The 288,358-nt window shown below is 40.3% G+C and overlaps 10 protein-coding genes across 15 annotated transcripts; 5 read left to right on the forward strand and 5 right to left on the reverse strand.

Moving 5' to 3' along the window:
- Positions 1-19,462: 19,462 nt before the first annotated feature.
- Positions 19,463-35,931, reverse strand: gpat3 (glycerol-3-phosphate acyltransferase 3). Its single transcript, XM_033647110.2, has 13 exons — positions 35,795-35,931; positions 32,843-33,038; positions 32,615-32,681; positions 28,234-28,522; positions 27,837-27,911; positions 26,715-26,804; positions 26,465-26,558; positions 26,257-26,372; positions 24,676-24,731; positions 24,477-24,562; positions 24,183-24,311; positions 20,272-20,351; positions 19,463-20,074 (listed from the first exon to the last, which is right to left on the reverse strand). The coding sequence occupies exons 2-13, from the start codon at positions 32,984-32,986 to the stop codon at positions 19,897-19,899; spliced, it is 1,404 nt and encodes a 467-aa protein (XP_033503001.1). The 5' UTR covers positions 32,987-33,038; positions 35,795-35,931; the 3' UTR covers positions 19,463-19,896.
- Positions 35,932-35,977: 46 nt separating this feature from the next.
- abraxas1 (abraxas 1, BRCA1 A complex subunit) lies at positions 35,978-41,528 on the forward strand. Of its 2 annotated transcripts, none has more exons than XM_033647111.2 (9): positions 35,978-36,136; positions 38,353-38,443; positions 38,523-38,559; positions 38,688-38,754; positions 38,820-39,016; positions 39,330-39,449; positions 39,652-39,736; positions 39,844-39,958; positions 41,010-41,528. In XM_033647111.2, exons 1-9 carry the CDS (start codon positions 36,056-36,058, stop codon positions 41,324-41,326), a joined length of 1,110 nt encoding a protein of 369 aa, XP_033503002.1. In that variant the 5' UTR covers positions 35,978-36,055; the 3' UTR covers positions 41,327-41,528. The 2 variants fall into 2 exon arrangements, with proteins under 2 accessions (XP_033503002.1, XP_033503003.1); XM_033647112.2 differs by having other exon boundaries at positions 39,844-39,952.
- Positions 41,529-42,524: 996 nt separating this feature from the next.
- Positions 42,525-44,453, reverse strand: mrps18c (mitochondrial ribosomal protein S18C). Its single transcript, XM_033647342.2, has 6 exons — positions 44,323-44,453; positions 44,085-44,137; positions 43,677-43,760; positions 42,938-42,995; positions 42,805-42,864; positions 42,525-42,669 (listed from the first exon to the last, which is right to left on the reverse strand). Exons 1-6 carry the CDS (start codon positions 44,381-44,383, stop codon positions 42,593-42,595), a joined length of 393 nt encoding a protein of 130 aa, XP_033503233.2. The 5' UTR covers positions 44,384-44,453; the 3' UTR covers positions 42,525-42,592.
- A 1,709-nt stretch (positions 44,454-46,162) lies between these two features.
- helq (helicase, POLQ like) lies at positions 46,163-58,573 on the forward strand. Of its 2 annotated transcripts, none has more exons than XM_033646063.2 (18): positions 46,163-46,505; positions 48,107-48,722; positions 48,901-49,079; positions 49,763-49,963; positions 50,040-50,112; positions 50,196-50,293; positions 51,631-51,729; positions 51,847-51,992; positions 52,070-52,309; positions 53,679-53,820; positions 54,052-54,156; positions 54,227-54,434; positions 55,894-56,051; positions 56,136-56,234; positions 57,617-57,790; positions 57,880-57,993; positions 58,176-58,310; positions 58,385-58,573. In XM_033646063.2, the coding sequence occupies exons 1-18, from the start codon at positions 46,308-46,310 to the stop codon at positions 58,418-58,420; spliced, it is 3,021 nt and encodes a 1,006-aa protein (XP_033501954.2). In that variant the 5' UTR covers positions 46,163-46,307; the 3' UTR covers positions 58,421-58,573. The 2 variants fall into 2 exon arrangements, with proteins under 2 accessions (XP_033501954.2, XP_033501953.2); XM_033646062.2 differs by having other exon boundaries at positions 58,407-58,573.
- Positions 58,574-63,602: 5,029 nt separating this feature from the next.
- hpse (heparanase) lies at positions 63,603-77,146 on the forward strand. 2 transcript variants are annotated; one of them, XM_078161949.1, is made up of 13 exons: positions 63,603-63,954; positions 66,846-66,970; positions 67,192-67,320; positions 67,782-67,955; positions 69,628-69,799; positions 70,508-70,555; positions 71,358-71,451; positions 71,539-71,645; positions 74,381-74,495; positions 75,703-75,824; positions 75,896-76,042; positions 76,736-76,922; positions 76,996-77,146. In XM_078161949.1, exons 1-12 carry the CDS (start codon positions 63,737-63,739, stop codon positions 76,893-76,895), a joined length of 1,611 nt encoding a protein of 536 aa, XP_078018075.1. In that variant the 5' UTR covers positions 63,603-63,736; the 3' UTR covers positions 76,896-76,922; positions 76,996-77,146. The 2 variants fall into 2 exon arrangements, with proteins under 2 accessions (XP_078018075.1, XP_033503556.2); XM_033647665.2 differs by having other exon boundaries at positions 76,736-77,146.
- A 175-nt stretch (positions 77,147-77,321) lies between these two features.
- On the reverse strand, positions 77,322-82,340 carry LOC117270169 (myosin light chain 5-like). Its single transcript, XM_033647669.2, has 7 exons — positions 82,097-82,340; positions 79,372-79,479; positions 79,219-79,294; positions 79,033-79,137; positions 78,141-78,219; positions 78,012-78,060; positions 77,322-77,496 (listed from the first exon to the last, which is right to left on the reverse strand). Exons 1-7 carry the CDS (start codon positions 82,097-82,099, stop codon positions 77,395-77,397), a joined length of 522 nt encoding a protein of 173 aa, XP_033503560.1. The 5' UTR covers positions 82,100-82,340; the 3' UTR covers positions 77,322-77,394.
- A 5,092-nt stretch (positions 82,341-87,432) lies between these two features.
- ppp3ccb (protein phosphatase 3, catalytic subunit, gamma isozyme, b) lies at positions 87,433-131,088 on the forward strand. 3 transcript variants are annotated; one of them, XM_033647662.2, is made up of 14 exons: positions 87,433-88,002; positions 103,760-103,957; positions 105,151-105,275; positions 109,028-109,139; positions 109,277-109,422; positions 110,019-110,158; positions 112,538-112,615; positions 114,197-114,291; positions 114,421-114,546; positions 118,865-118,942; positions 122,831-122,915; positions 125,580-125,677; positions 126,796-126,822; positions 128,824-131,088. In XM_033647662.2, the coding sequence occupies exons 1-14, from the start codon at positions 87,951-87,953 to the stop codon at positions 128,997-128,999; spliced, it is 1,536 nt and encodes a 511-aa protein (XP_033503553.1). In that variant the 5' UTR covers positions 87,433-87,950; the 3' UTR covers positions 129,000-131,088. The 3 variants fall into 3 exon arrangements, with proteins under 3 accessions (XP_033503553.1, XP_033503552.1, XP_033503554.1); XM_033647661.2 differs by having other exon boundaries at positions 128,815-130,792; XM_033647663.2 differs by lacking the exon at positions 126,796-126,822 and having other exon boundaries at positions 128,815-131,088.
- Positions 131,089-133,959: 2,871 nt separating this feature from the next.
- Positions 133,960-158,262, reverse strand: dmtn (dematin actin binding protein). Its single transcript, XM_033647664.2, has 16 exons — positions 158,129-158,262; positions 150,704-150,751; positions 149,707-149,787; positions 149,477-149,620; positions 146,347-146,391; positions 144,605-144,713; positions 143,188-143,232; positions 142,982-143,110; positions 142,191-142,291; positions 141,984-142,089; positions 141,838-141,893; positions 139,809-139,848; positions 139,459-139,466; positions 139,099-139,164; positions 137,524-137,604; positions 133,960-136,176 (listed from the first exon to the last, which is right to left on the reverse strand). The coding sequence occupies exons 2-16, from the start codon at positions 150,710-150,712 to the stop codon at positions 136,063-136,065; spliced, it is 1,134 nt and encodes a 377-aa protein (XP_033503555.1). The 5' UTR covers positions 150,713-150,751; positions 158,129-158,262; the 3' UTR covers positions 133,960-136,062.
- Positions 158,263-160,448: 2,186 nt separating this feature from the next.
- Positions 160,449-166,680, forward strand: pbdc1 (polysaccharide biosynthesis domain containing 1). Its single transcript, XM_033646327.2, has 6 exons — positions 160,449-160,506; positions 162,561-162,626; positions 164,109-164,168; positions 164,307-164,447; positions 166,077-166,188; positions 166,268-166,680. Exons 1-6 carry the CDS (start codon positions 160,477-160,479, stop codon positions 166,357-166,359), a joined length of 501 nt encoding a protein of 166 aa, XP_033502218.1. The 5' UTR covers positions 160,449-160,476; the 3' UTR covers positions 166,360-166,680.
- A 9,843-nt stretch (positions 166,681-176,523) lies between these two features.
- On the reverse strand, positions 176,524-214,574 carry xpo7 (exportin 7). Its single transcript, XM_033646577.2, has 28 exons — positions 214,494-214,574; positions 205,090-205,236; positions 203,051-203,144; positions 200,934-201,100; positions 200,789-200,854; positions 200,558-200,662; positions 199,359-199,524; positions 197,296-197,369; positions 197,089-197,208; positions 196,858-197,004; positions 195,448-195,620; positions 193,806-193,999; positions 193,358-193,463; positions 191,489-191,624; positions 189,581-189,654; positions 189,295-189,375; positions 188,101-188,164; positions 187,882-187,990; positions 187,001-187,107; positions 185,084-185,172; positions 184,872-184,979; positions 183,182-183,264; positions 181,693-181,907; positions 180,184-180,322; positions 179,936-180,093; positions 178,444-178,542; positions 178,223-178,350; positions 176,524-177,278 (listed from the first exon to the last, which is right to left on the reverse strand). The coding sequence occupies exons 1-28, from the start codon at positions 214,524-214,526 to the stop codon at positions 177,185-177,187; spliced, it is 3,276 nt and encodes a 1,091-aa protein (XP_033502468.1). The 5' UTR covers positions 214,527-214,574; the 3' UTR covers positions 176,524-177,184.
- Between the last annotated feature and the right edge of the window lie 73,784 nt (positions 214,575-288,358).

Genomic DNA, 288,358 nt, shown 5'->3' on the forward strand with positions numbered 1-288,358 from the left:
GTGCTTTTCTCGCCCCCCCGCCCATTAAAAGTAAATAATCCGCAGAGAATGAGGCATTTGTTAAGGAGCGCTCCTATTCTTCATACGTGACAGGTATCTGTTTGTACAAAGCCGGGAAGGTGTGCGAGGAGCGAGAGGAGGCAGGGTGGAATGATGATGATGATGTGCGAGCGTTACTGAGATTACAGCCTCTCTGCTGCAGCTGCTGCAGGAAGTCAGCGTTTAACCTCGCTGTTTAAATAAAACGTACATCTTGTAGGAAAACAGAGCCAAAGGCAGCGCACTTTATTTGTAAGAATTAAAAACAGAGTAAAAAGAAGGACGTTCAGTTCATTAACACAAATTTCTTAATGAGCAGAGAGCCGAGAGAGAAACAGGAAACCAATTAGTAATTAAGTCCCTCCATCACATGAGGATAAATTACAATTATGCAGCTCCATGTTTTTGCATATTCATGACGCTGAATTCATCCCATAGCCTCCATATAAATCATGCAAATTTATGAAGTGAAGGTTTTGTTTTATTACAGCGTATTATGTCATGTTCAATGTCTGAGGTGTCGCAGGGACGAGGTAAAGGCCGCGCTGATGGTGGTTAGTCTGATTATTTATGGCCACTTCCTGTCAGCCCATACACAGCTCTGTGTGTGTGTGTGTGTGTGTGTGTGATCAGGATATTGATGACACCCTCTCTTTCACATGTCGGCTCCTCACTGTGCCGCCTCAATCAATGTGGTTTATAAAATGTATTTATAATACAAACCAGTGACCTGCCGCCATCAATAACAGTGTGTGTGTGTGTGTGTGCGGTGAAGCATGTATATAAATGTACACATTTATGTACACACACATGTTTGTTTTTATCACCTTGGTTTTTATCGCTTCAGTCTTTTACGATCATATCTGTTATTGATCTTTTCGTGCTGCTGCTCTGTTTTAATATTTATTCAGTAGCTTTTTCTTCATCGACCCTGTTTTTATTTCGTTGTTTAGAATGAAAAGTGCAACATAAATAAAGTTTATTAGTAATGTAATTGTTAGTTAGGATGCACTGATTCTAGGCTGATAGCCAGTGCCAATTTTTTGTTTTCATTGTTGTTTATTTATTTAATTTTTTTCCTGTTTGTGCCAGCACAATTATTATGTTGTGTTCAAACCAAACCTGATGTGAATTTTTGTGTTTAAACGCTAAATTATTTTGCGTTGACTTGCGTGTGAAGTCGCTGAATCAATGAATGAACGGTACGTCTGGCATGAATTGTTTTATTTGCGCCTGGTGTGAACACAACGTTACACTTCCTCTGAATGAGCACAAATTCAGTCACACACATTTATGAAACAGTAGCCCAGTACTCATTTTTACTGAATAGAGCTTTAACACATCATCATGTAACTCGATGCAACCTCTAGTTGACGTTAGCTGTTAGCAGCTAGTTAACGTTAGCTGTTAGCAGCTAGTTAACGTTAGCTATTGCTGCGTTCAAATGGGGTCATGTTTGCTGTGAGAGAGTCCATTTGAAGGCCCCCCCTCAGGGTATTGATGACCCTGTAAATTTAAATTTTGTGGAAGCTCAGTGTCCATGAGTTGTGTCGTGATTGCTGACATTTTTAGAAATGGTGCAGGCCATGGACTCTAAGTTTTCTGCAGATGGTAAGTTAATATTAATATATTAATATTAACTTTAGTCACGTAGAATTGTTCTTCATAATTTTATGAAAATATTCCAAGCAGCCTCATCTTTGTCCTCTGACACTATTCACTTGCACTACCTGCATTGCACGACTCACTCGCTAGCTTGCTAACTGTTAGCCTCAGTGGCTTCCAGATGTCGACAGTAGCGTCCATGTCACCGCTGCCTATCAGCGATGCTCTCACAACTTAACACCGGCCATCATGTCGTGTGTTTCCTGGTTTCAGTGTCTGACGCTGGATGTCACTGCCCATGCACCAGTATGCAGTGACTTCAGATGAGATCGAGTTGCTCCGGTCGTCCTTCCTTCTCTTGTCTCAGGAGTGTGAGCTCTGTACCTGGGACAGAAGCACTGACAGGGCTAACTATTAGCATCACACAGCTAACGCTATCCAACGACAGAGTCGAGTCGTTTTAGTGTGAGATTAACAACTCGGTGTCGGATGCGAGGCTTCTGCCCCAGCGCCAAAATATGACGACATGTGATGAGATCATGTTGTGCTGTGTCACAGAGACGCTTCTTCAGCGCTGCGTTGAACAGCAGCTGATCGGTGGCGATCTGCTGTCACTGCTCCTCCATCATCGCAAATGGATTCTAATTCTAAATGAAACACTGAATGCTGTTAATAATATGCTTCGTACCCGAAACAGCATCGCAACTATTTTGTAATTTTCACTTGCCCTCAATAAAACGCTGATAAACATCCCAACGTCGTCACATTGTTTTTAGAAAAGCTGCCGTGAAATCAGACATTTCAGGCCGCAACATCCCAAAAACAGCCTGTGAAATCCTGGAGGGACTGACTTTAACTCTGTCTGTTTATAATCAGAAAATAATCACGTAATTAAAGGTTTATAACATGATTGTCTTAATGTGGTTGTGAGCAAGTAAGTGTTTATTAAAGGTATACTATGCAGAATTGTTACTTAGTGTTTGTAAAGACGCTCTGCAGGTGCAAACACAGGAAATGAAAATACATTTTCAGGAAGTGTTTCTGCAGATAAAAACACCACGCACACTGACACAAGTGCTGACTGAGAGGTGACGTCTGTATTAGTCTATGTATGATTTTTTTTAGTAAGTCTTGCAGAGTAAATGTGTGATTGTCGCCGTATAAACAGATAATTAATGATAACAAAGTAAAACAGCTTTAATAATATAAGTTATAATTACATTTATATCTGTGTCAGACGACATTATAATGTAGTGTAGTGTGTTATAAAGCATTTATTAACTGTTTACATATGATTATAAATGCTAAATAAGGGAGGTGTAAATGAGACGCAGCGACAGGCCGCAGATGATTCCCATAATTAATAATGGATGTGGACGATCAACGGAGAGAAAGCTCAGCTCCGCTCTGTTAAATGAGGCTGATGAAAAGAGCACAATGAGGAGGAGGAGGAGCTGCTGAGGGTTAAATGAAAACCTCAGAGCGTTCACGTCCTCTGCGTCGGTGTCAGGAACTTTCAAACGCCAAATGGTTCTTCAAAAACTCACCTCGGCCTGGCGTCCCGCCGAGCGCCGGCCCCTGACCCGCCGCCGCGCTCCCAACATGATTGCTTTTGTTCTGCAGAGAATATTTAAATGGGGCTTTATAAAAGCGTGGAGTGTGGGTCGTAACACGGCGATTCTTCCAAACTGGTACAGATGCTGCGTGCTGGCGGGGGTCACAGCTCGGCGGTTAACAAAGCCCCCCGCACGGTTACAATGATCCAGACTGCACATTCACTGCAATTTAGCTTGAGTAATAGATGGGGGTCACGCTGGGTCACTTTCAATTTCCACTTCCAGGGGAGAAAAATGAAAACAACTCATTTGCACAAATCTGAATAATTCAGTCACTCAAAAACGGGAGAAATGAAAATATGGGCACGAGCAGAGGATAAAGGAAGAGGAGGGAGACACTGTTGCATCTCGTGCGGTAATGACGGCCGGCCTCTTAGTCGTCTTGCATAAAGGCTAATGATGAATCTGACAGAGGATATGAATCCAGATGTAAGAATAAAGCGTCCCTTTCTCCCGGCAGCCTCACTCGGGAGGCTCCGCTGCCTCTAGTGAGCTTTTAAACTTATCATAAATGTATTAAGATTGCAGCGGGCCATGAAACAGCTGTAGACAATTAATCTTCTGCAAATCTTATCCGAGGAATTGGTTTCTGCAAAGTAACATCTGCTGCGAGAGGCGATTATTCATGGGCAACGCACAGCCGCCGCGCTTTTATGCATAGGGCACAATCATTGCCAATGAAGTAAAAATTTATAGTTTTCCCTGTTCAGTAAAAATAACATTCAGCAGCATTAAAACATCATCCATCAACATTGTCCTGGGGCCCGGGGCCATCCCAGGCACAGAAATTAAAAAGTATTCATTTTGCAGAGAAGTTGCAGAGCGTGCTGCTCCGCTGAACTGATTTCTGATTTATTTATTTATTTCCGGCTGCTGAGAATGAAATTGGAGAGGCGGGGAAGCCGGTGCTGCTTTTTGCTCTGGTTGGTGGAAGAGGATAGATGAACCTCGTCCCCCCGGAGACGCTGATCAGAAAGTGCAGGCCATGATGGATGACATTCAACATGGACTTGCCAAATATGAACTTGGAATAAAATCAAGCGCTGTAATTTTCTTTGAAAGTTGTTTCTGTGAGAAGATGTGGCAGTTTAGTGCCGAGGAAACTAAATACTGACAACACACAATACATCAGCTGCAGTGTGGCGTTCTTTAGAAGAGCAGGAACGCATCATTTTGACATTTAAGTTTAACTTCCTCCACCGAGCAGTTATATCAAAACTGAGTCATGTAAATAGAAATATTAAGCCATATGTTTTTTTCTATTAAATTAAAAGTAAGTTGTTTAAAAAAATAAAAAAAGACTTCTTATTATTTATTTCACTCCTCTGTTTATTTTCCACCTGCTTATTTCATTTTTTTAACGTCTTAATTTTTCAATTTTATTTTCAGTTAGCACGTTTGATCATTTTTGTTCCTCCCTATTTTCAGTTCAATTACCAGAAAAAATGTTGGCAACGATAGCTTACACTGGTGCATCATTTTGTAAAGGGTATTTTGGAACTTTATGTTTATGTTACGTTTACGTTAATGTGGTTTGGTTAAGGCACAAAAAACACCTGTTATGGTTAGGAAAAGATCATGTTTTAGCTAAAATACCTGCTTTTCTTGTCACTGTCCCTGCTGGAAACACAGTGACGTGTTCCTAATAAAAACAGCCAAACTTGGTGCCTAAATATCTGCTGGAAACACAGGTACAAGCTCCTAAAAAACACCTATATTTGGTGTCAAAAATTCCACTAGAAACACAGTGATGGGTTTTTAGAAATCACTCAAATTTGATGCTTAAATATCCACTGGAAACACAGAGACAGGTTTGCAAATCCAAATTTGGTGCCTGATAAGCTGCTGGAAAGACAGGGATGGGTTTAAAAAAAAACCCACCCAAATCTGGTGCCTAAATATTGGCTGGAAACATGTGACGAGTTTCTATAAAACACCCAAATAAGGTGCCTGAAAAGCGGCTGAAACACAGGGATAGGTTTCCAAAAAACGCCCAAATTCAGTCCCTTCATAGCTGCTGGAGAGACGGGGTTGAGTTTCTGAAAATCACCCGAAAATGGCGCCTAAATTGCCACTGGAAACACAGGGACAGTGTTTGTTGTTGTTGTTGTTGTTGATGTTGTTGTTCTAAACACCCAAATTTATTTGGTGCCTCAATATCTGCTGAAAACACAGAGATGGATTTTTAAAAACTACCCAGGTTTGGTGCCTAAAAATAAGCTGGAAACCCAGACATTGGTTTTAAAGAAAAAAGATTACACCCAAATTTAGTGCCTGATAAGCTGCTGGAAACACAGGGACAGGTTTCTAAACAACACCCAGATTAGTTGTTGAAATATCCGCTGGAAGATCAGGGATGAAATTTAGGTGTTAGTAACATTTTATATCCATAATTACACATTATGTTTCCCTGGTCTACATTATATTTTATTATTTTTTACAGTGTAAATGTGAAGCTGTTAAAATACAGCTGGTGGAATATCTTGGCGTTTTTATGAAGCAGTTAACCAACCGTGCTAACCAAGCTAGCAGCTAGCGTAAGGGCTAGCTCCACCCTGTCGTCAAAATATGGTCACCTGTGGCTCCAAAAAAACAAGATGGCGACGGCCAAAATGGGAGTAAACAAACCAGGAGGTGATGTCAGGGTGGCAGCGTCCATTATTTTTATACAGTCTATGGTTTTAACTCAAACTATGATCTTTTCCTAAATCTAGCCAAGTAGTTTTAGTGCCCACGTGTTTAGCACTGCATATATGTTGTTTTGGGAGTCATTGGCAAACGACCTGTTCTTCATTTTAAACTTTATATTGTTGCACATCTCTGCCGCAGTTTCCCTCAGGAGAAATAAAGTTTGATCTTATCTTATAGATGCTAAATTACATATATATATATATATATATATATATATATATATGTATCCCACAACCATGGAGTGGAGTGAAGTGTAATGGTAAACCTAATGTAATCAGTGCATGTGTGACGACGACAGATAGAAACTTTGCAGAAATGTCAATATTCAGCCATTAGAGTGAGAAGTGTTGGTGCTGCTCTGCAGGACTGACACATAAGTAGTAGTATTGTAATATGAATGGCCCAAGTGGAGATTGATAGAGATCCTCTTCTTCATTCCACAACTGTTGTAATCTCACAGATGGCGATATCATTTACAATAGAGGCTGTCAGCTGGAGCGGCGCCAGACGCTCTCTTAATACGAGTTTGATCATCTGTAACTTTGGCTGCCTGTCACTTGTTTTGGTTTTTAAACAAGGCGAAGTAAAAAATATTCTGGCAATCAATCCTCATCCCTGTTTCCGGTAGTTATTTAGAAAAATAATTAAAGTTATCTGTCAGTGGAGGATACAGCGGAGACGGTTCTGTTGAACTGGCTGAAGGAACCCACTTTAGAGATGAGGAAAACCTCAGTCCAGCCACCAGAGGAACACTGTGGTATTTTACATTTCTGCAAAACACAGATGTTTTATATTATGGAAACATTTTTAAAGTGATGTTGCTGTGATTAAAAGCATACGAGTTGACTGTCTCTGAGTCGGAGAGGATGGTGGTTATTTTTTACATCACTGCATTTGCAGCAGGGTTAGTACCACCACAGGCTGATGTTTTATACCGAGACACAGCTGCATTTCCAGCCGTGACAGTGCCACGAGAATGTTTCTTATGTTTTTTTTTCCTCACCATAACCAAGTGATAACAACACGCTAACCATCGAGCTGTTAAAACGTAGAGTTTAATAACATGACATAAAAATGTAACGTTTTCGTGGTTTGCAAAAACCTACAATACAAACATTTATTCAGACGTCTTGATTCAAACTTTACACCACCTGATCTCTAAAAATGTAAATGCATCCAAGAAACATTGAAGACGGACTGACGTCGGACAATTTAATGCAGTCGCACACTTGCTCCGCCCCCAGCCTGTTTTCATTGGTCAAAATAAACGCAGACGTCCTGATGTTTCTGTTTTTCCTCCTGTCAGCAGTCGACATGGATGAAGAGAGATTTACTGACGGGGTTGAGAAGTGGCACATCTTTAATGATCCACAGCCGCAAACTGAGGAGGCTGATAAAAGCTAACGTTAGCCTAACATTAAAACTGTAGCAGACTGTAAATTAACTGTTAGGTGAGTAGGCTGATTTATCTTTGCTAATAACATGTTGGATTTGTGTTAATGTGTGTTTTCAGACACATTTTAATTTAAAAATAAACAAGAAAACTTAAATTTAACAATAATTTAGTGGCCCCCAGCAGTAGCTCTGAGGACTCCCGAGGGGTCGCGGACCCTCTGTTGGCGATGAGGACTCCGACACAACGGCACCAAAAGAAAGGTCTCATCTTCTACTCGTGCTGCGACACCGCTCTCAGTAAATCTGGTGAATCTGCTCCACCTGCCAGAGTTAGCTCGCTCGCTAACAAGACGACTTATTTTATTGTATATTATTGAATTATTTTGGTGTTTGTATTTTACTGTCGTGGTGAGTGGAACAGTGGAGCTCATTTAGCTAAAATCAACAGTAAATACAGTGTAATATGAAATGATATTAGATGGGCAGTAGTGGAAAGTAACTAAGTACAGTTACTCAGGTACTCAACAATTGGAGTTTTTTTTATTTTCTGCTTCTGTATCCTTCGTGTCTTCTCATGGGTGGATGATGAAACAATGAGTCCCAGGGCACAGACATGTAAAAGGCCCCACCACCTCTAACACAGACACACTTCTTAGACATTTTGTGTCTCTTGGCTTTTGTCTCTTTGTGTTGGTGTGTCCCTTTTTGTAGTCGTTTTGTGTGTCTCGTTGTTGTTTTCCCTCATTTTAAACTATGTTATGTCTCTTTGGGACATTTTGTGTGTTCTTGGTTGTTTGTGTCTTTGCAGTCATTTTTTGTTTCTCTGTGTTGTGTTCCTCTTAACGAGTTATTTTGTGTCTCTTTGAGGTCCTTCTGTGTCTTTTTGGTCATTTTTTGTTTTTGTTTTTTTTTTTGTAGTAATTTTGTGTGTCCTTTAAGTAATTTTGTCTCTTTTTGGTCGTTAATTGTATTTTTGTAGTTATTCTGTTCTTCACAGTTATCTATTATCTTTGTAGTCATTTTGACTCGGCCTCTTTTTGTCCGTTTTGTAGTTATTTAATGTTTCTCTAAAGTAATTTTGTGTGTCTTTGAGGCTTGTCGAGTCACTTTGTGTCCTTTTGGTCATTTAGTGGTCGGTACGTGTTAATTTAAATAACATTTTGCAGATGAAGGCCTTCTGCTTCTTACTGCACTACATCTAGTGACAATACAAACCCTAATAAACAGATCAATTATTATTATTACTATCACTGAGATGATGTGGAGAATGAATAAACTACCCAGCAGTACAGTCATTAAAGTGATCTTTACCAGCTGCAGCGTTAAAGTGATGAACACATTAATGCATCAGTAATCATAGTACAGTAATATGATTTATATAATTCTGCGTGATGTGAACTTTATCTTTGATACTTTGGTATTTTTTAATGCTAATGCTTTTGTAATTTTACTTCAGCCATGACAGAACATTTATACACTGTGACATCACTACATGTGAGCGCTGCTTCCACATGTGAAAATGGAAAAACTTAAATAAGATCTTAAAACTGTAATTAAGCGTATAACTTGTTGTCAGCAGAGAATAAAGACACCGATCGATCATTGGTGATAAAGTAAAGAGCTAATGGCAGATAAAGACTCTGGATCTTTCTGTGGTCGTGCAGGACTTCCCTTCACTCAGCAGCAGCTACCTGACGGCCAACAATCCCTCTGTGTGCGGATGTTTAAACCTGAACATGTATTGTTCAACGTGACACGCTCAATTTATCATTAGTTGTGAGGGAGAATGGATGAGTACACTTTCAATTTAGTTCCGCTGCTTTCTCCATTCATCACGCTTCTCTCATCATCCATCATTTCCCCAGCTCAGATCCATACCCAAACACACTTTCATAAGTTTAATGCAATTAATCTTCATGCTAAGATAATTTCATATTAATGAACCAAGGCATTTATTTGATTGTTCATTTGATGAAGTTGCATCAGTGTGTGTGTGTGTGTGTGTGTGGGAGGGGGGGGGGGGGGGGGGTTGACAGGATCTGTGTCGCCCACTGAGCATGAAAGTGAGACGATTTCAATGTGTTTCTTTTGTATTGTCTCTCTGTGGAGCTTTATGTACATTTCCCAGAGAGCCGGCGATGGCGCTGCCTTCTGTCTTCATACAACAAGCCCTGAGAAATTGGAAAAGTTGCAGCAATAGATAGGAGGTGACCTGGAAACAAAAGCAATCAAGGTTGGAGGAGGATGTCGGGGAGCGGTGGGCCAGCAGCAGCCGCCGCCATCACCCTGAAATTCAGACGCTCTGTCAATAAAAGAAGAAATACCTTTTGAGGCACAGGGCCGAGGGCAAAGAGGAGTCTGCAATTTCACACCTTCATGTACCTCGCCGGAGGACATTTTTCATGTAACTCCACCTTCTCTCTCAGTAACACACAATGGGACAGATTGCAGATGATTCCTCTCATAACAAACGGAGGAGGAGGAGGAGGAGGAGGAGGAGGTCAGCGGCTCCCCTCTGCTCATCCAATCACTGCATGAGTACATAATTATTTTCTAAACTAAATAAACTGGAATTCAACCACAAATCAATCAGTTCTCCACTTGAAGAACTTCAGACTCAATTGTAGCTCAATCAAAGCGAGAAAAAAAAAATCAATTCTGACCAATTATAGCCTGTTTCATTAGTGTATGCAAATCAGCGGCGTGCTCTGAACAGGCCTGGTCTCATATTTCCCCCTTCTGGTCAGACTGACTCACAGAGACACTCAGGCAGGACGACAGGAAGAGGAACTGATCTCTGTGGCTGTTGCGGCAGCGTCGGGTTGTTTTGTTACATGTTTGTCTGTGGTCAGTTTCATTTTGTCCCGGTCGCACCGTGACAGGTCTCAGCTTCACGTATGTTCAACTCGTGACTGCAGCGTGACCGCAGACGCAGGAAGCACAAACACAGCTGATCACACAGGACGCGATGCTGCAGAGTCAGCAACAACTTTAACATCAGTCCTCAGAACCAGAGCTAACCCCTGTGCACCTTTTTGTTTTTGTAGTTTTAATACACCTGATCAGTTTATTGAACTCCTTTTTGCCTCATTTCATTGTTGTGTTTTTTTATTCTTTGTCTTCACTAGTTTCATAGCAGTGCTGCAATGAGTCGATCTTTGTTTTGAAAGGTGCTGACTGGTCCCTGAAGTAAACCCCCGCCCGCGGCCTCTCAGGGTCTCATCTTGTATAGATTTCAAAACATCAGATACATAAGGTTTAAAATCTTTGCTGATTCATATTTTCCTTTGTTACACACGTTAGTAAACATCAGTGACTGGTGAAGATGACAGTTTGCACATCAAGATAATTTTGTGTGTGAAGAACAGAGAATATCTTGGACAAATAAAATAACATCTTACACAAACAAGAGATTATCTTTTGCAATCAAAATAATATCTTGCATGAACAAAAGATTACTTGTGCAAACGAGACTGTAGGCGCGCAATTAAGCAACTAAAGGGGCACGAGCAAAAGACGATTTTGCACAAACAAAATAATGTCTTGCACGAGCAAGCAATGACCTTGTGCAAACAAAACTATCTTGCAAGAACAATATTCTTTATCTTGTATCTTGTACTCACAAAATAATCATTTCAGAGAACAAGAAAAGATCTGACATGAACAAGATATCTTGCGTGAGTGAGATAATATCTTGCAAGAACGTTCTTTATTTTGTATCTTGTGTTCACAAAATAATAATTTCAGCAAACAAGATAATAATAGAATATAGGCGCATGAACGAGAGACTTAAGGGGCGAGAACAAAGGACTGTCTTGCACGATCAAGAAGTTATCTTGCGTAAAGTTTCTTTATCTTGTGTGTTGTATCACAAAATCATTTCAACAACCAAGAAAAGATCTTACATGAACAAGATAGTATCTTACACAAAGACAAGATGATCTTGCATGAACAACATTCTTTATTTTGTATCTTCTTCTCACAAAATAATTATTTCAACTAACGAGATAATCACAAACAAGGGATGATCTTGTGCAAACATTTATCTTCTATTTTGTGCTCAAAAAATATTACAGCGACCAGAAAAGATCTTACATGAACTAGATGTCTTGCATGAAGAGATTACATCGCACAAACAAGATAATATCTTGCCTGAACAACATTTTTTATCTTCTATCTTGTTCTCACAAAATAATTATTTCAGCAAACAAGATAATATCTTGTGTGAACAAAACTCTGTAGGAGCGCGAATGAGAGACTTAAGGGGCGCAAAGAAAAGACAATTTTGCATGAACACGGAATTATCTTGCGCAAATGAAGAGACTATTTTGCGCAAACTGCAGATTATCTTGCGTGAACAAGATTCTTTATATCTTTTACTGAGAAAATAATTATTTCAGCTGACAAGATAATCACGTGGACGAACAAGAGATGATTGTGCATGAATAGGAGAACATCTTGCGAGATTAACATTCTGTATCTTTATTGTATCTTGTGCTCACAAAATAATCACTTCAGTGACCAAGATACTGCATGAACAAGATATCTTGCGTGAATAAGAGATTGTCTTACACAAACAAGAGAATATCTTCCAAAAACAACATTCTTCATCTCGTATCTTGTCCTCGCAAAATAATTTCGGCAAACAACATAATCGCTTAGATGACCAAGAGATGATCTTGCATGACTTTGTCTCACACAAACAAGAAAATATCTTGCAAGAACATTTTTTATCTTGTATCACATTTTAAGTACGAGATTACTTTGCACGAATCAGAGATTATCTTGTATGAGAAAGATAATATCTTGGCTGAACAATATTCTTTATCTTGTGCTCACAAAATAATATTTTCAGAGAAAGAGATATCTTGAACAAAAAGAGTATTTTACATGAACAAGAGATTATCTTGCGAGAACGAAGGACTGTCTTGCACAGCAGCATTCTTTATCTTGTATCCTATGCTCATAAAATAATTTCAGAGAAAGAGATAATATCTTGCACTAAAGAGAGAATATCCTGCAAGACCGTCCTTTTATTTTGCATCTCATGCTCAGAGATAATCGTTTCAGCAAACAAGAAAATCACTTGGACGGACTGGAGAATAACTCTCCTGCTAACAAGATAATCTTTTGCGTAAACAACATTCTTTATCTTTTGCTCACAAAATAATGGTTTGCATAAACAACTTGAACAAACGAGAGTCATTAGTACCTTAAAAACAAGTAAGTGGACCTTGAGTCAAACATTTATGACATCCTGTATCCTGTATTATGAGTTTTATGAGACAGAATAACCTGAGAGGAACTAACAAGAGCCAGCTTTGAAAAAGGTGAGGAGGTGTCCCCATACAAGTCCGAATATGCCAAGTCATCAAGGTCTTCTGGGCTCAGCCTTAGAGATAGGGGGAGGAGTCAGACATCTGGAGGGAGCTCGGAGTAGAGCCGCTGCTCCTTCATGTTGAAAGGGGTCAGTTGAGGTGGTTCAACATCTGATCAGGATCCTCCTGGGCGCCTCCTGTTAGAGGTGTTCTGGGCACGTCCCACTGGTAGGAGGCCCCGGGGCAGACCCAGAACACACTGGAGGGATTATATATCTCATCTGGTCTGGGAACACCTCGGGGTCCTCCAGGAGGAGCTGGAAAGCATCGTAACATAAGATCATCTCGGCTTCATGCACCACCGAGCAGGGCCCCGTGTTCATCGCTGTATCCAGTTCTCCTTCATCCATGGAGTAAATAAGGAAGTCGTCCCGAGCGGTCCAGTTCGGAGGGTGGGTCAAAGAACACAGGACTTTCCAGTTGGAAACAGAGTGAACATTGTGACCTCTGGGTGAACTTTGAGTCACTTTAAGGTACATCGTCAACGCGTTTCCTTTATCTAAATCTAACCTCTGTAACTTTACGTTAAGGACATCATTTTATTCATGCAGGGCTAATTCTTAGGATATCGTATGAACTTTTATGTTTGATTCCATCGGAAATCATACGAACTATTGTGTGTACCTTTTCAAAGGATATCGTACGAACCGTTGTTTGTGCATTTTTCATAGGTTATCGTATAAACTATTGTGTGTACATTCGTAGGATATTGTACAAACTGATGTGTGTGCATTTTTGTAGGATATCTTACAAACTTTCGTGTGTGGATTTTTGTAGGATATCTTACAAACTTTCGTGTGTGGATTTTTGTAGGATATCATACTAACCGTTACGTGTGCATTTTAGTAGGTTATCATACGAACAGTTGTGTGTTTATTTTCACAGGATACCATGTGAACTGTTGTGTGTGTATTTTAGCAGGATATCGTACAAACGGTTGTGTGCGTATTTTCGTAGGATACCGTACGCACCAACGTGTGCACATTTTTGTAGGTGATCGTACAAACTTTTGTGTGTGCATTTTCGTAGGATATCTTATGAACTCTCGTGTGTACATTTGTAGGATATGGTACAAACTAATGTGTGTGCATTGTCGTAGGATATCGTACAAACTGTTGTTAGTTTATTTTCGCAGAATATTGTGTAAATGGTTGTCTGTGCATTTTCATACAATGCTGTATGAACTGATACGTGTGCATTTTTGTACATATCGTATGAACCATTTTGTGGGCATTTTCGTGGTGTATCGTACAAACTGTTTTATGAGGATATGTTGAATAATGGATAAAAAAATCCCTTAAGAACATTTAAAGATCATACTTAAGTACATCAGTTGAGTAAATGTCCGTAGTCACTTTCCATCAGTGCTGAGAAACGTTTAAAATCTGGAGGCTGTGATAATAAAAACAGTGTGCTGGACGTGATGCTGCCGGCCGACCCACAGATCTGAGGACTGTGTCTGAATATGGACAGTGTGGTTGTGTATCGATCGGTCTGTGGGAGCTGTATTGTACCTCCTCAGCATCACATACATTACAGCAGCAGCACAGAATAGATGGCAGAACAATGTATTTAAAGGCATTACACTCCAACTAATGGCGAGTCTTTAGAGAGAGCCTCAGTCATTTAGCCTGTGAGTGGTCGGAGCGCTCAGTTCCCAGCACAGCGTGATTTAAAATGATGTCCTCGCTGGACTACATTCACTCCGATTCAATTTGGAAATGTATTCATATTTACTTAGTGTACCTGCATTGCATTTGTATAGATCAGCCGAGGGTAAAAGTAAAATTGAGCAAATTGAATCAACATATCGGGACATACGGGGCGGGTGTATGGAGTCTGCAGTCGGGGTCACTCCAATGCCTTTTATGATGTCCCTCTGAAATCTATCTGAATCACATTAAATTGGATATAAAGATGTGCAGACACATACATCACAGTAAATGGTGTGGTGCAGCATCGCTCGCCAAGAATCCCACCTCAACAATCGGGTTATAGAATCGGCTTTAGATCCTATTAATAATTCACAATCTTGTTAGGGGAGAACAAACATTTCTGTTCAAGCAATTTGAGTTGTGGGATTGTTATTGTAGCCGGAGCTGTGAGAGACAGAGAGGCTGTGAGACGTAAGCTCGGCTCTGTGTGGAACAATAACTCCATGCTATTTCACACTCTCTGCTTTCTTTATTAAAGCACCGTCACAGTAAACATGTCTCGCCTCGACTCAGCTGTGCACACGCTCCCCGCAATCCTTCTCTCCTGTCTCATCCGCCGCACAGCAAGAAGACATTTTACTCTTATTATTATTGTTATTATTGTTATTACATATACAGCTGCAATAATCAGGTCATCATCTCATACAGTGTCTGCACTTCACAGTGTGTCAGGGCTGCAGATAACAATTAGTTTCATTATTGATCCTTCTGACAATTATTCTCTCCTTTAATGAACGAGACAGCAGCCGTCTGAAAAATATTAAAGGAACTCTCAAAGAATAAAAGAGCACATTTAACATTTTAAAACATTAAAGAGGCTCCACTTTGCTGAAAGGTGCTTTATTATTTATGTGTATAAATACATTAATGTCTAGAAACAGATGAGTTACAGATATATTTGAGCGGCAGGTTTGATACCAGACAGAAACTACATTCAGTAATGATAATAATAATGATAATATAATACAGCCAATAAGACGATGGGAAAATTGATCAGATTTTAAGAAGCGATAATAATAAAAGATATTTGTCAAAAAGAGAGTGTCCACATATTTCAGTTTAGTTTTCTTATATATATATATACTCACTGTTATTCATCAAAAATTCTTTCTTTTAACAGAGATCAAACAGAAGTGACAGCTTCAACTTTAACTGATATAAAACATGATTTATAAACACAATAACATACAAATATATATATTTACAGTATAAAATAAGATACATAATTAGACATCATGTGTTGTGTGTGATTCTTTTTAAACATAATTTAAAAGTAAATATTAAAATGTGTTTGTATGACGTTTTTCACCGACACAAGTCACAAAGTCTTTTTATACAACATACAAGAAAGACGTCTTGTGACTTCATGAGCCACACTTTTACAGATGCAACACTAACTGCACGATATCTGATGACACATGACATGAAAACATATATACATATATATATATATATATAAGACCATGTTTAGGTTTATAAACAGAGAAGAAGAAGATCAACTCGTCTGGTTTCATGATGATTTAAAGAAGATACTAAAAGATATTAAAACATGCAGAATATTTATATATATCAAACACACACACACACACACACACACACACACACACATCCTGTCTGAATATTTATCCTGTGTATAAAGTTATATGTTTTAATTCTGTCTGAACGACTTCAGTTTGATTCATTAAACCTGGTTTGTGTTTATTTACATGTTTGTATTTCTGCAGGTTCACGTCTCACGTTGGACTGAAGTCATGTCTTTTTCTTCTTCTGTTTTGTGTCGTGAATATTCAGATGTCAAACCCAAACTAACCAAGTCTTCATATTCCAGGAGCCGAGGCTGTTGGTTTAAAAAAACAATTCACTGATCATCAAACAGTTGCTTTTGATCAACTAATCGATCGATGGACTCGTCTCCTCAGCGCTCTGCTTTGTCACAGTTGAGTTTTACATTTAAAGAAACTAACTCTCGTGTTTTGGAGTTGGTTCCTGAATCCTGTTGTGATGTCATGACGCTGCTGCAGACTCCGCCTCCACCGCAGGAAACAAACATCTGAATCACTGCAGCTGTTTGAACAAACAGCTGATTTAAATGTTAAATCTCTGTTTGTTGACAGGTTAAAACTGACATGTGGTGAAGAATGTAATGTCCAATGTCTTTTATGATGTTTTGTCTGACAGTTTGACGTCTTGTCATGTTGTGCGGATGACGTGTTTATCAGAGACAAAGTGTGTGTGTGTGTGTGTGTGTGTGTGTGATCTTGTCGATGTTTTTGTCCTGATTATTTATGATCATTTAAATTTCATTATCATAACTGTTTTATTTTATTTGTACGTCTGTTTATTTCCACGTGTTTGTGTCATAGGAGCGCCCTCTAAAACGAGCTGCACGGGTTTATCCATCATCCTGTGACCCTCTGTGCGGTCGCGACCCGCAGGTTGGGAACCGCTGCTCCAGCTCATAGACACCCCCCTCTACCTTTTCCACTATCCAGAGAACCAGCCGGCGTTTCATCAGGTTTGAGCAGAACTGTTGTGACCAAGGATGCGTCATTGACGGAGGCGTTACACAACGCTTCAGCTCTGTCAGCACAAGTGTTTGTTTTTCTGCTAAAAACCAGGTCAGAGACTGTTATGTGCAAGACTCTGTCCTGTCTGTCCAGCGTGTAGAATATGACACGCCCACTGATGTCATCACCGTTTGCAAAATGGAGTGGAACTGGTGCCATGTTGGTGGAAATGCTCCCCTTCTGGTGTCCTTTGCACTTTGCAAGTCAAGAAAGTCACAGATTGCTCAGTGAGTTCCATCTCTCGTCCTGATGATACACGTCACCAACATGGCCGTCACCATGGCACAAATGTGACGTCATCCCACCTGCTGTGTTTTATCCCGAGGCTCCAGGGCTCTCATTTATAAAACAGTGCGTAGGATCCAGACATGAAATCTACGTACGGACAAACGCCAAAAAACCTTTGACAGTTTCTACAGTCAGACTCCACCTCACCGTCTGCGTCGCCGACTCCCTGTCTCCAAAATATCTGTAAGCATGGGTCAAAGTTTCTCCATCAAGTCTGTTTTTAGATCACAACTTTTGCGTGGGAGGTGGCGTACACGTCCTTCAGGCCTCGCTTTGTGCGTACGCCACGTTTACAAATGAGACTCCTGGTCTGTGATCAGCCGGGAAACCTAAGTACGAGCAAAACCTGTCACTGCTGCTCGAGTACGTCCTGGTGCTAAACTTCAGTTAGAGAGAAAGTCATGACGGCACTTAGTCTTTCTGATTACATATTTTCACAGTCTTAATTTCAAGATTTTCTTGTCTTGTAAAATTTTCTTTTAAACTGACAAACAGCATTTTGTAATTCGTGCCACAATGTAAACTGTATCCAAACAATGTTTTTGCCAAAAACTACCGTTTTTTTTTTTTTGTTTTTTTAAGCAACATTAAAAATATAGACTGAGGGACGATATAAATGATCCTCCTGACATCATCTCTCTTTAACACCTCTTCTACCAGATTAGCTCTGGTTCTTGAACCGTTTCTGTTCAGGATTCTTAGAACCTTGGTGCCATCCAGAGAACCAGCCCGGGTCTCCTCCAGTTTTTAGACAAACCATTATAATAAAGGAAGTGACATCAGCAGAGGGCGCGGCACAACACGGCACTGATTACCTGCAAACCAACTCTGCAGGTTCTGAATCAATTTATTTTGGTTGAAATGCAGGAACTTGAATGGAGCTGGTTCCATGTTGGTGAAAGAGGGAGTGTACTGTGTCACGTATATCATGTTGGAATATAAAAAATATTTGGAGGAAAAAGTGTGTACGTCCAAACAACTCTGAAAAGTTACTGATGATAGAAATATATATTTTTGTCACATTTCTTTTTTATTTTCCTTTTATTATTATTTTTTTAACATTCTTTTTTCTATTTATTTTTTTTAATTATTAATTTAATGTCTTTTTTCCTTCATCAGATGGGACAGGTGGGGCGTGAGGTCACAGGTTGGAATCAAACCCATGGCTGCTGCAGCAGGGACACATCCTCTTTGCATGGGCCGCCTGCCCCGTCTGTTTCTGTCTTTATTTCTTTGACATTTTGAACATTCGCTCTGTTTCATGATCTCACAGTGTCGACAGGTATCAGACACTTGAATTAAATGCTTTTTAAAACCTGTTTTTAAAACAATTTTAAACCAAATTTAAGACTTATTTTTGTACAAATCTTATTTGTCTGACTGGAGAGCTGCAGGTGAGTGTAAAGGTGAGTGTGCAGAGTCATGTTTATGCAGGAATATAGTTACGAGAGTGAATCAGGGTAATCTATATTCTGCTAACAGTCATGTGTAAGTACAAATTAAAAACACAGTTTTAGGTTCAGTGGGAGGATTTAATATTTGTAACATCAGGAACTTTCACAGACGAGCTCGACTCATTTTGACAAAAATAAATTAAAGATTTTTGTAGGAATTAAGACGTCACAAATTTAGATTTAGGACATTTTAATGACTCATAATGTCTGATTTTTATTTGTTTTATTGAACTGATGACATTTTAAGAGTGTTTCTTCTGTCGGTCAAATCTTTGAAGTCTTTTTTTTTAATTTATAAACAATAATTTATCATGTTTTGTTTATTAATTTGTGTTAAACAGCAGCACTGAATGTAAATCACTGTGGGAGCTGATATCAGTTGTTGGCTAAATTTAAAATGAGAACATTAAATATTAAGTTTGTCTGCTCTGACAGTCAAACACATGTAAAACATGATGTGACTGATTATGGTTGATCTAAAGGTCAGCTCATTGTCTCCTCCAGTTATTACATCCATCTTAATTATCTTTTTATTCATGTTTTTATTCTCATGTACTTTCAGATTTTTATATCTTTGTCTTCACTTATTAATACAAACTTATTCCACACAGCAACAGACACATTTAATCTCCTCACTGTAACTCTGTAAACTGTCTTTGTGTTTGTTGATACATTATATTAAAGATAAAAAAGAAGATGTCCAATAATCAGAGGTGAGATGGATACACGTTTATACAGACACAGTTTTACAAGACTCGATCACCAACATTAGTTTCAGTCTGCAGAGATCCACTCAGAGCAGCAACAAACATCTGCTTTATAAAAAAGCTGACACAGTTTGTGACGCATCCATAATAAAACACAAATTATATTTCAGCTGCTACGTGTCCATGTTTTACACGACAGGCAGAGAAGAAGTGGTTTGGATAGAACTGTGGTTTCCAGTCTGCAGGAAGGATTATTGTGTTGTCATACAGCGCCCCCTGCTGGTGGAAACACTCCTGTCCACACACACACACACACACACACACACACACACACACAGGACGCAGAGTTGATGTGAGGCTTTAAGACTTTAGACATAATAAACATCATATAAAATAAGACGAGTTAAAATGATGAAGAGAATAAACAGCTGTTCATCCCCTTCACATGTCGCCAGGTAACAATGATGATGATGATGATAATGATGAAGATGATGTCAGAGACAGCTGATCAGAGGACGATCCAGTGTCGCCGCTCTGTCCAACTATGATGCTGCTGTACATCTTCTGCTGCTCCTCTTTATACGAGTCCTTCACTTTGCCTCTCTTCAGTCCTCCGTCCCTGAAACACACACACTCCTCATGTCATGTTTACGTCAGGTGAGACACCCCCAGGTGAGAAGAGCTTTTCATGCGCTGGTCAATTTTGAGATTTTGCCTTTCAGGGCTTCCGTAGGATGCAGTGTTGGGTCAGATTACTTTGATGAAGTTACTGGATACAAATTACATTGCAATATATTTAGAGTATCCAGTACTCACCATGCGAGGTCCAGCAGTCCTCCTTTATCAGCGATGGCAGATTTCACTCTATTGGCGAACTGAGCTGCGTCCTCACCATCCTGAGTACACACAGTACATGTTAACAACACACACTGTACACACAGTACATGTTAACAACACACAGTATATGTTAACAACACACACTGTACACACAGTACATGTTAACAACACACAGTACAGAACTGCTTATTCAGAGTGTGTGACAGCGTGTTTATATACATCTTTAAAACATGTTCTGGAATATACAGTATATTCCATACATTCAAACCTTGACTGTATAACCAAACTTTCATTCTATACATTCAAAGTTTAATTCCATATGTTCAAATTTCATTCTATTCATTCAAACTTTCATTCTATATATATTCAAACTTTAATTCCATATGTTCAAATTTCATTCTATTCATTCAAACTTTCATTCTATATATATTCAAACTTTAATTCCATATGTTCAAATTTCATTCTATTCATTCAAACTTTCATTCTATATATATTCAAACTTTAATTCCATATGTTCAAATTTCATTCTATTCATTCAAACTTTCATTCTATATATATTCAAACTTTAATTCCATATGTTCAAATTTCATTCTATTCATTCATTCTAAGTTTTCATACTAAACATTCAATCTTTAATTCCGTATGTTCAAATTTTTTATAAATTCAAATTTGTATTCTATTCCATGTATTCAAACTTACATTCTATATATTGAAACTTTCATTCCGTATGTTCAAATTTCACTCCACACATTTACTCTTTCATTCTATGTATTCAGACTTCCTTTCCATATTGTCAAGCTTCATTCTGTACATTAAAACTTTCACTCTATTTCATTTTATATATTCAAATTTTCATCCTACATACTCAAACGTTTTCATATATTTTTTTCATTCCACATGTTCAAATTTCATTGTATATATTTAAACTTTCATTCCATATATTCAAGCCTAAATCCATATTCAAATCTAAACTTTTATTCAATGTATTCAAACTTTCATTCTCTATGTTCAAATTTCATTCTATATATTTAAACTTAAATTCTACACATTCAAGTGTAATTCCATAGATTCAAACCCTTATTCTGTATATTTAAACTATCATTCAAACATTTAAACTTTCTTTCCATATGTTCAAATTTTATTTTATACATTCAAATTTTCATGCTATATATTCAAACTTTCATTCCGTATGTTCAATCTTTGTTTTTATAAATTCAAATTTTTATTCTATATGCTAAAGTTCTATTCCATATATTCAAACCTCCATTCTATATATTGAAACTTTCATTCTATACATTAGAACTTTCATTCCATATCATCAAGCTCCATTCTATACATTTAAACTTTAATTCTATACATTCAAACTGTCATTCTATACATTCAAACTTTAATTCTATACATTCAAACGTTCATTCTATATATTCAAACGTCAGTTCTATACATTTAAACTTTCATTCTATGTATTCAAACTTTCATTCTATACATTCAAACTTTCATTCTATACATTCAGACTTTCATTCTATGTATTCAAACTTTCATTCTATACATTCAAACTTTCATTCTATACATTCAAACTTTCATTCTATGTATTCAAACTTTCATTCTATACATTCAAACTTTCATTCTATATATTCAAACTTCCATTCTATGTATTCAAACTTTCATTCTATACATTCAAACTTTCATTCTATACATTCAGACTTCCATTCTATGTATTCAGACTTTCATTCTATGTATTCAAACTTTCATTCTATACATTCAAACTTTCCTTCTATACATTCAAACTTTCATTCTATGTATTCAAACTTTCATTCTATACATTCAAACTTCCATTCTATACATTCAAACTTCCATTCTATGTATTCAAACTTTCATTCTAGACATTCAAACTTCCATTCTATGTATTCAAACTTTCATTCTATACATTCAAACTTTCATTCTAGACATTCAGACTTCCATTCTATGTATTCAGACTTTCATTCTATACATTCAAACTTCCATTCTATGTATTCAAACTTTCATTCTATACATTCAAACTTTCCTTCTATACATTCAAACTTTCATTCTATGTATTCAAACTTCCATTCTATACATTCAAACTTCCATTCTATACATTCAAACTTCCATTCTATGTATTCAAACTTCCATTCTATACATTCAAACTTCCATTCTATGTATTCAAACTTTCATTCTATACATTCAAACTTTCATTCTATACATTCAGACTTCCATTCTATGTATTCAGACTTTCATTCTATACATTCAAACTTCCATTCTATGTATTCAGACTTTCATTCTATACATTCAAACTTCCATTCTATGTATTCAAACTTTCATTCTATACATTCAAACTTTCCTTCTATACATTCAAACTTTCATTCTATGTATTCAAACTTCCATTCTACACATTCAAACTTCCATTCTATACATTCAAACTTCCATTCTATGTATTCAGACTTTCATTCTATACATTCAAACTTCCATTCTATGTATTCAGACTTTCATTCTATACATTCAAACGTCCATTCTATGTATTCAAACTTTCATTCTATACATTCAAACTTTCCTTCTATACATTCAAACTTCCATTCTATGTATTCAAACTTCCATTCTACACATTCAAACTTCCATTCTATACATTCAAACTTCCATTCTATGTATTCAAACTTCCATTCTATGTATTCAAACTTCCATTCTATACATTCAAACTTCCATTCTATGTATTCAAACTTCCATTCTATGTATTCAGACTTTCATTCTATACATTCAAACTTTCATTCTATACATTCAGACTTCCATTCTATGTATTCAAACTTCCATTCTATGTATTCAGACTTTCATTCTATACATTCAAACTTTCATTCTATACATTCAGACTTCCATTCTATGTATTCAGACTTTCATTCTATAGATTCAAACTTTCATTCTATACATTCAAACTTCCATTCTATGTATTCAGACTTTCATTCTATACATTCAAACTTTCATTCTATACATTCAAACTTCCATTCTATGTATTCAGACTTTCATTCTATACATTCAAACTTCTATTCTATGTATTCAAACTTTCATTCTATACATTCAAACTTTCATTCTATACATTCAAACTTCCATTCTATGTATTCAAACTTTCATTCTATACATTCAAACTTCCATTCTATACATTCAAACTTCCATTCTATGTATTCAAACTTTCATTCTATACATTCAAACTTTCATTCTATACATTCAAACTTTCATTCTATACATTCAAACTTCCATTCTATGTATTCAAACTTTCATTCTATACATTCAAACTTCCATTCTATGTATTCAGACTTTCATTCTATACATTCAAACTTCCGTTCTATACATTCAAACTTTCATTCTATACATTCAAACGTCCATTCTATATATTCAAACTTTCGTTCTATACATTCAAACTTTCATTCTATACATTCAAACTTTCATTCCGTGTGTTCAGATTTCATTCTATAAATTCAAACTTTCATTCAGTATATTCAATTTATGTAGGTAAAATCTCATTCTATGTATTCAAACTTTATTTCCAAATGTTCAAACTTTGTTTTATACATTTATACTTTCTTTCTATATATTCAAGTTACATTCAGTGTATTCTAACTTCCATTCCATATATTCCTTCTGTCATTTCATAGACTCAAACTTCAAATTATATATCTGTACAGTATATGTAAACATGTATGAAAAGTTGTGCAGGTCACTAAAGTCTGACGTTAGTTTCACTTCTGTGGTCACTGACTCAAACAGGCTTAAACCACAGTATGATGATTCATGTGACGTCTCCAGTCGGCTGATAATATTCTGTCTGGTCGTCAGTAAATAATGCTGATAAAATATGTGTATTAATGGTGCTTCAGGTGGAGGTGTACCTGTATGGTCATGGGAGGGAGGTACCACACGTTGACAACGATGGCCCAGCTGGTCATCATCCTCAGCAGGTAACTCACCATGTTGTATTTCCCGCTGTTCCAGAAAGCGTCACCGAAGCGAGGGTCGTACTGCGACACACACACACAACATAAGATGCTGTCAGATCTCACCTGCTGAGCTCAGTTGTGTTTTGGTGTCAAAGCGGTCTCGTATTTAACCACAGATTAAATTTATTTCTGAAAGGTTGTTCAGTCCTTTACATACGTGTTGGATTTAACATGAATGAACTGTACCTTGATGGTGACGGGGTATATTGTCCCTCCGATCTCAAAGCTTCCTTTCTTAAACATCATGACTGAAGTGTTGTTGATGCAGGTTCCTGTTTAAAACCAGACAGAAGTTATAAACCATAAAACCACCACCACCACCATCATCATCATCATCATCATCATCATCATCATCATCACAAGCTTCAGCACAACAGACTCTGACCTTCAGGAAATATCAGAATGGGAAGTTTGGTTTTGGCTGCAACGTGAGCTCTGAGCCTGTGGACAGACGGACAGACAGACAGACAGACAGACAGACAGACAGACTGTCATCAGTTACATACAGACTGCTGTCAGAGGAAGAGACACCACTGAACTTTCACTTTGTTCCTGCGTCCTCCACTCAAACCTCAGCTGAGTCAGTCATATGTTTCCCAGTTAGTTCCCAGTACCTCCAGTTTAAGTGCGAGCTGTATTTGCTCTGTAATACAATCTGAAAGCTCCAGAAGGTGAAGGTCCTGCGAGGTGTTCTTGAGAGATTACGTCAGTGAGAATGAGACAGACACAAAATCACTCTGACCTTGACCTTTGACCACCAAATTCTTATCAGTTGATCCCCAAGTCCAAGTGGACATTTGTGCCAAATTTGAGGGAATTCTGTCACGGCATTCTTGAGATACTATGTTCACAAGAATGAGACAGATATGGTCACAGTGGCCATGACCTTTGACCCCCAAAGTATGATCAGTTTATCGTTTAGTCAAGTGGATGCTTGTGCCACATTGTAAAAAAAAAAATCCATCAAGGTGTTCTTGAGACCTTTGACAAGTGAAATCTTGTCAAGGTAATTGTTTGTGCTAAATCTGGAGAAACTCGATCAAGGTGTTCTTGAGTATTCACGAGAATGAGACAGCTGAGGTCACAGTGACCTTGATCTTAAACCTATGACCACCAAATTCTGATCAGCTCATCCTTGATTCCAGGTGGACTTTGTGCCAAATTTGAGGGAATTCTGTCAAGGCATTCTTAAGTTGATATAATCACAAGAATGAGTCATGGTCACAGTGACCATGACCTTTGACCACCAAAGTATAATCAGTTTATTATTTAGTCAAGTGTATGATTGTGCAAAATTTGTAAAAGTTCCATCAAGGTGTTCTTGAGATATTGCGTTTATGACATTGAGATGAATGTAAGGTCACAGTTACCTTGACCTTTGACTGCCAAAATATAATCAGATTTGAGGACATTCCATCAAGGCATTCTTTGGATATCCCATTCACGAGAATGAGACAGATAAAGTCACAGTTACCATGACCTTTGACCACCAAAATCTCATCAGTTCATCATTGCATCCAAGTGAACATTTGTGCCAAATTTGAAATTCCCCACATAGTGTTCTTGAGATACCGCGTTCACAAGAATGAGTCACAGTGAACTTGATGTTTGACCACCAAAATATAATCAGGTCATCACTGCATCCACGTGGATGTTTGTGCCAACTTTCAAAAACTTTCCACAAAGCATTCATGAAATATCACATTTACGAGACTGAGACGGATGCAAAGTCACATGACCTTTGACTACTGAAGTCTAATTAGTCCAACCTTGAGTCCAAGTGGATGTTTGTGCCAAATTTGTAGTAAAGTTTGTCTTGAGATATTGTGTTCTCGACAGCAAGACAAAAACGAGAACAATGATCTTAACTTTTGACATCCAGATGTGGGAGTCATTTTTCACTGATGTTTCCTGCAGCGCCGCCCCCCCTGCTCTGACACACACCTGCAGTAAGCTGCCGTCTCACCTGTTGGTCACGGTGTGGCGGTCTTTCATCTCTGACCTCTCGAACCAGACATGAGGACACGACTTCACCATTGACCTCTGAATGACCCCCATCAGACCGCCGTGGATCTGACCCACCTGAGGACAGGACAGGAAGTGCAGGGCAGTGACATCATCACATCACAACAGCTGATGAAAACAACTCTGACCCGTCTGATGATGACACTCACCATGGCGTAGCAGCCGTCGTTGGCCAGAATCACCACGTCGATAGGCGAGGTGTGATTGGCGACACAGATTCCTCCTTTCTGAGGTCTGTTTTCTCTGCAGACACAACACACGCAGTTCAACATGACACCAGTGACACATTTAAAACAAGACACAGGTAGTGACACGTGATCCTGGTGACAAGTTAAACACGTGTAGTGACATGTGATGACGTTGACAAGTTGAAGTTGCACAGGTTGAGGTGTCACTGACTTGTTGTGGTATTGGATGGTGGCGGACAGTCCTCTGGCACAGATCCTGTAACAGGTCAGATGGACGAGCTCGCTCAGCCAGTTCTTCACACTGAAACAGGAAATAGAAATACAGGAATACAGGAAGTTCATGTCATGTCGGACATATTTATATCTACACCTAGTTCTTCACATCTGACGCCATCGATTCAGCTTGTTGCTGTGTTGCTCTGGCTTGTCGCTTTTGCTTGTTGCTGTGTTGCTAGGTTTTGTTGCTGTGGCTTGTTGCTGTGTAACTTTGGTTGTTGCTGTGGCTTGTTGCTTGTTGTTGTGTTGCTGTGGCATGTTGCTGTGTTGCTATGTCTTGTTGCTGTGTTGCACTGACTTGTTGCTGTGTAACTGTGGCTTGTTGCTTTTGCTTGTTGCTGTGACTTCCTGCTGTGTTGCTGTGGCCTGTTGCTATGGTTTGTTGCTGTGAGTTGTTGCTGTGTAACTTCGGTTGTTGCTGTGGCTTATTGCTATGGATTGTTGCTTTGAGTTGTTGCTGTGCGGCTGTGAGTTGTTGCTGTGTAGCTGTGACATGTTGCTGTGAGTTGTTGCTGTGGCTTATTGCTATGGTTTTGTTGCTGTGAGTTGTTGCTGTGTAGCTGTGACATGTTGCCGTGAGTTGTTGCTGTGGCTTATTGCTATGGTTTTGTTGCTGTGAGTTGTTGCTGTGTAGCTGTGACATGTTGCTGTGGCTTATTGCTATGGATTGTTGCTGTGAGTTGTTGCTGTGCGGCTGTGAGTTGTTGCTGTGTAGCTGTGACATGTTGCTGTGAGTTGTTGCTGTGGCTTATTGCTATGGTTTTGTTGCTGTGAGTTGTTGCTGTGTAGCTATGGTTTGTTGATTTGTAGCTGTGACTTGTTGCTGTGTTGTTGTGACTTGTTGCTGTAACTTGTAGCTGTGACTTGTTGCTGTGTTGCTGTGATTTGTTGCTGTGGCTTGTTACTGTGTTGTCATGTCTTGTTGCTGTGTTGCCCTGACTTATTGCTCTGAATTGTTGCTGTGTAGCTGTGGCTTGTCATTTTTGCTTGTTGCTGTATCTTCCTGCTGTGTTGCTGTGTTCTGTTGCTGTGTTGCTGCATTGCTGTGTTGCCGTACCTGCTCTCAGGCAGAAATCCAACCAGAACGGTCCCGATGACGAGCCAGGAGAGGCCGATGAGAGCCAGCGTTAACCTGCAGCAGCAGCAGCACAGAGGGAGGAGACGTGATGAAGTCTGTTCTCTGGAGTTAAAGGATCATTCTGCTGTTTTACAAACTGTTGTCTCATGTTTTAGTTGCTTCAGAAACACCACAGCGCCCAGTGAGGGCCAACTGGTTTTGGTGCTATAATTGATATGTTCTGAAATATTGCATCACTGGTGTAAATATCAACCAGTGTGGACACTTGGATAAAAATCCAGTTTTAGATGTGTTATTATAAACGTTTGTAATAAACCTGATGATCCTTTAAACACACAGCAGCGCCGAGGACGCTGAGCAGCAAGTCGGTTCTGACCTGAGAGGGAAGAGGATGCAGTAGCGTACGAAGACGCCGATCCCCCAGATGATGGTGAGGCGGAGGCTGATGTAGCGGAAGTTCTGGTTGGTTCTGGTGAGGAGGTTCCAGGAGGCCAGCTCCTCGGAGGAGAAGCGCTGGGTCACCTGGTCGTCCACGATGCTCTCCACACCTTTCTTGTAGAAGTAGAAGGCGTCGCTCAGAGAGAACTCTCCCTCCGCCAGCGAGCCGGAGCTCCGCAGCTGCCCCACCTCCTCCTCCATCGACCCCCCCGCTCGCTCAATGATCCCTGGGACACAATCACAACACTGAGGGTTATAAATGGATCAATACGTCAGCTGATAGGAGCTCACTGCAGGTGTGTGAGTCAGCTGATCAGTAATCTTTGATGCCAGAGAAATGTTTTTGCTCATTTTAGCCACAGAACCTGCGTGTTTTTAGTGGCACATCGTGGTGTCTCCCAGCAGCGTCTGAGCCACCGTACCTGGGTTGTTCATCAATACACTGTGCAGTTCCCAGTGACGTTTGAGGTACCAAACCTGCGTACTTTTCACCATCACATCCTGCTTCCCAGCAGCATTTCAGCCAAGGAACCTGGGTGTTTTTGGCAGCACATCGCTGCGTCTCCCAGCTGTGTTTTAGCCACTGAATGGTGATGATAGGTGATTTTCATCGACATATTGTGGTGTTTCTTAGCTACATTTGTGGCACTGAACCTGGCTGTTTTTAACTGAATGTGGGTGTTTTTTAGTGGAACATCCCAGCGTTTCCTAGAAACAATTGTGGCACCAAACCTGGGGATTTTTTAGTGGCAAATCACATTGTGGTGTTTCCCAGCAGTGTTTGTGACACTGAACCTGGATGTTTTTGGCAGCACATCGCAGCGTCTCCTAGCTGTGTTTAAGCCACCAAATCCTGGGTGTATTTCACCGACCCAACGCTGCTTTTCCAGCGGCTTTTTTGCCACCAAACATAGGTATAAATCAAAACATGATCTTTTTCTAACCACAACCAAATGGTTTTTGTGCCTAAACCTAACCACACATTAACCACAGCGCTGTTGAGAAACATAAAGTTTCAACATATCAGTGGTTCACAGAAACGTTTAACGCCAACATTTTTCTGGCGACTGGGTAGCAGCTGCAGTCTGTATCCACGCTTCTGTGTAAACAGGTAACAGAGGATAAAACTTTACTGAGGGAAGTTGTTGAGCAGCAGCTGCAGCACAAAGAAGGAAAGAGTGCAAATAAAACAACATATAAAACAATAGAGATCAAGATGGTGCAAAAACCAAATGCACACAATGTCAGAAATGTAAACAGGAAACAGGTCTGGTACACTGTGTGCTGTAACGTGCACACCTGACTCATCAACTACAACTAATACAAAAGCTCTGAGTATTTAAAGAAACGTAAAACTAAAGCTCATCAGCTGCTCAAAGGTTTTTATTAATAATATAAACGCTTGTGTCTCTGATGGGAACTCTGTGTGAAGCTTGAAATGAGATTAAACGGAGCAGCAGCAGAAGAACAGTGTGCGTTATGTTAAAACAGAAACAGTCTGAGGATCACGAGGATGATGACCTCCAACTGATGTTTAACCCTTTAATGTACGGTGACGGTTTCCTCAGCCTGAAGTCATCTTCTACTGACAGTCTCTCATTTGTATTCTTGAAGCCTATAGTATATTAAATACCACTGAAACCAAAGAGTGTGTGTTTAACTCAATCAAATGAAAGAGCAGAAAGGTTTGAGTCGACATTATTCAGCTCTGATAATCAATGTGCTGCTGTTTTCTCTTTTTTATCACTGTGACGTTAAACTGATTTTTTGGAGTTTGTTGATCAGACAGATCAGTTGTTTTACCACACTATAAAAAGTGCTACAAGTAAAAGTCCTGCATAAATAAAACCTCACTTAGATCCAGTGTTATCAGCACAATGTACTTAAAGTTTCAAAACGAAAAGTTGTCATGAGGCAGATAAAGGCTTCTTTGGTGGTGTTTTATTGTGTAGATACATTAAGTCCGACAAAACGAGTGAACAAACGTCTGTCACTGCAGTGAAGATATTTTGTTTAAATTTTAAACTAATGCTTATTTAAAAATGTTTTATAAATAAATGTAACTTCAAAACACAAAGAATAAAACAGATTGTTGCACGAGAATTATGATTGCTGATTAAGAATGTTGATCAAAACAGGAAGTGTCATAGTCTGAGTCCATCAGCGTCTCCACGGCTTGCTCAGTCTTAAAGTTCTCCATCTGCACCATTTTTTTTGTGCAGATTAAAAGCTGCAACATTTCTGTAAACAACATCTTCTTCTTTGTTTGTTTTTAGGCACGGCAGTGCTGTTCTATTTCACAAGATGTGTAACAGCGCCCCCTAACTTATAACAGTGAAAACACAGATTGCTGGAATATCTCGTCGATGGCGGGGATAGTATTGATAGTAAAGGCTGCCGACCTGTTGTGGTCAGTTCATTCTTGAGTCCAAGTGAACATTTGTGCCAAATTTGAGGAAATTCCATCAAAGCGTTCTTGTGATACGGTGTTAACAAGAATAAGGTGGATGCAAGGCCACAGTGATCTTGACCTTTGACCAACAAAATCAAGTCAGTTCATCCTTGCATCAAGTTGACGTTTGTGCCAAATTTAAAGAAATTCCATCAAGGCGTTCTTGAGATATCACATTCAGGAGAATGGGACGGATGGACGGACAACCTGAAACCATAAAGCCTCCCTCGGGTATACAAACACATATGAAAGATATGGAGGTGGTGTTCACAGGCCTTTTTTTTCACCCACAACAGCACAAACAAACTAACAGGTGGAGGCAGCAGTACACCAGCAGCCCCCACACTGTTAAATCACTGTTCTTCTCAGTGGAGTCTGGCTTTGAAGAGAGCTATATAATGGCTTCAGTTTCCCGTCAGAAGTCGCTGTCTGACATTAAGGTAGTGAAACTAATATTGAGTTTTTGTTTTTTAGGTGTCGAAAATAGGCTTTGCTGCTGCCCCCATCCACAGCAGTACATTGCTTAGCTTCCCTGTCGGTACTCCTGTCTGCTTCTCCAAACTGGGGATGAGCCGACCGCCATCGACTGTAGTTAACACACTGACTATGGATAAGTACCTCATATAACCCCACTTCAAAAAATCTGAACTGTCCCTTTAAGGACTTCAGTTATTTGAAGAGTTCATGACATTGTGAGTTTTCTACCCTCGCGCTACACGTGCGCCCTCGATTGTTTCTAAATGTCGTGAACTCGTCTGCGTGGACAGATTATGGTGCTTATGTGTTTATGTAAGAGGACTTTATGTTTAGTATGTGTGGACTGCATGAGTGTGTAATGAGAGTCAGACTGCAGCTTGTTAAAGGGTTAAACACGGAGTGGACACACACACACACACACAGAGCGTCAGTGTTTCACAGTGAACTCCATGTTGGCTCAACTCTGCTGTTTGATTACAGTTATGTAATCTGCTGTTGCATCATCATCCTGAGACCAGGCGTGTGTTTTTCATGCTGCACCCCAACACCAGACACTGAGCTGACCAATGGAGAGGCCACACTCTCTCTCTCTCTCTCTCTCTCTCTCTCTCACACACACACACACACACACACACACACGGATTGTCACATGACCTTTGTCTGCTGCTGAAACAAATCCCTCACACGCAACATCCTGAGAGCACCAACGAGGAAGTCGAGCTGCTGCTTCAACACTTCACTCATGACTGACTCGTGTTTCACAGATCCTGAGTCTGATTTATACTTTAACCTGAATTTAAAAGCCTCGCCACATACCAGGCCAGATCTGATTCCAAGTGGACGTTTGTGCCACAGTTGAAAAAAGTTCCTCAAGGTGTTCTTGAAAGATCAGATTCACGAGAAGAGAAGGATGTACGGTCACAGCAACCTTGATCTAATCAGTTCATTGTTAAGTCCAAGTGGACGTTTGTGCCAAATTTGAAGAAATTCCTTAAAGGCATTATTTAGACATCATGTTCACGAGAATGACACATGGGAGGTATGAAAATGGGTATCAATATAATTTTTTTTAAACTAAAATTATTTTATATTTTATTTATTTTTTAATTTGTTGTCTTCCAATTTGTACTTAATGCATGTCTTTTAATTTAATTTATTTCTTTTACTAAATTTTATTTATTGATTTGTTTTTCCAACTTTGATTTTATTTATTTATTTTTCTAGTGGGTGTTGCTCTAGAGTCACATATATTGTTTGTTAATAATGTTTTTTTAACTGATTATCTGAAGTTCTTTCACACGTGTGTGTGTGTGTGTTGTCATTAATTAGTGTACAAACTGTTAATTAAAGCTCGTTATGTTTTGTGCTCTTGGTTGATGAGGTGACTCACCATTGGGCAGAGGCACGGGCACATTGGGCTGCTCCTGGCGTCCCCTCTGGATCCGCACCGTGGCCCACTACAAAGACAGTTATTTTCAGATGACCTCTGACACCATGCCCACTGCTGCTGCTGCAGCACATTTCCTAACTCTCCAAACATGTGAAGTAAGGAGTGAAGAGGGCGACTACACGCTCTCCTGAGGACACACTGTCTGCAACTGAACTCTGATTCTGTTACCTCCAGGATCTGGACCAGGATCTGGATGTAGACGCCGGTGACCCCCAGAGAGAGGCCGAACATGGCGGGCAGCATGATGAGGAACACCACCACAAACATCCACACCTGGAACACCCCCACAGCCACACACCACAGGTCGTCCATCGCTGACAGCTGAGGCAGCTACGACTCTGCAGCTCCAAGGTCACGCCATCATCTGAAAACACACAGCGCCAGATTTAACACAAGAGTGTGTCCATCCTCCACTTTGGTCCAGACTGAAATGTCTCAACATCTGCTGGATGACTGTGATGAAATGTGCTTCATCATTCTTGTTCTCTTCAGGATGAACTCTGGTAGTGTTGCACGGTATACCGGTACTAAAATAGTACGGCGGTACTAGAGTATTCCAAACGGTACTATACTGCATTTGGAAAATACCAGTACTTTGAAACTGATTCAATTCATTAATTTAGTTAATTTATTTTACTCATTTATGCACACAAACGCCTTTCTTGTTCTTATTGGAGCACAGATTGCACAAGTGGTGTGTATGACAACACCTGTATCAACATTTGCAGCTGGCGCACGTGAACAAAGACGAGATAGTCTGCCTCGCAAAGGGAGACAACACGAGACAACACAAACTTGGTGGAACATTTGAGTTACCAAACCGTGACGTCCGTACCGAAAAATCATGGTTCGGCACTTACCGAACCATGATTTTTTTTGGTACCGTTACACCCCTACTATTTATTGTTCTAAAGGTTTGTATCCAAAAGGACTTTTCCTTAGGAGAAGTACAGAAGAGTATCGAAAAGTATCGAAATTCATATTGATATTGGTGCCGAAACAAAGATTTTGGTATCGTGACAACACTAAACTCTGGTGATCCTCTCCTTTTCATCTGTAATGAAACTAATACTTTGCTTTATGAACAAACACCTGCAGAGTTCAGAAAATCAGGGAAAAGTCACTATTTTAACAATTGTTTCATCCTTTAAGTTATTTTTCAATCAACTAGAATTGAAGGTTTTGTGAAGTTATAGTGACCTTGACTTTGACCTTTGACCACCAAATTCTATTTATAAGTTCATTCTTGAGTCCAAGTGGATGTTTGTGCCAAATTTGAAAAAAGAAATCCCCTGTGTGTTCTTGAGATGTCACGATTACAAAAATAGACAGACAAGGTCACAGTGATTTTAACCTTTGACCTAAGATCACCAAATTCTAATCAATTTATCATTGAGTCCAAGTGGACATTTGTGCCAAATTAAAGGAAAAAAATCCCTCTCGGTGTTCGTAAGAAATTGCGTTCATAAGAAGTGGACAGAGGGATGCACGGACAACCCGCAAGCGTAATTAGCGTTATGCCTGTCTCATTTAGAGGCCTGGTCTGGTTGCCAAGCAGTTTATGTTTTAATAGAAGTTCTTTGGATGTTTAAAACGGGTTGTTGGCTGCTTCAGATTATGTGTCCATAGCTTGTTTACCCTGTCGGTTATATTCCTGTAGTCTGTAGGAGTCCTCAGATCAAAAGAGTCAAAAGGTGTCATAACTCTCTCTGATGCTCTGTCTGTCGGAGTTAGATCAGATGAATGATTCATAACTGATTTATTATCCAAGGCCTAATTTTTATAAAAGTAATATTAATACTAGTTTAAATAAACAAGTTGATTGTATTTCCTGATCTTTGCTGAGCAACAGTTTTGTGTGAAAGGAGTTAAAGGCCTGTCCCAAATACAGACCTGTTGATTTGGGCTATTAATTGAAGTTTTACGATAGACATAAAGAAATTATAGGGAATAGAAATAAGAAGTATGCGCGTGGGGGGGGGGGGGGATGTGCATTATGCTACAATGTATAATACAATGTATACATATTAAAATTAAATTTAAAAAGTAAGAATTTGAGATATGTTGAGTAAGAAATAAAATGCGAAAATCAACAAATTTGTGCATTTTGTTTTCTACTGTAGTGTGACATCCTATGGGTACGTCTTAGATTTTAGTATTTGTATTCTGGTACATTTTTATGTATTATCTTAGTATCATTATGTTTTAGTTTACTGTGTTCTTACTGCTCTCGTGCAATGCTCAAATAACCTGCTGCTGTAGCATAAGAAGTTCCTCATTTGGGATTAATAATATATATCCAGATATTTATATCTCTGTCTAAAATTATATCTCTGCAAACAGATGTTTTGGGGGTCTTTTGTTCAGACAAGAGACATTTAAAGTGATTGATTTAACATTTTTCAGTAAAACAGTGACAACAATCATTAGTTGCAGTTACCTTATTGAATAAAAAAAAGTATTTAAGCAATTTAAATATGTGTTTTTAAACATTCTGTGGAACTAATTAGGCTGTAATTAAGCTCACATCCAACTTTATACTCAGATGGTTTTCATTAACACTCATTGTAAAAGTAGGCTACTAGTCAACTGCGCTCAGTTGGTGGAATATAAATAAATATGTTTGGTCAATTACTGAAAACAATTCTACGAACATCATGCTTCCATTTTGTTGTTACTTTATACTCTTACTATACTTGACTTCTTTTTTAAGGGAAATATTAAACTTTTAATTTGTAGATGTTTCGATAAAAACACGTGATTATCTTACAAAATATTCTGCATCTTTATTTCAATAATAATCCAATAATAAATTATTTTAAATGAATTCTGAAAGGGAACATTTTGCAAAGAGAGTACTTTTAAAACTTTAAGTACATTAAGCTGATGATACTTGTTCAGTTTTACTTTAATATAGAATGGAGGACTTTAACACAGTTGTGTTTAGTGTTACTGGAGAACAGGACCTAGAAACTTCTTCACTATTTATCTGAGTAAATGTGCTGATAAGTGAGCACGGGCTGAACCGTTAGTCGAAGTCTCAGTGTAATGTAAACTACAAAGTACACAACAGTGACACAAACAACAACAACAAACGTGTAAATATGTGTAAATAAATACCTGAGAGTGTGTGAGACAGTCCCCGCGGTGTTAAATGTCCTGATGCAACAGAGAAACTGTCTCACTGTGTCCAAATGTCTCCAAATGTCTCCAACTGTCTCCAGTGTGAAGCCAACTCAGTACTGAGTTTAAGCCCCGCCCCCTCCGTTAGCTCTGCCTCAAAATGGCGGACTGCGGCCGAAAAACGCAGAACTTTCCTGCGGCTGTTTCGCGCCTGAGTGACGCTGCTGAGTTCACCCGTCAGTGTCGTCAACAAGCAGCATGGCGGAGCCGACTGTCCGTATGTCTGGGATTGTTTTAGCGTCTCTCATGTTCCAGCATGTCAACAGCGATTCCGACGTGGTGAGAAAAACACTCTTTATTAAAATGTACAATTTTTAAATGGACCCTGGTGGGCGGGTGGTTTAAGTGGTGGTGGACGGGAGCTAACGTTAGCAAACAACTCAAGTGTCCCAGCGCTGTTAACAAACTTTTAAGTTGATTAGTTTTTGTTAATTTGTTTAATTGCTGTGGTGTTTCAGCTCTGAAGAAGTGTTTGATGCTTTGGAGAAGCTAAAACTCCCGCCAACTTTTTAAAAACCAAGCTAAGAGTTAACAGTCCTGACACACCAGGGTCCATTTAAAAAACCTCAAATTGAATATGGCGCCGGTTGTGGACCATAATATGTAACTTGTGAGATATGACTAAATATATTTTTAAAGTCATGCGGGTCTGCTGGTAAATTCGGGACAGGTTTAACCCAACAAGTGATTTTATTTGAGTCTAATTTCAACATACACAACTGGAGCCCAGTTACCGCCCACTGCTGTGTTATGGTGGAGCTACTGGGAAGCATTTTACACCACAAATGTTCAACCATACAAACTGAATTTTAAATATATTTAACGGGGCTGCAGTCAGGATTTTAGCCATATCATCTATCATTATTTAGACTTTATATTTGGGCTGCAACTCATGAATCATTTCATCACAAATTAGTCTGTATAAAGTGGATTAAACAGCTGATAAGAGTCCTGACTGAGACCAGTAGAGACCACATCAGACCAGTTGTCACGTCCTTACTCTGCCTCCCTGTGATTTTGAAATAGTAGTGTTGGTTTACAAACTTCTGGTTCATCATATCTGGAACAGCTCGGGGTGGGAGAATAAATCTATACAGCATAGTATCGCGATATTTTTGTGAGGAACAGCTTTCCAAAAAACTGGAAGTTTGCTCTAACTTTATCCCTGTCCTTCTGTTTTCCTTTTATTAAACTGAACATGTAGCTAATCATATATCTGTTTATTCATATCTGTCACTGCACTGTAATTTTATTTCCCTGTTTAGTCTATTTTATTAAATTGTTTGGCTGCAAGTAGCCTAATTATTATTATTTATTTTATTTTTTTAATATAGCTGTACGTAGTGACTCCTGGTTTAAGCCAGCGTGGAGCTTTTAAACTTTCTATGTCACCTTCTTTAAAGAGAACCAACAGGTTTCGTGATGTCCAAATATCTGCAGGGCTACGCCCTTCCGTTGCCCCCTATTGGTCAATTGCAGAAACATTTTCGGGGAGTCCTTCAATAACCTAACTTTTATGTTAGTTGTGTTTTTAGCGAGCTGCAGACATTGTTTTGCCCCCAAACAGCGCTTTTTATGTCTTTTTGTCCATACGTACATATGTCCCATTCTTGTGAACACAATATTTCAAGAACGTCTTGTGGGAATTTCTTCAGATTTGGCACAAACGTTCACCTGGACTCAACGATGAACTGATTCGATTTTGGTGGTCAAAGGTCCAGGTTACTGTGACCTTGTCTGTCTCATTCTTATATATGCTATATCTCAAGACTGCTCCAGAGTAATTTCTTTAAATTTGGCACAAACATTCAATTAGATTTAAGAATGACCTGATTTGATATTGGTGACTCAAAGGTCAAGTTCAGTGTGACCCTGCATCCATCTCATTCTTGTGAACACGATATCTCAAGAACAGCGTGAGGGATTTTTTTTTTTTAATTTGGCACAAACATCCACCTGGATTCAATCATGAACTGATTTTGGTGATCATAGGTCGAAGGTCAAGGTCAGTGTCACGTCATCTCTCTCATTCTTGTGAATGCGATATCTCAAGAATAACTTGAAGAAATTTCTTCAAATTTGGCACAAACGTCCACTTTGACTGAAGAATAGATTGACAAGAATTTGGTGGTCAAAGGTCAGTGTGACCTCATGAAACGTGTTTTTGTCCATAACTGAAGAATCCAGACACTAATTCACACCAAACTCGACACTAATGTCTAACAGGATAAAATAATGAAGGTCAAAGGTCAGCTTGACTGTGACATCATCATGTTTTAACGTCATACCTGAGGAACAGAAGGGGAGACATTTGGTCAGATACTGAATTGGTGACTCTAATTCGGAAACATTAGTCATATCTTAAAGCACCTTGAATTGCCGTCTTATTTAAGGCGCTATACTAATAAACTTACCTTACAGGTCAACATATGCTTCTATTAATTAAGTTAAAAAGACCCGGCGCTGATTTTCCTCTGTGTGTCGTCACTCTGCAGGAGGGTCTGATCCTCGGAGAGAGTAAATTTGAGGAGCAGATCACCATCAGCGACTCTCAGGCCGATCACATTCACATTGAGGAAATCTACAGTGAGTTAAACATCGGCCTCACGATGAAGCGTCTCGTCCTCACTGTCACATTATGACACATCTTTATTTCTTTTTACAGACATCCAGAAGCACATCGCCTGCCACAAACTCAACCAGTGAGTACAGCAGAGGAGATTTAATGTCTGTAATATCTGATCTCAGACCTGATTTCATCAAACACGGCTGCTCATCAGTCTCAGCATGTCTGTGTTGTTGCATCTCGTCCTGATCTCTGTGTCTGTAGCTTCTACAACAGTGTGGGAGAGGTGAACATGGACGCTGTGAAGAAACTCCTGGCCGACAACAAGCAGGTAAAACATTTAAAGGATTTAACTGAGGAGTTTAAACATGTCATAACTGTGTTTAACTGTCGCAGGAGAGTGTGATCGGCTGGTACAGACAGCGCAGGAACTCAGACCAACAGATGACCTTCAGGGAAAAGATCGTCCACGAGAAGCTGAAGACGTCTCTGTCCAACCCTCACATGATCTTTGTGCTGCTGACGCCCAGCAGGGTGACGGCTGCAGGCTCCACCCACAGGATGGAGTACGCCGCCTTCATCTCACGCAGCAGGTAAAACCAGACTTCAACCAAAACATGTCATGGCTCTTCAGATTTTGTTCTCTGTCATTTTAAACTGAATTTCTGTGAGTTTCTGGGAGAGAAACTTGAATAAATTCATCTGTTTGAAGGAGAAATGTGTTGTGTCTTCACAGACATATAAAGTAGATTATTAGAGAGAGAATATGATGCATATCCTCCTGAGACTTGAACCTTTGTTTGGTATGCATCTTTAATTTCTCTGAGCTATTTAAATCAGTAGGTGAGTGTTTGTTTGATTTCTCTGCTGTGATGTCGATGAAATAAAACGTCGGGCCTCCTGAAGGCACTTCATGAACGTTCCCGTGTCGGTCAACAACCTGGGTTTACTGGAGCAGCTGGCGTACTGGAAGGTGTCTGCTCCGTGCTCTGCAGTGGGTTATAACGTCACCATGAAGAAACACAGGTACCACCCACACACAGGACAACAGGTTAAGGTCATGTAAGGTCAACTGTGAGTTTTATAGTCATAAATGTAAATTTATCAGACGTCACATCTTCTAAACAAAGAAACTGAGCTCAGAAAATAACAACTGTCATCTGCCTTCATGTACCTGTGCACCTGTTGACACTGCAGTATTATTGTTTGTTTGTTCCTCTGTATCCAGCTCTAAATTCTTCTCGTCCAACGGGCTGCTGAGGGAGGTGAACGACGTGAACACGATGAACGACTCTCTGCAGACGGAGCTGCAGGTAAGGAGCACTGTGTGTGTGTGTGTGTGTGTGTGTGTGTGTGTGTGTGTGTGTTTTGACTTCCTACTGCGTCACACACTCATTGTTTGTGTTTGTGTGTTGGACAGAAAGCGTGCAGGGAGGTGGAGGAGAGCGAACGTCTGGTGGAAACGCTGCAGGCTGATGTTTCGGCTCTCAGGAGGAAACTGGGTGAGAAGAAGAAGCAGAGTGCAGCAGGTAAAGGTACGCTGGTCGGATTTCACTGAGTCGAGATATTCAAGTAGATCAACTGTGACGGAGACGATTAGTCAGGAAGATGATATTCAGTAAAAACATTAGAATCTAAACATAAAACAGTGCAAGTTAAAATAAAGATAAAATATAAACATAAATAAAATATATAAAATAAAGTCATAAATTAAACAATGATGGCAAATGAAAACAGGGTGTCCTAAGTGTAGAGGTATATAAATGTAAAGATGATATTGCAGTTATAACGAATATAGCTGATATGATTAGATTTAATTAAGATTTAGATTAAATATCTATTATTTAGATTAAATATTTAACTTTTAGATTTAACATTTACATTAAATATTCAATATTGGATTTAATATTTAACATTTAGATGGAGATTTTGTATTTAATATTTCGATTTAACAGATGGAGATTTAATACTTAACACTTCTATTTAACATTTAGCATTTAGATCTGACATTTAGAAGTGGATTTAAGATTTAACATTTTATTTCATATTTAACATAGAGTTAAGATTCACATGTAGCTCTTGTTATAACATTTAAATTTAATATTTAACATTTAACACTTATATTTAACATTTAGATTTCACATTTAGATGTGTTTTTAATTTTTACTATTTAAATTTAACATAGAGATGTAGATTTTGTAAATGTAGACACACAAACTTAGATTAACATTTAACACTTATATTTAACATTTAGACTTGAACATTTAGATTTACCATTCAGATGTAGATTTAACATTTAGATTTAATATATTTTACATATTCCACATTGGTCGCAGTTATAACATGTTGTTTTCCATTAATTTCTGTTTTAAATGTCAGAAAAATGAGCTAACATTTAAAATTTATCAGCTAGAAAATTATAACTGAATTTTTACATTCAGATTCATGGTAAGTGTAAATATCAGAGGTTGTAAGAGCTGTAAAAACAGGAAGTCAAAGTATGTAAAGTGTCAGAGTTCAGGTTCACTCGTGTCGTCAGAACCACAGAAACTCAGTTTCAGTCTTCATCTGTTGTTGTTGTTTCAGTTGCAGACAACTATCGACCTGAACAGAAGAACAACCTGCGGCTCCACGACGCCGTCAGAGCTCTGTTCGCCGGCTCGCCTCTGTTCCACACTCAGACTGTGACCCTCGAGGCGTTTCCTGTTCCCAACAACTGCTGCAGCTCTGAGCAGGACGAAAAAGAAGAAGACGTCTCCACGACGACACTGAAACACTCGGACACAACAAACTCTCAGGAAACGCTCTCCCCGCCGCAGCCCGGCAGGACAAACTGTCGGAAGAGGCTGAGGGAAATGGCGCCAGCGGGGAGGGAGAGCAAACGCAGGAAGAGCAAATCTTGATGGGAGATGACAGTTCATACTAAGTTATGTGTTGATGGGACCAGACTGTCGTCACATCAGTTCGCTCTGGTTGTTGACTGATCTTAACGTCACTAAAGGAACAACAGCAGCTCTGATGATAAACGGTTAGCTTCACAAACATGTACAGACGCTTTGATACGTTTTCAGTATTGTTTAAAGATGATAAAGATTTTTGTTAAAACCTGTCGAGTCATTCATTTAATGTTGTGTGGAAACAAGCTGAGAGTCTACAGTCACACTGACACAGCCGTGCTTTGAGCTAAATGCTAACATGCTCACAATGACAATGCAACATTTGAAGCCAGTTTTCACAGTGGCCAAACTCGGAATTACAACTTCTGGGTCCGTCACGTGATCAAGTAGGTAACCGTACCTGTAACTGCACCTGGGGCAGCTACGTGACTCGCCTACGCCTACATGTCGGTCTACGATCAGCTTCCTTCTCTCCTTGGCCTGGAAGCGAAATTGCTATGTTACATTTAGTTAGCTATGAAATACAGTATTAAAAGCGAGGTGGTTAAGGTTAGGACTCGGGTAACAGGAAGGCTACATCTCGTTAATTACACTAATCCTAATTTAACGAATAGCTAACATTAGTTATGAAATATAACTTTATAGGAGAGGCAGTAAAGTTTGGATAAAGGTAATTAGAATGTTACATTTCATTACTAATGCTAATTTTGTGATAAGCTAACATTAGTGATTAAGTATTACGTTAAAAGAGAGGTGGTTAAGGCTAGGACTCGGGTAATGGGAAGGATACAGCTTACTTATGCTAATCCTAAATTAGCAATTAGCTAACATTAGTTCTTAAGTATAACGTTACAAGAGAGGCAGTTAAAAGCTACATCTGGTCACTTATGCTTATCTCAAGTTCGCGTTAAAAGAGAGGCGGTTATGGTAAAGGTAAAGAGAAGGCTACATCTTGATACTTGAACAAATGCTGATTTAGTGATTAGCTAACGTTAGCCATGAAGTATTAGGTTAAAACAAGAGGTGTTTAGGGTTAGAACTAATGTGATGGCTGCATCTTGTTACTTATGCTAATGTTCCTTAGCTAACGTTAGCTATGAGGTATGAATACGGCCCCCGGTCACAAAACGAAATGCTGCGGACCAACAAATTTACAGTTTCTTAAACATAGCTCCTCTTCACAGACGGACAGCAGACACACAGATCTCAGTACAGACAGATTTAATAACAAGTAATCACAGACTGAACAAACACTGATCACTAATCGATCCACTAATCCTGACGTTTGACACCACAGATATTTGGATCCCTCATGAACTGTGGATGTTTGTGGGTCACCGACATGAAACCTGGAGAGAGACACAGAGACAGAACGTTGTGTGACTGTTTCCTGTAACATTTAACAACACGCTGCTGTTCTGAAAGTTTTCCCAGAATCCTTAGAGACATTTTGGGGTTTAAACATCACTTTAACAAAGACGTACCCATTGAGTGAGCTTTCTTTATGGCTTTAGAGACTTCCTTCTGTTTCCGTCCACACAGTCCTGAAACACAGACACGACGTGAATCAACTGAGAGCGGACTGACTCTGCTCCAGTCTCATGTTCAGCTGCTCACCTGTGATGTGTCGGCCGTAAATCCTGCCGGTGTGAGGCGAGATGAACTGAGACAGCAGCTGGAAAACACACAGGAACAGGAAATACACTTAGTGGTGTTCGGCACTTTGAGGGCTCCGTATTCTCCAACGCTACAGAGCCACGCTAACCAACCAACGCTGTTTTTTTTATCTTGTGTGCAGAAGTTAATTATCTTGTAGGATTTTTTTTTTCTTGAGCCCACAAGTTATTTATTTAATTCTCCCAAAATAAAAAGTATATTTTTGGGGCCTTAAGGAGCTCCATATTTTTCAAATCTGTTGTCCCTAAAGCCTCAAAAGGAGAGATTTTCCAAAGCTACACAGTCCCTAAATGTAATTTGTTTTGTATTTTGTTCGCACAAGTTACTTATCTTGAGGGAACCAGTTATCTTGTGCACACAAAATAAAATATAACTTCTTCTGGGACTCTCTGTGCTCCGTACAAACCAACCCATGAGCCATCCACCCTGACGCCTCAGCTCTTGTAACTGAAACATGATCTGAGAAAACATTTTAATCTCAGCTGAACTGAATCAGCTGCGTTACAACCTGACATTCCTGAGTAACCTCGTTGTGTGAACAGGTGTGTTTACATCAGCGTTTTTGTTTTCTTTTGTGAACACATGAAGTCTCCAAAAAGTTAAACACATTTACCTGAAATCACTGAACACACTCAGACTCATGATCTAACAGTGTAAGAGCTGCAGGTGTTTCGCTCACCTGAATATTTTTGTAGTCCACTGTGACGTTGCAGAGGAGGCAACCTTTCTCTGGCTCTTTGTACGGGTTTTCCATTTTAACAAACTTAAACATGGAGATAAAATCACAGTAACTTAACTACATTAATAATAATATATTACTGTAACAATCAATGTAATCACTTACAGGCAGTTACTCACGTGCTGAAGTACAAGTTTGAGATACTTATAGTTTACTTGAGTTTTTCCATTTCATGTTAATTTATACTGATTTATCTTTTCTGTATTTTTATTCTTTATTTTGATGCTTATATTCTCACACTTTGACTTAAATAACATTTTTCATGTAGGACTAGAGTATTTCTACACTGTGGTGTTACAGTAAAATATCAGAGTACTTCTTCCACCAGACACAGACTATATGACCCACCATGTCCTCTTTGTGTTGGACCACATTTGAAGCTGCAGAGACTCTTCTCAGACCTGCAGGAGCACATTTACATTTTCAAAACAGCTCATCAGCATCTCATGGCTAACGTTAGCATTAGCAACATTATCCGCGTCTCACACTGAATTTAACTTAGAATTAAAACAAAAAGAAGCAGTTTATGTTACATTTAATAAAATCCATGACACATTTACACATAACAACATTTCTGCAGTCCTACCTGTGTTTCCATGTTGTGATAAAACAGGTTTTAGCCTCTGTAACCCTCTCACAGCGAGCATTTTGACCTGACACCGGACAGGAAGTTGTCCTCCGTGACTTCCGGTGACTCGAGTTTTCTAGTAGTTCCTACCGCTCATCAAGTTATCGCTTATTAATTGGAAATCACATTTAAAACATAGCTTAATTTATAAATCTAACACTATGTGATTTTGATATTTTTGTTTTATTTTTCTTTTCATGTAAATGCAATTTAATGTTTTCTTTCCGGAAAAAAATAAATGTTACCCTTTTCAAAGATATAACAAAACAAGATAGTAACGTTACACACACCGGAATACGCGAAGGCGTCGCGTTACCACATCTTACATCTTAAATTAACAAAAAATAAATTAAAAATACCGACAGTTATTATGTTTTCAGTGTCGCAGCGGTCTCATCAAGTAACGTATGTGACCGCTCACAAGAGTCCGTTTGGACTTTAGGTGATTTTAACCCAACGAAACATGTTAATAACGTTTACGCCACGGCTTAATGAAGCTAAAGTATGAAATGGAAGAAAAAAAACATGCCGATTCAACAAATGTATTATTTGATAGTTATCAGCTTTAATTTGGATAACTTTTTTGTAGTTTACAATTATTAAACTAGTAAAAGTAAGAAAATCTCTGTTAGCTCAGCTAGCCGTCATGTGACCATTCACCAAAGTCCATATGGATTTTTAGTGTTTTTGACCCACTGTATCATGTCAAAGACTTTTACACCCCGAGCTAATGAAAATAAGGATTTATTGGCAGACAAAAAATACGCCGATTAAATAAATATGTAATGTGTTATTTATCGGCTTCATTTTAGTTAACTCATCAGAAGCTTACAATGAGTAAACTAATAAAAGTAAGAAAATCTGGCTTAGCTCCGCTCGTCGAATGTGATCATCCACCAAAGTCCATATGGATTTTCACTGTTTTAAACCCACAGTATATATTCAAACCCTTTTTCTACTGTGGTTTAAAATAAAATAAGTATAAATTGACAGAGCATGGCGCCGACTAAACAAGTGTATCATGTGGTAGTAATCGGCTTTGTTTTGGGTAACTCATAATAGCTTATAATAGCTTATAATAGCTAAACTAGTAAAAATTGAGGAAGCTATCTTGGTTAGCTCTGCTAGCTTGTTAACCGCTAAAGCGAAGACGTGTTTAACACTTTCCAACGCGGTACAGCTACGATAAAGTATGGCATTTGCAGAAAATGGTGCCGATTCAACAAGTGTCTCATGCAGTCCTAATCGGTTTCATTTTAATTACTTATCAATATAGCTAACTTAGTTAAAGTAAGAAAATCTGGATTAGCTCTGTTAGCTAGCTAAGGTGTATTGAACCCCGGTTTAACAAAGATGAAGTATGAATCGGCAGAAAATGGCGCCGATTGAAAAAGTGTGTTATGTTGTAGTTATCGGCTTTATTTTAGGAACTTAACTGCAGCTTACAACAGTTTAACAAGTAAAAGTAGGGAAGTGCCGGTTAGCTCCGCTAGCTAATTAACCGCTAAACGGAAACGGAAGTGAAAGCGGGATTTCTCTCTTGGTGTGACGTTGCTGTTGTCAAATTTCAAATGTGATGCTCGCCGAGCTGTTGGAGCCTCAAAGCTGAATGAAGCTGCAAGTGACACAGTTAACAGAGATACTTGTGAATTATCATGGCGGCAGGCTTTTAAAGGCGTTTGAGGTTAATCTGTAATGTTTGTGGAGACTAATGAGCTCGCTGAAGGGACAAATTAGGGAGTCAAACTGCAGCAGTAAGCTAGGCGAGCTGATGCTAACGTTACCTGACCAGGAACCGTTGGTTTATTCTGGCTTTTATATCTGAACAAAGGTGAGTCTGAACTGCGGCAGAGTCTCCTGTCTGTGAGCTTGCCTTGTGTTCCAGTTTCACTGAGGTTGAGACTGTTAAACATGCAGCACCAGGCTGACACACCTGGGCAGGTATGAACGCTGCTGGGTGGCAGGAACTCAAAATAAAAAGAGTTTGTCCGAGGAAGAGGTCGAGAGTCAGCCTGAGGACTCACCTGTCACCTGCCAGGAAGAGAGGAGGAGGAGGAGGAGGAGGAGGAGGTACCTGCCTACAGCAATGTCCCCAACCCTGGAGGCTCAGCAGCATCATGGCTGACACACAGGCTGCTGAGGTTTGTTATTCTGCACACAGACACACACACACACACACACTGACCTACAGTTTAAACTGTTAGTGTTTATGGTCAAAAATAATCTGCAGCCACCTGGATAATCTGTAAAATGTCATTTGTTGAAGCAGATTTGCCTCATAGATGTGATTATTTTTCAGATTTCTTTGTCTTCTGTGATAATAAACTGAATATTTTGAAGTTTTAGACATTTTATAAGAGAAAAAAGATATTTTAATATATCAACTTGAGCCTCTGACAGTTTATAGACCAAACACTTAATAAAGGAAATAAATGGTGGATTAAACCACTGGTTCCCAACTTGCAGGTTTCATCCTCCACTAGAGGTCACAAAAGCTTTACAAGGCCATCTTGATTTATTGATTTATTTATGATGGTGCGAGGACCTTATTGAAGTGTCTCTTCCTGAGGGGTTAGAAAAGTCATGAAACTTTGCAAAGTGCATCAGAACTGGGAAAGTTTGATATTTTGGGGTTTTTGTGCTTTGATGTGACAAAATGACTCGATATCGCCCCGTAGAACATTTCAACAAAGCAGCCCCTGCAGTATTTTTTACCTAGAGGTCTGAATATTGGGAGACACATTTAACATCCCAACGCTTAAAAACAAAAGGTCTCTTGGAGCCGCACCCTAAACCCAACAGGAAGTCAGCCATTTTGAATTAACATAATTTTTAGGGTATTTTTAGCCATTTCGAGGTGTTGTACGTTAACAAACTCCTTCCAGAGATTTTGACGGATCAATTTCAAATTTGGTCAGTCGAATTTCCATGTTTTGCTGTTGTAGTTTTTAAGTAGTGTTTGAGAGCAATTTTGCCGCCCTAGGACCTGCCTCATTACAACCTCTGCTTCATTATGTTTTTCTTTACTTCCGCACTCAGTATTTTATCTATTTCCTTGATTTGATAAAATAATAAAGGGCTCCTTATTAACAACGAGTTCTTGTTCCAGAGCTCTCAGTTTTTGTGATGCGCATTTGAACATTGTATTACTCGCACAAGTTTGAACGCTAGAATATTTTGTGTTGCCTCGCTTCATACGCTTGAATAACTTACGTCACATGCGTGTGAGATCGCTGAATCGAAGAATGAACTTCCACTGGTACGTCTTCAGTGTCATACGCTCCCAGAGGGTCTCGGTGCTGATTGGATATCGCAGCACAAAATTGTCGCTGAGGTTAAAATTTTCAACTGACGCAAAATCATGCTACGCACTTCATTCGCACTGTTTAATTTGTGTATGTTGTGTCATTTACGTCACGTCCGTCACATTTGTGTCTAATGGTGTATTTACATTGACTTAACATGTAATTTACTTGCGCAAATTGCTTTATTCACGCCCGCTGTGAACGCAACATAACTCATAGCGCCACCTAAGGACAACAGGAAGTCAAGTCTCATGTGACGAAGATGATTCATTCTGCACTCTGACTGATAAAATAAGAAAACCACTGTCAGACTTGACGCAGTCTCAATCGACTGAGGGGTCTCTGACTGATTATTCAAGTCTCCAGCTTTCAGGGGGGCCGTAAAGTACAATAACTGTAGATTAATGCTGTTGTGTTGTGTTGTGTCGTGTTGTCAGTACTGCAGTGACAGTGAGGACTTGTTTGGGGACTATGACAGCATCCTGGAGGACAGCTCTCTGCTGGCGAAGCTGGACGACGCAGAGCAGAAGGAGAGGCAACGTGATGTCCAGCACTCAGCTGAGGGTCGGCCGGACTTCACCACTCTGCGGCCGTCGAGAGACAGCGTCCAGAGACAGTCCTGCGCAGAACTCCTGACGGACTCCATCTTGGACGGCCTGGGAGACGAACCCTTCGAGGACTTACCGCCCAGCCAGCGTCAGTTTCAAGAACAAGTCCATGCGAAAGCCAAGAGGAGCAGACTGCAGGACGGAGATCAGACCTCCACACCTCTCAGAGACACAAAGATGGAGGATAAAACCAGGAGTCAAACCAAGACGAGGAGGAGCGTGACGGACCAGCTGAAGAGGACAATGCTCTGTAACGCAGCAGCGCCCTCTGCTGTCTCACGCTCCGTGGTGCTGAAGGAAGCCGTGGTCTCTGAGGAGATCAGCGTCGCCATGCAGGCCATGGAGACTGTTTCTGCTGAGACCACTGACCTCGGACCTTTCTTTGGACTCCCCACCAAAGTCAAAGACCTGATGTACAAACTCAGAGGAATCAAGAGTTTATATGGTAACGTATGTTTGTTTGTTTCCTTTCAATCGATCAGTAGATCGACAGAAAAATGTTTCATTGTTAAAGCAGTCATGACTGGGTTGGCCAGTCTGGTCCCGTTGGTCAGTGTTAACTTATTCAAACTAAACACCAAACTGTTCACAGAGAATATCAGAGTTTGTACTTCCTGTTTCAGACTGGCAGGTGACGTGTCTGAACCTGGATTGTGTTCAGCGGAGGAAGAACCTGATCTACTCTCTGCCCACCAGCGGAGGGAAAACTCTTGTAGCAGAGATCCTCATCCTCAGAGAGCTGCTGTGCAGGAAGAAGGACTGTCTGTTCGTCTTACCGTACATATCGCTGGTGCAGGAGAAGGTATGGAGACACACTGTAGAGTAACCTCAACTCATCAGGGTAAAGAGAGACCTGGGTACAAGAGTAAACACCTTCACTCAACATCTCACAGAGCAGATACATTCTTTTCGTAATTAAATATATGAGTCCATGCTGAGAAGAACGCACAAGACACGCTACTATATAACTTTTCTTTTTTACATTTTTGAGTCTTTAAATGACACAGATCTTCTTTTTGCATGTTGTAAACTTAAAGGGGAACTTCTTCAGTTTTCATCCTGGACCCTATTTTCTCATGTTATTGTGTCTTGGTGACTAACGGAGACAGCACTTTTTTAAAACTAGTCCAGTATTGAGAGTCAAAGTGCTTTTCAAAGTTACAAAGTGCTTCACGTGTCAATAACCAAAACAGACAAGACATGAAAACAACTTTTAAAAGAACTGATAAAAACACTTTGGTGTTTAAAAACTGAGGAAATAAAAGACACTTTAAATGAACTGAAAACTCAAGTCAAATCAGGAAAGGCTCTCCGATAAAAGAATGTTTTAAGAAGGGACTTAAAGAGATCACTGGCAGAGATGATATTATTTATGTTTATAGTGAACAGCAGAGGACCCAGAATAGAGCCTTGTGGGACACCTTTTCTAACCTTTAAAGCAGTTCATTTTGAACCACTAGAAACTTCTGTTGGGTTCCTTTGCAGGTGCGAGGGTTGGCGAGTTTTGGCCTGGAGCTGGACTTCATGGTGGAGGAGTACGCTGGCAGTAAGGGCAGGTTTCCTCCGGTGAAGAGACGAAACAAGAAATCACTGTACATCGCTACGATAGAGAAAGCCCACAGCCTCGTCAACTCTCTGATAGAGACGGACCGGATCGACGACCTTGGACTGGTGGTGGTTGATGAGGTACACCTCAGTTTGACTAAAAGATGTGACAGTAAAGATGGAGATGGGACGTTAAATGTCAATGTGTGTCTTGCAGCTTCACATGTTGGGTGATGGCAGCAGAGGAGCTGTTATTGAAATGATGCTGGCCAAAGTTCTTCACGTGAACAGTAAGTGACGTCCTCTCACTTTAATCTAAGTTGTTAAATCATTAAAACCTTTTAAACAAATGATTGTCATCGTTCTTTTCCAGAAACGACTCAGATTATTGGAATGAGCGCCACGCTGGGAAACATCAGAGACCTGCAGACGTTTCTGAGGGCTGAAAATTACACCAACGACTTCAGGCCTGTAAGTGATTTGTATTGTCCTGACAACACTCACACCAACACAAAGGCATTAAAATGCATCATGGGGATTTTTCAAGTTGTTTTTAGTCTCTATATTTTCAACAGTGGATACATGTATTCAGATTCACTACAAACCAAACATCAGACGATAAAATGAAACGAATCAGTGAACAAAAACAAAGTAATGAACCCATTAAATGTCCAAAACAAATGTCAGTATCTTGTTTTCCCCGGATTGATGAGACATGGGAGTGACACACTTGTTTATTTTGCAGTTGCACCAGTCTGTGTATAACTGCAGACGTGAACACAAAAATGTCTCACAACAATGGATGGATTACTGAACAGGCCCACTGAGCAGGGGGCTCTTTGGTCCCCAGAGAGACGTTAAAATAACTAAAAAGGGAAGCAAAACTACTAAAAAAGACGCAAAGTGGATACAAAAACAAACTTTGAAAAAATAGATACAAAATGACTCGAGAGGTGCAAAACGACCACAGAGAGGCGCTAAACAACCACAAATAGATGCAAAACAGCTACGAAAAGATATGAAATGACAGCAAAGAGACAAAATATGACCTCAAAAAGATGCAGAGGGACCAAAAATAGGCACAAGCTGACAACAAGAGACACAAAACAACTGCAAAGGGAAAAATGACCATACAGGGAAGCAAAACAACCTCAAGGAGACACAAAACAACGACAAGAAGAAGCAAATCAAAATCAACAAGATGCAAAGCCACCATGAGAGGCACGAAACATCAGCAAAGAGACACAAAATGACAATTAAAACAAGCAAAACCTCAAAAAGATACAAAACAACCACATAGAGGTGCAAAACAATTCAAAAGAGTCACACAACAATAAATAGATGCAAAACTGCTACAAACAGATATGAAATGACAGTAAAGCGACAGAAAATCACCTCGAATAGATGCAAAGCGACTTAAAATAGGCACAAACTGACTGCAAGACAACAGCAAAGAGACTGCGTGACTTCAAAGAGACACGAAACAACTGCAGAAAGACACAAAATGGCAAATAAATAAAGCAAATCTCAAAGAAGTGCAAAACAGCTATGAAGAGACAAAATGACCACAAGAAGCAGAACAACATCAAGAAGACACAAAGCTGCCAAAAGAGGCTCAAAACGACAATTAAAAGAGGCAAATCCTAAAAGAGGTGGAAAACGACCACCAGAGACACGTGTCACACACTCCATCCACACTGACAACCCTCACCTCTGTCATTGTGGGTCACAGCGTGTCGATGGCTCCCTCATAGTTTACACTACTTCATCACTACACGATGTAATGGCGTGTTCTGTGTTATGTTCAGGTCCAGCTGAAGGAGTACGTTAAACTGCAGGACACGATCTACGAGGTGGATCCAAAGGAGGAGGAGTGTTTTAGATTCTCACGTGCTCTCAATTATAAGGTAAATAAATATAGCAGCTTGTTGTGGATAGATAGATCGCACTGATGAAGTCCCTCTGGGTGCTCGTTACAAATACTCGTACTCATGTTGTTGATGACACGTGTGACCTTCCCTCAGTACTCGAGCTCGATGCAGAAGATGGACCCGGATCACATCATCGCTCTGGTGACTGAAGTCATCCCAACACATTCATGTCTGGTTTTCTGCCCCACCAAGAAGAACTGTGAGAACGTCGCCGCCATGATCTGCAAATATCTGAAAGAGTGAGTGAACACAGTTGGTCTGCCGCCGCTCTGAGGTCGACTCTCCTGACCCTCTCCGTGTCGTTATCGTCTCTCAGGGCGTTCCTGCTGCACAGGGAGGCGGAGAAAGCCGTCCTGCTCAGAGAGCTGAGGGACAGCGGGAACGGCTCGCTGTGTCCGGTGCTCAGGAGGACGGTGCCGTACGGTTTGGCCTATCATCACAGCGGACTGACCTCCGAGGAGAGGAAACTGGTGGAGGAGGCCTACTCCAACGGCGTCCTGTGTCTCCTCGCCTGCACCTCCACCCTGGCTGCAGGGGTCAACCTACCTGCCCGCAGGTGAGTCGTCACTGATACACTGATGGTTACGGAGGCAGCTGTTCACACACAGAACTCTGCTGGTTAGTCATGTTTTATATTCACATAATATCAGCTGATGTTTTATATGAAGGTTCCTGTAATAAATTAACAGTTAATATAAGATGATTATTAACATTATTATGGGTTAATACTTACTGCATCATAAAGAAGTTTATTAATTATATCGGTGATTCTCAAACTGAACTTTAATGAAGTTAGTTTTTGTTGCTTTGTTAAAATAATTCATACTTTATCATACATTTATTTACAGTAGGGTTGTGACCTATTGATAATAAATTACTGTAAATTACTGATACTACTACAACTCTATACTACTGAATAAAGTAATCTTATAATAAAGTTCAATAACATACTGTTGTAGTAAAGTTAAAGTACTGTTATAGTAAAGGTAAATAAAATATGGTTTGATAAAGTTATAATAAAGTAAAATGTTTTTTATCATAAAGTTTAATCAAAATGTTGTAAAAAGTTGAATAAAGTACTTTAAAAATAAAGTTAAATTAAGTTTTTTGCAATAAATTTTATTAAAGTACTGATGTAAAAAAAAAGTTAGAAAAAATACTATTGTAAAAAAAGTTTAAAAAAGTTCTTTAGAATAAAGTAAAAAGTGTTGTTCTAATAAAGGTAAATAAAGTACTTTTAAAATACAGGTACATACTGTAAAGTATAAATATAAAGTTATATAAAGTACTATTTTAATAAAGTACAATAAAGTATTGTTATAATCGAATGAATCAGCGTGGAGCCACCGGTGCTTTTATTTTGAAGCAAGCGGCTCGTCTCAGGCAGGAAGTGATGACGTTTTTGTTGTGAACCTGAAGCTTCTCGTCAACAGTTAGCTGTTAGCAGTTAGCAGCATGGGGATGACCTGCCGTTTGGTGTCATTCTGTATTATTTACTGCCAGCACATCTCATGTTTAGACTCAAACCAACCACACATCAGTCCGTCGCTCAACACTGTCTGACTTCCTGTCTGTGTCTCTGAGCTCACTGGTTCCCACTGAAGATGTAAATCTAAAGTTTCATCAGTAGTTTCTTCAAACAGCTTCATTTTTTTCAGCTTTGTTTGGACTATTTTCAGCAGTGGATTAATCCACACTTAGTGTTCTAGTATTTGTGTCAGCAGGACGGTGTGCGTGGGACTGAGACAAAATAAACTGCAGTGTGTGCGTTTATTGTAATTACAGAATTATGTTGGATAAACTTGATTTAGTGACAAAACTTCAAAACTGTTAAAACTTCTCCGAGTCAGTGTGTCATGTTGTTTGTCTCATGAGAGCGCACACTGGATCTATTTTGGCCTTTGACCCTGATGTCTTCACCTCAGAGTGATCCTGCGCTCGCCATATGTGGCCACAGACTTCCTGAAGAGGAGCCAGTACAAGCAGATGGTGGGCCGGGCCGGTCGAGCCGGCATCGACACCGTGGGAGAGAGTATCCTCATCATGCAGGACAAGGACAGGCACATGGTAACTGTGCCCGCTGCACTGATGCTCATAGAGTCGTTGAATATTGGGATATTGGGTTGATGATTTTGGTTTCCACTGACTGTTGTTACATCATTTTGTTCTTAACAAAGTATACAGTGAGCATCAGTAAAGATTTTCAACGTTCACTATGATCTGGTGTGTGATTTACGTGTTCCCTTCATTCTTTAGCAGTGTACTTCCTGTGTTCACGTTTGTTGTGTTTGCTCTCAGGCTAAAACCCTGGTGTGCGCTCCCATGGAAAACTGTTACAGTAACCTGATGCACGACGATGGAAAAGGCCTCCTGAGTCTCATCCTGTCACTCATTGGATTAAAGGTAAACCCCTCAGTTTACACACAGCTAACGTTCCCCCGACTGGTTTGAAGCTGAACGTGTTTCACTCCAGATCACCAGGTCGCTGGATCAGGTGAGGGACTTCCTGAGTAGGACGCTGCTGTACGTCCAGCAGAGGCAGCTGTGTGTGGAGAAGAGTCTGACGGAGGTGGTGCAGCAGTGTGTCGACCTCCTGAAGGACAAACAACTCATCAGTGTGACCGAAGACTCTCACGGTCAAAGTCTGCTCGTCACCAAGCTGGGCAGGGCTACATATAAAGGTAACTCACTGTCGACCAACCTGTCGCACATTAAAAAGAAGTTTAAAGTTTAATTCTTTACTTTTGATTATTTAACAGACTGCATTGTTCAGATCTATCTTATATATATATATATATATATATATATATATATATATATATATTTATATAGTTATTATATATATATATATATATATATATATATATATACACATACATATATATTTATATAGTTATATTTTTTTAAATATCTCTATACATGGAGAGATAGTGATAGTAAAATAATAATAATAATGATGATAAAAAATTCTTAAGCATTTAAGAGAATTTCTTAAGAATTAAGAAATATAAAAAATGAAGTAAAATAATTGATTCAAAAACTTAAAGAAGAAAACAATAATAGTAAATAAGAAATAGAAATAAGAATAAAGATAAAAATGAAATGAAAGAAAGAGATGGTCAAACCAACAATAAAAAATAAGTTTAAAAAAATAATTTAAATATGAAAAATGTAATAATAATTATAGTAATAAAAATTACAATAGTATCAAATGAAATATAGTAATAATAAATAATTAATATGAATGAATAAAGATAAAAATGAAGTAAAATAATGGTAATAAAATTGATTTTAAAAAGTTAATTAAAGAAGAAAATAATAATAGTAAATAAATAGAAATAAAAATAAAGATTAAAATGAAACGAAATGGAGAGATGGTCATAGTGTTTAAAAAAAATAAGTAAAAAAAAGGACCTAATATAAAAATAAGAGAAACGTAATAATAATGATAGCAATAAAAAATTATAATAGCAACAATAGTAATATAATAATAATAATAATAATAATAATAATAAGGTATAAATAAGAAAAATAAATAAAGGTGAAAATGCAATAAAATAGAGAGATTCCAATGTGACAATAAAAATGAAGTAAAAACACCTTATTAAAAAAGGAAAACGAAAATGATATAATTAAGAAATAATGTAAATAGGAGTAAAGATAAGAATGAAAAAACAGACACGGTAAAAGTAATAATAAAAATTTATTTTAAAAACGAATTAAAAATGGAAAAAGAAATAATTATAACTAGAATAATAAAAAATGAATAATAATTTAAACTAGAAAACTTCACAAGAAATTTTGACGGTGCCTTGTACGGCCGCAGAGTACGATGTAGCTGTACATGTTTACTGTGTTTATTGCCCAGTACAAGTGCTGCATGCTACATGTGGTACTGAGCACTATGTGTGTGTAATATTGTGTGTGTAATATTGTATGTGTTTATAATATGTGTTTAACATTCATAAACCCAAAGGTATCAGCAGTAGTATCAGTAGTAAAGGCGGTAGTAGTGTATGATAGATGTAAAACGCTGTTGTTCACATGCTGTTTAAATGTCAGCGTGACTTCGTCTGATGTGAACATGTTTGACTGCTCAGGCTCAGCTGGACTCTGTCGTCTCTCTGTTTGGCTCCTCAGGCTCAGTGGATCTGACCTACAGTGACGTGCTGTACAAAGACCTCTGTAAAGGTCTGGAGGGTCTGCTGCTCAACAGTTACCTGCACCTGGTCTACCTGGTCACACCGTACGACATGATCTCACAGTGTAAACCTGACTGGATGCTCTTCTTCAGACAGGTACGGAGTCACTGTCAGACATCATAACACCACCTTGTTCCACAGACCAGTTTTAAACCAGGTGTTTATGTGTTCCTGTTGCAGTTCACGCTGCTGTCTGTTGCAGAGCAGAAGATGTCCGCAGCTGTCGGAGTGCCGGAGAGTTTCGTTGCGAGAAAAGCTGCAGGACAGACGGTGAAAAAGGTGAGAAACTACAAACTGCAGGTTAATACGAAAGTTTAAGTTTCCTGAAAGTCTACATCCGGCTGAAGACGAGGAGGAAGTCTGGGAGAATATGTTTCTTCTCCAGCCTCAGTATCTTAATTCAGTTCAGTTCAGTTTTATTTACAGTACGGTAGCCCTGAGGGTCAAAACACTTCAACATTTCTCAAAACACAACATTTCAGAAACCACTACATTTCACAAAATGCCACATTTCAGAAAACACTACATTTCAGGAAACGAAAGATTTCAGAAAACATTTAAAAAAACATTTTACAAAACACCACATTTCAGAAAACACTTTTCAGAAAATACATTTAAGAAAACAAAACATTTCACAGAACACCACATCTCAGAAACACTACATTTGAGAAAATACATTTTGGAAAACACTACATGTCATAAAACACCTCATTTCAGAAAACAAAACATTTCAGAAAACACATTTAAAAAAACATTTTACAAAACACGTTTGAGAAAACACATTTAAGAAAACATTTTAGAAAACGCACATTTCACAAAACTCTACATTTCAGGAAACAAAACATTTCAGAAAATACCACGTTTCACAAAATGCTTAATTTCAGAAAACACATTGACACAGACGTCCACTTGGACTCAACAATGAACAAATTCTACTTATTTTGCAGGTGTTGTTTCAGAGTGTGAACGTGCAGGTGTTGTTTTAGAGTGTGAACGTGCAGGTGTTGTTTCAGAGTGTGAACGTGCAGGTGTTGTTTCAGAGTGTGAACGTGCAGGTGTTGTTTTAGAGTGTGAACGTGCAGGTGTTGTTTCAGAGTGTGAACGTGCAGGTGTTGTTTTAGAGTGTGAACGTGCAGGTGTTGTTTCAGAGTGTGAACGTGCAGGTGTTGTTTTAGAGTGTGAACGTGCAGGTGTTGTTTCAGAGTGTGAACGTGCAGGTGTTGTTTCAGAGTGTGAACGTGCAGGTGTTGTTTCAGAGTGTGAACGTGCAGGTGTTGTTTCAGAGTGTGAACGTGCAGGTGTTGTTTTAGAGTGTGAACGTGCAGGTGTTGTTTTAGAGTGTGAACGTGCAGGTGTTGTTTCAGAGTGTGAACGTGCAGGTGTTGTTTCAGAGTGTGAACGTGCAGGTGTTGTTTCAGAGTGTGAACGTGCAGGTGTTGTTTTAGAGTGTGAACGTGCAGGTGTTGTTTTAGAGTGTGAACGTGCAGGTGTTGTTTCAGAGTGTGAACGTGCAGGTGTTGTTTCAGAGTGTGAACGTGCAGGTGTTGTTTCAGAGTGTGAACGTGCAGGTGTTGTTTCAGAGAGTGAACGTGCAGGTGTTGTTTCAGAGAGTGAACGTGCAGGTGTTGTTTCAGAGTGTGAACGTGCAGGTGTTGTTTCAGAGTGTGGACATGGACGCTGTGAGGCGGATGTATCTGGCCCTGGTGCTGTTTTCTCTGCTGAAGGAGACGAGCCTTTGGAGCGTGGCCGACAAGTTCCAGCTGAGCCGAGGCTTCATCCAGAGTCTGCTCAGCTCCTCCTCGGCCTTCTGCTCCTGCGTGCTGCACTTCACAGAGGTATCACCATCACTGTGTGTCTGCACGTCTGACACCACTGAGGCTGATGTCAGGTCTGTTACAGCTTGCATTGATCTGTGTGTGACCAGGAGCTGGAGGAGTTCTGGCCGTTCAGAGCTCTGCTGACGGAGCTGACGCGGAGGCTGAGCTACTGTGTGACGGCTGAACTCATCCCTCTGATGGAGGTGGCTGGAGTCATGGAGGTCAGTGTGGAGCTCCACAGAGAAGAGTCTGTATTTACCATCAGATGCTCCATCAGAGTGGGATCTGGGAAATTTGACTAACACAGTGTGAATGTGACTTTACATCGTCTGACTGAAACTTTATGTTAAGCTTCTAATCTTCAGTTTGTTGACTCCAGCTGTGTTTGTGTTTTTACCTCCAGTCCAGAGCGAAGCAGCTTTATAACGCCGGCTATAAAACGCTGACTCACCTGGCGAACGCCGACCCGACAGTTCTCTCCAACACGTTAGAAAACCTGTATAAGAAACAAGCCAATCAGATCGTGGCCTCTGCTAAAGTGAGTGTTCACCTGTTCACCAGATGACGTCATGCTGTCACGCGCGTTATTATAACGCTGAACACGTCTGTCAGATGACGTCTCTGTGTGTTTCAGATGCTGCTGAATGAAAAAGCCGCAGCTCTTCAGGAGGAAGTTGACGAGCTGCTGACGAAGCCTTTGGACCTGCCCACAGCTTAGCAACACATCGTATCAGAGAAGTTTTATTCTCTTTGTTTTTATTGTTTGAAATATACGTCTTATTAAAATAATGTACAAGAATGACTCAGCGTGATGTTTTTATTTAAGAGGACAGTTTGTCACTGGACACAGAGTATTCAGGTTTGACCCTTGACCTGTGGCGTCGTCGCCATCTTTCACACTTACAGTAAAAACAGCTGGCCTGTTCTGTGGCGTTTAACATCTGCATTTAGTTCATGATGAAAAGGGTAAAAAGTACAAGTGACACAGAAGTATATTCAGTCCATTCAGGATTTCGCAGACTGTTTTTAGGATGTTTGTGTATTAAAAATTTGAGATGTATGTTGAAATGTTTTAGATGTGTGTGGGGTTTTTTTTAATGAATTTGCAGGAGCAAGTTAACAGTTTACAAAATAGTCAGGAAACTACTTTGGTCAAATTTATGGAAAAGTTGCAGTGAACTCATGGGGATTGGTTGAATTTGTGTTAATTGTTGCAGTCCAGCATATTCTCGTACAATAGTTTGAATGATATTTTATGCATTAGCGCCCCACGAATTAGCCCCCCTATCGGTTAAGTTAGGTTTAAGAAAATGACCATGGTTGGGTGTCATCATACTACTTACTTAGTTAACATAAAGATACGTAGGTTTGGTTTCGGAAACTCAAGTTACGTAGGTTAGTTTAGAACAAGTTATGTAGGTTAGTTTAGGAAAGTAAATTAACTGCTGGCTAATGTTGGAAAATTAAAGTTACATAGGCTAGGTTTAAAAAAATATATATATATAATTGAGTGTTGTCATGTTATGTACTTATTGTAAAGTAAGTAGGTTAGATTTGGGACAGTAATGTTACGTACTTCAGGTTTGGGAAAATAAAGTTACGTAGGTAAGGTGTAGGAAAGTAAAGTTATGTACTTTAGGTTTGGGAAAGTAAAGTTACGTAGGCTAGATTTAAGAAAAGAAATACAATTGATTGTACTTAATGTAAAGTTAAATAAGTTTAGACAAGTAACTCTAACTCTAGGTTAGCGTTAGGAAAGTAAAGTTACGTAGGCTAGGGTTAGAAAAAGAAATATAGTTGAGTGTTGGCACGTTATGTTCTTGAAGTTACGTGGGTTAGATTGAGACAAATGAAGGTATGTAGGTCAGCGTAGTGCAAGTAAAGTTGCATAGGTTAGCTTAAGACAACAAGAGTTGCGTAGGTTTTGTTTCCACAAGTTAGGTTATGTGTGTTATCTTAAGACAAGTTAAGTTACGTACATTAGTTAAAGACAAGTAAAGTTGGGTTTATACAAGTATAGTTATGTATGTTAGCAAGGCTGTAGCCATCGAGTCAACATTGGGGGGGACCAGGGGTAGAGTTGCCACCCGTCCCGTTTTTCCCAGAATTGTTCTCTTTTTTCATCAGCTGTCCCGGGGGAAAAAAATCTCTCCCGGGACACAATTTGTCCCGTTTTTTGGGGAAAATGCAGCAGCAGCAGGCCAAGGAGTCCATCCAGAACGACGCATAGTGCGTCCAAATTCACACCTGTTCTTCTCTATGGTTTTTCTCCGCGACCATGCGTCGTAGCTTTCCGAATGTTTTCACAGCGAAAAAAATGATAAAGTTACACTAAAATGATGTATGACAAAGCTTTCATACAGCTCTGCACACACATTACTCTTGGATGGATTACTCGCGAATGCAGGCTCGCACAGAAATGCCACGCATATCATATGGAAGCGCAGGAGCAGAGCTTTCCAGTGATGCCACACACATCATTGTGCTGTCATCCTATCACGCTATAAATCCAGATTAATTGTCTACAAAATAAAAACCTGACGAATTTCTTTACAACCCATTATACAGATCTTGTTATCAGTCACTTCATATAGTGAGGAATATCGTATCTTACCACGTCTTAGGCTTGTGTGTGTTTCTCCCTGTCTATCCACATTTGTAGTCTGGCTTTCAAGATGCAAATATCTCCATATTGTCCAGTTGACACTCCATCAAACTTTGTATGACAAGACCAGCCACTTCACCTTTGCGCACCCAGACAACTGCAGCCTAATTATGCATGCTGACAGGGCCGTAGTCACCATATACATTGAGGGGGACACGTGCCCCCCCCCCCCCCCTTTTTAACTGCAAACAAAGTGGCAAATATTATCTTGGAGGACATCATTGCACTTGGGTGACTATTTTTCTATGATCTTAGATGTAAATATTGCATGTTTCTTTCAGATAAAACACATTTTTGACTTGTGAATGAGTCAATGGAATTTCTAGCAATAATGAAAAAATACTGGCAATCATGTCCGTCTGGCACAAACCAAATGTTTTGGACAGCTGTGAAGTGACAGAATGTCCCACCATCATGGTTCTTATGTTGCCAGATTCCAGAGAGTCTCTCCTCTTCATATATGGCAGAATATGTCAACTTCCAACTTGCTGTGGTGAGATACATGTAAAAATGTAAGAATTTAGTAACACGGATTTGTTGTTTTCATTGATATAAAAATTAATATAAAATACAGGCACATAGAAGGACATGGAATGATGGCAAATCTGGTCTCCTATGTCCGAATTTCATGTTCATTGGTCAGTCTGAACTGGTAATAATGGCCGAGCCCTCCGCCTCAAACATTTGGTCGAGTGTCCCTTTTTTTCCACAAATCCAAGGTGGCAACCCTAACCAGGGGCGTTGCTAGGAGTTGAAAACTTCCAGGGCTTTAGCACTAAAGTGGGAACAATTTTTACCCGCAGGTTTGGGGGTTTCTACCCCGGGAAAAATTTTGAATAATTCACTGTTAAACGTGATTTTAACATATATTGACGAAGAATTTTGACAAAGAATGAGCACACGTCTTTTATTATTGGGTTGCCCAAATTGTTGGAAACGACTTTGCAAACACAGTGTGAAACAATGCACTGATCAAGAAGAATATAGTGATGTTGCACATCAAATTAAACCGCAGAACCTGGGCTACAATGCTGCCGTAGAATAGCAATGAAAAAAATATAGGCATGTCTGAACATTGCCCCCCCCCCCCCCCCCCCTCCCAATGTATATGGTAACTACTTCTCTGTATGTTAGCTTTTACACAAGTAAAGTTAAGAATGTTAGGTTAAGACAAGTTATAGGTTAGCGGAGTTACGTAGGTTTTGTTCATACAAGTTATGTTTCCTCTGTTAGCTTATGACAAGATACGTATTTTAGCTTAAGACAAGTTATGTACATTAGCGTAAGCCAAGTTCCGTACGTCAAAGACAAGTAAAGTAAGGTTTATATATAGTTACACAGGTTAGCTCAAGACAAGTAGAAATACATAGGTTTTGTGCAGACAGGTTATGTTATGTGTGTTCGCTTAAGACAAGTTAAGATGCATACGTTAAGTTATGTACATTAGCTTGTAACAAGTTACGTACGTTAGGTTTACACAAATAGGTGACTTTACGTGTCTTTTTTAATTCATCACAAACAACTTTTTCCAGTGAGAATGAAACAACACTGCTGTGACTAAATGAATAAAACTTTCCATCATGTTTAAACATTTTATTTGAGACTTCTTATTCATGAATTCCTTTCTGTATCACACACGTCACGCAATCAGGCTTTTATACAGAACATCAGGAAATGACACTGCACGGCCTTCAGCAGTTACTAAATATGAAACAGTCCTGTCCCACATGCATCTCTGTGACTCTAAAACTCTGATGATAGATATAATAAATAGATTTTGTTTTCACCCTCCAAATAAGAAAATCATCTGACTGTATGTGACAGCCAATCACTTAAACTAAAATGTGGCCTAAATTATGTGCATCTTACTATATAATGATGAAAACTGTGTGTGTGTGTGTGTGTGTGTGTGTGTGTGTGTTCCATGTTTTTCTCCTCACTGACTTGGTCAATCCATGTGAAATTTGGCACAGTGGTAGAAGGTCATGGTTATATTGTTTATTCTTGAATTTTTATTAAAATAAATTACTTATTTTTATGGAACTCCCCATGTGTTTCCTTATTTGTGATGGTCTTAGAGCCGGACCGTAACAGCCCGCATCTGGCCAGGTGGGGGTGGGGAATACGTTGGGGAAACGCTCCATTGAGACAGGAAAAATAGGTTGTGCACCCGGCGTTAAAGTGGTGTTGTGTCAGTACAACAGGTGCCATGAAACAAGTGTAAATCATAACACATCATCAGCTGTGTTTCCGTCCAAAAGTGATTTGAATCATTGGGAAATGTGCATTAAAAGAGTTTTCCTCAGAACCGGAAACAAAACAAGTCTCGCATTCTTCTTCTTCTACGTTTTCTGGCGGTTGGCAACCAGCTTGTAAATGCATTACCGCCTTCCCGACCCGGAGTGTGGATATCACCATGGAGAGAGGTGCGCTACGTCAGACTTAATTCTAACATAACTGTTTCCATCCCCTGTTTTGTGAATCAACATTTTTTCGAATCAACCAAAACCCAGCTAAAGCGAGCGTATTTTAGTTTGTGTGAATCAGGAGGTTTTAATTTGAATTTTGGCGTTTCCATCATAATTTTCCGATGCGATACTTCTAGATGCGCATCTAAACAGGCTGATGGAAACATGGCTAGTGAGATGGTATTCAAAGCCTAATTTTTTACTATATACTGGTTCAGCTAAATAATTTGTGCACAGTTTTGTGTGAGAGGAGTTAAAGGCCTGTCCCAAATATAAACCTGCTGAGTTCAGTGATTTAAGCAATAACAGCCCGAGGCTGCTGACTGATATAGTGTGGTAGCTAAAGTAGACATTAGGCTGCCTGTACAGCCTGTCACTACAGTCAAATGAAATAAAAAGACGTCCCCATGAAATAATCCCCCAAATAGCTGTCAGAAATAAAGAAAAAATATTTAAAGGAAATGAAAACACAGACAGAATGAAAACACAGACAGAATGAAAACACAGACAGTACTTACTGACCCTCATGCTGACAAGAAGTCCAGTGTAGTTTTTTTAATCCACAGAGCTCGCTCTGGGGGGCTCTCTCCTTGTTGTGCCCTCCCTCCTCTCAAACCAAAGTGACGCCCCTGCAGCCAGCTGCCTGTTGAATCTTAATTCCAGTGGTGGGTGTGGACTCCACCCAGATCATCATTCCGTGTGAGTCCTTCTGTCCCTGCAGGTCTGTGCAGGACCGTCCCGCGCGACAGGAAGCTCAGTGATCTCCGGCTGTAAACACGAGGAGGCGGTGCAGGAAGTGTGTAGCATGTGTGGGTGCTTCAGTGTCACTTCATGATGGAGTGTGTCGGGATGCCGATGCTGCTGCTCCTGGCTCTCCTCTGCTACCGGACCGTACCGGGGGTTCACCTCCCGGACCCGAACTGGAACTCTTCTTCAGCCGCCGTGAAGCTGGATCTGTCCGCGGTGATCCGCCGGGTGGAGCCGCGCTTTCTGTCCGTCACCATCGATGCGAGCCTGGCTGCAGAGGAGAAGTTCATGTTCCTCTTAGGGTCTGTGTGTCTGTGTGTCTCTGTGTGTCTCACTGTGTCTCACTGTGTCTCTGTGTGTCTCTGTGTGTCTCACTGTGTCTCACTGTGTCTCTGTGTGTCTCACTGTGTCTCTGTGTGTCTCACTGTGTCTCTGTGTGTCTCACTGTGTCTTACTGTGTCTCACTGTGTCTCTGTGTGTCTCTGTGTGTCTCACTGTGTCTCACTGTGTCTCACTGTGTCTCACTGTGTCTCTGTGTGTCTCACTGTGTCTCACTGTGTCTCTGTGTGTCTCACTGTGTCTCTGTGTGTCTCACTGTGTCTCACTGTGTCTCTGTGTGTCTCACTGTGTCTCACTGTGTCTCTGCATCCAGCCGCTGCATGAATCTTTTCCTGAAACAGATGTTTGAGTGGTTTTAAGCTTCAGATCCAGTTTGTGTTAATGTGACTCTGATCTGTCTCTAACTTCCCTCAAATCCGCTTAAATCCTGTAAAGTCCTCAGACTCATCCCTCTGTGTCACCATCACCTATTATTATCATCATCATCATTAATATTAATATCAGCTCAGGGGAGTAATGCGCTGATTGGATTACAGTTCTTATAAAGAGCTTTCCTCCCAGATTAAAGAAACATTAAACAATGCAAAGCAGCAGATTATCAGTCAGATGAACCATTATCTCCAACTTCAGTCAGAGAACACTGAGGCACATGGACGGGACTTACTGTGACGTAAAGTTAACGTTTAGATTTAAAAAGGAGTTAGTATAGAATTGTTGGTTTTGTTTTTCAGCAGCTAAAGAAACTAATTCAAGTGTTTTTATAAGCGTGAAGTAAAATAAAATGTAATAATAAAATTATTATGTTTTTAATTGTTTTCTGTTAAACTGTAAAGTTTATGTGAGATAAACCAGTGTCGGCCAAAAATCTGGGCCAGTTTATTTTGCCCAATTCTGGGGCGTCATTCATGTCGAGTCTCAGCTGAGCCGGGCAACCAGACGTGGTCGGGACTTAGGGCCCGTCCCAATACCCCCCCTTGGTCCTACCCCTGCATTTGCGCGTTCCCTCGAGGGGTAGTGGTGTCCCAAATCCTTTTTGCGTGTAGGGGTAGGGGGCATAACGAGGGGTAGTGGGTGTGAAACTAGCCCTTCGGAGCGAGGGGTCTCAGATGCTGACTTGCCAGCGAGGGGTAGACGTCGCCATGGCTACCACCGAGCAAGAGACGGGGAAAAAGTTCATACATAGCTAACTTTACCATCGTCAGGTTGCTTGGCGTCTGTCATCTGTCCTGTTCTGCAAAATTGTCGGACTTTTCACATTACGATAACACGCCAGCTAGCATAACTATGCTGCCTCGTAATGTTAGCTGGTTAGCTAGCTAGTAGAAATCCCCTGTCGTCTGTCGTTCATCAAACGAAGCATGATGAATAATGCAAATGCAATCGGTAGGATGAACTCGACCGGAGACTCCATTGTAGATGCCGGTTGGAAATGTAGATGGCTTGCAGCTTCCTGTTTACAATAGTTACGTAAGCGTGAATGTAACCGACACGGTGACGTAGTGAGTGGTGTCCCAGTTCCTAGGGAAAGATTTCAACCCCTACCCCTCATTGCTTCATTTCGAGGGCCAAGGGGTAGTGGACAAGGGGGGTATTGGGATTGGGCCTTAATTCTTACGGCGTGCTGAGTTTGGGCCGATGCTTGGCCAGGTCATTTTTGTCTTCAGCTCAGTGATGGCATTGGCAGCTGCTGGAATTATGCCCAAAACAACTGGCACGATTCCGGGGCATCATTCATGCCAAGTCTCAGCCGAGTCTGGCAACCGGATGCGGCCCGGTTTATTTCTTCTGGTATGCTGAGTTTGGGCCAGATCATTATTGACAACAGTCCAGTGATGGCAGTGTTGGCAGCTGGAATTAGGCCAGTTTGTTTTGCCCGATTCTGGGACGTCATTTAAGTTGAGTCTCAGCTGAGTTGGGCAACAGGAAGCAGCCCCGTTTATTGCTTGTGACGTGCCGAGTTCAGGCCAATGCTGGACCAGGTTGTTTTTGTCAATGGCCCAGTGATGGCAGTAGGGATGTCCCGATCACATTGTTTTTGCATCCGATCTGATACTGAGTCCTTTATTTTGAAACCAAGTCCGATACTGAGTCTGATTCGATACTTTGCAAAGAAAGACAAAAAAAAAGAATGCATCCAAGTTGTCCCATAAGGTTTGTTTTTTATTTAAATAGTATCCAAAAAGCTTATCAGTGGTTCAGCAGCACAAAATGTAAACAATTCAATTTCTTCTTGTCTTCAGCAAACAGGCCTATGTCTTTATACATCAGAAAGCGGAGGCAACAATGAACAACACAGATGAAAAACCTGGCCATTTTTGTTGTCTTGATTCCTCCGATCTTTTATTACCGATTCCGATTTTGTAAAAATAACATGATCGGTGCCGATACCCGATCCAAGGATCATCTTTCCACTGTGCCAACGATCACCAGCTCTGGTTTGGTTTAAATTAACCCTTAATTAATAGATGTGACAACAAGCTGCCTCTATGCACAGTAACATGACTGTTTATTTAAATGCAGTCTGGTGGGTTTGGTGACGGTGATTTCAGGGCTGTTTCAGGTTAAACAAAAAGGATCTGACTCTTTAACACAAAGCTCTATCTCTGTAGGGATCCTTTCATCATGTTGTCAGACACTTAGAATAACAGTCTGAGCCTGTCAGTGACAAAAACAAACACTGATATGACAGTGAACGTTAGTGGTGCGGTGATTTGTTTGCCATGTAGGCATGCGAGAAAAACAAAGTTTGGAGTAACTGTAATTGATTGATATTCAAATGGTCATTTTGTGGCTGAAGCATTCTTTTAAGGTTTTCTCACATAAAAAATAATGTTGTTTTTTTTTTATTCTCCAGCTCTCCGAAGGTCAGGACGTTGGCAAAAGCATTAACTCCAGCTTTTCTGAGATTTGGGGGGACCAGACAAGACTTCATGGTGTTCACTCCTCAGAGGTTACATCAGGACTCAGCTTTCACTGCAGGTAACGACACATTGGGGTACTGATTTTAAAACATGGAGTTGGATATGATAATGATAGAGGAAGTTTCATTTCTTTTCTCCCACACAGGAGTTTCAGTATCTTTTTAATTTTACATGCTCCTGTTTGGCAACATTTTAATGAAACACAGTATATCCTGTTATTCTATGCAGATGATACACAGCTTTATGCTTCTGTTTCCTCTTGTCGTTTGTGGTCATTAGAGCAACCCTGTGATAAACTGGAGCTGCCCTCGTGGCTGGAGGAGAGGCTGAAGAAGGAGTGGACTCAACAACAAGTGGTCCTGATGAAAGAAGATCTGCAGAGGAAGTTTAGAAGATTGAAGTTCACAGGTACAAATTTACCTGCTTTATCAGCTCAATTGTCTTTTAATTGTTCGAACATCTTTACTAGGAATAAACCCCTGAGACGCACCATCTCATTTTCAAGGGGGTTCTCATCAAAAATATTACAGTATAAGCACAATTAGACAAAACATTTAATAAGAAATATTTTAAATGGACATGAGTTTCTGTATGTCAGACTTTCATAATCTGTTGGAGCAAAAACATGTATAGGGATTCCACAAGGCTCAATGCTCGGACCGCTGCTTTTTAATTTCTGTGCTCCTGTTTGGCAACATTAAAAGGCAACATAATATATACTCTTACGTTACACTGCTGTACATTTCTCTTTCCTCTTTTGGTGTCAGGCTCATAAACAAGCCAGTTAACTGTATTAACATTATTAACTCTGCCCAGGAGGACGTTATTTTGCTCAGTTTGTTTGTTGAGTTTGTTTCCTCCTGTCACAGAGTACACTGTCGACCTGCTGCACGCCTTCACCAGCTGCTCGGGGATGGATCTGATCTTTGGGCTGAACGCTCTGCTCAGAACATCTGACAACACCTGGAACAGCAGCAACGCCCGCTCGCTGCTGCAGTACTGTGAATCCAGACAGTACAGGATGTCCTGGGAGCTGGGCAACGGTACGCTAACAGACTGAGGCCGACAATATGTAGGTTTTATATAAGTTAATGAAGTTTTTATTTTTGTATCAGGCATATGATTCTACCCACAAGACAAAGCACCATAAAGTCTAATAAGCCGTATGTTTTATTTCAATGTTTATCAAGACATCGTTCCTTTTTCTGCCGGGTTAAACCCAAAAGTGGTTGTTTCATTACTGAGACATGATTTGTCCTGCTGGGACAGTGGCACCAGAAGTAGTTGTTTTGTCGAGACATTGCTGCTTTTTGAGACATTACTCGTTACCTCCTTTTCCTGCTGGATAGTGGTGCGAAAAGCATTTATTTGTTGTTTGTTTTGTTTTTTACTGAGACAATGCTGCAGTTCTGCCAAAATGTATTCATTCTTTTTTTTTTTTAACCAAGGCATGGCTGCATTTCCTGTCGGGCTAATGGCACAAATGTTTTTATTATTATTATTATTTTTATTTTATTTTAGTTTTTTTTTTTTACCGAGACATGGCTGCATTTCCTGCCCGGATATTGGCTTTTTTTTTAAACTGAGAGATGGCTGTGTTTACTACTTGGATAATGGCATGTTGTTGTTTTTTTTTTTTTTTAAATTGAGACATCGCTTCTTCTCCTGCCAGATTAGTGGTGCATCACTGCGTTGCTGCCAGGATAGAACAACAAAAAGTGGTTGTGTTTTTACGGAGACATCGCTGTTTTTCCTGCTGGGATTGTGCCCCAAACTGGGTATTTTAAGCCAAAACATGATCTTCTCCCAACGATAGCCAAGGTTATTTTTGTGCCTAAACCCAACTACATGTTAACCACAGCGTTTATGAAACATAAAGTTTCAACGTATCTGCTACGTAATCACGAACAAATTTGAAGTATCTGTGGTTTGCAGAAACGTACAGAGCCAACATTAATTCTGGCAATTGTGTCAACACAGTGCAGCACCGCGCAGAACAGAATCCAGAGATCAGTCACAGAAACATTTATGAAGTACTAAAGTAAAAATTGCTCAACAATCAATCACACCTCATTTTCCAGGCTTTTGAGACAAAGTAAGTAAACTTAAACAGCAAAATAAATTTTAGTTTTTACTTTTCTGAGCTCCAGAAGATGTAGAGATTTAGTCCGGCCGTTTCATAGAACATTAGCTCTCCTAAATCATCATCGTTTGTACAGTAGAAAAGAAAATGCTACTCACTGTCGACCTCACACAAATCACTTTCTGTGGACTGTGAACAACTGAGCTGAATGATCAGTTCTTACAGGAAATCAGCTGTTGAATGTTTGATAATTGTCATTTTTAAAGCAGAAATGTCAAAGTCTTGTTATAGTGTCTCCACTGTGACGATGTGCAGCTTGTCTTTATATCTGATGGATGTTCGGGGGGGCAGTTTGTTGTGAGGTTTATGAACTTCTTTCTTCTGCTTTCTGTTCATAACGGCAGTGAAGTTTCAGTCATACTGAAACTCTGCGGTCTCTTATCTGAGGTTTGACTTCCACTTATTGTTTTCATGTGGTTTGAGACCTTTTATCACCTGACTGTGCATACAGGAAGTGATGTCATGCCCTTTAATCTGCCTGGGAAACGGTTGCTGTTTTATTTGAAACAAACGGAGGTGGTTTTTGAAACAGTCAAAGTGAAACTGAAGTTGAAGTCGTCTTTTGTCTTCAGAGCCAAACAGCTATGAGAAGAAGGCCGGGATCAGAGTGGATGGATTTCAGCTGGGACAGGATTTCACTCGCCTCAGAGAGATGATGTCAGAGTCCAAATTTTACCAGGACGCCAGACTGTTTGGCCCGGACGTCGGTCAGCCTCGAGATCACCGGACGGACATACTGGAGGGGTGAGAGGTCACAGCATCACACTGTCAGCACGACTTCTGTCAGTCGTACTTTAATAAATGTTTCCTTATTATAATAGAACACCACATTCACTTCAATTACAGACATTGAAATAAAAATGAAAAAAAAATAATAATAATAAATTTGAAACACACCCAACAAAAATTCTTGAATTAATTTTTAAAATTGGAAAAACTGTGGAATTAAAAACTTTACGGATCTTTATATCGACGATACACAGTATTTTACTTAAGTCAAAAATTTGTTGAGAATAACTCTATTACCATACTTTCATGTAGGAACTATTTTCTTTCTACTGAACTACACCCACCAACCGTATTACTGCGCAGAAGAAGTGTGCATCTACCGCTAGCTCACCTGGCACCACACCAGCGATAGCTGTGGCCGGAGGCATCATGTTTTCAGGTTGTCCATTTGTTGGTCTTGTTCTCAAAAATGCGATATCTCAAGAACGCATTTAGAGATTTATTTTCAAATTTGGCACAAACGTTCACCTGGACTCAACAATGAGTTCACAGGTGTGTGAAGCATCCATGTTTTCACTGACATCTGTTAAACTGAACTTGTGTCTGATTTTGTTTCATAATTAAATCACACAGTCACCTGTGAGCTGTTTAATGTGACGGGCGTGATGCTGTTTGTTGTGTGTGCTGTGAGTAAAGACTGATTCACTCCTTCATGTGTTGCAGGTTCCTGCAGAGCGGAGCCGAGGCGGTGGACGCCTGCACCTGGCACCAGTGAGTTCAGCTTCACTTAAATAACCTCAGACCGAACATATGTACAGACTGACTGGACCTTTGTACCTGTGACTCAGTGCGTACACTTCAGTGTGTTACTCATAAAGTACACATCCCTACGCACCACAGCAGAGACGCTATGTACTTCCACTCCTGGTAAATTGTTTCCTATATGTTTGTTGAAGAGAGATGATAAATATGGGCGTGGTGAGGGCGGAGTCAGCGAGGGAGTCAGAACAATCCTCTCCTTCAGCCTGTAAAAGCTGGGAAAGTTTTTGAGCTCACATAAGCTGTTACATCTACTATATATGATTTATTTTACTAACCATTATATCACTACCCTACAGCCGTGATGTGTGCCAGTGGCTACACAATCTATCACTGCTGCAACAGCCCTGAAATCACCATCGCCAAACCCACCAGACTCCATTTAGATAAACACTAACTTAATGTGCTAGGAACGCTACTGGTATTCCCCCTCGGCTTTAAAAGGATGAGACGTTTTGTGGTCATTCCCGTAACTACAGACTGACTGTATAATGTGAAGTGAACAAAGTGAAAAACAGAAGTAATTTTATTATCCCTAAGTTCAGGCTCCAGATTTAAGATTTGATCAGAAGCTTTAACTGAGACCTTTATGTGATGTTTTTCATGTTTCTGCTTTTATATCTAAAGAATGGAAAAATAGGCTGTTTGTATTTATGGGAGGTTGGTTTATGCTGTCACATGCTGTTGGGTTTATACATGAGCCATTCATTCAGTCATTCGTTCATTCATTCATTCACCCTCTCCTGTCTCGTAGTTATTATGTGAACGGCAGAGACACGTCTCTAGAGGACTTCTTGGATCCAGAAGTTCTGGACTCTCTGGCGTTAAAGATCAGTGAAGTGCTGAAGGTGATAACGTGCAGCAGAGGTGATCAGACTGCTCTGTATCTGACGTCCAGATGTTAATATGAATCTGTGTTTTCTCTCTTGGTTCAGAAAGTGAAGCGTCTGTCTCCGGGGAAACCAGTGTGGCTCGGAGAGACAAGCTCGGCGTACGGAGGAGGAGCCCCAGGACTGTCGGACACGTTTGTCGCAGGATTCATGTGAGTTGATACAAGCCAAAGGCCGTCGAGTCAAAGAGACCGCAAAGACACAAACGTTACCCACCCCATTTATCAGTTATCAGTTTATACAGAATAAATCATTTAATCATTTAAGTCACTTTTTTGGCAAAAAAAAAACAATCACTGGCTCTGAGGTCAACATATTTGCTGTTTTCTTTAGTTCTGCCTCACGCTGGTGAGTTTGTTTGTCCGTCCCATTGTCATGAACGCAATATCTCAGGCTCAGGTGAAGTTTTAGAGTCCTCACATCACTTGCAGAGATCCAAGGGGAGAGGAGGTAGCAACACAACTCCACCTAATGGAGGCTGACGGCGCCCCAGATTCAAACGTCCAAAAACACATAATTGAAACCACAAAATATCTCCATACTGCTCGTCCGTAGTGATCCAAGTGTCCTGAAGCCCCGACATAAAAAGTTGTTTGGAAAAACCTCATTTGAACTCTGTTTTTAGCCTCATTGTAGCCTGTAGCTCTGACTGCCTCTCTGGGCACCGCGCTCACGTGTGTGCGCTTGCATGAGACCGTGACATGGACACCGCCTTCATGTGTGTTCACATGCTTTCGCTGGTCTCGCGCGAATTTCTTCAGATTAAGCACATCCACTTGGACTCAACATCAAAATGATTAGACTTCGGTGGTCAAAGGTCAAGGTCACTGTGACCTTATGTGCGTTTCATTCTCGTGAACGCCATATCTCAAGAATGCAGTTAGGGAATTCCTTCAAATTTGGCACAAATGTCCACTTGGACTCAACAATGAACTGATTAGACTTTGATGGTCAAAGGTCAAGATCATTGCAACCTTACATCTGTCTAATTCTCATGAATGCAATATGTCAATGCCTCAAATTTGGCACAAACGTCCACTTGGACTCAGCATTGAAATTATTAGAATTCAGTGGTTTAAGGTCACTGTGACGTTGTGTCCCTGGTATTCTCATGAACGTAATATCTCAATCCCTCAAATTTGGCACAAAGGTTCCCGTGGACTCAGCAATGAACTGATTAGTTTTTCATGGTCAAATTTCAAGGTCACTATGAACGTCATCCCCTTTATTCTTGTGAAAGCAGTATCTCAAGAACGCCTTAAAGGAACTCCTTTAAATTTGGCACAAACATCCACTTGGAGTCAACACTGAAATGATTCGACTTAGAAAGTCAAAGGTCACGGTCACTGTGACCTTGCGTTCGTCTCATTCTCGTGAGCGTAATATCTTAATACCTCAAATTTGGCACAAATGTCCACTTGGACTCAACAGCCAACTGATCAGATTTTGGTGGTCATAGGTCAAGGTCACTATGACCTTTTTTGTCTGTCTTACTCTTGTGAATGTAATATGTCAATCCCTCAAATATATGGCTCACACATCCACTTTGAGTTGAGGATGAACTGAATTTGGTGACATGAATATAAACTGCAGCTTGGCTGGTCCGCAGAGACACAACCACGAGGCAGTAATTCTAGCTTTTTAGTCTTCAGTGATAAGTAATTAAATCATCTAAACACTTACAGTATACCACACTGTAATGTACTTCACCCTGCAGCTGTGAGATTATTATTTATATTAACTCTGTAATAAACTGAGGGGAGAACATGCCCGTGAACAGTCATGTAGAGCGAGTGCAGAAACATGAGCATAAGAGCTGGATTGTGTTTAACAGGAGGGTCGTGTCTCTCAGGAGTACAACATGTTAGTTTATTGAGTTAACTGATTACCCAGCAGCCCCGGTCTCATGACAAACCTTAAAACTGCTCACTAACAACAAGACACGTGTGTTCAAAGTAGTGAAGGAGAAGATCTTTAATGGTCCTCAAAATGACTCATAAGTCTGGACCCAGGTAAGAATACTACTGGACCAATCAGCCTAATGTTTTGTGTGCAGGTCTGACTGAAGGACCTCTCGTGGTTGTGGTGATTTCTATTTGTTGTAAAACCCGTTGTACTGATTGTTTTATACCGTCCTCAACTGTTGACTCATCATTCCACTCAACTGACCGGTAGCTTTTATGGAAGTAGTTGTGACTACAAACAACAAGCCTTGCCGTCTGTTGCAGGAGACAGTTTTTCCTTCATCATGGCTCAAAAACTGACATCAGTAGAAAAGTTTGGCCTCATGTTGAACCGGAGCGTCCTCAAATTAATTCCATACCTGATAATAATGCCAAAACATGAGCTAATAATGCCAAAACATGTGCTAGTGTTATTAGCATGTTTATGCGGTATTAGCACATTATGGTCTTACTAGCACGTTTAGCATTATTAGCAAGTTTTGGCATTACAGTACATGTCTTGGCATAATTAGCACATTTATACGTTATTAGCACATGGGTTGGCATTATAAGCACATTTTGGCATTGTTAGCGCATGTTTTGGTGTTACCAGCACATTTATTACCACTGCACAATTCAGGATAATTAGTACGTTTTGGCTTTATTAGCATAGGTTTTAGCATTGTTAGCAGGTTTCGGCATTATTAGCACATTTATGCGTTATTAGCATATGTTTCAGTGTTATCAGCACGTTTTGGCGTTATTACTATAAAAAGTTTTAGCATTATTAGTACATTTTAGCGTTATTAGCACATGTTTTGGCATCATTAGCTCGTTTCAGTGTTATTAACCAGTTTCAGTATCATTAGCACGTTTTAATTTCAGTCACGTGTTTCAATCTTGTTAACACATGTTTGAGTGTTGTGTGGATGTGCTGTCTATAGGTGGCTGGATAAACTGGGCCTTGCAGCCAGACTGGGGCTGGATGTTGTGATGCGGCAGGTGCTCATTGGTTCTGGGAGTTATCACCTGATAGACGAGAATCTGGATCCTCTTCCTGTGAGACGTCTTAAATCATTTATTACTGTCTGTATGTCTTCACACTGAGTATGTAGTTTGACACCAGATGTTTTTAATCTAAATAAAGAATTTTGTGTTGAGTCCACGTTCATCAGCTACTTTTGACCACTTCAGTGTCTGTACAGATAGAGATGTAACTCCAACATCTGTCTAATGATGTAATAATTCAGACACTCTTAAATGAACCGAGTCATTTCACTGTCACCTGCATCATTTAGATTTATTTTGTCCACTACATTATTTTTATGCCCCGCGCCAGCAACAGCCATTTCATTCTGTTTTCAGGTTGTCCGTCCATCCATCCTATTCTCATGACAGCCTTGAGGGAATTTCTTCAAATTTGGCACAAACATCCCCGTGGATTAAAAGATGAACTGATTAGATTTTGGTGGTCATGGGACCACTGTGACCCTGCGTCCATCTCATGCTTGTTAACACTGTATCTCAAGAACACCTTGAGGGAATTTCCTCAAATTTGGCAAAAATGTCCACTTGTCTCAACGATGAACTAATTATAATATGGTGGTCAAAGGTCAACGTCACTGTGACCTTGCATCCATCTCTTTCTTATAAACTTGATATCTCAAGAACACCTTGAGGGAATATTTTGGTCAAAGGTCAAGGTCACTGCGACCCTGCATCTGTCTCATTATTGTGAACATGATATCTAAAAAACACCTTGAGGGAATTTCCTCAAATTTAGCAACAACGTCCACTTGACTCAAAGATGAACTGATTATATTTTGCTGTACAAAGGTCACTGTGGCCTTATTTGTCCCATTCTTGTTAACGTGATATGTCAAGAATGCTTTTAGGAAATTTTCTCAAAGTTGGCACAAGTGTCTACTCAAATTAAAGGATGAACTAATTAGTTTGGTGTTAAAAGATCAAGGTCACTGTGACCTTGGATCCATTACATTCTAATAAACATGATATCCCAAGAACACCTTGAGGGATTCTTTTCAAATTTGGCACAAATGTCCACTTGGATTAAAGCATGAACTGATTAGATTTTGGTGGTCAAAGGTCAAGTTTGGCTGCTGTTAGCCTGGTGATATTTCAGATGTTTACAGCTGGTTTCTGCCCCCCCCCCCACAGTGGGCAAAAAGATCTAAATGATGCTGCTTTAAGTCACTAATCTGAACTCTTCATCACTGTGTGACCTCTGACCTCTGATTCCTTCCAGGATTATTGGTTGTCACTTCTCTACAAGAGACTCGTCGGTCCAGAGGTTTTAAAAATTGAATTTTCCAGCTTTTCTCAGAGAAAACGAGTTCGTCTGTATCTGCACTGTGCGAACAAGAAGAGGTACTGCTGCTGTCGTATGTTGCGTTTTTCTGCCTCTGACCTGGTGTAGTGACGGCTGTGTGTCTCTGCAGTTACACAGGCGGAGCGGTCACGCTGATTTCTATGAACCTGAGCAAGAAGCCGGCCAGGATCTCTGTTCCTGCCTCCGTCTCCTCTCGCACAGTGGACGCTTTTGTTCTGCAGTCTGAGCAGCCGGGGGAGGAGGGGCTCTACTCCAGGTGCCTCTCAATACCACCATTTATCGCTTGCTGCCCGAGTCATGTGAAGAGTCACGTTTTATCTCTGACTTTTAATGTGAAAGGATCTCAACACATTCTCAGGCCAGAAAAACACACAACATACAGACTGATGGGAAATGTAGGATCCAGTGTGTCAGGATGTCTCTACCTGAGGGGCGCACAGCTCCACCTTCACCTGCTCCTCCAGCTTTAACCAAAATGGCTGCTTTAAATTTTGGAGCCTTCAAGGTCGCTGCAGGTTTATCTGATCTTTATCTACACAAGATAATCTGTTCACACATTTTGTTATCGTTAAGATAAGAAACATTTTCCTCGCTGCTCTGCTGTAACTTTACAACTTTATTATTCTGATAAGTTCATGATGACCTCACGTAACCTCTGCAGAGCTTCACACAACTCCATCACACCCGGACACACCTGTGAAGGTCCAAAATACTGCAGCATGTTTAATGTATATATCAGAGTAACTACAGCAGAGTAACTACAGCATAAGTATAAAGCGACGGAAAGTGGCTGTACTTGAGTATAGTACAAGTACCTCAAAGTTATAACTGAGTACAATGCTTGAGTTAATGTTGTTAGTTACTCATGTACTGTGTAGCACGTGTAGTATGTAGTACACCTAGTGTGTAGTATATGTAGTACAGTAAACTGTTTGTCGTTTTTCTGCAGGTCAGTAAAGCTGAACGGAGTCGTGTTAAAGATGGTGGACGATAAAACTCTTCCTGACATTAAAGGAACTCGTCTTCCTCCGTCTGAACATCTGCAGCTTCCTCCCTTCTCTCTGGCCTTCTTCATCCTCACTGACGCTCGAGCTGCCGCCTGCGTCTGACCTCAGGTGTGACTCACAGACTGTCACCTGTCAGGTGAACTACACACAAACTGTCACCTGTCAGGTGTGACTCGCAGACTGTCACCTGTCGGACTGTCACCTGTCAGGTGTGACAGTGACAGCTGCTCACTGTAAATGAATCTGGTGCTGTTTCGTTTCTCTCTGACAAAGTTTCTTCACATGATGCTGGAGATTTTTATTGATAATGAAAACTGTGTGCTGTGCAATAAAGTTTAGTCTGATATATAAAAGTGTTGACACAGCTTCTGTCTGAACTCGTCCGTCCACAGAGGCTGAAAAACTACAAAACCTTCATTAAAGAACCATAAAAACTCTCTAAACTCAGATTATAATCCAGAAAGCCTCTCTGTGTCATGAGGGAGTGAACAGAACAATAATCAGTGAGTCAATAATTTCATGACAAGGTTTTCTGTTAATTTTTCGACTTTATTTGAACCCAAACAAAACCAAACATTGATCTTTAATTCTTCAGATTTTATTACTCCTCCTGCTCCTCTCCGTGTGTGATGATGTAACACAGAGACTTGTAGTCCAGGTTTCCTGCAGCGTCGATGTTTGACGACTGAAACATCTGCTTCACCTGTGGCAACACACAAGTTATTAATGTAACTGTGGTTCAAACACAAGTTATTAATGTAACTGTGCTTCACACACAAGTTATTATTGTAACTATGGTTCTGAGATTTTTGGCTCAGTCAGCAGTGGCCTAACTCTTCCACTAGGTGGAGCTGTGGTCCTTCAGGTAGCTCTGTGCATTTTAAACGTGTTTACATTATTTTTACTAGCTTTTCATGGCTGATTCAGCATGTTGAACTGGCGTCAGAACCCTGCGGAGCGTGCAGGTGAGAGAAATCACTGATTGGCCAAGAAACAAGGAAGGCAAAAGACAAAGTCAAGGGGGGTTACATCCAAACAAACTTCTCATATTACGTAAGGTATTCTACAAATTTCTTAAAACTAGTTGATTTAAAACCAGAAACTGTTAGATTGTTTTACTTGCGAGATTTTTTGACTTTAAGAACTCGTTAAGGGAGTGTTATTAACCGTCATTCAGCATGAATTTATTATACTTAAGTAAACTTCGTTATTCTTTACCTCCTCAGATGTAAACCTGTCGGCTTGTGTCATGAGTAGTTTCTGTAATCTGCAGAAAAACAAACAGAAGAATTTAATTTATCTGAACAATAACAGTGATGTTTGTAAATCTGTAAAGACAGAACTCACTCATCTCTGTGGACGAAGCCTCGGTCGTTGGGATCGAACAGTTTGAAAGCGTTTAAAATAGTTTCTTCAGGGTCTGTACCTGCACACACGAACCACAGACACAACAATGAGTTTAAAATGAGACGAAAGTCAACCACATTTTAGCTTAGTATAAGGACAGGTGGAAACTTTAGCCAAATTAAATACAAAATGATAACTAGTATGAAAAAATCATGAGATTTCAGTATCAATATTTAATGTCTAGACACAGCAAAGAATATAAGATTTTTGAAGGGTCTTTACTAACTTTTTCACAATTAAAAAAAGAGCCCTTAAGTGTAAAACTGGTGTAAATGTTTGAGTTTTATGTCTGTACAGTTAGTATCAAGCTACAGGTAGCAGCTGGTTTGCTTAGCTTAGCATAAAGACTGGAAACAGGTGGAAACTTTAGCCGAATTAAATACAAAATGTTAGCAAATATGAATATGTTTAGATGATGGTTCAGTATCAATATGTCATGTGTAATGTGACTTTTATCAGTATAAAACAAAGGAGCCAATAATGGTGAAAACTGCTGTGAATGTTTGTTTTTTTTTAGCATTAGCATTAGCATTGTTAACCATAGCTGTAAATCCACTGTACTAACCAAGCTAGCAGCTAGCAAAAGTGTCTTCACTCTCTCATCCAAATATGGTCACTTCTGGCCCCAAAGATCCAAGATGGCACCCGCCAAAATGCCAAACTTGCCTTTAAATTGGACCCCATAAACGAATGGGTGATATTACGGTAGCTACGTGTATTATTTTAAACAGTGTACAGTCGCTATTTGTTAGCAAAAATAAACACAAATCTCTTCTAGGGGATTCTACACTTCCCACAATGCAGTTGGTCTCAGAGTGAAACTGGTTCTCACCATGCAGCTTTTCTCCAAACAGATTGAGGAACATGGTGAAGTTGATGGGACCAGTTGCTTCTTTCAGCATGTCCTCCAGTTCGTTGTCCTTCACGTTGAGTTTACCTGAAACGGCATGCACACATCATCGACGTCACAAACACGCGATGTCTGGACAATTCAACATTTATTATCTGAGCTACTAACCCAAAGAGGCGTAAGTGTCCTTGAGATCCTCCTTATCGATGAATCCATCCCGGTTCTGGTCGATGAGTGTGAACGCCTGAATTAAGAAGATGAACACATGAAACTATGAGATGAAACCTTTAAATGAGTCTCTGGTGAAGGTGATAATTTTACCTCTTTGAACTCTTGAATCTGAGTTTGTTCAAACATGGAGAAAACGTTGGACGAGGCTCGTTGAGCTCTTTTGGCTCCGCCTTCCTTCTTCTTTGTCTTTCTGCTCGCCTAAAAAAATTATACAGACATTACATTAGTGTAAAATCAAAGACAGAGAGGATTTATTTTACTGCAGGTCTAAGGAAGAGGAGTAAAGCTGAAGGATTTGAGGAACTTTTTCTGATAGTTTTCTGTGAATTAAACTAGTAACTATTAACATCTGGTTTAAAATCTTAAATATTATCTATATCATTAAATATTTAGGACCAAATAAGCAACAATGAAAATTTGTTATTGTTTTTTGTTTAATGCATCTACAGACCTCTAATTTCTGCCTGCAGCAAAAACAGTCTTGAAACACAATAGGTCCACTCTGTAAGAACGTTTTAGTGACCAAGAGCAGCCTGATGGGCAGAAATGAAACAATGAAATATAACCTGCCACTGAAACAAACACATCTCAAGTTTTTATGATCATCTAATGACATTCTTTATGTTTCAACAACACTGCCTTTAGGTTTTGGCAAAAAAAAAATCATGTTTGGGCTTTAAATACACGTTTTTGGGGGGCACAATCTGGCAGGAAACAGTTATGGTATGGATGACAAAGTCATATACAACGCATAACTTTGATTAAGAAGTTATTTAAATAAAAGGCTTCAGTATGTAAAAAAAACACTGAATCACATGTTTGAAGAGTGACGTGTGGTGTTCCACAAGGTTCGGTATTGGGACCTAAGTTATTTACACTTTATTTAAATTATATTTAATTTAATCTGTTGAAATTTGAAACATTTGCTGATAAAACGATTTCTTTTGTTCAGGAGATGACATGAAGGAGTTGCTAAAAACAGGAGAAAGAGAACTGATCATGTTGAAATTAGGGATGGGTCACGATTTTCGATTTTCGAACAGTCGTTTTGTTTTTGAAAAATCGTTTTTTTTAATGCGACTATTACTATTCACCGTCTTATTTCCCCCCCTTTATTTGACATGCAATTCAGCTCCTAACCGCACGAGGGCAGTATAGAATTACTACAGCGGTGGAGATGCTCTTCTACAAACAGGAGAAACATGCAGAGACTACTACTCCATGAGGTATGTCCGCAGTCATTCGGGCTTTCATAGTCGATTATTCGAAAAATTGTCGAATACTTGCCACGATTTTCGAATAGTGTTTTTGCTTGTGTTGCCCATCCCTAGTTGAAATGGTTTGCTGTTAATGAGTTCTCACTAAATGAATGGTGTTCTGTGGTGTTAGGACTGAATGTGAAATACTGAATTTGAATGGTGCTCAAATTGAAAGAGTATATGAAACAACATTTTTGGGAGCGATTATAAATCATGAACTATGTTAGAGTGAAATGATCTAAATCTACTGCTGTTCTTTATAAAACAAGGGAGTAGATGGCGGTCGGTTTGCCCCCAGTTTGGAGAAGCAGACAGGAGTACCGACATAGAAGCTAAGCAATGTACTGCTGCGGGGGCCGCAGCAAAATGTATTTAGCCCCTGTTCCGACCAACATTTCCAGGAACTTTTATTACCAGGAATTTGTTTACCTGGGTAAAAGAATTACTGGTAATCTGTGTGGTTTGCATTTCCACCTTACTTCAAGTTACGGAAAATTTATTTAAATTAGCGTGATGATGTGGCTGATTCGGCGTGTCTCCAGTATTTGGCTCCGCCAGCTTATTGGCTGGTAACATGCTGGTGTAGAGAGTTGGGGCTGTTTGTCTCAGCCAGCAGCTCAGTTTAAAAGTATTTTAAGATAAGTGTCAAACTAAGTTAGTCTACATACAGACAGCTGTCATTTGAGCTTATTAGGAACAATTCACTATGAGCCGAACTAGCGTGCTGTCCTTGTGTAAGACATAACATCAGTGACGGTGGATGAGAGACTGTGGGCGGAGCATAATGAATGATGAATATGAATATCATGAATATCACTGTCTACATGTTTACAAGTATTGGCTTCTTACTCGCTAAGGGTTAATAATTTAGCCCGGGGGCCAATTTAGTACCGGGTTTCGGTACCCATCCTTCATCAAAACACAAATGAAGTGAAGCTTGTAGAAATAAAATAAAGTTTTCAGCGGCTGCCCGTGCCAGGAAGTGCGTAACGCTGCGTGTGTGTTCCACCAATCACAGTCTTCAGCACACAGCCCTGCCCCTCAAGAATTCCGGGTAATCTGAAAAGTCCTACCCCCCCACTAGGTACTTTTTCAGGGTAAATTTGAGGTTGAGGGAAAGTTTTTTATGCAGGTAATTTCGGTGGAAACGCGCTGAGGTTTTTCAAAATTCTGGGTAATCAATAAAAGTTCCTGTGGTGGAAAAGGGGCTTTTGAGACACCTAAAACACTCACTATCAAAATTGTATTAATTTTGACCTTTCCAATGAGGCCACAGAGGAACTTAGATTTTTAAGTGGAAGAAAAACAAACTTGTTGGTCTTTTTTTTTTAACAGTGGAGAGACACAGCGTGGGGTCCCTATAATAAAACCATCTTTGGGCAAACAGCAGTTTCCTTTTCTTTGTCCACAGAATTCACTTTAATAGGTGCAAAATAAATCTTTCACCTCCTTCACCTTTAGTTGATTCTGTAAGTTAAAATTAAACTTGCAGCTCTCTCTTATTGTATCTTTAATATCGCAATAAAACATGAGAAATAAAGGATGTGAGCACCTACCATGTCGGCTGCTGCGTCTCTGATCTGCTGCTGCAGTGAGTCAGGCTGATGATTTGGGAGCAACAGTTTAAATACAGCAGCTGTCTGGGCTGCAGAGAGGAGACATGATGATGGACTGAATCAAGATGAGGTCTGTGGGGACGAGCCGGGCTCGAGCTGGGACCCCCAGGCCCTGCAAAGTTCCCCTTACATGGGCAGGATGTTTGTAAAACTGTGGTTCTCCGGAGGCCCGACAACAACTGCTGCTGCTGATCAGAACCTTTTAAAGTGTTTCTATTTACAGTTCCACATCAGAGACAAAGGAGGAGGAGGAGGAGGAGGAGGAGCAAGAGGAGGAGGAGGAGGAGGAGGAGGAGAACTTCTGTGACTTTCAGGCTTTTTATTTTTTTATAAAGACACTTATATACTTACAAACTTAAATATGACTTTTTATTTTCAACTTAAGACACCAGTTGTATGAAACATCCTCCCACATCCCTGCAGCTGATCATCTGAGTTTCAACATAACAAGGACAAACATGTAATTAATAAACACATCAATAGTCAGAATAAATGTTGGTACTGTGTGGTTAATGTGCGGTTCGGTTTAGGCACAAAAATCACTTGGTTATGGTGATAAAAATGTGTTTAAAAATGTGATGTTTGGGCTTAAAATATCTTGATTTGGTGGCACGATCACAGCTAGAAATGCTGCTCATGTCTTCCTACAACACGCCCACTTTTGGTGGCACAATCACTGCTGGAAAAGTAGCCAATGACTCACTAAAACAACACCTGTTTTAGGTAACACTGTCACATGAAAAGTGCCACCAATGTCTTACAAAAAACGCTCACTTTAGGTGGCACAATCACAGCTGGAAATGCAGCCAATGACTCACTAAAAAACATCTGTGTTAGGTGGCACTGTCACCTGTAAAGTGCTGCCAATGCCTTCTTACAACGCCCACTTTTGGTGGCACAGTCACTGCTGGAAAAGCAGCCAATGACCCAGAAAAAAACACCTGTTTTAGGTAACACTGTCACCTGAAAAATGCCACCAATGTCTTAGAAAAAACGCTCACTTTAGATGGCACAGTCACAGCTGGAAATGCAGTCAATGACTCACTAAAAAAACACCTGTTCTAGGTAACACTGTCACCTGAAAGCCTGCTTAAGGTGGCACAATCACTGCTGGAAATGCTGCTGATGTCTTCCTACAACACACCCGCTTAATTAGGCACAGTCACCACTGGAAATGCAGCCAATGACTCACTACAAAACATCCGTGATAGGTGGCATATTTTCTGCTAGAAAAGCAGTCACTAGCCATGTTTCCATCAGCCTGTTGAGAGACGCATCTAGAAGTATCGCATTGGAATGTTATGATGGAAACGCCAAAATTCAAATTAAAACCCCCTGATTCACACAAACTAAAATACGCTCGCTTTAGCCGGGTTTTGGTTGATTTGAAAAAATGTTGATTCACAAAACGGGGGATGGAAACAGTTATGTTTGAATTAACTCTGACGTAGCGCACCTCTCTCCATGGTGATATCCACACTCCGGGTCGGGAAGGCGGTAATGCATTTACAAGCTGGTTGCCAACCGCCAGAAAACGTAGAAGAAGAAGAATGCGAGAACTGTTTTGTTTCCGGTTCTGCGGAAAACTTGCGCGAGTTTGTAGTTTTCACCAAAGTCCATACATTTAATGGAAACACACAGGATTCGTATTTCTTTTAATGCGCATTTCTCAATGATTCAAATCACTTTTGGATGGAAACATAGCTACTGACTCGCTATAAAAACCAACCTGTTTTAGGCAACACTGTCACCTGAAAAATCCCGCCAATGTCTTACTACAAAAGCCTGCTTAATGTGGCACGATCACAGCTAGAAATGCTGCTCATGTCTTGCTACAACACGCCCACTTTTGGTGGCACAATCACTGCTGGGAAAGCAGTCAATGACTCACTAAAATAACACCTGTTTAAGGTGTCACAATCACCTGTGAAATGCCACCAATGTCTTACAAAAAACGCTCACTTTTGGTGGCACAATCACAGCTGGAAATGCAGCCAATGACTCATTAAAAAATCACCAGATGTAGGTGGCACATCGCCGCTGGAAAAATGGCACCTAAAAACACTAAGTTTTAGCGACCCAGTGGGCAGTAGGAAGAAATTTTCCTTGAGGAAAAAGGATGCAAGGAAAACTTGTGCACACAGTCGCAGCTGGAAATGCTGCTGACGTCTCACTAAGGTACAACTGGAGCTGCTCTCTGCTGGTCTCTTCTTCCCTCTGTGATCATCACCCTGAACAAATGAAAACAGGCAGCGTATTCTGAGCTGGTAACACTGTTCATGATAGTTTCAGTCCTGTTTTATAAATGTTAGTGTGTGTGTGTTTAAATCTGTTTTAAATATGTATTATGTGCTCAGCCTCGTTAAAGGAGAGTTCCTGTCGCTTTATGACAGATGATAAAGATTATCTTTGTTATTATGTTATATTGACTCTCTGTCTTCTACTGGTCTGTATTTATTCCCACCTCTGAGTAACAGTGTGAATCAATCTATCCATCTATCTATCCATCTATCTATCTATCTATCTGTCTATCTATCTGTCTATCTATCTATCTATCTATCTATCTATCTGTCTATCTATCTATCTACTGTACTACTGTACATTCTTCTCACAAGCTCCAGTAGTGAGGAGTTACTGGAAACCAGTCTGTCCCAGTTTATGTGAACAACTTTTAATTCTCTCCTGTGATCTGGTTTCATCTTTGTTCACTCTGAGCTCGACTCAGCATATTAAATATCTCTGCAGCTTAAGTACAAAGCTCTTATAAATGTCAGTATGTTTGTTAACACTTTCATGTTGTTGTATCTGAAGCAGTTTGATCAGCGTCAACATGGCGGCGCTGTCGTCCTTCTGCTCAGCTCCTCGTGTTGTGTTCATGTGGCAGACAGAAGTATTACATGTGGAGGTTACTGTACACAGGAGAGAGACTCAGTGACCTGCAGCTTTATCAGCTTTATGTTCAGGTGCTGAGGTCAAATCTGTGAAGCTGAAGCAGCACCAAACTCCTTAGAAAAAACCATCAGTTTTAACATGTCTTTAAATAAAGGCAAAGAAATAAACTGACAGATGACTTATTGTGTTGTATCATGATTATCTGAGTGTATGCTCAGACTCGGCACACAGAGGACTGAAAAAGAAGCACTTTATTGTACTAAAAATTTAACTTTTACAACAGTAACGCGCCCTCCCAGTCCTGTGTTTGCTGGAAGGGACTGACAGACCTGCAGGTGAGCTGAAAATTAAATTAAATGTAAAAGTAAAAGAAAAGTAAAATTTATCCTCAAAATACTGTTTAAGGTGTTTTAATACAATCTACAATCCAAAATTACAGACAGGTTCACCTGTTAAATAACAAGTACCTCAAACTGAAAACAAGACAACCTTAAATTGTGAAATTTGTCAATGGAGTTTGGCACAAATGTAAAACAAGTTTTAAATGTACTCAGAAATGACTGAAAACCATTATTAGTATTGTTATTATAATTACACTGCAATTATTTAACTACAATATTTTTCACATCTCTTCAAACTTCTCACTTCTTATAATTCTCTATTCTTTACATGATTGATTATTATTATGCAGCCCATTGGTGCATAAAAACTCCATCTTGAAAATAAAATAAAATAAAACAGCCTATCTGTGTAGAGTTTTGAGGTTATTGTACTTGACTTGAGTAACGAGGGAATATTGTACCTTTTCCTTTACATTTATTCAGACAGCTGTGCTCAGATTATATTGCACATTAACATCTTATATTATTAAAATGCTGCTAAGTTAACTTGTTCCATTCATGCAAACTAAATACATTTTAAAGTACATTTTAGTGATAATTTGCAGCCTCTGCAATTTTGCTTATTTGTAATGCAGGACTTGTTGTAATGGAATATTTTTGCACCTTTATACTGCTAATTTTAGGCTACTGAGATATTTTACAGTGTAGGAATCCTCTGTTACAACTAAAATTTGGTAAAACTGGTGGTTTAATCTCCAATAATACATTAACATTAATTAGTTTATTTATATTTTGCAGTAAAAACTACAATATTTCCAGTGGGGGAAAGTAACCAAGGAGGTCACTGTACAATTCTGAATTATTTGTACTTATTTATTTCCCTTCGATGCTCCTCTCAGAGGCAAATATCATAAGGTTTTATTGCGATAAATATCTCTTAACATTTATTTATTTATTTTGTGACCCTCCCCGGAGCTACAAATATTTTTCCTTGAGCCTGCCTGAGTGATGGGTGGAAAATCAGAATCAGATTCAGAAATAATTTATTGATCCCAGAGGGCAAATAGTGATTTCTTACAGTCGCTCCGATGTAAAGAATAGAGAACTGTAACAAGTAAGAATAAGAGTATGAAATAAAACTGTGTAAATATAAAGCAATAAAATAAAGTAGAACTGAAAATGTGCATTAAGTAAAATAAAATTAGAATGTACATCACGTCACAGTGTTTAACACTTAAGATATTAAAATATTAAGAAATAAAATGTATATCATCAGTGTGCTGAGGCTGTCAGTGTGAAATGTATAAATACAATACATACGTCCATACAAAATGCACGAGCCTCCCTCCACCATAAATGAGTTATTGTGTTCATTTAAACCCTCTGGTGTTTGAAAGTTGAAAATTTCTGAATTTACTTTTTCATAAACAGTGTCATTTTGGTGATTTTTAATGAAGACATGGTTTCATTTAAAATAATTTTAATGTACCTGACTGCGTATGCGTGCTGATGTTGACAGCAGTTATTGGTTAATGTAAGCCTTCAAGTTGTGTCAAAAATAAACTGCAAAAAATAACTAAATAAATAAATAACATTAGAAATAAATAAATACAAAATACAGCCACAGTATGCTCCTCCTCTAAGACAAAATAACAAACACAGGTTCCTCCAAGTGTTTAAAGAAATCATTTCACACGCCTCTCCTTCTCGCAGCCCTCAGAAATAACGAACAGTCCCTTAGTTTCTTCCCGCCGCTGCCTTTTCCTGTGAATTTCAGTTTCTGTTAAAACTCGACGAAGTCAGTCAACAACTTTTTAAATGATCGTTTTAATGTTTGACTTCAGACAGAAATCCAATCTGTAAATTTAATCTGAGAGTAAATCAGCCGTGTGTGTGTTTTCCGCTGCGGTGAACACACTGAGTGTCCGCGGGGCTCAGCGGACCGTGAACGCGCCGCATTAATATCACATTAATACTACACTACCCACAGCCCCCCGCGTTGAGCCATGTTGTAGGAAATCCGCTTGCGGGCGGCGGATTATTGTAATCCGACAGAGAGGGTCTGGACGACACCTCGGATCACGACAGAGGAGCGGAGCCCAGCGGCGGCGGCGGCCTGTAACGACAATAAAGGGATAAAGTTGAGATATGATCTGACGCGCTGCACCTGAAGGCATCATCAGCGGTGCCCGGGCCGTTTCCTGGACCAGTCCATCCGCCTGACACACACTGACAGCGGCTCGGCATCCCTGCAGCGCACCGCGGAGCACAGCGGAGGGCAGAACGCTTTAATTTGTTAGTGAAGGAGCTCTCCTCCTCCTCCTCCTCCTCCTCCTCCTCCTCCTCCTCCGCCTCCTCCTCCTCCTCCTCCACCGGCGGCTTTAACTCAGCTCGGCTTGGCTCGGCTCGGCTCGGTCTGTCTGCGGAGTGAAGCTGCTCCGAGCCGAACTTAGCTAGCGCGGCTAGCTCACTGCAGCTAGCTAGCTAGCTCGGAAGGAATTCATCAAGTTTAGTTAGTAATTTAGCGATTTTTGCGACGCGCAGCCGAACGAGGAGGCAGAATGTCGGCGAAAGACCAAAACAAACTCTCCACCACTGAACGACCGATTAAAGGTACGTGACATTTCTTTCTTTTCTCCCCGGTGGGTGCAGGAAGTTAACGGACGCTGCTGTCACAGCTAGTTGGCTAAACGTGAGCTTCATGACAGCCCAGCCCCGTTAACACTTAATTCACTCGGGTTTTTTTCAGCGGATCACGGTGCTTCCTACCCGCCTCTCCGCCGGCAGGGCGCTCACACAGCCCGGTTACACAAGTTAATCAATCCGGGCGGCAGCTAATGAGTTAGCTTCTTAGCTTAGCTGTCCGGACTGCCAGATGTCAGCTGTATGCTGTTAAACGGGGGTCATTCCGATGTTCCCGGGGTCCTCTCATATTAACGAACATTTCCAGAGATCGGTGAGGGCTAGCTTCACGGTTCAAACTACCAACGAAGGAAGGGGGGTGGACGTTTTAAATGCAGTTTGAATGATAAAAATCCGTTCTGCCACTGTGGAGATATCAACGTACAAACTCAAGAAAACTGTCTTAGCCCACATATGTGAAGGCGTAGGCAGGGGCGTAGCTCCACATGCTGGGCCCCGGTGCAGAGGACAAGGGGGTCCAAAGTTTTGGATCATGAGAAAATACCTGGGGGCGATATGGCCCTGAAATAATATCAGGATATATTAGGGTATTTTTTGCAATATTCTTGACAATGTGACACATTAGTGAAAAAATAAAATTTAAAGAAGATATAATTGCAACAGGATCAGTGATGTAGTTTTACAGGTTGCGTCAAATCTTAAATAAAAACTAAAATGATCTCTCATGTCTTTAGTTTGTGAACAACAACAGTAACTCAGAGTCAGATTCAGATTCTGTCACGATATTAATAGTTCAGCTAAATCAAATCTACCACTAATTACACATTTAAACAAATGTCCCCTGGGATCTATATATATAAATCAACAGCTGATTTCCTTCTCTGTTTTTATGCTCTGCCATTTCTCCTCTAACCATCAGGCTGTAACCTTTGACAGGCTGTTATGAGACAGTCACATATATGGAGTTTATTCACGTAGGTTTACATCAGCAAAGGTTTGTGACAGAATCAGAGAGGAGAGGGAGAGACGCTGTGCTGCTGCCAGAGGAGCCGCTGAATGAGTTCCCTCTGAGCGCTAAGAGAAGGAAAACATTCAGGATGCCACACTTTATTCCACACTACTGAAGCTGCTCCTCTTTCTGGAACCACAGAGGAGTCGGGAGTAATTTCACTTTCAGCCATGCTTGTTGTTGCCGTGGGTAACAGTATGACGTCACTATGTTGACAAAATATATCGGCGTTATCATGAATGAGATGATATGACACATGTGCACTGGGGGCCTCCTGCCTCTCTCGTCATATGGGTTGTTTTATAAAAATCACACACACAGTTACTACGGATCCTTAAAAAGTCAGTTATTCATCTAAAATTAATAGTGACGGACGATAATATCGATGCGTCATTGGTATTGGCTGATATCGGCTTAAGGGCCATTCCATAGTCGATTCATGCAACGCAAGCAAGAGACGCGAGCAACACACTTACTCTTATAGTCAACACATTGAACGCAAGTATGGCCTGCGCAACAGGGGGTAGCAGAGTCACCGGTACGTTCTGGCTAGCTGGTACTACTATTTTATTAGAGTGCAGGGCACTAGAACTGTCATATAAATGGGGGTGTGCCCGTACGAGTTCGCAAAGTTTTTCCTCCTCGCCCGCCATACTTCATACCTGCTTCTTCTGTGAATAACAAAAACTGCTTAATTTCAAGTACATCGCTTGCATTACCACCCCCGCTGGCAACGCATGGTATTACACGCGTCGCTGCTTCGCGTATCAAAAAAATGGACAACACATTTTGAGACGCAAGCACGCATCATGGCGGCCAATGCGTCTCGATGCATTCTAATGCGTTCGTCTCTGCGTGCCTTTGCGTCAACTATGAAATGGCCCTAAAAATCAACACCAGCCAACATGCTTTGTGTTAGATTTCACAGTGAATGAATACAATATAATATAACTGGTGGACTCTGGTGATGTCTGCATCGTGTTGATATAAAGAGGTCCAGGCCGTGGATATCTGCGGAGGTGATCTCTGATTATTCCTGACAACTGACAGCGAGAGGTAAAAACAAAATCCTCCCTCAGTTATGACCATATTAACTGGAGCTTCTACACAAATTAAATGACACAGGAACATGTCAGCATAAAATGAACTTATAAACAGTTAACAGCACTAAAACACAGACATTACTAGGAGAATAATGCGTCTCACCTCTCCCATGGAGTACACAGCAGAAGGGGAGAGGTAAGGTAGGGTACACCCAAAGGTGAACGTAGGGGAACAGAAACTGAGTATCAAAGGTTCCACATATTGACTATGGAGGCCTGAAAGGGTCAGGTAATAACAACTAACTAACATTAATTATACAAATGTGACACATATATTGTAAAGTATTGTATTTCATGTCTCCACCTGCTGGTGTGCCGTCACCATAAGAGTACACATGTGTAATATGTAGGGCTGACCCAAAAAATTTGAAGCTTCGTTCGACGGCACGGGATTTGATTGTGGAAAAAAAATAAAATAATCGAATATTCTGCCTTTTTTTTCTCCCGTTTTTTTGGGGGACCTTTAACGCAACACTAACCCCATTAGGCCGAGTAAAATAGTCATCTGGTCTGATTGTTGCATGAATTGCCTAAAAAAAGTTTCACAGTAAATCAGAGAACAGGGATATTATTATTGCCACGGGTTATTTGAAATGGACAAAGGTATTCTTTACTGGTGAGTTATGGGAGAATAGCTATCATGTAATTAAAAAAGAAAACATCTCCGACAAGGAAATAGAAAGCCCAACGTGCAATGAATGGAGACCTATTATTCTGCTTGAACACAGATGACTAAATTCTTTCAACAATGTGACTCAAAATAATGATAAAATAGATTTTATTGATGTAAAATAATATGCTGATGGTGACATTTTTCACCGGTCCGCTGCGCTCTGAGTCTGGTGTCAGTGACACATGTGGCTCTGAGTCACGCATCTGTCTGCTTGTGCTGCAGTGCACACCAAGGGTTTTAATTTTTAGTGTTAAATCAAAAGTTAAACACTACTTATCAGCAACCAGAAGTGTTTTTTTGTTTGTGAATATTTTTATCTTAATTCTAGGGTTGCAAGAAACTACCTTTTCACCATAATTTGTAAGTTATTAACTTTTTTGGACTTTTTCCCCCACTGTGATAGTGATAGTTCCAACTACCAATGGTGTATCACATTACTCAAGGTTAACAAGGAGTTCTAGCCAATCAGAGGCAGAGTAGGGCGGGCTTTAAGTTTTCAGTCTCTCATTCAGTCACGCCACGGACACACCGGATGCGGAACTGAAGCGCAGCGCCCAGCAGCGGAGGCAGTTTTCAATCGGCGCCCATGTTAACCTATCTGACTGTCCACAGAGGCTCGCGCACTGCAGCGCTTCAGTTTGGCGTCTGGTCTATTTTTCACGCGAGCCGCGAGCGCTTCTGTCAAGCTGGATAGAGCGGATCGTACCAAACAGGAAGTTGGGCACAGAAAAGACGAGAGAATCCGTCCAATTTTCAAAATAAAAAATAAAAGTCTGTTTAATTATGATGTTGCTTGTCCGTCTGTAAATATTTGTTCAGTTTGGTCTAGACACGAGAGAGATGAAAACACACACACACACACACACACACAGAAATGGCTACAGGTTGCGGGTTGCAGTTCACACATACAGAAAGAGAGAGAGGGGGTGAGAGATAATTTGTGAAGCCACAGATGAGTTATCACTTGCTAATTAGCTCAGTCAGATAGAAGATGCTCTTTGGTGTCAGAGGTCGTGAGTTCAAGCCTCAACTGATGTAAAGATGCGTCAGATTAATTCATTTAGATGTCAGATGTTCAAAATTGTCTTCCGGGGGGGGGGGGCATGCCTCCAGGCGGCTAAAGTCTAATCTTAGGCCCCGTTTATACGACAACGATTTCAACTGAAAACAGTAAACTTTAGTTGCATTTTGGCTGATTGTTTACACAACAGCAGCGTTTTGGGTGCCTGAAAACACAACATTTTGAAAACGGATTCCAGAGTGCAGTTTTTTGGAAACGGCAGCGTCTCCGTTGTCGTGGGAACGTGCAATATGCAGTTCCTCTGAAAACACAGACTTTTCACACATGCGCATTATGGTTCGAGTCACGAGGCATGCCGACCGTCACAACAACAATGGCGAGCTCTGTTTGTGCTGCTCACCCTGTTGATTTGAAGTGAAGTGTAGATCTGTTACTGCAGCAACTCCACCTCGTCGTCCATCCAGACAAAGTTATCTGTGCGTGCTTTCACCATTGTGTCTTCTTTGTTTTGGTTTGTAATCACCGCGTTGTAGAGGAAGGTGCTTCAACGCAGGCGCATGGCGTCATGCCGTGGTGTTGCTTTGCAAATTTACACAATTTACACAAATTTACAAACTACGCTTTTTTAAAACGTAAAGGACAGACCTTTCCGTTTTTAGAGAAGCCGTTGTCGTCTAAACAGGGCCTTAAACCTATTTTCTTTTTAAAATAACCCACTTGGGCTGATACAGAGGAATCCCGTATTCCTTGTGTACATGAAATTGCGATTAAACTAGGCAATAGACTCCTTCCTGCTGCCGGTAGACTAGAATGTAACCTGGTGTGTCACGTGTGACGTCACGGACAGGCTGTAAAACAGGTTAGTAAACAGTAGAAAGCAGCATGGAGAATGTTACGGCGTTATATAAGTCTCGCACTTATTCAGTCTTTCAAACTCGGTCGATTATGTCTTTGATTAGTCGACTAATCATTTTATTGAAAAATGTGTTAAAATGTTGAAAATGTCGGTCTGTCTCTCCCAAACCCAAAAACTATGTCATCTAATGTTTTTCTTCGTACTCACGCCAAAGGGTTTCAGTTCACCATCATGGGAGAGTGTGTAAAGCTGCCAATATCTGAACGTAAGAAGCTGCAGTAAGAGTATTTTGGGTACTTTTATAGTACTTTTCTATGAAAAATGACTCAAACCGATTCGTCGACTCCTAAAATAGTCACCGATTTTTTTAATAGTCGATTAGTCGACTAATCATTGCAGCCCTATCCCTGACGCATTAAAATTTAAAATCACGCAGTAAACTCGCTTTTGATTCGTCGCTATGATTTAAAAAAATGTATAAATAAACTATTATGGTTTATTGACGTACAAAACCTTTTAGCTCAGGTTGTACAGATGTTAGGGACAAGAAGCATTTGAAGATACTCAGAGAAATGACATCACTATAGGCAAAGATACCAACGTAGGTAGGGATGCACGATAATATCAGGAAGTCAGTATCGGCCAATATCGGCTTTAATGAATATCACAGACACTGAAAAGTATTTCATATCTTCGTCTGCTGGTGGAGGTTGTGGTCATGATAAGAGTATACCTGTATAATATGATGTTAATTCTGCGACAGAGGAGACTTGACGATTACTAAGATTAGGTTGTGAAAAGAGGGATGTTTCTATATCAGTATCTGTTATCGGTCAGACGAGTTGTTACATATCAGCATATTGGATATCGGCACAAATCAAATATCATGCATCCCTAAGCGTAGACAGACACGTGGGCAGAGATGGTCTGTGGGTCACAGTGTTACCTGAGAACAGAGTAATTATTAGATAAAGTGATAGCTGCTACACCTGTGCAGCTGATTCAGTCCTCTCAGCCTCTCTGTGCAGGTGGAGACAGTCAGGATGATTTATTCTGTCAGTGATTATCCTTCAGTGTGTTTGAGCTCCACACAGAGACGGTGTGGAGCTCAAACACACTCTGTGACCCGTCAGATTGAGCGACCCAATTAAGTATTTCTGCCGTACTCCCACTGCAAACGTTTCTATGACAGTTGGTCACATTTTGATGGCAGCGGGTGCCAAAAATTAAACCGCCACCGTGTTCGGAGTGGGTCACATGTTCTGATGTTGCAGTAGCAGGAGCTGTGTTGTACAGGTGTGTCTGTGCTGTGGAGCCACTGGCGCCTCACCTGGTCAACACTGAATGATCCTTAACACACAGGTGATCCTCCAGGTCAGTCGTTCCCCACCACGTTAGATGAACGATGTCTTCATCAGCAGTGTCACTGCAGGTCTTATTTATATTATTAAAGAGGACTTTGTTCTGATAATTGTCTCAAACAGAACACAGATGCTGGAACTATTTTTGTGCGACAAAGTGAAATGGTATTAAAAACTGTATATTTATAAAAGTCTAAGGTTTCATTTTTCGTTCGGACTATTTAAAGGTCCAGTGTGAAAGATTTAGGGTTGCAGGATTGTAGATTTCAACCAGCTGAAACTTCTCCTGGTTAGAATTCCTTCATTATTCAGGAGGTTTTAACCAGGAGCTGAATCATCCACAGAGGTCTCATTTAGGATCAGTGCGTAGGATCCATGCTAAGAGTGTGAGAATGGCTCACACCAAAAATATCTTGATGTATAAAACCATGTGTACGCCTGACAGCGCACAGTTTTCTTTTATAAATCCCAAATCAACTTGGAATTGTCTGCACGTGGATCGGCCTCATGTCCCGCCCACATTCAACTATAAATCAATAAGTAACGTGTAGGGCTGGGCGGTATTTGCGGTGACGGTAACTTACCACAGTAAACATACGGCAGTACCCGGCCCTCCCTCTTCCGTCTAACGTTTATACATACTACATAACGTTTTATACACAATAATAGATGGATTAGCAACCGTTTTACTTCTGACGATAAATAGTTTCCATCCTAGACTTGTATGACTTTTTAAATTGTTTTATTTAAGGTGTAAAAAAAAGAGAGAAGACGTTACCGCAATATCATACCGTCACTGCATCCCCCCCAAAATAATACCATGATATTGATTTTAGGCCATACTGCCCAGCCCTATGAGACATCATGATACGAATACATTCTACGCATGGGTCAGAGGTCACAACTTTGGAACAACATGAGTCCCTGATTCAGACCAAAGGAGACCACTCTAGGGCTGACAGCAGCCTGAGAGACGAGTTTAAAATCGTATTAATAATTAAACTTAAATTAAAATGACCTTGACCTTTCAGATGACCCCACAGCTCTTACTGACTTCCTGTACAACTCCCACTTTTCCAAACTTCCAGGTTAAAATATGGTGTCCTGTGTTTGTGCAGCTGAGGTGTTTCAGTGTTTCAGATTCAGATTCAGAATACTTTATTAATCCCCGGGGGGAAATTGTTTTTGTTCCAATGCTCCGTGCAAAGTAGAAATAGAAATACAGCATGAATGGAAACAAGAGATAAAGATGGAGATATAAATAAGATACTAGAATAGACAATGAAATAAATAAAATAAAATATTAAAGTAGACAATAAAATAGTAAAGTAGACAATCTGAAATATATACAATATACAATGAAAACTTGAAATGGTTGTAGCGATTAGTGAACCAGCAGGTCGTGTGTGTGTCTGAGTGTGAACGGTCACGTATGATTGGCTCAGCGGGTTAGAAAGGCTTAGGAGTGTAAATCTGCAGGAGAGCGTCACGTCATTAAACCTGCCCTCTTAAGGCTGCTGGTCAGTCAGGAAGTCACAACACACACACACACACACACACACACACACACACACACACAATATGGACCAGCTTGTGTCTGCAGTGAGGTGTCATCAAACAATTCTGATACAACAGCTGAGTCATAAATTCAAAGATAACAATGTTCAGAGAGGAGCTATTAATTTAACTATGTGTTTATATCTGAGGTTGTAATTTTTAATTGTGCATTATATTGAGTCTATTATGACCAGTCCACTATAACACCACCAGTAACTGCAGCCTCCATAGTAAACGTCTAGTTGAATTAAAACCTCTCGGAAACATTTTAATCTTCATAAATTAAATTAAAATGGATTCTAAATTGGGTGCAGTTATTCAACTGTGCAATATTTTTCTGAATACGACTTTATCGTGCACATAACTACATATTTCTTATGTTTATTTTATTCTGTTCTTGTTTATTCTATTGATGATTTTCACACTTACAGCCTCTGCACATTGATGATATCATTGTATTTTTTATATTTTTATATCTTAAGTACTAGTGTTAAACACTGTAGCATAATACAGTCTGTTTTTTTATTTTAATGTACAGTTGAATTTCTAGTTATTTTATTTTGTTTATTTTATTGCTTTATATTTACATACTTCTATTCATACTCTTATTCTTACTTATTATAATTCTCTAGTCTTTACATCAGAGCGACTGTAATGAATCACAGTTCCCCATCGGCGATCAATAAAGTATTTCTGATTCTGATTAAATTATTTTGATTATTTTAAATAGTTCAAAGATTTATTCATAGAAATAGTCTTATTCTCTCCCTCTGCACCAACAACAGACCAGTTAAATTCCAGTAACAGTATTTGTCATTTAATGACATAACACTCTGATTAAAACCCTGATAAAGATTATTAATCTGCAGATGATAAATCTGTAGTGAAAATAATTGATTTACAGCCGTAAATTGATCATAATCATGTTTAATTATCTGTCAGTTGTCAAATCAGTCGACTGATTATGTCAGGATGAAACAGTCCTGATGGTCGAGGTCACCACAGCTCTCAGCATCCTGTTGGACCTGGTCAATGGGCTGTGTGTGTGTGTGTGTGTGTGTGTGTGTGTGTGTGTGTCTGTACACTCCGATGGATCTGCTCTGGCCTTTGGCTTAGTTACCAATAGTAATCAAAGCAGTCCGGCCATTTGCATTGCCTGCCACATGTAATGATTCTGTCCTCATTCATGATTAATGAAGTTGGACCTGAGGACGGAGCTGCTACAGTGTTTGGACCTGGGGCCCAGGATGCAGCTGGTTCAGTGTCTTGTCGTGGGCCTCGGGACGGAGCTGGTTCATCGTCCAGTTGCTCAGGATCAAGCTAATTCAGTGTTCTGTCATGGGCCCCAGGATGGAGCTGGTTTAGTGTTCTGTTGTGAGCCCCAGAGTGGAGCAAGTTCTGTGTCCTGTCATGGTTCCAAGTACAGAGATGGTTCAGTTCGTTGTTGTGGGTCCCAGAACAGAGCAGACTTGATGCCTTGTCGTGGGCCCCACGATGGAGCTGGTTTAGTGTGCTGTCGGGAGGTCCATGACAGAGTGGATTCAGTGTTCTGTCATGGGGCCAAAGACGGAGCTGGTTCAGCGTTTGGTCCTGGGGCCCAGGATGCAGCTGGTTCAGTGCCGCGTCTTGGGCCCCAGCACAGAGGTGTTTGTGGGCCCCAGGGTGGAGCTGGTTCAGTTGACTCTTAAGTTGCTCTATTTGGGTTTTGGCACTTCACTCAGTCAGTGCACATTATTAAGTTTATATCGGAGACACAACGATTAGTTGATTAATCGACTGGTTTCTGTTGGCAGACAATTGATCAGCTACTGTTTTGATAATCGACTTGTTTCAAGCATGAAGCAAAAATTTCAAAATGATTTGAGCTTCTCAGATGAGACCAGTGATGTTTATTTCTTTTATTATAATAGTAAGTTGAAGTTCGTACGGTTTCAGACTCACTCAGACAGAAGAAGCAAACTCAAGACATAACAGTTAATTTATTAACACAGAAAACAATCAACAGATTAATCAATAACAAAATCAATAGGGCCGATGATCAGGCTTATTCAGCTCTGATCTTTTAATATTATCTGATTTATATTTCCGCCTCACGTCTCGCCCTGCGGCGCTGTGAGATGATGACCCACAGATGATGTGTGTATCAGTCGTGTTGTGTTTGGCTGAAGCCGCTCTGGTTTTGACCTCGCCGTCCTGCTGATGTTTGTTTGGAGCAGAAACACGTCGATGCCTCCGCTGTGTCAGCACAAGCAGAAACAAAGCCGCCGTCTGTTTGACGCTCGCTTTGTTTTGTTTATATTTGACTGGCTCCTGACCACAGAGCCTACCGTGGCCAACAGGGACAAAGTTCAGCATCAGGCACCGTCACACAAGGAAAGTAAAGTGTTTAAAAGTTGCGAGGACTTGAAGTGAGTTATCTGATGTAAGTGAAGTGTTCAGTGGGCGTGTGGACGTGTCAGGCCTGTGTGAAGAGTAGATGTAAGCTGATCACACTGGAGGCTGCTGCAGCCAGCGCTCAGGCGCAGTTATTAAAAGAACGTTACTCTCCAGCCGCTCATCTGTGTCACTGATTATTTACATACCACTTCCTACAGATGCCTCATTTCACAACTTTGGTTTTCCTCTGCTCAGACGCAGAGACGCAGACCTCACTAATCATTGAGTCGATTGTCTTGTCCGATCACGTCTGTCTTGAGCCGGCTGGTTTCCTCTGCGTGCTGGTGATGAACCAGTTCAGGAGCCCTGACATGATTGGCTGAATGTGTGCGACCTGGTTTGGTTTCAGAGTTGCACACTAAACTAGACCACTGGGCCAGGAGTGTGTGTGTGTGTGTGTGTGTGTGTGTGTGTGTCTGTGTGTCGACAGGAGGAAGTGTCTTCTGAAGTACTGTCTGTGCATGAGGTGTCAGGACGCAGGAACAGGCAGGATCACATCAGTTTTATAGAAGAAACAAACGACAGTCATTTCTTTGATCCACCTTCATTTGTCAGTATAAACAGATGCAAAGTTCCTCAGTGACAGTTTGTTTCTGTGTGAAACATCACGCACAAGAACACACAGCTCAAACAGGGCTGAGTGATGTAGGGCTGCCTCTGACTAAGACTGTTCCTAGTGGACCAACAGTCCTCATCAGGGTCCATCAGTGGACCGACAGTCCTCATCAGGGTCCATCAGTGGACCAACAGTCCTCATCAGGGTCCATCAGTGGACCAACAGTCCTCATCAGGGTCCATCAGTGGACCGACAGTCCTCATCAGGGTCCATCAGTGGACTAGTCTCCTGCATGTTTCTGATATGAATGTAATGATGAAATGATATATTTTGGTGGTTTGAGTTGAAGGTGTGAGAAAGAATAGTATCAGTAACATTGTTAACACTGTGCTACATTACAGAGAAATACAAACCGTACTAATGAACCTTCATTAATATAGGCCTATATTTTATCTCCAAGTGCACGTCACACACTGAGCGAGCCGCCTGTTAATGACGCTGTGGGCTAATGGGCATGTAGCTACTTCCATGTTTCACATGATACGTCATGTTTTTTTTTTTATGTGAGTAAGCGACCAGTGAAATCTTGTTGACCTTTCTGTTCGACTTACGTTTGGTCGACTGTTCGGGGGCAGCCTTTGAATGATTTTAGAAAACCATAAAAATTGATATTAGAATTGTCATTAAAAACGTTTTTAATCAGATTTTAGGAAAAAACCCACGAAACATTTTGATCCAAAAAAATTTAAATGTAGAAACATAAACAAAATATTTATCAACACTCCAAAAGTTGTTTGAACTATGTACATTATTTAATTTTTGAGATTAGCTCATTTTTAATAAGCAGAGTGAAAAGACGCTGTGATAGAGTCATGAGTCATGCCTCTGGTGCCTTTGTGCGTTTTTACGTGGTATTGCACCACACGTAACATAGCATAATGACGAAAATCAATACAGGGTAGTACTGTGAAATTTTTGGTTAACGATATTGTATCGTCACATGCACAGCAAGTATCGATTTTTATGCCTTCACACTGGCGCTGTTTTCGGATTGTCCATTTGTCGCCCATTCCTGTGAACGCAGTATCTCATGCCTCACATGGCCGTTCACTCAGAGACACACAACCTGCACAGCTGGAGGGAATTTCTTCAAATTTGGCAAAAAGATCTAGTAAGAGTCAAGAATGACCCGATTTGAATTTGGTGGTCAAAGGTCACTGTGACCTTGCATCCAGCTCATTCTCATGAACTACATGTCTCAAAAAATACCTAAAGGGAATTCTCTCCAATTTGGCACAAACTTCCACTTGGACTCAACAATGAACTGATTACATTTTGGTAGTCAAAGGTTAACTCATCACTGTGACCTCATGGCCTTCTCATTTGTGAATGCAATATCTCAGGAAGGGCTTTAAGGAAAAGTTCCTCAAATTTGGCACAAACGTCCACTTGGACTCAAAAATAAATTAATTAGATTGTGGTGGTCAAAGGTCACTGCGACCTCACAAAACATGTTTTTGTCCATAACTGAAGAATTCATTCACTAATTCTGACCAAACTTGACACAAATGTCTAACAGGATAAAATAATGAAGGTCAAAAGGTCAAAGGTCAGCTTGACTGTGACATCGTCATGTTTTAACGTCATATCTCAGGAACAGAAGGGGAGACATTTGGTCAGATACTGAATTGGTGACTCTAATCTTGAAACTGTGCTGATTGTATAAATCTTCTGTGTGTGAAGCATCCATGTTTTCACTGACATGGATGGAGACTGTCAGAGACACTGGACTGGTGGGCGGAGTCATACAACCACAGGGTGGACTGGTGGGCGGAGTCATACAACCACAGGGTGGACTGTTGGGCGGAGTCATAAAACCACAGGGTGGTAACTCTAGTTTTTTTGACAACTAGCATGAGCCGAATTATCCACAGAGGTTTCTTCCTCTCCAAATCAAATAGACCAGCTGATTTAAACCAGTGAAACACTGAATAAAGCAGCTTCATGTTCAAATTCAGAGTTTCACAGACACTGTTTGGCTCAGCAGGGGCTGGAGCCGAGCTGACACTGACGCTGCTCAGCTTGTTTCTGTGATCATTTAAGATTCAGACATCTGACTAAAATCCTACATTCAGTAAAGACACATAAATAAAAACGACGAAGTGAAGCATAAAAATGTGTCTTAAAAGCGGATAAAAAGGCTTCTGGCAGCCAACAGCCATGCTGACACGACAGCGACCATATGACACAGAGCATGTCTTTGATTAAAATGACAGATTTCTGTGCGTTTTAATGTTGTTGAAATCATCTGAGGTGATATAACTACACAACTCAAGTAAATAAATAACACTGGTTGAGTTGTTTTAGACATTTAAATGTGTTAAAGTTACACGTTACATTTTTAAGGCACTATTAGTTATGTAAACTTATGAAAATGTCGCTTTCAGTTTAGAGACAGTCAGTGGTGGAGCTGCAGCACAGCCTCCTCCTCTTCCTCTTCCTCCTCCTCGTCCTTCAGATGTACTTCTCTGTTAGACGTCGGTGTTTTCCAGGTATTAATCTGTTTGGTATTTCCTCCAGGGGCTGCTTTGTGCTGCCAAACTGTTCTCCTTTGTCTTCAGGTCGAGCCTCAACACGCCGTCACGATTGCAGAATTGGAAAAAAAAAAAAACCAACCCACATTAAATCTTCGGATATTGCGGTCTGTTAAACACATCAGTTTAAAGTCAGTGTGGACTCACAGACTGTAGCTCTGGTGACATCACAGCCACGACTACAGTGATCAGGTTGTGTTGATTCATTGTTTGGTAAGAAAACAGTGAAAATCACCGCCCACTGTCACCTGGAGCAAAAGGTGACGACGTCTGGTTTTTCAGACCAACAGTCCAAAGCAAAAAAAAAAAAAAAATCAGTTTATGACAATGGAAGAAAAGCAAGTAAATCTCACAAAAAGAACTTTCAAAGAGACGTGTTCTGTTTTACTGTTACCGCCCCCGTACAGCTGACTGTGGCTCACCTTTTGGCCTCTGGCCAAACAGTAACACCAAGCACCTTTCTATTAAAGCTAACCCTGCCTTCACATCACTTATAGTGACTAGCTATAGAGCATCATCATCATCATCATCATCATCATATGTGCAGAGTACATTTTTGCAGCTATTTTAGATTTAGTCTTAATCTTGAGACGAAAATGATTACTAGTTTTTTTTTTGTAGTCATTTTTTTTTATCTTTCATAGCTGTAGTCCACAAAAAACGTTTTAGTTTGCAAAAATTCCAAATATTTTAATTGACAAAAATTCAAAACATTTTAGTCGACGAAATTCCAAATGCTTTAGTCGAAGAAAAATCTAAATGTTTTAGTTGAACATTCAAAACGTTTTAAGTCAACAAAAATTCAAAAAAATTAGGCCAACGTAAATTCAAAATATTTAAGTCAATGAAAATTCAAAATGTCTTAGTTGAAGAAGATTCAAAACTTTTTTAAGTCAACAAAAAATTCAAAATATTTAAGTCAATGAAAATTCAAAATGTCTTAGTTGAATAAGATTCAAAACTTTTTAAGTCAGTGAAAATTCAAAACGTTTAAGTCAGTGAAAATTCAAAATGTTTTAGTCGAAGAAGATTCAAAACTTTAAGTCAGTGAAAATTCAAAATGTTTTAGTCGAAGATTCAAAACTTTTTAAGTCAATGAAAATTCAGAATGTCTTAGTTGAAGAAGATTCAAAACTTTTTTAAGTCAACAAAAATTCAAAACATTGAAGTCAATGAAAATTCAAAATGTCTTAGTTGAAGAAGATTCAAAACTTTTTTAAGTCAACAAAAATTCAAAACATTTAAGTCGACGAAATTCGAAATGCTTTAGTCGAAGAAAAATCTAAATGTTTTAGTTGAACATTCAAAACGTTTTAAGTCATCAAAAATTCAAAAAAATTAGGCCAACGTAAATTCAAAATATTTAAGTCAATGAAAATTCAAAATGTCTTAGTTGAAGAAGATTCAAAACTTTTTTAAGTCAACAAAAAATTCAAAATATTTAAGTCAATGAAAATTCAAAATGTCTTAGTTGAATAAGATTCAAAACTTTTTAAGTCAGTGAAAATTCAAAACGTTTAAGTCAGTGAAAATTCAAAATGTTTTAGTCGAAGAAGATTCAAAACTTTAAGTCAGTGAAAATTCAAAATGTTTTAGTCGAAGATTCAAAACTTTTTAAGTCAATGAAAATTCAAAATGTCTTAGTTGAAGAAGATTCAAAACTTTTTTAAGTCAACAAAAATTCAAAACATTGAAGTCAATGAAAATTCAAAATGTCTTAGTTGAAGAAGATTCAAAACTTTTTTTAAGTCAACAAAAATTCAAAACATTTAAGTCAATGAAAATTCAAAATGTCTTAGTTGAAGAAGATTCAAAACTTTTTTAAGTCAACAAAAATTCAAAACGTTTAAGTCAATGAAAATTCAAAATGTTTTAGTCGAAGAAGATTCAAAACTTTTTAAGTCAACAAAAATTCAAAACATTTAAGTCAATGAAAATTCAAAACATTTAAGTCAATGAAAATTCAAAATGTTTTAGTTGAAGAAGATTCAAAACATTTTTGTCAACCAAATTTCAAAATGTTTTGATGAAAATTCAAAACATTTTAATAGACAAAAATTCAATTTGCATCTATTTCCGTATCTTTTTTGTAGGTAAAGGGAAAATAAACGAGCCCTGAGGTAAATACACCAAGTGATTAATAAATTATCCAAGAGAATATTTGTGTAATGATAGCATAGCAAGCTTATAAAAAAAATATGTTCTGAGTTCTTGAAGTCCAGACAGTGTTTCTGTTGATTAAAAAAAATAACCGAACAGATGAATCGATAATGAAAGTAATTAATTAGCTGCAGGCCTGATCCTCTGTTTGCCTTCTGGGCAGGAGGCTGAACTCTGTCCACAGAGCAGACGGACTGAACCAGGATCAGTTTGTTGTTACAGAGTGTGCTCTGTGTCTCTGTGTCTCTGTGTCCTTGTTGGGAACGTCTCCTGTGCTTTTAAAGCTTTAACAATAGTCGACTGTAGAAACCGGAGCAGCCTTTCAGTGTGTGTGTTACAGCGTGTGTGCTGACGTCAGTGTGTATCTCACTCTCCCCATCTGTCTCCTGCGTGTGTTGTAGCGGTGCCATATCCTCCCGGTACACGCCTGTCGGTCAAAGACCTGTATGTGGACGGGAGGCCCAGCGTGGAGGTGCTGAAGGCCCATCTGGTGAAGGAGGGCCGGCTGGAGGAGGAGACGGCTCTACGGATCATCAACGAGGGAGCCGGCATCCTGCGCCAGGAGAAATGCATGCTGGAGGTGGAGGCTCCCATCACAGGTAACAACACCTTTACGTCCTGGTCTCAGGGTTTCCCCCCAGTGCCAGACTCTGGGTCTAGTTCCACAGCTGCCCCCCCCGACATGTGGCTCAGCTGAGGTATCCAACCCTCCACCCTCCTGCCCTCCGACTATTTTTATCTCCTCCTGCACCGTCCCTACTTATTGTTTCCATATCTTCATGTTTTTCTTTCCTAATGTCTGAAAAAAAAAAAACCCATCAATGAATTCATCATTTTTCTTCAGTGGTCCAATAAGCAGACTGACAGGAAATTAATCAGCAGCTCTTCTGACAGCTGAATAATCACTTTAGGAAAAAACTCCAAACATTTTTTTATATTTTATTTTATTACCTTTATTTCACCAGGCAGTTCCACTGAGACTGAAAATCTCTTTTACAAGAGAGACCTCAGACGACAGACAACAGGGGACTTCTGCTAGCTAGCTAAGCAGCTAACATAACGAGGCAGCATAGTTATGCTAGCTGGCGTGTTATCGTAATGTGAAAATTCAGACAATTTTGCAGAACAGGACAGATGACAGACGCCAGATACTGCGAGCTAGCTAGCTAGCTAACAAGCAACCTGACGATGGTAACGTTAGCTATGTATGAACTTTTTTCCCCTTCTCTTGCTCGGTGGTAGCCATGGCGACGTCTACCCCTCGCTGGCAAGTCAGCATCTGAAATCCCTCGCTCTAAAGGGCTAGTTTCACACCCACTACCCCTCGTTATGCCCCCTACCCCTACACGCAAAAAGGATTTGGGACACCACTACCCCTCGCGGGAACGCGCAAATGTAGGGTAGGGCCAAGGGGGGGTATTGGGACGGGCCCTAAGTTCCCTCTGGTCAGCAGCAGCAGCAGCATCGGAAGTTAGTAGGGCTGCCCCCCAACAGTCGACCAGAAAGGTCATTAGTCTGCAAGATTTCATTGGTTGCTTAGTCACATAAAAAAACAGACAAATGTGAAACTCTATCAGGAGCTGCACCTTGTCAGAATAAATCCAAACCTCTATGACTGGAGCATGTGTGACTTTACTTTGTGTTTTTAAAGATTTACATCTTCAGTAGTAACCAATAGAGCTGAGAGACACAGACAGGAAGTCAGACAGTGATTAGGGACGGACTAACATGTAGAAAGACGCATTACACCTCCTTTGATATTAATCTGACGTGTGTTTGTGTGTGTGTCCAGTGTGTGGGGACGTCCACGGGCAATTCTTTGACCTGATGAAGCTGTTCGAGGTGGGCGGATCCCCCAGCAGCACCCGCTACTTGTTCCTGGGAGACTACGTGGACCGAGGGTACTTCAGCATCGAGGTAGGCGACACCCGTCCGCTCACATGTTTGTGTTTCTGCCATTTCAGCTGACATTTGGAGCAGCGGCCTGTCGCTCAGCTTCGGCTTAGCAGAGCTTCTTTAAATAGTCGTAGGAAATGAAAGGCACACTGTCTGCCTCCTCTGCGCCCCACCCACACACACACACACACACACACACACACACACACACAAAGTGTATGTGCACACACAGGCCTCGCATGTTGTCTGTGTCCCATTCTAAAACAAACCAAGGGAAGGACTGAGTGTGTTTTCTGGAGGGAGTCTTCTCGTGTAGCTGCGGACGGCGTGACATTTTCATTGGCTGCTGTCATGCTTCCTCGTTGGGATGAGTGGAGATATCTTGGAACAGTGTCGGGCCGCAGTCTGACAGGCGCAGTCAGAATCAGGGTCAGATACATTTTAGAGTAGCAGATGCTCCATTGAACCAGATTAATTTAGAAGTCATTTATCTCCAGAAAGACACGTTTTCCAGCCTCAGACTACCTGACGGCTGCGTGTCACTGCTCTCACTGTCATGTTCCACTTCAGGACTCATCACAGACCTGGATCAGAGTCACACAATCATATATCAGTGCTGTTTACCAGATACTTGAATTAGTGTTTCTACTGCTCACTTTCAGCCTCTTTAACCGGTGACTCTGACTCAGTCCGTCTCCAGTCACAGTGAAGTGGAGCCACAGTCCCAGCTCGACTACTGTCCTTGTCCCAGTATACCAGCACGGGAGGGGAATCCATTTATTGAGCCAAGTATGTGCGACTCCTCTACGATAGGTGGAGATATGCCCCCTTTCAGCTTGTTAGTATTGGACCTTTTTCCTGTTGACCTATTACGTCACAGACCAAACAATGGACAAACAAGTTAGCTACGGTTAGCTAGCAGCTAACTGCTATCATGGTGGACAACTTTACAGCTCTGTACATTTGGTCCGTCCAAAAAGTCACGGCTCTGGATGTAGATTTCTCCATGTTGTTACCGGCTTCTTCTTCTCTTACACATTTAATGCTATTGGACTTCTGGGTCAAAGCCCGGGGCGGAAACTGTGGAGCATGCTCAGAGCGCCTCGGCCAGTTTGGGTCTGATTGACTGTATACGTGCAGGAGGAGCTCAACAGTCAGTCACATTATCAGACTGTGAGAAATTCAATTTAGTACGATTTCAGTCAAACTAACATGTTTACAGGGATTTTAAAAGTCTGGATTAAGTCGGACTAACACAATAAACTAATTTTCTCTGACGTCATTGAGTTTTTTATGGCTTGGAGCACCTGGAGGAAGCCCACACTGACACGGGGAGAACATGCAAACTCTCTGAGACGGCAGTGCTAACCACTGCACCACCGTGCTGCCAGTTTACATTCGGATTCTTAAATTTGATTTTTCTGCAAGTACTCAAGTACCCTATAGTAATTTAATGCGAGTGCTCAAATATTGGAGTTACTTAAAATGCCCATCCCTGTTAGGTACACGTCTGTACAGATAACAGTACTAAGGGTACTAGATGCTCAAAAAAAGTTTTGTGGAAAGGCAGCTTATGTTCAGATGTAGTGAAATAACTGAAGCTGTCACGGAGAGCTGATTTCTGTAACAGGACTGAAGACCTGCATGTTTCTCCCACACACAAAGATTTATATTTTTGTCTTTAAGAAACACACATATTTACACCTTTTCAACATCTGGCATAAATGCGTCTGAAACCTCAGATTTCACTTCGTCTGTAAAGATTTTGATACCGAGGTAAACCCACACTGAGCCGATGATATTTCTCCAGGATACAGTGTTTGTCTTCCTGTCGGTGTGTGATCAGGCCTGTTTAGTTTGGATGAACAGCTGGTGAGATCTGGCTCCTCGTCGACGCCTTCAGAAAAGAAAAATGAAACAGGTGGTTCGATTCAGAACAAAAACACGGACTGGTTGAGTGGCAGCTGAAAGGAGTGGGTTTGTTTGGAAGTTAAAGTACGACGTGCGTCACATTCAGTCGTGCAGAAGCTCCTTCAGTGATAACAAACTCACATTTACAAGTTGATTCTGTCCTTCGTACGTGACGCCTGGATTACCTGGTCCAACGTTTTAACATCCTCTGAAAGCCACATTTCTTGTGGTAACACATAAAACAGTAACTCACCAGCTTCTCTGTTTTCTGATAGTTTCTATAAACTCCACATTTTCACTGTAAAGTTCAACCAACAAAATAATTATTTTAGTGTAAATGTGAGAGAAATTCATGAAACCTCAGTTCTGCTTCTTGTGATCTTCACTTTTCGTCATGCCTCTGTATTTGTTGTCTCTGTCTCTGTGTTCAGAGAGCGCTCCGTCACTAATCAGTCCCTCATGACTGGCAAACTTTGACTTAATAACATTAGAAGTTAATCAGTGGAAACTCTGCCTGTTTTTACCCAAAGTCACATTGTCAAACCCTTTAATGTTCCTGTTGGGACAAATTCAAACAAGTCAGCAGTTTGTATAGTTTAAGTTTTTTTGTTGTTGTTGAGTTTTGTCAAATATAAATAGTTTATTATAGGAGTGTCACAAGTCCACGGTTCATTTCAGACTTTGTTTTTATGTCATTGCACCAACGGTAGCTGTGGCTGGAGGCATTATGTTTTCGGGTTGTCTATATGTCTATCCCATGCTCCCACGCAGCATCTCAAGAAAACCTCAGGAATTTCTTCAAATTCCGATGAAATGATTGGTTTTTGGTGGTCATAGGTCAAAGGTCAAGGTCTGTGTGACCTCATCTTTCTCATTTTTGTGAACGTGATATCTCAATTAATACCTCAGGAAATTTCTTCAAATATGGCACAAACATTCGCTTTGACTCCATGATTAACTGATTAGAGTTTGGAGGTCAAAGGTCAAGGTCTGTGTGACCTCATCTTGCTCATTCTTGTGAACATGCTATTTCACGAATACCTCAGGGAATTTCTTCAAATTTGGCACAAACGTCCACTTAGACTCAATGATGAACAGTTTTGATTTTGGTGATCATAGGTCAAAGGTCGCTGTGACCTTTTTGTTATCTTGAATGCAGTAACTCAAGAACACCTGAAGGAATCTCTTTAAATTTGGCCCAAGCATCCACTTGGACTGAAGAATAAACTGATTAGAATTTTGTGGTCAAAGGTCAAGGTTGCTGTGATCTCGTCTGTCTCAAGAACACCTTGAGGGGAATTTTTTTTCAAAATTTGGCACAAATGTTCACTTGTACTCAAAAATGAACTGATGGGAATTTGGTGGTCAAAGGTCAAGGTCACTGCGACCTGGTTCGTCTTGTCTTGTCTTGTAAACCAAAGAGAACATGAAAACTGTCAGAGAAACCTGACTGGTGGACGCAAGGCTGTGATTCTAGTTCTTAAATGGGATTTAAAAAATATATCACCTTGCTTACAGTATCGCAGTATATTGAGTCATAACCACTGATATGTGTCCAATCAGCAGATTCTTGCCAGTACACAGCCGTAGTCTCCATATTTATCTTTTTGGGTGTTCATGTGGACAGATCCTTGTAAAACGATGCAGAACGTTCAGTTGTAGTGTCTCCGTCATGACACTGTGAGCACGATGCCTCCAGTGACGCTCTCTAACAGCACGTCCAGCCTGATGGAGCATTGAATTTTGGGTTTGTGCACAAAAATAAAAATCACATCATGTTTAGTTTCATATCTGACAGCAGATGGTTGAGTTTGGGGCTTGAGTGTCGTGTTAACCCTTCCCTCCCCTGTGTCTCCCTGCAGTGCGTACTGTACCTGTGGGCTCTGAAGATCAACCATCCCAACACCCTCTTCCTCCTCAGAGGCAACCACGAGTGCCGGCATCTCACAGAGTACTTCACCTTCAAACAGGAGTGTGAGTCCTCCCGACGCTCCTGTTGTCTGTTTGTCTTCAGACGTCTCCGCCATGAGCAAACTGATGACCTCACTGTGTCCGTTACTGCAGGTCTGACAGGAAGTGCTGTGTTTAACGTGTGTGTGTGTGTTCTGCAGGTAAAATAAAGTACTCTGAGCGTGTATATGACGCCTGCATGGATGCGTTTGACTGCCTGCCTCTGGCGGCGCTCCTCAACCAGCAGTTCCTCTGTGTGCACGGAGGTCTGAGCCCTGAAGTCACCTGTCTGGATGACATACGGAAGGTAAACAGTTTCCTGCTGATGTTTCCTGTAGGGTCAATATTTAACTTAATTTAATTTAAGCACTAATTTTAGCACTTTATTGACTTTATTGTAAGCGATCAGTTATTTTTTTGTAATGAAGACATCTTTGTTTCTGTGGCACAAAAGAGAACAAACAACAAAACGTGTGTATCAGCAAAATTCTTATTTTAAACCTCCGTATCAGTCCAGACTTTTACTATCAGTACATCCCTAATTATTTTGACATCAGAGTGACGACACCTGGTCCTGCTGACGAGTCTGACCTGAAGCCACCGAGCTAACGTTAATTATGATGTGTAAAAGTTAAACCACCCTGTCCTCCATCTGTCTGTGATTTACCCTCCACATCTACAGAGGTGTTCACCAGCTACCTGTCTGAAACTGACGTGATGTATCAGCCACATTGTTCTGTTCAAAGGAACTCAAAACTCAAACATTTAAAACATTAATGAAACAAACAAAAATGCTGAAGAGTTGCTGCTGTCATTTATGTTATTTAACAGTAAATATGGAAGTCCCTGGAGATGTTTGAACTGTGTGTCATTAGTTTAAACTGTGTCTCTGTGTGTGTGAAGCTGGACCGGTTTAAAGAACCTCCGGCGTTCGGGCCGATGTGTGACCTGCTGTGGTCGGACCCGGGGGAGGACTACGGCTCAGAAAAGACCCAGGAACACTTCTGCCACAACAGTGTGAGAGGCTGCTCTTATTTCTACAGGTAGGACATCTGTCCGACTCTTCTGCTGCTGCTGCTGCACATGTTTCCACATTTAAAAAAAAAAAAAGAGACAGAAAGCAGCTTGGTCTGTTAATCTGAGCTGATTAAAGCTTTTACAAACAATGGCTTATCTCTGGATAAGTGAGCGCCGCTTAAATCCGCTGTCAGACAGATACTGAAAATAAATATTAGCATTCTCTGCTCTGTCTTAATATTTGGACTGAATTTGTTGACACCACATGAAGGTCACAGTGCGGGGACAACTGCTGCGGTTTGTTTCAGTAGCAGGACGTTTAAATGATCCACTGTGTCTCTAATAGATGTGTCAGTGAGCACAGCCTCCTCATGGTACAGACAGACACACCAAACTGACATCAAAGAACTAGCGGCAAAGAAAGCCAACTGTTGCGTCGTCTACGTCGCCTCACGTCGCCCTGTGTCAGTTGCATTTGAACACACTACACGGACTACATCTGACGGCCAAGTAGCACGTACGTTCTGCGCCTGCGTGAGAGAGAGCGGAGTGAGAGAGTGGTACATCCTGTCAGCCGAGGGGTTTCCTATCTGTGCAGCCGAGCACCGCAGCACCTCCACGGACTATTACATCCAGACGGTCCCGGTGTTTCCTCCGCAGGCTCCACTTCACTCAGCTGCCCGATAAACCCGCTGCTTCTTCCCACTTTAACCTGAATAACAAACCAGGGCTCGGTGCTCCGGTTGGATCCAAACGGAGAGCCGGGGCTAGCTCAGAGACTAGCGGAGGCTAACTGGCTGTGCTTCCCTCCGGTCATGCTGCGGCTAACGCTCCGCTAGCCGCTCCCAGCTAGCTCCGGTTTGTTATTCAGGTTAAAGTGGGAAGAAGCAGCGGGTCTGTGGGGCAGCTGAGTGAAGTGGAGCCTGAGGAGGAAGCACCGGTTAGCCCCGGTTTCACTACAGGCAGATTCACTCGCTACAGGGGCGAGGAAATAAAACCTGAACAGCCGCCGCCGCCAATTCAACATGCTCAATCGGCCGAAAAGCTGCCGATGCTGAAGTGCCGACGGTGCGGGACACACCGCAAAAACTAGGGTGACAGACGCTCACCAACGGCCCCGACTTTGGTCGACGGCCGACCATCGGCTTGGTGTGTCAGGGCCTTTAGATTAGCCTATTAGCATGCTAACATTAGCTAATTATCAGTACACACCGAGGCTGATGGGAATGTGGTTAGTTCTGCAGGTGTTTGGTCATAAACCAAAGTACAGGACACATTAACCCTTTAAAAACAGACAGTTTATATAGATTTAAAATAAGATCCAAAATAGTGAGAACATTCATTCTGTTTGCAGCAGAAAGCTAACAAAGCCTCTGTCTGCCCCATCATTAACTTGTGTTACCTTGTGTGCTGTGCAAACATGGTTTGGTTGTGTAGATTTTAGGGATGTGAAGCATTTGAAGATGTCTTTTCTTTGACATCACGATAAACAAAAACACCAACGTAGGCACTGGAGGGCCGTTTGTGTTGCAGAGTTGAAAGGGTTGATTTGTTGACCTGGTGATGGCGCTAGATGACACGTCAGAGGAAGTTATTACGATTCATCCTGATGGGAACATGAATGATGAAACACATTTTATCACAACCCATTCAGTCGCTGTTGAGATGTTTCAGTCTGGAACAAAATGGCGGACAGACGGACATTGATGTCACACTAAAAAACAAAACCTTCGTACCGACACAGAAACACTCAGAGCTGCCAACTGAATGAACTGAAGTGAGGCTTTGTTCACTTGAATCAGAGCTTTTCAAGACGTAGTGTCACGTATGTTTAACTGAAACCACCACAGAAGAAGAAATACTTGCGTCCTGATGGACTCAGTCAAAAAGTCTCTCCAGACAGAATCAGTCAATCACTGAAGCGAATCTTCCGCTCTGTGACGATCACATGTAACCTCCTGTGTCGACAGCCTCAACCTTAATTGATCTCTAATTTTAGCGCCTTCAGCATCTCTTGTTATACTCGAGTTCAAGCAGCCTGCTCAGCTGTCATGGCAACCGAGGTGACGGAGAGACAGCCGAGCTGCAGGAGGAGACATCCTGCCTCAACATTTGGGCAATAAAAATGAAGCTGTCATCCTGTCTCTGTTTGTCAAGCTGGCATCTCATCCTCATCGTCATCCTCATCCTCATCATCATCATCATCTGCTGGTGTTTGTTCTTCTGTGGTTTCAGTTACCCAGCAGTGTGACTCTTCTTCTTCTGTGGTTTTAGTTACCCAGCAGTGTGACTCTTCTTCTTCTGTGGTTTTAGTTACCCAGCAGTGTGTGACTCTTCTTCTTCTTCTTCTTCTTCTTCTTCTTCTTCTTCTTCTTCTTCTTCTTCTTCTTCTCCTGTGGTTTCAGTTACCCAGCAGTATGTGACTTCCTGATGAACAATAACCTGTTGTCTGTAATACGAGCACATGAAGCTCAGGATGCAGGGTAAGTGATTTTCTGCAGTACATTTTACCACATATTACCACTATACTCTTATTATTGTTTATATATTTTATGCTATTGTACGTCCCTATTAATATTTGTCTCATTATATTCTATATTTTATTGTAAAGTTATGCTATAAACAGCAAGTATACAGTGTATTTTTACTTACTATATGACTGTATAGTATGTTTAATTATATATACTACACTATATATAACTTTCTTTATCCTTATCTTATTTTACTTTATCCTCTTTTTATCTCCTCTTTTAATTTATTTTATTTTGTCTTTTATTTTTCCTTATCTTTATTTACTTTATTTTATCTTTCCTTTATCCTTATCTTAATTTATTTTATTTTTCCTTATCTTCATTTATCTTTTATTTTTTTCCTTATCTTAATTTATTTTATTTGATCTTTTATTTTTCCTTATCTTAATTTATTTTATTTGATCTTTTATTTTTCCTTATCTTTATTTACTTTATTTTATCTTTCCTTTATCCTTATCTTAATTTATTTTATTTTTCCTTATCTTCATTTATCTTTTATTTTTTTCCTTATCTTAATTTATTTTATTTGATCTTTTATTTTTCCTTATCTTAATTTATTTTATTTTATCTTTTATTTTTCCTTATCTTGATTTATCAAATTTTATCTTTTATTTTTCCTTTTCTTTATTTACTTTATTTCATCTTTCCTTTATCCTTATCTTAATTTATTTTATCTTTTATTTTTCTTTATCTTAATTTGTTTTATTTTATCTTTTATTTTTCCTTATCTTAATTTATTTTATCTTTTCTTTATTCTTATCTTAATTTATTTTATTTTATCTTTTATTTTTCCTTATCTTAATTTATTTTATTTTATCTTTTATTTTTCTTTATCTTCATTTATTTTATTTGATCTTTTATTTTTTCCTTATCTTCATTTATTAAATTTTATCTTTTATTTTTCCTTTTCTTTATTTACTTTATTTCATCTTTCCTTCATCCTTATCTTAATTTATTTTATTTTATCTTTTATTTTTTCCTTATCTTAATTTATTTTATTTTATCTTTTATTTTTCCTTATCTTCATTTATTTTATTTTATCTTTTATTTTTCTTTATCTTAATTTATTTTATTTCATCTTTAATTTATTTTATCTTTTATTTTTTCCTTATCTTAATTTATTAAATTTTATCTTTTATTTTTCCTTATCTTAATTTATTAAATTTTATCTTTTATATTTTCTTATCCTATTTTACCTTATTTTATCTTTTCTTTTTCCTTTTCTTTATTTACTCTATTTCATCTTTCCTTTATCCTTATCTTAATTTACTTAATTTTAATTTGTATTTTGTTTATCTCTATTATGTCTTTTTTCTTCTTTATTTTATTTCACTTTATCTTATCTGTTCTTTTTTCTTACCTTATTACATTTTATCTTGTTTTTTTTATTTTGTTATTATCCTTATCCTTATATTATTTTACTCTATCTTTTGTTTATCTTTATTTTATTTCACCTAGTCTTTATCTCATCTTATCTCTTTATGTTTATATTTGTCTGTAAATCCTCCAACAGTTTGTTTTTCTGTCCGTCAGGTATCGAATGTACAGGAAAAGTCAGACGACAGGCTTCCCTTCTTTAATTACGATCTTCTCTGCTCCTAACTACCTGGATGTGTACAATAACAAAGGTAAGAGAAGTGAAGGATGGAAACCATGGCAACAGGTTAAAAAACCTTGAAGCCCTGGCAACAGGAGACAGGAAGTGCATCATGCAGTAGAAAATGTTAACGTGTGTGTGTTGGGTGTTTTGTCCTCAGCGGCGGTGCTGAAATATGAGAATAATGTGATGAACATCCGGCAGTTTAACTGCTCCCCTCACCCCTACTGGCTGCCCAACTTCATGGACGTCTTCACCTGGTCTCTGCCCTTCGTTGGAGAGAAAGGTGAGACAGCAGATCAGTCTGTGATTGTGTGTGTGTGTGTGTGTGTGTGGAGGTGAAGACTGTGTGTCAGGGCTGCAGAGTTATTACAGCAGGAATTATCCAAAAAAAACACTTTGTCGGTCGAGGCAGAAGTAAACACACCCACATATGATTTTCACTTCTGTTCAGAAGCTCAGAATCAGCTGTTATATTCACAGGTTTCTTCTGTTATTCAGCAGTATTTGTACAAAGATAAAAATCAGTATAATTCAGACACCAAATTTATATTTACATTTCAGAACAAGAATAAAATGAGTGACTTTTTTCCAAATAATCCCTCCAGCAGATCCTGTAGATCCTTTTACATGTTGAAAATATGATATAAAATGGCATTAAAATAAAAGTTATAATCTAAAGAACTGAAACGTTTTAATAAAATTAATTCCAGTTTGAGCAGACAGCTGCTGCTCTGATATCAGCTGCTTCAGCAACAAACTGAGAGTTTGACTTTGGATGAAAAAAATAAAAGCAGAGCTCCAAGTGAAATCAGTTTTACTCTCCTTACTCTCCACTATTTTCTCATGATGAGCAGCTTGCCAAAAAAATGACTGACCATGAACCGCTAACAAAGCTAAAGATGGTGGGTTGCTAACTAACAAACAAACGATTTGAAAACCTGACGAGCTAACAAACAAAAAATTGGCTTAACAGAAGAACAAACAAAACATCCTACTAATGAACAAAATAACAACAAATAACGTCCTAACAAACAAACAAACAAATAACCATGCTAACTAACTAACTAACTAACTAACTAACAAATAACCTAACAGAACAGTGAATGACGTAACCTAAAGCACAAACCACCTGATAAACAAACAAACTAAAGATCTAACGGACGAATAAACTAATGACCTAAAGGACAATCAGACGACCTAACGGATGAACGAGCTAACACATTAACAAACTAACGACCTAACGGATGAACAAACAAACAGACAAGTAATGACCTATCGGACATGCAACAACCCAGCAACAAGTGAACAACTTAACATAGAACAGATGAACGCACGACCTAATAGAAGTAATAACAACTGAATGGATGAATGAATGACCTAATGGACGAACCAACAACCTTATGAAAAAACGAACGACCTAACGAGATATCAAATGCCCTACCAAACAAACCAATAACCCAACAGATGAACAAACTACCTAACAAACTAACGACCTTAAAACCGAATTACCTAACAGATGAGTTAATGACTTAACGGAAGAATGAGCAGCCTAACTAAAGAACTCGCTAACGACCTAACAGACAAACCAACTAACTACCTAACCAACGAGTGAACGAACTACTGGAAGAAATAAGAACTGAATGGATGAAGGAACAACTTTATGAAAATACGAACGACCTACCAAACACAACCAATAACCTAACAGACAAACTAATGAACAAATGATCTTACAAACAAACAACCTACAAACCACATGACCTAACAGACGAGTTAATGTCTGAAACGGAACCTAACTAATGAACAACTTACGACCTAACAGACAGACAATTAATAGACAAATAAACTGACAGAAGGAAACGTGTGGCTTGCTAGCTTGTTATTGGTTTTTCAGTATCGTGTGTCTGATTTTTATCAAATTATTTGAAATCCATTCGTACTCTTTTTCACTAGTATCTTAATTAACCCGCTTCAATAAAACTAACCTAAAACCTAATTTTTATATTATACATTTAGGTGCTTTTTGTTCCCTTTCTTTAAAATCTGTTACACACACGTTAACAAAAAATGCTGTAAATGTGCAAAACAGCTGTTTTTAGTCTGTATCTCTTTGACAGATAAATGTGAATGTCAGTTTAAAACATTGTTGAAACAGGTTGTAAAACAAAGGAAAATAATGTCAGTGACATTGTGTTTGCTGCTGCATGTCAGTTTGAACACAGGAAACACATCAAGCAACCCATCAATCTAAAAACAGCAACAACACACGACACTGTTTCTCCTTTAAATCACTTTATTATCACATTTAATTGTTAAGACGCTCCTCGCCGTACACGCTGTTTCCTCTCACGCAGCCCAGCTGTGTGTGAAACGTATTTCCTTCTGCAGCAGCCTGAAGACAACAGAGGAGCTCCAGACAAAGTCTAAATCTATCTTGTGACACGGATGAGAGTTATGTGTCATGTGACATAGCTGCAGTATCAGAGCAGCGACGTCATTATGACTTCTCAGCTCTTTGTATGATTGTGTTACATCATTAGGTTCACCGTGTACACACACCCCGTTCACAGTTCAGGACGCAGGGCCTCATTTTTAGGGACATCCAAGTCAGGAAATGTAGAAATTTGACCACAGATATGACAATTATAATTTATTTATTTAGGTTTTTTTTAACATGTACATTAACAAACAAAGCTGTACATTTTTCATTTCTGGACAGATGGTACAAAGTTACTCTAAAAACAGAATATAATTTAAAGTTGCAAAGTTATTGAGATTATTTATAAGCAAAAAGAGAAAAGAATATTAATGTTAGCCAAGAAAAAAAAGAAAACCTCACACAGGAAATTGTTCTTTATTTCCAGGTATTGTTTAAGACATGCAGCAGAGGCTCGTTCTAAAAGACGTGCATGACATGAGGGATATTAATGTGAGAATTTTGCATTAAATAAAACAACATTTTGCTGCATTATTAGACAAAAACATATAATATCTAGAATACATGAATCAGTCTGGCACCAAAAAAAAGCCACAATAATATTTTTTCACATTATGAAATCTCCCAAAACCAGAGCGCACAACACACTTTGATATTTAACTTCAGGTTCTGTTTAAAAAAATCAGGTCAATAAAAGTCTTTGTTCCTGTTGCTGGGACACCTGCACTGTGTCATGCAGTAAATGTCACTCAGATTTAGTGATTTGCACGCAGCCTTCGTGGTTTTCGTTCCAACAGGACGCCGCTCACTTTGATGAGGTGCTAGAAGAGGTTAAACGTGCTTCAGCCGCCCACAAGGAACCGCAGGCCCATCCGGTGCTCTCAGAGTCGAGCCGTCGTTTATCAGAAGAAACTTCATAGATTAGGTTTAACGTAAAGCGGAGCACACGAACTTGTCCCTTTGCTCCAGTGGACTCTGGACGTATCTCTGAAGTCTCTCCTGTTGCTTTCAAACTGAAAAAGCTGGAAATGTGTCGACCAGGTTAGAACGTGGACAGGACATCAGCTAATGGAGGACAAAAAAGTACCAATTAATAAATAACTAAATGTTGTAATAATTACATAAATAAATAAATAAATAAATGAATAAATAAACACAAAAATGAATAAATAATTATGAATGAATTCAGATAAAAAATGTATAAATGAAAAAAGGAATACAGAAATGTATAAATAGAAAAATAAATATATAAATGGAAATAATTAAAAAAAATAAATAAATATAGACATTTATAAAAATATATTTATTATATAGGTATATATTATTGAAATAAATATAAATCTACCACTCATAAATAAACAAATAAATAAAATAGATATACAAATGTATTAATTATTGCACAAATAAATAGATAAATGTATAAATAAATAAATACAAAAATATGTATAGGAATGAGTAAATAAATAAATTAAAAAATGTAAAAATAAATACAAAGAATAAAAATTAAATAAATACATAAATAAATAAATGTATAAATAAATACAAGAACAAATAAATGTATAAATAAATAAAAGTTGACAGTTAAATAGGACATAAATAAATAAATATCGTAAATGTATTTCTATATATTGTAGGACAGCATTTAATTATTTCTGTATTTCTCTTTCAATATATCAGTGAAGTAGGAGGTCATAACCTCTGCTTTTATTAATTTGCAGAATTAATTTCCATATTTATTTCAGCATTTATTTATTCTTTAATTTATTAATTTCTGTATTTATTTATTTATTCCTGTGTTTATCTTTACATTTATTTACTGGTACTTGGCATTTTTTTCCTATTGCAGACTTTACCTCAATGCTTTCTCCATGTTTACCTTGTAACTTGTTGTTGTTGTTGTTGTTGGTGTTGTTAAATTGTCAGTGGTAAATTATGTATGACAGTAAGGTAAATATATCTTTAGGTGTCGGACAGAACAAGCACCATGAAGGCATCACTGTGAGCTCTAATCAGTTTGTGCTCAGTGTTTGTTTTAAACCAGTAATGAAAATAAAAATGCGTCGCAGCTCTTGTGTGAACATGTTTCAGTCTCTCTGATATTTGTCTTTATGTCTCGTGCAGTTGTAATTTGAGCTTCTGTGTGACACTGGTCTGTGTTTTCACACAGTGACAGAGATGCTGGTGAACGTGTTGAACATCTGCTCTGACGATGAGCTGATGTCAGAAGGGGACGACACTTGTGAGGGTAAGAGGATGTAACACCTTCTCACATCATCACACCTCACGGTTTCTTCTTCTCACGACATAAAAAAGTGTTACTCAGCAAGTGAAAGGCTTTTCAGATGTTTCCACTCATTAAACTGTTTCTCAGAGCCGTTAATCGCAGAGACTGACGCCTGTTTGTCAGTTTGTCACCTGCATGTCTGTGTGAGGGTTAAGGTCAGGTGGTCGGGCAGGTGTAAGTGATGACAGTTCATCTTGTTGTTGTTTGACATCGGAGACTTGACGGTTACCAACCAAATCCAGGTGTTGCTTTTCACTACGTTCATGCCGGCTTTGTCCTGGGAGGGATTTTTTTTTTCCCAACGCTCTCTAAAGACTGAATGTCAGATTGTCCTTGAACACACCACAAAGGAGAGTTTTAAAATGGCTGCTGCTCAAGGCTGCGTTAACACCAGATAGTGAAGTAGAAAATGAAAGCTTGCTTCTTGGCTGCGGTTGATTTTTATTCTCTTGTGAAGTCAATCCAGAAACTGTTCAATGTATAAAATAGAAACTGGGTCAAATGTTGTTTTATTTAAACTCCAACAACATGTTGGTCCGTCTCCTAACTCTGTCTGACTTCCTGTCTGTGGCTCTCAGATCTAAGCCCATTGGTTCCTACCAGAGTCCTGCACCTGCCCATGCCCGTAAAGCTCAGTACCAGACCCACCCCGACCTGTTACCGGTCATTCTGTTTAAGTCAAAGCCACACCTGCCCACACCTGTGATTAAACACACACAGGCTACAATCCCTCACATTAAGCTGTGTTCACCGTTCTCCAGCGGAGGAAACGTCTCTTTCACTGGCTGCACTCGATGCAGCGATGGTGAAAACATCCCTGATATCCCTGGCAGCGACCTCTGTGAAGTGCTGTAAAGTTTAGTTGATCCAAAACACACATTAAACACACACTAAACACATTAAACACACACTAAACACATTAAACACACATTAAACACACAAACACATTAAACACACATTAAACACACACACACATTAAACACACATTAAACACACATTAAACACACACTAAACACATTATACACGCAAACACATTAAACACACACTAAACACATTAAACACACACTAAACACATTAAACACACATTAAACACACAAACACATTAAACACACACTAAACACATTAAACACACATTAAACACACAAACACATTAAACACACATTAAACACACACACACATTAAACACACATTAAACACACATTAAACACACACTAAACACATTATACACGCAAACACATTAAACACACACTAAACACATTATACACGCAAACACATTAAACACACACTAAACACATTAAACACACATTAAACACACAAACACATTAAACACACACTAAACACATTATACACGCAAACACATTAAACACACACTAAACACATTAAACACACATTAAACACACACTAAACACATTAAACACACAAACACACATTAAACACACATTAAACACACAAACACACATTAAACACACACTAAACACATTAAACACACACTAAACACACACTAAACACATTAAACACACATTAAACACACAAACACAAACACACATTAAACACAAACACATTAAACACATTAAACACACTAAACACACAAATACATTAAATACACATTAAACACAAACATATTAAACACACATTAAACACACAAACACATTAAACACACACTAAACACACATTAAACACACAAACACATTAAACACACATTAAACACACTAAACACACAAACACATTAAACACACAAACACACTAAACACACACTAAACACATACTAAACACATTAAACACACATTAAACACACAAACACATTAAACACACATTAAACACACAAACACATTAAACACACATTCACATTAAACACACAAACACAATAAACACACATTAAACACACATTAAACACACAAACACATTAAACACACAAACACACTAAACACACACTAAACACATTAAACACACATTAAACACACAAACACATTAAACACACATTAAACACTCAAACACATTAAACACACATTCACATTAAACACACAAACACAATAAACACATTAAACACACAAACACATTAAACACACAAACACATTAAACACACATTAAACATGGCTTAATAGAGACAGTGTCGAACACAAATCAGCTTCACTATAGGGCTGTCAATGAGTATTCTAAATTCGAATATAAATTCGAATTTGAAAAAAAAATGGACCTTCGAATGTGAAAACTGATATTCGATTGTGGAGGGAAAAAAAACACCACCGCAGCTGTCCTCTTTGCAAGTGGGCGTTGGCCTGGGCTGCTGCACTGAACGCACTGCATAAGGCCACACTGCCCGCGGAGGTGCTGCGAAGCGCAGCGCACCGAAATTCTCGCACGAGCCGGAGCACTTCCGTTCACATCAGACGTGCATTTCTCCACGCTGGTCGACAAGCGGTTCTGCTCCCAGCTGTTGTCTCCGTTACCCGGCTTGACACATTCGCTCACGGCTCACGCAGAAAATAGACCAGAGCCGGCCACGGAGCTGCGCGGCGCGGCCGGTGTGGATGACACAATCGATTAACATGGGTGCTGAAAGGAAACTGGCTTCGCTTTGAGGCTATTCGCAGCGCTTCTGCGGGCGGTGTGGCCTGACGGGTCAGAGAGGGGGGGCGAGCAAGAGGTCCGCGGTCGTTTCTAACGTAATGTTATAGATAATTGTTTTATGTGTTTTAATGTGTAGGTATGTAAATGTTTTCAAAGACGTTTATGTGGAAATAAAAATACCTACAAGTAGTTATGTTTCCTTGTATTAGTTTGCCCTCTTGTGGACATAATGCGAAAAAAAAAAATTTGAATGGTTTGAACCTATGAGTAATTTTTAGAAGGAATATTCGAACGTCATTTTTGAGCAATTTTGACAGCCCTACTTCACTATAACTCTCAGCATTCACAAACACTTTATCTGGACACATTTTCCCCACAAATACAACATGCTAACGTTATCAGCACAAGCCTATGGCATTTTACATTGTATAAATTAGCCTAGCAGCTAGCAAATTTATATGAAGCCAGGGACAACAGCAACATTTAACAAAGGTAACGTTACTAAATTCAGCTCCATTACAGCTCACAAGGTTCACTGACAAAACAACTGTCTTATACTAAACACGTTTTCCAAACAAATAAAACATGCTAACGTTATTAGCGCAAGCCTATGGCATTTTACATTGTATAAATTAGCCTAGCAGCTAGCAGAGATTTGCTCTGCTCATATTTCAGCCAGGATAAATCACACACAGTGTGTGGAGGCTTTATTGTCTTCACAATTTATTGTTTCTTATCTGTGAAATTAAAGTAAATCAAAGCTTTGTTTCCACTGAGGGAAATGGTTTCAGCTTACAGAGACAGACAGGAGGTCTGCGTCACTGTGATGTGTAGCTACATTTCTGGGGAGGTGCACGTCAGGCTGCGTAGGGTATGTCAACGCAGAGCCTACGGCGGAGTTGATTTGACACAGAAGCATAAATTTGCCTTAGAAAAAAAGACGCTCCTGATAACTGCAGAAACTGCCTGAGAATTCTACGTGGCTTTATTAACATTTTCATGTGACTGACATCACAATGGTAATATTCCCAGAAAGTGCACTGAATGTAAAAATGTGTTTCATGTCTGTGTGTTTTACAGTTATGACTCCAAGAAGGAGCACGACTTTTGACTAAAGTTGAGCATTTCTTATGCAGTGATTTTATTACCAAACACAGGTTATTAAATGGAGATCAGAGCTCCATACAGTCGAGATCTTCAGGCTGTAACTTAAAAAAACAAAAGAGTAAATTTCAGCCAGCTTCCTTTCTTCCTTCCTGACTCGTGTCTTTTGTCCTTCAGGTGGAGCTCCAGCCGTCAGAAAGGAAGTCATCAGAAATAAGATCCGGGCGATCGGAAAGATGGCTCGTGTCTTCTCGGTGCTCAGGTGTGTTTTTATCTCTCTATTTATTTCTGGTAGACTTTTACATAAGTATAAATGTTTTAAATAAAATATGTGAAGAGCCTGTCACCATCACCGTCACTTGAACCTTATTGTGAGGAGATTTTTGCCTTTTTTGTGAACTTCCTGTGTGTATTATTATGCTGATTGTGGATTCAGTTGTGATGCTTCTTTCCTGGACATAAAAAAAGATTTATTACTTTTATGGGGCCGTCTTATTCAAATAAAAACCTTCCTATAAATAAAGTAAGTGGACAGAAAACGATGTGTCTTAGGCAGCCGACTGGGAGTTTCTCCACAGATCTTTTCTCCCGTCTTGCTCCACTTAAGTAAAACGCTAATGACTTTTTTCTCGATTCACACGTGTCCTCTTTAAATCCTGTGGAAGTGTGTCAGAATAATTTGTCCTTTCAGTGATGAACATCTTGTTCAGAAGTTATTTTAAGGCTCAGAAAAGCATCACAGGCACGTTCTCTGAAGCTGTTCTTCCACTTCTGGTCATCATTAGTGAACTGATCATTAATATCACAGTGTGTAGAGACCACGCTCATCTCATAAACACGGTGATTTTTAAATGATTTTAATTTAAATCAGGGGTGTCAAAGTCATTTCAGTTCAGGGGCCACATATGGGCCGGACCTGTGAAACCATCAACCATCGCATAATAACTAGAGACACACACACACACACACACACACGAATATACAGATGCTTTATTTTCAGGATGATTGCAGTGTGAAATGTCCTGAACTCAAAAATTTCAGTTACTGTCAATTACGGATTTTGGAATTATGGAGCAACTTTTTATTTCATTTTTTTGCACAGCTAAACAGTTGACAAGTACAAAAAAGTACCCTTGACGTAAAATGGAAGCTCTCAATTGAAGTACAGGTACCTCGAAATTCTTAAGTACAGTGGTTGAGTAAATGTCCTGAGTTACTGGTCACATTAGTAGTTAAAATTTATGTTTAAATGTATGTATAGAAATATGAATATTCCTCTCTCTGAGCATATGAGGACATTTTGTTCTTGGTGAGGCGATTTTATTCATATGTACTTAATGTGGAAGTGAAACATGTGACAAAGGAGCATAATAAATACAAAAAGCCGCCCACACACATGAAAACAGCAGTGAACCCACATGCAGCTGCAGATATAAACCACACACACACACACACACACACATATTTAGTAACTTATCATGAAGGCTGAGAAAATAAAAATGTTCTCAGTTTGTTCTTGTAAATGTGGACACAGTGACAGATCTCAGGTCAACAGGACTAATGAAGCTCAAAGCACTGTTGTCAGATCTGGATCTGTAAATGCTGGACTAAGTGTTTCATTTCATCTAAGAGACACTGTTACTTTCACGACAGATATGATTTGTTAAACACACCATAATGTCAGTACCCTGCAGCCATTAACACTGTGATGTTAGAGACTATGTTTTAGTGAAATCCATGCACGTTTCAAGACGGTGTAGCAGACACAGCAACTCTTTAGCATGGTAGCAAATACTTTGTTTCCACTGTCAGCATAAAATGTTGCAACATTTTGTGGGCGTTCCCATAAATACATACTGTATCTACTTCATGTTTCCTTATAAAATTGGGGAAACAGCAGCAAGTTTAAAAAGCAGAGGTTTAAGGATTGATGCCTGTGGAACATCAAATAAAATACAGCTTATAAACTTCAGATGGAAAGAAAAGCAGTTGTCTAAAGACTGATCTTTATGGAAAATACGGCTTATAAACTGTAGATGAAAAAAAGCAGCAGTCTAAGGACTGATGCTTGTGGACCACCAGATGAAGTATGGCTTATAAACTTGACATGGAAAAACAGCAGTTTTATAAGGACTGATCTTTATGGAAAATATGGCTTATAAACTTCAGATGGAAAAAAGCAGCGGTGTATAAATTGAACCTTTTGGAACACCAAATAAAATACGTCTCATTAACTTTAGATGGAAAACAGTAGTTGACTAAGGATTGATCCTTGGTGAACACCATTAAAATCTATCTTATACACTTCAGATGGAGAAAAAAATGTTTTTTTTTTCCATCTGCAGTTTATAAGGCCGAAGTTTATAGGCTGTATTTATTCAGGTTTTTCACAAAGATCAACTATAAACTTCAGATTAAAAATATGGCTTATAAACTTTACATGACAACTCTACAACTCTAAATATTGCTTATCATCAATATTTAGTTTATAAGCCATATTTTATGTGGTGTTCAACAAGGATCAGCTGCTCAACCTTGGACAACTGCTATTTTCAGCTGGAGTTTATAAGCCGGATGAAAATAGCAGAGGTCTAAGGACTGATCCTTGTGGAACTCCAGATAAAATTTGGCTCATAAATGTCAGATGAAAAAAAGCAGTGGTCTAATAATTGATCTTTGTGGAACATCAGATAAAATATGGCTTAGAAACTTTAGATGGAAAAACAGCAGTGGTCTAAGAATTGATCCTTGTGGAACACCAGATAAAATATAGTTTAAAATATTCAGATGAAACATAGAAGCTCCTGTCTTTTAAAAGTAGATTGTTTATCAATTAAAATGTCACGATCAGCTTCGTCAGTGTCTAAATGAAAAGCTCTTTTTGAATCATTGATCACGCTGATGGGATGTATTTGTGTTTTGACAGAGAGGAGAATGAGAGCGTGTTACAGCTGAAGGGGCTGACCCCGACAGGAACGCTGCCTGTGGGAGTTTTGTCTGGTGGTCGGCGAACCCTGCAAAGCGGTGAGTGCGAATGCAGCTGAGCATCCCACCTAACACTAACACAAGAGTCCAGCAGCTAACACTAACTCCCTGTGCCTGCACTCACACTGAGAGACTAACCCTCATCAACACTCGAACATACACACAGTGAGATGGAAATGTCAAGTGGGATCCTCTCCTCCTCTAAAGGGCTGTTGTGTTCAAACATTGACCACAACAAGAGTTCATGCAAATAAAACGTGTCCCTGTTCAGTTCATCTAATTATGTTCATACTTACACCAGGAGACGGAATTAATTTACAGTGTATATTTTGAATGTTTTGTTGAAAGTTGCTTAGTTGAAAATTACATCATGTAAAGTGAATACACTTTTCAATTTGTGCTTACAAAAATGAATTCAAAAGGAAAAATACACACAGATACATGCAAATGTTAATTTAGAAAAAAGGTAGATTATATACACATATGCGCACATATGAGTGCGCTCTGCCACTCTGAGAGTGCGCTGCTCTGGATAACCCAACGCTACATTCAGACAGCGCTCCCAATTTATCAACGCTCCAGTTTGTGTCAGAGTGCGCTCCCACACTCACAATGAGTGTTTCTGAACGCACCACTCACATCATCTTCCTCCATCGTCTAAAACAAGACAACACAACTTGCTAGCTAGCGCTAGCTAATGTCTGTGGAGAGTTGTTTTGCCTCCAGCTAAGCCCCGCCCTCAAAATAAAAAAACCATCACACTGTTTACTAACAGTTGAAGAGTCTATATCTAAATCTTCAGCTCATTTTTAAACACATCTGTAGTTATAAAAGTTTTCAGGGCAGCATGGTGTCAACACTTCACCACATTTTGTTCCTCTAACAAACCCTGATGATGATGATGATGATGATGATGATGATGTTGATTATTATTATTATTATTATTATTATTGTTATTATTATTGTTGTTGTTGTTTGTGTTATTGTTATTATGGTATGTAGGTAGTGATGGGGGAGGGGTTGTGTGGTGACATGTTAACAGGACTGACTGATTGCAGTGATAATAATAACGTGACTGACTGAATGCATTGATATATAATGTTCCCACTCTCTCTCCATTGGTTTTGGGCATGGCACTTCTACTCACGCTTACACAGCCACCGTAGAGGCAGAAGAGGCACGAGGTATGCAACCATCTCTGTATCTGTCTGTCTACCTGTCTGTTTGTCTACCTGTCTGTCCCTCTCTCAGCTTTGTGTTGTGTCTTTAACTGTCTGATGGTTTCTAATGCTTCAACATGTTTGTCTCTGATTACTGACGTCGTGACAGTTAAAGGTCCAGTTTACTCTGAGTCCTGTTCTGACGCAGGGTAAACGGGGACAGTTGGCTTTAAGTGTCCCCGTGTTGAGAGCTTATTTCCACCACCTCTGTCACACTTTGATTTTGGGGACGTCTTGAATTCACACATTTATGCGTTTAGTGATCGAGCTAATAAAGCGTGTGCAACAGCCACCTGTAAACATTTAATAAACGCTTTTATAACACACTGTAATGTAGCTGTAAGCAGATATAAGTGATGTTCAGTTTATTAGGTACATCTAGCTGAAGCTAACACAGTCTAATCATCAGTGAATATCCTCCGTCATTAAAGGTTATAATGTTTGTTTGAGAGACGTCAGCAGGACGTCGTCTGTGGAAATTGTCTGTGTTATACTGACAGGTGTTTCTGTTATTTTGTCCACCCCGGTTACATTAACGAGGGCAGACTAAATAACAGAGACGCCTCTGTAAACAGTGGAAAGGCCCTTTAATGAAAGTCTGTTTCTTTGTCTTCATGCTGTCCTCGTCCTGTTGTTGAAGTAAGTTTTCTCTGCTGGTCCAACCAGTGCTCCCAGTATTCAGTACACGTCATGTACCAGTGGTGACTGTGTGCAGCAGGGTCGCAGGTTAAAGAGGAAATTACACCCATGGGTGAATTCACAAATGATTGCAGCCGATGAACCTGCACACATACACACATATTTAAATACATGAGGTCCAAATTATATGGAGGACGAAAAATGACACAGTTATCCATTTTAAAAATGTAGAAATAAATCCATAAATAAAAAAGTGAATGCAAAAGGTCAGGACCTCATAACTTATCAATATAGAGACACAGATAGTATTGTTTTATTTATTTATTTATATCCTGTTTATTAACTTTATTTATTTAAACATTTATGTATTAATTAAAAAAAATCATTTATTTATTATTTAATTTATTTATTTCCATGTTTCTGTATTTATTATGATATATTAACTAATTAATTTATTAATTTATTTATTCCCATTTATTTATTAATGTATTTATTTTTACATATTTCACATTCATTTTTTAAATTTTGGTATTTATTCATATATTCCAGCTCTATTTATTTATTTCAATATTTACATTACAAAATTATACATACAATAGATTTATTCCTGTATTGATTTATTTATACGTTTATTTACTTATTTCCATATTTTTTTTTACATATTAGGCATTTATTTATTTATTTCTGCATTTATTTATACTTTATTTAATTTCTTTCAGCATTCATTTATTTTTATTATGTATTTTTTCTGTATTTATTTGTTTATATTTCACAATTATTTTTTAATTTCCATAATTATTTATATATATTCTGCATTCATTTGTTAATTTTTGTATAAATATAGTAGAATAAATAGTAATGGAGACATCAGTTTATTTATTCACTTATTCCTGTACTTATTTAATTATTTCCATATTTATATATAAACATTAATTAACTATTTATTTTGTATTTATTCATATATTCCACATTCATTTGTTTATCTCTGTATTTCTTAATGCAGTAAATTATTTATTCATACATTATTTAAAAATGTATTTACACAGTGATTAATCTATTTATTCATTCCCATATTTATATATACATTTATTTACATATTTATTGGTGCTGTCCTCTGTGTTCTTGGTGCAAAGTCAACATTATGTTTTACCACATGGATAATTATAATGTTTAAAACTTTATGTTTGCGTGTCATGAGCATAGTCCGTCAGCGGCTGCAATCGGTTCTTTGTGAATTTACCCGTGCGGCGTGTTAGTGACCCTGCTGTGTTTCAGACGTTTGTGGCTCCGCTCTCATACGTGTCTGTTTCCTCGCAGCCATTCAAGGCTTCAACCCGCAGCACAAGATCCAGAGCTTCGAGGAGGCTCGAGGTCTGGACCGCATCAACGAGAGGATGCCCCCCCGCCGCGACAGCAAGCAGCAGGAGGCCGCCCCCTCCCTCAACAACCTGCCGGCCAGCACCGGACCTCCGGACAAGAACGGCACCAACGCACAGGCCTAAATCCTCCCCATCCTTTACTCCCCTTTATCTCTCCTTCTTCTTCCTCCTCCCTTCTTCCTCCTCTCCTTGCTTCCTTCCCTTCCCCCCTTCTCTCCTTTAAGAGCAGGAGAAGAGGCAGTTCAGTCCGAGCGACTCTCGCCACGCTTAATTTATTTTATCATCTATTAAATATCATAGTTTAAGACTGAACAGGATGAAATCTCAAACCGTACGTGGACTCTGCTGAAGGCAATCATCATCACCGCCCAGTCCAGTCGACGCAAATCCATTTTATATAATAAGAATAATGATAACGATCAGGAGGCTGTCGCTTTATTCAGGACGACACCTTCCTTTCTATCAGCGTTTTATTTTGGCGAGGGAGGAAGTCATTCAACGCTGTGTTCGTGCCCACACACACACACACACACACACACACACACACCAGAAGCGACAGAATCAGATAAATCCATCCTTTCTTATGCCAATGATAGTGTGACTAAGCTCTGAGGAGCGAGTATTGACATTTATATTATATATGTATATTTTAATTGTTCCCTCTTTTCAATGTGATGTTTTTTTTTTGTTTTTTACAACACATAGATTTAGGCTTAATTATCCAGAGTGGGGGGGGGAGTGGGCGCAGAAACACAGAGGGAGAATTAAAGGGTTATTCCGCTTTATTGCAACTCGGGTCTTAAAGTTTGAAGTTCGTTATTAAAAGGAAACTTCTGAATTTTCAACCTGGATCCTTTCGCCCATGTTCTTGTGTCTACGTGTCTGATTGTTTTTGAAGCTGTTCCAGAGCTGAGCGAGACAAACAGGCTGCAGTGTAACCACTCTGTTCACACCGTCAGTGTCCGTCCACTAACAGTGTTTGTTTTTGTCACTGACAGGCTCAGACTGTTATTCTAAGTGAAAGGAGCCCTACAGAAATAGAGCTTTGTGTTAAAGAGTCAGATCCTTTTTGTTTAACCAGAAACAGCCCTGAAATCACCGTCACCAAACCCACCAGACTCCATTTAAATACACAGTCATGTTAGTGTGTATAGAGGCAGCATGTTGTCACATCTAACTGGTGAATTAAGGGTTAATTTCAACCAAACCAGAGCTGGTGATTGTTGAACCAAGATGGTTTCTGGGAGTTTTATTTTGTTTCTATTGACTTTGAATGAAGTGAGTTTTATCTCTGTAGGGATCCTTTCCAAAACTTAGAATAACAGTCTGAGCCTGTCAGTGACAAAAACACTGTTAGTGGACGTATGTTTCAGCGCTGCTGCAGCGCTCTCTCTCAATACTGAACCAGCTTAAAAAATGATCACTCCCATTCGTCATTTAGACACAAAACATGAGAGGAATGGAGCCCAAGTTAAAACACCAAAGTTACCCTTCAGGGTTGGAAACGGTCGTTTGATGACAGAATCTTAACTGAAGTTCCACTCGGTGTCTTTTTCTGCAGAGTCGACTCTGTGAGCGGACTCCCTTTAACGAGATGTGGTTAAAAGCTCCAGAAAAAGTTAGTGACTGGACGGAGAGTTCAGATTTTCATGTCAAACATCATCAGTCCTGAAAACATGTTACTCAGTGAAGACAAAAGAAAAAGATGTCATTAGAACGAAATCTGATGGGTTGGAAACAAACGTCCAGGTCAGACAAACGCTCTGTCGACTCGCTGCATCAGCGGTGACTGTCTGAATACACAGTTTGCTGCATAACGTGTGAGCCATGTGGATAAAGATCAAACATTCGACATAAGAAAACACAATTTAAACAAAAACATAAATTAAAATAAATAAATGTGCTAAAACCATGAAGAAGAAGGAATAAGAATAATTAAGATCATCAGCCGAGCAGTCAGAATCAATAAGACACGAGAATAAAACATAATAAGACACATTAGTTAAAACCAATGAAAGATGTAAGAATTAAAATTATTCTCTGAGGTTAAAGTTGTGAATTAACAAGAGAGAATATTTGATACCCTCTGAGGTTAAAATGGTATATTAATGAGAAAAAAAAACTCAGATTTCTCCTGAGATTGAAGTGGCAAATTTCCGAGAACAAGCCTCCGACATTATCTGAGATTAAAATCATAAATAAAGAAAAAAAACGTAGATATAAATGTCATAAATCTACTGTGACAAACCTCTGATATTCTCTAAGATTAAAGTGGTACATTTACGAAAAGTAGTCTGATATTTTCTGATACTGAAGTGGATAAATTTCCAAGAACAAATGTCTGATATTTTCTGAGATTATATTGGTAAATTAACGGCAGAAAAATGTTGATATTCTCTGAGAATAAATGTCATAAATGTCCGAGAAAAAAATGTGGATATTCTCTTAGATTTAAGACGTATATATGTACGAGAAAAAATCTAAAATTTTGTGAAACTGAAGTGGTAAAATTACAAGATAAAAACCTCGGATATTCTCTTTGATTAAATGGGTAAATTTATAAGAAAGAAATTCGTACATTCTCTGAGACTCCAGCAGTAAATTTAAATATATTAAAAAAAATTCTCACAAATTAAATTTTCTTGCAAATTTTTTACTTCAGAATCGCGGAGAAAATTCACTCAAGTTTTTCTCTGTTGTAAATGTACGAGTTTTCCCTCAGCACATTGCCCCTCCTCTGTAATTTATTATCTCACTGTCGTAGGTTTCTGAACTCAGTCCTTCAGTCTCAGAGTTTAAAGGTCTGACATGTTAAAGAAATAAGATCTGACTTGAATAAACTGCAAAGTCCTGTAGATTTCCCCTCAGAATCAGCACTTAAGAAGATGAAGGCACTTAAACGTTCTCTCTTGGATTTTACAGGTGCATTTTGGTCGGGTCTCCACCAAACGCCACAAGTTACCAAGTCATCGTCAGATTTGCGAAAACTCCAAGTTTGAAAACTTTGATTAACGTCACAGTCAGGACCTGCGTGTTTGTGGATAAACGCGTCGTCTTGTTTCCAACCCGTCAGATTTATAAATGTTAGAGGTGACGGAGAAAGCCACAAGAAGATTCCCAAAGTTTTAATAAACAGGAAGTACCATTTAGGCATAAAGAGCAGAGCTGAGGTGTGTCGGCGGCGGCGGCGGCGATGATTCGGTCCTGGGTGATTTAACTGTTGTTTTCTTTGTTTTCGGGGAGGTGGGTGGGTGAACGTATGTTGGGATCTTTTGTTGGGGAGCGAGGCCTCATTTCTGACTTCTGTTCGGGTCTCTGAACATATCTCACAGAATGTACAGAAATAAAATCAAGATTTTTTTCTTTACAGCTAAATTTGAAAAAAAAAAAAGAACTTTTTTTTTTGTCGAGTACATGTATTGCGAGGCCTCTCATTTATGTAGATGTTTCACTCCATTCAAATAAAAAACAGAAAAATGACGCTGCCTCTGTGTCTGTTCAATGCTGCTTTCAAGGACGCCGGCTCTCCTTCGCCGCCCGGCTGCCAATCAAAGGCCGGCGTGGGAGGTGTTGTTTTGTGCGGCTCCATCCAGACGAGTGGCATTGAAACATCGCCAGCGCCTCGCTTTTATGTGTAGGCCCATATGTTTCCGTAGCAACACAGACCCTCCACATTATTACCTGCAGCTCACTCAGGATGAAGTAGCTCCACTGCTCAAGTTTGCCTGAGCGAGACAGAAAAGGTTAATGATGATGAAGATGAAGCGGCGGGGGCGTCTGAACACAAATCTGTCACGACGAGAGGTGTGAAACGACCACTGCAACACCGAGGTGTGAAACGTTGTAGTAACAAATCAGGAGCGAGAGTGAAAACAACAAATCAGACGTGAGGTTTAATGTGTCGTGTTATAAAACAACAGGGAGGAACCACGGTGGTGCGTTCAGGTCCAACACCAATTATTGAGTATTTGAATTATTAAATTTACAGCTGCAGATTTGAAGGAGACTGTTTTCATCATGAGACATATCAGAGAACTTCAAATTCTGGTCTTTATTTCAGACTGTTTTTAACTTGAGCCGATTAATAAATCAGTGGAAAAGTGAAATGTTTGATTCTCTTAAAGGTACAGTTCACCCCAAAATTAGAACTATTTTTACTCCTCCAAGCTGGCAATAGTCGTGGCTGCAGGCATCACGTTTTCGCCTAATCTGTCCCACTCTCATTAATGCAGTATCTCAAGAACGCTTCCAGGTAATTTCATCAAATTTAGCACAAACGTCCACTTGGACTCAAGGTGCACTGAATAGATTTCGGTGGTCATAGGTCAGAGTTTAAAGTCAGTGTGACCTAATCTGTCTCATTCTCACGAACGCAGTATCTCAAAAAGGCCTTGAGGGAAGTTCCTCAAATTTGGCTCAAACATCAGCTTAGACACCAGAATGAACTGATTAGAATTTGGTCGTCAAAGGTCACTATGACCCACTCTTGGACACTGACCCGCTAGTTGGGAACCACTGATCTAAAGAACAGCTTCCTCAAATTAAGCACAAATATCCGTTTGGACTCAACAATGAACTGATGGTATTTCGGTGGTCAAAGGTCAAGATCACCATCACCTCATCCATCACATTCTCTTTAGCGCAACATCTCAAGAACTTCAGCACAAACATCCACTCAACTCAACAATGAACTGATAGTATTTTGGTGGTCAAAGGTCAAGGTCACTGTGACCTGGTTTGTCTAGTCTTGTGAACTTAATATCTCAAGAAGACCCTTAGGGAATTTCCTTAAATTTGGCACAAACTTCAAGTTGGACTTGAGGATGAACTTATGAGAAATTGGTGGTCAAAGGTGACTGTGACCTTGCGTCCGTCTCATTCACGTGAAGGCGATATCTCAACACAACAAATCTCGTTTTCTCCAGATAATGAAATAATTAACACATGAACTTGAGATAACTTAAAAAAAATTTGAAAGCCATTTTCGGCCTCTGGACAGAGCAGCAACAGTCACAGACATCACACCAGGGTGTGACGGGTTAAAGGAGACAAGAAGAGGACGAGACAGCGTCTGTTTTTCTCAGATTTATTGACTCTTTACATTGTACAACAGAAACAATGAGGACCGGATGGCGTGGAGGCGTTTCCAGAAGAAAGCATGAAGGACGGACACAGAGTGTGAAGACGGCGGCAGAGACGTTTTTCTACCTCGAGACACAATCCAGTAAAGACGCTACCATGTTGATTAGTACGAACTGCTCCTTTAAAATGAAGGTAGGTGGTGGTGGGGAAATGTTGGCAGCGAGTTAAAGCGAGGAAGAAAGTCCTTAAAAAAAACAACTGTACAGCAAAAATATTTTTAAAATCAAACGTCACAGTAAAAATTACAATCTTTAAATAAATAAAAAAAAGCTCCACATAATAAATAGATATTACAATCTGTTAATACGAGACAGCAGCTCGTCACGAGTCGACTGTCGTTCAAGTTAAAGCAGAAACATCAGACGACTGAATCAGGAAGTCGTTAACTGGTGTCATGGAGCTGGTTTAAACTGGTCCAGTTCACTGAGCCACAACTCAACTGGTCTCATGGAAGAGACAAAATTATTATTTATACTAAATTAAAATGTTCCAAAAATAAAATATTTTAAAATAAAAACAATAAAATAAAATATTTATTTTTTATTTTAAATAATTAATAAAATAAAATGTAATAATGTTATTATTCTAAAACCATATTTAAATAATAAAAATGCTTTTAAAATAATAATAAAATTAATAGCATAGTATTAAGATAAAACAAAGACACCTGATCAGAAAACTGGCTCACTGCTGCAGCAAAAATTAATTTTCATCTTTGAAAAAACAAAATCACAACTAGAGGTGAAGAAGAAAAAGAAAAATAAAACTGCCAAAATTTATTTAATTTCAATTTGGTGGTTAAATAAATCAATACAAACAAATAATTATAGAAATAATACCAAAAATGAAGAGTAAAATTATAAAATTAATAAAATATATGTAAAATATTTTATGGAATTTTGACTGCTGTTTTGAATAATTTAGTTTAATTCAAATATTTGTTGTTGTTTGGTCTTTTTAATCTACAGTGCTGTGCAAAATAAAGGCATTTTAATTTTTTTATTTATTTATTCATTATTGGATAGATGATGATGAAATGTGGTTCGTCATTAATTTAGCGCCATCATCAATTCAACATGTTAACATGTCCAATACTTTGGTTTATGACCAAATACCTGCAGAACTGATGACATTGATCAGCCTCAGCTGTGTTCACTGATAATTAGCTAATGTTAGCATGCTAGCATGTTAGCAACACTCTAAACTAAGATGGTGAAACTTTCAGGGTCAAATTTCAGTTTTAGCTGCAGACACCTGGTGGGAAATCAGTGTTATTCATTAATAATGTCCGAAATCTGCTCAATGTCAAAGTTAAACATTAAACAAATAAAGAAACTTAAACGGTAACTTCTGTAGTTTTCAACCTGGACTCTAATTTCTCAGACACAAAAGATGAAAAAAACAGGGTCCAGATTGAAAAATCATGAAGTTCTCCTTTAACATAATTAACAAACTATAATTAATAATCATTCATTTTTAGTCTGACGTGATCCGACCCGTCATGGCAGTAATTGTTCTGATATATGTTAAAAAGCGTCACTTTGTTTTAAACTCGTGACTTTTGTCCCTGTCAGGATCCTGTAGGAATGATTTCTGACATTATTCCAGAGTTAATTAGCCCTGCGTCACCATGGTTACCACGGTGATCTACCGCGGTTAAAAGAGACCCAGCTTCATGACACCAGAAGAGTTCGATACTAACGTCCTGACGCAGACTGCTGCAGCTCTGAAACAAACTGTATGATGATGATGATGATGATGATGAGTGGACACATGATGATGATGATGATGATGGTTTGCAAGCAGTGGTGATTATAAGTGCAGCACAGGTAATATGTCTGAGTGTCAGTGCATCAGTTAAAGTTAGTCAGAGTAATAAAGGGTTAATCAGGGCCAGCCTTCAGTCCACTCTGATCCTCACACACACATCCAGGGACGTGATTGGTTAGTTAGATGTTTGTTGATATTTGATGGGCTCCTCCTCCCCCTCCTCGCAAAGCAGGCGGTTCATCAAGTATTTGAAGAGTAATGAGGTCACTTCCTGTTAGAAAAGTGAGGCTTTCTTCTTCAGTTCATTTCGTCTCCACAGAGAGAGGCGGTCGAACTCGGCCATCGGCATCCCGAAAATCTCCTCAAACTGCTCCGGAGACAGATGCCTCTGAGACGAGAAGAAGAAATGAATGACAGCGTATTTATCCAACGTGTGTTGAAGGACACAGTGTGTTAGTGTCGAAGTGACCAATGGGAACGACAGTATTTGAGACTGGTCCAGTTTAAGAGAGCACGCTGCATCGTGAGGTCACTGGTTTTATGTAACCTCTGTTCATACATCAGTAAACTACAACTATAAAATGAAAGAGAAAAAAATAACTTCATTCACTGGGCCGACTGCCGGCAACTTTTAAGGTGGAACGTTAACTTGTAATGTTACTCAATGCATGAGTTGATGACGTGAATCCATCAGCACACCTTAAATTTCACTGTGACAACTTTGACCATCACTTTAGTTTTTATATGACACACACTTTTAGTAATGACTTTAAAAATATAGATGAATTTGGAGCGGATTATGTGAAGGTCATATATTCTAATCCTCACTTCCTGTGGGCTACAGCAACACTAAACCCCTGAGCTTGCCTGAGAAGGACTAAATGCACAAAGCTGCTATTTTTAAATATCCCATGGAGAGAGACTCTCACTGCAGCCTGTTCTATTTTGTTGTGAAAATGTGGGCGTGCAGCCTCGTTCTGTGGACGATAAACCAGGTGCAGACTTCCATCTGTGTCACCGCTGATGAGGAAATACAGCGAGTGCTGGACGGAGCAGTGAGTGACAACAACCCCGCCCACATTTAAGAGGACTGTCTGAACACACCGAGGGTCTAGGTACCATGTCTGAAGGCTTACTGCTGGTTCCAAAGGGACTGGACTGAAAGGGTTTGGTGGAGACGGGACTCTCTCTCAAAACGTCTTGTTCCCATTTGTCACTTCGACACAAGTTTTCTGTGAGTGAGGCGTCACAATAAACTGCAGCTGTGATTCAATAGAAATACATGTATTATCCAGTTTAATCTTTGAGTTTTAAATCACGTGAAGACATAATTTAGTTATTTTCCTGCTCAAAATATGAAAGAAGAGTGCTGCTGTCGACGTGTTCAGCTCGTGTACTTCAGTAAAGTAGAAACACCACAGAGCACAAACACTCCTGCACTTAACATTTAACACAAACACATTAAAGTCAAATTAAACTTCAAGTACCAAAAGTCAAAGTCCTCATATGCAGAGTAATATGTATTATTATGACGACTGATGTATGAATGTGTTGATGAGTTTGATGTTGATCAGCTGATGGAGCTCATTTTAATGACTCTGATTCATCTGTAATATGACATCATTTATTATTGATTAGATTTTGTATCAATAATCTGACAGATAATTTTAAACTGTGGATTTTCTGAGTCATAATTCATGCACACACACTCTGATACACACACTCTGATACACACCTCCAGTCGAGTGCGGTCGACTCCTGGTGGCAGCTTACAGCGCCCTCTGTGGGTCACAATCAGAGCTTCATAGGGATAGATCTGAACAGACAGGAAACAACATGAACTGTGACATCATCATCATCATCATCATCATGTCACCTCTCAGGCTGTATCATATATCACTAAAATTAACAGGTAAAAATTACAAATATGTTCCTTCATGTTGACATTTTACAGATTTGTGTTTTGCTTCAACACAATAAAAACTTTTTAATTCAACACCCAAAAATATATCTGAATGAATGTTTTTGTTTTTGTGTTTGTTTACACAGTTCATCCCTCATGGAATTATTCAGACACATTTATCAAAGACAAACACAAAATTCTGATTATATAAACCAATCAGCATCTCATGAGACGATATATCAACCTCAGACAAGCCTACACACAAAGGCCCAGCAGATAAACAATAATAATAATAATAATAAAAAAACAAAGTCCCAGTAGAAAAAAACCCTAAAAGCTCATTGAGGAAATTTTTAAAAATAAATGGAAACAAACACACAAAAAAGTCCCAGAAGATAGAAAACAACAAATAAAATAAAAATATTTAAATGTTCAAGGAGACTAAAAAAAATAGAAAAACAAAGTTCTAGGAGATTACAAACAAAACACATAAAGAAATCAAACAAACAAATAAACAAAAAATAATAAAGTCCCAGGAGGGAAAAAAAAACTACAAGAAAAAAATAACAGAAAAAATAAATAAATAAAATAAATTGAATTGAATTGAATTTCTCCTCAGGGGGATTGATAAAGTAAATAAACTTAAACTTAAATTAATAAAAATATTGTCAGAGTCGAAGGGGATTAAAAAAACAAATAAAATGAAATAATTATTATAATAATTACTATTATTACAAGAGATAAAAAATTAATAAATAAATAAATATTGCCCCAGGAAATTAAAAAAAAATCTAAAATAAATAAATACATCATTAAAAAACAAATTAGGTCAAAACTAAATAATATAATAATAATAATAATTAATAAATAAATAAATATTAAAACACATTAAGTCCCGGGAGATTTAAAAATAAATAAATAAATAAAAGTACCTAAAGATTAAAAAAAAAAGAAGCTGAAAACAAACAAACAAACAAAAGTCCCAGGAGATAAAAAAAAACACTACATAAGAAAAATTAAAAAGAAAATCTAAAAAAAAAAAACAAAACAACTAATACATGAATAAATAAATAAACAAATACACAAGAGAGAAAAAAAAAAGGAAAATCAAAGTTCCAGAAGAAAAAAAAATCAAAACAAAATAAAATGTCTCAGGAGATAAAAACTACAACATATATATATATATATATATATATATATATATATATATACACTAAACTAAACACTAATAATAATAATAATACTTATTATTATTATTATTATGAGTCAATAAATAAATAAACAAATGGTCACAAGAGATGTTTAACAACAGATATTAAATATTGCTCACACAAATAGAAACAATAAACAAACACAAACAAACTAATCTGCCGTCATGTGTCAGCTCAGAGTCAAAACAGCTCTCACCTTCTGCTCCAGGATACTTGGCAGAGAGTTTCCTCTGTCCATCCTCTCCCTGCGAGTGTCTCCGTTCTGCACACACACACACACACACACACACACACACACAGTATGACAGATACTCCTGTACAGTCTGATAAACATAAACATTGTCACAGTGACGCAGAACTGAAGCCAAAAGTCAGCAGTGTTAGAAATCAGTGCACGGTGATGGTGTGAAGATGTAGCACACACACACACACACACACACACACACACACACACACACACACAGGGTGGTGCAGGAGGAGTCAGACGGCAGGTTCAACACAGAGCTGCTGATGTCATGCGTGTGCCACACAGACGGCGTGGAGACGACAGACTCACCTGAGCAGCTGCAGACACACGACGACAGGAAGTTAGAGAAGAAGAAGAACCACAACATGAGGAGTAAACAACAACCACAGTGCGAACAAACAAACAAACAAACAGAATCAATGTGCACATAGTTCTTCAACATCCTGACGCTGTGTGATCTCATGTCGTAGATCAGACGTGTTCACACTGGGATCATGTCGCCACGAGGAGCGACGGCGGGCAGAGATACTGTGTCAGGTCAGTTTGAGTTAAAAACAATCTCACTTCTTTTACTTTCCTGCTGGTGCGTCATTTAGTGTTCTGGAGTAGCTTATTTATATATATTTATAACTGTGTGAAGAGAACGGAGAGACATTTACCTTGTTGTCCTTTATCTGTGGAGAACTCTGCAGACTGCATCTGTGAACACACACAGCACAGTTTGATGTTCGACACATGACAAATGACACAGACGGTTCAGAGCTGAAGACGTGCTCACTACTGTCGATGTGTAAAGGTCACAGCGAGTCATAAAACCAACCCGTCAAAACATCAGCATCATGAACCAAAAACGTTACCGTCAGCTCTGTGACGCCGCCACCAGGACAGACTTTAGATCAGGGGTGTCCAACTCATTTCAGTTCAGGGGCCACACAGCCCAGTTTATAACAAGTGAGCCGGACCTGCGAAACTAACGTCCACCATCACATGATAATCATTAAGGAGCAACCTTCTTTGTAATGGCACTTCCAGTTTCAGATTTTCAAGGTAGAAATGTGCGACTTTCACTTGTCTGTCATGTCCTCAACATCAGGAATTATCTTCTTCATTTTTATTTCCAGCAACCCAAAAATCAAAGAATGAAAACATTTACTTTTTAATTTATGAGAGACAGCAGTAATTAATTTTATACTTCTTCTGATTATAATCCAATCAGTCATATTTCCATAACGTTGTGTGTATTTTATAACGCCTTACTTTGAAAACTGAACGTAGTCACACATCCTTCTGCTAACTATGCTAAGTCAGTCGTTAGCTCCCCTCGTCAGCTCGATCTGGGCTGTTTGAAGGTGTTATTCAGTGTAACACATATTAATGTCAGTGTGTGGATGAACTACAGTCGTAGCGTCAGCTCATGTGACCGTGGACATCACAGTGATTGACCGCAGTTCATTCTTCTATATTACTGACTGTACTGACGAGCTGTAGCAGGGTAGCTACCTCGCTAATAGTGGTGTGTCGTTCACGAACGAATAGTTCAAAAGAACCAATCTGTTGAGTGAACGTACTGAACTGAATCACTTCCGGAACTGATTCGTTCATTCCTCAGTTCAGCTGAGCTCAGCAGTGAGCGTGCAGGCAGGGAGCGGAACTGACGATTCGGTCCGTGCGAACGATGAATCACTCGTGAGTCGTGAAGCAGCCAGGGTGCAGGGAGGGACTGCCTACCGCGTAACGAATCACTCGGTGAACGAATCACTCAGTGAACGAATCACACGGTGAACGAATCACACGATGAACGAATCACTCAGTGAACGAATCACACGGTGAACGAATCACTCAGTGAACGAATCACTCGGTGAACGACGTAACTCAGATCCCTGAGTGATTCAAATCATTTCTTCTCAGCGACACACTTTCATAGGGACCGTTTTCTCCAAGCTAACGGCTGATGTAGCCAGGAGTCAAGCCACGTGAACACAGTCGCACACCTCCCCATTGTTTTCACAAACTTAAAACGTTAGGTTGGCCAGTAATGAGACTCACCAGTGCAGCTCAGCCGTGTATCAGTTCAGTGAGTCGGACTACACAGTACACAGCCAGGGCTCCTCCCGCCAAGCACTGAACGATTCGGTGAACGAATCTTTTGAATGAATCTTTTTAATGAACTGATTCTAGCGATTCAGTAACATCTAAAGAACTGCTTTGCCCATCACTACTCGCTAACACTGCTAACAGATATGATAATCATGAGAGTTTGTTATATTAGACGTTTAAATCAAACTGTTGCTCCAGAACACAAATGTGAGCTTGTATTAACACAAAGTGTTTATGATGCGTCTGTTGAGGACGCGGTGGCTCATGCTGGTAGCTGTCATTTCTGTGCTGCTTTGTAGTCTCAACCTTTAGTGAGGTGGCTGTTACATTTCTTCAGACCAGCTATATTTCCCAACACTGCTCGCTGAGCGAACAACGTCGGTGCTACCAGTGAGTAACTATTACAACAAGCACCAAAGGAAAGTCTGTCAGAATGATGCAGTTATCATGGGTACGATCGTCTCTTAGGTACAGTCATCCAAAGGGCCGGATGAGGCCTTCTGACACCTCTGATCATCTGTACGTTCTTTGTTCTAACTCATGATGTTTTCAATGTGCAGAATCTCATTGGTTCTGTAGACGAGCACTTACTCGGGTCAGACCTGGTCCTGAGTGTGAAGGGGACTTTGAAGCACTCGCTGACAAACCTGCCGACAAACATTAAGAAAACACGTTGAGCTCCGGTTCATGAACCCAGAAACTAAAACCTGAAGACGCCTCAGACGGCAGAGTCTCACTGGTGTGCAGGTGCGTTCTGTCGGGCAGCGACTGTGTCTTCCTCCGAAAGTGAACGGCCTTCTCCTTCTCCTCCTTCAGGATCAGACGACCCAGGTTGGACTTGATCTGGATTCACAGACACAGGAGCCATCGGTCATCTCTCCCGGTTCATACTGTGTGTGTGTGTGTGTGTGTGTGTGTGTGAGTCAGACTCTTTACCCACAAACCTTTTCCAGCTCTTGCTCCCGCAGCATCTCAGCCTCGTTCGTCAGGTCTTCAAACTCGTCTTCCTCCTGCAGCTCCTTCTTCTTCCTCCTCCACTCGATCTCTACGAGAGTTCAACCTCAGAGTTAGGTCAAGATACAAACCACCAGAGCTCCCTGGGGTTTAAAGTGTGGCTGTGTGCAAAGATGGACCTGTTTGTCAGAATGAGACAGTACGACAACAGACTGTGTTTCGTGATTTAAAGCTGCACTTTGGATCCTGAGAAATATTCAGAGTGTCTGCGTGCACCTCCTGCAGCAGTGCGACATGCAGAGGGCTGGGTGAAGGAGGACAGAGCCTTGATAAGCAGGCGTGGTGATTATTACACACTGTCTCAGCACTGGTGTCATCACTCTGAAACTGCTGAGTCACCCTTTAACGTATCATGTATTAAACGACACCAGGCTGCTTCAGTAGAACCACAGTTATCAGCTGCTGCAGAGCAAAATGTTTCGTGGGAGAACACAGAAGTATTTATTCATTTATTTCACCCATCTGTTTTTTTTCTCCATCATGTCCCCTCAGGGACTCCGTACGATTCTCAGTCTAACACAAAATGAAACTCTATCATGGAACATTTTCATACTGCAATAAAACTTCTGTTTTTACAACAGATTCGATGACTTCTCGTGGCTTTAGGTGATGTTGGCAGGAAACAGTTGCTGGTTATAATAATTAACCACAGGTGGAGTTCAGGTTTAAGAGATGTGATTTAGTTTCAGGCAACACAGGTTTAACCCGGGCTTAAACGTACCCATGGCAGCCAGTGAGGGGGGGCAGGGCCAGTACTCGGTCTCAATCTTGGACGGCTGGTTTGGGTCTGGAGGCTGAGCTGCTGGAAACTTTGCTGACTTAATGACGCCTTCCAGATGTTTGTTAACATCTGCAGAGACGACAGAGGGACGACATGAAGAAGAGGAAATACAGGAGCAGCACGGAGACACGTGACGAGGAGCTCACCTTGTTTGTAGATGGGAGGTTTCCTGTAGATGTTGGATCCATTATCTGAAAACACATTTCTCAGAGTCAAGATTACAAAGTATGGAAGCCCAAGGCTGCACATATTAAAATATAATCATTTAATCTACATTAATTTTATTTCAATTTGCATGCATGATGTATGACGAATAGATAACAGAAATGGCAATTAAATAAATGGTTATTTTTATATCTAAATTGGCAGATTGTGAAACCTAAACTTTTTTCTATGTGACAGGATTTGATTTCAACCCTTATTTCCATTTACTTTAAAGTCGTGCCCTCTAGTGGCCATAATGATTATTACAGTGACGTGATGTAGCATAAAACGTAACAAAGTGCATGTAATGTTGTACAAATGTCCCCACAGGGTGGGTCCATCAAACAAACACAGGACATCCACCGAGGAGACTAATGTTCATGTCCTGAAGACAACATTGACTTCTTTTAATAACAACATAGCCTATGCTAGCATATGTAGCATGCTAAGCTCGCGACACATGTAATGTATGTCACATGACACACTGCACGTTTATAAGTTAGTAGCAAAGTACTTATTTATTGCCAAACTATGTTTGTCCTAAACCTAACCACATTATGTCACCTAAACCATCCAGGTAGTTTAGTTGCCAAAAGCTAACTAGGTACTTTTGTTCAGGTAGTTTTGTTAACTAAGCCTAATCAGGTAGATCTGTCCAAGTAGTTTTGTCACCTCAAGATAATCAGTTAGTATGTTGTGTAAAGATAACCAGGGAGTTCTGTCGCCTAAACCTAACCAGGTAGTTTTATCGCTTAAACCTAGCAAGATATTTTTGCCATCTAAACCTGACCAGATAGTTTTGTCACCTAAACATAATCAGTTAGTTTTGTTGCCTAAACCTAACCAGGTTGTTTTGTTGCCTAAAGCTAACCACATAGTTTTGTTGCCAAAAGCGAACCAGGGAGCTCTGTCACCTAAACTGAACCAGATAGTTTTATTGCCTATACCAGACCGGGTTGTTTTGCTGCCTCAACCTAACAAGGTGGTTTTGTTGCCTAATCCTAACCAGGTAGTTTTGTAGCTTAACTGTAACTGCGACTGCTTGTGTTTCATGATGTTAAGGATGCATTTAAAACTGTGACCATGTTTTGGGGTTGGTCTTATAAGTGGTTTTGGAAATCAGTGGACATCAATGTATACTGTAGTTCATGCGAGAGCGTTGGGTTGAAATGAACCACGTCTCCCTCGTATTTGTGAATCTGGATTAGAATGACATAACCGGTTTGGAGACAAAAATCAGGTCCACACATCGTAAATCATTCAATGTTTGGGTTCAGACGGTTGCTTTATAGTTGCGGTCCCCAGCCTTAATTGATATAAACCATCTTGTGTGTGTGTGTGTGTGTGTGTGTGTGTTACCTGGTCTGTGAAAATGCTGCTGGCTGGCGCTGATCTTGCGTGCAGCCTGCAGTTGCATCATCGATCCTCCAGGAGAACCACTCTCACTTTCTGCCCTGCGAGCCTTCACCTGGAAAAATAAACACACACAGAGGAGGAAGAGAAGTGGTGCAAACTGTTAAATGTTTGAAGCCGACTGGCAGAATTATACAAAGAATGCTGCTTTGCTTTGCCATCATGTAGTTAAAAATCTGATCTCCTTTTCTTTCTCGATTAGCAACAACATTACACCACCATAACAAACAGCTAAACTCCATGCTGGACTGGAGCTCAACAGAGACGCTTTCTGTTCTCAGAGACTGCAGGCGAGTAGAGACTTTAAATGTCACATTTTTAACTCTGTGATGAAACAAAGCAGCAATTGATTTCAAGAACTGGACGAGAATATGAAGACATCAGTCAAACATTTGCTTTTTGAATCAGTCTGGGTCGTGACCAGCCACTGACTCATGGAAGATCTGACATGGGTCACCAAAGGTTCTTTTACTGAAACACTGCTAACCACTGACCACTAATCTGTGTCTTTTAAAAATAGACTGTTTATTCAGTCTCTGGTTATTTAGCAGCACATTCAGCAGCTTTATTACAGCTACACAGTAGAATAACAAAATCAAATTGAACAAAACATTCATTTAATCGACTGGCTTGTTGTTTCTGGAGCTTTTGTCCACATCTCATGACCTTCATCATCAGCAGGTGAAGGTCATGAGATGTGAGAATGAAACTGGGATGGACTTTGAAATTTCTGAACTACACTAAGGTACTGGTGTAAAACAAATCATGCAGTGGGTCTGTGGATATTCTCATTTATCCAGGTCAATTCCATTCTGGCAACAATTAAATCGTAGGCAACTGGACTTTGATTTTGTCTAGAAGACGTTTCGCCTCTTATCCAAGTGGCTTCATCAGTTCTCAGCGCATCAGTCTGACTAGTCCTCACTAGTCTGACAAACAGTGGAGTAAGACTCAGGTTTTTAACCTCTGTGGAGGTGTACAACCATTAAACAAACGCATGGCTCAACACAGAAGGGCAAACTCCTCAGGTCCAGTTTCTGCTGTTTATTTACATCTAAAGGAGAAGGCTCACTCCTTTGAGGACAGCAATGTGAAAATCTTGGACAGAGAGGACAGATGGTTCGAAAGAGGGGTGAAAGAATCCATCTACGTTAAAATAGAGAAACTGTCTCTAAACAGGGGAGGTGGCCTGAGACACCACCTATCCTCCATTTACAATGCGGCCCTTGCTGCTGTACCTGAGAGATTGAACAACAAAGACTGCCCGAAACTAACCTCAAGTGGCTCAAAGAAACTCAACGACAGTCGTTCACTGGTAACCACACATCATGCCTAACGACTGTTGCTCACCAGTGGCCCCACCCACTCCTAACGACCGTCGTTCACTAGTGTGACTCACCTGACCCAAACAATGGTCCAGTGAAACTCCACTAACGAACTATTGTCTTATGAGGGTGGTGGGTGTACACCTCCACAGAGGTTAAAAACCTGAGTCTTACTCCACTGTTTGTCAGACTAGTGAGGACTAGTCAGACTGATGCGTTGAGAACTGATGAAGCCGCTTGGATAAGAGGCGAAACGTCTTCTAGACAAAATCAAAGTCCAGTTGCCTACGATTTAATTGTTGCCAGAAAATCATGCAGTGATTTGTGTGTGAAACAAGTGAAGCAGTCTGTGGCAGCTCTTACCTCAGGAGACATGGTTGGAGACGTGGCGGGAGGAGACAGAGACCGCTGCAGATCAGAAACACAATAAAGACATTAACACTCAAAATCTTTAAACTACCCAGGAAGGCAGAGAACTGGAAGGCCATCTCCGGTGAACTTGATAAACTGCTTAATTGTTTTATCGTGCAGCCGACAGAATATATTTTCATACAGATTGTAAGAGTCGTTGAGGATTCTGGAAATTTTGTCACAACAAAAGTTAAAAAAACAACAACTACCTGTTAATTTTGTTTTAAAGACAGTGACGGTGAAATCAGTAACCTGAATTATTACAGAATGTGAGATACACAAACCAGGGCTTTTTTTGGTTATCATTCCCCCATTGTTAGTTCGAATAAATTGAATAACCACAAAATGTTTTTATTTTTTTTTTATTTTTTAATTACAGCCAGAGAAAAAACACTAATTCTAGTTTTAGGTTTAGCAGTGGCTAGTCGTCTTTTTCTGACAAAGAGTCGGCAAAATGTAACCAGGTAATTTTGCCGCCTAAACCTAACCAGGCAGTTTTGTCACTTTAACCAATGGAACAGAGTGGTGCAGAAATGAGTCCTTAAACCCACAAATTAGCATTTTTGCCCTTCCTGTTCCCTCGTCTCAAAGTCAGTTGGTTTTTGTTGGATGTCTGAAATAAGGTCTGTGGTTGACACAAGCTTAAGAGACTTTCACGCTTTGCTCTACGAAATAAAAAAGGCAGTAAAATACTCAACTGTGGAAAAAATGCAAATACATCAAACAAGAATGAACTTGAGGTTGGTTTTCATTTTTGAACCTGTTTACGTACAGTAACTACAAATTTCTGTACAGTAAACCTTTAAGTTAAATTACTTCAACAAAAGTAGAACTTTTTCAAGAAGGCACCTAAATTACAATAAAGTCTGGCTCATATTACTTTAAGAAAATCAGTTTAAACATGAATTAATGGTTTAATTAGTACTTCGTAAGCACTTCTCCCTACAGTTCATTATTCATTCATTATTCATACTGGTCCACCAAACTGTTTCACTGGCTGTCAGACTTCACACCTTCCAGGAACCTTCTGGTGCTGCTGAACTTGATGTTACAAACAGCCCGTCTGTTTTGGTTTCATACCAATACATTCTTTTGGAATCAAACTCCTGTTTAAATTCTATGTGAAGATCACACCATCTCCAAAACATCAGATAACCTCAGCGTTTGTTTGTGCTTAACTTTTTAGTGTTTGTTTTTGTGATGTCATTGTGTTCCCAGATCTGGCATAATATTATTACCAAAAAAGATACGAAACTAAAACAAGAGATGTGATAAACTGGAGTCACATCACCCACTAAAAGTGTCTGATGGTGTCAGAGGTGGAGGAGCAGGTAAATTCCAGTCAATTTTTCAGTTCTAGTTACTGTGTGCCATTGTGTTGCACTACTACTGTAAAACTTGAATTAAAAGCCTGGTCCCAGTTAAACGCCCAGTCCCTTTCACTAGCCCGGTGTGGCTCCACATTTTGACAAATAAAGGCCTGTCTCAATTAAAGGCCTGTCTCAATTAAAGGCCTGGTCTGGTTGCAAAGCAGTTCCTTTTTCTTTTCTTCTTTGGATGTATAAAAGCAGGTTGTTGACTACCCACCTCAGCTAACATAATTTCTCAAGACAGATTCTGCAATCTACACTGTAGAATCTGTCGGCAGCTCTGTGTGAAAGACGACTAGAGAGGGGGAGGGCGGGGCTTTGAGTTTGAATGATGCTGTGCTTTAGCCAATCACAATGGAGGGGGCGTGGCGGAGACGTGCAGGTGTCCCCAGGAAATGTGTACCTACAGAAACAGCAAGCTCCGCGTTCATAGCGACCGCTCCACCCAAAACGCCGTCTCGTCAACGTGAAAAAAAATATTTTTTCCAGCGGATGTCTGAGTTACAACATGATTGAGCTAACTGGAGTAGTTTCATGTCGTATCCGACAATGGGAGGCTTTTAACAGATGACGTCATGATGTTAGCTTTGCTAACTGTCCCTGTCAGCTGCAGCCACTGATGCTTTCTAGACATCGTGATTTCCCAAAACTGAATAAATACCACACATAGCAACACAAAACTGCTTTGCTAGCTCAATCATGTTGTAACTAAGATATCCGCTGGAGTTATTACCTTATTTTTATACAGTCTATGGTTATTACAGACACCGCTTAAGGGCTAACAATAACAGCTAACAGTTTGCCCAGCTAATCTACGATGTTATTATTGTTATTATTTACAAAACGTGCACACAGAAATAGTAACGTTTGTTCAGTCATTGTGTTTATAGACTTAACAAACATCAGATTAGTCTACACGGTGATATAGTGACGTGAAGAATGTGATAGCTAAATGGTTTTCTACTTAAAGTATTTGTAAACAACACGGCGATTCCCTGGGGGCACCGCTGGAAGTGAAGGGCGTGAGCAATCGAGGCCGAGGCCCCTGCACTTCCGAAAAACTCCGGGCTGTGCCTCCAGAGATAAAGGAAGAAGAAAAAAATTTTTTTTTTTTTTTTGTTTTTTTTTTACCGATGGATTTCCAGATTGCAGCTAACATAGATTGCATATATAAATATAAATGTAAATAAAGTTTTGTCAATATGGAGATGCTACACATCGTTAGCTTGGTTCAGTTCATTTTACTGAAACCATGAGCACCAGAGTAGACCATAATTCACTGAGTTTTACCAGCGTGACAAAACACAAGTGGTGACTCCCTTCCTCTGATTACCCAACAACTTATATTCCTTTAGTCTTTAAGGCTCCACCGATCAAAAGAATCAAACGTGTTTTTTGTAAAAATGAATAGTTTATGAATATTGTTTTACCAGAATAAAACTTTATTGTGTCTGAGACGAGTGTCATAACATAACACATAATTGAAACGGTATTCGAAGCCTTATTTTTATACAAGTAATATTCATACTGGTTCAAATAAACAATTGGATGGTATTTCCTGATCTTTGCTGAGTAACAGTTTGGTGTAAAAGGAATTAAAGGCCTGTCCCAAATACAGGCCTGCTGAGTTCAGTGATTTAAGCAAACAATAGCCTGGGCTACTAATACAAGTTTTACGGTATACAATCCATGTAGCGTGTGTGTTTGTGTACTTCTCTGCGTGGAGGGTCGAGTGGGGAGAAGCTCAGGTGTGGTTTGTAGGTCATCAGGTCCGGTCTCTCAACCTGCAGGATGGCTTTATCTTTCGGCAGAGCTGCCAGGTCTCTGTAGCCCACCACCTGGTCGTTCACTCGGGCCTGAACGCACCACACACAGGTGACAGGTTAGTGCTGCACACATTGAGAACACAGGTGTCTTTGAGCTGCTAAAAGTGTGTGTTTACCGTGATGCCAGTGGCGGGAGACCCCGGGGTGCTTGAACCCCTGGAAGGAGGCAGGTTGACTGGGGTTACCCGTCCCTCCACCTGCAACACCATCAGAAACATTCAGGAGGTGAATTCACTCCTTTTTTTTTGACAGTATTAAAAACAGAGTGCTCAGCTAAATCTGGGAATATCACTAACAGAACTCAGACAAACTTATGTGGAAGAGAAAACAAAGGTTAACAGTAAAATTAGACCCAAACTGTCTGTTGCAAACATATTTAGATGAAGTGGATGAAACTAAATTGTTAGTAAGCTAACGTGCTGTAAAGATTAGCTTGCCGTATACGGTGATATTGTGTTTTACATTTAAGTTATGGTGCTGTTACGTCTCATTCTGAGCAGTAAGGAGTTACAAAAATACTGAATTAAAAAAAAAAAAACTAATCTATTTTATTTTTTAATTTTATGAATATGTAACAAAGTAGGTGATACTAACAAATGTTAGTAAGCTAACATGCCGTAAAGATTAGCTTGATATATACGGTGATAATGTCTTTGTTATTAAAGTTATGGTTATGTTAACCTCTCATTTTAAGTGGACGACGTTAAAAATACCAGAATATAGTTTTTACTCTACTTATATGTTTTTAAAGTAGATTATACTAATGTTAGTAGGCTAACGTGCTATAAAGATTAGCTTGCTGTATACCATGATACTTTGTTTACAGTGACCTACTTCTCATTTTGAGTGACCGGGAGTTCAAAAATACTGGAAAATATTTTTTATGAATATGTTTTTGAAAGCAGTTAAGCATGTTAGTAAGATATAAGCTATACTGTAAGTTGTATGGTGATATTGTGTTTTCTATTAAATGTATGGTGCTGTTACGTCTCATCCTGAGAGTTAAAAATACTTACTTTTTAAATACTTAATACTGTTGCAGAGTGTTTTGAATGTGCATACTTTGTGTTTTCAAACTGTCATTTATGAGTCTCTGACAGGATGATGAATTACCTTCTGCATGGCTGGAGAGAAACCTTCCTCCTGTTTGGTTTTAACCAGCTGGAACAGAAACAAGAGAGAGTCAATCAGCAAATGCATTAGCCATTACCGTATACAGCTTCTCATCACAGGCTGACATTATGAATGAGTTGGGGAATGACTCATCTCGAGTCTGAGGAAAAAGCAAAGTAATGAAATTTCATTTCTGCTGCACGATGTTCTCTTACAGCAAACATTTTAAAGGGTGAGGCCACCTCACAAATATAGTGTTTAATTTTTTTTTAAAGATTTGTAATGAAGCAAAACAGCTGGTCACTTAAGTTTCAAAAATACAAAATAAAAAAGTGCACTTGTTGGGGACTACATTCAGCAGCAGCTTAAGACATTTCAAGCAGTTAGCAATGTTAGCCTTGTTGCTAACGTAACAATGAGTCCACAGTGTACCATAATGCTGGTCAGTGGTGCAAATTTGCATGTCACTGTTAACTCCAAAACCAATGTTAGCATGCTAAGTGCTAAACTAAGATGCTAAACAAACTGTTAAACATCAGCATGTTAGCGTTGTTCGTATGTATACCTACAAACAGTAATGCACCAGAATTAAAAATATAACCCACGTAATCAGGAAGGCTGTGATCATGCAGACAATGCACTGACAGGAGTAAAGAAGGAAGTATTATTTAAATTGGAAGTCCACATAAGGGTGGAGGTTGGGGTGGTGCAAGGGTCAAACAAACACAGGACTTTCCCCCAGGACGCTGGTGTTCACATCCCGTTTGAATCCAAGTGAAGAGTTATTTTAAAGGATGTCGTAGCTTCGTCACCTTATGTTAAGTACATGTCAGGACAACACCCAACCATGTTTTTTCTCATAAACCTAAACTACGTAACTTTACTTTCCATTAACTGAACTACCTAATTTTACTTTCCTAAACCTAATCTACGTTGCTTTACCTTTCTAAATCTAAACTTCATTACTTTACCATCCTGAAACTAAACTAGGTAACTTTACTTTCCCAACTCTAACCAACATAACTCTACTTTGTTAAACTTTAACTACATTACTTCAGTTTCCTAAACCTAAATTAAGTAACTCTAGTTTGATTAACTTATCCCACGTAACTTTACTTTCATAAACCTTAAATATGTTACTTTCGTTTTCCTAAACCTAACCTTCGTAACTTTACTTTTCTAAACCTAAATTAAATAACTTCAGTTTCCTTAACCTATCCTACGTATCTTTAGTATCCTTAACTTAAACTACGCAACTTCTACGCAAACTACGTTATTTTGCTTTCTTTAACCTATCATACATAACTTTCCTAAACCTCAACTATGTAATTTTAATTTTCCTTAACCTAAAGACTGTATTGAAAGGTCACAGCAGCAGTGCACAAATTACACAGAGAATACTGCAAAAACAAACACAAGTACTAACAAACATCAGAGTTCATTTGAAGCACATGCACACAAGTGAATAAATTGCAGTAAGGTGTGCAAAAAGGATTTTATTATAGGATAAAAAGTTGAAAAAATGTGGGCCAAAAGTTAAACATAGTTATGAAGTCAGACTAGTCCAATAATTAGTCCTGTGATACTGCAACAAAGCTGAAGTGAGTTAATCAATATTAGTGAAAAAATTCACTTACTAACATCATATTCAGAGACATTTCTCCAGTGAAGTGACTGATTGTGTTAATTCTCTGTGACTGAAATCACAGTTGGGTTGTTCAGAGAGCTAATAGATCGTCTTTCGTCCTTTTGAGCAGCTTTCAGAACAAACGATCCTGTTTCAAACCTTTCAAACGCACCACGTCCCCCGAGGTTAGGCCGGACTGATGGGGACAAGGAGACTGAGTGTAAAACAACACTGTGAATCAGATTTAGGCATGGCTGTTATCAGAGCCTCCTCAGGGGATGGACGCACGAGGAGGAGGACGAGGAGGAGGAGGAGGAGGAGGCAGCTGTAGTCCTGCTCACAGGAAAGACACCTTGTACCTAAACAGCATGAGAGCCTCTCTGCTAACATCCCTGCAGGGGGAGGATATCCTCCACACAACTTCCTGTGAACCCCCTCCTCTTGTTGTGTCTTCTCTTTCATCTGTCTCCCTCTTCTTCCTCCTCCATCTCCATCCCACCCTTCGTCTTCCTCTTCCTCCCCTCCCCTCTCCTCCCTGGCTGTTTATCAGCTCACCCAGCCAGGCCAACGCCCAGCCGGTCCTCAACAGTTATTGCTGTGGTTACACTCCTCCCTCCAGAGAATCTACACAACACAGCCAGGGGAGCGTCACCTTCCCTCCCGCTCCCGTCCATGTGTAACCATCAAATGTCGTTAGGTCAAAAACAAAACTGACACCAGATCAGTGAGAGATGATTTCTCTGCTGTCTGTCCTCAAGTGAACTCGATCTGTGCTGACGGAGAAGCAGAACAGATGGATGTTGTCATCTGGACAGAGACATCTAAAATATCTTCCATGAAACCGCGTCATTACGTCGAACACACAATGACGTTACTCAAATTAACGAGCCATCTCCCTCAGGGGAAAATGTGATTTGAAATTCTTTAGATCACTAACATTGTATGATCACATATTTTTCTTTTCAAACACATCATAGGTTTGTTTTATTCATATTGTTCTTGTTATGTGACGTACTGCTAGCTAGCTAGCTAACACAATAATAACAAAAACAACAAGGTGTCAAACTAATGAGGCGTAGAATTATTGAACCATTACAGCTATCAAGCTCAAAGGTGTTTAGATTTTTTTTTAATTTATTTCCTTTTTACCTTGTAAAAACAGTTAAACCGTGACATCACGCTAACAACAGCAATCACTTTCAGGTAGATAACTGGAAATTGGTTTAAAATTGCGGAGATATGTAGAACTGCAACTTTTGGATTTCTGTTGTTATTTTCAGTTCTATCTGTAACATTTGTAGTTAAACACAGTGGTCTGAGCTATCTGACGTTTCTGCTGCGATTTTTTTTTATGTTGCTTTGCTAATGTCTAAATCAAGCTAAACAGTGTAGCCCACTGCTGTGAACAGGGCTGCAGGGACCAGTTTAAAAAAATCGATATCACTGTAAGTGTATGCTTTATTTAAAGATTTGCTCCACATCAGCTTACAAACTAATCTATTGAAGCAGTGGTCGTTCAGCAACTCCAGTGTTCTGCTAAGTAAAATTACTGTTTTTGTCAGTGGAGTCTGGTGGCTCTGATATCACGTCTTCAATTCCCTGTAAGAAAAGGCTGCCTGATGGTGAGGTAAAGCAGTGAAATTGTTATAAATACAGCAAACACTTAAACTGATTTTTATTTTTTTCCACCTTTTTTAGGAGAAACAAATTGAGGCAGTGTTTTGCTGAGCACTGTTTGATTTTATGTATGTGATGCGAGGGTTTTCTACCCGCAAGTTATTGTAAATAAACTGTGATTGTCAATCAAATTAAATACTTAATCGCAATTATTTTATATTTGAATGTTCTGAATGTATCTTAAAGGGATATTTTTAAAGTTTTAATACTCTTATCAACATGGTAGTAGACAAATGTGCTCACTTTATGCAAATGTATGTTTATTTTTATTGCAACAATTCAAAACAATGACACATACTGTCCAGAATATTCTCCAGAATGACCTCAAAGGTACTTCATGCCATCTGCAACAACAGATGGACATATTGACCTGAATGTAACATTACTTTGTAATACTAACACAATGTAGTGTCCAAGTTTACACATGTAAAGCTCGATGTACTGTGGTGGTAGCTCAGTTCTCAGTTCTTAATTACAGAAAGTATGTGCATTAATCGTGCATCAAAAAAATTAGTAGTGTTAAAAGAATTAGTGTTAACTCATTATTAATGCGTTAACTTTGACAGCCCTAAAATAAACAGTCATTCTGTTTTAAGCAGTGCACAGGAATAAACATCTGCATTTTAGTGTTTGAGTCTCTTTTCAATAGTTGTTAAAATTTTCCAAATAAATTAAAGTTGCTAAATTTGTTGCGAGGTGTTTGTCAGAAAAAAAGTTGCCAGGTTAGTCTGAAAAATGAACAACAAAATTAGCATCTCTGCTACAAGCTAACTGGCTAAAATGTATATATTTTCAGCAGTGATAAAAACTGAACTATGTAATATTCTATAATGATATAACACTTTAAAAAGAGCCATTCTGCAGAACATGTACTTTTACTTTTGGTGCTTAAACTACATTTTGCCGGGCTGCATCCCAGTCACAAAGTAAATGTTGGCATCTTAGCTGGTCTCCAATGTTGTTAGATATTCATATTGGGTCGGTATTTATTTAAAAGGTCCATCTATGTTTAAAATAAATTTGTTATTACAATCAAATAAGCCAAAAGTCATTTGTAAACTGTGTGCTTTTTAGAAGAACGTCCTTCCTTTGTTAAAGTAGCCTAACATTGGTTGTGCTTTAGCCATGACATGTGTCATTGTTTTGTTATTGTATGTAATGTTTGTACTCCGTACCATGTGATATGGTCATGAGTCAAATAAATGAAATGAAAATCAATTTAGTTCGTGACGTTGGGTGACCAAAATTCAATGTCAGGACAATGTCTCATGCCAACATCAGTTTGACGTAGAATAACATAATTTAGTCTTAGGGTAAATAAAACTCAACGTCTGCAAAACATCATCGTTTTAACATCCACATTGTGAAATGCTAACGCCATAAGCCGTTTAAAATATCAACACGATTTTCATTTCAACCAAAATTTAGTGCAGCGTCTTTCTGAGGTCATATTGACGTCTGGTGCCAGCTGGGATCGTACGTTTCTGCACGGATAATTACGTTTGTACATTTTTATGTAGTGGACATGTTAAAACTTAAAGATTCAACAGCACAATGGTTAACGTATGGTTAGGTTCAGGCGCAAAAAACACCTGGTTATGGTTCGGAAAAGATCATAATTTGCCTTAAAATACCCAGATTTGGGGGAACAATGCCGTAAGGAAACAGAGTGATATCAGTGAAGTAAAACCATTTTTCATGCGTAAAAAGCTGCAGGACACACAGTGTTGTTGTTTGCTGGTCTCAAACAGTGGTCCGCCATTTGGCAGGCGTTGTTGGCAAAGTTAGCTTGTATACTACGTCACTTAAGAAATGTTGTGATGTGTATGAAACGTACAATTGTAACATATTCATGCAGTATTTTTGGACTGTGGTATTTGTACTTCGTAGTAAGGGATCTGAGTACTGCGGTTTACTTATATGTTTTATGTAAAATTAATCTGTGAATTAAACAGAAACTGTACCTATAAGTGAAAAAAGTGCAATATTTCTCTCTGACATGAAGAGTACAAGTATAAATTGGTATAAAAAAGAAAAATAGAAAACAATTTGTAGAGTACTTGAGTGAATGTACTCAGTTACTGTGTCTGAGTCTCTGAGGACGGACTGATCCATCCAGCTGACCGGCAGCAGGCTGAGTGCTTTGTGTGTCCGATAGTCTTCTTATCACTAAGAGCTTTTAACTGCCACAGACTCATCAATGGAGCTGAGCTCAGTCAGAGTGTGGACCATTAGTCCAACCACATCCACGTCATTCAAACACACGTGATCAGGTATATGTACAAAATCATACAGGAGGGATCATTTTCCCCACAACACTGCAGATAGATAGATAGATAGATAGGGAGGTAGGGTAGCATAGTGTAGATAGATAGAGGGTAGAATAGGGTAGGGTTGATAGGTAAGCAGATAGCGTAGCATAGGTAGGGTAGGTAGGTAGGTAGATAGGTAGGTCGGTAAGTAGGGTAGGTAGGGCAGTGTGTAAATAGGTAGGGTAGAGCAGGTACGTAGGGTGATGTAGGTAGGGAGAATAGTGTAGCTAGCTAGATAGGGTAGGTAGGCAGGGAGAGTAGGGTAGGGTAGGTAGGTAGAACAGAGTAGGGCACATAGGTAGGTAGAGTAGTGTTGCTAGGTAGATGGGTGGGTGGGTGGGTAGGTAGGGAGGTAGGGTGGGTAGAATAGTTAGGTAGGTAGAGTAGTGTTGCTAGGTAGATAGGGCAGGGTTGATAGGTTGGTAGGTAAGTAGGGTAACATAGCATAGGTAGGTAGGGTAGTGTTGCTCAGTAGATAGAGTAGGTAGGTAGGTAGAACAGGGTAGGGTACATAGGTAGAAAAGGTAGATAGGTGGGGAGAATAGGGTAAGGGTGAAAGGTAGGTAGCTAGGTAGGTAGAACAGGGTAGGGTACATAGGTAGATAAGGTAGATAGGTGGGGAGAATAGGGTAAGGGTGAAAGGTAGGTAGCTAGGTAGGTAGAACAGGGTAGGGTACATAGGTAGATAAGGTAGATAGGTGGGGAGAATAGGGTAAGGATGAAAGGTAGGTAGCTAGGTAGGTAGAACAGGGTAGGGTACATAGGTAGATAAGGTAGATAGGTGGGGAGAATAGGGTAAGGATGAAAGGTAGGTAGCTAGGTAGGTAGAACAGGGTAGGGTACATAGGTAGATAAGTAGAGTAGTGTTGCTAGGGAGATGGTAGGACGGGCAGATAAATAGGTAGGCAGATATAGTAGTGTAGAGTATTGGGACATTAGCTAGTAGATGTTAAGACTAAAGATTATTTTCATTATCAATAAATCTACTACTATTACTAATCCTGTCCTGTTTTTCAGACCAACAATCCAAAACCAAAATACATTTAATTTAATTTAATTTACTTGAGCAAGACTGTTAAAATTTCACTTGTTCCAGGTTATTAGATTAGATTAGATTCTTCGTGTTTATTGACTGTAAACTCAATATATTTGAACTTTGGACAAAATAAGACATTTAAATATAAATCTATGGACATTAATCAATTGATTAATGACTGCACCTTCTTAAATGTCTCAGGTTTGCTGCTTTTCTTCATATTATGAGAAGATGGTCAGAAATAAAACTTCATTAACGCTAATGAGCATTTTTCACTGTTTTCTGACATTTTATAGCTCAATGAATTAATCAATCAATCAAGAAAGCAATTACAATTATTTGCAGCCTAATGGACACGATATTGAGACTTATATCAGTTATTGATCTTTATACTGATCAGAATCAAACCATAATTCAGTCAGGAGCAGGAGCTGTGAGACTCTGAGGCCTGGGACAAACACCAGCACCTGGAAACACGTCATATTAATAACCTGCCGTTTAAATTCAGATTCTACCAAACATCATCATCTGAGTGTGAGATGATGCCTCGACGTTAGGACAGGATGCTCATGTGGCCTTCAGAATAACGCTGATGATGAAGAGGAGGAGGAGGAGGAGGAGGGAAAGAGGGAGGGGGAGAAGAGACAAGTGCGTCTGCAGCAACCTGATTAAAACACAGGCTGGATATTCCGGATTAGACGCGGTACAAACCCGGGATCTGCTCCTGTTTCTGTTCTTTAATGTGATGTTAGAGAAAAGCAGAAAGCTCTCACCTCCAAACAGCGCAGAATTAATCCGGAGGAGATCCGCCTGGACGCGTCCTGGAGCCCGACGGTGACGCTCCTCTGCTCTCCTGCAAGAGCCGAGGAGGAGGACGGAGGGGAGGAGGAAGGGTGGAGGGCGGCGGAGGAAGAGGAGGAGGAGGAGGAGGAGGAGGGGTGTTATGTGATGAGGTTGCAGCCTGCTTTTAAAGCCGGGCAGGGGGCTGCTGTGATCCTCGGAGGAGGAGGAGGAGGAGGAAGCTGTTTTCCTGTTGCTCCAGCGGGCTGCTCCACTGTGATGTGAGGAGGGGGAACAATAACCTCTGTGTTCTGACTCCACATCATGTCTGCCTGCAGCATCCTGCAGATATTCACACAGACAGAGCGGAATTATTATTAATATTATTATTAATATGGAGCCATCTCACCAACTGGAACCTCCTTTAATTCATTTTATTGTTTATTTATGAACACATGAATCAATACTGACAGTTTAACAGCATCAGTGTAAATGTGCATCTGTAGCTCAGCTGCAAATTATTGTGCTGCTGTACTGTATTCTAATATTTTTTATATCACCTGCATTATTATTATAATTTTAATAATAATAATAATTATTATTATTGTTATATTACTTTGTAATAATACAATAATAAAACCTGTAGTGTCTTGTTTCTATTTTTATTTAATTAATTCAAATAGTTCTTCGTGTATTTTCTTTTCTTTACACATTTAGTTCTGACACAGCTGCACCTGATTTATACAGCACAGTAACGACTGCAGTTTCAATAAAAATGTGGTAAAATACTCAGTGAATGTGTTACATTGATTTAAATAACAAATTAATAACATGCAATAAACACATGTAATACATACACGTGTGTATATATATATATATATGTATTATAATTATATAAACTTAATTAAGATGTTGCTTTAAAAATATCCAATTTTTATAAAGAAAAATATATTTTAAAAAACCCATCTGGTTCAAGCTTCTCAAATGTGAATATATATATATAAATATAATTTTAGGAAAAAACACAGAAAAGAACATAGGCCTACAAGAAAGTTTTTGGCTAAAATAAATAAATAAATGCTGTTACTACTAATAATAACAATATTAAATCAATATATGAAATACATCAGTTGTCCACAAGGTGGCGGTATAAAATGTGTTTGTTTTGGTAGTTCATTCCTGAATTTAAATTTAAATGAATCAGATGAAACAGAGGTCTGATGTAACAGGCTGAATTTAATACAATATTTTCTATATTTGAAACATTTCCAATTTCATTGGAAGATAATCACACAGAACACGCGCTGAACCAGACTTAAAAGAAAAAGTAATGTATAAAACTTTATTGAACAAATATTTAGTTTGAAGGTGTAGTATGTGTTTTCATGCTTTTTATTTCTTCTGGATTATTATTGTGAGGCAGCAACACTTCAGCTCCTGAGTCCAACACGAATTTACAATGAGGACAATAAAGGATATCATATAGCACTGTATCGCATCACATCCTATCATATCGTATCCTGTCGTATTGTGAAATCTTACAGCAAAACATTTCACCAGTTAGTTGTTGTGACTGTATTCATAATTGTATGAAATTACGATAGTAAAACATAACATCTGTGGGGACAGTGAATCACACATGTTCACAAACGATACCATGTGTAAATGAAAATGTACAAACAAAAAGTGCAACTGAGAAATCAATTCAAAAAACAGGTATTGATCGTTATCGTTTTTACAGCCTTTAGATCTGTAAACAAACAGATCAGGTCTACACTGTGTCACCTCCTCAGTGAAAAACATCCAGTTTGGCTCTTCAAATGTAAACGTACATTTTAAAATGTGAATTTTAATAATAAAATAAATAGTATCGCTTTTTTTAAATCCGACACTGGCCCTTTAAGATACGTGACGTCACCAGAATGTCAAAGTTGAGCACAGAGAGAAAAACGAAGATGGTTCACTCTGTTTGAAGATAGTCTGATGAAAATGGTTTGTAACGACACCTTTTGTTACGGAAACTAAATGACAGACACGTGAAAACTATCGGTAATAAAATGTGTAAACGGAAGTTACTGTGAGCTGCGTAAGAGTTTATACAGCTAGCATGATCTCATGATAATATCAGTGGTGTGTGTTGCACGATTCATATTTTTCTCACATTTTAATTCATATTTCGTCATTTTCTTCTGTCAATTCTCGTCATTAATGTTAATGTTTGAAAGATATTAATTATTTTTTAATATTTCATTACTTTGGGGACTCCACAGCGCATGCGCTCTGTTAAAAGCCACGTAGTAGTGGTTCATCTGTAACAGTAGACGATCTTTGGTTTAGGAAAATGGCGTCAGATAATGGACTGGCCTCTCTGGTAGGAACCAAACTGTTCTCTAATGTTTATATTACCTGTGTGTCAGGGTTTAATGTGTGACCTGCTTCATTACAGAGCCTCTAACCAGTCTGATTAATTAACTAAATTAAAGTTTAAAGGTTTACAGAGGCAGGTCCGTGAGCTAACGATGCTAATGCTAACTAGCCGAGAGGAAAACACGTGTAGGAACAGTCCTGGAGATAAACACGCTGACACGTCGTGTGTTTCCACCGATGACATGAAACCATACATGAAACAGAGTCTCACACCGAGTCAGAACAACAGGGCTGGTTTGTGTTGTAGAAACACTGAGTGTAGAGTCTGCCTGGTTTGTAGCCTCTTTATAATCGGTTCCTATCAGCAGTCAGAGGACATATTTCACTGTGACACAGAGTTAGATATGTATACACTCATTGTGTCAGTGAGAATAACCACTGTGCTGAATTGAAGACATGTCAGGGGGGTTAGGTTAAATACAACATGAATAAAATAAAATGAAACAGGAAAAGAAAAAATAAAGGAATTTAAAGGGACATTTAAGTATTCCAGAAGTTATTTTTATTCTGTTGTCGAGTTCTCAGCACTCAAACAGACACAGTTTCCATATACTCACATGTACATGCAGAAAATATTCAGATTTTAAAAAAGACAATATTCCAACTGAGCTGTTCACATGTCTGATGAAAAGATATAATCCACTAAAACTCGTGTTTACATGCAGCAACTAGCATCCATGTTGTCACAGACATGGACGTGAACTGTGAGAGAAACTGTTCTGTAAGGTGAACCATACAGAACAGTTTAAATGTCCTTTTAATTGGTAAGATACAATAGTATTTATGTCATTTACAACATCTTTGTAATAAAAATAACAATAATAATAATGTTTATATAAAACAGAGTGACAAACTGCTGAAATATCATCAATTTAAACAGACAAGATGTAAAAATGTGTTTTAAAAGAAAAAAATATTTTTATTATAAATTACTTTATTATTATATTATAAAAAAAACTCTAAAAGTAAAAATAGTAAAAACAGCAAAAAAGTTAATAAAAACATGGAAAACAAACTAAAAAAAAATCAGTAAAATCAGAAAATAAGGAAACAAAGGTAACATATAAAGATATATTAAAATAAGTATTAAAAAAAACCATAAAAAAAACAGGAAAAGGGAAAAAAGTAAACATAAAAACAATAAAAAAATTAAAGAAAAACCTTAAAAAAATGGTAACAATATGAAAACAGGAAATACAGTAAAAAAAAAAAAGAGCAAAAACATAAAACGTCAGAAATGATGGAGCACAGTTTCTGGATGTGCTGAGAAAATGAACAGTTTATATCATCATAGATTTCTTCAGACGATGCTCTGCAGGGTAAAACTTGTGCATGGTTATTTTTTTTATTAATAAGTCAATAAAAAGATTCAGAGTGTTAATAAACAAACACAGAGCCAATAAAAAGGAAAAAACAGCTCCACCCGTCAACATGGGAATCAAGAGAGAGGACGATAGTATGAATTTAAAATGATGACAAAGTGATGAACTTGTGTGACATACGCAGGAGCACAGCGTGTTTGATTACAATTTGTCAGCTTCCATATTTGGCACAGAGGTTAAAAATGTTTGTCAGGTGGTGAAGAAGCATGCAGTCAATCCTTTGATGAAACAATGCGTTTGGTTGTCCGTATGTTGGAGGTGAAGAGTCCGTCCATGTCCACAGGACAAGCCGTCAGGCCAGAAGTGAACACAGAGAAACATCGTCTGTGAGGGCTCCACTGAAGTTAACATCCAGAGGACTTACTCCAGATATAACCACAGACACAGACGGAGCAGCCTGCCTCCAAACACTGTTCATAGACTTTAAATATTAAACCCCAGAAATGTAGTTTCAGACATGACCAGAACATGTGACATAAAGTGACCGAGGACTGTTTGCACCTGTTTGCACCTGTTCAACGTAGGGTCAATATAAACCTGTTTGTAACTGTAAAGGAAGCCTCTCTCATCTTGTGTGTGTGTGTGTGTGTGTGTGTGTGTGTGTTTTGGTCCTCAGGGGGTGGAGGGAGCCTCGGCAGTGGCTCACGCTCTGTCTCTGCCAGCAGATGCTTATGGAAATGATGTAAGTGGAGTTTATTATGTGTTCAGCCTGTGATGAGTCAGTCTGAAAGCGTCACTCCAGTCAAAGTACTGATACTGTAAAAATACTCTGGTACAAGTTACAGTCCTGAAAATGTTCTTCAGTTAAAACCACAGACAGGTGACGTCAACTGATCACTCAGGTCACTGATCATCTCACTGGCTACAGCGTTCTGCTGGGAAACCTTTGGTCCTGGGGTTCATGTGGACGCCACCCGACAGGCTCCACCCACCCAACCACTCTGAACATTTCCAGTCACAAGCTGCGAGCGTTTAGACACACAGAGCCGGATTGGCGAGTTGATCCGAGGTGCCCAATTTTCCGTCTCGTAGGGTAGACATGTTGGTGGAACCCTTTTAGTTTAAAAAGCCTGAGGTGGCCTTCTGCAACGGGAGGAGCTGTTGATGACTTGTGGGAGGAGCTGTTGATGACTTGTGGGAGGAGCTGTTGATGACGCCGCACGTGCGAGCCACTGGCGGTGGATAAACAGGAAACAGCTGATAGCAGGAATTAGCGAGCAGCTAGTAGCAAGAGGGAAACACAAACCTGACAGACACTGTAAAGATGAGCAACTGGGGAGACAAGGAATTGCGCGCCCTCCTTGTCCTCGCAAACGAAGAGGCCATTAACCGTCAGATGACGGGGACGGTGAAGGACGGGACGACTTATGAGAGAATCGCCGAAGGACTGACCAGCCGCGGCTTCCCTCCCACGTCACTGTTTACGTCACACGCTGAGCTACACGTTTTGTTACTTGCTCACGCCCCCCATTGCCCCGAAAAAGGCACATTCTGTATAAACAAAAGAAGGTAGGCGGCATTTTGCTGCACTCCCTGATTTTGTTTTTATACTGCCAATGCTGAAAAAACACTGATTGGGCTTTCCTGCAGATTTGCACAACTCCTGTTTAAAAAGGGCTACAGTGAAGTGTTTCTACAGTTCCAGCTGGACGAGGACATTTAACTGGCCTACTGTCCTTGTCCCAGTACACAAGCACGGGAGGGGAATCCATTTATTGAGCCAAGTATGTGCGACTCCTCTACGATAGGTGGAGATAGATTTCTCCATGTTGTTACCGGCTTCTTCTTCTCTTACACATTTAATGCTATTTAACATCTGAAAATCCGTGATGCAAAAAATGCAAAAAAATTGAACCTGTTCTGAAAATTTTAATGACGGATGAAAGTTTCGGAAATGTGATTGACACAACGTGACGTTTTAGACATGCAACAGTTTCTGGCAAAGAAAACAGAGTCAGTGTGCAAAGGCCTGAAGTCCAACTACATTCTGTTCATGTATTTGTTAAATCTTTATTCTCTGGACTTCAGCGTGCACGTCTCAACACAAACTGTCTGCAGTTTACATCACGTCGTCGTCACCCCAACATGTGTTGATGCTTGTAACTGTACATGTGACCTAGTAACTAAATAACCTTTGACCTTTGTGTTTACTTTTTTTTTTCAGCCGCGGCTTGAAGTCATGTGGGCGATGAAGGCCTACAACCACGCAGAAGTTTACTTCAATGTAAGACTTTCTATTTATGGATACACACTACTATATACTGTTAACATCTATGTGTATGTGTGTGTATGTGTGTATACAGTATATTTTGTGTTTTTTAAACCACTAACAGATGAACTAAAACTCGTCTTCTGATTTCAGCTCATTTCATCCGTCGATCCGAGGTTCCTGAAACTGACGAAACTGGACGACAAAATCTACTCGGCCTTCAGGGAAACATTTAAAGACCTCGACATAAAGCTGCTGAAAGCAGACGACCTGAAATCTGACAAGGCCAAAGAGGTCAGTGTGACGCCACGACAACACTTCAGGGAATATAAACATATGTTTCTACAAAACCTTGAAGAAGTCAAACGTCTGCGATGCATCACTGTTTAATTTTGTCTCAACACAAAGAACATCAACAGTTCAAAATGTAATGAGGAACTCTGCAGACAAAGTAAAATCTGAAGAACTCAGCGCTGCTAAATTTGGATATTCGACAATTTTTATAATTGTTCAGTTGATATCATGTACAGAAGTTGGATTAGACCACTGAAGTTATGAGCCAGATGTTGTTAACATAAAAAACATTTGCTTTTGTTAAGAAGTTTGAAGAACATAAAGCTAAGAGGTCGTTTAGTGTTTGAGTGCAGCCAAAGGTTTTAAAAACTGAGAGATTTGCCAAAACGTTGGGTTTGTTTGGTAAAACCAACCTTAAGATTTGCTTGGAAAAAATAAAATGTTGACATGGATTTAGTTCGTTAACAGTGGGCTGCTGCCTCCGCACTGTGGCCTGAGGTGTTATGTTTTCGGTTTGTCCATCTGTCTGTCCCATTCTCATGAAGGCAAATTTCCTCAAATTTGGCACAAACATCTTCTTGGACCTGACAAAGACTGGTTAGGTTTTAATGGTCAGAGGTCAAGGTCATTGTGACCTTGTATTTGTCTCATTCTCGTGATATCTCAAGAACACTTTCAGGGTATTTCTTCAAATTTGGCACAAACATCCACTTGGAGTCAAGAAGGAACTGATTATATTTTATTGGTAATACGTCAGAGGTCAGGGTCATTGTGACTTTGTTCATCTCATTCTCAAACATTATATAATATATATTATATAATATTAACCTCAAGAACACCTTGAGGGAATTTTCTTTGATTTTGCAAAAACATCCACTTGAAATCAAGGATGAACTGCTTAGATTTTGGTGTTCAAAAGTCAAGGTCATTGTGACCTTGTGTTTGACTCTTTCTCGTAACATCTCAAGATTGCCGTGAGAGAATTTCCTCATGTTAAGCACAAATGTCCACTTGGACTCAACAATGAACTGATTATATTTTGTTGGTAATAGATCAAAGGACATGGTGTGAATGCATTATCTCAAGAATACCTTCAGGAAATTTCTTCAGATTTGGCACTAACGTTCACTTGGAATTTACTGATTAGAATTTAGTGGTCAAAGGTCACTGTGACCTCTCAAAATATGTTTTTTTTTTTGGCCATAACTGAAGAATTCAGACACTAATTCTGACCAAACTTGACACAAATGTCTAACAGGATAAAATAATGAAGGTCAAAAGGTCAAAGGTCAGCTTGACTGTGACATCATCATGTTTTAACGTCATATCTCAGGAACAGAAGGGGAGACATTTGGTCAGATACTGAATTGGTGACTCTAATTTTGAAACTGTGCTGATTGTATAGATCAGCATCCATGTTTTAGAGTTTGTGGCTTCTTTGCAGCAACAAATCTAATTAGTGTAATCTCTGACGGCTCACTTGTTGACGCTTCTTGCAACATAACTGATGTAACGCAAACTTTTACAGCTGCAGGACACCAGATGAGCTTTTCTGAGCTGAGTGTAGCAGTGTATCTGTGTTGTCACTGTAATAATTCAGTGTGTAATTTGTACAATGTTTGCGTGCAGATATGGCGTCCGTTCTGTAACCAGTTTGAAGGACTCGTCGAAGACTTCAACTACGGCACTCTGCTCCGTCTGGACTGTGAGAAAGACTACACAGAAGAGAACACTATATTTGGTAAGTTTGTGTCTCACAGTGGAAAACACATTATTATTGTTGACAACATGAAGTGCAGTGAATCTCTCCCTGTGTTCAGCCACCAGAGTTCAGTTCTTCGCCGTTGAAATCGCCCGCAACAGAGAAGGCTACAACAACACCGTGTTCACGTCCAAATGTTCCAAGAGCTAGTCTCAAAGTAATGAAGCCATCCGACAGCGCTGTGTACCACCACCGGGACTGTGGTGATGGACTGACACACTCTCCGTCTCCTGAGGGGGCAGCCTGTTATCTATTTGCAACACCTTTTCTGAAAATATCCATCAGTGGTTTTTTTGTTGTTTAATACTGACGATCCTGTCTTTGGTGCTGTTTCAGCACTGTTCTGCATTTTGTATTTACTGTAAAGTTTTATTGTGCCAATCATAAATGGATGTTTATTTTGTAACACTGAAGTTGCATTTGTTTGCCTGTAACTGAGGAAACCATTAATAAAAACCCAGATGCATTTTACTGAAGGTTGTCAGACTGTTCATGACTAACATCACACACAGAGGGTTTTAGTAGCAGAGTTAATCACACCTCAACAAACATCTGGATTTAGATGTCACATAGATTTTAAATGTTCAAACAGTCATAACGACAAATATAAACCTGGTTTAATGAGTTTTATTTGATGTTTTGGACACAACCAGTGTTATCCATTAATGAGTGTATTTAATTCTGTGCCAGGAGGAGGAGACAGGAAGTGTCTGATGAAGATGATCATACTCAAAGATATACGTTTACTACGTGTTTTATATATCGTAACAAACTGACGATTTTTCATGATTTCGGACGACATGCTATACTACGACTTTTTTTCCTCATTTCGGATGACATGCTATATTACGACTTTTTTTCCTCATTTCGGACGACATGCTATACTATGACATTTTTTCCTCATTTCGGACGACATGCTATACTTTGACTTTTTTTTCATGGTTTCGGACGACATGCTATACTATGACTTTTTTCCCAGATTTCGGACGACATGCTATACTATGACATTTTTTCCTGATTTCGGACGACATGCTATACTACGACTTTTTTTCATGATTTCCGATCACATGCTATACTACGACTTTTTTTCATGATTTCCGACGACATGCTATACTACGACTTTTTTTCCTCATTTCGGACGACATGCTATACTATGACATTTTTTCCTGATTTCGGACGACATGCTATACTATGACTTTTTTTCATGGTTTCGGACGACATGCTATACTATGACATTTTTTCATGGTTTCGGACGACATGCTATACTATGACTTTTTTTCCAGATTTCGGACGACATGCTATACTATGACTTTTTTTCATGGTTTCGGACGACATGCTATACTATGACATTTTTTCATGGTTTCGGACGACATGCTATACTATGACTTTTTTCATGATTTCCGACGACATGCTATACTATGACGTTTTTTCCTCATTTTGGACGACGTGCTATACTAAGACTTTTTTTTCATGGTTTCGCACGACATGCTATACTATGACATTTTTCATGATTTCCAACGACATGGTATACTACGACTTTTTTTCCTCATTTCGGACGACATGCTATACTATGACTTTTTTCATGATTTCCGACGACATGCTATACTACGACTTTTTTTCCTCATTTCGGACGACATGCTATACTACGACTTTTTTTCATGATTTCCGACCACATGCTATACTATGACTTTTTTTCATGATTTCCGACGACATGCTATACTACGACTTTTTTTCCTCATTTCGGACGACATGCTATACTATGACTTTTTTTCCTCATTTCGGACGACATGCTATACTATGACATTTTTTCATGGTTTCAGACGACATGCTATACTATGACTTTTTTCCTGATTTCGGACGACATGCTATACTTTGACTTTTTTTCATGGTTTCGGACGACATGCTATACTATGACTTTTTTTCCAGATTTCGGACGACATGCTATACTATGACATTTTTTCCTGATTTCGGACGACATGCTATACTATGACTTTTTTTCATGGTTTCGGACGACATGCTATACTATGACATTTTTTCATGGTTTCGGACGACATGCTATACTATGACTTTTTTCATGATTTCCGACGACATGCTATACTATGACGTTTTTTCCTCATTTTGGACGACATGCTATACTATGACATTTTTTCATGATTTCCGACGACATGCTATACTATGACTTTTTTTCCAGATTTCGGACGACATGCTATACTACGACTTTTTTTCATGATTTCCGACCACATGCTATACTACGACTTTTTTTCATGATTTCCGACGACATGCTATACTACGACTTTTTTTCCTCATTTCGGACGACATGCTATACTATGACTTTTTTTTCCTCATTTCGGACGACATGCTATACTATGACATTTTTTCATGATTTCCGACGACATGCTATACTACGACTTTTTTTCCTCATTTCGGACGACATGCTATACTATGACTTTTTTTTCCTGATTTCGGACGACATGCTATACTATGACATTTTTTCATGATTTCCGACCACATGCTATACTATGACATTTTTTCATGGTTTCGGACGACATGCTATACTATGACTTTTTTTTCCAGATTTCGGACGACATGCTATACTATGACATTTTTTCCTGATTTCGGACGACATGCTATACTTTGACTTTTTTTCATGGTTTCGGACGACATGCTATACTATGACTTTTTTTCCAGATTTCGGACGACATGCTATACTATGACATTTTTTCCAGATTTCGGACGACATGCTATACTATGACTTTTTTTCATGGTTTCGGACGACATGCTATACTATGACTTTTTTCATGATTTCCGACGACATGCTATACTATGACGTTTTTTCCTCATTTTGGACGACATGCTATACTATGACGATTTTTCATGATTTCCGACCACATGCTATACTACGACTTTTTTTCATGATTTCGGACGACATGCTATACTACGACTTTTTTTCCTCATTTCGGACGACATGCTATACTATGACATTTTTTCATGGTTTCGGACGACATGCTATACTATGACTTTTTTTCCAGATTTCGGACGACATGCTATACTATGACATTTTTTCCTGATTTTGGACGACATGCTATACTACGACATTTTTTCATGGTTTCGGACGACATGCTATACTAAGACTTTTTTTCCTCATTTCGCACGACATGCTATACTATGACATTTTTCATGATTTCCGACGACATGGTATACTACGACTTTTTTTCCTCATTTCGGACGACATGCTATACTACGACTTTTTTTCCTCATTTCGGACGACATGCTATACTATGACTTTTTTTCCTCATTTCCGACGACATGCTATACTACGACATTTTTTCATGGTTTCGGACGATATGCTATACTATGACTTTTTTTCATGGTTTCGGACGACATGCTATACTATGACTTTTTTTCCTGATTTCGGACGACATACTATACTATGATGATTTTTCCTGATTTCTGACAACATGCTATACTATGACTTTTTTTCCTGATTTCGGACGACATAGTATACTATGACGATTTTTCCTGATTTCTGACAACATGCTATACTATGACAATTTTTCATGGTTTCGGACGACATGCTATACTATGACATTTTTTCATGATTTCAGACGACAAGCTATACTATGACATTTTTCCCTGATTTCGGACGACATGCTATACTATGACATTTTTTCATGGTTTCGGACGACATGCTATACTATGACATTTTTTCATGGTTTCGGACGACATGCTATACTATGACTTTTTTTCATGGTTTCGGACAACATGCTATACTATGACTTTTTTTCATGGTTTCGGACGACATGCTATACTATGACATTTTTTCATGATTTCAGACGACAAGCTATATTATGACATTTTTCCCTGATTTCGGACGACATGCTATACTATGACATTTTTTCATGGTTTCGGACGACATGCTATACTATGACTTTTTTTCATGGTTTCGGACGACATGCTATACTATGACTTTTTTTCATGATTTCAGACGACAAGCTATACTATGACATTTTTCCCTGATTTCGGACGACATGCTATACTATGACATTTTTTCATGGTTTCGGACGACATGCTATACTATGACTTTTTTTCATGGTTTCGGACGACATGCTATACTATGACGTTTTTTCATGATTTCCGACGACATGCTATACTGTGACTTTTTTCATGATTTCCGACGACATGCTATACTATGACGTTTTTTCCTCATTTTGGACAACATGCTATACTTTGACTTTTTTTCCTCATTTCGCACGACATGCTATACTACGACGATTTTTCATGATTTCCGACGACATGCTATACTATGACGTTTTTTCATGATTTCCGACGACATGCTATACTATGACTTTTTTCATGATTTCCGACAACATGCTATACTATGACTTTTTTTCCTCATTCTGGACGACATGCTATACTATGACATTTTTTCATGATTTCGGACGACATGCTATACTGTGACTTTTTTCGTGATTCTGGACGACATGCTATATTATGACTTTTTTTCCTGATTCTGGACGACATGCAATATTATGACTTTTTTTTCATGATTTCGGACGACATACTTTTTACTATGACAGTTTTTGACGGGTTTTTTTTTATGAATTTCGACAACTTGCTATACTATGAAAATTTTTCATGATTTTGGATGACATGCTTTACTATGATTTTTTTTATGTCTTCAGTCGACATACTATACTTTGACTTTTTTTTTGCAGTTTCAGACGTCATACTACATACTACAAGGTTTTCTTATGGTCATGCTCGACATAGTTTTTTTTATGATTTCGGACGACATGGTATTTACATGTTAAGTTTTTTTTTAATATTGTACTCTGACATTTTTAACTTTTTTTTTTAAAAAATCAGATTTTTTTTCCCACATACTGTGTTTTGACTTTTTTTTTTTTTTTTTGAGTTTTTCTTTCTATATGACTGTAGTAAAACTTTATTTTCACGCTGCACTGGGATTTTTTTTTATACATTAATGTATGAATTAAGTTTTTTCTGTACATGCTATAGTGTTTAAAAGAATCCTAGTGAAGTATGTCAACAAAATGTGATCGTATTAAACAGAAAAAAGAAACAGTTGAAAAATCATGATACAGAACGTTGACAAAATGTTACTAAAACTTCATGAATGTAGAAAAAAAATATCAAAAGAAGCCACGGTAAAAGTTTTTATTTGCAGCACTTTATGAAAGCACTTGGTGAAATGTATTTTATCAGGGTAAAGCCCTTCAGATGTATCACGTCCTTTACAACGAGCTGAGTGGATCAAATAATGAGTTCACTGACTCAATGGGAACAAAGAGAGAGAGAAGCAGTGATGTAAAAATCAATGAGGTTTATTTGCAGTCACAATGCTTACACTATATGTAGCAGACATCCAAACAACTCAAACAGCTATTCACTCTATGGACCCAACACATTCACATCAGGGACACAAACCAAAAAATTAGAAACTCAATAAACATCCATGAGTGCTGACATGGTTAGAAATGAGCTAGTTGTCACAAACAGTTAGCAGCAACATCGTAGAGAGTAACACAAGTTGCTAATAGACTCCACTCCTGCTTCTCTTTTTACACTGCTCTGACTCGGGTCCGTTCTTCAGATATTTAAAACTAAACTGGATTCCTTCAAAAGGAGCTCAGACGTCTCGATAAACTATCCGTCGTCCTTATTTTATCCTGTACGGTGGCACAGACCGCGGCTGTTTGAGCTCCATCGTGGGTTCGCAGCACCATGAGACGCCACATACACACCAGGCAACAGAGAGCCACTCCACACACACACACACACACACACACACACACACACACACACACACACATATCAGAAGGACTCCGCCGCAGGACCTAAAAGGGGGGCAGTCCCAAAGCCTGGTCCAAGGAATCCAGAGTGTAAACAAAATGGTGGAAACTGCACCCGGCCTACCAGAGGGGAACATGTAGCTGTGACCATGTTGCTTACACGTCGATCAAACAAGCAGGTGTGTGTGCACGAGACCGACGGGCTGCCGCCACCGCCACCGCCTCATCTCGTGTGACGCTTTGAGGAGAAAGGCGGAGCAGGGCCAGACCGGACGGGATGTCATAAAGGGAAATGCTGATGTTTTTTCAACCTCAGCGTTGTGTCCGTTCATGCTAACGTCACCTCCTCAGCTGTTAAAAGTCACAAACAAAACTCTGTGGATATCAAGTCGAGCAGCTCGCGTCTCCGGAAGATTTACAATCAACTTCATATAAATCACTTCAAACTAGAGCTGCAGCTAAAAATAATCAGCAGTTGTTTTTATTGTTTATTTTTTTTCAGCCCAGTAGCCAAAACAAAATGTCCGCCCTGTTTGTTTCTGCAAACCACAAATATGTTTTACGTTTCACAGGTTTCATATTAACGTTTCTAAAGTGACGCAGTACCTGAGCTGACTCTGACAGGGACAGTGGATGGCGTGAAACCTCGGCAAGATGCACGCCAAGCTTCAAAGCACTTTCCGAAACAACTAAATGCCATAAACGGTTGTTTATTGTTTTTACAATATTGTTTTACTCATTCTTACTTTTCCAGCGGGGACTGTGCCCCCAAAAGGTGATCTTTACTGAACCATAACCAAGTGTACCTAAACTTACGGTAACCACAGCGTTGTTGAACGTTTTAACGTAGCCGCTACATATTAATGAACAAATGTAACGTTGCTGTGGTCTGCAGAAACCTACGATGCTAACATTTTTCTGCGGTTGGGTTATTTTCTTTCAGTCAATAAATATTCAGTTTTTCTGATGTAATGATTTGTTGTTTTTGTCTCTTCTGTCAGTGAACTGAAAATATTAAGTTTTGGACTAAATAAATACATCTGAAGTGGAGCTGAAATTATTGAGATAAATCGACAGAAAAATAATTTGGATACTATTGACTGTTGCATAATTGTTTAAGCTAAAACGTAAAAAAAATTATGTGGCTCAAAACTTCTCTTATGAATATTGTAACTTTTTAAAATTGTTTTATGTTATGTAAATATATTTGGGATTTGGACATCTGAAGTAGAGCTCAAACAATCGATTGACAACAATTTATTTTCAAAATATTTTGGCAATTGCATCATTGAAGCATTTTCTGTAAAGCTAAAATTTAAATTCAAGCTTCGCAAATGTTTCGCAAATTTTCTGAATTTCTTCCATTATTGTCATTAAATATATTTAGGTTTGGACGAAATAAAACATTAGAAGTAGAGCCAATCATCACGTGATTAACTGAGTGATAGAAAATAATTTGGAAACTATTTTGAAAACGCTTAATCGTTTATGCTAACGTGTAAAAAGAGCTTCTTAAATATGAATATTTTCTCAGCTTTTCTACTGTAAAATAAAATATGTTTGGATTTTGGACAAAGATCTGAAGTAGAGCTGAAACGATCAGTCGATTAATCGATCAACAGAAAATGATTCAATTATTTTGACAACCGCAATTTTATGAAGCTAAAATGTAAAGTGAAGCTTTTTAAATAAATATGGACTGCTGGTTGGACAAAACTGGGAAACTGTGACGGTGTTTGTGGATGTGTTCTGTTTTTTTTCTTTTTTACAATTTCTCAACATTTTATGGACTAAATTATTAAATCAAGAAGATCTGCAGATTATATGGACGGTGGTTCTTTTCCCATCTTCAGCTTTCTGTTTTGTCTTTATTTCCTGCCACAGACACTTGATCAGGCTCAGTGCTGCTGTACTGACTGGTTCATGTATGCAGAAAGGTCAATAAAAAAATCTGTAGATAACTCAATGAAAATATGATTAATAAAAATAAGTTTGTTATCACTGCAGATGAAAAATGTTCAGCTGCAGTTTTACTGTTTGAGCTGCAACAATACATCGAATATTCTTCAACTGTGAAATTAATCCTCAACTGATGTGATGTAAAATAAAAAAGTTAAAAAAAAAAAAAAAAATTGATTCCACTTTCTTAAAAATGGAATATTTTCTGGTTTCTTTCTTCTGTGATAATAACTGCATGTCTTTAGGTTGTGGACAAAACTAGATGTGAGGACGTCATTTTGGGTTTTTGGAAAACAGGACATATTTACCATTTTCTGATATTTTATAAAGCAAACAACTGATCGATAAATCAAGAAAATAATCAGATCAATCGACAATAAAACTAATTGTTTGCTGCAACTACTACAGGAAACTATTTTCAGTCAAACGTTTGAAATGATTCAAGCTGAAGTGAACAATTATTAACATTATCATGCATTAATCTTTAAATTGTTGTCACGTGGACAAAAGTTTAAACAGTTTATCCTCCGATTTTAGCTTCACTGGTTCAAAGTTTCTGAACAATTAAAAGTTTCAGACCGTTTGAGATTTAAAATGTCTGAAAATATTGTTTGTTTTTCCCACCAACAGTCAGAAAATATTCAGTTTACCGTCAGCGAAGAAAATGAGCGGATTTTCACATTTCAGAAACTGGAATCAGACTCGTCGATACTTTTGCTTGAAAAGTGACCCAAGTGATATTTCACAAAATTGTTAACTTTTTCAGATTTTCTTTAATGTTTGCTTCATTTCTTGAGAGTTTCTGGATCATTTTAGAAGTTTCAGACTGTTGAGTGTATTAAATGTCCCAAATATTTAAAAAACTCAAAAACCCAAAAGACATTCAGCTTCCTGTCACTGAGGAGCAAGACAACAGAAACATTCTACGAAGCTGGATCTGCAGTGTGATCAAAACCATAAATTATCACGACTGATCGATTAAAGAGGAATTAGATGTGTTTAAGGAGTTCAACTGTATGTGAGAAAATAGTTGAATAAATCTGTTTTAATCTTTTTGTTTTTTAAGCAACCAAATTGATAAATGATCTAAATGACATTAACTGATTAAAGAGGAATAAGAGATGTCGAGGGGAGTTTGTCTGCATGTTATAAAAGCTGAAAACTTGAAAGTTGAAAAATCTGTTTTAATCTGTTTTTTCTTAGAAAATGGGCAAAACAATAAATTATCAAAACTTCAGTAACTGATCTGTGCCTGACTTTATATGAACACAGTTGAATAAATCTGTTTCACTTCCTGCTTTTTTCTTTGAAAAGTGACCAAAACAATAATCAAAATGTCATTAACTGAACAATTAACGATGAATTAGACGTGTCGGCGGAGTAACATCGCATGTATAGAAAAATAATAAACCTTCAAATGATTTCAACATAATTTAAATGTATCTGGTCGGTGGACAAATATATATATAAACAGGACAGTGAGGCAGGGTTTGTGTTTCATCTTTGCTTCATATCTTGATCATTTCAGTCGTTTTAAACTGTCAAAACAAATTTGTTTGTTTTTCTAACCAACAGTCCAAAACCCAAAAATATCCAGTTTACCATAAGTGAGCAAGAAAATAAGTTGATTTACACATTTGAGAACCAGAGACGTGTCAATTCTTTTTCTTGTGGCCAAAGTGAGAAATTACAAAATTGTTCATGTTTTCAGATTTTCATCTAAACTTTGCTTCGTTTCTTGAATTTTTCTGAATAAGTTATAAAGTTTTGGGTGTGTGTCAAAAACAAGTTTCATGGTTTGAGTTTCTTGTTGAAAAGTGACCCAAATTATAAATGATCAAAACTGCACTGACCAGAGTTCCCAAACATTTTCACCAATGAATTTTCAAAATTTCTTTGTGATATTTTTTTCCATTTCCTTTCGGTAGTTTAGAACAGGTCGGCCTCTATAGCAATACCACCTTAAATTACTAAACGAGCAGCAAACTGCTACACTTTGATATTCACAACGCCGACTAGCTGCATGTGCCGACAGACCCGACCGGCACACACGAGTTCTTCACTAAACCTCAGCTAGTATTATAAGGAACATATTTTGTTGGACTTTTTTTTTTTTTTTTCTGAGCAGATTTTAAACACCTATCAAAGCAACTGATATTCAAAACCTTCAGTTAATTCCAGGCCTGAAAAACAGCCTCTCTAGTTTCAGAATTTTCCAGGAATTTCAGGACCGTGATCTGGCGTCTGATTACAGATGTGTTGAGTTCGACTGCATGTGTGAAACAAGTTGAATAAATATGTTTGAATCAATTATTTTGGCTCCAGTTTGAAATGATTTCTCTGAACACACACACACACACACACACACACACACACACACACACGATTGTATCACAGATGACCACGACGTCGGGTCGGCGGAGACACAACGCGAGGCTGAAAACTAGCAGGATTGTCCCTTTAGCGCCCGTCGAGCCTGCTGCCGCGAGGGACGTGGCTATTTACATCACTTCAACCAGAGACTTGAGTAAAATGTACAACGTGGATGCTCTGACTCTCCCTGTCTGTTAGTGTGTACCTCTTCTTCTTCATGCTGACAGCTCTGCAGCCTGAGTGCTCCCCCGTCACCTCCTCGCCAGCTCCCCATGCAGACAGACAGTTGCACTAACTCACTACACTGTAAAAAGCTCAATCACACGGTTTTTGTTTTGTTTTTTTGTGTTTTTCCTCAACTCATCTTTGTGTTTTAAATTCGATCATTATAAACATTGTTCAAAATGTTACGAAAAAAAATGTACACTTGGTTTGTTGTGTGTTTTTCTATACAAGGCAGGCAGAAGCGGATTACTACGTTTACCGGCGTTTGTCCCCTTCCTCGCCCCCTCCTCACCTCCTGTCGCGCCCTCTCCTTCCTCCCTCTGACCTCCTCACCCCTCCGCCGTCAGGAGACGAGTTAGACCATCGCTTTAAAATAGATCTGTATATATTTATATATGCTTATATCAAAAAGGAGTGGGAGGAGGAGGGGGGGTCCCGTACGTGGTGTCGGGGTGAGGAGACGATCCCCAGGCATCCGGGCCCAGGGAGGGAGGGAGGGGGGAGGCTGATGCAGAGAGGGGGGAGGCGGGGAGGCTGTGGAGGAGCGGGGGAGGGGCGGTGAGCTCTGTCTGCAGCTGGGTGGTAAGACTCGTCTGTGTGGAATGTCAGCTCATCATGTCGTTGCTGTTGACGCCGTATGTGGAGTTCTTCATGCTGTCGTTCACCTCCCTCCTGAAGACAGACAGGTTCTGGGTAAACCTGCAGACACACACACACACACACACACACACACACACACACAGTTACCATGAGGGTCAAATATTGGACATATCCTTACAGTACTCGAAGGCTGCAGGATTGTCTTCAGTTGTATTTCACAGACAGAAGATAAGACACCTCTGATCAACACGTGTGATGCGTCCACATATTTAAAATCCCATCAGAGTGTCTGGAAACTAGAAAAGTGAACGCAGCAGTGTGCAGATCTCCAGCAGGCGGCAACCTGAGCTGACCACAACTCTTCTCCTTCCATCAGATGCGGCGCAGCGCGACTCAAGAGGAAACAAAAATACACGTCTTGTCTATTTTTGATGGCGTTGAGACGCTTTGCACGGAGCAGATCGATTTCTGCTGCAAACACAAACTGTGTGAGACATCAGGAGTTTGCAGGCTGGTTTTTGGGGTTGTTGTGGCCTGAAATAGGATCTCGAAAACAGGATCACAATAAAATGGATGTCGATGAGGAAGATGAACTATAGTCATCATTACTGCACATGGACAGGCCGAGATAGATCCAAACAGCGTGTCACGCAGCAGAAGTTAACAGACAGCTGTCAGTCAGTCTGCAGTGTTGGGGAAGTTTGTGCTGAGGTGAGGAGGAAGTGAACGTAGCGCGGACATAACGAAAAGAGGGGAGAATGAGTGGAAGAAGAGCTCGTGTTACCCCCAATCTGGAGGAGGTTTGGCTACACAATACACCTGTTCCATCACCTGAGAAGTTGGCGTCCCAGCGACGACACTGAGAGCATGAAAATCCGCCCAAACTGCAGTGAGTCCACCAACAAGTGTTCAACGGCCGAGCACGTCTGCTGCTGTGGACTGTGCTAGAGGACTAAGTTTCAAGGTCGGCTGAATCTGTGTGACCTAATACGATCCCAACATCCTGAAATCCAGGTGTATGATGTATGTCGTCAGTGGCGTACCTGTCTCTGTTCTTTGTTAGTAGATTTCTCTCTATTCCCTCCATCAAGTTCTCGAAACATAAGTGCATGGCTTGCTGCTTCTCTGGAGGCTGACTGTTGACGATGCTGTTCCTCAGGTCAGCAAAATACTGCAGGACACACAAACACACAAGTTAACACACAAGTTAACACACAAGTTAACACACAGACACACACACACACAGTGTAAGAGTGATGGTTACCTTCTCGTTGAGCAGGATGAGGCCTAACAGAGGTCGAGACATGGACCACTGGTTCCTACAGTCCTCGAAGATGATGATGTTCAACACTGTGGACAGCATCTGCACAACAATAAAAAAAAAACAACAACAACAATCAGCACCAGTCTGAGCACCGAGCAAACTTCCTGCATGTGCTTCACAATAAAAGTATTTCAATGTGAAGGTCACAGTGGGCTTTTACTGTGAGCTTTGGTTCAGGTCTCAGCAAATCACCCCAGACGTCCCTCTAACCAGCAACACTCTCCAGCTCCTCCTGGAGGACCCCGAGGTGTTCCCAGACCAGATGAGGTCTATAATCCGGGTCTGGGTCTGCCCCGGGGCCTCCTACCAGCTGGACCAGGAGGATCCTGATCAGATGTTGAACCACCTCAACATGAAGGAGCAGCAGCTCTACTCCGAGCTCCCTCTTCACCACGATGGTCCGGTGCAGCACCTGCATCACTGCACCAAACCACCGATCCATCTCACGTCCCATTCTACCCTCACTCATGAACAAGACCCCAAGATACTTGAAGTTCCTCGCTTGGGGCAGTAACTCTCTCTCAACCCTGACGTTTGTGCCAAATTTAAGAAATTCGCTCAAGGCCTTCTTGGGATGTCATGTTTAAAAGAATGAGTTGGATGAGGTTATAGGGACCGTGACCTTCAACCACCAAATTCTAATCAGTTCATTCTTGAGTCCAAGTGGACGTTTGTGCCAAATTTGAAGACATTCCCTCAAGATGTCCTGGAGATTTCATGTTGACAAGACAAAGACAGATGAGGTCACAGTGACCGCTGACCACCAAATTCGAATGAGTTGATCCTTGACTCAAAGTGGACGTTTGTGCCAAATTTGAGAAATTCTCCCAGGACCTTCCTGGGATATCATCTTTAAAAGAATGTGATAGACAAGGTCACAGTGACCTTCACCTTTGACCACCAAATTCTAATCAGTTTATCTTTGAGTCCAAGTGGACGTTTGTGCCGAATTTGAAAAAAAAAACAAAAAACTCAAATGTATTGAGATTTAATGTTTACAAGAATAAGACAGACAAGATCTTTGACTTAAAGTGGCTGTTTGTGCCGAACTTAGAGAAATTCCCTCAAGGCCTTCTTGGGATGTCATGTTTAAGAGAAGGAGATGGATGAGGTTATAGTGACCTTGACCTTCAACCACCAAATTCTTATCAGTTCAAAAAGGGTTCTGAAGATATTGCACTAACAAGAATGTGATGGACGCAGTCACAGTGACCTTGACCTTCGAGCATTGAATTCTGGTTAGTTCATCTCTGACTCAGTGATGTTTGTGCAAAATTTGAAAAAATATTTCTCAGGGCTTTCTTGAGATTTTACTTTTACAAGAACGGGACAGACAACCTGAAACATAATGCTTCCAGCTATCGCCGGCACGGAGGTGTAAAAAGTCAGACTGGTGCGTTTGTGCTGAAGTGACGAGGAAACGTGTCCTGACCTGCTGGATCATCTCGGGGTGCTGCTGCATGATGTGGAGGAAGCGGTCGTCCGTTGCCATGGGAGTGGGACGCTTCTTGGTGGAGCGAGACAGCTGCTTGAACAGGTAGGTCACTATGTGGTCCAGACTGGAGCAGCAGCCGGTGCACACCATCGTATCTGAAACACACACACTCGGACACGTCACACACACACACATCGTCACCTGCACACTCCTGAAAACTGGAGACCTGTGTTGTTCTTCCTTACCGAGCGCGGTGAGCCCTTCTGATATTGAAGACAGGATGTACATGACGACGTGCGGCTCCAGACTGGCGATAAAGTTCATGTGGTCCTGAGTCAGCACCTCCAGCAGAGAGTAGAAGGACTGGCTGAGCTTCGGGTAGTCCTGCAGGGACACAGGAGTCACACACACCCACATAGATCAGGCAACAATAAAACCAGACTGTGCTCCTGTTAGTGCGTCACACATGTATGTATTCTTATTGTCTTCCATAAATAACATAATAATGTAACACCAGGTGTGTTGAACTCCTTAATTAAAACCTGAAAACCTAAACAATCTAATTTTAGTGGACTCTCACAAATAAATAAATTACCTGATAAATAAATTAATGTGCCATTACATGTACCAAAAATATTAAAAATAAATGCAGGCATTCATTTATTGATAAAACGTGCTCATGAATTTTATTTTTGTTCTACTTTGCTTCATTATCTATTGATCTTTGGATTAATTCCCCTATTTATTTACTTTTTATATTTAATATCCCTTTTAATTATTTGTATATTTTTAAATGCAGGTACTTATTTTTACATTAACATTTAGAAAAATCTTTTTAAATCATTTATTCATTTTATTTAGTTTTTCATTTATATATTTTTTTATTTTTTTTTTATATCTTTTTAGAAATTATATTTAAGTGTATATTTTTTATGTATTCATTTTGCAGTTCTATTAATTTCTTTATTTTTTCAGGTATTTTTCAAAATTAATTTTTAAATAAACTTATTTTCATTTAAAAAAAAAAGAATTTATGTATTTAAGATTTCTTTTTTCATTTAATATTCATTTATTTTTGCATATTGTTTTTTTCATTTATTTATTTATTAATTTATTTTGTCCTTCATAAATATTACCAGAGGTCTCAGACCCCTTAAAGAACACATTTAAAGGTAAAAGTTTTATCTTTGTTTTTTTTTAGTTTTTAGCATATTCTGTGTATTTATACTAAAATCAACACACAACTGGTCAGAAAAACTGATAATAAAAGTCTAATTTCAGCGAAGTCTCAAAAATAAAGATAATTATTTTCTATTTATTTATACTGTGATGTTTACTTGCTGCATAGCTTCTTTATATCGAGTCATGTCTTTTCTTCTGTTTCTCTCTCTGTGGATCAACTGTGTTTAAGTGCTTCATAAATAAAGTTGAGAGTTGAAATGTTAAAAGACGACAAACAGCAGAGAAAATGAGGATCTGAGGACGGAGGTGTTGAACTCTGAACAGACGGAGGCTAATCTGGAAATTCTGTCACAATTTTCTTTTTGTCAGAAAACTAAAAAAATAAACATTTAAATATAAAAAATCCAAATGAAAAACATCAGCTCTGATTTATCTGGTAAAAATACAAGATGTAATGTGGAGAGTGTAGAGAAGCAGGTCAGGAGGTACCAAGTGTCCTGACTTTTCCCGACGTGTTTCATTTATCGATAACCGTGTTGTGATGATGTCATCACGTGTGCTGCTGAACATACCAGTAAGTCACTGTGAGGGATGGACAGCAGCAGTTTGATGAAGGTCTGTAAGGCGTTATCCAGCGCGTCGTCGCCGTACAGACGGAAGACCCCAAAGTTGACGTAGTTCCCGCTGAGCACCGCCTTCAGCATGGCGAAACACACGCTGACCCCCTTCAGCTTCACGCCGTACACCTGGTCCTTTGGGACTTCGCCCAGCGTCAGGATACGATTCCCTACAAGACAGACACGACATGGTTTTATTACTGAGACATCTTTGTTTTAATGAGTCTAACACACGTCTGAAAACATTTGTATTTGTACATTGTACGATTTTGTATGTTGGATGTTTGATCTCCTTCCAGGCCTCCGTACTTTATGACACTGATGCTATTTTCTTTAATGTATCACAGCCTGTTGATTCCTCTGATAATGTTATATTGTGAACAACAAATCTGTGACATCAGCAGGAGGAGAGCTAGTTATTGTTAGCTATTAACTGCTAGCAACTAGTTAACAATAGCAATCACGTGTTATAAGCTAGTTAACATCAGCTGTAAGCTTTTATCCGCTGGTTAACAATAGCTGTTTGCTGTTACCAGCTAATTCAAGTTACCTGTTAGCTGATATCAGCTACTTAACATTAGCTGTTAGTTGTTAGCGGCTTGTTAACAATAGCAATTTGGTGTTAAAAGTTAGTTGACATTAGTTAGGAGCTGTTATCAGCTGGTTAAAATTAGCTGTTAGCGGCTAGTTAACTACAACAATTAGGTGTTATAAGCTAGTTAACATTAGCTGTTATCAGCTAGCTAACGATAGCTGTTAGCTATTATCAGCTGGTTAACAGCAGTTGTTAGCTGCTAGTTAGCATAAGCTGTTAGTTATTAGCAGGTAGTTAACATAAGCTGTTTGCTTTTATCAACTAACGTTAGCTGTTAGCTGTTGGAGGAACTAACAGCTCACAGAGGTTACACTGAGTTACATTCTGATGCGTTCAAGCTCTACTCAGTAAAAATGAGTATTAGGTGAAGGTTTATTCAACTGTTTTCATGATGTATTCAATGTAATCTTGTAAAACGTAGTTTTTGGTGAGGAATTTGAATAATTCAGCCGTTTGAAGGAGAAACGTGTTGATGTTTTTACAGTAATATAAAACTGAGTAATGACCAAGACCTGTACTATTTTATCTGTGTGTATGTCCACATATACACAGATAAAATATAACGCATAAACTGATTTAACAATTTCTAATAACACTGAAAGTAAACTTTTTGAAAATACCAAAACAAACAAATAAATAAATAAATGAGATGCAGTATCAGTCGGGCTCTGAGTGATACATGTGATTATTTATTTCACAGTGTCTTATTTTTAGGTATATTGTAGGTATATCTTATTATATAATGTCTTATTTTTGACGTTTCCTGTTTTAGTACATATTTAATATATTTAATTTTGAACCCTCTGGGCCTCCATACAGCAGCAGGTCAGTGTTATTGCCTCAGTGTACCGTAGGTCGTGATCATCTTGCTGGTTTCTCTGAACAGCAGGATGCCGTTGGGTGACGACACGTCAAACTGTAGCCTTTGGGATCTACAAACAAAAACAAAAACAAAACAACAGTCAGTCATCAATAATCAATAATCAGTCTGAGGGAGAAGTGATGTATGACTTATTTATCATGTGAAGCATCGTACGGAGCGTTCACACCAAACCTGTTTGGTTCAGCTGAAACAATCTGGTGTTCAAACCTGCTCTAAGACTGGTGGTTTGTTTGTGGTTTAAAAGTGAAACAGAACAAACCTGTTGATTATAAATAAAATATCCCTGATGGTCACCACTCTGACGGTGGTAGTCCCAGCAACAGAAACTGGTTTCCACTGACAACTCAACAAAGGAGTTGCCGTGTTGTTGTTGTATCCCTCCGCCAACCAAGTTGCACTCACAGTTTACATCTATGTCTGAGGATGCTTCAGACACATCTTCCCTGAGGTAGCACATACCCTTAAACATGTTTGGTGAGGTCACAGTGACCTTCGACCGCCAAAATCTAATCAGTTTATCTTCGAGTCTGAGTGGACGTTTGTGTCACATGTTTAGAAATGCCCTCAAGGTGTTCTTGAGGTATAACCTTCACGAGAAGGAGACAGACGAGGGCACAGAAACCTTTGACCACCAGATTCTAAACAGTTCATTGTTGAGCCCAAGTCGTCATTTGTGCCAAATTTGAATAAATTCCCTCAAGGCCTTCTTGGGATATCATGTTTCAGAGAATGAGATGAACAAAGTTATAGTGACCTTTACCTTTGACCAAATTCTAATAAGTTTATCTCTGAGTCCAGGTGAACGTTTTTTTTTTTTTTTGCCAAATTTGGAAAAAACATTCCTCAAGGTGTTTTTGAGATATCAGTTTACAAGAATAAGACAGACAAGGTCACAGTGACCTTTGACCACCAAATTCTAATTTGTTAATCCCTGACTTAAAGTGGTCGTTTGTGCCAATTCAAGAAATCCCCTCAAGGGGTTCTTGACATTTTAGGTTCACAAGAATGCGTCGGACAGAGTCACAGTGATCTTCACATTTGAGGGCTAAATTCTGATTATTCATCCTTAACACAAAGTGGACGTTTGTGCCAAATTTAAAGAAATTTCTTCAAAGCCTTCTTGAGACATTGTGTTCACAAGAATGGGTCAAATAACCTGAAAACATAATGCTTCCAGCTATCACCGGCACGGAGGTGTAAAGGCATGAGATGTCGCATTCACACAAATGGAACGTACGGATTTATAATACGCCACAATAATATAAATAACCAGCGCCAATTCATCAGTCAATGAGAATGTGTGTGTGTGGGCGGGGCATAAGCACATACAGCCAGCAGCAGCAGCGACCCACCGTCTGACACCGGCACACCGTGAGGACAGAAACAGAGGGCTCTGTGGGGACGGAGCACCTGCTGCAGCAAGCCAACACGCCGTCTGTGGTCATTTTGACTTGACCAGCTGACTTCACTACAAGCTGATTGGCTGTTGAAACAGGTGACGTGCTTTAAAACCACCGCTGACACTTTTCTCTGTGACGTTCTAAAACGGTTTCGTCTGGCTGTGAATCTTTGGTCTGAACTTGACGTCACACTCGTCCTTCTGCTTCTGAAGTAACCAGTCACTGTTTAAGGTTGTGCGTCATCGAGCATGTTTACCTGTTGTGAACGAGCTCTGCCATGAGTTTGAGGACAGGTGTGGTGCATGCTGGGTCGTGGTACCACAGCTCTATGGCCCTCTGCAGGATGGGCATGTAGGCTGGATATCTGCGGCTCTGAGTTAAGGACGGATCTTTAAAGGAATGTGATGAATAACAAACATTATTTCAGCTCAGTGTTTGACGACAGATCTGAGGTCAGCTGAAGGATACATCCAGTCAAACAGCATCATGAAGCTCGTCTTGGCGTTGAAGGCGAACGCGATGCCTCGCAGGTCTCGGACCAAACCCACCAGAGTCCTCTACAGGAAACAAGAGAAGAAGAGGAGAACCTTCAGAATAAAACACCTCTGACAATAAAGCTGGAACATGTATAGCTATCATAAGTTAATAAACCCAAATGTTATAAAACAGCACACTATATGACTCACACAAGAGAATTAAATTAGCTAATTAATAATTTTATTTCTACATTGTGTCTTTAACTCAGAATACAAAAATTTGTTTTACATTTTATATCACATATAGCAAAAAAATCCTCAGGGTTTAGGGACTGTTTGTTATTCATGAGAGTGGAGGAGGTGGTGCAAAAAGGGGGAGACATGTCAATTAGAGGAGACGCATACAGATTTAAATGGCTGCATTTTGTTTTTATTTTACTGTCAATTTCTTATGTAAACGTGCCGTCTAAACTCGACGTTATTTTCTTTAAAAATCTGCAAAATTGCATCATTAGGGTGGAAAGAATGATTTTTTTCTGTTAGACTGCAACAGGACAAGTTTTTGAAAAGATAGGAAGAACTGGACGGTGTACATTAAACCTGGTCTTTGTTTGTAAGTTTAAGGTGAATTTATCTCCTTTTGAGTCGTTTTATTTTACCTTTAATTGATCTTATATTCTTGGTTATAAAGTGATTAGAGTATCACGAAGACACACCCCAACATTCTGGTTCATATGTGGAGTTCAGGTTCTTTTTTGTATTAGTTTTTCCATGTTCATACCTATATTTAGGTTTACTTTGGTTGTCCACTGTGTCCTACAGAAGGCCTGGAAATATAAGGCTATAAACCCTTTGAGTATGATGAAGCTGTCTGACTGGGCCCCGAAATAACTAAATAGTTAGAGAATTAAGTATGCTCATGGAAGTGGATTTATTTCCTAAATATAATGACACAAATCAACCCAACAAGGAAACACATTAAAGGTACAGAAATGGACTCAAGTGAAACAACTTCACCCCGTCTATGTGACTCACTGACCCAGCCTGTTATATTTGGAGCTATTCATTTCTCAAAGATCGTCTGTGTTTTTCTTTCTTTTCTCTTTTTTTGTATTTCATTCTATAACACATATAAGTTTATAAAGAATGTGTTCAAAAAGAGGGTTAAAAATAAACATGACACCATTTATCAGCCAGAAACTGTAAAAACAGAAATTATTGTTGTATTTAAATTTCTGACGGCTCTTGGACACATCATGTGTGACGAATGCTTCTGTCAGAAAAAAACAAGACAAAAATAAGACACATAACTGAATCTGAGCTTAAAATACTTAAAAAGAAAAAAAATATTTTGTTCTGATTCTCATGTAAAGCGTAAAATGTTTGCACAAACTAACCAGCGGCACGACAAGATCGAAAGACTGAGGCTTTTTTCAACTCCAGGATTTCATCTTTAACTTTTAACTTTCAAACATCACAGGGTGAGTTTTAAATATATAATAACTCATTTATGGCAGAGTGGTGAAACATTTTCTGCCAGTCACTCAGCGAGGATTGAGGAAAAACATTTATAGCTTTAGGGATGGTAAAAAAATAAATAAAAAAAGTCAGCCCCCTCCTCTGACACACAAAGAACAGTCCCTAAGTGACTGGAACCAATGACCCCTTTTCACTGATTAATACATGACAGCTTTTTGAAATGGTCAATTTATTATCTGACTAGGATTAAAATTAGGGATGCACGATATATACCGGTCCAATAACTGGACATTTTTATAATAATACAATATTCTGATAATCAAAATTATAGCTGACAAACAGCGCTGATAATATGAAGTTTTATATTTTACAGTATTGTAAGCAAACAGCATGCAGTGTGTGTGTGTGTGTGTGTGTGTGTGTGTCTCACCTTGGCTTCCTGTTCGTTGAAGGTGTTCGTACTCAACATCTGAGCCACAGTTTCAAACGCAGCCGTCAGAGGCAACATGAACTGTTCAAACTGGTCCTCGTCCTCACCTACACAGACAGACAGACAGTCTGTTAACACAGAATGGGGGGACAGAATTGTCTCACCCTCAAGTCACCACAGGACGTAGCAGCAGCCCCAAGACGTCTGCATGAACAGGACCGTGGACAGGACAGGTCTGAGAACGTGTTATGTGCGTGACCCACTGTGAGAGAATTCTGTGACGTTATTCCGCCTCTCTGTTCTGTATAAAAAGGTACAGTTGTGGAGTTGGGGGACAGAGTTGTCTCACGGACATAGTGACAGTGCCAAATCGACGTCTGAGGACATGTTATGTGTGTCACTCAATGTTGGGAGATTTAAGTAGCTGTTAGCAGTTAGCAGCTAACTCAAAGACAAATTGCAGCAGCTTGAAACGTCCTCAAACTGTGAAACACTGAGGTCCAGGAGCTCCTTAACCTCCGAGCAGAGGACGAGATCAGCCGCCATATAACAGTGACGCTAAATGATTGTTATTGACATGTGATGTCATTGTTGTTGTTTATAAAGAGCTGCTGACATGTTTGTTATATGTCACACTAGAGGCCAACGCTGCTGTGTTACATGTCACGGCTCTTTCGATGCCGTGATGTCATCATGCTGCCTAAAAATCACACACTAGAGTGTCATGATGCCATCGCCGCTTGGTTCTGTGTAAAAATACAAAGGCGGCACAAAGATGGGACTTGGTGGCGGCTCTGTGGTGCCATCTCTGGGTAACAAGGTCTGAACAGCCACTGTGTGTGTGTGTGTGTGTGTGTGCGTGTGCGTGTGCGCGTGCTTACCAAGGTCGACCATTAACAGGCGCCCCAGTGCTGTGTAGAAGGTGGTCCGACACCTCATGTCGCTCAGGTTGGACTGGTTGTTGACTCCCAGGAAGGAGAAGTGCTCGCTCTGACAACACACACACACACACACACACACACACACACACAGCAGGTTAATAACACCACAGGTCATATGTGACATGTGTCACAGGTAGCGTGTGTGAAGTTTAAACTCACTGTGTGGTTATTCAACATGAACTGGACCGCGCTGAGCTTCACTAGCTTCCTCACACTGCTGTACGTGAACAAACAGGAAGTCAAGGAGAAGACGGACACACACACAGGAAGTCATTACAGTAATGTTATTACGAGTCATGTTTGAGCTGAGAAGATTAAAAAATTAATAATTTATTTTGATAAATATTGATCTTTGTGGTTATCTATTCAGCAACATTTTTTAATTTCAGCTTCTCAAATGTTGCTTTTCTCTGTTTAATATCTCAGTGAACAGAATATCTTATTATTTTATTTTAAATCTGGCTTTTGATTTGTTAATTAAAATTATAATGTTAATAATAATGAAAAAGACTCATTTTAGATGCAAGAGTTGATAATAATCTTTAGATGAACTGACATTTAATCTAACCATCAGCTGCAGCTACAGTCGACACTTGCAGGATTTTTTGGAGGCCGATATTTATATTGATATGTGAGAGTTAATAAAATATATCAGAGATATATCAGTTAATATTAATCTTCCTTACACAAGGAAAAAAAAACATTTTTGATAAATGTGTTTGTTTTTTAACAAAAACAATAGTTTAAAAATAATAATAAATAATTAAATTCAAATACATAATAAATAAATGAATAAAAATAATATATACTTAAATTATAATAATAATAAACAATTGGAAAAAATGTTAGAAAAATTGTTAGACTTAATAGTTTAAAATAATTGTTAGATAAACTGACAATTTAAAAAAAGAATTAAAATAAATAAATACATAAATAATAATTATACTAATAATAAAGTTATTAAAGTAAATGTTGAACCATAAAAAGTAAATAAATAAATAAGTAAATTAAATAAGGTAAAGTAAATTAAATGTTGATAAATAAAATAAACAAATAATAAAGAAGTTAATTTTCAATAATAATAATAAAATATAAAAACAATTAAAAACTTAAATGAAAATAGTAATAATACCATTAAATGTTAAACCATTAAAAGTAAATAAATAAGAAAGTAAATTAAAGGTTAATAAATAAAAATAAATAATTTAAAAAAGTTCAATAATAAAAACAATAACAATAATAATAAAATGTAAAAAAATAAAAATAAAAAAAACAAGAAGAAAAATAATAATCTTATTATGCTTCTTTTTAAATAACCACACACACACACACACACACATAGATGAAGGATATCCTAAAGAGAGGTCGTTCAGTAGTTGGAGTGTCTTGGAGGTGATTGGTTCACACTGGCCCCAGTACTTCAAGTTTGTGATGCTGGAACACAGAACAGATTGTTTACAGTGATGTCATCACAGAGTGACCCTGAAGAAGACACTTTCTGTTTATATGACAAGGTTCAACATGAGACTGACATGCCTCATCAGTGATGTCACTTTAATATTTGTTACATAGACAAACATAATCTTACAGCCTTAACAAATGATCTGTGCCTGAGAGACACGTTTAATTTGTTACTCACATTTTCCCTATAAAGACACTGAGTACCATCGTCTCGTCGTTCAGACCCAGAACTTCTGATAGTCGCCGATAAAGCTGCAGTAAACAATAACAAACAAACACACAGCTCCGTCAGTGTTACCGTCACAGTACACACATGTTCATATATGTATTAATATCAGAGGATGTTTCTAATAAAGGGACAGTTCACCCCAAAATCAGAAACACATATTTTCACTCTAACCTGTCGAGATATTTAAAGGAGCAGTGTGTCAGATTTACGGGGCTTTAGTGTCGTCAAGCTGTGAGGACTGCAGATTGTAGCCAGCTGAAACTTCTCCTGGTTACAATTCCTTCAGGAGGTTGTAACCAGGAGTTGAATTATCCACAGAAACAAACAGACCAGCTGATTTAAACCGGTAAATACACTTAATAAAGACGATGCATGTCACAAAACGGTGTTCGTCACGTCAGAGACAGGCCGCTAGCATAGCACCTGCTAATGTTCGCTCAGCTTTTTACTCTGATAACTGAAGATCCAGATGTTCAGGAGGTTTTTACTGAAGGCTGAATTATCCACAGAGGTCACCTCCACACCTAATGTGTTCATCGTTGAGTCCAAGCGGACGTTTGTGTCAAATTTAATGAAACACATCAAGATATGGCTTTCAAGAGAATGAGACACACAAGCTCACAGTGACCTTGACCTTTGACAATCAAAATGAATCAGTTTATAGTTTACATTAAGTCCAGATGGATGTTTGTGCCAAATTTGAAGACAATTCCCTCTAGGTGTTCTGAAGGCCAAATACGAGTAATTCCATCACGGAGTTCACAAGAATGACACAGATGAGAGGTCACACTGACCTTTACCTTTGAAAACCAAAAATCTAATCAGATTATTGTCAAGTCCAAGTGGACGTTTGTGCCAAATGTGAAGAAAATTCTCTCAAGGTGTTGTTGAAATATTACGTTCACAAGAATGAGACAGATGTACGGACAACTCAAAAACATATTAGCACCAGCCACGGTTGTCAATGGCGGGGAGGCATAAAAATTAATGTTTTACTGACACTCTCGGGGCTACAGTGGCGTACACGTAAACGCAAACGTCTCCATTTAGAGGCATTGGTGTTTGTCCATTCTGGGCTACTGTAGAAACATGGCAGTCCAACATGGTGATCTCCGTAGATGAGGACCTGCTCCCTGTGTAGATATTAATGTCCCATTCCAGGGAAACAAAAACACAATTCTTTTTTTTTACATATTATTTTTTATTTTATATTATATAGTTTATATTGCTGCTGACATACCCCCCTGCATCCTTCACACTGGACCTTTAATAATAATTTTAATATCCATATAACATCAAACACTACAGTCAACACAAACTTTATTAGGGACACACTCAAATGATCACCAGTGGGTCCTGGGGACTCACTACACTGAAAACCTACAAACATCATTGAAGTTTTATTTTGGGATATCTGCTGATCTGATTCTATGTCTACTGAACAGCTGTGTGATGAACTCTGTGAGGGGCTGAAGAGGAGCTAACACCAGACCAGAACCACACACATGGAGACGAACTAGATGACACCACTTATCTGGGACGTTCACATTTTGCAGTTTCTGCCCCGAACAAAGAGAACACACTCCGTCAGTCAGCACGAACCGCTGTACTTTACACCACTTACAACAACACAATGGTACGACATGAGTAGAGGCAGACTGAGACTCTGTGGCTCTATACAAACTGCTGCAGTCAGCACGGTGTGGCAGACAAAAGACCTGCCCGGTCCCACCAACGCTAACAGCAGACAGGGTTACTGAGGGGGGGAGGGGGGGGGGGTGTAATCTAACACAGTGGACACATGCTACAGACTGTCCAACATGTTCCAGCAGCAGCATCATTACCAGCAGTGCTCACCTTTGATGATTTCTGCACCTGGTCACCGATGTAAATCTTCCTGAACTGTTCAAAGAAGCTGAGCATGGCCAGCTCCAGCCTCTCGTTGCCTGCCTGAGCGAGCCGAGAGTCAGTCAGATTCATCAGCTGGAGCACCCTAAGGTTGACACACAAACACAAACAGCTTAATCAGCTTATCAATTATTTAAATCCATTTTATTTCAAGTTCCAGTTGGGTTTAAGGAAATCTATTCAACAGACTCAGTAATCTAGAAATCACCCCAGAAAATGTGGAGTCCCACAGGGAAGCGTTTTGGGGCCTCTGATGTTTCCTTCATATATCAATGACTTGGAATGTGGAAATGTTCTGTACAATGCTGATGACTCCTCCGTTTTAGGACTGCATAAGACTGAGAACATATTTAGGCCCTGGTGGTACTCCCCATGATCCAGCCTCTTTTTTAGGGTCTCATGTACCCACACAGATCTCTGTTTATCTGCTGACAGTCTCTCACCTTCAACCAGAGCTACAGACAGCACCCTCTGCCTCAACATGGCAGCAACTACACACTGATTACTGTCAGACAAATACAATAAATTAACAGTAGATTGATTACACTGGAAGGTTAGGGTAAGGAGGTGATGGGGTGGTTGCCTGGTGCAGCAAGCGTTTTTTTTCACTAGTGGAATTTAATTTAATTTAAAAAAGAGGCAGTGCTGCACACCTCGCATTTCACAACCTGCAAAATGCTTTCTGTGTGCTAGAGGCTTTATACACAATCAAAAAGAATTCACTAAGATCAAGATCAATTCAGTCTTGACCTGAACTCTTCATAAGGCCAGAACTTATAAACGTATAACATATATTTAGCTTAAATCAAAACTTCGGTGAAATAAATCCATAGTGAAGTCTTCAAATTGCTTGTTTTGTCCGACTCAGAGTCCAAAACACAAATATAACCAATTTAATAACATATTTCAAGGCAATTGAATCAAACGCAACTGGACTTGGTTTTGTCTCCAGTTGCGTTCGATTCAACTGCCTTGAGATAACTATGACCTGGATGAATGAGAATATCCACAGGCATTTAATAACATATAATACAAAGCATTAAATCTTAAAACTTGAGAACCTGAACCCCAAGAATGCTGGGTAATCTTAATTGCACAAAAATTATGGTCATAGTAGTTGCAGATTATTTTTTCTGTCTATTGACCAATTGTTTCAAAGACAGTTTCTTAGGAACTAGGGAGTATAAAGGCCAGCGTCATAGGAAATCAATTCAAAGGACTTCTTTATCAACAACATGTGGAGTACCACAGGGAAGTGTATTGGGTCCTCTACTGTTTCTATTATAAATCAATGTACTTTTCTGCTGGTGACTCCTCCGTTTTAGTGTAACGAAAGACTCAGAACACATTTACACATAATCAAAGTTCACTTAGATCAAGATCAGTTCAGTCTTGACCTGAACCTGAAGGCCAAAACCTATAAACGTATAAAATGTATTAAGCTTGAATCAAAACCTTGGTTAAATAAGCCCAAGGTTTAGTCTTCAAATTGCTTGTTCTACCCAACTAAAAGTCTAAGCAAAAAAATCAATCAGTTAACTATCACAAAACACAAAGAAAAGCAGTAAACTTTCACAGTTGAGAACCTCAATCTGGGTAATTTTGTTTAATGACAAATCAAGATCAAAATAGTTGCAGTTATTTTTATTCTATCACTTGATTTCAAAGACGATTTTGTGGCTTTTGCTGATTGTCCTTTCGTTTTATTTAATTTTGTTTAAGCATAAAAACCCTTGCAAAATCTAATCAGATGAAAATCAAAATGATTCCTCAAAACATATCTAACTCGACAACTCTCGTGTCTTCTTGAGTTCTTACCGACAGACTAACTCTCCATCCATGGCGTCCTGCTCATCTGTGCTCGCAAACGACACCCGTCCTCCTATAACTGCCCCGATTATATAAACCAACCATGTCAACCGACCTGCACAGGGAGGGAACACACTGTTAGGGAGACATTAAGATCCTGAAAACAAGATTTCAATTCATTCACTATAATCACAGAGACATCATCTTCAACACTTCATATTTTTTATTTTATATTTAAGATTCTTTTTTCTTATTTCTTTTTCTTTTCTCTAACCGTGTTTATTTTGATCGTTACGCACCAAAATGCCAAAACCCATTCCTTGTTACGTGAGAAAACACCTGGCAGTAAACCTGATTCTGCTTCATGTGAAACTACAAGAGTTAATGTGACACTGTGAGCATGCTGTGTTAAGTGTGTGTGTGTGTGTGTGTGTGTGTGTGTGCCTGCAGCTCGTACCCTCCTGCACAGTGATGTCTGCAGCACTCGAGTTGGTGGACTGTAGCAGTTCCTGGTAGGTCTGAGCCGCCTGGTCGAACAGCTGCACCAGCAGAGCGCACGTCTTCTCGTACTCACACCTCCCGATGGTGGACAGCTGGTCTAACTGCTGCTGGACCAGGCCGGCGTCGTCCAGAGGGTCTTCTAAACCATCTCTGTGGAGGCAACACGTCAGTTCAGTTTGAGACTACAATCAGGTGTTTCTGGAAAAAAATTCAAACCTGCATTGTTTACATCCCTGTGAAATAACAACTTATCTTTCTTTGTTCTTTGTTGATGCATTTGCTTCATTTCATGACACATTATTAAACACATCAAGGCTGTGCATCGTCTGCGTCCTCAAACACGTGAACAAGATACAAACAAAATAGGGAAACACTTTTAGAATCAACACTATAACAGCACTAATGCTCAAGAACCTGCAGAAGGATCCACTGGTGGTTTATACAGAAACAAGTCGTACAGAGAAACAGACCGTCAGAGAGTGTGCGTATATCTGACTCATCTCCAGCTCCAGGGAACAGTTCAACATTTGGAGAACAAGGTTTATTTGCTTCCTTGCTGAGATTTAAACAAGAATATCAACATGTTAACATGCTGGATATGAAGCTACAGCCAGCAGCTAGTTAGCTTAGCATAAAGACTAGAAACAGGCAGAAACAGCTTGGCTGTCTTTCTTACTGGATTGGACTGTTTCAGCTTTTATCCTTCATTTCTTGTATGTGTAAAAGTACATAATAACATATTGTATCAGGATAAAAAAGAATTGTAAAACTGATTTTACAACACCTGCGTAAGTAAAACAAGGAAAAGAAAAAAGTAAACTATCAAAATAAAAGAATCAGTCAGTCCTCGTCAATCAAAACAAACTGCTGAGAAAAAAAAGCACCAACAATAAACTAGAATAACCACCTCGCTGTTGTTTGTTTGTCATCATTACCATATGAATTGTTAAGTTATGGCCAAAAACACGAATGCGACAGTCGGGGTCACAGTGACAGTGACCTTTGACCAACAAGTTGAAATCAGTAATTCTTAGGTCCAGGTTGATGCTTTTCCCAAATATGAGGAAATTCCATCGAAGCTTTCTTGCAATATCCCTTTTATAAAAATGTGACGGATGAGGGGTCACAAAGACTTGTATCTTTGAAAACCAAAAATCAGGTCATTGTTGAGTCCAAGTGGATGTTTGTGCTAAATTTAAAGAAATTCCTTCAAGGTGTTCTTGAGAGTGATGTTCAAGACAATGAGACAGATCAGTCATAGTGACCTTTGACCATCAAAATCTATTCAGTTTATTGCTGAATCCATGTGAACGTTTGTGCCAAACTGGAAGGGCTTCCCATAAGGCCTTCTTTAGATATCACCTTTACAAGAATGAGACGGACAGATGGACAGACAACCTGAAATCGTAATACCTCTCACCACAGCTAACACCAGCAGTGAACTTAGCAAAATAAAAGCATCAGTCAGTCCTAGTCGTACCCCCCAAAAAAGCAGCTGATAAAAAACTGCACTAACAATAAAAAAAAAAATCCAGGGCAGTAATGCAGATCAAAGGCGTCTCACTTTAAAGCTGACGGTGTTACAGAGCAGATCTCACCTGAGGATGACGTGGACCGACTCCAGCCGTGACGTGATGTAGGCCTTGGTGACCTCCGGAGTGTACGTCTCCAGCAGATGAGGCTCGGTGGCTTTGACGTAGGGGACCGACGCTGCCAGGCGCTGCCATAGACTCAGCAGGTAGTGAACACTGTTGGGGGCAAACTCCCAGTGCTGACACACCGGAGGAGAACGACACGTGAGCGTCACTTTACAGAGTCACAGCTGAAACTCTTTAACCCCTGTGTTCTGCTGGTACTGGCTCTGAGTGTAAAAAAAACCTGCTGTATTTGGGTTTGACATGTTGTAGGATTTTTGTTGTAGGAATTATGTGGACACAACTGTACATCTCTGCTGAGCCAAACGATGCTGCAGCCATAAACTCCATCACTACCTGTGTTTTGGCAATAAATATATGGATGAGCAATAATTTCTTTAAGTGAAATGAAGACAAAACTGAAATCCTGCTAAAACAAAAAGAAAAATGCTGCTTAATAATCTAATTTAACTCCCTGGATTAAATCTGAGGTGACAAGTCTTGGCGTGATCCTAGATTCAGAAAATGTTTCCACCTCAGAAACAGAAACATCACCAAGGTACGACCATTTCTAAATATAAAAGGTGCCGTGAAATTGATTCATGCCTTTATTTCGAGCCGACTTGACGACTGTAACGCACTTTTTACTGACTTGAGCTGTTTGAAACCTCTGCAGCTCGGCTATGAACCAGAACCAAGAGGAGAGAGCACATCAGGCCAGTCTGAGCTGCTCTGCACTGACTTCCTGTTACAGATTTTAAGCTCCTCCCCCTTGTAGACAAAGCCCTACATGGGCTGGGACCGAGCTACATCACTGACTCCCTTGTTAACTATTTGCCTCCAAAAACACAGCCATCATTTTATGAATCAGTTAATCCATGTTTTAAACTGTTTGGAATGTTGTTTTATATTACATTGCCTTGTTTGTCTGTTTATTGTAAAGACCTTTGTGCTTCATCTCTTGTATAAAAGGTGCCATATAAATAAAGTGTATTATTATTATTATTATTGTTGTTATTAATACCCTTGCAACCCTTCTTTCTGGGTTTGTATATTTTCCAAAACTTTTCCAGGCTTTGCTTTTTAAAAATTCCACGACCTTTCCAGGTTATTCATGACCGTAAAAACCCTGTCATCAGGATCTGTCTGATTCAGCTCAGGAGACAATCGCTGATTGATTGATCAAACTAACTTCATTCTGTGTTAATTCACGTCCCAGTGTCAGGAAAAAAAGAAAGCTGAGCTGAGTTTATCGTCTGTTTTAGTATCTGTGACGTTTGGAGTCGTCAGAGTTGGTTAATCATCGGCTCCTGATCGAAGCATTTATTCAGCGTCCCTGCTTTAATTCTCCGTGTGTGAGATGTGAACACCCACCTGCAGACTGGTGACGGTGAAGTTGGCTATGAGGCGAATAACTTCAGGGTAGTTTTCTACTTTGACCAGCTCCCCCAGCTGGTAGTTACTCTTCAGCCTCGCCAGTAGACGACAGAACTCGTGGTAGTTATTAGGATCGGGCAAACACTGAAACAAACACCAAAACAACGTCAAAAAAACTGCTGCTAACAAAACAAAACAAAGCTGTGAAAGTGTGTTTGTATGACCGACCTGTGGGTTTGCTAGTATCCTCTTCACTCCGTCCACCAAATGTGAAAGAAACTTTGCTCGTTCTGCGTTGTTGAAGAGAGACCGCCTGACAGAGGCTATCTGAACTAGACACGACAACACCTGCACACACAAACACACAACAGTCTGTCACACACAGGAGGCTCCGCAGGTTACTCTGGAGGGTTTATCGTGATATGAAGGACTTACCAATGGGGAAAGGGACGGAGGGATGGAATGATATAAATTGAAAAAGAGCTGCAGGGTGGAGGAATCAAGAAACGCTGCAAGAGAGAAAATAAACAGAAGATGATGTCAGAACAAGTTTTAAGGGGGATTTATACTTGTGTGTCAACTCGATGCACAGCCTACGCCGTAGCTTACACACGTGGCCTACGCCGTTACGAGCATATTATACTTGGGCGGTGGTGTGTCTGTGTCACTCTGCAGTTACACCTCTAAAACACTAGTTGGTGGCAGCTGTTTCTGTGAAGTGCTGTAAAGTTTAGTTGATTCAAAACACACAATTAAACACACGTTAAACACACATTAAACATGGCTTAATAGAGACAGTTTCAAACACAAATCAGCTTCACTATAACTCGCAGCATTCACAGACAAACACTTGTCTTTATCTGGACAGATTTTCCCCACAAATACAACATGCTAACGTTATTAGCACAAGCCTATGGCATTTTACATTGTATAAATTAGCCTAGCAGCTAGCAGAGATTTCCTCTGCTCATATTTCAGCCAGGATAAATCACACACAGTGTGTGGAGGCTTTATTGTCTTCACAATTTATTGTTTCTTATCTGTGAAAATAAAGTAAATCAAAGCTTTGTTTCCACTGAGGGAAATGGTTTCAGCTTACAGAGACAGACAGGAGGTCTGCGTCACTGTGACACTGTGGAGTTACATTTCTGGGGAGGTGCACGTCAGGCTACAGTGTTGATTTCAAGCGCAAGTATAAATCCCACATTACAGACACAATTCTTCAAAGGTTATTTTCATTGACAGTGATTCATTGTTTGGTCTGTAAATGCCAAAAAAAATAAAATAAAATACAGTTCAACATTCATCCAAAGTTGATATATGTAAATGTCCAAAACCCAAAAATACTCAGTTTACCGTGATGTGAAATCTCAGAAAACTATTTGCACGTCTACTTAATCAACAACTTTAATGACTGATCAATCATTTTACTAATTGTCTCAGCTCTAGTTGAGACTGACGTTTGTATCAAAACGATCCACTTCAGGGTCACAACAAGATTCACAAAATCTTTTGAGTGTCAACTGTAACTACAAACTGTTCTGTGAGATCACAGTGACCTTGACCTTTGACTTATGAACACCAAATTCTAATCAGTTTATTCTCAAATCTAGGTGGACTTTCATGCCAAATTTGCAAAAATTCCCTAAAGGTGTTTTTGAGATATTGTGTTCACAAGAATAAGATGGATGTAAGGTCACAGTGACCTTGACCTTTGCTGGCAAATTCTAATCAGTTCATCCTTGACTGACGAGTTTGTGGCAAACTTGAAGAAACTTACTTCAAGATATTATTGAGAAATTGCATTAACAGGAATACAATGGATGGGGTCAAAGTGACCTTGACTTTGGAATTTCAACAACCAAATTCTAATCAATTCATTTGTCCAAGTCTAAATTTGGGCCAAATTTGAGGAAACTCCCTCAAGGCCTTCTTGAGGTACTGAGATCATGAGAATGTGACAGACAGGGTCACAGGGACTCTAACTTTTGACCACAAAATTCTAATCAGTTCTTCCTTGACTGACAGTGGATGTTTGCGCCAAACTTAAAAGAAAAAATCCCTCTAGGTTTCACTGAGATACTGCGCTCATGAAAATGTGACTTGTGACATGTGATCTTCAGTCTAAGTGGGCATTTGTGTCAAATCTTAGGAAACTCTCTCAAGGCCCTTTTGAGATATTACTTTCACGAGAATAAAATGGATGCAATATCACGGTGACCACCAAAATCTATCCAGTTCATCCTTGACTGAAAGTGGACGTTTGTGCCTAATTGGACGAAATTCCCTCAAGGTGTCCTTTAAGATATCGTGTTCACAAGAACGGGACTGACGGGGTCACACTGTCCACCCCAGCTTTAATCACTGAATCATTTTTCGAATGAAAAATATGAAACACATTTTTAAAATGTACAATAAAATCTGTAAATTAATCTCGTGCTTCCCCGAGCTGAAACTGAACTCAGAGCTCACACTGTCCCCACGCTCACTGCAGCTACCTGATCTCCATGATGTGGGGATCTGTACGGTGCAGAGGTCGTCCGACGACTCATCTGTGGAAGTTCCTATAAAGTCGTAGTTGAGGCAATTGTAGCTGAGTTTGAGCAGCTGCATCAGGAGGCCGTGCTGAGACTCATCGTTCAGGTTCAGGTTCTTCCCCGACGCCTGAAAACAAACAGGAAGAAGATGATGAAACTGTGTTGGTGAGACATTTATTTCATCCAGCTGACTGAGTTCAGTATCATGTCGTCTGTCTGAGCTTATGTTTTTTAATCCCCTCTAAATTCTGATCCACTGTTTGTTTTCCTCCGTCTGTGTCATTAACTGACAGACTGTTACAGCAGGTCAAATATTAAGCTCTTTATAAAGTCTGCTGAGGGGAATTATTTTCAGACTGACAGTGAACGCAGCACAGTGACGGTGTGTCAGGTGGTGACATCAGCTGGTCTCTGCATCACACAACACAATATTTCACAAACCATTATTCTCTAACTTGTTATGTTTTATCATTACTGATATGTTTATACAAGCTGTTGACATTTTTACTGTTTGTTTACTTTGTCATTCTTTGGATATTTTTTCTTTATGTATCTGACCAAATGTCTCCCCTTCTGTTCCTGAGATACGATATTAAGATATAGCGTTCACGAGAGTGAGACAGACAAAGTCACAGTGACCTTTGAACATCAAATTTTAATCAGTTTATTGTTATTTCAAGTCCAAGTGGACATTCCCTTAAGATGTTCTTAAGATGTTCTTAAGATGCTCTTAAGATTTCGCAATTACAAGAATTAGACAGATGTACGGACAACGCAAAAACATAATAGCACCGGCCACGGCTCTCAACGGTGGGGAGGCATAAACATTTGTGCTGTTCCGATGCTCTCGTCGCAGAAGTGCTGCGAACTATGGTGGTCGACATGAAATCTTAAGTGTCTCCATCTAGGCCAGTGTTTGGTTTGTCTGTTCTGGGCTACTGTAGAAACACAGCGGTGCAACATGGTGATCTCTGTAGACAAGGGCCTGCTCCCTGTGTAGATATAAACGTCTCATTCTAAGGTAACGAAAACACAATTCTTATTTTCAGGTGATTAAACACTAAAGAAAACTGATTCCACTATATTCCATTTAAATCCTACATACTGGAGCTGTAAAAGATGATTTCCATCTTGTTGTTTCGTGCTCTCTGTAAACGCACCTGTTTGAGGAGGTTGCAGGAGAGAGTGAAAATGTCGAAGAGCGAAGAATCTCTGAACGATGATGCGATCTTCCTGTGTTTGGTCAGAGGATGCGTTGTGTCGGCCTGAAGAGGAAAGAGACGGCGTTAAACATTTTCAATACGACGACACACAAACGGAAGAAGAAGAAGAAGAAGAAGAAGAAGAAGAAGAAGAAGAAGAAGAAGAAGAAGAAGGAGACGACGACTCACCTGATTGATCTCATTCGTCAGTTGGGACAGAATAGTAACCCCGATGATGCAGTGCTCCACGCTGTCCTGTAAACACACCAGTTACACGTCAGCTCCACAGCAACAGACGCACACTCTGTGACACACGACTAAAACACACACCGACCTGTAGAAAGCGTGTCACATCAGCGATGACGTTCCTGAAGACGTAGTCATCTTTCTGACAGTCGAACCAGCCCAGTTTGGTGATCCTGGCGTACAGTTGGATCAAAGCCTGCGTCACAAACGCAGCTAACTTCGGCCGCGTGGCCAAATAATTCAGCACATAGTTCCCTAAAACATCACAAACAAACAAACACACAAACAAACATCTGAAAGACTTTCTCAGACTGAGCTGCTGTGTTTCAAAAGTCCTAACTAACATACTGTAAGTAAACAGTATGATGTTTTGTTATGGGCGGGGCTTAGCTGGAGGCAAAACAGTTCTCCACAGACATTAGCTAGCGCTAGCTAACAAGTTGTGTTGTCTTGTTTTAGACGATGGAGGAAGATGATGTGAGTGGTGCGTTCAGAAACACTCATTGTGAGTGTGGGAGCGCACTCTGACACAAACTGGAGCGTTGATAAATTGGGAGCGCTGTCTGAATGTAGCGTTGGGTTATCCAGAGCAGCGCACTCTCAGAGTGGCAGAGCGCACTCTGGACACTCTGTCTGTGGAGACGGAGCAGCAGAGCGCCGAGCGGAGTGAATGTGTGATTAACTTAACCGTTGGTTCATTCATGTAGAAATATAACGCTGCGTTTCTTCCACCAACAGGGCTCTCATTTTAGTGTAGAGCGTCAGACTGAATTTACCAACGCACCATGTCAGGTCACTCACTCTCCGGGACCGCCAGTGTTACTTGAATAAGTAAACACTGACCAACGGGACCAGACTGGCCGACCCGTATGCTCTCACTCAGTGGATGGATGATGTCACAGGAAGCCAATCTTACAAAGGAGGACCACACTTGTTTGTTTTGCTATGGAAGCTAACGTTAGCTAATGTGCTAAAAAAGTTAGCGTTGCAGAGAAATCCAATATTCCTCTTAATCCCTCCCCAGTTTCTGATGAGGTGGACACGATAACCCTTAATACACATAACCTTATTCATCCCTACAACAGGAAATACTTTTTCCCTAACCTGATATGAAGTGTGCGCTGCACATGTGAGCATTTTTGATGATGGCCTCCGTCCAGTCCTTTGGTCTTATCACATTTAACCATAGCTGTCTTTGTTTTTGTTGACGGGCAGTGGCGGCTGGTTTTGAGCCATGACTCCTTCTATTCTGGCTCCCAATAACACAACAAGACAAACACATTTTAACACTCCTGTGGAGCCTACAGCCCTGTGGGGGAGAGGCAGCTGCACCTCCAGCTGATAACATGATGTCATTGTGATGTCAGCCCTAAAGTTGACCTTTGACCTTTTGGATATAAAATGTCATCGTTTCATTATTTTATCCTGTTAGACATTTGTGTGACGTTTTCCATAATTAGCGTATGAATTCTTGAGTCATGGCCAAAAACAAGTTTTGAGTCTCTGACTGATGATTCAATTCTTGGGTTTTCAGGGGGCCTGATAATAATTATACCAATGTGGTGTTATTTCAGCACATAGTTGTTTGTCCCTCAAACGTGGCTCAGTGTTCGCTCCAGTTGGAGCAAAGCTGCAACAAGACGCACTTCCAAGAACCAAAAACACTTAAGTTCTTTGGAAGAGGCGAAGACCATCAACGTTCGACGGTGTATCTGGACCATGAGAGGAGCATGAGGACAGGATCTGACCCTTGCTCTGACTTCTTATCTCCTCCACCACCCCTCCACCACAGTTTATCTACTGGAAACACTGGACATGAAAAAATGAGCTCTGTGGTAAAGAGACAGCTGGGAGCCACGGCTCTGCTGCGCCTGCTCATCACCTCATCAACTTAATAAAATACACCCTCAGAACACGGACATGACAAATAAAAATAAAGTCAGTCATGTCTATAATCACTGAAGCTGCAGAGTTTTCTACATAAACAAGAGATCAAACAGGCGTCTGTGTATCAGAGGATCATTCAGTGTTCTCAAACACAGGCTGCGTTCAACAAATGACATCACATGTTGTGTTAGTTTGTCTCTGTTCAGCCTGCAGGAGCGTTCAGCCTCGATCCAACACTTCCACAATGTAAAGACGCCGTGCGTCTGTCTCTGAGGACACTCTGACTGAGACGCTGCTGAAAGAAGGAGGTGGACTCACGGATGTCGATGCGTTGTTCGAGCGGTAGAGGGTTGCTGGTTCGAGATACCAGTTTAGACAAACAGGTGGCCGCGAGCAGCTGAGAATACGATGACTGCAAAGAGACAGGAAACAATAAATTAATGTTTGTTCAGTTCTTCTCAAACAATTAAAATTTAAAAATCAAAAACAAATAAACAACAGAATCTGTGTTTGTTTTCACGGGACTGGTGTTACTGGTGTTACTGGTGCTGGCGACGCTCCATCGGGAGGAAACTAAACATCACATGTACAACAGCAGAATTATTTCTTTGATTGTAGTTTGTTTAAAAGTCTTTTCAGTGCGACACCCTCTGATGGGAGACAGTGACACCATGGCGAGCGCAAACGCAGACGACATTTTCCTTCCTGCATGGTCCTTGCTTGTGAATTTTAAAGGAGCAATCCACCTTTTACACATGAAGTCAGTGTGCAGGTCCGAGTTAACCCTTTGAACTCTGTAGTAGAAATGCTCCTCCTGTGCCTGCTTGGAATTTTTGTTTGTTGTGATGTAATTTCCTGAAGTATCTTCAAACGCTTCATCACCCTAAAATCTGTACTTCCTGAGCTAAAAAGTTATGTGTGTTGATAAACTATAATAATTGTTGAATTTAAATAATCCGACGCACTGATCCAAAAGATTTATAAACGGAGAAACATAAAGATTTCTTCAGATTCTTTTAAGTTCATAGTTATATTAAAACTAAAACACCTTCTTTTCCCAACTTGCCTGGAGTTAAACCCATGGGTTTTCTTTCAGCCCTCCAAATGGGGTGCAATATCTTTTATTTATTTATTTCAAATTTACAAGCGCCATCGCTGGAATATCTGAGGTCTATTTGGGATATCGAGGTGGGCCCTCACCACAGTCGGCACGGCCTCATTCAATTAAAGGTGCTGCGTCGCCTTCACCTCTGAAAAGTCAAACTCTCTTAAATGTTCCCAGATGTTGATTCAAGAGGTGGGTGATATGACCCTAAAATAATATCACAATATGTCAGGGTACTGTGATATTATAGGCTGTCAGCAAGTCACGCAAATGACCGATTTCACACGCTAAGCCTCTTTCTCAGGCTGTCAAAAATAATCAGCGTTGGGCAGATGTTCACTACAAGAAGCGACGTTACAAATTTAACACTACTTTGAGTCAAACAGCTTTTCAGTAGTGACGTTAACTAACTGACGGAGTAGCACAGCAGCGTCCATAAAAGTTACAAACTCTTTTTCTCTGGAAACACTCTGAAATGCAGCCGACTGTTTTTCTGCAGAGGTCTGGATAAAAGTCAGGACAATAAAACTGAGGATAAGTCATGTGACTGACGCCAGCGCCACACCGAGGCATGTGGACGACAGGGCTGCCACCCGTCCCGTATAACACGGGATCGTCCCATATTGAAAAATAAAATGTCCTGTCCCTCACTGAGTCAATACGGGACGCAGTTTGTCTCGTGTTTCTGTGCACACAACACTCTAAATATTAAATCAAGAGGAGAACGTCACATAACGACAGGTCTGTCACTCAGTGTCATCGTTGCCATGGTTACAGAGAATCTGTTCGCCCACTGACTGACTGATAAAGTTATTTAAAAAGGTGTCGTGCCACCAATTCATCACACGTAGCCTGATGTCTTTTTATAAAATGTCAGACAGATGATTGACGATTAATCTGTAGCTCTACAGCGGAGGTAACATAAGCGGGTTGTGTAACAGAAATAAACATCCACGTGAAACTCAGTGCGCTGTGTTGACGTTACTGGATGTAACGAAGCCTCGAGGCTTTTTAGTGATCAAATTATTCAAGTTACTCGAGGAATCGCTTCAGCTCTATATCGCACAGTCACATATATGGAGTTTTTACTTTACCAAAGGTTTAATGACTTGACGACATGCTGTAAATGTGTATTTAAGACGTTTTAAGTCTTGTTAATGACCCGCAGCCGCCCTGGTTTACAGAGTATGTATGTAGGGTGGTGTTGGTGCTTGGTCCAGGTCCCTGACTATGACGGTGCAGGTCTACTCACGCTGCCTCTCTCCAGCAGCAGCTGACATTTGCTGAGGCAGTCGGGACTGTTGGTGAACTCCACCAGAGCTTTCTCTGCCTGGTGTCGGACGGCGGTGTCGGTGGTCTCATACAGCTGCTTACACAGGATCTCCAGCTGGGCAAGGCCCTAGATTAAACACACAGAGACACAAGGTGGAAGAGCTTATCAGTCTCTGACAGGCTCTTCTCACAGGCCGACACAGCGACACTGATGACTGCAGAAGAAGAAACAATCACACAAGAACACAAGAGCGTGCATGTTTGGGCCAAAATGAAAACAGATATAAATGTGCACATTTCAGATCTCAAGATGTTTACTCCCCAAACATTTTTTGATACAGAGCTTCATGTGGCAGCAGGAAAAGTGCTGAGTCATGCAGCGTCACTGATAGATTCAAAATGGAGGGGTAAAGAGGGAGATTAGAGGTGGAGGGGTGTCCTCTGGTTGTGTGGTGGTGTGTTCACTGCCTCCGTTACACTGTGAGGAGTCCAGGGTGCAGCAGTGAGCAGGTATGACAGAGGGTTACATCATGTGAAACTCTGCTGGTCTCAGATAAGAACCAAACGCTCCGTCTGCTGCAACACACCGAGCCAAACTCACAAGTGTGTAATGATTCACACTGATGATGTCACAGCAGGTTATAAACACGAGCGCAGCAGTGCAGTCAGGAGGTCTGACACAGAGGGGTTAAAATGTCTTCACAGCAGGAACGGGCATCTCTGAGGAGTTTCCATACTCGAGTCGCCGTTAATAATTAAAGGGAACGTGTCGTCATCAACAGCAAGTCAGACATTTTGAAGACAGCGCTCCCACTCAGTTTTACTGATGAATTTTTTAAACTTTTCCATAAGATTTCGCCCCATTTCCATGACGTTTTTTAAGCAGTTTAAAATGGGCGGGACTATAAACACGCACTTCACAGATATTTGAGGGTAAACAAACTATTAGCGCTTTTTCTCTTTACTTGCAAGTTACTCATTCCTGCCACCAGCTAACTGTTAGCTGCCAACAGACCAGCATATACGGAAACTTTGCAAAATGCCAAGGCCACGCCTCTTTTGGGGAGATAGACAACTGAAGCTCTAATCGTGACGTCAGACATGTTTTAGATATTTCATGAACATAATTCAAACAACAGTCAAAATAATGTAAATTTAAAACTTTTCCAAAACATTCTCTTAGTTTTTTCCAATTTCAGAACTTTGCTTTATTTTCACTGACGCCACGAGACGCTACATGAGCAGCAGGCTAGTAAACTCAGCGCCAGGACGCGCATGCAACACACCAGCCGCATCATGTCCACAGCAAACTTCTGCGCTGAACATTGAGGCAGCGCTTTGCCTCAAAGGCACCACGCTGCTCAACTCCAGTCTTGTCCAGCTGGTCTACCTCCTGTCTGTGAGCGGCTCCGCAGCCCTCCGACTGGTAAACTAAATAAAACTGTAAAAAACGAAAATGAATTTGTCATTGTACCAGAGGCAACGAGAAGCAGCAGAGCCACCCTGTGTGTTTCTACATGTCACATTGAAATAAATGAATCTGTAAAGCTCTGCTGTCAGACAGGAGAGCAGCACTGCAACACCAGCTGAGGCTGAAACACCACAGTAAAGACATGATCGGCGTCTGATCAGTTTTATTTCAGCTGGTATCAGACTCTTTAAATGAGCCGCTCTGAGACAGATCCTTTGGACCGGCTCACAACATCTGTAGTGTTGTGTGCACATCACAGTACAGATGTTCATGACATGAAGAAAAGCAGCAAACTGTCGTGTTGAACAAACATCCAGTGTTGTGATAAGTGCTGTGTTTTTGTCTCGCTCCAGGTTCGAGGCTCTAAACTGAGAAAACAGGACTGATGTTGTCGAGCGCCGCACACATCCATCTCAGCTGCTCGGACACTGTTATCGTCCTGACTTCCTGCTCCCCTGATGCCGCCTGCCAGCCGACAGATGGTTTTTAGTTTCTAATTTTAAATCAGACCAACTTCTGGTTGTATTTGCAGCCTGACAGCTCACAGATGTGTCGCTGCTTTCTAGTTTTTAATCACTGCTTACGTTTTATGATACGTGCAGGTTTGTGTGGATTCAGCAGTTATTACTCAGCTGACGTCCACGCAGACAGAGATCACTGCTCCGCCTCCCAACGACCTCCTGATCAATAATAATCACAAGCTGCTGCCCTGATTTGAGCAGAAGTTAAGATCAAGTCTGCAAATCAGTGTTTTTATTGTAAGGTCCCATTAAACTAATCTCCAATACAAACACAGGCCTTTTCACACACACAGATGGCGCCATAGAGCCGCTACAAAGTCCTGTCTTTACACCTCCTTTGTATCTTTACACAGAACCAAACAACAGCAGCATCAGTGTGTGACTACACACTGCATCGTGGCTTTGTGGAATCAACAGAGGAGTGACATGTAACATACACGTCAGCAACGCTTTATAAACAACAACAATGGCATTAAGGTGGGATTTATACTTCTGGGTTGAATCGACGCCGTAGCGTGAAGCTGAATTTTGTAACGTTACCTTTGTTAAATGTTGCTGTTGTCCCTGGCTTCATATGAGCAGAGGAAATCTCTGCTAGCTGCTAGGCTAATTTATACAATGTAAAATGCCATAGGCTTGTGCTAATAACATTAGCATGTTGTATTTGTGGGGAAAACGTGTCCAGATAAAGACAAGTGTTTGTGAATGCTGCGAGTTATAGTGAAGCTGATTAGTGTTTGAAACTGTCTCTATGAAGCCATGTTTAATGTGTGTTTAATGTGTGTTTAATAAACTGTGGACATTTTCGGCTGCTGTTCTTCTCCTTTAGGTTAGCCGCTGACTGTTAACTTTTAAATCTCCTGCGGAGGGTCTCATGCATAACAAGACTTCAAACTGTTACACCCATGGCGCCCATGATCCCGTCCTGCCGACTGTCCTGTTTATTCAGACACTGTTCCGGCGCCATTACTCCCTCCTGTGGCTGATTAAAGGTGCGACAACTCCGTGCCCCCGTTCTGCGATCGTACCTTATACAGAACGACGAGGTGGCACAATGGCACAATATTCCCACCTTGAACAGGCGGTGTAAAGGAGCTATGAGATGTTTTAACAGTTAACACTGTTACAAATAAAGCAGACCAGCCGATGTGCAGTGTTTCTCCTATAAATGTACAGGGAACTCTGCCAGGCCCCAAAAAATCTCTTTTAACACCAAAAATCTATTCCAGTGTTTCCTCTAAATTCATCATGCAGCACCACAGTGAGTCCATGAAGGAGGCGAGTGTCTGTGGTGCGTTCACATGTCTGTAATGAAAGCAGGACAGTCGAGAGTCTGTTATCTGAACTTTAACTGAACAGGTAAAGCGGAGATGATGCTGTCGGTACAGGTGACAAACAGGCTGAGCAGTGAACGTGTTCGTGCTTTTAGCGACACCACAGAATATTCAGTTAAAACAGATCAGTGACGCTGTTTTAATGAAACTTTCAACTCCTGACATTTGCTCCTGATGTTCCTCACCACTGTTATGAAGGGAGGGAGGGAGGGAGGAGTGCTCGATTTAGACGTCAAATGTTGCCCAGCCTCACGCAAACATAACGTTTTCATTTTGTTTTACAACTGAAAATGGATAAAATCTCTTGTTAGTGTAGAGCTGCGCGCAGCGTACTGCTTCGCTCTCTTTGTTTATCTTGAGACACATCTCTCTGTGGCTGCCCACGACCATAAGGACAACAACAACGCTGATTCTCACCTTTATTTGAGTTATTTTCAAAAGTGAGACTTATTAACAAAATGTTCAAGTTTCAGTTACAGTAATAAAATGTCTGTTTCCGCCTCTTTAAGGATCGTTTGAGACCTCATGAACATCTCATACCATAGCAGTCCTGCTGGGCACAGACGGAGCAGCACAACACCAGCTGCAGCGACAGTGAAACTTTATCGTTCATTGCGCTGGGTCTAAAAATTTGCTTTCACTCGCTTCTGCAGCAGCTGCTCCTCTCATCCATTGATCTGATCCGATCAGCTCTGATTGGATCAACAGATCAGTTATCCACCCTGTGACTCAAAACTCCATGAGCAGGGGGAAAAAAAAAAACTCATGACAAGTTCGATGTGTGCTGCTTTCATGGACCAACAAAAACATCTGAATTTAGAGCACGGACACAGAATGATACAACAGGACACACACCAGAGTCCTGCACCGGGTCGCGTACCAGACGGGTAACCAGCAAAAAGCTGTGTAATGGGGAGGGATACGTACATATATATATATATATATATATATATATATAAATTCACGGATACAGGCACGAGTAAAAACAAGCTACACGCAGGCGGGCAGCAGGTGAGAACAAAAATATATTCTTTATTTTCCAGAATAAAACAAAGTAAAAAGATGTGCAGTACATGTGTAATACTCTGACATGTAAATCACTGTTATCGAGCAGCAGTTCCTTTTATTTTGAAAGTCAGTGACACAAGTGTAACCTTTGACCCCGTGGTCACATTGGTCACCGGCCGTAACCTTCAGTACGCTGAGAGCTTCTCCACCTGATATGCCGTTATATAGTCATAAAAGTGAGCTCAGCTGATTCACTGAATCATCATGATGATTCTCCGACATCACAACACCACTGTGAGCCTGAACTGCACCAATACAGGACATTCATACTCCCGTTGCCATGGTAATCGATGTCTAAATCAGTATTCAAACGCTTCGTTTTATTTAGTTTTTTCTAACTGTATAGACACTTGCCCAAAAATCCCAAAGAGCCAATGAAATAGGAAATAATTCTCCAAAATGGCTGAACATGGGCAAAGCTACAGTCTATTCATTCAGGGGCCAACGAATGGACAAGTTGGTTTTTATGGTGCATGGCTGTAACTTATTTGATGCAATGACGACACGTTTTGCAGCTGTTTTCCCTAAAAAGTAAAATTCTTGAAGTCCAATTTTTGTCCTTGTCTTTCATTAGACTCATAAATACAAGACTACCAAATGTTATGAACGACATCATTGTTTGACGCACATTGAGTTTAATTTATTTTTTTAAAAAGAGGATGAAAATTATGACCTTATCATTCTAGAATCTTCTTGTTAGCAGCCCGTCTGTGACGAGCCAAACAGCATCAGAAAAACTGATTTATAACCTGAGACTTCTTTATTCAGAGTTTTTCCTGGTGTAAATCATCTGGTTGGTTTGTTTCTGAGAGGAAGAGACAATGAACTCTGAATGAATTCAATTTGTTGATTTTCTGTTTTAAAGCACTGTAAACTGGGTATACTTAAGTTTCTGACTTTTGATCTGATAAATAAAACACCTCTGAGGATGACTCTGGGAAGTTATGACACTTATAAATTATTATTTTTCACAATTTTCTGACATTTTATTGAACAAATAATTGACTGAGAGAGAAAATAATCTGTATACTAATCTATCACAAAAACAGTCCTAAACATGACTGCAATTAATGTCATTTTTCACAATTTGATGCACGTTCTCAAACTAACCAACCTAAATTGCTTCTCCGTCAGTCCCGTCATCCTCTGTGGTTTCTATCAGTCGTTTATTGAGACGCTCCTGAGTTTTCATTTATCTGCTGGTTTCACATTGAACGACACAAATGGTCCAAACAGCATCGTTAAAATCTGCTCTGAGATCACAGCAGTGACACGACGGGACCTGACTGATTTTTGCATCAACAACTCCTCCAGGAAGCCACAAGTGTTTTAACTTCTGCTGGACAACTTGTTCCTACAGGTGAATTTTATCGGTCACTGTCAGGGCGTCTTTACGCTAACTTGTGTTCAAAATTCTCTAAATATATGTTTTGTTTTTTTTTTTAAATCTATTTTATTGATAATAATAACAGGATAAGATGAGATAAAAAAATAAGAGAAAATTCTCTTAATTATATGACGTAAATTTCTGTTACTGTACGAGGTTATAACGGCCACTAAATATTTCTGTACTAATATAATATAATGAAATACAATACAGTATATCATGTAGTAAAACAGTGTATTTACATATTATGGTTTGATAAAGTACAGTGCAGATATGGTACAAGGTGCGATGCAACAACAGCTATCCAATAATAACAATGTATTATTGTATTATTATTGTAATAATTATCTGCTGATTATTTTCTCCAATTATCAATTAATCATGTATTTATTCAATTACTCACATTTTTTTGTTCTTAAATTGAAACTATTATTGCTGTTTTTTATTGTGGCAATCAAACATTTAAACTATGGGAAAAAATGTTTTAAGTCGAGATTTTAAATAAACCCTCTGGATTTTTGCCTCTGCCCACACTTTATTTCATTATTCATTATTCAGGCCTGTTTGTGTTTAAATTTAGTATTTAAAAAAAAGAACAAAACACTATAATCGTCTAAATGTCAGAAAAATTCCCATCATGATTTCCCAGAGTCTTTAAATGTCTAGCAGCAGCACAAAGAATAATAAATAAATAAATACAGATAAATAGGGAAGAAACTTTTTTTTCTTACAAGTGAATTTAATTTTATGCTGTAAATCTACTGTAAGTTATTGTAATTAAATATATGTTTGACAATGCAAGGGACATGTTATAAAACATTAATATACAACTTTGTTTATGGTGATGTAATTTACATCCCAATACTTAAACTACATTTAAAAATCAAACAAAACATTCAAACTTTATTTTCTTGCAGATTACAGGAGGTTTTAACAGCCACTAATAATGATACTTAATATTTTCTGTATTAAAATAGCAACATAATAAAATATAATATCATATTATATCTAATATCTTCAAATGTCTCAAACCCACGGGTATATTTCTAAAAACATAATGCTGACGATAAAAAAAAGCAGCAAATGGTCACATCTGAGCAGCTTAGATTATGTGGTGATTGACTCTGTTGATCGACATATTGATTAATGATGCTTGTAAAACAAACCGGTATTTATAATCTTTTATTCCCTCTGCTTTTAAATTCTCTGTAAATATTATTTTATCGTTTTTTTAAATCTATTTTATTGGTAAAAATAATAAGATTATATTTCTTACAAGTGGATTTAATTTTATAATGTAAATCTACTGTTAGTTACTGTAATTAAATATGTGTTTCACGATACAAGGGACATGTTATTAACATTAATATATAACTTATTGGTGATATGTTTCCTACATCCCAATTACTTTAATTATATAAAAAAATAAAGTAAAATAAAACAATATATTCAAACCTTTTTTTCTTGCAGATTACAAGATGTTATAACAGCCACTGATAATACTTAGTATTCTCTGTATTAATATATGAGCATAATAAAATATAACATAGTATTTATCATATAATATATCTTTAAATGTCTCTAAAACCCACAGCTATATTTAAAAAAATAATAATAATTTTGACCAAAAAAAAAAGCGAGGCAGCACATGGTCACATCTGAGAGGCTGACATGATGCATTGATTATCAAATTATTTGGTGACTAACTCTGTTGATCAACACTGATTAATGACTGCTTGCAAAACAAACTGGTATTTAAAATATTTTATTCCCTCTGCTATTTGTCTATTAAATTCTCTGTAAATATTATTGTTTTTTTAATCTATTTTATTGATAATCAGTGTGTATATAGAAGTCTTTAATCTGATCTGCTGAACTCCTTTGCATATTTGTTATTTTTATTTATTAGTTATGTATTTATGTGTCTAACTGTTACTGTGTGTTTAAATATGTGTGCTGAGGGTTAATAAAGTAGTCTGGATCTGAATTCTGCATTTTAAAAAAGAAAGAAAATGATGAGCTTATTCTTCTAGAATATCTTTAACAATCAGATCACGAACTTTTCTTCGCAGCTCATGTGACAAACTATTATCATAAAGCTTGTTTGGATCCCAGCCAGAGAAACACAGAGTCAATGTCAGTGATGCTGCTCCACCACCACCACCACGCTGCAGCTGTGAGGCTGTAGCACCGAGGCTAACACTGCTGCTCCATGCTGTAGCTGTGAGGCTGTAGCACCGAGGCTAACACTGCTGCTCCATGCTGTAGCTGTGAGGCTGTAGCACCGAGGCTAACACTGCTGCTCCATGCTGTAGCTGTGAGGCTGTAGCACCGAGGCTAACACTGCTGCTCCATGCTGCAGCTGTGAGGCTGTAGCACCGAGGCTAACACTGCTGCTCCATGCTGTAGCTGTGAGGCTGTAGCACCGAGGCTAACACTGCTGCTCCATGCTGTAGCTGTGAGGCTGTAGCACCGAGGCTAACACTGCTGCTCCATGCTGTAGCTGTGAGGCTGTAGCACCGAGGCTAACACTGCTGCTCCAGCTCAGTGTGTTCAGGTTAGCCTCTGTCTCTGCTCTCATGCTACAGCACTTTAATACAGCTAACAGCCGTATTATTAATAATCCCCTGCTAGCTGCTAGCTGCACGCAGAGCTGCCGCACAGCACAGGCTACAACAATAACACGGAGCATGGACTCTGCTCTGACACAGCCATTGGAGGAACTGGGAGAACTGGACTAGTGTGGAACCAGTCTGTCCTCCCAGTCCAGCACCCAAACATGTGTCCAGTCCGGAGCCCGGAGCAGCAGCGAGCTTCACACACAACAGCCCGGCTCAGTTACGCACATTAACAACACAGGTGGAAATACCCCAGTGCCCCCACTGTAGGGTTCCCAGTAGCCGAGCTGGTGGCAGCAGCCCCGGGGCACGGAGCCGGGTTTAACAGACAAACAGTTAAACAAACCCGAACCATGTTTTCAAACGGGCTCGGGCGGGAGAAGTTAACTGAAGCTAACGTTAGCATAGCCGTGCTAACAGGGTCGGATAGCATAACAAGACAACAAATAAATAAATAAATAAACCGAGGGGGGATTAATGAGTTCATGTGAGGGTTCATAATATTAATAATGTCCACACTGTGATTCTCACTGGCGCCAAACTGGTGAATTGGTGTTAGCCTGACAGCTACCGCTCCGCCGCCAGCCCGTGTCTCCTTTATTGTTTACGTCAGTCAGACACACCGATAAAACCCGCCGTTATGCCGCCGGAGCTGCGCCTTCAGCCTGCACCGACACCGGGGTCCACCCGGGCTGAGACCCGGAGCGTCCCCGGCTTTTGTTTTCCTCCGGTAGCCTCCCCCCGGCTAACACGGAGCTAACAGTGCAGCCAGCAGCAGCCCGAGCAATGACAGCAGGCCACAAGTCAACACAGGCGGCCACATCCTTTCTTTTACCGCCGACAGCCTGAACACGGCCGCCGCCTGCACCCGCCGGCCGAGCACCGCCTCCGTGCCGGTAACACAGGCACCCGAATCCGCGTCCCGCACTCATTTTCACGCCCGTGGGGAAACTGTCGGTTACAAAAACATGAAACCTCTGCTTACCTGCACATGATCCGCCATTTTTCTCCATTTCATGCACCTCTCACTCCCCCGCTTATGGGTATGGAAAGTGACAACAGCGCCCCTGCTGGAGAGGGAACCTCACTGCAGGGGCTCCCCGTTCACCTCAACACAACACAGTTAATTAGAATTAAAATTAAAATTAATAAATAAATCTAAAAATAAAAGTTGTAAAAAATAATGAAATAAAAACCATACTTGTAAAAATAAAATAAAAATAACATTCATCACAATAATAATGAATTTAACACAGAATAATAATAATATAAACAACAATCAATACAAATAAATAAACAATAAAAACACACTTTTTATCATTTTTTTTAATAGATTCTTTTATTTCACTGAGTTGCTTGGCACATTTTTTAGATTTGGTTTTATTTACTTATTTATTTTTACTCATCTATTTATGTGTCTACATGTTACTGTATGTTGTTATGTGTGAAATGCAAACTGTTCCAACAAATTGCCCCCTGGTGGGATCAATAAAGTTGTCTGAATCTGAATAGCAGTAATAACAATTGATGTATATATTGTAGTTAAAATTCCACACTTACATTTCATTGCTTTATATTTACATTAGTCTATTTCATACTCTTATTCTTACGTCCTATAATTCTCTGTTCCTGAGCGACTGTAATGAATCACAATTTCCTCTCGAGGATCAATGAAGTATTTCTGATTATGATTATTTCTAAGATGCAGCTTACTTTCAGAATTAAAATAAAAAAGTAAAAAACCCATATAAATCCCTCCTGAACCTGTGACATGCACAAACTAGGAATATGTATGAGAGCTCATTTATCAAGCACAGTGCTGGACCGAGCACTTTCAAAGCGTGTATACATATACACACTTATAGTCAGGAATAAAACTGGAAAATGTGGTGTTTGAGCTGCTGAAGTAAAATTTCACACATTTTCAGACCAAAAATAAAACACTGTGAAACAGGTAGAAACTGTAACTAACAGATATCACCATGAAACTTCCCCAGCTGATTACTAACATTAAGACAATTATTCTTTATATTAGATGTTTTCAGAAATGTTGTGTTTAAATATGCAAATGAGGCATTATCTAATTAAATATGCAAAAAAACCCTTTGTCTCCATTTCTTAACATGTTGGAGTCAAAGGTTTTTTGAACACCACATTAATCAGAAAAAACAGTCAAAAGCCAAATAAGTAAATAAATAAATACATGAAAAATAATTTCCCCCAAGTTTTTAAACATATTTACATAGGCAGGAATAAAACAGAAAAATAGGGTTTTTTGTAAGAGCTGCTGAAGAGGAGATCTCTGGGGCAGAAAAAAAACTCATTTTTAAGAAAACATCCATTAAGTACATGAAGTTTAACATTTCATACATTTTCAGACCAAAATAAAACATTCAAATACATATCACCATGAACCTTCCCTGGTCAATTACTCACATTAAGACCATTATTTTTAATATTACACATTTTCTGAAATTTTGTATTTGAATGGGCAAACGAGGCATTATCTAATTAAATATGCACAAATGAAATTTTGTACAATTCCAGGACAGAAATCAAAATTATTGTTTAATTTTCTTGACATATGAGAGTGAAAGGTTTTTAAGTAGGAAGTTATCACTATGTAAGTCAAAAAATAGTGTCACCAGCCTGTATATGTATTTTGCAACGTTGTTAGGAATAAAATGTTCTATGAATAAGGCTATAAATGGTTTATATACAACCCCCTTTTTTTCCGTTTCCGTACTGGCTGAAAACACTTTGTACAATCTCCTCTTATTGAACCCTGAGTGACACGATCAACATTTGGTCTTCTGCTGATATCAGCTGCAGAAAAACCTTCAGAATAGAGGCAGGCTGTGAGAGCTGCTGAAGAGGAGACGTCTGTGAGAAAATGCTCTTTAAAGACATGAATTGTAAAATTTCATACATCATTAGACCAAACATAGAATACAACAGTGTAACAGGGTAAAACATTTTTACAGATACTGCCATGATACTTCTGTGTTTACATACAAATTAAGCTTATGTGCTCATTGCATAACTGTCCTGAACCAAAACCTAAAATAAAATAAACCTAAACGTATATTTCATATGTTTTTTCCCTGCTCGTGTTTGGAAGCAAAAACAGCCCAAAATCTCAAAACTGACCAGCGCATTAAAAAAGTAAAATGTTCAGCTAAAAGAAATCTGCATTTGTAGGAAAAATAATCAGATTACTTGAACTTTTACAAAAGTTACCCCCTTTCTCATAATACATTAATTATATTGTTATCATTTCAGTATTTCCTCTTCATTATTTTGACTTCTTGATTTAAGTTGATAATTGTTTGATTTTCTCTTTGTCTGAGCTGAAATGATCGAAAGAAGGTGATTTAAATAATATGATTACTTTAAGAGCTCACCTGTTGTAATGTGGGCTCAGACTCACTCAGCTTTGTGCCTTTCAGCTCGTCCTGTCATATTGGTGTCCACCACCAGAGGGCGACACTTCCGGTCCCTCCTGCAGCAGCAGCAGTGTTTCTGCTTCCGGAAGGAGAGGAAAAGTGAAAGCAGGAAAAACTCCCATTCAAACAGAGAAACAAAGAGAACATGTGTGCTCTGATCATGTGTGTTTGTGTCTGATAACAGATTGACACATGTTATACATTAATAACTCTATACAGTGAGACGTTCACTGACCTCAGCAGGAAATCTGACAGCGGTGTGTTCCAGCTCCCCTCGGAAAAACGAATGCTGTGACACATGTTCATGCAGTGTCTCTCTAGCTTTAACTCTTTGAGGGTTGATGAGGTTTGGAATAAATCACGACTTTGAACACAATGTTTAATCAAAACTGAATTTATCTCAGAGGTGAAATAATCAGATCCTGAAGTGAAAGCACCAAAACCACCAGTTAAATAAAATAAAATTAAAAAATAAATAAATAAAAAATAAAAAGAAAGAAGTAAAAAGAAAAATGTCTGGTCTTCCTGTCAGACGTCAGCAGACAAAAACATTTCGGCAGCCATATTAAAGCAACAGACATGATTAGAAAATATTAATAATATTATATCATAATAATACTTTATTGATCCCCAGTACGTTACAGTCGCTCTGATGTAAAACATAAAGAATTTTAAGAAAATAGAAGAACTCTGTAAAAATGGAAAACTAAAAATCTGTGCATTATACAATAATGTTTTACAGTAGAATATATAATATTTAACAATATAAAATATGTATAATGAGCTGTATGTAAAATGTGTAAAAAACAAACAAACTAATAATTATTATTATATTTTTTTTACACATGGGTCGATGAAGAACTCAGATCTTTTACTTTAGTGAAAGCACAAATACCACACAGTAAAATTACTGTTACAGTAAAAGTCCTGCATCAATGTTCCTCCAGTAAACTTCAATATCACTATAATGTTGTTAAAGTATTAAAACTGACTGTTGTGCTCTCATATCTGATCTCATCATATCTGATCTTATCATATCTGATCTCATCATATCTGATCTTATCATATCTGATCTCATCAGATGATTCTGACTCATGTTTTAATATAAAAGCAGGATTTTACTTTTTACATTTTCTAATCTGATTATTTTGTCAAGTAATCAATTCAGTTGATTTGTAAAATATTCATACTCATATTAATTCATGACACTTTTTAATGTCTGTTCCAATAAAAACAAACTGCCGTCTCACAGAAAATGTTCAACTTTCCACGTCCGTCTCTCCGATGACTGAAGACACAGAGTCCAAGGAACCAAAACCAGGTGAGTTCCACAGGGTCCTGTATCAGTGATACTCAAGTTACAACCTGCGGGCCAAATGTGGCCCCTGATAGGCTGTTGGGTGGCCCCCAGCCATTTTGTGTTACACAGTGAAAATAAACTGATTCACTCTGTGATTTGTTTGTACTTTTATTGTAAAAACAGTTTCAGGATGCATCAAAAAATCATTTAAATAGAGCTTGTTTATAAAAAAAGAAAGTGCCAGGAGAGATTGCCCTGGACCCAGCAGAACCCCAGCAGAGGTCTGGACTGTGCCCCCAAGGTCCTCAACTCCTAGAAACACCCCTGACCTGTGTGGGGCCACTGCGTCTGGCCCCTGGCCTCCTGTCAGTTTGCAGAAGTGGCTCCCGGGCACAGCAGGAGAACTAAAACACAGTACTGATACAATCAGCCTGTAGCGCCCTGTTCGACATCTCTTCCTCTGAACATGTTCAAAATGTTTTCAGTGTTTGTTTCGTCCATCCATCAGTCGTAACCTGAAACATATTCAAAATAAATGAAGATATTTAAAAGGAACCATCAAATGTTCGTACATGAAAAATAAACAGATGCCATTAATGTTCTGTAGATGAGCCTCAGGTGCAGCATTTGAATTTGTAACAAAGCAAAATATTTTATAAAATATATGAAAAAATGTTCATCCATGAAAAAATAAACTAAAACTGTTCAATAAATAATAACAGTCGAGTGAAAAGTCTCTGAGATGAGAAATAGTTCAAGAAGAAAAACTCTAGTAAAAGTATCTTAAAATGTATGTAACTGAGCCGACAGAAGTAAATGTACTCAGTTACTCTCCACCACGGCGTTACCACGTTACTTAAATATAATTAAAAAGTCTCATGTTTTCCTTCATATCATGATGTAAGAAATAAATAAAATCCTGCATCATCATCATCATCACCACCATCATCATCACCATCATCATCATCATCATCATCATCATCATCACAAACTGAGTCTCCCTGTTAAACTCAGTGTTGTAGTTCCTGACTGTGGCCACTGGAGGGCAGCAAACACAATGAAAACACATGATGGCGCCACTCAAACAAACATCAGGACAGGCAGCAGACGTGTGTGTGTGTGTGTGTGTGTGTGTGTGTGTGTGTGTGTGTGACTCATTTTGAAGTTATTAATTTTAAAACCATGATGAAGTTCAGCCAGCGTCAACAAAACAGCATGATTAAAGTATTATTATAGTAAATGTTCTGAGTCTGTGAAATCTGATTAAAACAAAGTAAGGATTTATTTCACTGTATAATAATAATAATAATAATAATAATAATAATAATAATAATAATAGTTGTCTTCTGTCTCTTGGTAGCTTGTTGCTTCTCTCTGATTATTGTGTGTCACCTTTCTTTCCTTATATGAAACATATGTACATATGAAGTGAATTTATAAAACAAAACACACAATATAATTACTCATTCTTATTTCATTTATGACGCTACAACCATTTCATTGTGTATTGTATATATTTCAGATTGTCTACTTTACTATTTTATTATTTATTTTATTTTATTGTCTACTTTAATATTTTATTTTATTTTATTTTATTTTATTTTAATGTCTACTTTAATATTTTATTTTATTTTATTTTAATGTCTACTTTAATATTTTATTTTATTTATTTCATTGTCTATTTTAGTATTTTATTTATATCTTCATCTTTATCTCTTGTTTCCATTCATGCTGTATTTCTATTTCTACTTTGCACGGAGCATTGGAACAAAAACAATTTCCCCCCGGGGATTAATAAAGTATTCTGAATCTGAAAACATACAGGCTCTGTACATATGTGTAAAAATTATACATGAAACCTTTTAGAAAATGGAACAGTATGTTGACATGTATGTATAAATACATGTTGATGTTATATGTATGATTAGAAACAATGGACATGTTAAACACATAGAAAAACATATTTAAGCATACAGAGTTTTTATGTTGTTGTCATAAACCTGTATGTATGAATTAAATATATATTGTTAACATATGGTTGGGGGGGAGAAGTGTCCATCATTCCACACTAAACTCTTGGACGGTTTTGAGTGTGCCAGTAGTACGCTGCATTAAACTAAAGCCCGAACCTCTACAGAGTTTCATGTCAACCTTTAAAGCAACAGTCTGACAGTTCTAGCCTCACTGACACTTTGTTTGTCAAGCTCTTCATCCTCACATCATCACACACTTCATGAAACTGAAGCTGTGGCAGATTTACCAACAAAATCCAGTATCCATCCATCCATATATGGTTTTTTCCCAGAGGACTTTAAAAAGGTCTTTAATATTCATATTTGCACCAAATTTGTCTGGTGCCTTTAACCCTCCCCTAACAACAATCAGGACTGCGCTGCTGTTAGCTCACCATTGGCTCAGTGATGGCTCAAAACTGGCTTAAACACACGCTAAGCACTGCTGGGTGACGTCACTACTGTTTACGTTCAACAAACACAACGGAGCTAGCTAGGCCGTAATCCAGAATCAGTAGCTAAAAAAAACAAAACAGAATAGTCCAAGCCGAGCACCAAACAGGAAACAGGAAGCTGTTTCTGACCAGCTAACTTTCTTCTTCATGGTCCTCTCATCTACTCTACTCCCCACCCCCCTTCACGTGCACACGCGCTAACCCCAAAACCCCACCCGGCAATCAGTGATTGGCTGGTTGGTGCAGCCTGGACCAAAATGTTTTTGTTGCCAGGTTCCGCAAATGGCAACAAAAACATTTTGGTCCAGGCTGCACCAAAGTCCTACAGAGACCGGACTTTTTCACAGCATATAGAGTGTGCCAGGGCTGACGTCAAAACCCGGACGTTTAGCATTGCGCTGATTCCAGAAGAGAAAGTGAATGTGATTTTTGCATTGCGTTTTGGATTATGTCAGAAAATAAGCTCTGTGGCTAACACAAGTTTATGATACTTACAGGTTTTGTTCAGCGAGATAATCTTCACATATGAACACCTTTCATACCACATTTGAAGCTTAAATTCGATCGCCAGAAGTAAAAAGCTAACGTTAGGCTTTAACGGACTACATGACTACTCCACGGTCACATGACTCTTGACGTCACCGCCACTAAGCTTTCAACTGATTTCGGCTGCTTTATTTTAAAAACATTGTATAATGGGGAAATCGGACTGTTTAAGCTAAATAAGAAGCTGTAATGGCGGACTGCCAGCACTCTCGCCTGTTCAGGGGTGATGACGTTTAATGTCCTCGACAGGGTTTGTAGTCGTATTGAGCAACTTGTTAGCAACCGCCTTTTTTATGACACGTAAAAGCTTCAAAATTCACAAGTAGGGTATTTACTGACGTGTTTTATGTCGTAGAACAAAACCTGAAACTTGCTTAAGCTTTTGTTAACCACAGACCTTATTTTAGGCTTTTTACCAAAATCCCATTCAAAAAACGTATTGACTTTTAGACGAGAGAACCGGAAGTGCTAAAAGCGCTAACGGAGTTCAGGGTTTACTGGCACACTCTATTCAGAGGACATGTAGCTAGAGTATCGTGAGGAGACGTTTGCTGTATGTGACAAAAACTTTTCAAGCTTAGGAAGACTTAGAGAACCTTTAATGTAAGCTCAACCATAGCTAAAGGTTGTTTTAACGTGAGTGTGAACGCACATAGCACACTTGTGCTAAGTCCCTCAAAAACATCCATGCCTGGGGGCTAGAAACCCACAAAAAAACCAAGACAAGCTCCTAAGAAGAAACACCCAAGTCTGGGGATTAAAAAGCCTCAAGAAAAACAGTGATAGGTCCGTAAAACATACCTACATCTGGGGGCTAGAAACCTGCAGGAAAAACCGTGACAGATCCCAAAAACACCTACTTGTGACGGGTAGAAAGCCTCAAGCAAAACCATAGTCTTGCTCACCAGACCTTTCTCAAGAAAAGAAAGGTCTGGCTGGGCCGACTCTCACTTTGAGATTGGAGAAAAAAACGCCCCGGCTGCTTGTATTTCTTTCAACCAATCACAATCGTTCTGGGCGGTGCCACAGCAACGGTGCGCTTGCAAAAATATTGCCGGGGGGAAACAGGTTTTGGTGTAACACACCCACAAAAATATCGCCTACAGGACGCGAACCATGGCAGAAAAATGGCTACATCCCCGCAAGATCAAACACCGCAAAAGTTAGTAAAGGACGTGTTGGAAACTGCTACACAACCGGAGGTGGTAGGGCGGGACTTCAGCGGGTGGCTCGTTCCGCCCAGTGAGAGGCTGATCTATGCAGCGAACTTCCGCCCACTCAGACTAGCAAAACAGTGATGGGTTGTAAAAAACAACCACGCCTGGGGGCTAGAAACTCACAGGAAAACCATGATGGGTCCATAAAATGTACCCACATCTGGGGGTTAAAGAGCCTAAAGAAGTACAATGATGGGTCCTTCAAAAAAACTAAGAACCCACATATAAAGCCACAGGAAAACACGCTAAGGTCTGGAAAAAGCACACAGTTTGGGGGGCTGAAAAGCCTCAAGAAAAACAGCGATGGGTCCCTTAAAACACCCACATTCAGCCCCTGGAAACACAGCAATGACCTGCTAAACACAACTGGTTTTGTTGTTTGTCAGGCATCTCTCCTCAGTGTCACACCATCCTCCCTCCCCTCCACCTCCTGATGATGAAGCCAGCTCATATACTACATCACTGATATATGTATGAAATGTACAAACGAATCGTATTTGTGGATTGCAGAAACACAGAGTGTGAACATTTCCTTGAGTCGACTGGTCTGATTCATCAGGTTTATGTGGAGAAGCTTGACTTTGGCTCATCTGATCCATCACAGGCTAAAAAGCTGTCTGCCCTTTTCTCAGCTGCTGTAAAGAGCTCCACTTACCGCTGACCTTTTGTTGATGTCTTCCTGATGTACTGCAGCATCACATTGCTCAGCTGTGTTTAGCATTTCATCATCTAAAGGAGTCTTGTCTGCACTCAGTCGATGTCTGAGGTAAGGCTGGATCGAAATCTCGTCTCTGATGTGAGTGTGAGCTCCTGGTTTCACTGGAAATAATGAACACTTTCGTCTTTAGTCTGTACAGCCGAACAAAAACACATATACTCAAAAGATCAGCTCTGCCAACACCTGCAGGGTCGGCTCAACAGCCGGCAGACGGAAACACTGCAGATAATGTCAGGGGAGAACAAAAGCTGACAAGATGCCTGTTGAGCTTGCTCGAGCATTGAATTACCAGTTCTCTGTTCCCTCCTTGTTGGTGGAAATTCAGACATTCGCAAGTTGAAATTGATGTGGATGCAAACACACACACTCATCACACACACTTCTGTGCGACGTACCTCAGCTGGGGTTTGAACCCGCGGCTGCAGCACTCCAGTCGGCATCCTTCACTACTGGACCATCTCTGCCACTGAGGAACTTCAAGAACCTGAGAGAACAAGAAGATCAGACTGAAGCTCTGTCTCAGACTGGACTTGTTGTTGTTGAGGAGTGGAAGACAAACTTTTGTGTGTCCACAGCATCACTCGTATCTTTGAGTGAGTTCATCATCAGTGACGAGATGTCCGCTTGGTGTTTTATAAAACAGTAGTGTTAGTCTAAACTCTCTAGCCTTTGTGACGAGGGACTGCAGAGGACGGCTGACACCAGTCGTTTGAGCGTTCGAGTGGACAGAGATATTTTGCACACTGAAGTCGTGCGGGCAGTATTATTTTTTCAAACTGAGGGGAAAATATGTGTCTTGAAAAATATCAAGTGTAGAGAGAGTCTGAAGCTGCAGACTGAAACATGTTCACACTGACAAACTGAGTGAGGTCACCACAGTCCTGAACAGCTCAGCTGGCAGAGACAGAGCTTCACACTCTGAAGGTTGTTGGTTTAAATCAAACGTGGACAGTTTGACTTTTCATTTTGGATGGTTACCTTTAAGATAATGATACATTTATTTGATTTAGCACCTTTCCTGAAAATAAGATTTACAAAAGAATACAATAAAACATGCAATCAATAAAATGAAGGTAACAAAATGAAAGTAAAAGACCAACAGAGCAAATCAAAGCCACTGAGAACCCAAAGAGAAACACACTAAGAACAAGCACAGGACAGTTTCAGGTGGGACGAAGGCTGATGGATCTTCAGCTGTTTCTAAGACGACTGTAAAACCTGATGGAAGAGAGTTCCATGTAGTGTGTCTCAAATCACATACTCCTGTAAGTACACTGCGTACGTGCTGCGTGGTGCAGTGTGACAACTTTGAGCATCACTTTAGTTTTTATATGACACACACTTTTAGTAATGACTTTAAAAATATAGATTAATTTGGAGCGGATTATGTGAAGGTCATATATTCTAATCCTCACTTCCTGTGGGCTACAGCAACACTAAACCATTGAGCTTGCCTGAGAAGGACTAAATGCACAAAGCTGCTATTTTTAAATATCCCATGGAGAGAGACTCTCACTGCAGCCTGTTCTATTTTGTTGTGAAAATGTGGGCGTGCAGCCTCGTTCTGTGGACGATAAACCAGGTGCAGACTTCCATCTGTGTCACCGCTGATGAGGAAATACAGCGAGTGCTGGACGGAGCAGTGAGTGACAACAACCCCGCCCACATTTAAGAGGACTGTCTGAACACACCGAGGGTCTAGGTACCATGTCTGAAGGCTTACTGCTGGTTCCACAGGTGCTGGACTGAAACGGTTTGGTGGAGACGGGGCTTTAAAAACACTGTTTGGTGCCTAAAAAACATCCACACTTGAGAACTAAAAAGCTGAGTGAAAACCAACTCGGTCTCACTCTGATCGAAAACTGCCGCTTGGTCAGTGACTTCTGCCATCAGAAAAGTTAAGGTAACAGAATTCCAAGTATGGAGGATCAGGTGGGTGGGTCAAACAGCCACTAACTTTCACCCAGGAGGCCAATGTTCACTTCCTGTAAGATTGTAAAACCAAACTCTGTTCTTTTGTCCTAAACCCAACCACGTGTACCGACGTAGTGCTTTTATTTTGAAAGAGACTGTATGCAAACTGTACATTTCCTGTGAAAACAGAAGTGTATTTTGAAAACAGACAATGCATGTAACAGGCTGAAGTTGACACGGCGTCCCAGAACGTCAACAACCAACACACCCAGGGTACCTTGGACGTCATATGTGGACGTGGAAAGTCCATGACCAAACGTGGACATGTGACGAGGTCACAGTGAGGACACCCATCTATGGATAATGCTGAAAAGCAGAAAACACAGCGATGACTCGCTAAAAATCAGCAGATGTTGTTGTTTGTCTGGCGTCTCTCCTAGTTGTGGCACCACCCAACATCCCCTCAGCTCACACACTGCGTCACTTTAGAAACGTTGGGTTTACAGAAACGTACGATGCCAACATTTCCTCCTGGTGACTGGACTGATTCATCCCAGTTTTCTTTGAGGAACAAGAACATCAGGACCAAAGATTTCCCATCAGAACGCTGCAGAGTGACGAGATGATCGATGTTCTTCACGTCACCTGTCATCACGCTGCTGCTGGTTCTTTAACCGAAAAGATGTGATCACTTCTCTGCTCATGATGATTGTGTCTGAGAACCTGTTGTGACAAATCCTGTCCACAGGGGGGCAGTACAGGATCAGGTACGTCTGTGTACTCCTGTGTCAATGCACACACACACACACACACACACACACACACACACACACACGATAAATCTGAAGCTAATATGTTTAATTTTATGTCACATTTTCCATATTCTTCCCTCAGCCTCAGATGTGTGATTATCACTCTGTGTGTGTGTATGTGTGTGTATGTGTGTGTGTGTGCAGGTATTCGTGCCCACACACCTGCTGGGTAATTTATCAGTGAAAAGAGGCTCTGCAGGAGCCGATAGAGAGCACAAGGAAACAGCGACATGTGCGTTTGAAGATGAAAGTTTCCTGGGTGTGAATACGGCAGGTACACACTGTGTGGAGAGACGAGGCCGCCGAAACAAAAGGGCGAGAGGATGACGAGAAAACAAAGACGAGATGAAAGAGGACAGAAAACAAGCCTTTAGAGGAGAGTGCAGAATAATAAACAGGAGGCTCTTATTAAAACCAAACGCTGTGGGTGTCTGAGGGACGACGCAGAGTAAACAGAAGGAGGAGGGGGGAGGAGAGCCGGTGGGCTGCGAGGGCCGGGGCCACAGGTGGACCCCTCCTGACTCCATCAGGCGGAGGAGATTGTAGTCTACGGGGAGAGGAGGATCGATGGGTGGAGGGGAGACTGAGATGAAACAAACAAAAAGAAATGAGCTGCTTCAAACAGGTCCCCAAACTCTAATGTCCTCCTCTGTCCTGTCCTCGTCCATCAACATTTCCTCGTCCTCTGACCGTCTCAGCTGCACCACACACAGTCCGGCTGTGTCTACGTCCTGTGCGATCCATGGCAGAGACGTAAATATTCCCATGTTCCAGGCAACAAAGGAACGTTTCAGTATTTAACCTGAACCAGGAGCTGTGAAACAAACAGAAAAACATCAGGCTGTTCTACAAACGCTTCCTGTGTTTTCCTACGAAAAGTAATGCGCCCAAATTCGTACACATCCCACGTTTTGGGCACAGTGACCTTCAACCACCAAATTCTAGTCATTTTAGTGTTGAGTCCAGGTGGATGTTTGTGCCAAATCTGAAGAAATTCCTTCAAAGTTTTCTTGATATAACACGTTAATGAGATTTAATTGAATGAGGTCACAATTACCCCTGACCTTTGACCACTAAATTCTGATAAGCTCATTTTTTAGTCCGAGGGGAAGTTTGTGCCAAATTTTAATAAATTCCCTTAAGTTGTGGAGGTATGGCATTCACAAGAATGAGACAAGAATGAGCTCACAGTGACCTTGACCTTTGAATTACAGCCACCAAAATCTAATCAGTTCATCCTTGAGTCCAAGGGGATGTTTTTGCCAAATTTTAAGAAATTCCCCCAAGGTCTTCTTGAGATATTGGTTCACGAGAATGAAATGGACACAAGGTAATAGTCACCTTTGACAACCAAAATCCAATCACTTCATCATTGAGTCCGAGTGGACGTTTGTGCCAAATGTGAAAGAACTTTTCATGAGACATCACATTCATAAGAATGGGACGGACAGATGGACTTGTGGTTTTTCATGATGTTCTTCTGTGCACAGTTAATTTCCCACAGTCAGTTATGTTCTGAAGTAAACAACCACATATATACTATATATATATATATATATATATATATATACAGTACAGGCCAAAAGTTTGGACACACCTTCTCATTCAATGCGTTTTCTTTATTTTCATGACTATTTACATTGTAGATTCTCACTGAAGGCATCAAAACTATGAATGAACACATGTGGAGTTATGTACTTAACAAAAAAAGGTGAAATAACTGAAAACATGTTTTATATTCTAGTTTCTTCAAAATAGCCACCCTTTGCTCTGATTACTGCTTTGCACACTCTTGGCATTCTCTCCATGAGCTTCAAGAGGTAGTCACCTGAAATGGTTTCCACTTCACAGGTGTGCCTTATCAGGGTTAATTAGTGGAATTTCTTGCTTTATCAATGGGGTTGGGACCATCAGTTGTGTTGTGCAGAAGTCAGGTTAATACACAGCCGACAGCCCTATTGGACAACTGTTAAAATTCATATTATGGCAAGAACCAATCAGCTAACTAAAGAAAAACCAGTGGCCATCATTACTTTAAGAAATGAAGGTCAGTCAGTCCGGAAAATTGCAAAAACTTTAAATGTGTCCCCAAGTGGAGTCGCAAAAACCATCAAGCGCTACAACCAAACTGGCACACATGAGGACCGACCCAGGAAAGGAAGACCAAGAGTCACCTCTGCTTCTGAGGATAAGTTCATCCGAGTCACCAGCCTCAGAAATGGCAAGTTAACAGCAGCTCAGATCAGAGACCAGATGAATGCCACACAGAGTTCTAGCAGCAGACCCATCTCTAGAACAACTGTTAAGAGGAGACTGCGCCAATCAGGCCTTCATGGTCAAATAGCTGCTAGGAAACCACTGCTAAGGAGAGGCAACAAGCAGAAGAGATTTGTCTGGGCCAAGAAACACAAGGAATGGACATTAGACCAGTGGAAATCTGTGCTTTGGTCTGATGAGTCCAAATTTGAGATCTTTGGTTCCAACCGCCGTGTCTTTGTGAGACGCAGAAAAGGTGAACGGATGGATTCCACATGCCTGGTTCCCACTGTGAAGCATGGAGGAGGAGGTGTGATGGTGTGGGGGTGTTTTGCTGGTGACACTGTTGGGGATTTATTCAAAATTGAAGGCACACTGAACCAGCATGGCTACCACAGCATCCTGCAGCGACATGCCATCCCATCCGGTTTGCGTTTAGTTGGACGATCATTTATTTTTCAACAGGACAATGACCCCAAACACACCTCCAGGCTGTGTAAGGGCTATTTGACCAAGAAGGAGAGTGATGGAGTGCTGCGGCAGATGACCTGGCCTCCACAGTCACCGGACCTGAACCCAATCCAGATGGTTTGGGGTGAGCTGGACCGCAGAGTGAAGGCAAAGGGGCCAACAAGTGCTAAACACCTCTGGGAACTCCTTCAAGACTGTTGGAAAACCATTTCAGGTGACTACCTCTTGAAGCTCATGGAGAGAATGCCAAGAGTGTGCAAAGCAGTAATCAGAGCAAAGGGTGGCTATTTTGAAGAAACTAGAATATAAAACATGTTTTCAGTTATTTCACCTTTTTTTGTTAAGTACATAACTCCACATGTGTTCATTCATAGTTTTGATGCCTTCAGTGAGAATCTACAATGTAAATAGTCATGAAAATAAAGAAAACGCATTGAATGAGAAGGTGTGTCCAAACTTTTGGCCTGTACTGTATATATATATATATATATAGTATATTTTATCGTCAGATTTACTCTGAACTTGAACACGACAGAAGAATTCATCCAGCAGCACTTAAAGACAAACTGCAGAAATCATTTTAATCAGAGAAGATATAAAAGGTCAAATATATTTAGTCCTCAGAGACGCCGACTCTCACACATGTTGATAATTCTGCTCTGCAGCTCCTCTGAGAGAACGACGACCCAGCATCCTCTGCTGCTGCTGCATTCACTGCCAGATAAACTGCAGTCCTGTGTTCCCCCTGACCTGCGAACACGTTATCATCCACAGATTTATAACAATGTGAACACACACACATTCAGCACACAGTGCTGACTGGCTGCTATACAAACGTCAGGAGGATTTACAGTCACAGAACGGCCATTTGTCACATGATGAAATGAAATGTGACAAGCATCACAAGACTGTGAAAGAGACGCCACAATCAATGTGCAATGTTACGATAACAAATCAAAATGTGAAATATTAAAGGCAAAAACAGAATATCTAGGAAATAAAAGAGCGAGGACTAAAGCTCCAGTCTGAAGGAACCAGAGGGAAACACACGGCAGAAATATAATATAATATAATATAATATAATATATGTGTTTTCTTTAGTGTTTAATCAGCTGCAGAATGAGATGTTTATATCAACACAGGGAGCAGGTCCTCGTCTACGGAGATCGCCATGTTTCTATTCAGCTGGCTGCAGTCTGCAGTTTTCACCACTAGATGCCACTAAATCTAAAGCTCAGTATACACTGAGTGATTCTGGGTTCTTAAACGGTGGTCCTCCTGCGTCACGCAGTGAGAGAAGTTCTTGCGATCAAAGACAGCTGTGGATAAAATTCTGACTGTCAGAAATTTGGGATCTCACTGTGTGACTGCTGTTATATTCAGACATTCTAATAATATATTTCGGACACGTTATTAATTTGGACATTTTTATACTTTTTTTTCTGACATTTTATTAAAAAAAATTTTCTGACATTTTATTGAATTTTTTTGACATTTTAACAATATTTTTTGGACAATTCAATTACATTTTTCAGACAGTTACATAACATTTTTCAAGCATTTTGTTAACATTTTTTTGACATTTCAATATTTTTTTTGCATTTTTTAAAGGGAAATTTTGGTTTATTTCAACCTGTCTCCTATCGTCCTAAATTTGTTTCAAGTGACTAGTGACATAAAAATAATTGTTTTTTTGTTTTTTTTTAAAGATATTTTTTGGGGATTTTTAGCCTTTAATGGACAGGACAGACAAGTGTGAAAGGGAGAGAGAGGGAGTGACATGCAGCAAAGGGCCACAGGCTGGAGTCGAACCCGGGCCACTGCGGCAACAGCCTTGAACATGGGGCGCCTGCTCTACCACTAAGCCACCGGCACCCCTAAAAATAATAGTTAGCATGTTAGCTGTTAGCCTAGATACAGCCGGGGCGCATAGTAGCGTCAGACCTGTTAAAACGTAAGTGAACGGGCAACCTTCAAGTGCAAAGTTAGTCCACTAAACAAGCTTTTTTTCCACAAAGACCGCCTCATATCGTTAGGATAAATGTCAGAGAACATATAGAAAACGACATGTAAACGTGTTGTCTTACCTTACCGGTGTGCTGCCATGTTTGTTTACCATTTAGCTCTGCTTTCCAAAGCGCGGCCGAAATATATCTCGCGAGCTCTAGATAAAGCCCAGCTGGATACTACTCCAGGTGGAGGTGTCTCGTCCTCGGTCACATCCAGACCTTGAAAATAAGGCTGCAACCGGTCCCATTCCTTGCAACAGAGGCATTCCTCTTCTGTGGGCACTGGGGCACAGCATTCACAGGTACACCACCAATCTCCAGAGCTACGCAGCCTTGCAGCAGCCATTCCTCCTCTCTCGTCCTCTACCTGTTGCGCCTCTCTCTCTCTCCTCCTCCGTTCTTCAATTTCACGAAGCTCTTCGTCAGTGTATTCTGGCTCAAATAAATGAGGGCGGCCATCAAACTCTGCAAAATCAAATTCCTCTTCCACAAAGTCAAAGTCTGGCAAAAAGTCAGCCATTATTCTATAAATCTTTCATAAAATAAATGAATGAACTTTTCAGGCTACTGTCCGGTTCTGCCTTCCAGCTGTTGCTGCTTGTTCTCGCGAGATTTCAGCCATGCTTTGGAAAGCAGAGCTAGATGGTAAACACACCGTAAGGTAAGACAACAACTCTGAAGACCACCTAAATGTGGAATGTTAGTATATAGGCTTTCCACATCGAGAGGCGATGGCCGCCCTTATTTACTTACGTTTTAACAGGTCTGACGCTACTATGCGCCCCGGCTGTATCTAGGCTAACGGCTAACATGCTAACTATTATTTTTATGTCACTAGTCACTTGAAACAAATTTAGGACGATAGGAGACAGGTTGAAATAAACCTAACTGCAGCAAGGCAATGCCTCTGTACATGGGGCGCCGGCACTATCCACTACGCTACCGACGCCCCTTTTGTTTTGCATTTTAATAATATTTCTCTGACTTTTTATCAACTTAATCAGAAACTTTCTGTACATTTACATTTACAATTTAATAATAGTTTTTCAGACATCTTATCAACATTTTTTTGGACATTTCAATAACATTATCTGGACATGTAAATAATATTATTCTGACATTTTTGTATATTATTTGGACATTTAATTAACATTTTTCAGACATTTTAATAACCTTTTTTTAATGATAATAATAATTGTATTAATTTTTATGAGCCTCTATATTGTGCTTCACAGTTGGAGAAGTAATAATGTGTGCAGCGTCCTTGTCACTCAGTATGGGAAGCTATATAACGTTGTAGCCTGTCAGTCTGTAGACATCCAACATGATGTCGTACCCAAGTTTATTAGATCCATGTTGCACAGAGTAGCTGCACTAAACTTAGAGGACTGATCAGATCTCACAGTCTGTCAGAGGCTTTAGACACTGTTTCTGGTTTAAATCCAGAGTGGTCTTGTTTAGTTGAAAGAACGTCACATGAACCTGTGGAGGTGATAAAACCACCTGATCCATGTGAAACATGATGAATTATTAATAGCAGCCTGTTTGTCTTCAGTTTGTGTGTTTAGGATTGATGTTGTTGTCAGTGTTGAGCAGGCTGCAGGTTTAAACCTCCTCCATCATGAGGATCATATTGTTTATTCTGCTGTCAGCCGCGTATGTAAATCAACACATGTTCATTGGAGCTGTGCGTCCCCGCTCAGCGCCCAGAGACGGTCTGTCCCTCTGTGTCAACATGCTGCACGCTAATAGAGACAACATTAGCTCCCTGAGGTTCTGATGATGTGTTTTCTAACCTGCAGTGGGAGGTCTGAGTACAGCCAGCGTTCTGCTGGGTCTCAGTGGAGTGAAGTGAAAACGGACTCACCACGGGAATACAGAGGTGACAGTGTGGAGGTGTGTGTGTGTGTGTGTGTGTGTGTGTGTGTGTGTGTGTGTGTGCTTTCTCAAACAGCAGTGAAATAAATCTTATCTCAAAATGTCACTAGAATAAAACTGATGATTGTTGTCTAACCTGCTCTGATGGTTTGTTTTGTTGCTGCTGGTGTGAAATCTGTCAGTCAAACTGAGCCGCAGAGTTTCAGGGTCGAATGTGGACAAACTGACGACAGGGTTTAAAGAAGTGTTTAAGATGTCAGCATCCATTTAAAACTTAATCGAAGCAACGCGTCTGCTGATTGTGAACTGCTCAGGGAGACGTCTCACAATCAATCTGCAATGTACATATTAATATAAATCATTTGGTAACCATGGTAACATGCATGCGCATCAGCACGAGTGCAGAGATTTTCCCTGATTATTAATCAGACAGCGAAAAGCAGTTAAAACTGAGTCCTGCTGAGCTCGTATCCTCCGCTGTGATTATAAATACAGACCGAACATCATAAAGATGTTTCATACTGGTTCAGATCATAACGTGCAGGAAACTGTGGACACGTCTATAATCTGAGATGAAGCAGGGATGGTTTTTATTCAGTCACAAAATACAATGAAGAATAAACAACACAAACAGAGTAAACAAAATCATCAGTTTGTGCCAAATTTGAAAAAAGTCCCTTCAGGTCTTCTTGAGATATCACGTTAATGAGAATGAAATAGACAAGGTCACAGTAACCTTGACCTTTGACCTACGACCACAAAAATCGAATCAATTGATCCTTTAGTCTAAGTGATAGTTTGTGCCAAATTTGATAAAAGTCCCTCAAGGTGTTCTTGAGATATCACGTTAACAAGAATGAACTGGACGAGGTCCGAGGTTCCTCTCTGTCTATGCAGACTGTCTTGATCTTTACACCAAGGTAGCTGCCAAATGCGTAAGAAACAGCTGCTGTCTGGTGCGTATTAAGAGTGTTTTGTGAGGTCACAGTAACCTTGACCGTCCACAACCAAATTCTATTCATTTCAATGTTTTGTCCAAGTGGACGTTTGTGCCAGATTTGAAGAACTTCCCTCAAGTTGTTGAAATATGGTGTTCAAAAGATTAGGCCACAGTGACCTTGACCTTTAACCATCAAAATACATTATTATCAGTTCATCCTTGACTCAAAGTGGACGTTTGTGCCAAATTTTAAGAATTCCCTCGAGGTGTTCTTGAGATTATTCACAAGAATGCCACAGATGATGTCACAGTGACCTCAACCTTCTTCTTCTCCGAGTCCAAATGATAAATGAGGCGTGGATTACTCTGCATGAGCTGTGTGAGAGTTTGTGAACTGATGTTCTGATATAGTTTTGCTGTTGTTAAACGTGTTTTCTTCATGTTCGCCTCTTTTGACTTTATGTCCACGTTGAGGATTGAGAGAAAAATAGTTTTTCGTCATGAGTTCAGTGTAACACGTGGTGAGTGTTGATACAGATGTCGTCATGTGGGTGAGGTGTTCTTTTAAGAAGGTTCATAAGATGATCATCTCAGCCTTAAAGGGCTTTTGGGAACAGAGGTCTTAGTCTTTGTGTTATTGCACTTTACTTTACTTTTACGTAAGATAACCACACTGAGTCTGAGCTGAAAATACTAGAAATGTTTGTTCAGTATGAACAGTGAGGACAAAGCTGCTGAAGACACCGTTACAAATAATGATTAAACGTGTGCAAACTGTTTAAAAACAACCATCCTGAGCGTTCCTTCTGTGTTTGCTCTTTACACAACACGCACCGTACACTGGAACAGCAGTGAGCACTAAATGGGTTTACCCCTGTAAAGGCGCCAGGATGGAAACACAGGTCTGAAAACAGGAAGCCGTCAGTGTGAGCCCATCAAGAGCTGGCACAGCAGTCGGCAGGATCATTCCCAAAACTCACATGGCAGGGAGAGCCGGCAGGAAGCTTCACACTGATGGTATAAAAAAGTCCTTTAGGAATCACAGAATATACTGAAATATTTACTGAATGATTTCTATGAGCAACATGTTTAATCTGGAGCAGGAAGCTGCAGCCCCCTCTTGGCTGTGACTGCACTACAGATCCTGGCATGATGCGACTGGCCACAGCTAACCACAGTGTTTCCTCCAGCCAGTGTTTTCCCAGCCAGAGGAGAATTATCATCTACCCGGGGATATTAGTGTGTGCTGTTGGCACTGCGGCGTGCAGCAGAGTTAAAATGCTGGTAAACGGGACAACAGTGCCATCTGTTGTCAGAACAAGACTAAAACGGCCAGTATGTTTCTTCAGACGGTGTCAGATGGTGCATTGGTTTCTGAAACCTCCTCCCCCCTCCAACATTGGATTATGGTACAGTCACACATTAACATTTGGTAACTATTCGGCTCCAGTTCACTTCCATTCAATACGAGCAAAAGGACATCCGCTTCTGGTGGCAAACCAAATCTGCATCTTTGTATCACAACTTTGATGAACTTTGACATTTGTAGCCTGTAAATCGACAGGAAACACTGGGCAACATTGCAAAAAAAAGTCAACATTTAGGGGCTACAAAGCTCTAGGAAACACAGCAACAGTTCCCTAAAAAAGACCTACATTTGAAGGCGGAAAGGCCGCTGGAAAAACAGGGGGAGGTGGCTAAAAACACCCACATCTGGGGGCTTAAAAGCTGCTGGAAAAACAGCCATGAGTTGCTTAAAAAACATTTGGGGGCTTAAAAATAAGGGAAAGGTTGCTACAAACACCTATATTTGGAAGCCAAAAAGCCACAGGAAACACTAGCAATGAGTCGCTAGAAACACCCACATCTGGAGGCTGAAAAGCTGCTGGAAAGACAGGGATAGGTCGCAAAAAAACACCTACATTTGAGGGCTAAAAAACTGCAGGAAACATGAGCAATGGGTCACTGAAAACACCCGCATTTGGAGAGTAAAAAGCCGCAGGAAATACAGGGTAAGCATAAAAAAAGCCCACATTTGGGGGCAAAAAAGCTGCAGGAAACAGGAACAGGCAGGAAAAAACACCAACATTTGGGAGCCAAAAAGCCACAGGAAACACTAGCAATGAGTTGCTAGAAACACCCACATCTGGAGGCTGGAAAGCTGCTGGAAAACAGCCATGTGTTGCTAAAAAACACCACTATTTAGGAGCCAAAAAGCCACAGGAAACACTAGCAATGAGTCGCTGAAAACACCTGCATTTGGAGAGTAAAAAGCCACAGGAAACACAGGGAAAGCAAAAAAAAAAAAAAGCCCACATTTGGGGTCTGAAAAATAAGGGAAAGGTTGCTACAAACACCTACATTTGAAGGATGAAAAGCTCCAGGAAGAACAGGGACATGTCACAAAAAAACACCGATATTTGCAAGCCAAAAAGCCACAGGAAACACTAGCAATGAGTTGCTAGAAACACCCACATCTGGGGGCTGAAAACAGCGCAGGAAACACAAGCAATGGGCCGCTAAAAACAACAGGTTTAGTTGTTTGTCTTAAACAGTGGTCTGCAGCTTGGCAGGTGTCACTCCATCCACCATCCGCTCCACCTCCTGATAACAGTCAGTTTATAGAACACATCTCTTTAGAAACGCTGATATGAAACATACGAAATGTACAAATGTAAAGATTCCTTGTTTAGCAGAAATGTACAATGTCAACATTTTCTTCTGGCGACTGGGCTGATGCTAATGTCATCATGCTAACGTGCTGATGCTAAGCAGGTATGTTTACCATGTTATAGCATGCTAACATTAGCTAGAGTCCAGCTGATGGGACTGTCATTAGTTCTGCAGGTATTTGATCATAAGACAAAGTACTGGACGCATTAAAATGTTGACCTGATGATGGCGCTAAATGAAAAGTCAGAGGATCATCAGAGTTATTACAGCTCATCCTGAGGGGAACATGAACCATGACCCACATGTCATCACCATCCATCCAACAGACGCTGACTTATTTCTGGATAGGTGAAAACATTTACCTGCTGGTGGCGCTGGAGGAAAAGACGACTATTGGACGGAGTGTCTGAACATGAACTCAAACATATGATCACAGATTTTTAAACATGTTAACATTAAACAGGACAAAGCAGCAGAGTGTTTGTCCTCCAGAGACGACCTCTGTGTCTTTAACGTGGAATAAACCCGCTGTTACCGTTGAGTGCAGCAGACTGGTGCAGACGCCACGGAGAGGTCACACATGCTCAGTGAAGCTTCCTGTAGTGCTGGTGTGTGAAGGGAGCGGCCCCCCCTCTGATGGGTGATGTAAGGTATTGTTGTGGAGCTGTCAGAGCTTATCAAAATGTGACAGTCGTGGAGAAATGGCAGAAAATGTTTCAGGGCTATGAACACCGCCAGGAGCTCTAAGTAATTTGTTTTGGCGAAGCGGAGCCGCGATGGCCATTTGCCGTTCGCCACCATTCTGTACACAGCCTGCAGCCCATCAGACTGTTGTGACAACTTTCCTCTGCGACGTTGCTTCCAGCAGAGCGGCCAGACTAAAAAAGGTCTGGCTGTGTTCGTTGGCTGAGTGTGGCGAGGCAGAGTGTGGTCAGAGGAAACGAGACGTCAGACATCAGGAGCTCCGAGGAAAAACACTCTAAACCTCTATTTTTATTAGTAGAGATCAGATTGGATTAACCAGATAAGGCGTCCTGGAGCCCGTCTTAGCCTTGTCTCCTATAAACTTGAACACCACAAATCTGTTCTGAGAGAAAATAAGTCCACTAAAACTAAGTTTTCTATCAGCATCATTAGGAAACAACACACACACACACACACACACACGTGTCTGCAAAACATTCACTGACGTCATGTTCCTCTGTTTATCTACAAAAACCAGCTGCAGCACCTAAACCCTGCTCAACATTATAACTTTGGTACTGAACCTTTTTGTAAATCACAGTTAGGTTACATACGTGTCATAACACCTTTTCTAAAGTGACGTAATATATCAGCTGACGTCATCAGGAGGGGGATGGTGGAGGGCGTGACTCCAAGGTGAGATGCCCAAAGCTGCAGACCACAGTTCAAGATCAGCAAATTACAAAACTGGTCAATAGCAAGTCATCGCTGTCACTGCGTCTCCTGCCAGGATAGTGCCACCAAAAAACAGTTGTTTTTACTGACACATGGCTGCGCAGAAATTGTTTTTTTTAACCAACCTATTGCTGCGGTACCTGCCTTGATAGTGCCACAAAAAGGGGTCATTTTTTACCAACCTATCCCCGCCTTTCCTGCCAAGATAATGCCACGAAAAACAGTTGTTTTCACTGACACATAGCGTTTCCTGCCAGGATAGTGCCACAAAAGGGGTTGTTTTTTACCAACCCATCACTGGGTTTCCTGCCAGGACAGTGCCACCAAAAAACAGAAGGCAGTTGTTTTTTCACCAACCTACTGCTGCGGTACCTGCCTTGTTTTTTACCAAGACATCACCGCATGCCAGGATAGTGCCATGAAAAGTGATTGTTTTTAGCGACCTGTCGCTATGTTCCCAGCGACCATTGTGCCCCCACAACTGGGTATTTTAAGCCAATCCATGAGCTCTTCTTAACAGGGGCGGAAATCCCGGGGGGGACAGGGGGGACATGACTCCCCCTTCAGTAAAGCTGTACCCCCCTAGAATCATTTGAGACACAATTAATAATTTTTGAACAATGCAGTAGTATTTATTGAAAGCACAATGTAAGTGGTGCTCATTATAACCGCGCAATAATGTGCTATTTAAATCTTAAAAGATTTAGTCCCCCCCCTCCCATTCCTAGTTGTGAGGTGCGCAGCAGCAGATCTCACAGCACACTGTTTATAAACCAGTTTACCAGTTTAATTGCAGGAAATGTTTAGTTGTTAAGCCATTTCTCATAAGTATAGACATTCACTGTATATCCACTTTTCTACATGTGGCTGCTGCTGGATTGAGTCTTGACTCTGTCGTTATCAATAACTTGCAATGCTGAGATAAATGTTTAAAGTCCAAAAAAAGTAATTTATTACGAACAGGTCAATAAAATAGGTTTCAAAATTAAAAATACCTTGTAAACAAACAAAATTTTCAGTATTACACATTTTCTTTGGTTACTTTTCTTTCAAACATTTTTTAAAGTTATGATCTCACTGCTGGTAAAAAAAATAAATAAACAAACAGGCTTGCTCCTGCAGCCAGAGACGAAGGATCTATTCCACATACCTGAGCCAGATGAAAAAGAGGGAGAGAAGGAGAGATCGAGTTTCTGTCTTTGACGAATGAAGCTTTATTGTTTTGCTGCTATTAAACAATGACAGACACGTTTTCTCCGTTTACTTAATAGCATAAATATTCACACTACTGCGCACGGGGAGACAGAGACCTGCTCTGCTCCAGACACACTCAGCACCTTGGACAGCACGGCGCACCTGACTGTTGTCGTTGTGTACATGTTAATTTTATTTCAATCATTTTGTATTAAATCTGGACATGTGCAGGTGGACTCAGCCAGTGCTAAGAAAGGTCCTATGCCTACAAGCTTTTTTAAAGATGTTTTTAACTGCATAGCATCAGATATACTACAGATAGTCAACTGTTCTCTTCAGTCAGGCCTTTTTCCAACGGCCCTGAAGACCGCAGTCATTAAACCTCTCTTAAAAAAGCCTAATCTGGATGCCTCAGTAATAAATAACTACAGGCCCATATCAAACCTACCATTTTTAGGAAAGATCATTGAAAAGGTTGTTTTTCAGTAACTTAACACCTTCTTGGAGCAAAACAATTCCTTTGATGCCTTTCAGTCTGGATTTCGAGCACATCACAGCACTGAGACTGCACTTGTAAAAGTTTTAAAGGACATTCATCTGAGCAGTGATGCATCAAAGATTTCGGTTCTGATATTACTGGACCTCAGTGCTGCATTCGACACAGTTGACCATAACATACTGCTCGACAGACTAGAAAAGTTTGTGGGACTTTCTGGCACTGTGCTAAATTGGTTTAAATCTTATTTACAAGACAGGGATTTCTTTGTGTCACCTGGCAATTATGAATCTGTGCGAACAAAGATTACATGTGGAGTTCCTCAAGGGTCCATTCTTGGGCCTCTTCTGTTCAACATCTATATGCTCCCTCTTGCTCAGATTATGGAATATCATAACATCTCCTACCATACTTATGCAGATGACACACAACTTTACATAACAGTGTCACCAGATGACTACAGTCCCCTACATCTGCTAAATAAGTGCATTGACGAAATCAATACATGGATGTGCCAGAATTTTCTACAACTAAACACAGACAAAACTGAGATAGTTGTTTTTGGCCCCAAAGAACAAAGATCAATAGTCAGTGCTCACCTTGACGCCATGACACTAAAACCTACAAATCAAGCCAGAAATCTTGGTGTAGTTCTGGACTCAGACCTAAATTTCAATAGTCACATTAAGACAATGACTAAATCAGCCTACTGCCACCTTAAAAACATAGCAAGAATAAAAGAATTTCTGTCTAAACAAGATACAGAAAAACTTGTTCATGCTTTCATTTTCAGCAGGCTGGACTATTGTAACGGTGTCTTCACAGGCCTGAGTAAAAAATCAATCAGACAACTGCAGCTCGTCCAGAACGCTGCTGCCAGAGTCCTCACCAACACCAAGAGAGTGGAGCACATTACACCAGTGCTTAAGTCACTGCACTGGCTTCCTGTGTGTCAAAGGATAGACTTTAAAATCTTGTTACTTGTCTATAAAGCACTAAATGGTCTCGGGCCTAAATACATCTCTGATATACTTGTACGTTATGAAGCATCCAGACCCCTCAGATCATCTGGAACAGGTTTACTCAGTGTTCCCAGGATCAAAACCAAACAAGGTGAAGCAGCCTTTAGTTTCTATGCTCCCCGCCTGTGGAACAAACTTCCAGAATATCTGAGGTCGGCTGAAACTGTCAACTCATTTAAATCAGGGCTTAAAACATTGATATTTACTGCAGCTTACCAGTGAACTAGATATGTAACTTATTGTTAGGATAATCTGTAGCTGTTGTTTTTATATTTGTCTGCTGTTGCTTTATGTTTGCTTTTAAATGCATTTTCTGCACTGTTTTTAACTATTTATTGTCTTGCTTTTAGCTTTTGTTTTTAATCATCTATTGTTCCTTTAATGTTTTATCTTAACATATTTCTCTTATAAAGCACATTGAAATGCCTTGTGTATGAATGGTGCTATATAAATAAAATTGCCTTGCATTGCCTGTTGGAGAGATAGAGAGAAGATTAAAGCGTCAAATTGCGGTAAAAGATGCTGTATAAAAGACACGCTACAACTTTTTTTTCCTTGTCCCCCCTGGAATTATTCTCTAAAATTTTACTGTTTATTGTCCCCCCCAACTATGAAATGGGATTTTCGCCCCTGCTTCTTAACCATAACCAAGTGATTTTTGGTGCATAAACATAATACATAATCACGTTAACCACAGTGTTGTTAAAATGTCAACATGTCCACGACATATTAATGTGATGTATCTGTGGTTTGCAGAAACGAACAATACCAACATTTACTGTGGCGACTGGGCTGCATCTGATGGGAAGGTATCAGCTGTAGCCAGAGGTCATTTGAACCTGATCCAGGCTGAAAGCAAACATTAACTGAAGCGTCGTCACACGATGAACCCGGCGCTCATGTCTGGAGCTGAGGTTGTTTACTGTAGGTCATATTAAAGATGCTGATTCACAGTGGTCTGATGCATGTCAGGAAAACGATGTAAACACTGCTTTGAAGAAATTCAAAGACACAGTGGTGAAGATGGTGGATGAGCTCCACATAGAAGCTGCAGCTGAGGATGATGATGATGATGATGAGTTGAGATCTTCAGTGCTTCAAAGGGTCAAAGTGAAGGCAGCTGCTTATAAACCACAGAGCTCTTCAGATACGAGCCGTTACTGGGAAGTTAGAAACGACTTCAAGTTACATCAGATAGAAGGAATATTTCAAACACACACACACAAATCATAGCTCTGTAAATAACTACACAGTTGTGAATGAGTTCTCATCAGCAGGTGAAGCGTGCAGGTCAGTTTATCACCAGGTCATGTGACCTAACTTAGTACTTAACAATTTGTTTATCAAACAGCATTAAAGAATACTTAAAGGGAAATTTTATTTCAACCTGTCTCCTATCGTCCTAAATTTGTTTCAAGTGACAAGTGACATAAAAATAATAGTTAGCATGTTAGCCGTTAGCCTAGATACAGTCCACTAAACAAGCTTTTTTTCCACAAAGACCGCCTCATATCGTTAGGATAAATGTCAGAGAACATATAGAAAACAACATGTAAACATGTTGTCTTACCTTACCAGTGTGCTGCCATGTTTGTTTACCATCTAGCTCTGCTTTCCAAAGCGTGGCCGAAATATCACGAGAACAAGCAGCGATCTCATACGTGCCTGAAATCTCGCGAGAACAAGCAGCAACAGCTGGAAGGCAGAACCGGACAGTAGCCTAAAAAGTTCATTCATTTCTTTTATGAAAGATTTATAGAATAATGGCTGACTTTTTGCCAGACTTCGACTTTGTGGAAGAGGAATTTGATTTTGCAGAGTTTGATGGCCGCCCTCATTTATTTGAGCCAGAATACACTGACGAAGAGCTTCGTGAAATTGAAGAACGGAGGAGAGAGAGAGAGAGAGGCGCAACAGGTAGAGGACGAGAGAGGAGGAATGGCTGCTGCAAGGCTGCGTAGCTCTGGAGATTGGTGGTGTACCTGTGAATGCTGTGCCCCAGTGCCCACAGAAGAGGAATACCTCTGTTGCAAGGAATGGGACCGGTTGCAGCCTTATTTTCAAGGTCTGGATGTGACCGAGGACAAGACACCTCCACCTGGAGTAGTATCCAGCTGGGCTTTATCTAGAGCTCGCCAGATATATTTCAGCCGCGCTTTGGAAAGCAGAGCTAAATGGTAAACAAACATGGCAGCACACCGGTAAGGTAAGACAACGCGTTTACATGTCATTTTCTATATGTTCTCTGACATTTATCCTAACGAAATGAGGCGGTCTTTGTGGAAAAAAAGCTTGTTTAGTGGACTAACTTTGCACTTGAAGGTTGCCCGTTCACTTACGTTTTAACAGGTCTGACGCTACTATGCGCCCCGGCTGTATCTAGGCTAACGGCTAACATGCTAACTATTATTTCTATGTCACTAGTCACTTGAAACAAATTTAGGATGATAGGAGACAGGTTGAAATAAACCGAAATTTCCCTTTAAGACACACCATGTCCACCTGTATATCATTTACTCACCGCGTGTTACCTTGAATTCATGACGGCGTGTGGTTACCATACGTAACCTTGTTTCTCTGGTTTGATAATGTTGACGTGCAGGGAGAGGACACAGTAACACAAAGCACAGCAGTAACCTGGCATTGTTGACCACAAACACCAGGAGGACCAAAGATCTGGACGCAGATAAAATCTTCTATGCCTTTGCCAGCAGTCACAATCTGTAAAGACGTCTAGTGGTGAGTAACAATATATCAGCCTGCCATAGGCACAGTACAGGGATTATTTTTTATTAGAACATGGCACAGTCGATAGTGTTGTCGTGTTGAGTTAGTGTGGGCCGTTTCAGGGCCAAGGACAGTGCTCTTTTGTATTGCTCAGTGTGTGTATTATGGCCCGTGAAGCTCTCTCTCTCTCTCTCTCTCTCTCTCTCAGGTGCTGCTATATCCAGGGTTGCCTCCATGATTGTGGAGCTATATCTGCAACTCCTTAGCACCTCCAGTTAATAGTCACCTCCAGTAAAGATCGGCTGCAGCGGCCACTGAATCTCCATTACGCACCTGGCTGTGCTTTTGTGCATCTCTCCATTTAGACCTAAGGCCTATAGGCTGTAAAAGCGGCCACATTGACCACGGTTAAATAAAGCAACAAATCTAGTATTTCCCAAAAACATAGTTTAGTCTGCTCGTATAACATGAGGTCGAATATTTCACATTTCTGTTTAACTGTTTTAAGAGACTTTCAGTCACAGGTCGAAGCTTTTCAAAATCGTTTTTAAAACTAAACTTTTAGACTATTTTAGCACAAATTATGTGATTATTCGCTGATTTTGAATCATTCATGATAAAATTAGAATTTTATTTTTTTGAAGAAAACTTATGGGTGGGCCTAGGACCGTCAGGCACACCCATAACGCCGTGCCTGGCTCAGACACACTACTAGTTCATGCTAAGACTGTTCGTACAGACGTGTTTTAGAGGAGCAGTGTGTCAGATTTAAGGGGGATTTGTCGTGTTTAGCAGTGAGGACTGCAGATTTTAATCAGCTGAAACTTCTCCTGGTTAGAATTCCTTCAGTGTTCATTGTTCAGGAGGTTTTTACCAGGAGCTGAATTGAACCAACCAGCTGATTTAAACCAGGAAAATCACAGTAACGCATTACAGTTATAACATTACCTTTTCCAGTGATGAGTAGTGAAACTAATTACTGATAAAGTACCAGTAATAATATCACAGTTACTCCAAAACAAAACAACTCATTACAGAGTTACTTTTGTTATCACGTCACTACTGTCTTGAAATACAACGAACACATCAGCGGACTCATTTCATAATCAGCGCACTGTGCAGGCTCGTCACAAAGCAGCAACTTAGTCTGGAAGAAGGAAACGTTTCCCTTAGCAACTTGAAATATTCCCGTTACTTTGATTTTGTCGGGAGGAAACATGACAGGAACTCTGCAGCTGGTCGTCGCACTAAAACTTTCCACTGTGAAAAACACGTCCTCAAACCTCCGCTCTGAAACGCCGACTACAACCTGAAGCTCCAGGAAATACACCACACCAAAGGTGAGCTCTCCTCGGCTGCAGAGGTCGGCTGCAGCTCTGTACTGGCTAAACAAGCCAAACTGGATTTAACTGGTGGACAGCTGCAGACACAGAGAAGTGATGAAGCTTGTTGAATATGTGGTGGATGAAATGTTGCTCTACAAGTGAGTCTCCGTCTGTCAGACAGATCTTTGGGAAAATACTGCTGACAGGCACCTGAAGACTCTACCTGTGATCACACTGACATCCACACAGACACATCTGAATTTTGGGGAGATAAGCAATTACCAACTTTATGCGGTGTAACGAGAAAGTAATATAACGAGTAGTGTAATGAATTACTGTTGGCAGGGAGTAATAAGTAATATTATTACTTTTGAAAAGAGTAACAAGTAATAAGTATTCAATTATATTTTTAGAGTAACAAGCTCAACACTGATCTTAACCCAGTGTTTGGTTTGTCTGTTCTGGGCTACTGTAGAAACATGGCGGTGCAACATGGTGACCTCTGTAGACAAGGACCTGCTCCCTGTGTAGATATAAACGTCTCATTCTGAGGTCACGAAAACACAACGATACCACTTTCAACAGGTCACATAGTAATATTCAGGGGGATGATGAAGAAGAAGAGGAGGTAACTCGGTAACTCCAGTGTTCATTTTCACAACGAATAGCACAATAAATCGCGTCAGGATCAGTGTGCGAGGGTTCTATGTGGAACTATTTGTTTTTGGATGACGGATTAAAAAAAAGCATGTGAAAAAACAGACTCAGTGTGCAAAGACCTTAATCCTTACATTTTTGTGCGACATTTATTTACTTTCTTCTACTTTATGGCCTGTTTTATTGTTTTATTATTTAAGTATTTGTTTGTACGCTCTGTGTGAATCATGTTTCGGCCTACAACTGCAGCTCATTCAGCCCGTCTGTGTCGTGTATGGAGGATCAATCAGTACCTTGAACCAGCTGCTCCTCAGCAGCGTCAGCCATGACAGTGTGACAATGAGCCAACACACTGATTTCATTCTCTCCATTATTTACACCTGTTCTCCTCCTGCTGTGTGAAACAGACAGAGATGCTGAGCAGTATCTGTGTGAAGGTCTCTGGTGTGCTGAACTGAAATGTTGAGGTGATAAAGTGTGCGCTCTGTCGGGCGAGCTGCTCAGTCACAGCAGTCAGAGTGAAAGCCGTAGACGGCTCCGCTGGGTCTGGGCCAGAGAGCACTACATCCTCCATGCTGAGCACATTAAGGCTGTGTAAACACTCGATGAGTCTGAAACAAGCAGCATGGAAAGCCAGCGCAGTCTTCAGTGACCTCCATTACCACTAATGTCTGCTAAACGCAGTGCGGTGGAGTCATTAGTCTCTCTGTTTAAACACTCACACTAACTTACTGTTTTAATTACTAATGTGACTTCTTCTAAATGTGCAGCTCCATCAGAACTCTGAGAATCATCGTTCCCTCCCAGCGCAGATCACATCAATCACACCTGCAGCATTGGTGCTTTATTGGCTGTTTTATGTTCGGTGATTTGTCTGGTACTTTATTTTTCGTGGTGCGGAGGGTTTCAGACAGTCGGAGATTTTTCTCCTCGACAAAAACAAGTTGATGACAAGCTAAAAATAGAGCTTGATAATAAAAAGATAAAATCTGTGTTTCATTTTCATTGATGAGACGTGTCGGATGTTGAAAACTGAAAACAGCCGTGCTTGTAATGATCTTCAGATGCCTGATGAGCGACAGGCTGGTAAACTCCAGTAAATAGTCTGCACCAGGATGTTTGGGTTGGTGCGAGTTGTGAGCTGTAATTCAGCAGTAAATAATCAGCCGTGTGTGTCTGACTGTGGATGGTGGAGCTGCTGGATGGATTTGTATAGTTTGTTAGTTGCAGTTAGCAGCTAGCTCCGGTCGCAGCCTTCACAGCTTCACCCCGCAGGACTCCACTCAGTCCGGACTGGAGAAGGTTTGTGGGTTGATGGTGTTTGACAGGCAGGTAGGAGGCTCAGTTATCTGTGAGTGTAGCTGTGCTGTAAGTAAACAGTCTGAACTCAGATCAGTTTTCTCACACGCTGCTGGAGACATGACACACACATTATTTTATACAACCTGTCACCTTGATTCTAATTTCCGATCCATGAATCAGCCTCACTGGATCAACTAAAACGTTTTGAATTTGCGTCGAATAGAACTATGAAAGATAAAAATTACTAAAATGTGACTAGAACTAATAAACATGTTTGTCTCAAGACTCAGACTAAAACAGCTGTCATAATTAACACTGGTCTGAATGAAAATGCACAACACAGCTGAAACAGGTACAGGATATCTTTATTATCCTTGAGGGGCAGTGTGTTGTGCAGTCAGCAGTATCGCACCAACGTAAACGATTCCAAAATAAATAAAGAAATATAAAAAAGACATCACACTGTGTTAGAAGAATAAGAATAAGAAGATGCTGGCCAATCAGACGCCTGAAAAAAAGCTATTACCAGAAGGCTAGCTAGGGTCCTTTTCATTAAGCTAACCTCTGCTTCCTCTCTCCTCCCACAACTCAGAAATCATCCCCCGTCTGCCATCACGAAGGATCTTCCAATATGAAGCTAGGGCTGACCTGCCTGCAGCCTGTGAGCGCGCGCTATATTAAATAATAGGGCACTCAGACAGCGTCAAACAACGTCAAAATACGTCCACTAAAAGTGCATTTTTTTCACACAGATAGGCTCGGATTGTTAGCATAATTATCTGACAACATAACGGAAAGGAGAAATGAACGTGTGTGTTTACCTTTAGCTGGATTCAGACATGTTCCTCTGCCTGTTGCTGCTCCCTCTCTCTCCTCGTCCGCTCTTCAGTTTCAATGAGCTCTGCGTCCGTGTACGTCCGTGTACTCCGTGTTCAAATAAATACGGGCGCTCATCAAATTCAAATGGCTCATCCAGATCCAGTTGGTCAAAATCGGGTAAAATTCAGCCATGACTACTCCAAACAGAGTAACTCCTCACGTTTGTGAGGTCACTCCAGCGGTAACTTCCTGCAACAACTCAAATCTCGCGAGACGTGAGATTTCAGAGCCAGACTTTCACTCTCTGAGTGAGTGTTTTGACTTGCCACAACAAACATGTCTGAATTTTGACCCGATTTTGACCAACTGGATCTGGATGAGCCATTTGAATTTGATGAGTGCTCGTATTTATTTGAGACCACCACCAAAGAAAACCAAAGCAATGGAAGCGTGCATCATATCTCGTGCTGAAGAAGGCCAAGGTCTTGCCTTCGGTGATGGCATCAGTTTTTTGGCACTCCCGAGGTTTGGTGCTGATTGAGGAAACATTAGTGTTTCCTACACAGAAGTCTTTATTCAGGCGGTGTGATTTTTCTTTGCGTGTTCTGTGATGTAAAACGCTGCAACTCTGTATGATTCTTTATTCTCACAGAGCTCACTGAGCGTTGTGTATTATGTACAGATAACAGAACACAGTCACATGATGAGATGCTGCAGATCTAATGCTTCATCACCTTGTGTGTGATAAACTCTTGAGAAGATACAGGATCATTAACTGTAGAAACTGTTTTTTATTTTACACACACACTCATTCCTCTGCAGCTGTGCGTCTGTTGTGCAGGAAACAATAATGCGAGTAAATAATATCCTCAGTGATCAAAACAAATAACACTGAAGATCACAGAAATTAGAAGGTTTACACATTTTTCATTATCTGTCAGTCGCAGGCAGGTTTGGTTTTTTTGTCTGTCACTCAGAAATTTTATCTGCTACTTTTAAAATCCATGTGCTAAATAAAGGAATAAGATTTGGATTGTTTGGACGTTGTTCAATGTTGAAAATGATGTCATCCAGTGTTTGATACAGCCCATATATACAGCTCATCTCTTCACTGATGGTTATTGATGGACAGAATTCAGTGACTCCACCATTTGCTTAGACGTGTCTTCCTGTTGAACCTTCTCTTTGTCCACCAAAGTAGCCTGATGATTTTATTATGTGGCAGGTGCTAATTCAGACCCTGATCTTTACCCTGGAAGCAGTTATACTAAAGGTTTGTTTCCAGTGACCTCAAATGCATCTTTGAGGAAAGACCATATAAAAAGGCCTCACACTGATATCTCACAGATTTCCTGCTAGCTCAGTAAGCTAGCTAGCTTAGTAGGCGATGAAGTCAAAGAACCAGAGATCAGACTGAAGCTGCAGAAACTTCATCAACCTGCAGAGAAACAAAGTTTAAACACTGAAACATGAATTGATTAACGAACGTCCTCAGCGCTCCGGGTCCTGACAGTCCAGCTGGTACAGAAATTGATCGTCAGAGGACTGTTTGAGAAAGGTGTTTCTTTTTATGAAAAGTTAAGCATTATTAATGTAACCGGGTGGTTATTTACAGTGTATATATTGTATTTCTTTACTGTGTCCCTCAGTCTGTTTATGTTGCAGCAGGCATGGCGATCGCAGCAGGTGTGTGTCACGCCCCTTACCGGCACCTGTAGTGCAGCCACGTTATTGGCTGCTAATGCGGACCTGTTCATATACCCCCTGCTGTCGTTTAGTCGCTCTCTCTCTCCTGCTGAAGCAAGTGCTGGCCGACGTGCAGCTCCGCCGAGCCGTGGTTTCCCGGCGTAGTATGTGCCGTGTGTTCGTTCTCCAGGTATGTGTAGCACAGTCTCATGATGCTGTGAAGATGTTATAAGGTGCCATGTTGACAGTTCTCTGTTGTAGGTTGGCGTGTTGAGCCAAGGTGTGTGTGTGTGTGTGTGTGTGTGTGTGTGTGTGTCCCCTTCCGGTTAGCCGCCGCTGCCGCCGTTAGCTTCCAACAGCTACATTATTGATTTGTGCAGGCTACAGCTGACCACGCAGGTAAAGTGCCACAAGCCCAATGTTATTTTGTCTGCTAGTGCTTATGTAGGCGTATTGGTTACTAACACTCACTCTGTGTCTCTTTTAAAGTTTGCCTGGCGTTAGGCTGCTGTTTTGCCCTGCCTTGCCTCTTACCTCCATAGTTTGTTTTCTTTTGTTTTGCCTGGCTCACTTAGACAGCCGCTCTGCCTTCGTCGTTTAGACGCCCTTTTTTTTTAAAGTAGTATATTGTAGTTCAAGACTGACCTCAGACCGTGACTCCTTAGTGGGGGGTGGGAAGTTAACACAGCATTGAGGACCTGCTAAATTCATGCATGTAGCATGTTTATTTTTGTTTTTCTTTCATTTTGATTTGAGTTTGCAGATATTTTGTTTGGTTTCTTTTCCTTCTTTTTGTTTATTTGCGCAGTTGACCTCAAAAACAGCTAAAGTGTTGACTCTCTCTTTCTAACTTAACTTTTGAGTCACTGGTACAGATTAATATTGTACCCTTTGGAAATAAAAAGAACTATATAACTGTTTTTTTTAAAGAGAAATAACTTAATAAAGAAATTATTTTATTGTGAGTAATAAAACTTGTTAAACTTCTTACATCGTGCCTGTATTCATTTGTGTAACTTACCTGTGTATGGGTGATTTTTGGGAAACCCTCTGAGAAATTAAAGCGAAAAGTAGATTCTTTAGGTGCAAGTCCTAAGGTGGCGTTGTTGGTGCTAATTCTCCAGATCTGCCTCTCGCAGTTCAGCTGGTATTGCCACATTAATTATTTAGTTTTGTAAGTAAGTAAGGTGTAAGTAAGGAGGAAATCCAGGAAAAGGAAGGTTATTTAAGTGTGGGAGTGGCCTATTTGAATCCATTTTGTTTGAGACCATGCTGCAAGGTGACTGTGTTTGCTGATCCTGTGAGTTTATTTATCTCCTTTAACGTTAGCTTATATTGTAGTTATGCTATGTAGCGTGTGAGATAGAGTATGGTGAATGTGCTAGGAAAGGTAGTATCAGCCCTGCTTCTACCTAGAGCTCGCATGTATGGAGCCTGGGTTTGTTGAAGGTGGCAGTGCTGTTTGGGCTGAGAAGGCCATGTGTAAGTAAGGTAAAGGAGGTTGTTGGGTTGGTGTGGGGAGCAGTGAGACCTGGCATTAGGGGAGTGTCTCTGGGACGCCAGAGATCACTGTCTAGCCTCCTGGAGGTGTCGTGGGACCAACTAGACGAAACACTGGTGAAAGGAGGTTCCCACCCGATGACCCCAAAGACATGTTAGTTATCACTGCTCACGGGTCTGTATAGTTAAGCCTTGCCATAATAGCTTATCATAGGGCTTAGGACGTGATTCACTGAGTGCTGATCTTTTCTCTAGAGCACAAACTTCTTGTGTTTATTTGAACTGTTTCTGTTTCTGCATGTCTGTGTTTAAATGATTCTGCATCATTGGGTCCACAGAGCAGCCGCACAACACACTTACACTGACGGAGCAGCTAACTTCCTGTTTAGTGCTGTGCTAACTTGAATAGGGGTAAAATGTTTTAATGTCTCTTTTAGACTTCTAAAATGTCATCAGACAGAATGGATCAAATCCTGATAGTCAAACGAGTCATTCCGTGGGGGTTGTGACAATCAACAAATTTCTCCATTGATTTACAGACATTTCTTTCTTCATGTAAGTCAATGGGAAAAGTATTTTTTGGGCCGAGAGGCATCCCATGATGGACCCAGAAGTTGTTGGCTTTAAGCTCTGCACATGTTCTGTTTGCCTTGTTTCATGTCGGACTGAATCTGTGTGCTTTTGTTTGTTAGTCTTGTTAGACTCATACTTCTCGTGCATGCCATGCAGCACCTGCATCACTGTGTGTTGGATAATGAGTGTGTTAGCATGAACGTACAGAGCCTGAAGGTCTGCGGGTCAACCAGGGCAGAAATTCATTAGACTAACTACTGACTCCTGGGACACTGCTGCCGTAACTAACCTGACTAATTAAAACCTTTGACTGGAACGAATGAAAACATTATTTTTATTCTTTGTTAAAATAAGGCATCTAAGCAATCCTGCGTTTTAGCTGCTCCGCAGTTATTTTAAGCTGCATTTTAAAGTTCCTTTCATCACATTTCAGGCACAGCTGGGTCTGGCTCCTGGCTATATCACAAACCTTTTACCTCCCTGTCAGCTGAAGTGAAGCCTACACTCTGCAGGCATGGCCCTTTTGGTCCTGGCTTTTGTTTGGTACACAACAAACAAAAAAACAACTCATAAATTTAGCTCCCTCGTGGCGAGAACGTCAGCACACTGATCTGACCTGTTTTAGACTCTATAAATAATCAGCTGACAGATACACGTGTTTACAGCTCTGAAACATCTGTGTGATGATACGTGTCAATAAAAAGAAGAGTCTACATGACTGTTATCATACAGGTTTCTATGTGACGTTACCACATATGGTCGTTTATACAGTAAATGGCTGTGTTTATATCTTGAGATGGTTTGGTTTTCATTACGGAGGTTATGCAGTGTCTTACAGGGTTCAGTGGTCTCTAAGAAGGATAAACAGGATCTTTAGGAGGTTGTAGATGTTCCTTGTGATGTTCTACAGGTCTGTTAGGAAGTTCTACAAGTTCTACTCATTCTGAGAAACAAACTCAGGCTATTGTCCAATACTGAGTACCGAGCTCATCTTTACCAGTAATCTCTTTCATAAACCTTTAGCGTGATCTGTTGTACTTTAGGAGGCTTAATGCTCAACAAGGAGGTTCTACCATCTTTTACGCGATTATAGAGGTCATGCAAAAGGTTCTAGGTCTTTTGGGAGCTCAAACAGGTTCCAGTGGTATTTGAGGAAGCTGTAGTAGTCTGCTAGGAAGTTCTAGTAGTAATGAGAAAGTTTTAGTGGTCCTGTAGGAGGTTCTAGTGGCAACTGAGGAGGGTGAAGTAGTTTTCTAGGAGGTTTAGTCGTATTTAGGAGGTTATAGTGGTACTTGAGGAAGCTGTTGTAGTCATTTAGGATGCTCTGGTGATAACTGTGGGTGTTCAGTTACCACGAGAACACCCTAAAGGACTTCTAGAGCTACCTCAATTACCACTAGAACCTCTACAAGCTCCCAAAAGGCCTAGAACCATTTATAGGATCCCCTGAAGGACTGTAGCACCTTCTGGAAGAGGTGGTTTCAGTCCGGTTCCAAAGGAACTCTGGTGCGGTTGGTTTGTGGTGAGAAGGTGTTCCGACCTGGATGTGAAGCAACTGCAGTCACATGACACATTGTTTGGGTTAAACATGAGCATGTTACAGTCCTGGAGGATTATTAAAGGGATAGTGCACCCAGAAATGAAAATTCAGCCATTATCTACTCACCCATATGCCGATGGAGGCTCAGGTGAAGTTTTAGAGTCCTCACATCACTTGTGGAGATCGGCGGGGGCAGCAGCTAGCACACCTAATGGCAGACGGCGCCCTCAGATTCAAACATCCAAGAACACAAAATTGAATCCACAAAATATCTCCATACTGCTCGTCCGTAGTGATCCAAGTGTCCTGAAGCCCCGACATAAAAAGTTGTTTGGAAAAACATCATATGAACTCTGTTTTTAGCCTCATTGTAGCCTGTAGCTCTGACTGCCTCTCTGGGCACCGCGCTCACGTGTGCGCGCCTGCGCAAGACCAGCGAAAGCGTGAGCTTTGCTCACCTGTGTTTACATCATGTGACACGTGCACCGCAGGGGGAGACAACAGTAACCACAGAGCGTTAAAAGATAATTTGCACTACGGTCTTTCAGCAAAGGACAGCCCAACATGTCTGAAGACTTTGAAACTGAGGAGGAACAGCATTTCTTTGTTGAGCCGTATTTGTTTGAGCCCGAGTATACGGACAGAACTCAGGCTACTGGACGAAGCAGCCGCCGCAGCTCATGAGCCTAACCCTCAGCCAGCCGCAGAATACCGGAGTCGAGCACTAGAAACCTGGTGGTGTAGTTGTTTCAAATGCAAAGCAATGCCAACGGATGAGGAAAGTCTTTGCTGCTCAGATTGGGAATTGGTGATGCCTGCACTTGAGAATCTGGACATCAGTACTGACAAGACTGCTGCTCTTCAGAGACCGTGCATCACCGATCACCCTGAGCACACACACGTGAGCGCGGTGCCCAGAGAGGCAGTCAGAGCTACAGGCTACAATGAGGCTAAAAACAGAGTTCAAATGACGTTTTTCCAAACAACTTTTTATGTCGGGGCTTCAGGACACTTGGATCACTACGGACGAGCAATATGAAGATACTTTGTGGATTCAATTTTGTGTTCTTGGACGTTAGTCTGGGGCGTCGTCAGCCATTAGGTGTGCTAGCCGCTCCCCCCGCCAATCATCCGGACTCTAAAACTTCACCTGAGCCTCCCTCGGCATATGGGTGAGTAGATAATGGCTGAATTTACATTTTTGGGTGCACTATCCCTTTAATGTGCACCTCCTCCTGTACTGCCTTAATATGCACATTCAGCACATCCAATGCATCAAAACATTGTTTTCTAGTTGGAGCCGCGCCTCGTTTTCAAACTGTATGGTTTGACTAAAATGAACAATGACAGTAATATAGTCCACGATGAGCAGCGCTAAAATCAACCTGCGTAGTTGTCCCTCCATTGTGACATTAGAAAGTGTCACATTTATCTTACAAGTGTACTCTTGTCTCCAGTCAGAGCTACAGGCTACAGTGAGGCTAAAAACAGAGTTCAAATGAGGTTTTTCCAAACAACTTTTTATGTTGGGGCTTCAGGACACTTGGATCACTACGGACGAGCAGTATGGAGATATTTTGTGGTTTCAATGATGTGTTTTTGGACGTTTGAATCTGGGGCGCCATCAGCCTCCATTAGGTGGAGTTGTGTTGCTACCTCCTCTCCCCTTGGATCTCTGCAAGTGATGTCTTGATTGAGCAGTTTCTAGAAGTCCTTTAGGGGGTTCTGTGGTTTACAGGGTATGGTTCTTCCTCTGGGAGGGTCAATGAGGAGGTTTTAGGGGTTCTTTAGGAGGTTTAACGGGGTGTAGGAATCCCTTGGGAAGTTCTACAGGCCCTTTAGGAGGTTTTGTAGTCCTTGATGAGGTACTAGAGGTACTCAAGAGTTTGTAGGGGTACGTCAGGAGGTTCTAGGGGTCCTTTAAGAGATATAGTGGTAATTGAGATAGTTCAAGAGGTCATTTGAAGGTCGTACTGGTAATTTTGAAAGTTCTGTAGGCTTTTTTGAAGGTTCTTGTGGCCATTGAAGAGGTTCTAGGGTACATGCGGATGTTCTAGGGTTTTTGTAGGAGTTTCTGGTTGCCATTGATGGTGTTTTCATTAATCAGTTACAATAATTTTTCTGTTTATGTGCTATATGAATTAATATGAAAAGCAAGTGCATGCACATTTATTCTTTCCACAGGGACTATAATAATTATAACTATTAACAGACAATAATTATATACCTTGTGCAAACACAGCAGAAAAGCGTTCCTCAGTGAAAAACAATTATTTACTACTGTCATTATTGTTATTTAAGTTAAATGTACTGAAGATAAGACTGATTGTTTCCCTGCAGAGACACAACCTGCATCTGAAGTAAAACCATCACAGAAGTTACTCCATCATGTTTCTGAAGAAAAACCAAAATAAACAACATGTTGAGATATTTGGTATTGACAGCGATCATTTCCTCCCACAATGCACCTCTCAGGAGAAAAGAAACAAACTGCCTTCAACAGCAACGCGTGTTTCTGTTTGTCACATGATCTGTTTGAAGATCCCTGAAGGTTTGTTGGCAGCTCAGTGTTTCAGCTTCATCATCCGTGACAGTCTTCACACACTGAGATGATTTACACTCGACAGTCTGTGTGTCATTGTTTACTGTGGGACGGAGCGACTGTCTCTTCAGCTCGTCTCCTCCTCTGATCAGCAGCTCTGACTGTCTTATTCATTCTGATAGTTTATCATAAAAAATGCCGGATATGAACTGATTTCTCAGAATGACGACTGAGAAAAACAGGCTAATCAGCCGTTATATTTTGTCCTCTGTGTCTTATTTCTGTAACGTTTTTATTTCAGACTCATTTTATTGGACGTCTTAGAGTGTAATTACTAAATCAGTGTTTGACAGCCACGTTAATAATAACTGAGTATAATTACAGATGTTGGATTTTACAGGGAAAAAAACATGCGAGTTCATTTGAGAGGAAAACCTAAAATATTATTTCATATGATAGTAACAGATGTCCCCCTCTGACCTCTGACTGTGTTTTGTACATTTTAAGGGTGTTTTTTTACACTTTAAAAGCATCTTCACCTGTTTCCCATGAACCCCTTGAGACCTGATCTTTTGTTTGATATGCATTTTTAATTTCTCCTACCTGTTTGGGATCAGTTGGACCTAATAAGTGTAAAAAACTAAACAATGTCAATAATCATAAAGTTGCAATGTCCTCAAACGAGACAACAATAAAGTCCCAATGTCCTTAAGTGAGTGCTTCCTGATCAACAGTGTCTTGTTCCTGTTGCTAAAATTGGTCAAATTAGTTGCCATATCAAACTACAAACATTATTAATCATAAATAAGAAAGTTTCAACCATAAAATTTAATCAGGTTTTGTCCACTTTTGTATCAGGATCAGCTGCAGACTGATCTTGTTTTGACACGGATTAGTGTAAATAGTGTCCACGAATGAGGACAACAGGTCTGAGTCAAGCAGAATGAAGTATACGGTCCAGTAAACCCAGAATGTGATGTCCTCATATGAAGACGCAGGGTCTCAGGAGGATAAGGTGGAAGTTGTAAGTCTTTATGTTTTAAGGGATATTTGACCATTAGAATTAAAGTTTAAACTGACCGCCTGCAGATGATCCATTCAAACTCTAAATAAAGCAAGTTTACTGTCATGAAATACAGGTGAAGGTCACATGATCAGCTCCCCTATCACCTGCAGAGTCAGCTGAACAGCCTGCAGACTGAAACACTGCTGAAAATGTCAGGTGACAACAAAAGAAGACAAAATGCCCATTGAGCTGGTTAGCTTACAGCTAGCTCAGACACTGACTTACCAGTTTTCTGTTCCCGCCTTGTTGGCTGATGGTGGGGATTCAGAAACTCACAAGTTGAAACTGACGTGACGCAAGGCACACGCACTCTCATCACGTGACGTACCTCTGGCAGGGTTTGAACCCGGAGCTGAATGTTGGCAGTCAGCGTCCTTCACCACTGGACCATCTCCATCGCTGATGAAGTCAAAGAACCAGAGAGAGAAAGATCAGACCGAAGCTGCAGAAACTTCATCAACCTGCAGAGAAACAAAGTTTAAACACTGAAACGTTTTTACATTTACAAACTGAGAGACTCTAACTCCTCTCTGTCTGAGACTCAGTTCAGCTCTGAAACCTGTTTTCCACCAGATCAGCTCTGGTTCTTGAACCGGTCCCATCAGGACTCATGAACCTTTGGTGTTATCTAGTGAACCAGCTGATGTTTCCACCAGTTTGGATCAGAACCGTTGTAATCAAGGATGTGTTATCAGTGGAGGCTGTTTCGTGTTGCACGGTGGAAATAAACAGTGGTGGCAAGACAGCAGCTTACACTGATTACCTGCCAACTTTAGTTCTGTTATCACAGAACCAAAAAACAAGCATGGACCAACTATCGAGACCACTGCACACTCTACACATGTCGTCACAGCTGACACTAAAGGCTGAGGAAAACCTGATATTTTTTGGTTCCAGCTGAGAACAAACGTTTTGGGTTCTGAACCTATTAAGTTTTTTTGGAAATGCTCTGAACAGTTGTAAATCAGATGCAGGAACAGAAATGGTTTCTTGTTTTCTTGTGTTTGATAAAGGTGTCTTTTAAGCCCCGTCTCCACCAAACCCTTTCAGTCCAGTCCCTCTGGAACCAGCAGTAAGCCTTCAGACATGGTACCTAGACCCTCGGTGTGTTCAGACAGTCCTCTTAAATGTGGGCGGGGTTGTTGTCACTCACTGCTCCGTCCAGCACTCGCTGTATTTCCTCATCAGCGGTGACACAGATGGAAGTCTGCACCTGGTTTATCGTCCACAGAACGAGGCTGCACGCCCACATTTTCACAACAAAATAGAACAGGCTGCAGTGAGAGTCTCTCTCCATGGGATATTTAAAAATAGCAGCTTTGTGCATTTAGTCCTTCTCAGGCAAGCTCAGGGGTTTAGTGTTGCTGTAGCCCACAGGAAGTGAGGATTAGAATATATGACCTTCACATAATCCGCTCCAAATTAATCTATATTTTTAAAGTCATTACTAAAAGTGTGTGTCATATAAAAACTAAAGTGATGCTCAAAGTTGTCACAGTGAAATTTAAGGTGTGCTGATGGATTCACGTCATCAACTCATGCATTGAGTAACATTACAAGTTAACGTTCCACCTTAAAAGTTGCCGGCAGTCGGCCCAGTGAATGAAGTTATTTTTTTCTCTTTCATTTTATAGTTGTAGTTTACTGATGTATGAACAGAGGTTACATAAAACCAGAGTGACCGTCCTCTACTGACCAATCAGACTGCAGGGTTTCTAGCTCCACCTTTTAGTACCAGATCTGTGTGCTAGGTACCCCAACAGAGGGGGGACCAAACATGGGGAAGCTAAGGAACGCTTCTGTTGAGACAGAAAAATGTGAATTGAACCGTATCTATTAAAGTCCTGACAGCTCAGCTGACAAAATGGCTCGTAGTCTGAAGGTTGTGGGTTCAAAACCCTCCTGGACTGTTCAGTTTACCCTCAGAGGACTGTTTGATGAAGGCATCTCCTTTGTGAAAAGTCTGTCTGGAATGAACCAAACAATCTGTCTTTTGAAAAGCTTGATGACTTTAAAGACATTTAATACACGATGTGTAATTATTTCTTGACTTGAAATATATTTTCTTTCGTCTCTGCACTGTTTCTTTTGTTTTTTATTGGATTATTTTTCACTGACTGCTCACTTTGCTTTTGTCATTTATCCTTTGTGTCTGTATAATGTTGTTTAGTCCTTTCATCTACTTTTTCCCTTTTTTTTGTCACTGTCTGTTTTTCTCCTGAAGTTGAGGGGAGATCTGTTTGTATCAGCCTGTGGCTTCTTGACCTTTCCTGACACATTTCTTATTTTGTCTTTTTTACTATTTGGATTTTTTATGCAGTTTTATGTGTGCAAATAAACAAAATAAATAAATAAAATACTCTGCAGGATTTTCCTCAGAAACAATGTATGGACTCAAACAGCAGTAATTCCTCCAAGTCATCGCTCTCAGTGTGAACTGATCTGCAGAGACTCCGCCCTCTGACTGGAGTTTATTGTTTTCATCTTATATTTTGTGTACAGGTTGACTGTGGGTGTGTATCGCTGCGGCGCCCAGGTGAGGTTGGGGCTTTATAAAAAGGTAGTGACCAGGGGTCTCATTATAAAACAATGCTTAGGATCCACACTAAAAATGTACACACAGAGCCAAGAGAGCCAAAAATGACATGTGCCAAAAACTTAGTCAAAAACTTTTACAGTCAGGCTCCACCTCACCATTTGCATCGCAGAATTTCCAGTCTCCAAAATGTTGGTAAGCGTGAATCAAAGTTTCTCCCATCAACTCTGTTTTTATAGATCACAGCTTTTGTGCGCCTCTTTCAGGCCTGGATTTGTGCGTACCCACTGTTTATAAATGAGACCCCTGGAGTCAGACTGTAAGCAGCAGGGGTCCAAGAGGTGATACAAAAGCAAATATAGTAAGAAGAGACACAACCAAGAGAGAATTTGGGGTTGACTTTACTTTTACTTTCACTGGTGAGCGTGTTCACAAACAGTAACTAACAAAAAGCTGAATAATATTATTCACTAATTCAGTAATGATTGATTGATTGAAAAATTAAAGTCCCTTTAAAGGATTTTTAACCTTTAAAAAACGCTTAAACTATGAAGTCATCTGTGTAAATCTCACCCAAAAAGGTGAAGGAACAGTTTTGTTAAATCCACTGAGTGCTCGTCACTGTGACACATGACATCAGTGTTACTGATTGAAATCTCAATAAGTCACTCAGTGCTGTCAGAGTGAGCACTGACCTTTGACCCCTGGGTTAGGGTGAGGTAGCCACGAGGCAAACAGAGTGATAGATTTAACCTTTCACACTAAAATCATTTTCATTCTAACCAATATCTACGAACTCATCATAGGACTGTTACATGACTCTGATTCACAGCCCTGAGCAGCAGCAGGGATCAATAATTAATGAGGAAAATATAATGGACAATCTGCACACTCGAACACACACACACACACACAACAGGACACACAGAGTCACACAGAGGTCAGTGTATATATATATGAATCCAGTTTGTGTTGTTATATTATTCACCTTTTTTTCAGCTATCATCAGCAGGTGTCAACACAGCCACAGGAAACTTTGGGATGAAGTTTCTGCAAACCAGGAACATGTTTCATACAAATCAAGTCAACGTTTCTGAAGTGACGTCAACAACAAAACTAGTTGTGATTTACTGAGGCGTCACTGTGTTTCAGAACTGGGTGTTTTAAACCACAACACTATCTTTTCCTAAACATAACCAAGTGTCTCTTGTACCTAAATGTAACCACGTCAACCACAGCGCTGTTGAAACATAAAGTTTAATGTATCCGCTATATAATAACGTATGAATGCAACATATTTGTGATTTCCTGAAACGTACAATGCCAACATTTATTCAGCTCTGGCCAAACCTGAAGACGAGCTGAAACCTACAAAGACGAACAAATATAAAGATTTTGAAAGCCCAGTTCAGACCAAAGAGTCGCGATAAGAGGAAACTGAGTCAGCGGTGTGAAGTGGCCGGTCTGAGCTCGACTCAAGTCGCCTGATAGTGTCACCTGACACTCAGCTGGTCAAATCAAAATGGCCGCAGACGGCACCGTCTTGGCTTTCCCTGGAGCAGCAGAGAGGCTGCTCTGCACTGCTGGAGATGTTAAAACATAACTGCAGTGCACTCCGCCTCCCCTTATTTTGTTATTCCCATACAGGCAGGAGACTGTTACGTGCTTTCAAATCAATACATTTAATAATTAATGCTGTTAACTTTTTAAAATAAAAAGGCTGCGGACCATTTACTATTCATTAGTGTATAGTAAATAATTAGTATGTAGAGCTGTAGACGCATACAGTCCGACTGGTTATATGGAAGCATTTTGGTTTTTAAGGTGGAAGGGAAAGAGACCTGTCCAAGAGCCGCACTGTATGCAAATAAATTAACCTGTTAATTTAACTATGGATCACTACAAATACAGTAAAAGTAACAAGAAGTTACACAATGAGAAAAATAAATCATGTACAGAAATCAAACATTAAGATGTATAGCGATGCATCGATATTCGTTTTATCATTAAATTGTTGTCCTCTGAATTGTAATCGAATCGAAGCGTAAGGTTCCCCGAGACATAACCCCCGCAACATGTTCACTGACAACATGTCTTTTTTTTTTCAACTAAAACAGACTCTTGGAAAACACTTTTCATTCCTTGTGAATCATTACTGTTTTTATTATGAACATTTCAGTGAAATCACAGTCTTTCTCTAACTTCAGGTTTAAAAACAATTTCTGAACTCAAATGGGAGAAAAACATGTCGGCATTGTGACGCTACAAAACAATCTACATTTGGGGGCTAAAAAGGAGCTGGAAGAACATCGATGACTCGTGAAAATACAACTGGTTCTGTTGTTTGTAGGTCTTTGAACAGTGGTCTGCATCTCACCTAGCAGTCACACCATCCACCATCACCTCCACCTCCTGATGACAAAGTCAGCTCATAAACTACGTCACTTAACAAACATTGATATGATATGTACGAAATGTACAAACGTACTGTATCTGTGCTATGCAGAAACATTTAATACCAACGTTTTCCTTCTGGGAGACAGCACTGGAGTAAAAACACCAGACATCACACTGAAGCGTTTGAGCTCTGGAGGTAGATGAGAATGTGAGAACGCCAACTGTTACATGTTCTTGTACCAAAACAAACACGGAGAGCAACTGTCCTGTTTGTGCATGTGTGTGTATTTCGGGCCTGTGTGTGTGTATTTGCCCTCTGGGACTGATAAAGTATATCTTCTTCTTCTTCCTTTGAAACTGCCGTCCCTGGTCTGAACCACATTCAGTCACCATCCATCCAACAGCTGTCGACATATGAAACTGTTTCCTCCTGACTGTAACAGACTGTATACATCATGCTTCCCGCCTGTTTCCATGTCGCTCCAGCTCCTTAAACTGAATGGATTAGTTGGTCACACCCACATGAGCCCAGAGTCGGTGCTTACAGAGCGTCCTGTCAGTCGGTATTTGATGCTTTTTAACACTTTTTGGGCAACGTGGATTCTTCTCCATACGTCCATGTCCATGTCCAACATCCTCTCCCCCTCCAGCTCTCCGTCATCCTCTGCTCCACCCATAGCTCCCTCTATCTTTCTCCACCAGCTTCCCTCCCAGCATCCCTCTGCTCCTCCATCACCGCTGCCTTCACCAGCAGCAGCGGGGACGACAGCAGAGGCTATCTGAGTGACTCTATCTGTGCTATCTTTAAATCCTCCACTGGGGTTACTGGAATCATTTCATTGTGTGTTTTATAAGTAAAAGGGTGTAGTGTGTGTATATGTGTGTGTATATGCCTGAAGCGAGGCCTCGGCCGTGTGAACGGGTGAGAGGATGTGTGCGTGTGTGTGGGATGGAGGGCTTGATATCACAGCCGGTTTATCAGCAGCTGGGTCTGATTGGAATTGGGCCTGAGGACAGGAAAGTAATATAGAGTTGAACTGAGATCTCCTCTCATCAGATCCCAGGGCTCAGTGTGTGTTTGTGTGCGTGTGTGTATGGTGTGTGTGTTTGTTTGTGTGGCCTCTGTTGTGTGTTTTCTGATAGGCTTGAAAGGTTTGGCTTCAGTCTCTCTGTGACTGTCACTGTATGTTTAAAACATGTGTGCTGCTGCTGTACTGAAATACACATCAGGGTAAAGTATAGCTGCACACTGAGCGGTGGCCATGATTCACAGACATGTACCCAAACACACCTTCTGTGTGACGATGCAGGAAGTTGTATGTTGGACAGTTTTTAAAGGCCCTTGAGGCAAGTTTGTGATGTTGGCTATATTAAATAAAATGGACTTCTTTCTGTTTGTTTGCTGCGGTCCATTACTTTGATCGGGCTCAAGCAAAACAGGCCTGACATCCAATGAGCCCGTTGAGTTTCTGTCCAAACCCGACTTGAATCTGAATTACAGCTGTTGATAAAAAATCCAAACGTCCACTGTAAAATATATTTTTTTAATTTAACATCATTTATCATAAGCTAAAGTCAAGTAAGTTATGTATGCTTATACAACAGCTCATATGATATCTAACAAATTAGCACCTCACAAATTTTCACCCCTATCAGTCCTGTTAGGTTTAGAAGGACAGACATTGTCCATTGTCAGTGAAGCTCATTAATAAGCAGATTGTTCGGGACGGACAGAAAAGAGTTTTTTAAGGTCACGTGAGCTGAATTTCACTTTTATGTGATTTTCTTGACTATTTATTTATTATGTAATTGTTTAGCACCTCAAAGTCTGAGGCCATTGTCCTCAGCCGGAAAAGGGTGGATTGCCCACTCCAGGTCGGGAGGGAGGTCCTGTCTCAGGTGGAGGAATGTAAGTATCTCGGGATCTTGTTCACGAGTGAGGGTAGGATGGAGCGGGAGATTGACAGGCGGACTGGGGCGGCGTCAGCAGTGATGCAGGCGCTTAACCAGTCCGTTGTGGTGAACAGGGAGCTTAGCCAGAAAGCGAAGCTCTCGATTTACCGGTCGATCTACGTTCCAACCCTCACCTATGGTCACGAGCTCTGGGTAGTGACCGAAAGAATGAGAGTACAAGCGGCCGAAATGAGTTTCCTCTGCAGGGTGGCTGGGCTCAGCCTTAGAGATAGGGTGAGGAGCTCGGACATCCGGGAGGGACTCGGAGTAGAGCCGCTGCTCCTTCACATCGAGAGGAGCCAGTTGAGGTGGTTCGGGCATCTGGTAAGGATGCCTTCCGGACGCCTCCCTTGGGAGGTGTTTCGGACATGTCCAACCAGGAGGAGACCTCGGGCCGCCCCAGGACACGCTGGAGGGATTACATCACCCGGCTGGCCTGGGAACGCCTCAGGGTTCCCTCGGAAGAGCTGACGGAAGTGGCTGGGGAGAGGACTGTCTGGGCTTCTTTGCTGAGGCTGCTGCCCCCGCGACCCGGACCCGGATAAGCAGAGGGCGACGAGTACGAGTACGAGTAATTGTTTATTTTTTATTGATGAGTCATGTGGATGTAATGTGTTGTCTGTGCAGCAGACCCCTCTGTCCAAAACAAATTTCTCCCAAGGGAGACCAATAAAGACAGCTTGACCTTGAGACATGGTTGGGCTTCCTTTCGTAATGTACTCAATGTAAATCTACATAGGTTAGGTTTAGGAAAAGAAAAATGGACGGACTTCATCACGTTACATACTTAAAGGGAAATTTCAGTTTATTTCAACCTGTCTCCTATCGTCCTAAATTTGTTTCAAGTGACTAGTGACATAAAAATAATAGTTAGCATGTTAGCCGTTAGCCTAGATACAGCCGGGGCGCATAGTAGCGTCAGACCTGTTAAAACGTAAGTGAACGGGCAACCTTCAAGTGCAAAGTTAGTCCACTAAACAAGCTTTTTTTCCACAAAGACCGCCTCATATCGTTAGGATAAATGTCAGAGAACATATAGAAAACGACATGTAAACATGTTGTCTTACCTTACCGGTGTGCTGCCATGTTTGTTTACCATCTAGCTCTGCTTTCCAAAGCGCGGCTGAAATTTCCCTTTAACGTAAAACTACATATATTAGGTTAAGGACAGTGAAGGTATGTTGGTTGAGGAGAGTAAACATGGTTGGGCGTCTTAAGTGATGTTAGCTACCAAAGTAAAGTAACGTATGTCAGGTTTAGGAATGTAAAGTTTCGTAGGTTTAGGAAAATAGGCGTGGTTAAGCATCATCACATTATATATGTAACGTAAAGTTATGCACTTAATACAAAGTTACGTAGGTTAGGTTTACAACAGTGAAGTTATGTAGGTTGAGGAAAGTAAACATTTTTGGGCATCATCGTGTTATATACTAAACATAACGTAGGTAAGGGTTAGGAAAGTAAAGATGCGTAGGTCAAGTTGAGTATAGTTATGTAGGTTAGGTTTAGGACAGTAAACTTATCTAAGTTAAGGAAAGTAAACACGGTTGGCCGTTGTCTTGTTACATGATTAACGTAAATAATGTATTCAATGTAAAGTAACATAAGTCAAGTTTAGTAATGCTACATCGGTTAGGTTTGGGAAAAGAATCACAGTCACTGGCTTCATCATGTTATGTATTTAACGTAATGTGACGTAGGTTGGGTTGAGTAGAGTAAGTAAGTAAAGTTTAGGAAAATAAATATGGTTGGGCATCATCGAGTTACAAACTTAGCACAGAGTTAATTTAAGGTTACGTAGGTTTAGGAACATTTCAGGTAAAACGTGAATTACTTGCTAAAGTTAGAAGAATTTCAGTTCCCATGAACATGTCTCTGTGTCACATCGTACCATCCCGGGTGAATCTGAATCTATTTACGTCTTTCTTTTTTGTGATTCTGTGTCGTCTCATCGCGTCTGAAATGATCTCTGCATTCTGTCTACAGAGTCTCACCAGCTGTGGTTTTCTGACGGTGGTGCTGCCGTCGTGTGAAAAGAAACATTCAAAATAAAAAGTTTAGTTTCTTTGGACGAACATCTTATTTTCTCCGTCTCGGATTTTACAGACTGAGTTTCAGAAGTTGCAGTTTGAGTGACGTCTGTCGTCTGCTGACTGTGAACTACGCTCACTGATTCCTGTAACCTTAAACACACAGCCGAGAACACTGGATGTTTGTATGTGGAGTTGGGACGCAGCTTGTCTCTTTGTTTTTAAAATCTCTCTGTATCAATGTGAACAATAACACACGCACACACACACACACACAACGAGATGTGAGTGTGTGTGTGTGTGTGTGTGTGTGTGCGTGTGTTTGTTGTAGTGCATCATTACTCAGCCTCCTTTGGGGTTGCTATTGCACAACAAATTTGCTAGAACATTTCCCTGATTACAGCCTCGGGGTTGAAGAGTGTGTGTGTGTGTGTGTGTGTGTGTGTGTGTGTGTGTGTGTGAGTGTGTGTGTAGGTACTTAGAGGAAGAAGAGGTAAAGGAGTTCTGACATGTCTTTCAGCAAAAGCATCAACAGTAAAACTCTGTATGCCCCCGTGTGACTCCAGACTCCACTGGGCATGCTCCCTTACATGTGTGCGTGTCTCTGTCATGTATGTTTGACAGTGTGTGTGTGTGCGTGCGTGTGTGTGTGTGTGTGTGTGTGTGCTGGACCCTGCAGCGTGTTGCTGTGTTGTTTTCCTCTCTCTGTGTATCAAACATCAGCATTTATCTCCTCTGTCAGAAACAATTAGTCTGCTGAGCGTCACGTTGCGTGAACACAGAGTCACATGACTTTATTAACACACACTTCACACAGGAGTGTGAGGACTGTCAGCTCAGCACAGTCACAAGAAGAAGACGTTGGCATTGTACGTATCTGTAAAAAGTGTTCGACGTCATCGATGACAGAAATGCGCCGATTTGCAAAACGAGTGTCAGACTGTCGCAGTGAAGGAAACTAAAAACTCAGAACCCGCCCACAAAGTGACCCTTTGCAAAGCCCCGCCCTCTCGTGATGGTCCGTCAAGCTGTTGGAGTGAGCATGGAGCCTACACTGTAACTAACTGCACCTCCTGAGGAAATTAAATCACATTTTTGGGAAAAACAAAAAAGCGATTTCAGAGAGAGGCAGACAGAAGGTCTACAGTATGTGTCTGAAGGATATTTACAGGAAGTCAAACTGACTCACAATGTAAAGTCCAGTGAGAAAAGTTGCAGTGGTGTGAACTGAGCTCGACTTCAGTCAGCTGATGGAGTCACCTGCAACTCAGCTGGTCAAATCACAGGTGACGTGCTTTAAAGTGCGACCACCTCACACTGGTCAGGATGAGAGCCAGCACCTCCAAATCCGAGTTCATGGTTCTCTGATGGAAACTGGTGGATTGCTCCCTCTGGGATGGGAGAGAGTCGCTGCCTCAAGAGAAGGAGTTCAAGTATCTCGGGGTCTTGTTCATGAGTGAGGGTAGAATAAAGTGAGAGATGGATCGGCGGTTCAGGGCGGCAGCTGCAGTGATGCAGGCGCTGCACTGGATTATCGTGGTGAAGTGGAGCTGAGCCAGAAGGCAAAGCTTTTGAATCACTGGTTCATCTTCGTCCCAACCCTCACCTATGGTCATGAGCTCTGGGTAGTGACTGAAAGAATGAACAACACTACACTACAGTCCCCTACATAAGTCTCCAACTTGAGAGCGATGATGTTATAAATATTAAATATATACAGAATAATTTATACCCAGTTTAGCTGCACCCATAGGAGCAGTATGGCACAACTGAAAGTGGAAAATTTGGCAAAGAATTGGTTGTTGCGTAGCAGTACCTCAAATACTTCAGAGTATCCTCTTAAAAAGACTGACCCCAAACAAAGGACACCAAACATGTTGGATATGAGAACATCGACCCTCCATTAACATCATTTCACCATGTCACTGTAAAACTGCAATTTCTCCTACGTTGGGCCCATTTTTGAGTCAGACTGACTGCACCTTAACCAAACAAAAGACAAAATATAACTATTTCATGATGAGGAAGAAGAGCGTCGTGGTGAAGCTGGAAAATGAAGTGGAAAAACAAAACATTATTCAGTGTGTTTCGTATGTTTAGGCCTCAACATGCAGTGCTGCCAGAGAACATACAGGTGCTGCTGTGAGCTCTGTTTTATGTTTTTTAAAATCACAATTAACCAATCATTAATGTTATCAATGATCGATAAGGAAGAGCGCTTATTTGCAGCCCTAGTTTGAACATATCCGCCACATAATGACGAATAAATATGACGTGTTCGTTAGAGTCTAGTGACTGAGATGGAAAAAAAAGAACCTGGGAAATGTCCTCAGTGTGGGAGACGTTCCTCTGGTCCTCATATATACAGAAACATAACAACACCAGGTGTGTGTGTGTGTGTGTGTGTGTGTCCTCACATTGTCTTGTGTGACTGAAGGCTCGCAGTTACGTAAGTGGCTGCTGAGACAAACAAGAGAAGAAGAGGGCGAGCAGGCGCAGGAGGACGTGTGATTCAGGCTGATCAGGAGGACACTGGGGGGTTGAGACAGCTCAGGGGCCCTCAGGGGCCCCCACTGATGTCTCTCTGAGTGAGTTACGGCTTCTGATGGTTGGCTAATGAGGCCCTCCAACCTGCAGTCCAGCTGCAGGGAGGTCTGCCCCCACCCCTCGCCTTCCTCTGCTGCTTTATTGATGCTATCAGACTCTTTCAGACATGATGAAATGTGCATCCACACACAATTATCTCTGACACAGCCTGATGCACTGTTACGCACGCACACACACACACACACACACACACGCAGACGAAGACGACGAGGCACCAGCTCCTCTGTCTGTGGTTACTCTGAAAACACACACAGGCCAAAATGTCTGTGACTCTTCACTGACCTGTGAGTCCAGATGTTAAAGGAGCTGCACGTGACATTCAGAGCATTTCTATACTTCTGAGTCTGGGGCGGGATTGTCTGCACTCGGCTCTCAACATGGAGGTAGCTGAGCCGGCGGCTATCAGCTAACAGCGCTAGCTCCATGCAGCACTAACAACTGCAACAGCGCTGGCAGAGTTAACGGTGTTAACTGGGGAAAAATGGAGGATGGTTGCTAAGCTTCTCTGATGACGGCGTGCCGATATCAGCGGTAACTGCCATATAAGAGCAGTGCAGAGCTGTGGTGATGAGCCAGCCAATGGGACGCACTGACAGTGACGCTGGACTGTCCACCACAACAAATCACAGAGAAGCTCAGATTACAGCCCACACAGAGGGAGTGTGACTTCACTCTGCTCAGACGTCTTTATTCCATCATGTCTTTACATACCAAATATTGGTTTGATCAACACGGTCTCATCCCAACTCGTCAAGTATCACCACTTGTCAGTGGACGTACACTTGTTGATAATACCCTACTGTATCATTTTGGAAGTTCAGGGACAGTGTGTCAATTTAATACATTCACTCACAGGAAATGTGAAGTTTCTGCTCGTTACTTTTCAAAATAAACTTACATCTGTAAAACACTTTCTTTTTTTAGGTTTACTCACTAAGTTCCGCCAAATTTTGATGATTTTTTCTTAATTGTGAAAGGTCACAGTGATCTTTGACAAACAAAATCCAATCACTTCATTGTTGAGTCCAAGTGGACGTTTGTGCAAATTTTCAAGAACTTCTCTTGAGGTGTTCTTGAGATATTGCATTCATGAGAATGAGACAGACGCAAGGTCACAGTGACCTTGACCTTCAACAAACAAATTCTAATCACCTCAAGTCCAAGTAGACATTTGTGCCAAATTTGAGGAAATTCCCTCAAGGACATCATGGCGTTCACAAGATGGATCAAAGGTCACAGTGACCTTTGACAACCAAAATCCAATCACTTCATTGTTGAGTCCAAGAGGTCACAGTGACCTTGACCTTTGACAATCAAATTCTCATCAGTCTAATCACTCTAATCAAGTCCAAGTCGATGTTTGTGCCAAATTAGGAGAAGTAACCACATGACCTTCCTGAGATATTGTCTTCATGGGGAAGGACAGAGAGCTGAGTCATAAATCTGTTGATGCAGTGTGCTTATTATTTTGCTATTTACACAAACTTTTCCACCTTCATCAGAAGCATAAAAAACCTTTTTGTGATGTTGTGAGATTTTTGTCATTTCCAGTCAGGTTTGTTTTTTGATGCACAGCTTAATAATGTGGATGGAAACACACCAGGTGAGGGTCTGTGTGTGATTTGGGCCGGTATAAATAAAGTTTCCTGCAGAGAGCAGAGCGACTGCTGGAGCAGTGAAACAGAGGAGGGGAAGAGTATCCTGGGACAAAGTGAAGTGTTGTGGTGACAGAAGGTGTTACAAAAGAAAAAAGGAGTTTGCGGTGTTGATGCAGAGCGGCAGATTAAGTGTGTCAGGTGGAGGGAAGCTGCGAGCGGAGTTACCTTGGGAACAACTCTCTCCTCTCCCTCACTGCTGCCGGGGCTCCATGACTTTTAATCCCCTTAATCTCAGCACATCCCATTAGAGTCGTTTCAAACTGGGTTTTGATGTTGTGGGTGCACGTGTGTGTGTGTGTGTGTGTGTGTGTGTGCTGTTTGTCTGCACTGCCGCATATATGCATGCAAATGTGGGTAAAGTCTGAGATTATGATAAAAAAGAAACAAATGATACGGAAACAGAATCACGTCAAAAGTGAGGCTGTTTACCTAAACGAGCCGCGGTTACTTCTTCTTCTCCTTCTCTTTCAACTGCTCTCAGCTTCCTCTCCCGGGGCTGCAGCTAAAGAGAACATGAAGGATGCTCAGAAAAACTTCCCACAGGTGAGGCAGACAAACACACACACAGGCGTAGAGAAGATTTCACTTTCATCTTGAAACATTTCTATCAGATATCCCCGCTGGCTGTTTCAGCCACTTGTTAAAGTTAAATGGTTCTTCATCAGACCTGCTCGTCCTCTAATATTCTATCATGAAAAAACACGTCAGCATCGTTTGCTCTGATAAATCAAATAAAAATGTGTGCTGTGATGAGACGTTCCTAAAAGTTAACATAATCTGTTCCTTATTAAAGAAAAAAAAAAGTTTGAATCAGCTTTGGTTCTTCCGTTCTTTGTTGCTGTGATGTCGTGATGATGATGATAGAACTGGATATATAAACACGCGAGCCAGTTTATTAGGTACACTTGTTATACTGCTGGTTGGGGGAGAGTTACTGCCTCAAGTGAGGAAGTTCAAGTATCTCAGGGTCTTGTTTACAAGTGAGGGTAGAATGGAGCGTCAGATTAATCAGCAGTTTGGTGCAGCATCAGCAGTTATGCAAGCGCTGCGCCAGTCCGTCGCGGTGAAGAGGGAGCTGAGCCAGAGGGCAAAGCTTTCAACTCACTGGTCCATCTACGTCCCAACCCTCACCTATGGTCATGAGCTCTGGGTAGTGACTGAAAGAATGAGGTCACAGATACAAGCGGCTGAAATGAGTTTCCTCTGTAGGGTGTCTGGGCTCAGCCTTAGAGATAGGGGGAGGAGTCAGACATCTGGAGGGAGCTCGGAGTAGAGCCGCTACTCCTCCACTGGAGATGTTCCAGGCACATTCCACTGGTAGGAGGCCCCGGGGCAGACCCAGAACACGATGGTGGGATTATATATCTCATCTGGTCTGGGAACACCTCAGGGTCCTCCAGGAGGAGCTGGAAAGTGTCACTGGGGATGTTAAACTGTTTGTTAGTGCAAATAATGAAGTGCTGAAGTTCAAACGGAGCATCAGAATGATGAAGAAAGGTGATTGAAGTGACTTTGAACGTGGCATGGTTGTTGGTGCCAGACGGGCTGGTCTGAGTATTTACTGGGATTTTCAGCACAACCATCTCTAGGGTTTACAGAGGATGGTCCCAAAAAGAGCAAATATCCAGTGAGCCAAAATGCCTTGTTGATGCCAGAGGTCAGAGGAGAATGGCCAGACTGGTTCAAGATGATAGAAAGGCAACAGGAAGTCAAATAAGCACTGGTTCCAACCAAGGTGTGCAGAAGAGCATCTCTGAAGCAACAACACCTTGTCCAACCTTGAAGCAGATGGGCTACAGCAGCAGAAGACCACACCAGGTGCCACTCCTGTCAGCTAACAACAGGAAACTGAGGCTACAATTCACCAAAACTGGACAATAGAAGATTGGAAAAACCACATTCAGATGGAAGCATGGATCCATCCTGCCTTGTATCAACGCTTCAGGCTGCTGCTGGTGGTGTAATGGTGTGGGGGAGATTTTCTTAGTACCAACTGAGCATGGTTTAAACACCACAGCCTACCTGAGTATTGTTGCTGAGCGTGTCCATCCCTTTATGACCACAGTGTACCCATCTTCTGATGGCTACTTCCAGCAGGATAACGCACCATGTCACAAAGCTCACACCATGTGGGCTCTATCAACGCGGAAGGGCCGAAAATGGGGGAGTAGAGCTTAGTTTCAAGTCTATACCACCCTCCTATCAAAAAGCTCAGATCATGCCAAACTGGTTTCTTCTCTCACAGTTACATCCCTGTTAACAACAGACGTGCTGTATTCACTGATTAAATCTAGTTGAACACATGTACATCAGCTGTTTTAAATCTATAAATACAAGTAAACAACAAATCTGTTAAATTTCCTGTGATCTCTAATTCCTCCATCTGTACTGTCTGTCAGTGTTGGCATGTTAACTGGTGCTTTAAATTAGTCAGTTGGACAGCAGACTTGTTTTATTGACACTTTGAGCCAACAGTTCTTAAAATACTCTGCTGAGATCTTAACTAAGAGTTTTGCATCTTATGTTCCTGCCGCACTTTAACATATCTTCACTTTTTTAAACACCAAACATCCTGCTGACAGACAGACAGACAGACAGACAGAGAACAGGCACTGTGACACCATCAAATGATCTGTTAATTAACTCCGATGCAGAACAAGCGACCAGCAGTGGAACAAACGGGACCTAAATCAGCAGGAAAATGTTGCTCCGAGGATCTTAATCAAGTCTGAGCATCTGATGAGGCAAAATGCTGGAAATGAGATTGTGACAGTAGTTTTGTTTTGATAGGATGAATTCCTGCACGCTGTGTCGACTGTGAATAAACAGCGTGATAGTGAGAAGAGAAAAACATGGCAGCGCCACAGGAGCGAGTTTCTGCTTTCCTGGGGTTTGGGTTTGGCTTCAGGCTCATTAGAAAGTGTCTGATGGTTTTGATTGATAATTTTCTCTCCCATACTCTATCTCTTTCCCTCACACACACACACACACACACACACACACACACACACACACAAACAGGTGTGTGAAGAGCATACAGTGTGTGTGATAAGGGAGCAGCAGGTTGGTGTTGATTCAATAAGAAAGCTATTTTCTCTCCTTCTGCATCTGGGCTGGAAACAATCAGTCTTCAGGGGGATGTTCCTCTTACCCCTATTGATTTTATGTGTGTGTGTGTGTGTGTGTGTGTGTGTGTGTGTGTGTGTGTGTGTGAAAGAGAGTTAGTGTCTGTGTGTGTGTAACCACCAAATAATCCTCATCCATCCCCTCATTCCTCCCTCTCTGGTCCTGCTGAGTTAACCTATACAATTGCAGAGGGGGGAATCAATGACTACCACACACACACACACACACACACACACACACACACACGTACTGTACTCTAAACTATCAGACCAATAAGATCGGCTTCATAATAGCTCGACACAATAGAAGATGGTCACAGCTTGTGCTGCTGCCTGTCGGCTGTTAAAGATTTATAGCTGATGTACTTCAGTTTTTCAAGCTTCCTCATACACTCACTAACCCTGTGTGTGTATGTGTGTGTGTGTGTGTGTGTGTGTGTGTTAGGTTAGCGTGTTAGCATGCTAGCATTAGCGAATTAGTTCAGCTGAGGCGGATGTGAATGTCAGTTGAAGTTCTGCAGGTAGCCGGTGCTTCTCAAAGTCAAAGATGCTTTCTTGGTAGGATGGGTCCTTCAGAGGCGAGGCAAGACTCTCATTGGTGCAGACTAACGAGTGCCCTGGTGTGAGTCACTGAAGAAGCCCCGCCTGTCATGATCCTGGGTTTTTGTTTATATTCTGTTATCTTGTGGAATTTGTTTTGTGGCTCTCTGTTTGTGTTCCTCCTTGTTTCATGTTGAATCTGTTTCCTGTTTTATTTTGTTGTTTCTCTCTTCACGTGTCATGTCTGGTTTTACTTCCTGTCTTTGTGTGTTTTCCCGCCTGCTCACTATCACACCTGTCTTCCATCAGTCTCACCTGTTCTGTTTTAGTCTTGTATGCTCCACCCTAGTGTTCCCCACCACACTCTTTGTTGTCTTCCAATCCCCATTTCCTTTATTCCCCTCAGTTCGCCTGTGTTCGTCCCTATGCTCATGGCGTCGTTTCCTGCCTGGTCTTTTGCGTTCTGTGGTGAATTTCTTGATTGTACTTTCCTGGTTTGTTTTGGTTCTTCTCTCTTTTGGACTTTGAGTTTTGTTGCCTGTTTGGAGGATTTTCTTTTTACCAGCATTAAACCTTGCTGACACTTGGTGAGAGGGTGACACCTGCCTCTCGCCCAGTGTCAGCTGGGATCATTTCCAGCCCCCCACACAAATTTAAGAGTCCAAGGATTGCGAGGGCATGACCCTTCTCTCCCTCTGACTGGCTATAACTCATTGCCTTCGTTGGTTGAATTGCTTAGGTTTAGGCAAGAGGAGTGGGATTGGTTGGGGTAAGAATGTCTGGGTAAGCCAATCAGATGCAGAGTACGGGGTCGTACACGTCACATCTTTAACAGCCTGGAAAACGTGAGGTCAGGCATATTCATCACAGAATGATAGTTACGGAAGAAGGGGAAGGTATCTGTTGGCTGTGATTGGTTGGTCCTCCTCACATGATGTGGTGTGCGTCGCTGCATTCTTGAATTGTTTATCTCAGGGCGCAGCCATTGCATCCTGAAAAATGGGCACTTTTGAACTCCTGTGCACCGCTCTGATGTTAGAGCACACCTGCTGTCCATCTACATCTAAAACAATGAATTTGAGGGCGCAAAAACGCGGCATGGGCACGGCCTCTAAAGCAGAGTAGGGTGGGTCATGTCTCGCTATCCTAGGATACGCAAATTCATGTCCCATCAAGACAGCCCTCCATACTGCTTGAACACACCTGGAGCAGAAAAGACATACGTCAGGACGCCGTTTGTGGCTTTACAGCTCTGCTTTTAACACTATCATCCCCTGCTGGCAGGTCAGGAAACTACAGGACCCTGGTCTCACAAACCAACTGTGACTGTGGATTAAGGACTTTCTTAGCAACCGCCCGGACTGTGAGACTCAGCCCTTACACCTTCCTGAGTCTGACCCTCAGCACAGGAGCACCACAAGGTTGTGTGCTTAGCCCCACCCTTTACCTCCTCTATATCCACAACTGCACACCTTCACACCCCACAAATACAATCATGAAATTAGCAGAGCACACAGCAGTGGTGGGTCTCATCACGTATAGCGATGAGACAGCCTACAGACACGAAGTCATATTAAGATCATATTAAGAAACAAGATCATATTTCTCCTGTTTTAGCTTCTCTGCACTGGCTCCCTGTAAAATCCAGAATTGAATTTAAAATCCTACTGTTAACTTATAAAGCTCTAAATGGTCAAGCTCCGTCATATCTTAGAGAGCTCATAGTGCCATATTATCCCACCAGAACACTGCGCTCTGAGAACGCAGGGTTACTTGTGGTCCCTAAAGTCTCCAAAAGTAGATCAGGAGCCAGAGCCTTCAGCTATCAGGCTCCTCTCCTGTGGAATCATCTTCCTGTTACGGTCCGGGAGGCAGACACCGTCTCCACATTTAAGACTAGACTTAAGACTTTCCTCTTTGATAAAGCTTATAGTTAGGGCTGGCTCAGGCTTGCCCTGTACCAGCCCCTAGTTAGGCTGACTTAGGCCTAGTCTGCCGGAGGACCCCCTATAATACACCGGGCACCTTCTCTCCTTCTCTCTCTCTCTCTCTCTCTCTCTCACTCTCATCCTATTACTGCATCTTGCTAACTCGGCCATTCTGGATGTCACTAACTCGGCTTCTTCTCCGGAGCCTTTGTGCTCCACTGTCTCTCAGATTAACTCATATCACAGCGGTGCCTGGACAGCGTGACGTGTGTGGTTGTGCTGCTGCCGTGGTCCTGCCAGATGCCTCCTGCTGCTGCTGCCATCATTAGTCATTAGTCATACTTCTACTGTTATTATACACATATGACTATTGTCACACATGTATACTGCCAGATATTAATACATACTTTCAACATATTGTACCACAGTAGCCAGAACTATAACTATAATATTATTACTTTCATTAATGTTGTTGTAAGCTACTGTCATTACCTGCATCTCTCTCTCTCTCTCTCTCTCTCTCTCTCTCTCTCTCTCTGTCTCATTGTGTCATACGGATTACTGTTAATTTATTATGCTGATCTGTTCTGTACGACATCTATTGCACGTCTGTCCGTCCTGGAAGAGGGATCCCTCCTCAGTTGCTCTTCCTGAGGTTTCTACCGTTTTTTTCCCCCGTTAAAGGGTTTTTTGGGGAGTTTTTCCTGATCAGCTGTGAGGGTCATAAGGACAGAGGGATGTTGTATGCTGTAAAGCCCTGTGAGGCAAATTGTGATTTGTGATATTGGGCTTTATAAATAAAATTGATTGATTGATTGAAGTCTGCAAATTAATAAAATGGCGTGCAGTGAACAACCTGTAGCTAAACATCGAAAAGACAAAGGAGCTCCTCAGTGACTTCAGACGGCAACAGGACGAACACCTACCACTCAGAATCAGAGAGGAGGAGGTGGAGAGGATCCCTAGTTTTCAATTCCTGGGGACCCACATCAGCGAGGACCTCAAGTGGACTATAAACGCTGAGGAGGACCAACCTTACCTGAGTCTTTCTACCACTGCTCAGTAGAAAGCACCTTGACATACTGAATCATGGCCGACTCTCCAGAGGGTGGTCAACACAGCACAAAAAATGACTGGACTCCCCCTGCCCCCCCGGGAAGACATCTTGCTGCCACAGCAGAGCCTGCAGGATTGTTAAGGACAGTACTCACCCAGTGCACCACTTGTTCACATTGCTGCCCCCAACTTAAGACTGAAGAACAGTTTTTACCCAACAGCCATACACAATCTGAACTCTCACCCCCAAATCCTGCTCTCTCCACAACCACCACAACAACTGTAAATTGCACCACCATAGACTGATGTACTCGAACTGCATATGCACTTTATCTTGTCCCTTTCATAGCGCCTTATTTATCACAATTTAGCCCTACAGTGTGCTCACACCAGGCCTCGCTCTACTCGCGCGAGTTTGACCGCTGGAATATTTGTTTTTACTCGCAACATTCACGCGAGTAACAGTGTGTTCACACCGCTAGTAAATCAGACAAGTATGCCGGCCGGAAAGCAAGCTACATCGGTTGTGCTAACTGGGGCTAATGCTAGTGCTAACTTTGTTGATAGAAACGTACAGCCGACAGTTGGAATCAATTTTCAAAACTTACCAGGCAGACCGACCTCCTCACTCACTTTCCTCCACACCAGGTCCTTCTTGGTCCAAAGCTTATAATTTGGGGACGTAACGTCATAAAGCTCAAGGTGGCCACAGACAGCTATTATTAGCTTGTCCTCCATTTTTGGAACAACGCGGGGCAGTTGTTGACCATTGAGGTCCATCCAGATGTGGCAGAGAAAAGTGTGAAGGCTACCTGCGTTCTCCATAACCCAGACACCTGCAGTGAGGGCGAGCATCCCAGTCGGTGAAGTGGAGCCTGCATTGAATATTAGCACCAAAATAAATATCCATCTGTCTCCGGAGAGTTTTTTGCGTGTGAAAATCAATAAATATTCACTGTATCCGGCAAGTCACATGTCGCCTGAATGAATGTTGTTTACTACAAAGACAGCAGCACGTCAGTGACGTATGTGACGACAGGAAAATCTCAACGCTGATAGTGAATATTTCGCTCCAGTTCAATATTTTGAACTTGCGCGAAGAGGCGAATGACGTGAATTTTGCGTGTTTGCTCCATTCGCGTCATTCATGTCACGCCATTCGCATCATTCGCGCCACCGGCACAAATTCACGTCTATTCGCGTCTTTACATTGACTTTGTATGTAATCTTATCACGCGAAAAAGTCGCCTTGCGCCCGGTGTGAACACACTGTTATCCTATTTTAATGTGTAGGAATGTGAGTGTGCGTTGGAACAGTTTTTTCTTTTATGACAGACAGCAAATTTTGTTGTATGTGAACATGCGATGACAATAAAGGCATTCATTCATTCATTCATTCATTCACCCTGTCAAGAATAAGCTGCTGGATGGATAATTAGATGTTGGTGTTATTTTTATTCTGTTTTATTCTTGTATTATTCATAATGATTTGATTTGATTTGCCTCACTGCCTCCTGAAATGTTTTAATCCTGGTTCAACCACTTTGTAAATCTGTACTGAAACGAGCTGAATAAATAAGTTTATTATTGTTATCGTTGTTGTTGTGTGTTTGTATGTGAGTGTGTGTGTGTGTGTGTGTGTGTGTGTCCCCTTCAGCTCCAGTGAGAGACTAAAGAATCACAGTCCTCATTATGGTCAACAAGTGAGATATGCAGTGAGAGCGCCGATCCTCTCTGTAATTCACAGTTTTAATCAGCCCAATCAATCTTCACCCCTGTCCCCGCTCTCCATATTAAACTCACACACACACACACACACACACACACACACACACACACACACCCACACACTGGGCTGTGTGCTGGAACATTTATTTGTGGGTACTTGACTCCCCCCTCCAGATGAGCTGGTCTACAAGCAGGCTAATAAAGCGGCTAATTGTCTGGTTGTCAGGGCGGGATTGATTTGTCTGTTTCAACACTGATAACACGAGCAATCATCTCCGTCTGCAGAGCTGCACACACAGCAACACACAGCACGCTACTGTAACTGCTGCTGACATTTGACAGCCACGCGTGTGTGTGTGTGTGTGTGTGTGTGTGTGTGTGCGCAGAGACTTCAGCTGCAAACTTGTGATGACAACAAGGACAAATGAAGGTTTCCAGTGCTTTTTGTTTACCCCCAAAAGAATCAGTGACCGAGTGACAGGCGCACGATGAGGAAACAAACACAAACAGGCTGAGGGACGACTCCATTTATCTACCTCTCATACATTCATGTACCTTCACAGGACTCAGTTATATTTATTCATCAGCAGTTTGCTGATTGTGTTCACTGACGGTGATGTTTGGACACCAGCCAGGATGAAATGTTGGCACGATGCTGTAAACCACTGATGCGTCATGTCTGTACCTTTCATACTTATGACATATTTCAGGTGACACGTATGTGCGGCAGACAATTGCTTGAGACCAACAAACAACAAACAAAACTGGGTGTTAGAACAATATGTCCAACATTTCCAGCTGTGTTTCTTGGGACAAAACCCTGTATTTTTTAATGACATGTCAGGATGTTACCGGCTGTGTTTCTTGTGACAGGAGAAACAGCCATTTTTTTAATGTGAAACTGCTTTATTCAGTGTTTTCACTGGTTTAAATCAGCTGGTCTGTTTGTTTTGGAGAGGAAGAGAGCTCTGTGGATAATTCAGCTCCTGGTAGAAACATCCTGTACACTGACCACTGAAGGAATTCTAACCAGGAAGAGTTTCAGCTGGTTGCAATCTGCAGCGCTCACTGATAGACACCACTAAATCCCCCTCAATCTGACACACTTGATCTTTAATCGAAACGCATGTCTCTATGCTAAGCTAGGCTAAACATGCTGTACACACACAAAGATCAAACTGATGTCAATATTCCCATCTGACTCCTGCTAAGATGATGGTTATATTTCCATAAATATCAGTGTCAGATCATTAATATTAACCTCCATTAAAACAATCCATCTTCTAGCAGAGTGTTTATTGATCTCTGAATGATGCCACCTGTTAATGAAGACTGTCATCATCTGTCTGTATCATGTCTCCTCCTCTCACTCTCCCTCCGTCTCGATGTATTTCCTCTTTTCTTTCAACCTGGCTTCTTTTTTTAATGTTTATCTGAGCCTGACAGGTACTTCCACAGTACAGCTCCAAATTGTTACGCTCCTGTATCGAATAGAATCAATCACACTCCAGTATAAATAGCTTACAGTGTCTCAGCACAAACACAGGAACACACACTCTCTGTGATTTGCTGTAGGATGTGTCAAAAGGTGGAAAACGATGGCTCTTAAAAAATATCGGATATACAGGCGAGGTGAGGAGACAAATGCTGGGGGAATAAATTCATTTATTCTAGGAATGTGTGGATTTAATAGCTTCTCAAAGAACTTCTTCCTGCAGTGTTTCCTTCCTCTAACTCTGGATTTCATTCATGCACAACTGGCCCATAAGAACCACCTCTCCTTTTGAAAAGTCCTGCTAATTAAAATCAGAAGCAACTCCAGGAAACCACAAATCAAAAGGCTTAAAACGCTACGTCTTCCCAGTGCACCCTTGAATACGGATTAAATCCCTCCGTTACACTGCGCTCAAACGCCACGCTCACGGCCGTCGTTTGACATCAAGGTTTGCATGTTTCCTTCAGACGTTCACCTTGGGAGCAGCGTGGGAGTGTGTGGATGAAGACGTGTCAGCTAAAGAAACAAGAAACACCTGTGTGACAGTGTGCGCTGCCTCTGTAAAGACGGTCTAAAGAAAGAGGAGAGCGGTGTGCTGATGAGTCTGCTCTGTGTGTTCAGGCTGTTGGGTTGGTTTTGTGCAAATTCTGTTGTTACGATGTCAGAGTTACTTTAACGGCAGGACGAGTGGTTTGTAGCTTTAATACTGTGAAATCAATTAAATTATAAATAAATAAATAAATAAAACATCCTGATGTGTAACCCGCAAATAGCTGTTTTATAAATATAAATATAAATTCATGGGTAAAAATATAAATATGAAAAGTATATGTGTAATATTCTGACATCTAAATCTCTATTATCAAGCTGCAGCTCCTTTTATTTTGAAAGTCAGTGACACCAGTGTAACCTTTGACCCCGTGGTCACATTGGTCACCGACGTGGACGACTCCAGCCATGAAACTCTGCAGCCCGAGGATGAGGTGGCAGCCTACATGGAGTTCAAGACGTCAAGATGTTTCCTAATGCCCTGATCACACAGCAAGTGTTTTGCAGGTTGCAAAATGCAAGGCGCACCACACTGCTTATTATTGGATGCCACTGGTAAAAATGTTGTTACCAGGCAACCACCCCATCATGTCCTTACACCAATCAACCCGTATAATCCATCTACCGTTCTGATGTATCCTGCAGTAATGAGTGTGTAGCTGCTGCCATGTTGAGGCAGAGGGTGCTGTGTGTAGCTCTGGTTGAGGGTGAGAGGCTGTCAGCAGATAAACAGAGATCTGTGTGGGTACATGAGACCCTAAAAAAGAGGCTGGATCATGGGGAGTACCACCAGTTGGTCCAGGAGCTTCTCCTCCATCATGGACGTTTACAGTACTGCACTTATCTGCTGTTTTCTATTCAGATGGTGCTAACTGTGCTTTGTAAAGTCGTATAGCTCTGGGTATCCAGCAACCACTACCACCAGTTTCTCCTCCATTGGTTACCAACTGTGAACTTGTTGCCGTGACCACCACAGAAGCCCCGCCCCTCAGATCATCCCATTGGACAATGGGGAAAAAAGATGACTAAAAAAGAGAAGACGTGGGGCATTTTGAGTTGAAGTTTTTTCAACTCATGGATTTCAGAGCTCTGCGGCTAAAATGCAGGCGCCTAAAGTGCAGGAACATGAGGCGCATAGCAACGCAAGAACAGCAAGCAAATCACTTCATTCTCATTACAAACTGTTAGAAAAAGACGCCTCCTGCTTAAACGCTTTCTGTGTGATCAAGGCCTAACCTGGCAGCGATCGAATGTTTTCACCATCCAGTGAAAGATTTGGAATTCAAGAACGGAGAACCCAGCTTAAGGGACTTGAGGGACTGTAGCTTGTGTGGGTTTAATTCATACTTGCCAACTCTCCCGATTCACGCGAGAGACTCCCGATTTTTAACCCTATCTCCCGCGATGCTCCAGGTCAGTAATTTCTCCTGCTAATCTCCCGATTTTACAGTGAAGGAAACAAGTAATATTGTGGGGATATTTGTCGCAGTATCTGGCAACCCTGGCCTGCCTGCGCATATGAGGTAAGCCGGTGACATGACTCAGTCATTCGCTGGAGGCAGTGATACACCAAGTAGCGTTGATACTGCCGGAAAAGACGAAGAAGAAGAAGAAGAAGAAGAAGAAGAAGTCACTTGCTGGTTTCTGTCTTCCGCTCAGAAGCTTCTTTTTTGACAGTGGCAGTGTGTCCTTCTCCCTGAAGCTTGGCTATCGTTCTGTCGACTCTTTTCTGTTCACCTTTCTAATGCAGGATGAGTCTGTTTAGCAGAGAGTGAAGACTCCTTGAATAAAGTGTTCAGGTCGCCTGTATCCTGTGAGACTTTAACTTTATACCTTGAGTAATAATCTGAACTTTAAAAATAAAAAATCTTCACAGAAATGAATCAAACATTGAGTTACAGGCCTAAAACAAGTTTTCCTACGCTCCCTAAAATCAAGAAGGCCATACAACCCCCCCTGAAGCTTTGGCGACCCTGAGTGGGGGCTGGGAACCAGTGATGTAGCGGATATTGTGGGATTTATACTTCTTCAATGAATCGGTGCTGTAGCCTGATGTGCACCTCCCCAGAAATGTAACTACGCTGAAACCATTTCCCTCAGTGGAAACAAAGCTTTGATTTACTTTAATTTCACAGATAAGAAACAATAAATTGTGAAGACAATAAAGCCTCCACACACTGTGTGTGATTTATCCTGGCTGAAATATGAGCAGAGCAAATCTCTGCTAGCTGCTAGGCTAATTTATACACTGTAAAATGCCATAGGCTTGTGCTAACAACGTTAGCATGTTGTATTTGTTTGAAAAACGTGTTTAGTATAAGACAGTTGTTTTGTCAGTGAACCTTGTGAGCTGTAATGGAGCTGTGATGCTGCTGTACGTTTTTCTGAGCTATATTCTGTGTATTATATTGAATTATCTTATTTTCCTGCCGGCGTGTTTTTGAAATGCACGTAATAGGCTAATCAGAGTTTCATTGTCATTACATTGTCTTCTGGCGACTGAGCTGACAAACAGAGACGGGACTTTACAGTGACGAAGGACACATCATGTGTTCACAAGTTTTAAATGAACATTTACGTATTCATAGGTTCTGAAGAATTTGTTCAATGGAACTTTTCTTTGAGGAAGGGCAGTGCTTTTATGTCGATGACAGAAAACATGCAAATAAAATGGTTGAGTGCAGAACAGGTTTTGAGTTTGTTTTCTTTCCATGACAGTGACTTCTGTACAAAATATAACTTCTGTGTACATAAACGGTTTGTGTGCTCCAAACGTCCCGTCACGCCTTCAGAACACAGACGCAAATATAACACTTTGCAAACCAGGGCAGGCTCAGCTGACACAGAAATCTCATTTGGAGCCATAAAACGCTTCAAAAATAGAAAAGCAAAGCGAGCTCTTATCTCCGCCGACACGGGTCACAAATCAAGTCGGTCCAACCGTCTGTGCGCAGGTCTGCCGAGTCCCCCGAGACCCTGTAAGGACCGGGAGACTGTACGGGCCTCCCCATCATACACTCATTACATTACTGAGCCACACACAAACAGATGGCTACATCATGGACTCATTAACTTTCCCAGCAAAGCATTGAAATCCAATTTTGATATGAGAGCCTTATTGGGAGGAGAAAAGCACGTTATTCTGCTGCAGAGGACGACACAAACTCTAAATCACATTTCAGAGCCGAAAACAAAGGAACAAAAGCAGCGAAGATATTAGAGGCAGAGCAGCAGCAGACTGAATCCTCGGCTGCAGTTTGTGTTTATAATCAGGAATCTCTGCTGGGATTCACACTTTATGCTTTAATCTAAGTATTTAATAACTTTATTATTAAGAGATGAAGACCGAGTGGGAATTACTGGGTAAATGTTGGTCCAGGGTATTAACTGTGTGTGAGTGCGTACTTTATACTGCCTGTGCTGTATAATCTCACTGCAGCACCTGACACACCCTCACTAAACCACAGATATACCTCCCATAGAGAGGAGGAGGAGGAGGAGGAGGAGGAGGAAGGAGAGGACACCAGAACAGAAAGACTTCTGGATGCTGAACTTCTTTCCAATCAAATTCAAATGAGCTTTACTGGCAAGAGTTTGGACGAACACTCTAGTCGACAGGAGAAAATGTTGGTGTTTCTGTGAACCGCAGATACATTTACGTTTGTGTGTTTCATAAGTGTCTTACCAACGTTTCTAAAGTGACATGGTTTAAATTACATGAGTTTTTCATCAGGAGGTGGAGGGGATGCTGAACGGTGTGACATCTTGGCAACCTGCCAGGCTGCAGACCAATGTCCGAGACTAACAAACACAAACAGCTGGACTTTACTGAGTTGTTGATGTTTTTTGTGCAGCTTTTTAGACACCACACAGGAGCATTTTAAGTGGCCGCCGCTGTTTTTCTTGCTGCAATATTGCCATGAAAAAAAGTTGTTTTTGACAGAGATATTCTTGTGATGTGAAAAACATTTGTTTTTTATGAAGACATACGTAGCTGAAAAGATTTTTTATACAAGACGTCACCGCTTTTCCATCGGTGACATTGCTTCAAAAAGACATCGCTGCATTTCCTGTCGGGTCTGTGGCCCCAAAGGTAATGGAGCAGAATTCATATACAACCCACTTAATCAAAACTTTCCCCTGGAGTCCTGTGTTCAGATCCACGTGAACTTCGAGTCATTTAAAGTGCATTCTTACCATGTTTCTTTTACCAAACCTAACCTCTGTAATTCCTCTGTGTTCAAACTGTTGCATTTTCATAGGAACTAAAAGCAGCCACGCCCTTAAATGTACGTGATTATACCTTGATAAAATGTAAACAGGTGAGTTATATAAATTCAGCCCTGTACAGTCGTCATGAATGTTGAAATTAGCTACAGAGACCAAAACTGATTTTTGTACCCAGCTGTAAACATGTTTATTTTTCCATTTTAACATGAGGGTCTGTGGCGGTTGACTCGCTCTTGGAGCCAGTCTCAAGTGGACATTAGAGGAACTGCAGGTTTTGTCACCTCCGCATTGGCTTCATTTTCAGCCTCCGAGGTTGCAGCTTGGTTTCAATTTCCCTCTTACAATAATGCGACAGCTAATTTTGGCCAGCAAAACATGGGCTTAAAACCCACAAACTGTAAAAGCTAAGCATTTGAGCCCTTAGAGAGCCTTTCATTTCAACCAAACGCAGGACAAGACTTTTATAAAAAAGTAACAGTTAATCTTCGTGAGCTGAAAACACACTGAAATAGCGACAGCTATAATAACATTTAAACAGGTGGGTTATATAAATCCAGCCCCTACAGTCGTCATGAATGTTGAGATTAGCTACAGAGACCAAAACTGATTTTTGTGCCAGGCTATGAACAGTCTTATGTCTCCATTTTAACATGGAGGTCAGTGGGGATTAACTCACTCTTAAAGACAGTCTCAAGTGGACATTAGAGGAACTGCAGTTTTCGGCACTTCTGCGTCGGCTTCATTTTCAGCCCAGAATTTCTACTTGGTGGGACTGCCAACAATCTTTTTGGTTGATTTTTTTTATCAACCTGATTTTTGTCTAGTTATTTTTATTAAGTTAATGTTAATGTTAATAATAGTTAGCATGTTAGCCGTTAGCCTAGATTAAAACGTAAGTGAACAGGCAACCTTCAAGTGCAAAGTTAGTCCACTAAACAAGCTTTTTCTCCACAAAGACCGCCTCATATCGTTAGGATAAATGTCAGAGAACATATAGAAAACAACATGTAAACATGTTGTCTTACCTTACCGGTGTGTTGCCATGTTTGTTTACCATCTAGCTCTGCTTTCCAAAGCGCGGCCCAAATATATCTGGCGAGCTCTAGATAAAGCCCAGCTGGATACTACTCCAGGTGGAGGTGTCTCGTCCTCGGTCACATCCAGACCTTGAAAATAAGGCTGCAACCGGTCCCATTCCTTGCAACAGAGGCATTCCTCTTCTGTGGGCACTGGGGCACAGCATTCACAGGTACACCACCAATCTCCAGAGCTACGCAGCCTTGCAGCAGCCATTCCTCCTCTCTCGTCCTCTACCTGTTGCGCCTCTCTCTCTCTCCTCCTCCGTTCTTCAATTTCACGAAGCTCTTCGTCAGTGTATTCTGGCTCAAATAAATTGTTTACCATTTAACTTTGCACTTGAAGGTTGCCCGTTCACTTACGTTTTAACAGGTCTGACGCTACTATGCGCCCCGGCTGTATCTAGGCTAACGGCTAACATGCTAACTATTATTTTTATGTCACTAGTCACTTGAAACAAATTTAGGACGATAGGAGACAGGTTGAAATAAACCGAGATTTCCCTTTAATGATCTTTGGATACAGTGCTGCTTGTTTTTTTTTTGTCTTGTAAGGTGTCCTTGAGTGCTTTGAAAGGCGCCTATAAATAAAATGCATTATTATTATTATTATTATTATCCCCCCCCCCTCACAGCAGAGTATCTGATCGTAAATAGTGAACACTTGAAATCAGTGTGGACAGGATGGACGCACGGGGAAAGATCAGGGGATGTAAAAATCACTCGTTCACACCACAGCAAAATCTGGCAAGAACTATCAAAATAATCAGGGCTTTGACCACTGTCATGAGGGGACAATCAAGTCCAAAACCTTGTGTTGTGTGTCCCCGTTAGGGTTGCAACAGTATGAGATTGTAATGGTACAATAGCCATCTCAGAAAATATTGTGGTTTCAGGGTATGGCAGTATTACAGAATAACTGTTATTGTAAGGAATGAAAACAGAACGTATGTTTTTGGATAAACAAATTTCTATAATTGAAACTTGAAACAGTTTTTTTCAATGGTAGTTTGTGTATAAAGTTTCTCTTTTAGTCTCTCTGTGGTTTGAACGACCTTGCAATGCCATCATGTTTTCCAGTGAATAGGATGATAGATTTTATTACCAAAACTAAACTGAAGAGAAAAAAAGATCACAAAAGAACAAATAGCTCTCTGTCTCTCCTCATCCCATCCTACTTGCTCTGTTCCTCTGTTGGGTGGGGTCTGTAATATAACTGGTCTAAATCTGTGATTTTGCGACTGTATTTAACAGCAGGTCTAAGTGTTAATTGGTTCTCCAGCTCCTCTGTCTGGCCTGTCTTCCTCTCCCCTGTTTATCTACACTCTGCTGGGTCTCAACTCCCCGTGGAGAGCTGGAGTTTGCCGTAATCACACAGGTAAAGTAAATGTTTACTGAGCAGCATCTTGTTCAGACCTCTGAGGGATTCACGTCGCTTTGACAGACTGCAGATCGCTTTTCATTTTTCCTCCAACAACTTTAAAGTGACATCTTTAAAAGCGTTTCACACTAACTAGGGTGCGGGAGTTTTTCCACATCTATTAAAGCAGTTGCTAGGAAACAGATTCATCCTCTCTCTTTTTTTTATATGGTATACAAATTCACATAAACAGGATGGAACAACAATGATGCTCGTTGGATGCAGAGTGGGGTAATCTCAGCGTCTGGAAAGTGGGTAAGCTGCATCCTCCAAGGAGCTTTAGTGACAGTACAACATTAGAGAAAGACTTGATTTAAGGCACAAAAACACAAGAAAATACATCTGAAAACACAGAAACATTACTGGTAATACAGAGATGGTCACTGAGTAAACCGCTTTATAACACTCTGCAGGTGATGCAGGCTCTACTGCACCAGCCCAGTCACCAGGATATATGTTGGCATTGTACGTTTCCTGCATACACATGTACGTTAAATTTATATATCTAATACATATCAATACCTCTAAAGTAACAAGGTTCTGATTAGAAGTATATATAAGCTGACTCTGGAGGTGGAGGGGAAGGTGGATGGCGTGACACCTAGGCAAGACGACTGCAAGGCTGACGATCACTGTGTAAGATCGACACCTGTTTTTCTCTGGCAGCACATCACTGTGTATCCAGCAGTGATTGTGCCACCAAGAGTGGATGTTTTTATGCGACACATCACTGTGTTCGGTCGCCTCTGGCACCAAAAGTCAGTGATTGTTAGCAAGCCAATGCTCAACTCAACTTTATTTATGTAGCCCTTTAAAACAGCCACAGCTGAAACAAAGTGCTGTACATAAATAGACAAGGCAACACGGGGACATAAAACAATTAACAGGAAATAAATACTAAAATAACTGTTTATTGTTTTTAAAACAATTTAAAAACAATAAAACAATAAATAAAACAAACCGTAAAACACTAAAACAGAAACAGAGTCTCATGCGGAGTTGAAAACCAAGGAATAAAAATGGGTTTTTAGACAAGTTTTCAAAATGGACAGTAAGGAGGCTCGTCTAATGTGGAGGGGTAGCTCGTTCCACAATTTAGGAGCGGCAATGGAAAAAGCTCTGTCCCCTCTGAGCTTCCGTTTGGACCTCGGTACCTCCAGGAGCAGCAGATCAGCTGACCTGAGGCACCGAGCAGGAGCGTAGGGGTGAAGAAGCTCAGAGAGGTAAGGTGGGGCCAGACCATTTAAAGATTTAAAAACTAATAAAAGAATCTTAAAATGGACTCTAAAGTGCGCAGGTAGCCAGTGGAGGGAGGCCAGGATGGGAGTTATGTGCTCCCTCTTACGCACTCCAGTTAACAGGCGCGCAGCTGCGTTTTGCACCAACTGGAGACGTGCGAGGGAGGACTGGCTGACTCCAAAATAAAGTGCATTACAGTAATCCAGCCGAGATGTTGTAAAGGCATGGATTACTGTTTCAAAGTGAGAGGTTTCACCTTAGCCAGCTGTCTAATTTGAACAAAGCTGGACTTCACTACAGAGCTAATTTGCCGATCCAATTTAAAATCACTGTCCATCTTAAAACCCAAGTTTGAGACTGTTGGCTTTAAAAAGTCAACAGGGGGGTTCACAAAGGCCACTGGGACCAAACACCATCACTTCTGTGTTTTTCTCATTAAAATGTAAAAAGTTCAAGGCCATCCAGTCTTTGATGTCTTCAAGACATGCCAGAAGTGGTGCAATGCTGCGTTTGACGCAGCGATTGTGCCACCAAAAGCTGGTATTTTTTAGAAAGCCATCACTGCCCTGCGAGTGGTGATAGTGCCACCACAAGTTGGAGGTTTTGTTTTTTTGTAGAGAGACATTGCTGCGTTTCCGGTAAAGACAGTGCCTAAAAGGGGGTGTTTTTAGCAAGACATCACTGCATTTCCAGCAGTGATTGTGCCATCAAGGGTGGGTATATTTTTAGCGAGATATGACTGTGATGTCAGCAGCAGATGTGCCATCA

Source organism: Epinephelus lanceolatus, chromosome 19 (assembly GCF_041903045.1).
Source record: "Epinephelus lanceolatus isolate andai-2023 chromosome 19, ASM4190304v1, whole genome shotgun sequence".
In the NCBI taxonomy this organism is placed as follows: Eukaryota; Metazoa; Chordata; class Actinopteri; order Perciformes; family Serranidae; genus Epinephelus; species Epinephelus lanceolatus.

What these genes read in the sequence shown, in the direction of transcription:
- gpat3 (XM_033647110.2), bottom strand. Translation starts at nt 32,986, where the DNA reads ATGGACGACCTGTGGTGTGTGGCTGTGGGGGTGTTCCAGGTGTGGATG. An exon ending in TGCATCCTCTTCCCTCTCAG is followed by an intron (nt 27,912 to 28,233) that starts GTCAGAACCGAC and finishes CTGCTGCTGCAG; the next exon opens with GTTAACGCTGGCTCTCATCG. An exon ending in CATTCTGATATTTCCTGAAG is followed by an intron (nt 24,563 to 24,675) that starts GTCAGAGTCTGT and finishes GGTTTTAAACAG; the next exon opens with GAACCTGCATCAACAACACT.
- abraxas1 (XM_033647111.2), top strand. Translation starts at nt 36,056, where the DNA reads ATGGCGGAGCCGACTGTCCGTATGTCTGGGATTGTTTTAGCGTCTCTC. An exon ending in TCCTGGCCGACAACAAGCAG is followed by an intron (nt 38,755 to 38,819) that starts GTAAAACATTTA and finishes TAACTGTCGCAG; the next exon opens with GAGAGTGTGATCGGCTGGTA. An exon ending in CTCTGCAGACGGAGCTGCAG is followed by an intron (nt 39,737 to 39,843) that starts GTAAGGAGCACT and finishes TGTGTTGGACAG; the next exon opens with AAAGCGTGCAGGGAGGTGGA.
- mrps18c (XM_033647342.2), bottom strand. Translation starts at nt 44,383, where the DNA reads ATGCTCGCTGTGAGAGGGTTACAGAGGCTAAAACCTGTTTTATCACAA. An exon ending in TCCAACACAAAGAGGACATG is followed by an intron (nt 43,761 to 44,084) that starts GTGGGTCATATA and finishes TCCATGTTTAAG; the next exon opens with TTTGTTAAAATGGAAAACCC. An exon ending in TGGACTACAAAAATATTCAG is followed by an intron (nt 42,996 to 43,676) that starts GTGAGCGAAACA and finishes TGTGTTTTCCAG; the next exon opens with CTGCTGTCTCAGTTCATCTC.
- helq (XM_033646062.2), top strand. Translation starts at nt 46,308, where the DNA reads ATGAACGCTGCTGGGTGGCAGGAACTCAAAATAAAAAGAGTTTGTCCG. An exon ending in AGGAATCAAGAGTTTATATG is followed by an intron (nt 48,723 to 48,900) that starts GTAACGTATGTT and finishes TTCCTGTTTCAG; the next exon opens with ACTGGCAGGTGACGTGTCTG. An exon ending in ATCTGCAAATATCTGAAAGA is followed by an intron (nt 51,993 to 52,069) that starts GTGAGTGAACAC and finishes ATCGTCTCTCAG; the next exon opens with GGCGTTCCTGCTGCACAGGG.
- hpse (XM_033647665.2), top strand. Translation starts at nt 63,737, where the DNA reads ATGATGGAGTGTGTCGGGATGCCGATGCTGCTGCTCCTGGCTCTCCTC. An exon ending in GGACTCAGCTTTCACTGCAG is followed by an intron (nt 66,971 to 67,191) that starts GTAACGACACAT and finishes TGTGGTCATTAG; the next exon opens with AGCAACCCTGTGATAAACTG. An exon ending in GACGCCTGCACCTGGCACCA is followed by an intron (nt 70,556 to 71,357) that starts GTGAGTTCAGCT and finishes CCTGTCTCGTAG; the next exon opens with TTATTATGTGAACGGCAGAG.
- LOC117270169 (XM_033647669.2), bottom strand. An exon ending in GTTTGGAGAAAAGCTGCATG is followed by an intron (nt 78,220 to 79,032) that starts GTGAGAACCAGT and finishes TCGTGTGTGCAG; the next exon opens with GTACAGACCCTGAAGAAACT. An exon ending in ACAGGTTTACATCTGAGGAG is followed by an intron (nt 77,497 to 78,011) that starts GTAAAGAATAAC and finishes GTGTTGCCACAG; the next exon opens with GTGAAGCAGATGTTTCAGTC.
- ppp3ccb (XM_033647661.2), top strand. Translation starts at nt 87,951, where the DNA reads ATGTCGGCGAAAGACCAAAACAAACTCTCCACCACTGAACGACCGATT. An exon ending in GAGGGTACTTCAGCATCGAG is followed by an intron (nt 105,276 to 109,027) that starts GTAGGCGACACC and finishes GTCTCCCTGCAG; the next exon opens with TGCGTACTGTACCTGTGGGC. An exon ending in CGTGTCTTCTCGGTGCTCAG is followed by an intron (nt 122,916 to 125,579) that starts GTGTGTTTTTAT and finishes GTGTTTTGACAG; the next exon opens with AGAGGAGAATGAGAGCGTGT.
- dmtn (XM_033647664.2), bottom strand. An exon ending in GCAGCATTTTCACAGACCAG is followed by an intron (nt 143,233 to 144,604) that starts GTAACACACACA and finishes ATGTGTTTTCAG; the next exon opens with ATAATGGATCCAACATCTAC. An exon ending in TCGACCGCACTCGACTGGAG is followed by an intron (nt 136,177 to 137,523) that starts GTGTGTATCAGA and finishes TTCTCGTCTCAG; the next exon opens with AGGCATCTGTCTCCGGAGCA.
- pbdc1 (XM_033646327.2), top strand. Translation starts at nt 160,477, where the DNA reads ATGGCGTCAGATAATGGACTGGCCTCTCTG. An exon ending in CAGATGCTTATGGAAATGAT is followed by an intron (nt 162,627 to 164,108) that starts GTAAGTGGAGTT and finishes TTTTTTTTTCAG; the next exon opens with CCGCGGCTTGAAGTCATGTG. An exon ending in ACGCAGAAGTTTACTTCAAT is followed by an intron (nt 164,169 to 164,306) that starts GTAAGACTTTCT and finishes TTCTGATTTCAG; the next exon opens with CTCATTTCATCCGTCGATCC.
- xpo7 (XM_033646577.2), bottom strand. Translation starts at nt 214,526, where the DNA reads ATGAAATGGAGAAAAATGGCGGATCATGTGCAG. An exon ending in CTCCGTCCCTTTCCCCATTG is followed by an intron (nt 197,209 to 197,295) that starts GTAAGTCCTTCA and finishes TTGTGTGTGCAG; the next exon opens with GTGTTGTCGTGTCTAGTTCA. An exon ending in CAAGATGATCACGACCTACG is followed by an intron (nt 181,908 to 183,181) that starts GTACACTGAGGC and finishes TCTGTCTTGTAG; the next exon opens with GGAATCGTATCCTGACGCTG.